Below are 258,001 nucleotides of genomic sequence, written 5' to 3' on the forward strand. Positions count from 1 at the left end.
ATTGTTGCTATAAGAAATTATTAAACTGCCCAACTTAAAATTGAAAAATGATACCTATTATACCAATATTACGTTTCTATTTGTACCTTTTGAGGATAAAATGTCTCAAAAATTGTGTCAAAATCTGACATGTATGGGGCGCCCTGGTGGCTCACCTGGTGACGGGGCTGACTGCGGCGGCCATGGGTCCACTGAGTCCCGACTTAGGCTCTTTGCTGTGTGTCTATCATGTCAAATAAAGGCGAAAAGTCCCCCCCAAAAAAATCTCTAAAAAAATAAATATGAAGTATGAATTGTATTTTTTCTACCATCGCACAAGAACCAAATGGAAACTCCCCCTCCCCCATTTTCAACAAAGTAAGCCGCATGTAGTTCTGTGGTTCTGTGTTCAAAACAGGTTTACTATAAACTCAAGGTCAGAATTAAACAATAAGTGACTACTAATTTTCATGTTTCAAATCTTCTTCTTTAACAAATTATTCATTACTAAGAGTCCAAAAAGTAATTTTTTAAAAATTATTTATTAAGAGTGTAAGAACAAAAAACTAAGCTATTCTGCTTCATCATGGCTGTGAGTGGCACATTCTGTATCAAATGAAGCTAAATCCTGATTGGTGCAGGGAAAAGAAAATGTCATGTTATCTTTTTCCAACTGAGCCATGTCCACTTAAAACCAGTGAGTATATGGTCCGGAAAAAACACAAACACAGAAATCTCTAATGTGCAATAACCAAAACACTTCAGCAGACTGTTGTGCATTCATAGGACCCCATTAGCCATAAAAAGAAGCTATTTGAGAAAATATGTTTTTGGGGCCTTAAAAAACATCTCTCACATCAGTGATGTCTGATTTAATTAAAACATTGCCCAGCCCTAATGGTGACTCCCACCATAGCTCTTAAAATTGGTTAAGCGCTGCAATCTTTATTATTTCAGACAGAAGCAATTTTACATCCAACTATAAAGCACGATTTTAATTATTGCATTACCTGCTAAGATTTCTGTTTGGGCAAATACAATCCAAAACTTTTCCCTTTTACCTGAAAACCTTTTTGTTCTGGTCCTTCAATGAGTTATAACCATATGCTTACAAGTCATAACTCAAAAGCAACATGAATACATATCAGCAGCAGACTTGTGTAAGCCCAGTGTTTGACCTTTGAATAATTGAGGACAATATCTGTAGGTGGCCCTCCCACGCCTGTCATCCCGCTGTTAAGCTCCTTGCCCAGATGCACACTCCAGGCGAGTTTTTTAACACTTGAAAAAATTGCTATGCTCTTTATTCAATGAGTTATACCAAAGGATTCCCTAAAGAATTTCTTGGCTGTGAGTGACAGCGATCAATCGCGTCGTTAAGCTTGATGATGCACTTCCATGGCGATATTTTGACCCGAGCATTGAAACACCTGCTGGCATTCTACATTGTGGCTGGTAATGAGACGGGAAAAGGGCTGAAGATGAGGGACGAGAGGAGAGCAGAAGAAAATGAAGAAAAGGACAATAGGAAGCAAGGACGGGAGGAGGAGAAGGATCCTGGAGAGTTGAGCACAACAGACAAAAGAGCTTCAAGAAACAGGGAAGAGTAGGATAAAAAGAACAAATGCCAAAGGGAGTGTTTATCTGCATGTCACACAGGGGCTAAGGGATGGGAGGCTGTGATTAGAAAGACAAATCGCTTCATTCACAAAACATGAGCTTTACAGAGACACATCCAGCCAAGCAAAGTGCAGTGGAACTGAATTTGGATTGCCAGCTTTGACTGCTTGAGATAATGACGTATAAAACAGTAAACTGTCACAAAACTTCTGTTATAGACTTAAGAAACCCCTGCCCAGAGGACCCCCAAAACAAACAGCACATTAATTTTGTTTCTGAATATAAACAAGTTGTCCTCATTTTTTAGTTTCCAAATAATTTAATCAGTGTGATTTAGAAAAACTCATGTGCATAAATAGGAAGAATGTATACTTTGAGAGAAAATCACTCTAAAATCAATGTAGTGTACACACAAAATGAAGGTAATTAAGTGAGTCCAAGGGCATCAATATGGACGGCTGCTGTGTGATGACATTATCAAGAGAGCCTTTAGATCTCTCAGAGTCCCTTTCATCCCAGTTGATCCTCATATTGCTTACGGAAACAGTCACCCACAGGAAAGAATTCCCAGGAACGCTCCTGATACATTTTCCACACATAGGATTCCTGGCAAAGACAACAGAGTGGTAATACACAGGTGGGTGACAATTTAAAGGAAAAACTAACACAAACCTCCATGTCTCTGCAACCCTCTCCAGTCTCCCATAGGTGTTTAACTGATTCACATCATTTTCATTCTAATCAAACTGTTGAATGGCACCTTGTGTGCTGTTTGAAAGCATCTGCATTTGTCATGTTTTTCCATTTATCTATTCAGGTTTTCCCTTTAATATGTCATCCATCTGTATCTTTAGATCACTTTAGATCAGTAAAATGACTAAACAGTGTCCACAAAGAATACAACTGAAACTGAAATTAAGTTCTTCCTATGTTTGACTGGCTTGATGGAGTTATATTTTCCACATTCCACCTAGCAGCTACTTCTTTAATCTATACCTGAGGGAAAAAAATAAATAAAAACTCTCTGAAAGACTATACATACTATATCTAGGGATGAGTTCCAGGGCCCAGCTCAATTTTGGAAATAGCACCAAATTGTCCAAAATAATTCAGGCCGATAAGCAATTTAATATTTTTGTACTTTTATCACTTCTGCAGTATCACATTCAAAATGCATTCTGTGCCACAAAGATAAATCCAAATTATTCCAAATAAGATGGATTTATTATTTTTCTATTACTCTGTGCTGCATTTAAAATTAAACATGTTCTCATCTCTTCTGATGCGCATCCGTTTCATAGATTTACGTAAACTAAGTTTGAAACACAGGAGACAGAGAGAGAGAGAGAGAGAGAGAGAGAGAGAGATGCAGCTCCTTTGAAATTGAAAATGTTTTTGCTGATTGAAAGCCCTCCTCTTTGCTCCTCGATGGAACAGATCATTTAAAATGTTACAGTGAAAAGATTATAGAACAAGTGAAATAAAATACTTGCCCACTTGCAATTTAAAACCCCCACTGGCAATGGTTTAGAAGTAAAAAGAGAAATTATAATCAAGGGGTATGCCTGACATGAATATTATCATAAAATGTGAGTGTTGGGACTGATAGGACTTTTGAAAGACAGTATGAATACAGATTCTGTCTTAGTTGAAAAGGTTACACTACAGCTTTGTCATTGCAGTGGCAAATGCTGAAATTAAAAGGTCACTGAGACATGGAGCAACCATTGTGGAGCATATATTATGGAAAGTGAGATTTGGCCATGACAGAATTGTTTAAGAGCTGCAGAGGGTTTACACCTTGCTCTTACTTTGACTGGATCATGCAATAAAACAGAAGAGATAACTATTATACCTGCCCTGTGTGTTCAGTTTCATCCTTGTTAATGAGGTACATCAGAAAAAATCTGTAAGGACACAGAAGAGGGATTCATGTCACATACATCCTGTACATACTTGGGTTTAATATGGGGAAATACACACTACAGGCTAGAAAGATGTAGCATTAAATTAAGAGCCTGTGCACATGTCCTAGGATTATAGTGATTATGGAAACAATTGGTTAGGTATTTCAAGTGGAAATACAACTAAACATAGCAGCTGTATTTTGACAATCAGGTTAAATATGTACTTTAATGGTAGCAAATATTAGCTGATTAACAAGAAGCAAGTAATACTGACTAGTGACCTCTCACTTTATTAAATTATGAATTATGAGGTTTCAGACTGTAGACCTTTACCAGGTAAGCTTAAAATGTTGTATGAAGGACTAGCATACATACATAAACATGAGCAGGGAAGAGTCCATCAGTCAGAGGAGTCTAGTGTTGGTGGAACATGCAAAACAGTTACAGTGACAGGTGAGTTTTAGTATTAAGTTGAGACACTGGCAACCCGAGGCATGAAGGTGGTGAGCATGAGTCAACTCACAGATAGTTGGCCAAGTTGTGCTCCTGTAGAGTGTGGGTCTCAAAGCCATGAGGGACTTTATCAAAGTATTCACTTCCTATTCCACATATAAAACATTTGGTCTGCAGGAGGAAAGATGTAAGACATGTAATAATTCATGAAACAGGCCTCTCTAAAGTATGTTGGGGGAAAAAAATTAAATTCAATTAAATTCAAACCTCAAGACCAGACGCCTTTTGTTGTAGTACTCTGCACTATGACTCAAACACAATATTTAGTCTGCTAAGTCTACAATATGACACCTTTTAAGTTGTTTGTTTTTGAAAAGACACTGAAAGGACGCCCACAAAAAGGAAAAAGACTGTAGGATTACTCACTGGCTTCTCATTAGACACAGAGGGGCATATTTACTGAGGATTTGCATCATTTGGGAGTACTAACCAGTCAAATTACTGTTGTCCATATTCACTCATGTATGTATATACAATGGTTTTATGCTGGTAAAATTTGTGTTTTTGGGTTAATGCAAAATGTATTTTTGAACTGAATTTAGGGCTTTGAATTACAGGAGGATAGGAAGTACAGTAGCAGCTGAAATTGATTTATCACTGCAGCAAATGTCTGAATTGTAACATCTGGGGAAAGCAGCTGTTTAATTTTTTTTTTTAGACTTTATAGACACTAAATGAAAACACACATTAATAACTGGTGTGTTATCCAGGAAATCTGGTGCTGATAACCATGAAAAAGGCACTCCATCTTTAGATTAAATGATATAATGAATTTATTCTTAGAGCATAGGCAATAAAACAGGCCGAGTATTGACTCTAGGTCAGCCTTCAATATACTTGAAGAATTAATTCATTATATAATATCATCTAAAGGGGGCCTTAGTCATTTTTCTATGATTATCTGTGCCACTTGACATTAAGCAAGATTTCTGTTTTTTGTATACCTTCACCTGTCTAACTAGCAGCCTAAGAGCATCTGTCGGATCAGCCATCAGAGCCATGCAGCAATTCCTTCTTCCTCTTTAAAATAATATGACGCTACTCTAAACAATATTATCACGGCCACTGCTCGCTTCTGTTCTCTTTAGCCTTTGGCAATGTGTTAAACATTTTGCTTGCATTCTTTCTGAATCTGATATTTTTATTCAACTACCCAACAGCTGTATGCTACTTTTCATGTGATGTGTTTTTTCCCATGTGAATGTACAGGGGCAGATACTGACTACTGCGTGTTTGTTACTCAAGTGGGGGTGACCATAACAACAAATGTGTTCAGTGACATCACATGTGTACCCTTAATATTTGGAGGGTAGCTCACCACTGTTTGTCAGATCCTCTGTGCTGCCTTGTTGCCTCAGCAGTCCAGCCTTTGATTACCTGCTTTCCTTTCCTCTCCTGCACCTTTGGACTTGTTTGCCTGTTCTGATTACATACCTGCTGCTGATTGTCAGCCTGCCTAACCACATAATAAAGTCACTTTTAACCTTACTTGGCCCCTTACTGGGCCTGCCTGCAGTGTCTGCTTTGGTAGGGTCCTGTTCACACACACTGCAGAGTCATACCTCTGAGGGATGCACGCACTGTTGCTACCCACTCAACCAACCTTAAAGCTACTCCACAGGCTTCAACAAAACAGTGATTCCATGTAATTTTGGATCAGCAGCTGAGCAATGCAATTTGTGGAATCGTAATTAAGAAGAACTGCATCTTCATTTATATTCTACTGCATCTAGCTTTTACATTTTAAGCCTCAAATAAACTTACATTTTCATACAACACTAATTATGTCAGCATAAGTAAAACTAGACTCAAATAACAATTGAAACAGACAGAAAAGGCTTTAACAGATAAGATTTAACATTCTGTAATTATTACCCACTAATTAGAAGAAAGAGATAATGGTATCCTCTAATTAAGGCCAATGGTTCGATTGTTTCCCGTCACACAAGCTCCCACAGCAACTAAATGTGCTAATCTACTTATATATCTTTTAATAGTCCTCGCATCTACATCAGACACAGCATTGCATACTTTATAACCAGACAAAATGTAAATTCAAATTGTTTGGATAGTACAGTATGGAGAGAGTGTTTGTGTGTGTGTGTGTGTGTGTGTGTGTGTGTGTGTATGTGTAAAAGAAAGTGTTTTATCTCACCTCCATATCCTCTTTCACTTGCTCCTGCTGGTCACGCAGCTCCCCAAACGCATCAATTATCAAGCCTGAAAACAGATCATGATTGTGTGTCAGTATATCTGTTTGTGCACAGGAATGTGCTTGGCTGTGCCAGTGAAACTTAAGGACAGGAATAGACAGATGCTTTGTTCTTTTTCCATAAAACACTCATCAATGGTAATCAAACAAAAGTGTGGCTTGGTAAAAACATGTGGTATACATGTTGAGGCAGGTCTGCATTTCCAAGCAAAGACAGTGTGGGGGACTCACCCTGGATGATGGCCAGGAGGATGACAATGACGAAGAAGAAAAATGTGATGTCAAAGACGATGCGTTCCACCTCAAACTCATCCCCAGCAGGGTCCACGATCTCATCACCAATGCCCCCACCCGCACGCACTCCCACGTACATGTGGAACATGTAGCACTGAAAGAAGACATTTTCATTTATTGTATAGAATGTATTCCACCTGAGGATGAGGTCAGTCTTCTCTGAAACTAATCACGCCAGACAGGCATTTTCTCCAGTTATCTTCAACAAGGGTTTGAGGTAAGGCGAGGAATTGTAAAGTATCTAAGGAGGACTAAAGTATTGTTTCTCCAAATTCCGAGGATAACACAGTATGTTGAAAATTCAAACGGCAAAACTATTTATTCACTGCATTTTCATCCATGCGTGATGCTTTCTGGGGGGCAGTTAGAAGTTTCAAACAGGCAACATTTTTATACAATTTTACAGAATAGTTCCAATCAATATTCTTCGCCTTAGACAGTACTTCCCCACAAGGAGTTTATGTGAGTATGAGGCAAACATCCAAGTTGTCTACCAAGAATGGTACTGTGCTTTTAAGTGAAGAAACTTGAACAAAAACAACATAGAAATTGTCCGCTAAACTTTCAAAATTTAAAGCATGAGACTAAACAGTTGAGTGAGATGTCTTCTGCTTATCTTCAGGTATTTGCCGTTTTGCATTATACTTCAACTGTTGTGTTGTAATTATGGGAAAGGGATTGCAAATCACTGTTGCTAAAGTGCATAAACAATAACACAGACTGAGGATTTAATGTAATATTCCCCACCTACGATAATAGTAGTTTTATTCAAATGCTATCGCTGCCCATCCGCCTGCTAGTGAGAGTGACAGTAGAGTCCACATCAGAATAAAGAAGGTGGTGGGATGTAAATGTTGTGGATGGCCTAACAAAGAGCTATGCTGAGGCTTCTGGAGCTGTTTTGTATCCATGTGTCCATCATTTTATGGAAAAGTAGAGGAGGGACGAAGACAAGAGGCTTTTCTCACTCCAACAATGGGGATCACTGTCAGCATCCACTTCTACCCCTCTCAGTCTGAGGAGGTAGAAAATGAGGTGTGTGGCTGTGTTTGTACTAGAAAGATCAACATATAGAAATAGAGAGGATAGGTAGAGGTAGATATGTGGAGACTGGAGACTACTTGTGTGCGTCAATTGCACATTTAACTCACAGTAAGCATGTCATTGCATTTCATGTCTTCGGTGTCCTTGTCGTCGCTCTTGTTGTAAAACTTCCTGAAGAAGTTGAAGGCCACGACAGTGTAGAGATACACGACGACCGCCAACAGGCCCACAGTCAGGACCAACTGACAGACACACACATAATTACAAAAGGATAGACAGAGGCAGATGGGCTTTAATACGCTTCTTCATCTTAGAAAAGCCCCCATATAACCCTACAGCGTGAAAGCAAACATCACATGCATGCAAACTGCAGCTATGAACACACACTAAGACAGATGGATAGAGAGGACCACCCTACACACACACACACACACACACAAACCTGTTTCCCATTGTGTGTGACAGAGGAAAGGATGGTACGAAGTGTCTTAAACCCCATGGCGATGTCCAAGAGGTGGGCAGCAAAGAAGAAGTTGTTATAGTGACCCAAGACCGACATGGCCATGTACCAGGCCAAGTATAAGAAGGACTGTGCGCACACACACACATAAGGAAATTCACACATAAAGACAGGCAATATAGATTACCAGGACAGATAGAGACAAATGTGTACTTTAGATAAGGCAGAATCACAGGATATTACCACCGTCACTTCTGCAGCATATACAATAGTATCAAACAAAATTGTAGCACAGTAGAACAAGCGATTGAACAAATTAGGAATAAGTCATAAAATATCTGATGTTTTACACACACTGCTCGTCATATTATATTATCTGTTAACATAAATTGCAGGAAGTGACGGCTTTATCTTGTCTTTGTAGGAACAAGAGGGCATACACAAACAAATCAAGCAAAAGCCATTAAATATTAGACACAACCAAACTTACATTGTCAGTGAACACAACTCCTAGTTTCCAGACCTGGTACTTCATGTCAATGGAGTTAAATCTGAAATAGACAGCATTATCAGACAGATACATGACGGTAAGAACCTAGAAGACAAGGTAAAAATGTACATGGCTAAAACCCTTGTTGCTACAGTGTCTCTTCTAATAGAGGCTGTCTGTTATGTGGCATCATCTCAGAATGTCCTGTTCTTCTTCAAGTACAACATAATGTTCTAGGACCTTTTGTCCCAGGTAACACAATACCTCACAAACACATACACAATATAGCATGGCTATAAATAATGGCATGGGCCGTCTGAAACATTATTTCAAGATGTTAAAAACAGGGCCCAGACAAGAGTTGGACATAACAGTAAATAAGGCCCTGGTGTTATGTTCATGTTCATCAGGATTCCCATTCACCTCCACAGTAAAATGCATTAGAGAAAGAGCTATATCGATTTCCTAATTTGAACATTTTTCTTTTTATATCAATACCAGGCTGTCCGTATGAAAATATGCGTCGTACAGAGAAGGATGCTACGTTGCTATCATCAACCACCTGCTCAACTGCATACCATATTACCCATCAAAGGCCAGAATTATTTATTATTTATAATTATGATGTACATGCTACACGGAAATACAAACACAATGATGATCATTTTAAGGTCTTGTCCTTTGTTTGTCACACTTAGGCATCAAACAAACAAGAAAAAACATTAAAAATGCTATCCTGTTTAATAATCCAACATATTACTCTCTGAAACTGTACACAAGACAAAAATAAATGACAAGATCGCTGCACTTTCCCATGGATCCCTTTAAAAATGCAGATTTTTACTCACAGAACACTCCAGGCAGTGTCTCTCTTAAGCCTCCTCCTTTCCTTTCTCTCTGAGCTGAAGTCTAAAGCAGCTTGGTCCAGACCTAGGAGTTCACTGATCTTCTCACAGCCATACAAGTCACCATACTTATCCATCACCTGGGGGGGGGCAAGAAGACAGGTTTACTTTGCGACTAAAACAAGTCTCTTCAGTGTCTTGCAAGAAGTAACTGGCTGAATTCTGCAGTCTGTGCCATAATGAGATGGCAGCTTAGTTCTGCTGACAAGATGATGGTGCTGCTTCTGATAGCTACTGAACAAAAAAAGGAAGGATTCCCATGCTGACGATCCAATATTTTTTTGCGGGCATGGTGTTTGCAACCCCCTATGGCATGGTGGTTGGGTAAATGAGTAACGGTAACTCTGGTGCATGTTGTCTTTATTGACTGTAATCTCACAGTATATACATCATTTGTATATATGTGAATGTACAGTGAACCTTGGCTAGTAAATACTTACTTAATTTAATCATATAACAGATGAAGAGTTTTTCTTTATTGTGCAGCTATGGCTCTAAGAAACTTTATGCTACTTGATTTATTAATGTAAAAAAACAAGAGCCAGCCAAAGTCTAGTTTTATTACAGAGCCATTTTGTTATTACAAACATTAGTGCTTCACTGTACGGTAAGCAATATTTACAACCTCCAAACTCAAAAGTGGATTACCAGAAGAACTTAAAGACATTATACCATCTATTTTATTGCAGCCTCTTAAAATGATGCAATACAGAGTGTGGCAGTCCAAGGCGTACTTTATATAGTACCGGTGGCAAAAAGTGCCTTAAGATACAGTGCCACTAATGGCCACAAGATGGCCCACAAAAAATTAAATCCATAAAAAAAAGAAAAGAAAATTTGTGTCAGTTTCAATGAAATTCAACATTATTACCCACTAATTAGAAGAAAGAGATAATGGTATCCTCTAATTAAGGCCAATGGTTCGATTCTTTCCCGTCACACAAGCTCCCACAACAACTAAATTTACTAATCTACTTAATCTTACACACACACACACTGAAGTATATATATATCTTTTAATAGTCCTTGCATCTACATCAGACACAATATGTTTCTTTCATAAAACATTATGGGCTAAACAGCTACCTTCACTTCTTTTTATATGGATGTTTATGGAAATAAAAAAATATTTTATTTGAATACATTATGGTCTCAGTGGTTCCACTTCCTTGTCTTACTTGAGTCCCCATCAGGCCACCTCCCCTTTGTCCAAATTTGTAATGTTTAGGAAAATGTCGGGACATTTCTGAGCAGTAAAATCAAAGCTTCAGAAGCCGGTGAGTGCCATCACATCTCTTTACAGTCTATGAAACAGACAGTATCACTCTACAAGTTAACAGTGTATTTCTATTTATTATGGATCAATTTTGGAACAATTGCAAGATACAACAGAGAGTTGTTAAGGTGCCACTATTTAGCTGGAAAGAATATCGCTAATATTCTGAAGACTTTGGGATTTTGATGATCGGTTCGCTTGACTGAATAAATCTGTGAACTAGTAAAACAAGATAGTAGTACTCTAGCTTGATTTAACAGACGTAAAGTTTTATTTCCCTGCAGTATATTATATAACTAAAATGTTCTTAAGAAATAACATAGGCAATCAGAATGAGGAAGCTAAAAGTGTTGCACCGTCTCTGGAGACAATAAAATCCACTTTGCTACCTGATAGGGGAATAATTACACCTGCCATTAAATGGCTCATTAAATTTCATTTAGTTTCTTAATGCAGTGTCACTGAGTGAAATATGCACACAACTGCATACATGGATAAGCACATTTGGAATATAATGTGTAATATTTTTGCTGTTCAAAATCACAGCTGCAGTCCACTGAATATCTTACCTTCCTCTTTACAAATTTATCCCAGTAATTACTTGGAAATGATCTGAAAAAAGAAACAATTAGTTATAAAAAAATACTGGTGATAAAATTGTAATTAAAACCGTATTGGTAATTGAAAAATCACTGTAAGTAAAACATGCACTATACATATAACAGGTGCCGACAGCGAGCTCCTCAAACATAAAGCCTAAAACGTGTTGTTATTTGATTTTATTTAATATGACATCCTCCCAGTTGAATATGTGGCTATGAACATACGGTGTGTTAATGACCAGTCGGTCCCATTGCCCTTTGATGTCCTCCTCAGGGGGCTGCTCTGTCACATACAGCCCATCAAACTCAAGCCTTCGTGCCACTTCCTTCTCACGTTTGAAGATCACCAATGGTACCTGTCAATCAAATGCACTACAGTGATCTCTTGACTCTTTGAATACTGTGTTGTTAAATTGGCAAAACCTAAGATCTCAGAAATACAGATTAGCAATGTGCTTAACTGTCTGTAAATGACTGTAAATGACTTTATTATAAATCTGCGAAAGGTACGTGCACAAGTCGGTCTACCTTGAGGCAGTAGTAACCGATAATACAACAGAAGGAGATGACTGTGTGTGCTACAGCCAGGAAGTGGAGTGACGGCTTCATGTATCCACTGCTCTCCTCCAGCACAAAATAAACAGTGTCCTTGTTGTCATCTTCAGTAGCAGAGTGCAGCTCCTCCCTGTAAACAGATGTGACCACTCTTTCCCCCTCTTTGGATGCAGGCAAGGATGCAACCTGGGAAGACAGTAAGAGACCAAAAGAAAGAGTGAATTCATCAAAGAAAAAGCATTCTTTATCTGATAAAGAAAAAAGAAACACACAATATAATGCAAAACAATTCAAAAGACAACAGACTACAGCATCCAAAAAGTCAACCGAGTTTGATCAACTCCTCTCTGACAGTCTCTGGTGGGGATAGGTATGCTCTCTAGTTAAACTATTACCTGTAGATACCTATACAGGCTCTGGTAAATCTAAACAGCTTTTTTAGTCTGCAAATTCATCTACAATAATGTCTTTTTAACCTTTTTACGTGAAGTTGATTTACCTTTGGATTGGGAAGGCCAGAGGGTACAAGGGCCTACCAGGTAGTCTAAAATAACAGGCATAACAGATCATATTTTTTAAATTAATCAAAATTAATGTGTCAAATTATACACCAACCTGGGGTGGCTAGGCAGTTTTTTTAGAGGTGGCAGCTGTCCCCTAAAGTCAAGCTACTACTACAAATACTTTAAATATTACAAATTTGCAGTCACAAAAAAAGTTCTTAGATTCTTTACTTAAGTAAAATTACCACACTGTATAAATACTCTATTACACATAAAAGTAAAGTATAAAATTATTAGTAGAAAAAAAGTAGTAAAATGTACTTAAAGTATCAAAAGTAAAAGTATGTTATGCAAATGCCCCCTTTGAGTTGTGTATTGTTATATCATTATTATATAATTACTACTGAAGCATTTTACTGTTCAGGGTAGTCCACGTGCTGTTGTTGACTACTGTTTGTGCAGTAAATATTTTATGTTTTGTATGTGAAACTGTAACGAAAAAAAAAAAAAAAGAGTACCTGGTAAACACAGCTATCGGAAAAATAAGTAGTGTAGTCTAGGAAAAAGTACCTCAAAATTGTACTATTGTACAGGATTTAAATAATTGTATTTAATTACTTTCCAAAGTGCACCACTACAAATTTGATGTAACACTCACCTTGTAGAAGAGGAGGATGAAGTTGATTGCAAAGGCGACAAACAGAGCCAGCAAACGCATGTTATAAAAATTCCTTGCAAAGTAATTCTGTTAAAAAAAAGGAAAACGTGTTTTCTGCATGTATAAGCAAATTAAAGTGCTTGTAAGTGTGCATGTTTATCTTTGTTGGTGCATGTATCAATAAGTGCACAAGCATGCATAAGTGTATTTGTCTATTACCAGCAGGCTCTTGTTATGAGTGCTTATAATCTCCCAGAGGGCTGACTGTTGGCTCTCTGGTTCCTCTGACTTATTAGAACTTCTCTTGGCTCTCCATTCTGCCTCTGCTTTCTCCTTCCCAGTATTCTTCTCAGATTCCTTCCCTCTGCACACAGTCCAAGTACAAACAGAGGGAATGCCAAAGAGCTTTATTTTAAAGGGAATAACTGAGATAATGAAATCAAACTTTTTTATTTTTTTTTAGGTTTTATTAGTTTTAGACCCACCATACATTATTACCACTACCAAATCCACTACTGTCATTATTTTTTCTACCTTAACTGACTCAGCATCTATTATTTAGGATGTTATAAATTAGATAATCCCTCTTTGAGGATTAAATTGACTCACTTTGTATGAAGCATTTTCTCATCTTCTGTGTTTTCCTCCTTGGCAGTGTGGGCCTTAAGTTGTTGTCAGTAAAATTCATGAAGAAATCAAAACTTTATAAGAATCACTACAATATCGAAGCAGTACAACACTGAGAAAATTATGTTGAACTTGTGAGAAATAAAACAAACTGCACATCAAAAACAATATGATACAAAGATAGAAATGCATCCATACCGTGCCCTGATGCTTCTCAGAAAAATCTGAATTTTTTCTGGAGGTTGTGCTGAACAGGTCAGTCAGACTGGCTGTGAGGTCTTGCGTTATAAGTCTGTATTGACTTCCCTCCTTTTTCACTTTGAGACCGAATATATCCGACAGCACATCGACCTCCCTAGGGGAGGTCACAGCTGCCACCTGCCCGATCTCCCTCAATTCTCTCTGGGAAGACAAACTGGCAGAGTACTTCCTCTTCCGATCCACACTACTTGGCACCCCCATGACCTCATCAAGAGTTGGCTCAAGGATGCCCCCCAGCAAGTCCGATATCCTGATCCTCTTGGCTCCCTCTATGAGCCCACCACTAACAAAGGCGATGTACAGCACATATATGATGCTGCGAATTACAACAGAAATGAACTGGACCTGAGCCATAAAGATCAATTTGAGGAAGAAAACAGCTGACATGAGGATATCCTTCAGGGTCATCTTCATCATTGTCTTCAGGTTTTTGACAGAGAGTAGAGATATCAGCAGTAACAGCCAATGATAGATGAAAAACATTTCTTTGTTGTCCAGCTTTTCTTCTTCACTCTTACTCTTCTCCTCTTCTCCTCTTTCAGCATACCTCTCTCCAGTGTCGGAGCCAGATATCTTGGCTGCAAGTTGCATCTCAAAAATGGTGTCCTCACAAAAATTAACAAACATCTCCATTTTCTCCTTCTCTCCACCCTCATTTACCACATCAAAAATGAATTGCCTCTTGGACTCTTTGACCTGAGGCTTCTCCCATTGTGTGCGGCAGGATTCACTGATCTCAAAGTAGACACGTTCAATGCGCTTCCCACCACCAAGGATCTCAATACGTCCAAGATAGGGCTGGAAGTAAGTCAACACGCACTCTGCCAGTTCCATAAATGTCCTTAGTCTCGAATCATTGGGCATATGTTCGGACAAATTGGTAAGGAGAACCGCGATACTGAAGCTAATGTCTTTGGCTGGCTCGTGGAAGCGATCCACAAAAGCCTCATAATCCACAATTTCACTGTCGTCAGTCTCCATGCAGGAGAGGAGGAAGTGAGCCTCAGATTGGGAGAAACGCCGGCAATTTTCCATGGCTTTCTGGAAGTCCTTCCTAGAGATGCAGCCCTTATGATCAGGGTCGTACTCTCTGAAGGCATCTGAGGAGGTGAGGTCTTTAAGTTTGAGGAACATGTCGAAAAACTTGAGGATCATCTCCACATTGCCTGATGATTCCACCAACATATCAACCATCTGCTTTCCAATAGTTCCATTGACGACATTACCTACAGGGAAGAGAGGCAAAGATAGGTATAGTTAATTTAAAGTTTATTTATTAATGATAACTAGTAACTATTTATGATCATAAATTGTGAAAAACAAAAGGGGAAATCTTGCCTTCTAACATGGAGAGCAAAAAAACAACCATGTCCTTTTGTAAATCCATGAGCTCTTTCAGAAGCTCAATTTGCCGTGAATCCTATATATAAGAAAACGTATTTACTGTTAAATTCTTAGCAAATTGTTCTTTTCATTTCATATATTTCTTTTTATATATTTAGGACACATTACAGAGGGAGTTTACAACAACCAATTAACAGTAAATGTTTTGTATTACTATTGCCAGGAGACTAAAATGAGGCCGGCTCGGGGAAGAATCATCACTATCATTTTATGTTTCCACAGAATTTAAGAGGATAATAAGCTCATCAAATGACAGTGGATCGATGTGCTATACCTGAGAGAGCTTCATTTGCATGTGGGCAAAGACATGGAGGAATCCCACAACAGCATCCCACAGACGACTGTGAGCTAGACTCTGTTGGTTGCCAGTACATGGGCCCTAGATAAACACATCAATAATGTGAGCTGCATCATTTTAATAAACATCTCAACTAGTAGAAAGAAAAGTTAACTTTCAGACACATATACATATGCAGGCAAAGAGCAGTAGATGCTGTTATGCCTATAGGAGCTGACAGGATTATACATGAAACACAGTATGACACTGTAACACGTAATAGAAACTGACCGACCTGTATGTACTCAGTAAGTGTGTTGAAGACCTGTTTGGCCACTTCGATGGCCTTGGAGAAGTTGTGTTGGCCGTGTTCATCAATCACGTCCTTCCCTGAGTAGTACCAGTAGAAGTCACTGATTGACTCCTGCAGGGTGCCACAGAAAAAATATTTGCAGATCATGAGCTTAAAAACATCAACATTCTCTTAAAAACAAAATGTCATTGTGACCAAAACACTAAATATAATGTTTTGGTTACATCATGATGAATTTACAATTGCAGGATATTCAATCTGATGACAGATTAACCTGTATTTAATCCAGCATCACGAAGGAAAACCTGTCACTGTAGGCTCACCTGTACTCTCAGTAAATAGTCCACGGTGGATATTATGATGTTGACAGTGGTGTTGTTGCCTGTTTGTGTTCTCAGGTAATTCTGGAAGTCTAACACATGAAGAAAGTAAAAGCATGCTGAATAGAACCTCAAAAGAGCATTGCAATGAATTTCATTCTGCAAAATGGGCATCAACTATCAGCTCTTACTATTAGCATAATTAAAAAAACAACAAAGTCTGTTTTGTTCATTTAAGTATGTCATCCATTAGTTTACAGACATCAATATCATCTATGTGAACTTTGTGACACTGTGTAAGTGGTTACAGCATAGGACAAATAACCTGAGTTGTGTCCTTCACAGAGCAGCTGTAGAAAACGAAACAGGTCACAGGTTATGTCTTTGTCAGGCATCACTTTCTGTCCTGAAAAAATCATATACAGAAAAGAGCAATAAGTAAAAGGATGAAGGGCAAGGAATGAGTATGACTGTAGTAAAGGTATGACAGAATGAATGAATGAATGAGAGTGTACGCAGAATTTAGAGAAGTAAAAGAACAGAAAAATCAGGCCAGAATGGAGTGAAGGGAGACAGCTATTGGTAATATTCAAGAAAGAGAAAGGCAGAGAAAAGATATGGGAATTTAGAGTATGTTCAAGGCCAAGGATCTCACAGCTGACTGCTTGCTATGGCTCCACAGAAAGTGTATTTTTTATTTCCATATGAATACAGTACCTGAGCTCTCGTCCATGGCCATGCCTAATCCCTCTGCTTTGTTCTGCCTCTCAAAAGCATTCAGATCCAGAACACTGGATAGCAGAAAAAGGCGCACACACACACACACACACACACACAAAAGGAGCATTTTTATCAATCTGTACGTGAAGCCTTTGTGACATTTGACAGGATTTTTCTGAGAATTTTCTTCATTCACTCACCTACATGACAGCATGAGTCCAGCCATGCTCTGAAAGAAGCCAACATCTCGCTTCTCTCTCAGATAATCCAGCATTTTCTATCAAACAAAAGCATCAAAGACAAGGTCTGCTGAATGGAGGAGGATCTCATCTAAAGCAGATATGATTAGCTTAAAAAAAATGTATTACTGCAAGCTTTGCTGCAGTGTCTCTGTGTAAAAGCAGCATATTCATAAGAAGACACAGCATTTGATAAAGAAAGTGATGCGTTCTGAATAAGTGAAAACCTACTTTTAGTTTGAATGAAAATACTACTGTATGAATAGTTCAGGTCCTCCTCGTTATGGGCTCTGTGGTGATTTACCACATAATGTGTCACAGCACATCTCTACTCATTAAATTTATTATAACATTTGTTATGCAGCTGCAACAACAGTAGCCCACAGCTTCCACAGACGACAACGATTTACAGTATACCATATTTTACAGTTGTACTTTTCTAGTTTTAATATTTTGTGTATTTTCATTCATTAATATATATATTTAATATACAGAATTGTGAATGCAGTTAATCTACCAATCAAATCTAGCTCCTGCAATAACCACATTTCTTAGTGTCATCTAATCTAATTTTACCTCTTCTTTATCTTATGTTTAAAAATAATAATCTCAAATAAAGTTTGAGGGGGGCGTGCAAATGTAGGATTGTACCTGTTGAACAGTGGCATTACCCCCGCTGAGAACAGCAATACCCAGCTTCAATGTAGGAGCAATCATGGAGCTCATGGCCCCTGATGGGATATGAAATTTATCACAGTCAGAGAATGTACAGTGCTGACTCAAAATAATATTGCATGACTGTTACTGATCATGATTCACATTTTCAGAAAAGGGCAAAGCACAAAGAAAAGCTTCACTTTATTATCAGATAGTCCAGCTCATCTCCGGTATTCAGCAAATATATATAAGTATCTTGCTTACGACTGGCTCATCTAAAGCAACAACAACTTTATAAAAGACTAAAAAACAGACTAAGCTTGATATAATTATAATTTACTCCAACATTTGACTGTTTACTACCTTTGCTAGCACTGACGGTTTGCAGGACCATCTCAGAAGCTCCACGACGATGCAGCCTGGCCTGCTGGTACAGCAGCTTCTGTTTCTCCATCTCCTTCTCCTGATTGAAGAAAGGTCAATTTATAACTGTATCTCAACTATTGTTTTATAATAAAAAAATATATATATTTACATACACATAGATATTTCTTATAACATTTTCAAATAATATTTTTTTTTTTTGCAATACAAAAAAATTAAAGGAAGAAAGTCAAACCAATTACAATTAAATACTATCAGCAAGAAACACTTATTACTTATTATAAACATCTATTTTAAAAGTAAGAGCCCATTCACTCACTTCAAAGCTTTCCCGCTCCTGTTTATCCTCAACATCATCGTCCTCTCGGTGGCAGCTCTGGGAGATCAAACGTACAACAGTGTGGTAACAAAAATCAATATAGAGAAGATACAAAATGTAAAAACTCACTGCTCCTGGGTTTTTGGTATATACTGCATGTGACATGGAAAAAATTAAAGCAATACTTTAAAAAAATCCCATTTAAACCATACAGTTTATGTCTCTTTCGTGTTTATTGCATCCCACAATAAACAACCTTTCTGGCAGCAGCTCCCTTTTTAAGTATTTTGTCTCATCACCTGTTTTGAGCATTACTCTGGCCTCCAGAACTAGGAATTATTATTAATCATTACACCTGTGTAAAACTATACATGTAACATAACAGACAGTTGACCCTTTTGAAATAATGCATGATTTAGTGTATTATGTGAACACTGTAACAAACATTTAGACACTAATCTAATCTCATTCTTCATATTCCGTTACCTTGGCCATTATAGCGGCGTAGGACTGATACAGACTGTCATTTCGAGGCTTACTGTGAAGAAGGAAGGCAGATGAGATAATATTAGTGTATTTCAAGGTATGAACAGATGCAGCATCCTAAAAATGGCTAGTCAATGACAAGTTCTAGCCGATACTCACTGGATCAATTCACAGCGCCTAAATGTGATTCTATTGTTTACATAGTTGCAGCACCACCTCAAAATGCCCCTAAGCAGTGTGTGAATCTAGAATGTGACCACTGTACTCAAAGGTCTGACCAGTGGCATTGAACATTTTTACACCAGCCCACCTGGAATCTGGCTGATTTGATCAGATCTCAGCAGTGACTGCACAAGAGAGAGTGCTCCCTCACCCGACAGTTAATTCAATGTTATGCTCTCAGACAGCATGTGAGTCTCTGCAGGAATATCATGGCAATATCATGGCAATATCACAGCAATACCTCACTGGGATTGGTGGACCAAATTATGTATGGATAAAAAGAGAACTACAAAAAAACTACAAGAATACATACTCTCAAATTTGTTTGATGAACTGATAGTTTAAGCATTAGGCCAAAGAAAGAAGAAAGTGCTCCACCAATGAAGATTTTACAAAAAGTTAGATAACATTATGAGAATACTGTAACATTACTAAAACCTCTATTTAAAAATAATCTAAAGGGAAAAATACATGTCACTTCTAACAGTAAAAATTTCTGTTGGGTGAACCCACAAAGAATCGAAAACATGACAAATTTCATGCTTTCAGAAAACAATGGACTCAGAAGTTTAGGGGAAAAAAATCATGCTTATGACCAATTCAATATTGTCTTTCCTGTTGATGGGTTTGACCAGTAATACAAGTAGACTGGAGTTTTTAATGCATGTGATCTTTTATAATGAACACACACACACACACACACACACACCTCCTTTCTGTCAGGGCGCTTCGACCAAAGAGTGTAATGAGTTGTAGGAGAGGATCGATTGGTTTGGCACCATCCTCCACGTCATTTTCTTCCTCCTTGTCACCTCCACAGACCTCCATCACTCCTCCCTTCTGCAGTCCAGAGAGAGAGTGAAGCCACTGATATGTGCTCTTAAACATGTCGCACACTGACCATCCACAGCCTCTGGTGGCTGTCTAAAGTTAACACGTTAGGTTTGCTCTCCCAAAAACACACTATACAGTATACACAAACATATATACAATGATTGAGGTTAAATATTTAAAAATAATAACACAATAGAGGCTACACAATGTTACATCACACCTGTCAACTTGATCACATATAAGGGACTTTTGTTATAAGAAAAGAAAAGGAGTGGCGTTCCAAAGATACTGTGTGTCTGATGACTGTCGGAGAAGCATCTTGAATCATTCTCTTAGTGCAAAATGGAAAAGCATGGTAATTTCATGTAAACTGCAAAAGCAGAACACTGTAGTATAAGTATACAGTGTTCATTTGCAAAGGAGATGGGCTTGGCATGCTGCCTAGAGGATGTGCTGCTTAAAAAGCCAGATCACAGAATCAGTTTGAGACATGTGGAAGAAGGAAAATGGACATCTAGGTGAAAGGTTAAAAAAAGCTGCCTGGGTGCTTTGGTCAAGGTAAGCTAATGTACAGTAATGTCCATAACATGCTAAACCATGTTAAAAGGTGCAATAAACAGTTAATCACAATCAATTTTGGACAAAATATGAGGTACAGTCACATTCATCAATAAATAATCGGGGTTATTCATGGAAAGTTGCATTTTGTGTTTCTCATCCGATCATAATTCAAAATAAGACCTGTTTTATCTTGTTACCAATTTTTTTTAAACTAGTAATGTCAAGATGGCTTTTTTCTCCCACTCACAGCTAAATCCTCCACAAGCTTCTCCTCAAAGCTGTGGTCCTCAGCTGATATCCAGGACTTTTTGTAGCCTTGGAGGAACAGGTTGACAGCCCTGTGCCTGGGGAGGAAGAGGGAAGAGTGAAGAGACAACAAGACATTTATATTTGTCTTATGAGAAATGGACAAATGCAAATAAGATATTAAAAAACAGACAGCATAGAAGTAAATGATTAAACTATAAAAGAGCTCTGATTAGACTAATAATTGCTCATTCATCAAGGCCTCTTATGGCAATCCAAGGTGATGATTATTACATCCACCACAGGGTAACAGTGCTAAACCACAGCTATAATTGAAGAAACACCAAAAAACATTTGTATATCACCTACATACCACAAGCAGCCAAAGGGTTTTCATATGCTAATGGTTTTACATTTCCTCTCCATCACAGTAGTACCTTCTGCACAGAGCTGCCATTTAGATACATGAATAGGTTTATAGTCCTATGGTTCTACTGTAGTTCAAATAGCATATTCACCATTTCTTGGTAAAAAATACAGTTTTAACAAAATGTGATGAAATTATGGTTTTCCCCAACTCATTCTGTGCCAATCAGGAGATCAAAAGCCCTCAATGAATAAATGAAGCAACAAAATGACTATAATTTAAAAAACAGCCAAGGGCCACTTGTCGATTACCCTTAATATAATTATTTTCCGAGCCGTTTTCACTCTTTTGAGGCTTAACTGTTAAATGTACGTATAATCTCAGAGGGTCTGAAAACACTACTCCTACAAAAGAACCAACAAATCCTACATGACAAATCAGGAGATGATTCTCTTTCTCTTATAAACTCATTTAGGGAAAAATGTTCACTCATACTTACACATATAGCAAGTAACCTGAGCACTAACTGGACTTTTATGGGTGCAAAGCATCCATATATACATAATGCATTTGTACCTGGGTAAGTTGTAGAGTGGAGCCATCCTTAGGCAGGCTACCACAGCTCGTTTCCTCTGTTTGGATAAGACCTTGCTCCCTGCAGGTTTTTGGCTTCTCTGCGGGTGTTCCACCTGACAACAAAACCAAAGATAGAGAAGTTAACAAGGTAGTGCACATGAACCTCCAATGACATAAGGGGTTTCGATGTTGAACAACCATTTTTTCCTCATCGCAGGCTTTTGTCCTATCAAACAGCTGAAGGCAGGGCCAACTAATAATGTTGGCAGACTTTAAATTAGATGAGAAAACAATTTAGCAACACTACTGTAACTTCTACCATAAGAGTCTTTACTTTACTCAACACAACAGACCAGAGTCTAATGAAGACTCAATAAACAACAAAATCACTTACTTTACAGAAGACGAGAAGAAAACTCTACTCAGTCTTCATCAGGGATTTTTATAGAATGCATAAAAGTACAGCCTCCAGTATATATACACCACACAATGGTTTAGATACTGGCCCAGTGACGACATGACATACAGATGGGGCTAAAATAAAATTCTGGATAGATATTTCCCATCAGTCTTAGATTACAGTGACATTTTACCCATGTGTGCATCAGCTGTATCTCTAAAGCCTCCAGATGCCCTCTATCAATATGCACTAAGATTTATTACTGGTGATAATTATAATACTCATCATTCTGACATGTATGCAAGGTTGCGTGGCCCTGTCCCCGTTAGGCGTGATAGACATGAAGTGTTTATTTATTCATAAGGCCACTTCTTTTTACACTTTTGTCAATGCTGTCTTTAAATGCAGCTCAAAGGATTTTATTAGGTTGTTTGTTGTTAATGTTTTTACTGAGTTTCGAAAATCCAGTTTTTCTCTTTGTGCACCAGCAACCTGGAATAATATGAAGATCAATCTGAATCTCATTTCCATCCTTAGGGCAATTTAAATGTTTAATCTCATCTTATTTCACTTCCAATTGCTCTTGTTTTAGTTGATTCATTTGCTTAAATTTTAATTGCTTTACTTCAAGGTTTTTGAAGTTTGAAGTTTTTTTTTGTACTTTTATTGCCATTTTTATCTCAGCTTCTTATTTGAGTTTTAATTGAGTCCACATAAATATGTTAAATAAATAAATACAATCACACAAACTTGTTTCTAACATTATAAACCAGAAAAAGCCTCTTTCAGTTTCCTGAAGAAATTAATATTATCCTCTCTGTTACCAATAAAATCAATAATGGCTCCATTCTTTCCCAGTTAGCCATGGCAGTGTGAGAGTAAGCTAGTATGTACAATACCAGGACCCTGAAACTGAAGCTGCTTTTTCTGTGACATGTCAATATATATATTGTGTAAAATGCCTACAAAAGAGAGAGCCATCACTGAATCTATGTAGGCAATATGTCTTCTTGTCATTTTAGAGCCAGCAGTTGATTGGACTACTAGTACACATTTTCAGTAGTTTGTTTAAAAAAATATTTGAATGTCTGAATATCTGTTTTAATATTATTATTAAAGCTCACCTGGTCCAGGTAATAAAGGACTTGAGCTATTTCCAAAATCCTGTCTACAGTCCTTTGGGTGTCAGTGACGACCCCGAGCTGTCTCTGAGCTTCTGCATAAAGGGTCTCCTGTCTCGAGCAGTTTGATCCCTGTGAAGAGAAGAAAGAATAGCACATTTATCATTATATTCAACCATTCAATTAAAGATATTTTTAGAAATGCCGCTGAAGAGGTCCTAAACCCAGGGAAATAATGACAATGGCAATGACAAAAGAGAATCAGCAGTTCAGAACAAGCACAATGCAAAAACACATAAAGGAATTAGTGAAGGAGCTTGGTTTGAAATGGCTAGGCTCAAAAACATCATTAAGGAATCAAGTTGTCTGGAATCTTGCTTTTCCTATTGTCTTTAATTTCCTTGCTTGAATTCTCATTTAACCAACAACAACAACAACAACTACTAAGACTCACTGCTGACAAATAATTAATTTATCATTTATTTATTCATTTTCATACAACCAACAAAGGATGGATCAAGGACTGTGAAAAATATGGTCAAATTTCTGTTTAAAAGTTAGTGTATGCTAATGACAAAGCATAAATATATGCATTTTTTCATCACTGTCTTATGAATAAACATATTTGTCACTGACTCATAAAAAAGCCAATATTACATGCATACTGTCACTAGTGAACAATAAATCACTGACAGATTATTAAAAAAAACTGCTTTGAATTTCACAATCTATGAGAGCTCCTTCAGTTTAATTTACCACACACTTCTTTGGCATGTCAATGAATATGTGGAGTGTAGAAAAGATATGTGCTTTGTTTATACTCAAAATTCAGACTTCATACAACCAATTTATATATTCTTCTTTTTTTCATTTGCACTTAATTTCTGCTCCAACTAAGGATAGACTGATAGATAGACTTTTTTCAAATATTGTATAAATATTTAAAACAGAAGAAAGAAAATGCAGTGACAGCCTTTACCTGACTCTGATGTATAAGGCAGTTGAAAACATGCTCTCGAATCTCATCTTCAGTGTGCTTCTGTGGAAAGCAAACAATATCCATTAACATTAAATATACTACATACCACAAAGATATTTTAAGACCCTCATCATTGTTATGATCACACCACACTGCAGATCATCAAAGGCGCACATTCACTACACTGTGATTTACACCTAACAGATTTCGCCATCAAGGGGACATCATTAATACTGCCCACATTTCCAACCAACCTGAGTGAAACCATTCTTAGCCAACGTGATAAGGCTCTGGTCGCCTGGAAAACAAACCCTCAGTCCCACAGGGAGCAGTCTCTTCACAGAAGCCACAATGAGAGAGGTGTGTGTAGAATAACGATCCCCCTTCCTCTTCATCCTTCTTTTCTCGTGGTTGAACTACGTATTGAAAAGCCATGAATATAAATGTACTTATTTGAGACTAATTTAACAGTTGCCAACTTTTTTGTGCTTACCGTATAACTACTAATAGTGTCTAAGAGTCATAAGAAATAAGGCTGACCTTTGACATTTTGTCGTTGTTGACCAAGAAAGCCAAGTTATTGATTTCATTCTGGACCACATAGTTCTGTTCCTCCCATTTGAAATTCTGTTGTAGCAAAAATAGGTGAAGAAAAATTCCATGGTTTATAAACGTAAACTATTCACTTGGATAGTACTGACAAAAACAAAAAAACATTATTATGAGTCATCCTCACATGAGATTTTGCCCAGAATATAAAGACCACTGCCACCATGCTGAACAGCTGCTCAGCATCAGGGTTAGACTCTTTCAGCCAGCTGGCTCTGAGACAAGACAGACCAAAACACATCACATTATCATCGCAGAATTTACTCCTGTAAGGCTTAACATATGCCTTGAATAATAACTAAAATAACCACTCAATGCCATGCATCTTACTATTTTGGGATCTTCAAAAATATTATTTTTCCCCCAATCTGATTTTCTATAGGGTCCAAAAATATTATTTTTAAAGTACTTTTCACTGTTTACAATTGACCAATAATTGTTTAACAATTATTTTCTCAGTGCTTTACCATTCCAAGAGACATTAATGGAAAATTTTGTGTCCAAAAGGTACTGAATAACTTCAGAGGCAAGACAATATTTACTGGTTCATCAAGTTCCTTTCATTGAGTCTATAAATATTTCTAATTTCTCCTGGAGCTTTTGGCCACAGAAAATAAGCTTGCTTCCCCACATCTAAGCTCCCTGGTAGCATGCCTTACCGATTAGAATCCACAAATGGGATGAGGATGGGATAGAAGGTGTAGAGGTCTCGCACCAGCACAGTGAACCTTTCCTGTATCTGCATCTCTGCTTCTGATGTATCACACTCTTCTGCTTTCATTTGCTCCTCCTCTAGCAGCACACATTCTGCCCTCTTCCTCAATTTCTCCATCAGTGGCAGGAAGTGGCTCTTTAACAACTTAGAGCAGGCTTTGCATATGATTGGCTGACAAAAAACTGAAAGACATGACAACTGTTAAAAGTGGGGAAAAGAAGAATGAAAGGCATAACTGATGTGGAATTAAGAAATCCACACCACAATACCTGCCAGCTGTTTCATCCAGTCACCCTGGCTAGCGCCCACATGGTGGTGGATGATACAGAGGATGTGGCCAAGTAGGTCACTGGAATGCTGAGGAATGACAGAAGTGCAGATTGGGCTGTCTGTCTGGCCCTCAGGGCCCCAGTACCACCAAAGGGACATGTAGCTGCACAGCATGGGCAAGGTGACCTCCGTGACATGGATGTAGTGGGCCTGGCGAGCTCCAGCACCAGCGCCTGCCAACTCCTCTACTTCCCCCAGAGCCTGTTCCAAAGAAGGCAGGAGAGGACACATGTCCTCTACCTGATCTGGCAACCCCATGTCTAAAAGAAACAATTATCAAAAATAAGGTGGGGAAAACCTGAAGATCTGGGGGTGAAAGTTATTTAAGAAGCCTAAGATGTAACAGACAAAACTGATCAATATCATTATGAATGTTTATTACCTTCTCTCTCAGTAGCACTCATGGTGTTGTAGATGGAGTAAGGGTTGTTTTGGTTTAGGGCTGGCTCCAGGAAGCATACAGGAAATGTCCCAGTCAGGGCTGCCAGACAAGCGCCTGCTGCTGGCCTCTGCCTGAATGAATATGCTGTGTTATGACACAGGCACGGGACTGACTCATGTCCAAATCTTATCCAACTCTTTGTAGTAGGATTATTAACGTAAGTTTACTTGCTAGCTGCTTTCTTTTGTATCTCAGGTTCAAAAATCTCACCTTGGCCTTCATACATTTAATAATAGACTTAATACATGTGTTATACTTGTAAGCCCCAGTAATAATGTGAAATCAATGTGTGCAGACATTTCATGTGTTTTTATGTATGTACAGTATGCACTGCATTTACGTAGCATTTAAATAAGTAAGTTAATAAGTATATATTATAACCACATGTGAAAAAAGTATATATAGACCTTAAATAGAGAAAAAACATGATAAAAAAACATATACATATAGCAATATAGGCAGTACCCCTCCATGTAGATGCCGCTACTGGTGCCAAGAGAGTAAAGGCTGTTGAGGATCCTGTAACAGGACACCTGGATACTCCCCACTGGAAAGACAAGGTGATGCTTAAAGCTGAGATTCTGTAAGGTTTCTTTCTGAAAAAAGCTGACAGCATACAATCACAGAGAAATGGACTAGCAGGGTGGCTGCTGATTAAGGTAATAAATGATTCCTTGAAGGTCAGGATATTAGTGAGGGAGACAATATGCTCCTGCTGCTCTGTGACCATGACTGAGACATTTAATGAGAGCTGGTTTCAAAGATGAGGAAGGTAGGAAGTTGAGGGGATGATGTCCCTGAGTGATTTCAGGGGTGTGGAAACCAGCTGTTCACATAGCTCAGTAGCATACAGAGGGAAATGAATGAGACTACTGAATACATATGGCGGTGGTTTTAATTTTACTATTGTGAGATGATAATAAGAAGGTAAGTTAACAAGTTACATTAGAACAGTGTATTTAAGGGTGTATCGTACAATAACATTATTCCTTCAGAGGGGTCTCATCAAGGTAGCCCTTACCTAGGAAGTCCACTCCATAGTTTTGGATGCCAACATGCTGGAAAAGGGAAGTCAGGGTGGGGAGAAGAATGGAGGTTGTGTAGCTGAGGACTTTGGCCACTCCTCTAGCCTGTTGACTCCTACTCTGAGGCAAACAGACCAAGGTCACAGAAAGGTTTTCCACAGTCGTCTCCAGATCTGCTGCGGCTGCCTCAAAGAATGAATGCAGGGATGATTGGATAGACTCTGGGGCTGACTTCATCAAGGTCCTAGGACCAAGGGATGAGAAAATGTTTTTGTGAAAAGCATTTGTGGAAATACTCAATGTGTAACTGTAGTTAACATTTTATTCTACAAAAATTCATCATGTAAAAGGAACAATTCTAGAAAATTAAAAGGTTATAGGTGCCATGGGCTTTTAGCAAGCTATAATAAAATCATTTAAGTGGGCTAAATCAGTTCCTAATCTATCCACTAGACAAGCCCCAATGACATCAATCTCTGCAGAGCCAAGATTCTACTTCTAGCATCATGCTTCAGAGGCATTGTCCTCAGGGAGTAAAAGTGATATCAGCCACAATTAGATAGCATCAGTGTGTCAGTGGCTCAATTACACCGGCCATCTCATCCTCAGACATGGTGGTGTGACACTGATTTGACCGCAGGCAGAGCGAGAAGATCGATTTAGGCAGAGTGTGACAGTAGTGCCATCTAGCTACCTGGCATCCAGAGCCTGAGCCAAAACATGGAGGCAGCTTGCAACTGAGGCGGCTTCGTTTCCTGGGAAAAAACACACACACACACACACACACACATATTAACCCATGCACAGACAAAGAGATACAACTACAGAACATGCACACAACACACAAGAATAAGATGAATCTCAGACAATCAGACATCTTAGAGAAAGCAGAGACAAAAACGAAGGCTAAACATTAACACATACAGAAACAATCATGAACAACCAAAGAACAAACCAAGGAAGCAACAAACAAAATCCGTGTATCATTCGTTCTTTTCATATTCAATTGAGTTTCCAAAATCAGAAAAATGAAAAAACGGTTTGTTATTTCCTTATTCGTTTATGAATCTTTATGAAACCGTACATTTTTTGTACTTTCGATTTATTGCTCAGATCAAAAATAGGAAATGAAATAACGGGCTACGGATCGATTTTGATTTTGACATTTAATTTTTTCGCTTTGTATGAACCGGAAGTTATTGTCTCGTTAGCTTGATTCACTTCTTCAGTTTAACTAACGTTAGCCTTCAAAACTGAGGATCAATCATGGAGAGTTTCATCTTGTTCAGAGGAACTAAACAGGTGACTGTCAAGGAAGACGACATGACGACGAAAAAATCGGTTCCAGTGCGGCCATGGTGTCGATACGAAATTACTCAAAAAATACAGAGTACAATCACTGCATGATTGAGATTTTTCAGGCTTTGCGAAATTGCGGCAAACTTCCAAGTGCAACACACGAAGAAGACAATAACTTCCGGTTCACACAAATCAGACAAATTAAATATCAAAATCAAAATTGATCTGTGGCCCGTTATTTCATTTCCTATTTTTGATCTGAGCAATAAATCGAAAGTACAAAAAATTAACCGTTATTTGTTTTTTGGTATCAAATTCATAAACAAATACGGAAATAACAAACCGTTTTTTAATTTTCCGATTTTGGAATCTCAATTGAATATGAAAAGAACGAATGATACAAGGATTAAGAGAACACGTGGAACAAATGAATGTCTGAATAAGCTTTATTTCCACACCATCCTTACCAAATAGTGAGATCCTGTGTCTTACTAGAGCTGCAAGCTTACAAAAGAGGCTGGATGTGAGGAGAAAAGACAAGTGAAGTAATGAGGAGAGGAGAGTGGAAAAGTAATTATGGGACACAAAATCAGAAGAATGAGGTTTGTTCTGTTAGAAAAGCCCTGAAATAAAATAAAACTTATTTTGCAGAACTTGTCTGAGGAATTGTCCCATAACAACATGATGTGCAAGAGTGTAAGAACATTTTAAAATGTTGCTAGTTTAATCAACATACAGTGTGTTTTTTTTTTAAGTGACACATACCTTGCAATCATCTCTTTTTCCTTTTTTGAGGCATGGCTTCTATTACCAGTTGAGCAGAGAGAAGTGGACAGGAAATACAAACGGTGGCTCTTCACATATTGTTCCAGAAGAGGAAGAATAACCTATTGAATGGAGTAATAACCAATGGTCACTTTACCTATAAATCAACATGTATTACCCACATTCCCCTTAAAGGTCCAGTGTGTAAGATCTAGGAGGATCTATAGGCAAAAAATGGAATATAATATTCATGGTATGTTTTCATTAGTCTGTAATTACCTGAATACAGTAATTATTATGTTTCCAGTACCTAAGAATGAGCAGTTTTTATCTAGACTCATTCCCTGGTTGTCAAATACAGACACAATGAATGTTCAGTTAATTGCAATCTGCAACTTCATCGCTAGAACATCACATATATTCTGAGCCTGCCTTTCCCAGAACTTCAGTGAAGCTAAATCATACTCAGTGAGAGAAATATTTAATTTACTCATTCATGGCTGCACCATTACTTTAAACAGATCACTCTAGAAGTCTTGCTTTTCAATTATTTTAGTTAAACAGATTTTCCCATAATTCAGCCAATTTAAATGTGTCTTGCAATTGACTAGAATTTCAAAACAGTTCTCAGGTCTGAGCAGTGCCTGCCTGTTTAACATGAGTTCATAATGAGGGACCCACCAATGACCTGAGGGGGAAAGAGGTTAAACATTTTGCACTTGATTAGCTCTTTTTAAGAAGCACTGGCAATTCACAGCCAGCCAGCCGGACAGAGACATGCGTGGTTGTGTGAGTGTGCAGTTGTGTGGGTGGTGCGTGGTGTAGAGATGTGAGGCATGACTGTTCACAGCCTTGGCTGACTGGGTCTGACTCAGGGGGTCCCGTCAATGAAAAATAAACCCTTTTCATTCGCTGCCTCCTCAGAGGCAGAACTGTGTGGGAAGCTTTAATCAATGTCCTGATGGCAATCGACACACCCACATGGATTTCCAAAATGGTTAAACAAATTACATAGCCACAAAGGGTTTTACTTAGAGGGGTTGCCCCTGGCAACCATCTAACAAAAGTAATTAGATGACATAAATTAAATAAGAAAAAAGACCAAGGAGAGGAAAAATGAAATTGGAAGAGGGCTAAATCAATGTTAGAGATTCCATATCTGACAGTAGATATCAACTGGGTGATCTGAAGCAAACCGTGGGAAAGAAATGAATTGGGTGCTGGTGTGAAGCTCTCTCTCCTTTAGACAGCTGTCCTCTGGCTTGCATCACTTCTGGAAAGAAAAACATAAGAAAAATACTGAATCTTATGCAAACTAAAACTACCATGATATTATAGATATAGATATTTTATTTTTTCCGAAGAAAGGCAGGTTCATATACCCAGACCTGGTCTGAACTATTCTGTGATGTTCAGATCACATCTACCTTGAAGTAGTCTGGCTGAATGTAGACTCAGGAGACCGTTGTTCATTATTTAATAAATGAGGCCCAGTGATATGTTCAAAATCTTACAGTATCTGGTACTTTTGAGATGTATAATGTCAAAGTCATTTTATGTGTTTTATTTTCTATCCCTGATTTTCTTCTTTGGTCTTTACATTCAAGAACACTATAATGTTACCCAGCTCCAACATGTGCTCTTGGGCATCCTCAGTGTGAGACAGCAGTCGCTGAAGAAGAGTGTAGCCAAAGCAGTTGGCTATGGCTGGAAAGTCCATCTCCACTGTCTTCCGATCCCTGTAGATGGAGTGTGAAATCAAACACGGCAAATAAAATACCACTACTTGAAAAGACAGTGAGCTTTAACCTTAAATACTGTATAATCTCAACTATGGATTTGATTTTCTGAATTTTATTGCAAGTGGGAAGATAAAAAGGAACTGCAATCATCTCATTCACTGGTTGTGCTGTATAGACTAGGGTCTGACTGTTGTGATGCCTGCTAAACAACATTAAAAGAGCAGTACCACTGTGACATGAACATGGAACAACTCAACTGCTACCCACCTCGTACATACTGTATCATAAGGTCATTTTGTACTTACCTCCACACAGTGTAGCCATTGAGCTGCAGGAACTTGAGGACATCCTGGGCCCTTTCTCTGAATTTGGTCTTCTCCTTGGCAGTCAGGGTATCATAGGGTACAAGCATTGAATGGCCACCCCCTCCTGAGAACAGAATTGGGTCAAAAGTATTGCAGTTTTGTTAGCTGTTCTGTGCTCCCCGCAAAGAGAGGAGAGGGCTTGAAGAAAAATAATAGAATAGTTGTTGACACCATGGTATAGTACCTTTACTCTCAAGTTCTAATTTCTTCCTCTTAGCCCAGGCATTGTGGTAGTTTTCAGCCAACTGTTCAGCCATTGCCTATAGAGACGAAAAAAGAAAATTAAACAAAAGCGTAAACTCTATTTTCCACTATCTGGCACATGACTTTAGCAGACGTGAGATTCAAATGGACCACAAGAGCCCAGACCCATTTCTCCAACAGGGAAACTACTTTTCTCACGGGAAAGAATCAAGAAAACTAAGTCCTGTACTCCAACTATGATTACACAACACTCCAAACATGTTACCAATGGCAGATGATTTGAATTTTTAAAGGCACTTCACTTCTCAGTCACTGAAATTTGTGTTGCTGAGTTAGACTGCAAGTGCATTAATTTAAGACACATAGACGCATAATCTGAGAAATACCAATAATAAGGAAATGTTATCTGGATTATTCAGATATGCAATACAAAGTGAATACCATTTGTTTTTATATGTAGAAATTGTTCCTACTTTAATGGTTTGTAAAGAAAAAAAACAAATAAATTACTCACACACTGGTCCCATGATAAGGTGATGCTACTCATGTCCATAGGTTTGGGGCTAAATGTTGATGCTCCTTCAAAAGACAGCTATGACATACAAAAAAAGGCTGATTACTCATTTAAAAAAAACAAGTAACATACCGTAATGGAGAAGTCTAGTTGTGAATGAGATACTTGTACAGTGTATAAGTGAAAGTGGCCTACGGAGTACACATACCTGTCCAGACTGAGAGACTCTGCGTGTGCAGGTATGTGTGCCAAATGCGTCTCCTTCTTTGGTCCTCTCTATGGTCCATCCAAAGGCCAGCATACTTTTTATTGTCTCTTTAATGGCCCAGCGGTATGCCTCCTTCTCCTGGAAAACTCAGAAATACATAACCCCTCATGTAGAACTGAAATTAGTAGGCCCTCAAAGGATAGCAGATATCAGCATTTTTGATATTTCAACTTTAAAAGAAGTGTATTGTCCACTCCATACACCAAGGACTATGAACCGAGGCATTTTAATCTCTTACGTACACAACATTTGGTATGCAAGTGCCTCTGGGATCTGTCAGTTCACTGCTTTCTTCATTGACACACACACACACACACACACACACACACACACACACACACACACACACACACACACACACACACACACACACACACACACACACACACACACACACACACACACACACACACACACACACACACTAAAAACTGACTTCTTAGTCTACCTTCTCAGCCAGAGCCCTGTATGGCTTGAGGAGAGGGTGAACCTTGGCGTTCTCACACAGCTGCTCCCCATGAACCCAGCCATTGGCAAACTATCAGAGATAACACACATATTCAGTAAAAATCAGACATTAGAAAATATGCAGACATCAACATATTAGATCAACCACACTACACAGACAGATGTTCTGACACTGTCAAGCAGAAAAATGATCTTAGGAATGTATTTTTAAGTTTTTCAGTCTTGACCAGGATACCATACATCAACTCTACTGTGTCAACTTTAACAGGCCTAGAGATTTGAGGAATAATTATTGTGATATTACCTTGTCCAGTGACCACTTCTCATGAGTATGCTCTGCATACTTGTTCACTACAAACTCCAGTCTCTCTGGCACTGACACGCTAGTACAAGGAAAGATATAATACATTATTTAGTTCTGTTGCACAGTTAACAGAAGAGGAACAGGTCATCTTCAGGATATTCAGAATGTGCTATTTTTTTTTCCACAATCAATATCCTTGGTGAGTATCTTACTTGGATGTATCTATAGGGTGGGGATCAAAGTGTCCTTCTGTGTCCATTGAGGCTTTACTCTCTGTATGGGACATGCAGCTTGTGTCCACGTGGTCAGGGGGCAGGGCCTTGGCCACAGCAGCCAGGCACTGGACACACAGCCTAAATAACTGAGGCTCATAGGGCTGTAGAGTTGAGGAGAGAGAGAGAGCGAGAGAGCGCGCGAGAGAGAGAGAGAGGGGTATTGGTAACATATTGTGAGAGGAAGCGAGGTAGTAAATAGACAGTGTGGGATATGATAAGACAGGCTAAGGGATATCTGGGCAATAAAATAGGGCAAATATACTGGGATAAAATATAGAGAGAACAAAGATTGTAATTATTGATTTCAAAGATCTGGTTTTGGGTGCTTCACAACAGTAACGTGTTACTGTCCACATGTGTCTGACCTTTACAAACTTGTACCACTCAGCTGAGAGAAACAGCTTATATAATACTAATTTAATAACACATTGGATATAAATATTTTGGATAAAAATATAAAGAAATACCCTTGTTGCAGAAATACCTCTCCTAAATAAAGTCTTGTGCATACATATGGACATGTATAAACAATGCTAGAAACCTAGTTAAATGGTCAAGAAATCCCATTTCTCCAAATGAAATCCAGCTGTGAATCCCTTGATAATAAATAAAAGTATCTCATTTACATTTACAATAATGATTAATATTCTCCTTGTTGACTATTGGCAAATAAGATGGCATTCTCCGATTTCAGTGGCCGATGTTTATCTGTTATGTTGCATCAGTTTTGCTCTCCAACTTGGATGAAATAATCACCTCCATTTTACAGCACATGAAAATGCTCCATGCACCAGTACTGAGGGTAGTGGCTGTTCAGCGAATAAATAACAAAAAAAACATTGGTATTGGCATCTGCTATTGGCCAAATTGTTATTTCAAACATTCATATCAACTCACAATTTCTCAATAGGTGCATCCCTACTCAAGGAGTTAGACAATTCTTCACAATGCTGACTGGGTGCTTGGGTTTTGAGGCTGTTTGATGTGGGCCACAAGCGTGACTGCAAAAACCTTTTGAACTTAGTTCAATGATGTTTTCATGTTCCTTATCAGTCAGGTAAGTGTCATAAATATGCTGTTGCATGCTTACAGATTTAAATTGAAAAGAAAATATTCAGTTATTGCACATGTCTCACATTTCAAACAACTCCTACTAAGATATAAAAAATGAACTCTCAATCTCAAGTGTGTTGTATCCTCCTCCACTCAGGTTTTCTAGAAGTACGCTAAAGGAGAAAATCAAATACACATTTTTTTGTTTCTCCTGAAATAGACTTTGAGGAGGATGGAAAAAGAAGAGGCGATCAATCAATGGTAGGATTACACTGTCAAAAAATGAAATTTATAGATTTTCTGCAACTTTTTGGGGGCGCCAGAAAGATATTATTGTAATTTTAAATCATTTCAATGTGAACTTAAGATTGACACAGGTATTCAATATGGTTTACCTTGTTTGCCAAGGCCTTAAACACGCCCCAGAACAACTTTCTAGACAGGTGGAGCTCCTCTTCAGAGGCCAAACCCTGGTCACTCTGTCCTCCAGTTAGCGAGTAGTACTTCCACCACTGCTCGTAGTGACTGGTCAAGAGCTGGCAGATTAAAGTATTCACCACAGTCAATAAAATTAACAATTTTACCTTGGTTTACAAATATATTTTCACATATATTGGAGTAAATGGCAATTTCTGCATCCACCTTTAGTGGCATCTTGCTGTGGTCTGTGAGATGGGGAACATCAAAGACAAGATGTCGAAGAAGCGGCTGCATCATAGATGGTTGAAGTTTACTGAGCCCACCAATGAGTGCAGAATTAGTCACATGAGCAGATACACACCACCAACACACACACACGATGAATGATGTTTTGACTGATTTTCATTTCTCAGAAGAATGACACACGTAATTGAGAAAATGCCATGGGCAAGATGTTAATTCATTTAACATTCTGATTGAATTTGGTAAATTATATCCGAGTTGGGCAAAAACAGGCTTTATAGTGATTCATTAAATTTAATTAGCAGGAATAAGATTGCACTCATGTGTCATTAGTTAACAATGATGTGTTGCTGTTTGCCACTTCTCTTCTCAACATGTGATTTGGTCAAACAGCAATAGTACAATAAGGTTGTACCATAACATGTTATCTATCAGCATCAGAAAAATCAATCCTTATCTACAGACAACAACTATTTCCAATAATAACCAGGTAGAGACAGAACCCTATCTCTAAAAACTAAAAACTGTACCTGCACACAGCCAACAAACAGTCTTCAATGGTGTCTCTCTGAGCCTTGGTCAAGCTATGAGCCCTGGAGAGGCTGTAGACTGCCTGAATTAGAGAATCCACCAGCAAGGCATGGTCCTCTAAAGCACAGAAGAGAGCTGAACATCTGGTGAGCAGGGGAAGCACAGTTGTACACAAGTATCTATTGAGGGCCAGGGCCATATCAGTGGATCCTAAGTCAGACTGCAAAAAAAAAAAGAGAAGATACACTTACAGCGAGTCCAATTTATTAAGTGGACCTAAACAGACAAGATGAATATATAAAGGGTATAAAGTGCATATAAAGAAAATTGAGAAAATGTAATTACTTTTTATATTTATGAGCAGATCATAAGTCTGACAAACAAACATTGAAACTGAAAAGCCTTCCTTTATTAGGGGTGATGCATACTTTAATGTTTCATGGAAAACAAAACACTGTTTATTAGAAGACATCTTAGTAAATTGGACAAATAATTCTTAAGCAAATTGAGACAACCAAGTCTTAGGTAAGTCAGTGTAGTTCACTCAAATCATGTTAAACTACATTTTTCCACAATCACAGTAATGTTATGATATAGTACAGCCAATGCTAGCGATGGGTGTGGGGGGGATTTTTCATTTGTGACGTAGCGGAGCTTGAACGAATATAAAGGTCACTCCTACAATGTTACACTGGATCTATCAAGCAGGTGAACAGGCCAACAAAATTCAACTTTCTCTGCTCACAGTGTCAAGAGAGATGGCTGCCTGAAGATCAGGCAGAAAGCCAACTTCTAGTAGGTGGAGAAGAAAACTATGGTTCTCAATGCCATAAACCCGGTCTAGGAACAGGACCATAGCTGCCTTGTGGTCTGGGCAGAACACTGTGGATAGGTCAGGCTCAACCACCAGACCATCTGGACAAACAAATGAAAAGTAAAGATTAGATGTTGTGACCAAAGGCCATACTGACAATGTATATTGTGCTTTTATCTTTGCTGTGTGCCAATCCCTATCTGTGTGTCGCTGTGGATGCCTTGTACAGACTCCATAATTGTGACATCACAGAAGAAGTCACAATTTCAAAGACAGCCATAAGTTTCTGTCCAGTGGCTTACTGCAAGTTGAATCTGTAGAAATGTAAGATTGGCTGATAGGCTCATCTGACCTGTAGACACTGAAGGGATTTGAAGGGAGATGCTGATGACTCCCTCAAGATCCTGAATGGGGATGAGCGACCTCAGAATGGCTCTGATGCGGATTGCCTCTCCTTTGCCTCCTTGAATCAACTGGACAAAAAAATTCAGAACAAAACATTGTTATTGGCCTATCATTTATATCTTACATGGGATTAGTGATGGGCATATTATACGTAATGCTACAGTAAACAATACAATTGTCAGACTTATTGTAACAGACATATATTGGGTTATATCTTCAGTGTAACAATGTGCACTGATTCTATAAAATATTAGGGACGTGCTCCACATATTTAGTTGCAGCCCATTTTGAAATCAAAATGTAATTTGTGTCAATGAATTTTGATTTGTTTTCTAAAACATTGTTTAACTGTTGCTGATTTGTTTCCTGCAATTGTTTTCCTGTAGTTCTGTTGATTTGTCTTCTTTTTACAATTTTAATAGCCTTATTATCTTTCAATGCATTTGTACTGTAAAGCATTTTAACTGCCTTTGTGTTTGAACCATCCAACACAAAACACTGCCTTGTCTTGTTTTGAATTTGCACTTCAATGCCACTGTCAAAAAATGCATTCTTTCAAAAATACATTTTTATCAGCGCTTATGCTGACAATCAGGTATACATGCAAGGTTTTGCATCTGAGAAACTCACAAACTGACAGACTCAAACCAATTACTCTATTAATATCCAGTAAATAATGCAAGGTTAGGAGTTTTGATCGACATCACAGGCCACTAGTAAAATTGGATGACAAAATATATAACACTACGTTTCAAATATTCTATACATACATATTAATACAGTATGGTAGAAGTAGAAAAGTCTCAGTTTCATGGAGTTTAATCCGATGAATACTGTGGTCAGTTTTATGTCTAGACATACAGCATGTTGGCCAGGCCATTATGTGTAAAGGTAAAAGCAATAAACTGACTTTATTTCTCATTCTGACTCATTCATTAAAAAGCAGTTTGCAGACTTTCTCCATTCGGCTTTATTGTTTGAGGCATCAGTGGATATTGATGCGGAGGGGCTGTTGAATGCTGGGAAAACACTCACATGCATCTCTGGAGCACAGCGGCCCAGCAAGTCGATAAGGGCTGAGTAGAAGGTCATGATGGCGTGCCCCATGTGAATGAGGTCATCGTCATTGTCCTGGACAACATCTCTGTTAAAAGGAAAAAAAGATAATGGTTAAAAGTTTGTCAAACTAAAATAAATGAAGGATATTGTCTTCCAGCCAAGAAATGTTCCTGAAGGCCTGTGAGAAAATTACATCTGACACTTATTATGATGAGGCATAATAAAACGTACTTACTACATTAAGTTACTTTCCTTTATTAATATATAATATCAATTAATTTAACGAATTGTATATAGGCATGGATATTTTGATAGTATATTTGATAAATCTTTATCAATGCTGTTTACAGAAAAATGTACAAATATGTGATGCACTTAAATGATTTAATTATTTGCAATCTTGCAATCTATTGTCTCAACTACCCTTAACTACTGCATAGTTCAAAACCAGTACAGTACAGTATCCATCAGACAGCTTTTCATGCAAAGGGATTTGTGTGTGTACTATATTTAACCAATTACTGAACTACAGAATCAAAGCATCAGATGGGTAACATTCGATTTAGTTCTTAAGATACTAAATTACATGCCAGCACATACATGCACAAACACAAAAAAACCACTCACTCAACAGCTAATACTGACAGTGTTCTGTTGGACTGGTATGAGGTGCATGGTCCGTCCATAGAAGGGTCCTCTGAGATCCTGATGGCTTCCACCATGGCTGCTAGGAGACCATTTCCCCCATCACCTCGCAGGGCAGGCCCAAAACACTCAGGCCGACGAATCAGCAACCTCAATACTACATAAGCATTCTCCTCTACACTCTCACCTGTGGTCAAGGAACACACACGTACAGACCAACCATGATCAGCGCCATAACCATAACATGACACCTGTTATGATCATGAAGAAGTCTTTATGAATGGCAATAACCAAGACAACATCTCAAACAATGTCCACTTTGCATTAAAAATTACCAAATGGCACTTAATAACAGCAGTCCTTCATGCTCATGACAGGTGCCATGTTGTGGTGATGATGGTCTCATGTCAGTCTTACGCACACAATTTCAAAGCTACCCAGAAAATTAATAAACTGAAAAACCCACCAAGACAACCAATAGAATAATGATTGACTGTATATAAAATAAGTACAGCTGAAATCACTAAGAGGCACACACCATGGAAAGCCAATGCCATTTGACTGAACTGTCAACACCCTCAAGGACAATTTGAACCGATCCCTTCTGGGCACGGCTTCAGAGTAAGAAAAATCAATAGTAGAAGAACCAGAGAGGTAATTACCTCTATTGCAAATAGCTTACTTAATTGGGAGCATGAAATGATGCAGCCTCTTGGTGCCTTTTTAACTTTGTATTATGCTCTTACTATTCTAGCACTGTAGCAAATATCTAAGAACAGTTTTTTTTTACAGAGAACTACAGGCAATACATGCAAAGAAGTGAAGTTATAGACATAATACAAATAATAAAATGATACAGTTAAATAATTCAAATGTATTGTTCAAAAGTAAAGGCTGCCAAAAATAAAGACACACATAAAGACAAATGGCCAAACAAAATAATCAAGTCAAGCAGATTTCTGCAATGCATTTTGAATGACATAAACTGAATAGAATCATGAGAATAACATGCAAGAAATGATAAGCAGAATTATTGCAAACAAGCATTTAACACTAGTGTTTCGATATTTTGCCATTTAAGCTATCACAGTGCACACACTTCCATTGGTAGAACTAACAGGTTACCATTGCAGAAGACAGCAAAACGTAGAAAATCCAGGTAACGCTCGCCCTCCACGGGGTTCCATCCAATATCAGGATAGCCTTTAGCCACTAGCATTGAACAGCTCTGGAGACCACAGCCAGCAAGGTACTGAACAACCTGATAGTTTCACAGATAGTGGGTTATTGCAGCTACTGTACAAAATATGGGATACAGCAAAGAAAAGTGCTTTTTTCCTCAGGTTGAATCTTTATGCCTTTCTAGAAACTGAACAAATAAATATATGCCCTCATTTGATTTTAAGTAACTAGTCATGCAAGTGAGGGAAGATATATGCAGTGTGTTGCTCAATATACTGTTCATCAAATACTAAAACTACACACTGCTGCTTGTCACCTACGTCCTGACAGATATTTTTCAAATATACAGTATTTTTGACACAAATAACACCATTCAAATGTGTGCATACTGCTTTCTCCAAGGTTCATAGTCAACAGAGATGTTCCAATATAATTATTTCCTTCCCAGTACCAATTCTGGTAAAAACAGAATATTGCATGTCGGCTAATACCTTGTTGTATGGCCTGGCTCAGGTTAAACCCTCTGACCAGAATCGGAGTCAGAGTAGGGAAAAAGCAGGGTCCCATTTTGGGGCTAATAAAATATGTGTTATTGGAATAGTGGTATCCAACAGTCAACTACTTTCTTCTCAGCAGGAGGGTGGTGTAAACAAATAAAGCACTATATACAGAGAAAACTAAATGCCACCTAAACACACAAATATAAATAACAGAGATGAGTGAAACTGCAAAATAACATGGAAAGGCAGAGCATGTTCATTTTAGAGCAGAGCGCTTATCCATGTGTACATGACATAATGGAGACTATTAACAGCAGTCCTGCAGAGGAGGGCACAGAATATGAACTCACCTTCTCTAGGTCAGGTTCCCTCAGCGCTAAGGCCAGTTCGTTATTATCCATAACAGAGGCTGCTGCCACATCCAGAGGAGTGGCCCCACGCATGGACGGTGAAGCTAAGGGACAAATACATAAAACTATCTGAACACCAAATCATAACCTAAATATAATATCAGGATATTTCTTAACATGGAGACAAAATCCTACCACCTTCACAAGGTTATTTGAGCTGTAAAAGTAAATTCTAGACTCCAGGGGAGAGTCAAACAAGAACTGTTTTCTCATTTTATTTCTTATAGACAAGAGGGTTGGACATATTGACACACACACTGTATGTATGTGTAATTCAGTCCTGCAATCAATAGTAAACTACCTTTTTACATGTTTAAAATCCAAAGTCTTTCTTGCAACAGCACTACAAATTGTCCTTAAAAATTGCCAGAAAGTTGAATTAATACCTCTCTCAAAAAGCTGACAGTTATAGATAAATCAGGTTCTGTAGGGTAATGGAGGGTTCTTGTATTGCAATGCATTACAGATAATTCTATAGGAGTTTCTGTTACTTTGCACATCAGGGACACAGGAAAAAGCTTTACCAAGTCCAACACTGCTGTTTTCCAGCAGGTAGCTGAGATGGTCAAAAAGGGCTCCCTGATTGTGACGGCTGATGCGACAAAAATAACACAGGAATCTACAGCAGCTGGCCACCATCTTGGGAAAAGTAATCTCCTAACAAAAGAAAATGAATACATGGCTCTAAAGAAAATCAAAATGCAAGGAGGTAGAAAAACTGTAATACAAGGAGTATTGCCATATTAATGATGCACATCAGCTAGAACACGATTTTACCTTTGGCTTTTTTAACCTTTTATCCTTAGAATATGGTCTATAGATTATCAGAACTGTTCATGTAACAAACTAATGAAAAGACCAGCTTCATTGATTTCACACATTTTATCCATATTATCACTATACATTTTAATTCATCTCTCACCTTTGATTCCCCCTCTCCGAGAACATTGACCATCACCTCCATCACAGTCTCATGCATCCCCAATGCCCTCATTAGGTTGGGGTGCTGGTAGAAAACTTTATTATTCATGATGTCTCTGTACATAAAACGGAGCACACAAATAAATGACAAAAAAGTGCAAGAATGCTTTCCACGCCCCAGAGGATATCATGATACATATGTGTTAGAAATGAATCAATACAAATTATTACACAAGATCACAATAATCAAGAGGTGTGAAAAGAAGCAAACCCATGTTGCATTGCAAATGTCCCCATACCCTAGTTTGCTGATCATCAACCTCTCCTCTTCTTTCCCCATGCGGACACTGAGGAGGGAGCGGATTTGGCTCAGGGAGGACAGGAGAGCCATGGTGTCCTCTACAGAAGCCTGGCTAATGGTGTAGGTTCTGCAGAGGGGTCCTGCCATTTGGCCCCCAAGGCCCTGATACTGGCAGTGTAGCAATGAGAAGATAGCCCTAACCAGTTCAGGGTCCTCCATCTCAGTCTCTTGAGCCCAATGCACCATTGTCTCAGAGATCAGCTTTTTTAGGGACTCTGAAGAAGTACCAGCAGGAGAAAGGTTGTAGTAAAAGTAGAAAAGTGGAAACCTATTACCCTTGTATTTAAAAAAAAATAAATAAATAACACAGGCTGCTGTACCATCAGCCATTGATTTGAGAATGTGCAGTATGACAAGACAGTGGATAGATCATGTTATTACACTAAAGTTACATTTTTGGGTAGTTGTAAGACACAAAGAATTTGTTGAAACTACTAACCTACATAAAGTCACTAACTGAATTCAACATAACATAGTGATGGAAGGTTAATATTTGATATTTTCATTCACATATCCAATTTACCACAACTCCTCATTTATTACCACCCAGCTATGTTTCTATATAATAGCCTGAACCAAAAATTGTTGCATGATCAATTGTACAGGAAAATGATGGCATGTAAAAGTGATAAAATGCAAATGTTTTGGAGAATGTAGTATCCAAAATGTACAAAGTGAGACAAAGAAAGGGCTTTAACAACATGGATGTGCTTACTGGCACTCTGCAGTCTACTCTCCTCCACTTCTATGGGTCTCTTCTTCTTCAGTCCAATGACTCTTGCTACTACACTGAGAAGTCGATCTTTTACAGACAACTCAGCATCCTCTTCATCCTCTGTGTCACTGTCCAATTCAATGCCTGTACAAAAAAAGCCAATAAGATGAGTTTTCTACGGTAAGTGCCTTCTCAGCTTTTTCATAGCTCTGTGGCTTGATGAAGAATAATAATGAATCGTTCATTTATTCATTCATTCATTCATTCTAACCAGAGTGTGTGTTGAGGAGGTGATGGAAGTGTTGCAGGAGCTGTTGGATTTCCATTGGACATGGACAGTTCTCCTGTTGCTCATCTTCTCTAAAGCTCAGCAGCATGTTGATCTAAAGACAAGTCCAAAACCACAGCTCAGTTTTTTACATCTTAATCTTCTAAGCTAATATTAGCAACTACTTATAGGAATAAAACAGCAAAATTTAATTGCAGTTTATTCAACCTGCTCCTCTGGAGGTGATCGGAACTCCTTGGTCTTGCGGGCGGTGAGAGCAGCTGACATGTTGAGTGCTTGCATGACCTGGTTGTAGCGAAAGCGTTGGTTCTCCTGCAGCTGACCCACAAAGTTGTCAGAGAAGGCAACCACAGCTTCTACCCTGTGGCGCATTTGGCAATCACACAGGTAGGACAGCAGATTGCAGAGCTGGAAAAATATATTTATTAAATCTTCCTTTATGATTCATTTTAAACTTCTTACAGGAATATAACAACACAGCATCTGAAGTTAATCCAAAACCAATGTAAGGAGAAGAAAAACAAACAAATGTGGTGGTTCGTTCACCTCAAGTTTGACAGCTTCTGGAAGTTTAATTTGAAGAAGTCCTTGTTTAGAGGTTTCATCTTCTTTTTTGTTGCCCCCTTTCCATTCTTTTTCACCATCTCTAGCTTCTTCTTCATCTTCCTCCTCGGGAGGGTAGAAGACTGACGGCTCTATAAGTCTCAGAACCTTTCCTAAATCCTCATCGCAAAATACCCCCATAACCAGCAGGGTGTAGAACAGTCTAATTAGGGGAACAAGTAGAAGCTCAATGCTGCCTCCTACAGGATCTCTTACACCCTGACTCGCAGCCAATACTCCAGCAGTCAGCATCTCCACAGTCAAGTCCTTCAATATCTCCAGAGGGATTTCTGGGCTCTCTGTGGAGGCCATTTTAACTGCACTATTTCCTTCCATCCCATCACTCCTGACAAAACAAGGAGATGAGAAATGCATCCGTGGTTTAAGGGATGTGCTAAGACTAGTGCTGGGAATACCTTTCCCACCATTAACACCATTAGCAGGGCTGGAAAAAAGGGTGATTTCTCTGGTCTGGTCAGTCATAGGCACAATGTATTCATGGTTCATCATGAGACATGCTGTGGCGTGGCTGCTGAGGTGAACCTAAAGAGTAAGAAGACTCAATTAGTAACTCTCCAAAGACCAAAGTTTCCTCATCCTGTTGTCGATAAATATTACCTAAAGAAAAAAATTAACTCAAGCAAGAAATTACCTGAAAAAGTAGCTGGTAAAATGCAGAGCGGAGAGGGCCAGGGAGGTGGGGATTCTGAATGGCATGAAGGACCTGGGATTGGTCCACATGACTGCAGAGGGCATGGCAAACTCTGGTATTTCCAAGGGTGCACAAAGAGCAGTAGAGGAGGAGAGTGTGGTGGTAAAAGGTCAAGAGGTCATCGAGTTCCGACAGCTCCAAAATGTCAACACACCTACACATATGACAAGACAATTTGTGTTGTTTCTTGGTCAAGATCAAATTAAAGTTCTTGTTGACAACTTGGCACAATGGCAGCACCTAGAATTTGCAACTACAGGGCATTTTTGATGATGTTATACATTAAACAATGGGTGCCTTGTGCTTGCAGATTGCAGGAGAAAAAATGATGTGGGATGACAGCAACATTATAAACAACAAATGCATCACTTTCTGCGCACTTAAATTTAAAACCCCTATTTCAAAAATACATATTTATTCCTGGTCTTTAACCTGTTTTCATCAGGGATCTGAAGGGTCATGACTTGCAGGGGCTCAGAGCATTGGACTCTCCAGCCGTGGTATTCATTTGGCCGATCCACCATCACCTTCAATGCACGTTCTGGTACTCTGGTCCACGAAACCGGGCTAAGATGCTGGACCTGAAACCTTGGAGGACACTGAGGAGCAGCATTCCTTCTTTGACTGCGAAGCAGTCCTGCTGACAGTGGCATAACATTCTGGATCGAGAGGGAAAAAATAGAATAGAATAGAATGGCATAACAGACCACCAAACATTTATAAAGAATACAACAGGTTGGAAAACAGACTGAAAAGGGTCACAGGGCAGAAACTTCTCAACACTGAACTATTCTCTAACTTTCCAAGATGCAACCTAATTAATAACTAATCCTGTCTGATCTGTCAACAACAATTTGTCCAAATTTTTGTCTCTTAAAAACATTCTTCTAATGTATGACAGCATTAATAATCAAAAGTTCCCTTACCTTAATGCGCCCCACTTCAAACTGAAACATGTTGCTGGTGGTGGGCTTGACAAAAACAGCAGGAAACAGCTTTGTACTGGCTTCCACCTGATTTGCAGTGAAACAATACTACATCAGTTTAATAATTCAGTGCTCCCTGTTAAACATCACTCACAAGTTACTCTCCCAAATGCAACACACAAAGCTCAATATGAGGTTAATGTATTACAATTAACAAAAAAATACTGAATAGAGAAGATCCCCATATGACCTACTTGGTAGAAAGTAGCCATCTCCACTCCACTGGAGGTAAAGGTGAGCAGTCCAGTGGCTGTGTCAATTAAACAGCCAATTTCCAACCCTGAACTTCTCCGACTCTGAGACAGGCCTGTTGCTTCTCCAGCACAAAACATGTAACAGTTACACCGCTTCACACTGTGAAAACAGATAGGGCTATAATTAATTGGCAGTTTGCTGATAATTTGTCATGAAAACTCAAAAGAATCACAAGTGAATTTAAGGGACTATGGAATAATTTTTTACAGGAGTTAATTTAGCATTGTTTGATAAGTACAGTAAACTGATTAGTATAAGCACCATCTTTGACTGCAATTAGTATTTAAATTCTAAGTAAAGTCACCCATATAAACAATGAAAGTGTCTTGGTGTATACTGACCTTTCCTGCACTTTGCCACTGTCATCTCCGAGGGTGACAGTCACTGTGTGGACACTGTCCGTGTCAAATGTCACATCAAGTTGATGAAAGTCAGAGGTCACCCAGCCTACCCACACATTGAACGGCTCCTGGCCTGGAAGAACCCTCACAGAGTAATAATACTGAAACAGAGATGTCAGTTGGTGTCTGGTTTTTTTGTTTTTTTATGGCTAGTAATTCTACTAGCAGAAAGCTGAAGCACAATACATGTGCAGAAACCCTACAGTGCAATTTGTTTAATTTTAGTGCAGACTATCTAAATACATTTAGTGTTTTCTATTATTAATAAGGGGCATTATTGAGTATTATAGAAATAATAGAGCAAAATAATTGGTTTTCTTATTAGCACTGATTATGTTTTATGTTCTGTGGTTATCTGGTTATGATGAGATGAGATGAGATGATATGATGAGAAAAGGAAAGCCTTACTCTTGAGCTCTGGATAAGGTGATCATAGTTATCCTTGTCAACTACGACATCTTCTAGAAGTCGTGCAGAGGAGTGGCTGCTGATTAGTCCTGGTTTAGCCTTCTTCAGCATAAACCTTACAGACCAAAAACACAGATACATTTGTACACAGCACAATTCATTTTGCAGATAAATTGTGACTGTGCCGAGACAGTGAGCCTGTTTGCTAGCACATATGTTGCTTTTAACTTTAGTTTCCGTACAACCTACCGTTGTTTCAATCTTGATGTTTTGTCTTGACTATGATCCTTATGGTTGAGCTCATCTCTTGAACCAGCAAAGCCATGGGCTGACTTCCTCAGCACTTCAAAGTCAGAATCCACTTCCTCCTGATCTTTCATTCCTTAAAGGACAAAAGGAATTAATTACAGCAGGGCCCTGGAGAGCTTAAGCAGAACAACTCGTCAAGGTCATAATAGTAGAATATCAATAATCAGGATAGTGAATAATCTGGATAAATGCAAACAACAACTATCAAGATTTCAGTCACTAATTATTGCTCTCAGTTTTTATCTTGTAATAGCTAATAGTTAACATGCTACATAAGGGGTAATGTCATTTGTTGTTTGAACTTATGGCAAACCAAATGAGTCCTTACTGTGGTGCCATGCTATGCTATTCTATGCTAAGCTAAACTAAACTAAGCTAAGCTATTATTTGCTATGCTATGCTAAGCTATGCTAAGCTATGCTATAATATGATATGATATGAACCTGAAGAGAGAGAGTTTGAGGCCACTGGAAGAACGCCCCCGGCAGGGCAAGTGAGGATGGCAGCACATTCGATGGGCATGCTGAGCCGGTAAAAGCCCATCTCACTGCTTCCACTGTGGTGTGCAAACAATCGCTGAGAGACCCTCAGGCTGGATAAGGAATCTGTTGAGCCACTGACTCTAGTGACCTTGAATAAGATTTGGACAAGATTTTTGGGATAAGTGTTGTCAATTAACCAGTGTTACAAGCAACCCTGGGTTGTAGAGAGGCCTGTATCAAAATATTGCACCATGCTACATACATCTGACATATTATCAAAGCTACTAGGTAAAAGAAAGCATGCTATGAGACTGCTAAATTAACCTGTAAATTGTGATCATCAGGCATTATGGAGGTAAATTGAGGCTGTTTCCAACTCATCCACAGGGCTGGGTCTCTGGCCATATTGACAGCAAATGGTTCATATCCCTCCTGTAGGCCACACACAGAAAAGTACTGCAGAGAGTCCACTTGGCGGCCCAGGTTCAGCCTCCCCACCTGGTTCACCCCAACACTGACGACAGGCAAAAGGCCTGGGAAATATGGGGAAAGACAAGATGAATTAAATGTCAGTCTGATAGGTATATTTAAGTCTTAGACATGGGCTAGACTTTTAATAAAATAAAATAAAATGATTATCTTTCAGTTTAATACAGTTTTAAGTCTGTGCAATACACTGTATAAAGTCAAAAACTCTTCCAGACCGTCTTTGATATCAAAGTCCTTGGCAGCCAGCTCTGATCCTCTGTCATTAAACAGCACCTCTCCATTGAGCGTGACCATCATGGTGCTTTCAGCCATGTCCACCAAACAACCCACCACATCGCCTCGCTGCCACGGACGTCCCAGGGGCTCAACGCCCTGATGGTACCACTGAGCCTGAAAGCAACAGGAAGACGAGTACTTAGAAATAAAAGGAGACAAGTGTAAAAACCCTCACATAGGAAAAGAGGTAAAAGAACCCACACAGCGCAGGATGAGATGAGATGCTATCCGGATCGTTAAACTCAGCTCAGCAGATTACAGCTCCACTTTGCTTAGGTCAATGTCCCTTGTGTTACATAGTGGGAAGGATGACAAGGTTTTTTTATGTATTGACTTTAAATAATGTGGAAATAGTGCAGCAGAAACTGTTTGATTGCACCCATTGATTAATCAGGGTCACACATCTTTACTGTAATCGTGAATAGATGTTATTGGTCAAGCACCAACTTGCTTGCATGTACAACTAACTTGTTGAAGTTAGGTATTCTGTTTCAGTTTTTACTTTATATAGTTAATTTCAATACCTCCTTATTAGATGGTTATTTTACAGCTGGAGTATAAAGCCACAGTTCTGTTTCTGTCTACTCTACAAAACATCCTCTGGCAACACTAATAATAACAAAGCCATGATATACCAGTTTGTCAACAAATTTGGACTTAGTTTAAGTCATACTGTCATTCTGTATACTGTAAAAGTAAATCAAGAAATATCTAAGAGCTGTGGGAACACAAAGCCCTGTTTTTTCCACACGCTTGAGTTTTATCATGACAAAAAGAAAAGATTCACATTAGGGATTTAACAAAGTCACACTGGGAGTTGGGCTTATTGTTCACACATTATACTCACGCCATTTTAACTGTCAAATTTTAATATCTCACCTCATATCCATCGAAGACAAATGCCTGGTCATCTGAGCCGAGCTCTTTATCTGGGGTACAGCCTGGTCGGGCCCAGCCCACTCTCATATTCCCTGCTGTCACTATTTCAAATTCAAAGTACCACTTCCCCAGCATTACAGCGTATGATTTATCTGGTCTGAACACTCGGCACTTCTTAGCAGAGATGAGACATGGATTTGATAATGTAGCTGTAAACCCAACAAAAAGAAAAAATAACAACTGATTTGCATTCAAGTCCCACTGAAGAGTGAAGAGAAGAGAATCTTTGCAATACAAAGTTGACAAAGGCAAGTAGTATTAGAAATATTCTGTAAAGTCTGTGCTAGTTAATAACAAAAAGAGTCTCATCTTAATTAAGTTTACATTCATTAGCTCATATTGGTTACAATAAATGAAGTGAAATGAACTGAGCTATAACTGATAAGATCATTTGAGACATACTCCGTTCCTGGTTGAGTGGTTCCAGGCTGTAACCGTAGGCCAGCAGGGTACAGAAAGCCTCTCTGACACTCTCCCTGCCCACTCTCCTACTCTTTTCATCAAGAAGGCTGTAGGGCACGAGGTACGGGCTCCGCTTCGCTTTCACATCCTAAAAATACAGAGGCAAAGACCAAAAATGGGCATCTATATTTTTTAGAGAACAAAATCAGTGTTTGTGTTGCCAGAGCATGTTGTTGCTATGTGCAGTTTCTATGTTATGACTGAAAGACAATGTACAGGGGAATACTTTCATGTACTATATTCTTAATACCATCTGAAAACTTTTTTTGAGGAAGGCTGTGAATATTATTGTTCAAATGTAAATCCTCCTCAGTAGTGCCTGCAACACAGAAGACAAACCTGTTGGGTTCCATAGGTCCATCCCTGTTTGATACGCTCTCTGGCCCATACATTGTGATCATTCTCTGCCAGCAAGTTAACCGCTTCCTCATGGGCAGGGCTCAGCAAAAACTGTCTCAAGTCTACTGGGGCAGGCCTATACTCACTGGGCTGCTCATATCTGGGAAAGGCAATCAAAAATGGATAGGAGTGTGTCAAGATTGCAAATAACCTAAAAAAAATTATGAGTGGTTATGATGTGGTTGTGCTTTTAGAGTATTTATGAATAAGTCATGACGTATTTTGCTTATATAGCTTATGACGCTTGATGAAAAATAAAGACACAAGGCAACTCACATGTGGGGCTACACCAATAGTGACCAAACTATAACCTCCTGAATGTTTCCTTTGTGTAAGGGCTCCAAACAACAACATAATATTAAACTTGTACATACTTGGTGGCTAGTCTCATGTATTTGACTCTCTCCACAGCGTGTTCATCCATCAAACCAATGTGGAAACCAAGGGCGAGGAGAGTCCTCCAGTGGAAAAACAAATATGAAAACTAAGTGAAACATTCACCAATCATAAAAAAAAACCCTAATGACTTATTAGTTTTAAGTGTAAAATTTCTATTGACATACATCTGTATATTTTTTCAAATAAAATTAATCAATTATTGAATAAAAAATAACCAAGTAGCATAAAAGTGTCTATAGTGTGATGCAGACAGTGGCGCTCACCTGAGGGTGTCTTCAGCCATCTGAAGGTTCTGGTTCCTCTCATGCTCTGACAGCTTGGAGAACTCCACGAGACAGGGATCGTGCCTCTTAACTTCATCTCTCACCTGTTTGACAAAAGTTAATGTTTTATGGGGCTGCATGTAAAACTGAAGTGGACCGGTCAGGTTTCAGGTCAAGCTTTAGATGGTACTATCGTCTTAAAGGTCCAGTGTGTAACATTTAGGAGGATCTATTTCTTGTTTCATTTATGCAGTGTAATTAAATTATAGATGTTGTTTGTCTTAACTTACAGGTCCATGTGTCCATCCAAGATCAATCTTGTCCATTGCCCAGAGTTCATGGATGTTTTCAGCCATTTTCTCTCGGATATCTTCAAGTTGTGGGGGCAATACCACCTATGAGAGAAATATGAGCAAAGTCAAAGTAATTCAGCTACATTGATATTGTATATTTCAGGACAAAGAATTAATTCAATATAATAATATATAACATAATCTGAAATCTCTACCTGTAAAATAAAATAAAGAAATAAATCAAATTTGACTATGCTGATTTTTACCTTGCTGGTGTCTACTGGGGCGGGACAAAAGGTCACTGGAGTAGAAGGTACTGAGGGGCCAATGAGCTCTTGTTTCCCTTCTTCATGATTCAATATGTATTTGTGACATGGCTCTACTTTGAGCTTGACTCTCGGGAGCAGAGCCTCAGAGCACGGAACAAAACCTGGTGGGGGCAAGAAGCGAAACTCTCCATGCCTTCCCCCAAACAGAAACCGAACCCTGATTTCCAGAAACAGGACAAGGAAGGTATTTACTATGTTTTATGATCTTTACAGAGAAATTAATAATTGATTTATTTAACTCTACTCGACAGCATACTGAGAACAATACAAGTACTATTGAATAAAGCATTTTATGTCAAAATTAACTTTTGAGCCATGTAGGCCAGTCAAACAAAATCTTATCTCCACTACTGACTTGACTCCAGCAGAGAAGCTGACCACAGGATAAAGAAGTCCAATTGCACTGAAGTTCTCCAACATGCCCTGCACAGGTAGGCCATTGACCCGGAACGAGATGCAGGGTGCACTGAGGTCTAGACAGCAGCTGACCACATCGTCATCTTTCAGCAGGTGAGGGAAGGGAGAGCTCACTCTGCGGCCCACACAGCCTGAGGTTTAGAAGACACATCCATTGTCGGTAGTTTCTTCTCAACTCAAAATGAGACAGCATTTACAGCATTACAAAGACCATACTTTATCAAATGAAATGGATACAACTAAGATAAAATAAAATAAAAATAATGCTTTTGTCCATAATATGTTCACCCTACAAACGAAACACCCGGAGGCCTTCATCATCATCACAGGGGACTTCAACCACGATTCTCTCTCGTCCACATTCCCAACCTTCCACCAGTTTGTTACATGCACCACCAGAGACAATAAGACCTTGGACCTGCTGTATGCAAATGTTCCTGTTTTTTATATCTGTACTTATTTCACTCAAATGCTGCTGTGACAAGTGAATTTCCCCACTGTGGGATTAATAAAGTTATCTATCCATCTATTATTATTATTATTTTTGTTTTTAAAAGTTAAGGATTAGATTACGGTGACATACATTATTCAAACATGCTTGCGGGCTCACTGCAGGGCTATGATTGATACACTGACTTTGCTTCATTTTGGCGTTTACAGTATAACACAAGAGAATATCATTCATTACCATCAGATCAATTTTAAATTCCAAATATGGACTCACTCTACTTTGCAGTCACTGTTGTTACAGTTGTTACCTCATACTGGAGATGACTAAAATGCAATTAAACTGTTCATTTGTATACACACTTATGTTTGACTGTTTACTGCTGCTGATGATTTATTCTCATATGTGCTCTCTATGCAGGCTTAGAGGAACAAGCAGAAATACATAGCTTGTTTGCTCTGGATCATCAAGTGTTGCTGAACAAAGGTAGCCAATACAGTTATTTCAATAGCAATTTCAAGTCTTCTTAACAGGCACATTTAAAAACATCTATTTTATTTCTTTGTTGCTCCTTTAAACAGGCATGGTACATCTCCAGTATACGCCTTTCATTGCACTAAATATAATGCAATGAAGATGAATGTGTTTATCTAAAAAAGTACCTTGGAGTGCGTGGAGCAATATAAATCTTTCCTGTGAAGTGCTATCCTAGAAAACACATGTCTATTGTATGTGTGTATAAGTATTTGATGTTTATATTGTTTTAATGACTTTTTGCTGCAGGTGTGTACTCTTTATTCACAATTTACAATTGTGAATCACAATACATCACAATTAAACTCTGCTCTTTATTGCGCACCCAGACAAATCTAAACAAGACTGAAATATGGTTGACAAGCAAACATATTTCAGTGAGTGAGTTCCTCAGTCAAACTTATACTGTACACATTGTACCTCTTGTCTGATCTCATCCTCACCTGACCAGAGGTGAAGCCCATCAAAGCCATAGGAGCAGAGGTTGTCTCCCACCCCATTGGCCCCCCAGCCTTCACCCCCTGTGGGCTTGGGCTGGTATCCCTCAGTGCAAGCCCAGCCAACACGCAGGTGTGTGGGCTCAGATGTGAGGAAGGAGTCGACATGATCCACAACCAGCTCATAGTACCACCTCCGATGCTGGGCTGAATCTTCCCCCATAGCCAAGAAGATGTTTGGTCTCATGCTGTGGTGGAGTAACATGCAGAGAGAACCAAAGTCAAACAAAAGGGCAACAAAAGACAGAATACAGTGGTGCCTTTCTTTGGAAAAGTTTTGTTATATTTGTTTTTTAGTAAAATATTAATTTCAAAGACATGAATAGGTCTTTAAAACTTCAAGAAATGTGTGGTGTTGTAGTTTTTCTAACGTTACTAGTTGTTGCAACAGCATGTGAAAAAAACTACAAAGTGTGCTAGGCCAAAAAGAACGTTAATCTCGGGATAAAAAAATTGACGCCGTTATAATTGGTTTGCGTTAACGCCATTAATAACGCGTTTAACTGACAGCACTATTATATAGATACGTATACGAATATTGATTTCCCTCAAGGTTCTTCCTGAGATATCACATTCACAAGAATAGACAGATGAACAATGTCACACTGAAGTTGACCTTTGACCTTTGGGATATAAAATGTCATGGATTCTTTATTATTAGGGATGTCTTTGTTTTACCCTGTATGAAATCTTGTCATTATTAGCGTATGAATTCTTGTTATTGTTATGGCCAAAAATGTGTTCTATGAGGTCACAATGAACAGCAAATACTAACTAGTTCATCCAAATGGATGTTTGAAAAAATTCCCTTAAGGCGTTTCTGAAATATCGCGTTCACAAGCATACAGACAGACAACCCGAAAACATAATGCCTCCAGCCACAGCTGTCACTGGCACAGAGGCATAAAAATTACCTGTGAAAAATTCAGGATAGCCAGGATGGGGAATATGTATTAAACAACTTTTTTATTGTACCAAATACAAACATTAAACTGAATATCTGAATACACAGAGCATAACTCTCATGAACTCAGTGCATTGCATTGTCATACATATATAAAAGAATGAACAAATACAGAGCAGAGTTTTTGCAGAGGGTCTCATTTTGACCTCCCAAATTCAACACTGGAACTAAATTAGCAGAAGTAATTTGAAGAGGTATATGGATGAGTAAATCACCAAAATGTTGCTTGAATTAAGTGGAGAGAATAAATGCCAGCTCATATACGGACACTAGTGCTTAACAGAGCTCTCCCGACAGTGAAGATATGAGGACAGAAGAAGGGAATTGAAGGAACGAGAAAAGGACACAGAGAAAGGTATGACTTGGTTTAGGTGATATAAGAGATTGGATAAAAAATGGAAAAGAATGGATAAAGAAAAAGCACATCTGGAAGAATTGACAAAAATCTTGTGAGCAAGAAGGAGAAGATAGAAAAGAGAAAGAATGAGAATTGATGAGATAAAAGAAATGAAAATTAAAGCAGATGTATAAATGAGGCATTTAGCTGAACAAGAAATAAAAATAATAGAATGAGGGAATGGCTTGTGGAGGAAGAGAGAGCTGAAGAATGGACTGAGCAGGTGTGAAGAATATGAAACAAAATAAGCTATAAGGCCTCACGTACAAAATGGGCTGCTGATAGAGAAAAGCATGATAAAAGAAGGCAGCTGCTGAGGAAAAAGGGCCAGTGAAGAGAAAAAAAAACAAGCTCAAAGGAAAAGGGAAATTGAAACTGCCCACAAGATCAAACTGGCATAGTGGGCCAAAATATTGAGAGACAGAAGGAGAACATGAAATGTGATTAAACTGTCAAAAAGTGTCCAAAGATTAACTCTGTTGAGCCATACAATCTCAGGCAACGAGCTACTTTTACAAAGTCTCATTGGAAGAGGCAAGACGAAGACGAGTGCTTCTTTGTCGGTCTGATCTATTCAGAAAAAAATAATTGTCGTAGCAAATGAAGAGATGACACTGAAAGAGACAAGTAATTCTTTAGATAACTCAAGACTGAGAGATGTGAAGTATCTCTTGTATCAAGGATGTGGATGTCATTACAGATGGAAAACTATAAAATCAGAGTCCTCATTCAGTGGTGACTCCAAGAGTCAATAAAAGCAAGGACAGAATATGTGAAGTGAACTCAATGCAAAACAGGCACATTTTAAATGTACTCTTTTGTTATAGAAAATATTTTATTTATTTTATGAGACTTTTTTTATTTCTGATGTGTGTGCATAGTGAATGAGAACACCAAATTAAAAAGAAGAGGACAGAATTAAAGAGAAAAGAATGACTCAGAGACTAAACAAAGCAGTCCTATTTAGAGAACACACTCCGAATTGTACCTGGTGACCCGATTAGTCAGGCGTGTTTGGAGCAGCAAGTCTCTCTCTGGCAGCAAGTTGTCACAGATGAGGTTCTGATTCGACCGCACCGCCACACCGTGGCACACACAAAGAGAGCACAGCACCTCCAGGACCTGGAACACAACCTGTCAGCACTTCATCTAGCAGTAGCACCATAAACACATGGAAATTATCCCCAAATTAGATCAGATCGGAAAACTGCTATTACAGCCACAATACTTGTTTTTATGTTTTTGCATTGGTGAAACTGACATTAGCTCATTTCCAAACCATGCTGCAAATGCATACATAAACAGGCCTATTCTGAGATGACATTTGTCCAAATAATGGATGTTTTTCCCCTAAATTTAGATAAGCTACAGCACTTCAGCCAATAAATCCAGAAATAACATGGCAATAATGACAACTGTCATTTTTCTCCCATTATTGACGCATGCACAGTATTTTAATTAAAATATAAGAACACCATTCAAACACTACCTTGTGGTTGCATCCATGCATGTCTAGAAAGGAGATGATAGAATGAATGTGTCCTTCTTTAATGACATTGAGTGCTTCAGGACTTTCCACTAGGACACACTGCAGAACCTCCAAGACTCCTGTACATTACACACAGTATGCATGATATAATGTACATCAGATAACAGTGTATACCTGGAATATTTCACTACATTATCACTGACGTAAAACAACTAAACAGGTGTAATAAGTTCAACATTTTTTTTTTATGTTTTGCAAATTTAAAATGTGATTGTAAATTAAATGCCCACAAATCCAACCAACCAGAAGAGGCCTCCAGCCGGTCTAGTCTGCTGATCAGCCAGTCTAGAGAACCTGAGAAATGTGCACAATTTACACGGTTTCGCCGTAGCAGAGCAGCTGAAGGGGTAAAAAGAAATAAACATGGATCATTTTTAAGATAGGTATTGTAAGTCAAAAAAGCACTGAAATGGGTTATTAACAGTTTAGTAGATGTCAAAAGAAAAACTGTATCCTTTTGGCATCTGTGTCAGTAGGTAATTAACGTTGTGGTGTCTGTATTGAAAAAGTGTTATTGAGTCATCTCTACTAGAAAAAGATCTCACCCAATAGCTCATAGAAGCGGTTGAGGATGGCCTCCCACTCTGCTCCTGTGTCACTTTGAGCAGTCTCAGAATGAGACGCACTACTATGTTGGTGCAGACGGTCAATACAATCTAGGACCAAATCTATCACACCCTGAGAAGAAAGGAGGGGTATACTTATGGCACCGTGACACATACCATATGTCAGACCAAATTTTTCATTCATACATATGCATATATTTATATATTTTTACCTCTTCCTGAAACATGTTCTGCCGATTCTTTAACGCTGTCATTTTGTTCTGTTTAGCTTCATGGTCTAGCCCCTCTGGTGGAGGCTGAAAATAGTTTATTAGATCCTGCAGACTACAGGTCACTATCTCCATCGGCAGGCTGCCAAACATGAGGTTTCCGTGTTGACTAAAATCATCCAGTTTCCTGAAGAAAAATTGGGGTAAGTATAATAAAACAATATATCATAGCAGTGATTATTTTCTGGCCTAGACTCAAACTACCAGTCTTTCAAATATTTTTGCTGTCGTTAAAAGAACTCCAGGATTCATAGTGACCAGTATCTGGCCATAGCAATATTCTATGATACTTATTATTGGAAGACAGAGAACAGAAAGTGTGAGTATCTGAGCTACAAGTACAGAAGTAGGAGACTTAATTATGCAGCTCAAACTCAAGCATTCCATGGTATTTTGAAAAAGTTTGTGTTAATGGATAGTCACTCAGTATTTGAGTGTTTAAAAAAATCTGCTAACAATAACAGTAAACTCATAACAAAGACAATCTTGATAGTAATCACTTAGTTTTAGTTATTACTTTACTTCTGTCCAGCTCCAACAAGGACACGTACAAGGCCTGTGCTATGAACACACTTGCAGTCAGATATTTAACACTTCAATCTCTACTAAGGTAGCGAACACTGCAGCTGGAAACAACCTTCACTAAGTGTAACTGTACCAAAAGAGCCCATGTATCAGGTTGGTATCCACAAATGACTGAGGGTCTAGATATGACATCCAGTACCTGATAAAGCGAGTGAAGAGGAGAGTAGCACTCCGGATGAGTCTGGCAGTACGAGATTCTTCCCTCTGAGAACGAGACAGTGTCAGCCCATCGTCCATGTGACCCTCGCTGTGCAAAACAGCCTGGAAACATATAAATTGCAATGATTTCCTTTCACTACATTTACGTGCAATTTAGTACATCAAATATAATTCTCTTACAATAATTTCAAATCTAAAGGATTACTTTTCGCTGAGTCCCTCCCATGCGTGTAGATTTGGCATCAACAGCCTGGTAGGTGAGCCAGAGCCCAGAGTCTACATGCTGAACATAACAAATGGAGTCTCCGTACTTGATCTCTGGGATCCCCATGCCATCAACATTAGTCTTTGTGCCAATGTCAAGCTTCTCCTTCAGACAAAAATCTAGTGTTAGACATATCACAAACAGATTGTGTCACTGATAATAACTGATCTGTTCATAACTTGGAAACCTGTGCTACTCTAATAACTTTCAAGTCTCCATTCTATAGAAACATTTTAGATTATGAATTGATCAGCCTTAATAATAGGTTCAGTATTATTATTAATTCTCATGCGATTCCTGACCTTTGATGATCGAAAGCAGAAGGAGGTTGTGTTGATATCAGCCTTGTCCCGATCAACCAGATGCAGGCCTTTCTCCTCTGTAAGACCCAGATACCTCCCAGTGGTCATATGACAGAGTCGGAAAGGTTGTCCCCAGCATGTATGCCTACCACTCCAACTGAGGAATATCAAAAACGTGTTTTTTGTTGCTTTTGTCTTCTGTTTAATGCAGCTGAATATTTAACAACATTTCCTCTTCATTGTTAAGATGGCAGGGGAGCAAGCAGGGGAAACACACAACACTAATTCCATTCTGGGCCAGTGCTATTAAATATGGTTCCAGCAACTCTGTACAGCCTTTGTGAGAACAGAACAGAAATTCTGGGCCCTGCTCTGGCAGAGACCAGCAGCAGTGCAATACATATGGATATGATACTGACTCCCTCTATGGTCTTCACAACAACTCAACTACGGTGTTGTGTAAGTGTGCAATATTTTCTCCTTAATATTTGATGGTGTAAAACTATAGAACTTAAAATACTAGTCACTTTTATAGTGAGTGAACCATCACATCATGTATATACTTACACAACACGCAGAATCTCCAGCCTCCAGAGAGAGCGGGCATGCCTGGACACTGATCCAATCTCATAATGCATTATCCTAGATTAAGAAAAAAGATATGACCACAAAAGTAAAGCACGTTTGGTTTAGCTGACATGAGGAGTCTGGTCTTTCCAACTGACCTTTGCAGCTCCTCTCCCTGCTCTGCGAACGGAACAGTCAGACATGCGTCACTATGGCTGTGGAGTAGCCGCACTGTGTCGCCCCCCTTTAGGTATCCTAGAATAAAGCACAACAGATCTTGCAACCGGATTTTGACTCTGACAGCAGTTTGAAAAGTCACATATACATCACATGGCTGGAATACTTCTTTAACCAATCACAGTTCTTGGACACAACAATCAGTTGTCAAACTTGCCTTGAGCAACTCCACCTCCAGAGCAGATGGGAGCAACACTCCAAAGAGTTTGCTGGAAGGCTGCATTAACAATCAGGCTGTCACTCAAGCTTTTGTTGTCAAATACAGTGCCAAAGGATAGGTGCTGGGAAGAAACAAAATGGTAATAACAAAAAATGGGCTCATCAACAATGAATACAACTTCAGATTTTTAGACTACAAAAGTTGTTATCATAAACAATTATGCTAAACAACTCATCAGAGGCAGAGAGAACACAGATTGCAGACTACTGAATGAAGTCAAAGGAAATTAAACCAGTGACATATAAATGGTAGTTTCTGCGCAGAAAGACGGGAGAAAAAAAAAAACACACATTCAATTTACCAACTTCAAATGTTTAATTAGTAGCCTTTCAATCTCATAGTCTGAAGTATTTAAAGCAGATTCTTTGTCATCTAAGAGTAAAAAACTTAACTTCTTTACAAACTCACCAGATATCTTTCTGAGGACACACTGACAAGTATGAGATCATCTCCAACACGCACTTTCTCACCCTCTGACCTCTGTCTGGATGCTGGGTGGACGGTCCACCAACATGCCTCACCTAAGCCACAAACAGAATATATACAGAGTTTTTGCTGTTCCACATACTTGACAAAGGCTTACCCACATTTAAGATTACAAATAAACCATATTATAATTATAAAAAGAGAATCAAATGTGATATAAATGCATAAATATATATATTTTAAGAACATTGCAAAAGCAAATGTACTGATATTACAGTTATCAAGCGTTTAATACCAAATACCTGCTTTATCCTCTTGCAGACCAACATCAAAAGTGAGTTTGTCGGTTGAAGACTGAGATGAAGATAAGCAGCTGAGATACTGGGAGTAAAATGGACAGTGGATATACATTTCAGTGAACATATGAACAAATTTATTTTTTAAAGCTGATAAAAACTATTTGCTATTTGTAAGTGGAAAAAGTAAGACTGAAGCCTTCTGATTTATTTCTGCATTATAAGAAGACGACTCACCATGCCACTGTATGAGTGTAGGAACAACACTGCATGGCCATAAAGAAGAGTGCGATGGCTTCCTCCTGCTCTCACCTGGAAATCGCATAGCATTATAGAACTCAAAGTAAGAGTAAACACAATAACAGTAGTGTGAGAAAATAAAATAAACAGAAACAAATTTTGTTCGCTTGTTAATTTATGTCAACACCAGCTGTTTTAGTTATACGAGTGCTTATTTGTCATAAGATTAGTGTTAACCTTGTAGCTCCAGATGAATAAATACAGTCCAAATCCCTCTCAAATAAAGTCTCTGATAAAATCATATTATAGTCAGCAGTTTACAAAATAGTACAGTCAAGTACAATAACATGTGTTTTACACTCAATTACAAATAAGGCTGATATGAGGTCAGTTTAACCTGGCAACTTAATGTGGCTGTAGTTGTGAAATCTTCATAGAAATTAAATTATAGTATGAATGTCACAGTGATATATATTTGATAGCAAATAATATCTGTTTCACAAATGTTTAGATGCATTAGGGGAAGAGAAGAGGAAAGAAGAGAAGAGAAGAGGAAAGAAGAGAAGACTCACCTCTGCAGCCAGGTCCTCACTGTGGGTCAGCATTTCCTGCAGGGCTCTAACAGAGAGACACTGGGCCAGGACAAAACCACATACAGACAAGTCTGGTGGAACATTCTGTTAGAAAAGACAACAAGATAATAGAGTATGTGTCACTGAGGTAGCTTCATATCTGTCTATTCCCTTCACAGGCTAACAGTTCAATTAGCACTGACAAGGACCACAGCAAATTGAGAATTGGGCAGTCCAAACTGGGAAGAAAAGAGGGAAAATCCAGCAAACAAAAATCAGACAAACACTGATAAAAAAAAGTAAGAAACATATTAAGAGCCTGACTGATACATTGATTTGAGCCAATCGCAGACATATTGGTATTGCGAATTGTTATCTAATTCTTGACGATATAAACACGTTGTTTTTTGCTTTATAATGCAGAACAATTACAAGAAAGAAACAAGAAAATAAACATTTAGATACTTTAGAATAACTTACTGCTCAGACAACATTAGAAATAAGACAGCGATCATTGAAACTATATATAAAGACAGACAGAGGTCAACTTATCTCGTAATCTTGTGATATTACAGTTTGAATTCATTACTATATTTCTTAAACCTACAGAGACATACAGAAGATACAGTATTTCTATCCAGGTAAAATATTCTTAAACTTTTTAGTGAATTCTTTGCATCATTTTAGACCTCTCTCTTATTTTGTAAATTTCAAGAATATGAATTGTGATAATAATAATGACAAAAAGACTGCTCTGGCAATGAGGAAACATTTTTCAATCATTTTACCCTTTACCTTGCAGTTAGAGGTGGGCTCAAGCCTACAGAGTCTACTGCCAAATCCCTCGGCAGCAAGACAGAGCTTCACATTTTCCTCCCGGGAGGTGAAGGTACTCTGCAAAACCACATCATCTCCCTGAGAAAAACACACACACAGATGACAGCAGTAAGCACAGACTCTGACGTGCATAACATTCCCATATAAACAATCCACAAACCCTGAACAAATTACATGAAATCATGCAGAAAACAGAAAATGACTGATGGTCAGTGAAGATTTCACATACTGTTTTACATACATACTGTATTCAGAAAGACCATCTGTCATACTGGCATGACTTATCAGGTCTCTACACTGCTGTTGTGCTTTCAAACAACACAAACAGAGTGCTACATATTCTCAGTAAAGCCAGTTCTGAATCAGGACCTCCAGTATTTGGAGAAAGTTGCATGTGAAAAATAAGGTGTGCTAAGTACAGTAGCCTACTGTTGTTTCAATGTGACACATACGCATTTAATGTACAATTCATATCTTTTGCTACCATAAACATGTATAATGTTCTATGAACTGTACATACACCAAGCAGCTTTGCCACTAAAATGTGTTTTGCAATAAACTGAGATATGATAAGCAAATTTAATACTGAAACCAGACTGAGTAAGCCAATTAGATACTGGATTCAGGTTGTTTGTCCAGATTGCCATGAATCCATTAAGGCTGGGGCCTAATGCAACACTTCACAAAAATTAGCAGCCTTTACGTTGTTTAAAAAGGGATTCATTAATCAAGCACAATGCATTACTGCCATTTGTTAGGTCCCATCTCACGTTTGAAGTTCTTCAGTAATATCTTGCCCCTGTACTTTGTGCACAATGAATGTTTCATATTATAAAAGAGACACATTAATGCTTTTATTAAAAGAATTACAGTGCAACCAATTTTTTTTCCCTAGGGGCACAATATATGCAAGCATCCTGCTTATATATCAGCACAACATAGCCCTACAAGAGTAGCAGCAGTATACAATTTCACAAATTGACAGTTATCATGTACATATGTTTATCTACTGTACTGGATTCTCCCATAATAGTCTTTTTTTTCTTTATCTACTGTATCTGTGTTGTTTTAAAAAAAAAATAATTTTGTGAAATTAACAATTTTTTATGCCAAAAAAAGAAGCTTGTTTTCATTTCTTTATGGGTAATTGTAGCTGATAATAATAATTGTGGAATACCATGATACTATGAATTTCATCATACCACCACAATCTGCTAACCTGCAACCCTAAGCCCTACTGGAAATTCATGTACATTAGATCTCTGTCACCTAAAATTTATCTTATCTTTATTTAAATGTCAAATGGACCACGTCAAAGGAATTAGGCTTTTCACATCTATTTAAGGAACTGTAAAGAGGGACAACAGACGACTGGTCTCCAAAGTCCAGCCAGGACTTCCAACACCTCTCCGTACCCAGGCTGCATACCTCCATATTGGGAAGATACAGCGATGTCTGACCCCGGATTCACCCTTCTTTCCACTCCTCATATCAGCAGTACTCTGCAATCAGTCAAACACACCGCCCAATGCTGAGGCACTGTGTGGCATTCAGATGGCTGGAGGACTCAGCTCTTCTTCAAGGTGCATTTAGCAAGTGAAAATTCACTAAGCTAACTTAATCCAAATGTTGAAAGCCCTAGCAAATGGAAATGCATGTTGATTCAACTCAAATAGTCTTGTTTTGGATTTGAAACAGAAGCTGGTCTATATTCAATCTGTAAAATCCACTGTTTTTCATGGTGTACAGTAGAGGTGGACCACCTTGTCTCACATATAGTCCACCTCCACTAACATTATAAATTAATGAATAAAGTTTTTAAAAAGTAATAATAAAACATTTAGCTTCAGGGGAAAAAAGCAGAGATGCCATTTCACAAAACCAGTGTGGGTATTATGTTTCGACTTTCATACTAACTAAACTGACCATGAGACAGGATTTGTCAGGATCTTGGAGGGGAAACACTGCATTTAATGTAATAATGTATGACAGATATCTACTGTGTAATTTTCATATTGTGGATCAATCTTGCCTCAATCTGGGTACTGGGTTGGGTAACCATCTGCATCACTGCCAGCGTGAGTGTGTGTATTTGTCTCATATCCACACCAGACACTCTTCTTGTGACATGGCCCTTATCAGAGGCCAAAGATAACAAGCTATGAGACAACATACAACTAGGAAACAATGATAGCATCTTGCAGTGACGGTGAAAAAAAAAAGGCCATTTGTGGTATTTACTATCAGTGAGCTAAACAAAGCAAAGTGATGAAGATAGCAAAAAAATCTGCCGTGAGCTGCACACTTAAAGTAAAGCTGATTTTTAAATGAATTTGTATTATTTTGTACGTTTTATCTAAATTATACTTAAGAATAGAACATTATAATTTTTTACAAAAAACTTTGGGCCATGCATAAAAGCATACTGGATTTTGATAGACCCATGCTTACTGATATTAAACTAGCTCTGTTAATGGAAAGTAACTACAATAAGTCACTAAAATGTAGGAAATATTAAAACTGAGGTTCTAAATAACAAAAGTAAAAAAAGTAGTCTGACTAATAGTGGACTTAAAATGCTGCAAACATGGAGTTTGGACAAGAGCAGCTACTTTTTGTATCCTGAGACACAACTATACAAACTTACAATACAATACAATACAAGGAGCTATGTTAGCTGGGTTATTGATTGCTGACCGGTTGCTGGGTTAGCTTATCTTAGCCAACGCATCCTCTGTAGCTCGGCCAGGGTTACATTACATTAGGGTTACATTATTTCACACCTGTGTTTGTAAAGTGTCTGACTTACCGTTCGTAAAAACTGGAATTCATCGTCTCCCTCTCCAGTGTCAGTCATTATTTGAACCAAACAAGCCACATTAGACACACTTGAGTGATGTTGTTGAATGAGACTGAGAGGGCTGGAGGAGAAAGGTGTACCCCCGTTGTTGTGTGGGCGGAGCCTGCTGATGTGGGGGTTCGCTGACTCCATTTTTTTTTTCCTCCACTATTTTGGCGGGAGTAACGTTAGTTTATGTGTAGTGAGGAGAACCTAGTGTCCTTTTACTGTAACCCCCAGGAGCTTATAGTTTACTTTTTTTCTATTTTGTTTAAGGCGTTTGTAGCTCTGTGTAATAAACAGTGACTTGTAAGACTACTCTTGTAATTTTATTTCACCCAAAACTGTACCCGTAGTATTTTAACTACTGCTGCTTGACTTTAGGCAGTAAGGATCATTATGAAATTAACATAACAACATTAACACAAAAGAGGTGCAGATTTTGTCCTCTGTATCCCTGCAAAATACCCTGCAAAAAAGTGACAATTGCATGTAAAAGACTAGTATTCAAAATAACTTTTGTACTATAGATAATTACACATTTTTTCTCTAACTTTTTCTCTGACCAGACACTTAAATAATAATAATAATAATTTTATGGGTTTGTGATTTCCTCATAATGTATTAAGAAGTTCCATATAAAGCACTCTGGGCTTTGTGTTTATAATTACAGGGAAAATAGGAATGTAATCTAAAGAACTGCTGTATTCAAACCCAAGTAAGAAATGTTTGATTCACTATCCGAAACCCTAGCCTTCATATGCGCTCATCATTTATGGGCTGAATGAATTGGAAGTGTACCCACTGAACATGGCCTCAAATTGCCCCATAATAATTATCAAATTGCACAATTCTTCCCAGGAAACATCTAGGAAGTTATTAGAGTTATCAGAGTTTGCTATGAATATTCAAGATCTCCTCCGGGTATGTCCACTTGATTTTAATGACCCCTGCCAACCTTTCCTCCAGAGACACTTTCTGGTAGAAATGTTCACTTGTGCTCATTAATGCTTTCGTCCCTGTTGTATCTGGAAAAGTAACAGATGGATTTTCATGAAATTTGCTTTGGATACTGATGACGCCCAGGAGACGAATATTAATGTTTTTGGCGACCCCCTTTCTCAAGCATATTACCAGGACACACGTTCCACTATACCAACCTTGCACCAAACTTCCACTTCCACAGAAGATATTGCATAATGTAATAGGTTGGTTTTCTCTGACATTTGCTGACCTTCATTCTCCTCAAAAAGAGAGAATCATTTAAAATTTTGAGATTCACTGACCTGTAATGGCATCCAGAGGTCCTATTCTATAATCTTTGCCCTAAAAGCTAAATCAACATTGTTCTTTCCCTTCAACAATTTTATATAATTGGGTAGAATTGCGGCTTTTGAAGATGACATTGCAAATGTCTTAACTACTTTACAAAGTAAAAAAAACAAACTTTTCCAGCTTTTCTCTCTGGCCAAGCACATTGTTAGCCTGTAAGTCTACTTAAGATGTAGCTCCCCTAGCATCTCATTTCACCAGTATCTTCTCCCAGTCATACAGTATGAATATGCTATTTTTTACAACCACTACTGACTGTCTGATCACTGACTTAGAATATTTTGTTTAATGTTCATCTAAAGACCTCTCAGTCAGGCAGGCTCCAGTCTTGTGGATTTTGTCTACACATGGATTACTGCTTTTAAATATTTTCCAATATGGTGACAAATGAAAGACATAGTCCAAGCAAGGATTTATCTGTTTGAAATAAATGTTTGAATTAGTCACAAACTGTTTATTTGATTAGTCCGTTACCCTCAAGTACAAAGTTTAACTTAATGAATTTGTTGATAACAGAGTCTTCAAAAGTCTTCAAGGTGTCAGTACTGCCTGAGTTTCTTTATTTTCCTACCAAAATACAACAAATCAAAGCGTTCACCAGATATGAGAATATCTCTTGTATCCACAGAGATCAGATCAGTGGCAGCTTTTCTTTTTAAAGGGGACTGCTTGCATCTAAATAGAGTATTAAATAAAAAGTGTGCTCCAGTGCCTTGTGTTCAGTTTTTGTGAAATGGCCAATGATCCTCTTTACAGAAAATGTCATTAGTTTGATAACTTCCACAGTATTTTAGCACTCTTGCACGATTCACAAACTGCCAAAGGGTGTGAAATCAAGAACACAAAATGTTTGATTTATCATTCTTTTTCATTAAGAGCATTACACAGATTGTTCTAGCAGGAAGTCATTTGCATTGATTTAGCAAGTGTTATGAGCATGAGCATAACCAGCACATTTTTGGTTAAATCATTGCCACTACTGTCTATTTAAATACTCTATTTGGGTATGGCAATATGCACATTATTTAAATACTATATCTTCAGTTTATGCTCAAACAGTATAGGGGATAAGTATACTGCAAGGTAACATGTATCCAAACAGCTGTGTGATATGGACAAATCAGGGATCAGTGTATATTTCCACTATTATGTCTTATGTATCAGAAAAGGAAAATTGAGAAACAGCTTGACTACAAAACTAAACATATTTAGTCAGCACACACATTAAAAGGCACACAACACGGAGATGGCTAAATATGGAGTTTACATAAGTGATGCTTTTTAAGCCAAAACTTCCTCGAGCAGGAACAAGAAGTGTTTACACGTCTCTGGAAATAGTTGGGGAAAAGACAGAAGAATGCCAGCACAATTTATTTGGCAGCCAAAATACAAATTAAAAAAATATATATCTATAATAAGATTCTAGACACAGTGTCACATAACAGAGGTGTCATGTTGCCATACAATGGCCTTGTCCTCCATTATACAGTGGAAAAACTTTCAACACATGTATAATAAAGCACAAATTCAGTTTTTCTGAGCTGGTATCAATGAGGACTTGATCTGTTCTGCTTAATTTGATGATTATTTTCTTATTAGTGTGTTTATTTTTGGAGTTTATTGATCTTATTTCTAGGCATATGTAAGCATTAGCATGTTTTATTGCTGCCTTTATCTTAATTTTGATCTTAAAACACATTACTCATGAATACCGCACATTCAGTCTTCCATGTTCTCTGCCTTTAAACCACTGAGCAATTGTAAACATTTACTTTTGCATTCATGTGGTTTCGCCCACTTTTCCTCTGTTGGTACGGTATATTTTTGGCCTTTGGGAACCCATTTTTTAAACCGTTTATTGTTGTATGGCAGTAGGTCTGAAATTGCTTTTGCTAACTGTAATTCACTTTAAACATCTCAAAATGCCTTATCAGAAGACTGTATTCCCAAAACAAAGGCACTGCGAGGAAACGTGAAAACAATACACATCATTGCTAAACGAAACAGGATTTTCATGTCCAATTTCTTTGGCTGATAAAATACAGAAACACCACAATCCTGTTGTTGTATTCAGTGATCTGCATTTTTGATGGAGTCAATTTTTCTTTTAGCTTTAACTTCTTCACTGAAGCCTACTTTCTGCAAAAATACCATAACACACAAGATAAAATGTACAGTGCATTGTTTCTCACAAGATCATTTGAACATGGCAGTTTCTGTTTGTTTCAGGGGCATGTTTTATCCCAAGAGGATCAGGACACATGACAATGCTCTGCATGATTGTAGACAGTCTAATGATTCAGAAAACTAATCAACAAAAACACATTTCATTCAACATATTTGATCCAACTTTCTTATATTCCTTAAATTTATCAAGAGATGGAAAGCAAGGGGATTGGGTGGGGGGGGGGGTGGGGGGGGGTTGTTGTTAGGTAAACGGTCAGTAGATTAAAGGTTTTTTTAGCTGGTTAAAGGTCGCTCTCTCCGTAGAGGGCAGTGGAGAAGGCAGTGTAGTCCAGTGCCCCTGGTGGTGCTCCAGGGCCAGCGTAAGGCGGCATCCTCATGATACAATACTCTGCTTGTTCAGGGGGGAGTTCTCTCCTCAGCTCCTCCACTAGTATGTAGGGCTGGTGGTGGTGGAAAGAAAATGCATTTCAGACATGTTTCCAGAAAGATTCACGCTAATAACGCCCTTTTCCATTTTACACTTGTGAACAAAATTGTAGATCATAAATCAACATGGCATGGCAAATACTTGGAAATAATGACTAGAATAGAGTAGATTAGTACTGGCTAAGAATATCTGCCCATATGCTGGGAAGTCGCACACACACACACACCTTGTCAGTTGCCAGGATCCGGAAGGATGCCACAACTTGCTCGGCAGTGTCTGTGTCAGCAGTCTCTCTGGTCATAAAGTCAATGAAAGACTGGAAAGAGACGATTCCGGTAGCATTGGGGTCCACCAGCATCATTATACGGGCAAATTCCACCTCGCCCTGAGAAATGGCGATTGAGAAGAGTTTGTACAGTAAACAATAAAATGTGAGCGCAACTTACAACATAACCCCATCCACCCACCAACATTTGAATTACCATACCAAGTCATAACCCATAGAGATGAGGCAGGCTCTGAAGTCATCAGTTTCCATTGCGCCATTCTTCTTCTACAATCGGAAGTCAAATTTCAGGTTCACCGTACAGGAAATGAGGAAAATAGAGACGGGAGATTACAGAAATGATTGAAGTTAAACAGAGGAACAAGCCAAGTGCATCATATACAGTACAATGTGCTTGTCAAGCATTAGACATAGCAGCAATATGGTAAGACTAAATCCTACATATTCAATGGGCAGTGTTTTCAAACCTTTTCCAAATCTGACACTTACAATTAAATGTTTTGCATCATGATAAAATAACTGAGGAGGAAAGCTTTAGGCTTTAAGCACCTAATCTTTTGTCTTTTGCGATAACACATTAAAGATGCTGTAGATTTCATGATAATGGCACTTAAAAGAGCTTAAAAATTCAGGAAAGCAGCAGCTGTAATATTGCACATATACAGACTACAACTTGAAAGTTTTATACACGGACACTGAACATTCTTATCCGAGACATCAGTACACAGCAATATTTTGCCACTTTGAAGTTTGTATTTGTCAGGTGCATTATCCATGCTTTTACTCCAGTATGGTGAAGAACAGTCAGTCTGTGGAATTCCTGCAGATTGAATAAAATGCAACACCCTACTTGGATGGGTCAACCATCTTACAAGACATAAAATATAGCCAAATATGGCTTAACATTCCACAATAAAATAGCAGCTACTGTTTACAGTGCATTAATTGTGGTAATCTGTGAGGGCCAAAGGAGAATATTCATCCACCAACTCCACAAGAGATCACTTCAGGTCAAATGCAGGGTCAGCTACTGAGCACTGCTCATGGGTCTGGTAAGAATTCAGCATCTTGTACACCAAGACCTCTCTAGAGAGGACATTTGGGTTTCAGTGCTAACATTTGGGAGGACCATATCTAAATCCAAGGCTACCACCACCCCTTGCTCTGCTTTTGGATCACTTAGATCAGCCACTCAAATGGACAAAAAAATATTAACAATTATTAGCAGAAAGTTGTACCCTGTCAAAGTGGTTGAAAGAGGATCTGAATTCATTCATCTGCTGTTGGCTGATGCCTTTGGCATCCCGGGTCAGTATCTGTGTCTCAATCTCATTGATGGTTCGGGCGATGGTTGTGAGGAGCAGCTCCCACCCGACACGGATATGCTGTTGATGTGGTGACAGAGCAGACTTGTTGACACAGAGAAACTTGAACCTTGTGCAGTTCAATGAATATTTAAATGTTTAAAAACAGAATATCTAAATGTATGTTGATCCAAGAGCTGCAATGAGTATCTTATGTAAATACTGCAAGTGCATACACAGTCTTGTACTGCTGTTTGCCACGGCCCTGTACCTCCATAGTGTAGTTGGTGTGTTTGTTATCAAACACAAGCGACTCCTGGATCAGCTGGTGGTCTCCCTCCAACTTGTCGACATTGGGCTTGTATGCAACAATGACGTGCTCAAATTGCTTCAGCTGGGTCATCTGGTCCTCTAGGGCGCCTCCTATCTCCAGGGAGCAGCGCCCAATTTCCTATTAGCATAACACATGCAACAAGGTCAACTTAATTTGCAGACCAATTTAGATGATAAGATGCTGGTTTACAGACTAGATGGTTTCCTCACTGATACTGCAGGAAGTCATTTACCTGTGGCTAAGAGTAAATTCTGTCAGGACATATAGCATTTAATGAAGAAAAAAAATATATGTTCTTAATAATAATATTTGACATTATTCAATTATCATCATTATCAGGAAAACCACCATCATTGTACCCCCCTTATATACAATGCATTTGAATATAATTATCTTCCATTTCATGTCTTTATTGGATTAGATGGAGATAACTGTCAAATTGCTTTTGAAGCCTGTATGTCTAACCTCCATCCTGGCCTGTATCCAGGGTCCAATAAGATTAGCCTGGGCAGCAAACTGCCGTCTCAGCCTCTCATGGGCATGCTGGCGTGCCATCTCCTCCTGAAGGGCACCATCTCTCTGAGGAACCAGCTTCTTCACCTAGAAAACGGACACATTCACAAAGAAAGGGCTTATTTGTAATTGTGAGAAGATGGATCCTCTTGAAAAGAGCTATTAACATTAAAGATAATTACGCTAGTATATTTGGATTATATGATTTAGATACTTGATAGTGGGTGCTGAATCCTTCAACTCAGTGATTGAACATAAGAGCGGCACTTAACTTTATCACTGGACTACAGATACGACACTCCTTTTTCCCCCCATTTCATAATTAACATTTTTATACAGCCAGACAGCTTCTGTCTGAGTAATGACTTTATTCTTCAATATACGAGTCTGTAAGTGACTTTTAAAGCTGTAGCTACCTTTTCCCACTTGTTGAGAAGTTCCTCAATTGTGATGGTGCTGTACGGGTTGATAATGTTGGCCTTGATCCCATAGCTCTGGGAAATTTTCTGCACCTCACTGTGGATTCCCATGATGGCCTGTCTCTCTGCATCCGCCTCAGGCAGAGTAGCTTTGAACTGCTCGTGAGCTGCAATTAGACTCTGGAATGGGAAAAGGGAAGTCCTGAAATTGTATTAAAATTTCAATTTTGTCGAGAGTGACAGCATTGTGTGGTTTTCTTTGGGGTGTGACAGATTTACTGACATTACTGGCTATATAACATCCAAACGTGAATCATAATCATAGGGAAACTGAGCAGGTTGATCTCAACAGCAGAAATACAGTGAAATGAAACTAGTATCTCAAAAATAGCAGTAAGTTAATCTACAGCGCTGTGAGTACCTGGACCTCTTCGGTTGTATGCACTATGAACATGTCCTGCAGATCCTCCATAGCTCCTTCCATCCAGTTGTTGAACGGAGCCGACCTCTTGGCAAACTCCAAGAACAACTGATCAATAGTCTCCAGCAGCTTATCTGTCCGCTGAGAGGATTACAAGATATCACATATCTGTTGTATATTTTTAAATCCTGAAAAAAACAAAAGCTCAGCAAAAGGTTCTACCATTATCACCATGAACTAAGGAGTCATCTTCATATCGCACATACAAATCCCAAAACAAACATCCCTTCACCTGTTTTGATTACTAATCCCAGGGTGCATAACATTGGTATGGCCTTGTTAACCCACCCCCTTGGTTGTTCTTGACAGAGTCCGAGCTCCCCCACCCCACCCACCCATACAGGGAATGGCGGGGAGTGGAAGATGGACAGAAAACAGACCTCTGTCACTGTCATTCAGACTTAATCCTTGGCCCTTTTCCCAGGCCCTCACACATTTGCAGGTTTGGAATGGCCAACACAGATCAGAGGAAGTGGCTAGTGGGCTTTTAGCCAGTCACTTTCTGGATAGGACCTCTTAGATCTATTTCTCCTTTACCCCCTCCACCCTCCCATTTTACCATCCTATCTGGGTCAGGGATTTTACAGGGGATCCAATTATCTCTCCTCATCAATCCGATATGTCTTCACTTTTGAAATGTCATTGACAGGCACCTAAATATGCTTACACTGATATTTTGATTAAGCTGGTCTTAGATTCAACTCCATTCTGCATCTATTGTAGTCCATATGGAACATTAGCGCACTCTTGTGGGGAAACCTACTAATTTATCACAACATTAAAAAAAAGGAAATGAGTCATTGTTTTAGGCACAAGCAATAATAAAAAAAAGTATCTTTGAATATTGCCCTCACCTCCAGTGACTCTCTCCTCTTTTGAGTCAGGGTTCCCAGCTTGTCCCACAAGTCACAGATGCTCTGGCAGCGTTGGTTCACAGCAGCCACGTCGTGGTAATCCAGCTCACTGGAAAAATAAAGCACGTACTGCGGTTTGTTTCAATTGTGAAAAAGAGCTTTACAAAAAGGCAAGCTACTGGATAAATAAAAAGTATAGTGGCATATAGTTTAACAAACTCCCATCTACAGAGGTCTGATCATATAAGATTAGAGAGAAACTGCTAAAAATTAAATGTGCACTGCCATGAGAAATAAAACCACATGTACAAATGCAGCTGTACAAGTTAAATGCTTACTAAATAAAAACCTGAAGTTACAGCTTCACAACAGGCCCTTTTCATTGTGCTGGAAAGGCAAATGTGGCAACAGTCCAATGACTGCAAACCAATTTCAGACTTAACCTCAGTTTAATTTTCACCTCAAGTTGTAGGCTCATACAGTTTTAAGCTCAGGCATGAGCACAAACAATCCTTCAAGCCAAAAGACTACACCATTGTCTTAAGCTGCAACTAGCATGTAGGTGCTACCATTTACCAGGATGAGTTTAGATTGTCAGTTACAGCCAACTTCGCAACAACGATGTGCTCCATCGTGTTGGGATCTTAGTTTTTAAATCCAGTTCCAGAGATACTGTCCTCTAGTTGAACAATGCTATTTTTTTTTTTTTTTTGTAAATTGTCAAGTGAGAGACCCAGACTTTAATGTGGCATACCCACATTAAAAGGAAACAGTTTAGTTTTCAAACATTTTATTTAGAAGTCACAAGCAACTGGAACACAGACAAGTACACATTTAGTAGACTGCAGGGACCCTACAACTGTCTTTACCCTGACGTGCTTCAAGTTGGTTTACAAGGCTTACAGTCCTGGTTAAGCTTTGGAATAGAACTGGGGCTGCTGCCAAAGTCCATCACTGGGAAACTCCTTTGTCTGAGTGGGGATGGTTGGACTTTCAGCCATAGGATCATATCCCTCATAATGGTCTTCAGCCCAGTCGTCTATGCCAGACTCATAAGTTTTCTGGAAGTGAGTGAGTGTGCCAGGAGGAAGCTGACCGGTCAAGAAGAGGTAGTAATTCAGGTCAAGTGGTTGCATTTTTCCAGAGACTGGCTGCGTGGGGAGTTCGGACATGGAAGCAGACGACAACTCTTCAGCTCCCTGTGCAGCTGAGGCATAGGGAGGTTGGGGCATGTATCCTTGTTGTTCAGTTTCCCTCTCTGCATTTCCATGCTCAAAGATGTAGTTATATTTACTCAACTCACCAGGCTGAAAATCAGGTTCTGGATATGGAGGAGGTGGTGGCATTAAGCTTGACTCCTCAGTTTCATGTTCGGAGTTACCAATCTCTGAGTTCAGTTCATAGGTATCAAGCTCACCTGCCTGAAACAAAGGTGGAGGAAGGCTATCAGGTATGGGCTGAGATGTTCTGGACTCAGTGTAGGGAGTTGCAGACTCTTCCACAGGATCCCAAGCAGGAGTAGGAAGTACCCAGCGTACTTGTGAACCTATACTGGACATGTCTGGAGTAGGGCTTGCTGGATACGTTACAGGACTAGTATTCACTCCTTCATATGGGAAGGAAACAGCAGGGTAAATTGCACTGGAAGGTAGCGCAGGAGCACTTTGGAATGAATAACCAGGAGGCATCTCCATGTTAGTGAAACTGCCTTCATCAGGAGAACGCCAGCTCCAGCCTGGGTCAGGGGAAATTGTGGTAAAATTTAAGAAAAAAAAACAAGTCAATATTTAAAGTAACGTGTGTCTTAACAATTTATAGTCTCTGTAAAGTGATAACCTTACTGTTTTTAGCAGGAAACGAATGGACATTCCAGCTCAACAGTGCAATGAGGAGCAACTGACTGGAAAAGAAAACAGCATGGTCAAAAATTCAAGTCAAATAAACTGGCCATTAATAGAAAACAAACAGGAAAACAGTGATTTAAACAGCACATACCTTGGATGAAACCACATGGCCATTTTGCTTGTCAGCTGAAATGTTATCTTCCTCTCTCAGAGCATCGGTTAAAAATGAAACAGGAAATACTCTGTGGCCAATCCCAGACTGAGAAGGTAACGATGGACAGGTGTTCATCACTGACTGCTGATTGCAAATGTCAGCATGCCTTTAAACCACACCCTCCTCCCTTCTATTAAGATACACTTAGAAGAAGAGGGTTTTCATGAATACTTTTTTTCCAGTGGCAAATCACACTTTAGAGACAGTGAGTTTATATTGTTTCATATTGTTTTCTGCACTCCTGAAACAGGACGTTTTTGGGACCATTGAACTGTTGCATAATTTATGTGAGTGCAGTGTTGTGTCATGCACATGTCCTTTGTTGTTTGTCATCCATAACCTATTCAGGCAGTCACCCCGGTAGGTTATACGGGGTCTAAAGCCAAAATGTGATTAAAATAATATTTAAAAAAGAGACACCAAAACAAAAATAAGATTGCATTGGTTGATTGTGCTATTAGATCTCCCCTTGTGCTGTGTTTGGCAGGAGTGTCAACGTACTCCTGGGCCCCCATCACCCATGATTGCAAACGTCTGCTAAATGGAGTGCGTACTTTAGTTCCTGTGCAATGGCTGCAATCTGCTCCACTCTGTCCTGGTGGGCTGCCAAGTCACTCTCGAAGGCCTCGTGTTTTCGAAGCAATGCTCTGATTTCTGTCAGGGTGGCTGTTTCATAGTCCTTCTGGGAAAGGATCAGTTCTTTACCTGAATATCACACATATGCAAAGAGAGAGGAACAACAAGTTGATTAGCGGGTTAGATTCAAACACAGGCCTTATTTGGTCAGGACTGATGAAGAAAATGACCTGTTGCAGTCTAACAGACTTATTGCATTGAACAGACTGTAAAACATTAAATCAAATCTCATTAGGAACAAACCACAAGATTAAAGAAAATACTTGAACAATGAAAATCAGGCAGAGAAGCAGGAATAGAGGTGCCTGGAGGTAAACGTGTAGCTAACAAGTCAAGACCTATAAACATACTGTAGCAGTGAGAGGTAGATAGAAAAGCAAGCACGCACACAGTTAAGAAGCCAAACTATAACTCACCGCTGGCCCAGTTCTCATGATTGGTGGCTTTCTGGCGAAACTTTTCAGCCAGGTGGTCCAGCCTCTCCAGCCTACGGATCTCTGTAAGGAGCCACTCCTCGTAGCCTTTCTCTGCCTGCTCCAGACCCTGCCATGCACTAGCTATGTCCTGAATTAAAAATCACAGTTCATTGTTTGAAGATGCAAGATGCACTAATAATCCTCTGTTGGTAGACCGTCAGAACCTCTGAAGCGTTTGCCATTAGCCTTGACATAAACAGTGGTGCACACAATCATGAACACTTCTTTGACTGCTGAATTACAAGCAAGATTTTGGAGTCATGACTTACAGATACCATCTTCCCCTCAGAGGGCATGAAGGCAGGGCGATTGCTGATGCGCAACTTGGTCTGCAGGGTGTTGAAATTAATTTCCAGCTGGCACTTCTCCTGCACCTTAGGGGGCTTGTGCTGGCGTCTGTAGTCCCTGAAGTCCTCCAGCTTCCGCTGCATCTCAGCCATGGTCTTCTCTGGAGTCCGGTTCTCCAGCCAGGGAGTGGTGCGTCGTATCCACTCCAGCAGCTGGGAAACACAAGGACAACATGGGAATGAGTGGAGAGGCAAGAGAGCTCCGTGTTAAGATGTTAAGAGTGTGAATTATTCATTTTCAGGAGAAGGTTATCAGCTGATACATTTAATGTCAAGATTTAGTGTAATACGTATCAGATTATATATATATATGAAAACTGCTTTACCTCACTGGCCAGTCTCTCATACTCCTCCATCATTTTCTCATTCTCCTGGTTTACACCGAGCACCTTACAGATCCTGTTGGCAGCCGTCTCTGCCTGAGAGCACAAAGTAACACAGTGGGCCACACTCCCATTGATCCTTCCAATATCTCTAATAACAGCATCCTCATAATAAATGTATTGTTCAAACTGTAATGTCACAATCAAACCGACAATAGATTTACGCACTTGACTCTGTTTTCAAAATAAATATCTAAATCTTATCTAAAAGGTTGAATTTAGTAAGGGAGTAAGTTCAATCACTATACCTGCTCAGCTCCAGCAAAAGCATGGTAAAAGCAGGACACATAGGTCATGATAGCTCTTTCATCAGGCTTGGGGGTGTTGATGATATCTACAGCATCGAGAGGGAGGAAAAGTCAAGGTGGCAGAAAGGAATAATCCAAAAAGTGAAAAATGGAAGGAGACAGAAGCAACACATCCATTTTAAGTCTACTTCAAGTGTCATAAAGACTAAAATAGACTTCAGAAAAAAATACAAAATAGCCTCATACACACAGAGTGAAGTTCGTATAGCAAACACATATGATATATATATATACACATGTATATAAAACAGTGTGCGAGAAAGTTAACATTTTTAATCTTGAAACTCATATCTGGTACATCTATTCCATAAATATTACCTTCTGCGTCCAGCATTTTGGGAATGTCCAGGTGTTTCTCGGCTATGTCAAAAGCCAGGTTCAGGTTCCCCAGAGGATCATCCTAAATACAGAAACGCAATTCGACATCACTGAACAGCAATGCTGGACTTAAAATGCCACTGCACTGACCTCCATGCTATGGTGGACACATCACACTCCCCTACTATACATGCACTCATTTTGAATTTACATTTGAAAGAGTTGCTCCACAAAAACACAGAAAATATTATATTTAATATTATATTTATTACTATATGTTTAGTTTTGTTTGTTTGTTTGTTAATTATTTTTGGGGTCTTTTTGTTTTACTTAATTTGATAGTGAAACTAAAGAGACAGGAAAAGGGAGAGGTGGGGGGGGGGAATTTAGCAAAGGGCAGCGAGCTGGAATTTAACCGGAGCCACTGCGGTAAGGACTTATCCTTAGTACATGAAACCAGTCTCAATGATAAAAATACTTGTTGTTTTTTTTTATTTCTCAAATCTATAACATGAATAACTTTTTGTACATGTTTAGCTTTTAACTACAAATTACATCAAATGATTATTACAAGTAGTGATCTCAGTTAAGCAATTGATCTTTTGATGTTTATTGTTTTATAGTGACTATATTATTATGAAAAATTGTTGTAAATGAATCGACTAACAGATACACAAGATGTATTTCATGAAATGACAGATTTAATCAAAGAAGTTAGCTTTTTCACACAAATGACTCTGACAGGAGAAACCAAGTGTTTTAACGGAGTGGGAGTGGTGCATTAGGCCAACAGCTGACAGTAAACCCCTTCCCGCTAATGGGACAGTCAGTGAGGTGAGTGAGTACAGTGGGGTAAAGGGATCATGCTATCATGCTGCTGCTATTGTCCCTATCTCTGTACCACCGTTCCACAATGGTAGGGGGATGGGGGCTGGCACACTACATGACAGGGCCAGCTGCTCACAGATCCAGTGCAGGACAGAGATATGGATAGATAGGGTGGTAAATTGATGACGGGATAGAGGGATGGAGGGATGGATAGAAGGATACCCCAAGGCCTGTGTGTGCGCGCTCCCTGACCAGAGCTCTCTCAGTCGGCTATAAAACTGCAAGCTTAATGAACACGCTCACCTGGAGCCAGACTCAACAGCTGCCTGGCACACAATGCAACTGTCTCCTGGCAGCATGAGCATAACTGAAAAGTCAAAGTGTGACTGAATGTGTGAGTATGTATGTCAAAGAGATTGAAGGAGAGAAAAAGCAGTAGAGATAAATAGATATGGTTTGTATGTGTGGGCCTTATCACTCATATTTACTTTGAGTGCCCTTTTCCTAATTATAAAAATCAACATCATCCTTGCTGTTATACTTAACAAATCACAGTAACCACATCTTCCTGTCTTTCATGAAGACCGGCAGTCTCTAACAGGGGAGCACGACGTGACAGAGTGGACAATAGTAGAGGTAAAGCTAAGCCTGAGCTCTGCAGGGACTAGGCTCATGTTTCTCTGACTATTCAGGGTCAACTCCAAGTCAGGACAGTGAGGTGTGTGCTGAAAGTGAGTGCTTCTGTGTCCAAAACAAATGATCCAAAACAGCCATGGAGTTTCCCCACTATACACAAGTGTCGGGCCAAATTTGGCCTAGGTAAAGTCAAATTCTCTGTTTTGAGCTCAGCAATTTGGTTTCTCATGAATACAAGGTTTGATTTTTTTGTACGTGCTTCAAGCCTTCATCGGATAAAATCACTCCAAAACCTTAAGGAAAAAAATCTCTATCATCAGTTTTTACTCAGTCAGCGGAGGAGAGAAGCCTCAAATATTCCCACAGCAGCCTTGGCATTCCCGTCTGGCTAAGACAGCACCTTCTTCCAGGAGGGAAAGTGTGCCGTACTTGTGCATTATTGTTATTTGACAAACACAGTAAGGCTGTCAGCTGTTCTCACTAGCTCTCCAAATACACACCACAACTCACTTTAAATGAGCTGTGTATTTGTTTACCCTGAAAACCATTTAAGCTCAAGTAGCATGCACACAGCAATATGCTGGATGAGGAAAGTCAAACTATGGATTCATTTGGCATAATTTAAAAGGTAGACACGCTTTGGTTTGCATATTCATCACTTCAGGTTTGTGTCATAGGAAAGAGGCCACATATCCCCACCATTAAATCCAAAGTTGTAATCAGGGCACAGTGGGGTGCGCAAATAAAGAGACTTAAAAACTAAAGCAATGTTTTTTTCATGCTAATTATGCTGAAATTATGTACCAAGTAAACTGCTTTAGAATAATGAAGCATGAGGTGAGACTAAATGAATGCACTTAGTATAAAATCCTTCTGCTGAAGAAGCACATCCATTGATTGAAGCAGCATTACATCCATTAGCCAAATAACACACTTTATCTATAGCAAACATTACAGCATTCACCTTTTAGATCAAATCATTTGCATTGTAAACAACATGGAGCTGGTGCTATGAAATGTCACATATTTCTAAGTGTATCCCAAAGTGCCATAAATCGTACCAACAGTCCCAACGAACTCCTTAAAGTTCAAACTGCTATATTTTGTTATCCTCACTTGATCAAACACTTCCCTTTACTTAAGATAACTAGTAATAATCAAAACAGGCAACCAGGTGAGCGCTGAAAGTAACTCTTTGCCAGAGGAAAGATGAAATTGTTCAAAAAGATGGCATACACCTGCAGTCCTAGATATAGTTTTCCTTCACAACATAAGTCAACAGGTCATACAAAGTAGCCTAAAGTGCCATTATTCTGCATTCAGTGTGTTTGCATCAGTTCACACCGTGGAGTGGTGTTAATTTTGCGGAGATCAGTCTGTTAGTGTTTGGGGGCTGAAACACAGCATCCTGGTTACAAGTGAAACCACACGACACCTTGTTGAGCTTAGAGTAGTCGAGGAGGTCGGGTCTGTGTCTATGAATCAGGGCGCAGAAGGCCAGGCCATCCTTCCAGCTTCACCAGCCGACGAGCAGAGAGAACCAACATGTCAGTTCAAAACATGCTAACTTGACTCAGAGATGAAGTTTCTGGGGTCCAGTTCCAGCATTAACCATTAGAGGTGTAACAGTCCATATTTTACTACTGTGATATGTACTGCTATGATATATTATTTTGGATGCCCAAAATATTCCTATATTCTGTTGATTATACACTAATGAGAACATACTTATGACTATTATATTCCATTTCTGCCTATAGATCCTCGTAATGTTACACAATGGACCATCAAGACTCAATGAACAGTATTTCATGTGTCGAACACTCACCTGACATGGAAGTTTTGGACATTGACATTCCTGTAGGGGGCAGTCTTCCTCTGACACCACAGGAGGAGACCCTCCTTGGCAGATGTTTCTGCGGAGAAAGTGAGTTCACAGGCATTGGTTACATCATATAGTGTAGTTCTGCGCAGGTCACAAATTGCTTTTCCCTTTAAAACTTCCACATGTACATTTTATATTCTATGTTGTTATAACTAAATTTGCATTATTTGGATTTAATGATCTCACCTTCCACAGAAATATCCTGGATGGCAAAGCGGAGGATGATAGTCCAGATCATTCCTAGAGTCATCTTAACATTCCCGTCCACAATCTCTGAAAGGGAAACAACCCGTTACAATCAGTTTGCACTAGAGCGAAGGAGAAAATCTGACTATCACTCATGTTTGTGAGTTCATATTGGACATATGATGGCCTGTAGTATATACACATATACAGGAAGGCTTCGGGTACCTTCAGCTCCAATGGAGACCAGTTTCACTCCTTTGCTTGTGATGAAGTCCAACGCTTTGTTGACGTTAGCAATCTTATGAAACCGCATCTTCCCTCTGTCTGGCTTAGGTAACCGCTCTCCTGCAAACAGAACATTATGTGACAGAGTCAGATACGTATGTAACCGTGTGTGCTCATTACCAAAAAACTGTTGTAATTATATTGTATTAAATGCATGTTTATCCTACTGGTTAAGTATCACAAAATACAAATCATTGAAAGGAACTAAGAAGGTATAAAAGAAATGTCTTCCTTTAGTGAGCTAACCTGAGATAACTTCCAGGAGCAGCATGAGTTTCAGTCCATTCCTGAAGTCCTCCTCAATATTTTCAATCTGAGTACCAGCTTTCCTCAGGTGGGAGTTACACCAGGCTGTGAAGGTCTGACAGGAAAAGGGTCGGTTAAAATGGGATTTGCTAAAATTTCAACAAATGAAGAGAACTGTGTGCATGAAAATTGCATTTGCTGTGACTGCTGATGCTCCTTAAATCCTAAACGCTTTAAATCTCCTTTACATTATACGGATTACACTATGAGCATGATATTCCTCTCTGCAATAGACCTAAACAAACCGAGGCAGCTAACAGCTTAACAAGTCTTCACTATACCAAATCGATGTTAACCTCTTTGACCAGTGCTACATTTTCAGATTAACCCTCAGTGACCCATCAGTGTCCAATTTCAACTTTTTTTCCATGGATAACAACCATCAGAGCAAACACGCTCCAATGTGGGGTACTGAAATACTGTAAATCAAGTTAAGACGGGATCATTGTCTTTCTCCTCCTATTTTTATAAAGTCTCTCAATAGCCAGCAGCAGGGTTCACGGGCACTCAGCACCGCACGGATGAAAGCTGGGAGCCGACCACAGAGCACATTCCGACCGATATAAGGTGTTAAATTTAGACCGCTCTGCTGTGCCTCACGATAAGAGACCTGGAGGGAAAAACGTCAAAACTTCTCGCTGTGTCAACATGAGCGCACATGTCACGTGGACACAAGTTTTCCTCTCACGTCACTTTCTGTCACTATTTTGCCACTTGTAATGTGGTGGGCCACAGCTGCGAGGAGATAGCTTTATCGCGGTACATGTATGCAGCTCTTCCAGGTCAGCCTCGTAACTATGCTGAGGTATGAAGGCAGGCAGGAATGGATGGAGGATGGGGAGCGGAGACAAAAATTCCAATTTAAAATCATTTGAAGGATGATGCCACAAGGAGGATCAGTCATGATGTCACAAATGCCACAATAAATTAAACAAATACATTTAAATAAGCTACTATCGTCAACTAGAAATTAAATGTTTATGTTTATAGGTGCTATTAGAATAGTCAGCAGTTAGTATAGTACATTTTAAAACATTTATTAGAGAGTTATTAGAACTTAATAGTCATTCAGGAAAGAATGGAAGTAAGAGCTAGCTTTACTTTTGGATTTTTCACATCTCCACATATCTTTATTTTGCATTGTTTTGCACTTTATTTGGCAATTTAAATGCAAAATGTTTTATTTTTCTAAGAAGTAACTTTTACATGAGTGTATTTTTACACCTGTAGTTTAATTGGCTAATACATAAATTCAGCAAAGTGACTGAATACTTTTTCCAGGTCTGATTCCTACACAACCCAGTGCGACTGTATAAAAGGTGCCCAGCCGGCCGCTCAGGCTTCCCCTCTGGGTGCCGGTGCAAAAAGAGAATATTACAGGCTTTAGAGTAAAGGCCATCACATTCCACCCTGAGTGAGTCCCCGGGGGAGTATGTGACATTGAACTGCTGCCCTCCTTGTTAAAAAACGTGGACTGCTGGTCCTCCATATTTGACTCAGTCGTAGAACCCTGCTGCCCACTTTCCAAGCCCCCCCCCCAGCACTACTGACCAGTGACGATTAAAGCTAAAAATATTTATGAATCACTTCCAGCGAGGACCAACCCTGTCGCTGAACTGGCCGATGCCTTTGGGGCCTCACTAGGTCGGAGGCTAGGCTGTATCCGAGAGGATGGAGAGTAAATGAGAACCCAATGTTCGGAAATGTTAAAAAAGAGAAAGCCTTATGAATGAACTTCTTTCATTGTGACTTCTATTTAATTTAAATATTCATATTCATTTCTTATCCATAACACTCAATATAACACGGCCCTCTGGCAGTGCAGGCTTGGCTTAAGTGTGAGTATCAGTCTCTGTAACATGAATGGGCCACTGAAGGCTTTATCAATCTCCTTGATAAACCTGAGATTAAAAAAAGGTCCACATAAGCACCATCACAGTAATATCCACTGAAGGAGAGCTACAATAGGTGCTAGTAGGATTAAAAATAAGCTCACGGCACCATGGCTTGAGCTGGATAAGAGATTTAAGAAATTATTTGGAAAAAGTGACTTTAAGTTGCCCCTTGTGGAGTAAACAACAGCCTAGTGGCAAAGCTACTGCTCAACGCCAAGCAGCGTATAAGGTATAGTAGCCAAGCTGTCTGGGCACGACAAGTTCATCACAGTGCCACAGAGAAACACTATACCAGTGTTACTGACTGTATTCAACCATCATTTATCAGTCCTGAACATTTTGAACAGCTGCTCCCAGAAACCAAACCACTCTCCAATGAGCACTTGTCAACTCCAAATTATAATCAGTAAAACAGATAAACATTGGAAACACAACTGTGTTATGTGTTATGTCTGTTGCTGCCTTGTGATACCCAAAAATACACAGTTTTGTCATCCTGTGGGGGCCACAGGAGGTTATAAGGCACCTCCAGTTGTGCAAAGAGCTGCAGTATAAAGGCCCAGGCCAACATTTTAAAGCCCTAAAACCAACTGACAGTGCGGGAGGGCCGAGGCTATATCGAGTTGAGCTGGTGGTTCTGGTACAATATTTCTGCATGGTTTCTATAAACAAAAGAATTCCGCGCCAAGGACACTGGATTAACCCTACTATAATGCCTTTTGGTCCCGGGGTTAAAATTAGATGTAGCGTCCATTCTAATCCCAAGAGCGTCATCATGTGTTAGAAGCATCTGTTGACAGCTCGCATTCCGCGCGTATCAGTGGAGAGGCAGCAGTCTGGAGAGCCGCTGGAAGGCAGAGCTATTGTTAGCTGGTACCCACCGCATCCGTCCGTCAAGCCTCCCACCGTGGACCCCGGCTGCGCCATGCCAGCAGCAAGCAGCTAGAACCACGCCGGAAGTAGGGTGATGCTGTCCTTCAGAATAAGATTGCATGTGAACCTTCTGCTCGTTGGTTTAAAAAAATATAAAATAAAAAGCTGCCCGGCCTCCTTTTGAGGATTATGTCGTTTTGCGTAGCTACTTAACGTAAGTTTCATAGCTAACGTTATATACGGCCGTACTTAAAGTTAACGTAACGTTATATACCGCACCTATCTGCTATAAGCTTACTTTGACTATATATCCGTTTTTCTACTTTAACAGTAACGTTATATGTGACTTACGGGTTATTAACGGTTGTCAACGGTTACTGAATATGTGCCTTACCCCACGTACACACAATAATTATATAAGTGGAAATGTTTATTAATTTCGCGTCTATGGTCAAAGAAACATCAAATTACTTTAATCCTGAAAATGTTAGGTTCAACATTCTTTTATTTTGAAACTGCTAACCGGATATTCAGCCTTTTAGCATGGTGTGTTTGACGTTACCCCGACAGAGCTTTCTGAAACTATATTTTCCGATTCTGTCAGCAAATTACTGGCAGAATATACGATATTTTTACTTTGCTTTTATTAATTAATTAATTAATTAATTATCTGCACTTTGAAAACCAACTTTCCATTTTTCTTTCTTGGACTTACTTTCCTCTGCTGTTGTTCCCAGGCAGGGTCAAGCAGCATGTCTCTGTCCCACTCATCCTCCTGTAACATATACTCCTCCTCGTAGCCATTATCATAGTGCACCGTGGTCTCCACCTGGGTCATCATAATTGTGCCGTTAATTTCTGTTCCCCCGAAACTCAACTGCGTGTTGTCCTTCAGGACGGACAGCTGTGTCAACTATAATGGTGAGGACGGGATAGTTTCCTGACTTTCTCTTCTCTCTCTCTCTCTCCGAGCTGTTACTTCTTCTCTTTCTCTCACGCTTGCCCTTGTCCTCCCGACCTGACAGACGTCTGGCCCTGGTTGCCACAGATGAACAAGCGACGTTATCATTAGTACTGCAGAGTCACGTGACGCCTTCATACCTTCCCCCAAAATCCCCATCTCTCTCTCTCACTCACACACACAGAGACACACACACACAGAGAGAGACACACACACACACAGAGAGACACACACAGAGAGACACACACACACACACACACACACACACACACACACACACACACACACACACACACACACACACACACACACACACACACACACACACACACGACAATTTATTAACTTGAGATCAATAAAATAGTCTTTATTGTAGAAAAAAAAAACAACACAAAACTGGCTTGGGACATATAAATAATGTTTCTTCCTTGGAAGCCCATATATTCTAACACTGGTCACCACTAACACTGTTACAAGCCCCACCAGAATCATTCACTCTATAAAATAACAGGGTATTTAAACCTGTCATGGCACAATGTGGTGTATCCAGTACATGTTCTATTCGTTTTTGTTGCTCTGACAGCTGATGGTCACTCAGGATGAACAATTTGAACATGTTAAATATAAACACTAAACCTCTATGCAGAATTGGGATGTACGTCACTCTCTGTGTTCACTGTAAGTTTGCCCGTGCATTTGTACACACCTTATGTTCAACTACAATACATCTAACATCTAAATCTTAATAGTGTGACCATTCAAATGAGTAAAAAAAACACAGTTTGAGGCAGACCAACAAAGTGTGATATGTCAAAATGTACTGCACTTATGTCGGTTGCATCAGATGTGATTAGTTACACAACTTATAGGGAATAAAGTGTTATCTTCAACCAAACACTACCCTGGACTGCGGTCAGATTTCAACTTTTTATTTTGGACATTTTCTTATGTGCTGTGTGTCCTTTCATTCCTTCCACAGAGCACCTACTTTGGTTTTTGATTCTAGGTTATCGGAAGCATAGGTCGCTACCACATGTAAATAAAGAGAGAAATGCTGGGATCTTGCTGCATACCTATTGTAAAGTCAAATGCAAGGAAAGGTCACAATTAATAATAAGCCAGTTTGAGAAAAACAATTTTACTAAGAAATATTTTGCAGCCCTGTTGTTCAAAATGTAAAAAAAAAAAAAAAAAGAAGAATCCTTTAATTTTCCCAAAAACCACAGGCCCAAGTGCTCTGCTACTGAAATGAAAGGAATACAATTAACCAGACAAGTCTCTTAAAAAGCTGAACTGTCCCTTTAAGGTTCAAACAGGCAGGGCTGGTCCCTACAGTCACTACTGAAGGATAACCTCACCACAGAGCTAGAGTTCATACAGAGTGCAAAGAAGGACACATGGGAGTGAAAAGGGCACGAGTGTTTCTCAAAACCATCCAACAACCTTAAGAACGTGTTATCTCTCACAGCGATGTTAGTACTGTCCAAGGGGCTCGACATTAACCCAAACAATCTCAGGGCTCAGAGCATAACAGCTGGGGGAAAAAAGGGAGTGTTTGTAGTGAGGGAGTGAGCTATTTGGACCCCATGTATCATCTGTGATCTGCAGCAGTGTTCTTTGGTCCTGGGTGGTTCACAAGGAAGGGGAGAGAGGGGCAGGGAGGTTTTTCCATTATTCACTTTCACTGAGGCCACAAGGTCGCCGCCATTCCTGGCCTCGTTCATGGATCCATTTGTTTGATACTAAAACACAGAAAAAAAAAGATTATTGCATTACCATAATCTAGCCCTTTGATTACTTTAGACACAAAATGTTTACCTTATGTCTTCCTTTCTCTACGCACAAAAACGTTACCAAAATGGTGTACGCATATTTCCACACAGAAGTTGGGATTTATACAGAAATTATGTGCGGTAAAAAGTGTGTGTGAATTTCTACGCATGCTTTCACCCATGTGTAGAGCTGTGTGTTTTAAAAATGTTTTTCAGACACGAGAAACAGCAATGTCAGATGGTGAGATCATGAAATAAAGCTTAGTCCTCATGAAAAAAAACACATGAAATACAAAATGCACATAGATTAAACAGATTAAATATAAACGCACATCATGACCACATTTCAGGATTTGCGTGCCCCTAATTGATTGAAGCCTCTAGTTATTATTATTATTACCACTACAAGTATAGACAAGAATACTAAAACAAACTGGCTGGCCAACCGGACAACACGATTTCTCAAAAACAATAAGTGCTTCTTGGTGGATCGATATACAAATTAAACACAGACTCATAACACTGTTAATTCTATGTCATGTTTGTGTGACAGTATTTGCCGCACGGTTTTACATATCTGAATAGTTTAAGATAAGATATACCTTTATTATAACCCCATAGGAGAAATTCAAACCGAATGAAACTGGGTTAAACCACTTTGAAAATGAACCGATCTCATTAAATGAGATGTATTGGTGTGGATGGTTTTACAGGGAACCAGAAAAAGAGGAGCTCACCCCACTTGTTGCCGACCAACACTGGACAAGCTGCATGTCGGGTGCTGTAGTCTCCCTCCCCGCTGGCAAACAGATTGTACCAGAACACTGCGGTGCCCTGGAACACACACAAACAACAGACAACAGAGGTTAACAGTGTTGCAAACCCTCCAGGAATAGCCAGGAATCTCAGAACGCCACAGTCTGTCTCCTAAATTAATTTCCAAAGAAAGATTCTGAGAAGTATAAAATAAAACTTTGTTTCTGTAACAGGAATGAACAACACGTTGCTTATAGTACATGATCCGATTTTGCATGGAAATGTTACCCTAATTGAAGGTTGTGTTGTGTGTACTGAGTGCCCCTCACCGAGTCCCAAAAATAACAGGCACAGCATTTTGTACAATTATATTTTGTTATTTATTAATATTTTTACTGTGTACTATAATTCAAAACCAACAAAAACACCTGATAATCAGTTACAGCATTTAGTTGGTTATATAACACGTTTATTGTAATAAGTGGTAGAACATAAGCGGTTACCTTTTGGGGCCAAACTGCTGCACCAACATCTGGGAATACTGTGGCTCCACCAGCTGCTACATCACTCATCTACAACAGAAACCGAGAGGCAAAGAGAATTCAGTCTCTATCTGTTGTTTCAAATAATTCTGTCGTCCTACTAAATACATTTGTGGAAGCTCTAGGGTGATGTGACTGCAATAGTTACTATAAGATTGATTCCAGGGTGAAAAACACACATTTAATGATTCTGTATTTTCTCTCGCTTTCAACAGAAAATATCACTGGTTATATATTTTTTATATTTTCTTTCCCTATTCCAGCAAATCTAACATCCTCCCCACTGCATCATCATAGAAAGTCCTGCTTTAATTCAGATGTTATTTTTGTGACAGCAGAATTTTTGCACACTGGCCAACCCTGTAATCAGACATGATAGATAGTCCTCGTGTGTAATAACAGGGTGCCACCCTGAACGAAAAACCAAAGGTGAAAATTTATGGTGAGCTTCATTCACCCATTTCACTGGCTCAGTCTATATCTATCTTTTCTAACTACAGGGAATACATTTTACTCCACACCAGGTGAGAGAGTTTACTGTCCCACCTTGTTAAGGCCTCAATTTTATTAAACCTACCCTCAACATTGATAGGTTAAAACTAATCAGACTCCTTCAGTCACTATAAATAACTAACTCTAACTCTAACTCTGCAAGGGCCCTGTGCTTTTTTCACCAGTAATGTAATGTAGATTATTAATGGCTGTATCTTTTACTGGTATATGCTGTAAAAGTCCTTAAAAGAAGTTCATACATGTATATAACGAGTGTGTGATTGAGTGTTATCTGTACAAAAATTGATACAGTACTTGGGCAGGCACTTGGTTATCTTGCAATCTAGACTCATGCGACAGTATTCTTTCACATAATTTTCCATAGAATGTTTTAAAGTTTATACAAATTGTTTATTTCACACTTTATTGTGTATTTTCTGTTTCTGCTTGTGCTGCTTAATGATTCCTATAATGAGTGAACTATATTTATGGCTGGACCATTACTTCATTATGTCATTTTATACATATAGTTCATCATGAGATATGTGAAAAAAATAGACTAGAACTTAAAATAACATTCTGTGGGTTTGAACAGTGATTATTCTCACAAGATGCATTTGTGAAAACAGACCCACCAGCATTTCTGACACGGTTGAAGAAGGTTTGGTCACTGTATACATTGAATTTAAAGTTAACAACATTGGAAGAGTTTACTCACGTAGAAGAGCCATGTTGCTATGCGGTTCCCAGTGCCAAGCTCTTTAAAGGCATCTGGCTCATCTTTCTGTGGCGAGAGACAACATCAGATTGTTCCGACATATTAACACAAACGTGCTGCGTTTATAGAAATTACACCGTGTAAATCAACAAAGGGGCTTACCCTTCCAAAGTCAAAGTGAGGTTCGTATTGACCTCCAACACCATAATTTGCAACCTACAGAGATGAAATATAATGTGAGTCTCTCACAGACTGTACAAATCAGGACACACACACACACACACACACACACACACACACACACACACACACACACAGAGGGGCAGGGGGATTATTGATAGAAATTATTTTTACATTTATATAAGGAATGTTAATTCAGTAAAGTTTTGCCTTGTAAAAAATAAAATACAAATCAAAGAAGAAGAAAAACACTGTGTTTAATGTCCACAACATTCAACTATTGAACCAACTCCTTACCTGCAGCTCTTCTGCAGTGTCCATTTCCAGCCCTGTGAGATCTTCAATTCTCTGGTTGATCTTGTCAATCATTGGATCTTCATAGGCAGTGAGCCAAGCACTGGAATACAGGAGGAAAAGCAGAGCGATTGAGAAAGAAGAGGAACATGCTATACAATGTGTCAGTGAGACACATGTTTGTCCACTAGATGGCAGTAAAGATTTATTCTTAAAAGGCAACAGAAAGACATGTCATGCTAAAAACGTGCTATTAAAAGCTTAGAAAGTGAAGTTGGGCTTTACAATCAGATGACAGAAAAGGGAAGTGGAGGTATGAAGAAAATGAAAAATAGAAAACCAGCCCAAGATTCAGAATCTCCAATCAGCTCAGGGTAACGTCGGCTTGTTCTGAAACTATGTGTGCACGTGAAAATGTTGAAATTTTCGTACAAGAGTCTGGTTGAGGACTAGGTCAAAATATTTTCATGGATGTAACTTTTCTGACACTACTCGCCTTTAATACTCTCACTCACTCTCACACGCCAGTCTAAGAGAAGGCCCTTGATAAAATGGCACACCTGTAGCTCTACAGACCACATCATAAAATTTAAACGAGCATTTTGTCTGGTTAATGTGTTAAAAGGAAACAGTATCCACATAAACTGTAAAACCATGCATAAAATATTACGATAGAACTGAAGATACAATTTATATTAAGTTACCAACACATGTGATGTGGGTCAACAAAGACAGAATCAATTGCTTTTAACACACTGTCAGATTTAGGGGATTTTAACACATACCCCCCACAGTCTCATGGATGTGTATGGGAGTGTGATGACTCATCTTTTTTATTGAGTAATATTCAGACTCAGAAAAAAAAAAAAAGTACTATTTTTGAAGGGATCCTGGGCCAAAAGTGAGACTTTTTCCCCCCTGATGTGCTTTGCAGCCAGTTCAGAGGGCGGTCAAACTCCATCTGTCTGTTCTTTTTATCTCTTAATGTTCACTGAATTTGGAAATACATGCTGGCTAACACGTACACATACAAAAACATCAAAAAGGGACACCACACCCTTGTACGCACACTCTTAAACATTAATTACCAAGAACAGAAAAACCAAAGAAACTTGGGGGTTTTGGTGGCATGTTAACCCGGCTATTTTTAGGGTTCATGCTTACAGCTATATTTACAATAGACAATATGTCATAACTAACAAAGCAGAACTCTCTTTCTACATATTTGAAGCATATATCTGTGTTTTTAAGCATCCAGACTTAGAAGTTTCCTAATGTCTAATGCTGATATGGAAGTTAAAGAAGCATAGTAAAATCGCAGCAGCTGTAATGAGCTCATATGAGAATGTGATTCAGAATTATTCCTGGAAAGCGCAATGGGGAATAGAGATTCAGTGCTCTGGATCTCAAATAACCTGGGAAGGATTGCTGGGGGAAAGAAAAGAGCTTGTGACCATGCAGTTTCATGGAAGTCTCTAAATCACTGGGTAAACTGAAAGAACAAAGAATATTTCAGCTATGCCAAAAACCAACAGCAGAGGATTGTTCAGCTTAGTTTGAAATGTATTTTATCTCAATTTCAAGTTTTCACCAAATGAAATCCTTTAGTGTTGGTTTTCCAGCTGTAGCTAAACATTTTAATTTTTTTTTCCATGGTTTACTGGGTGCATGAGTGTTTCAGGGGAAGGCACTGTCATAACCTGTTACCCCTTACCTCTTGGAGACTCTGTAATGGGCCGTAGTAAGTTTCCCAGTTTGTGGGTCATGCACCGTGGCTCGCCTTAACTACAGTAGTTTCCCCAGCAGAAGGACACGGAGGTTGAGGAACAGGTGAAACAAAAAGGAAAGAAAAATAGGACGATGGAATGTGATACACACAAGAGGACGAATGGAAAGTAAGTGGAGAAAAGAGGGAGAGAAAAGACAGGCAGAACTGGTCACTAGTTGTCAATTTTATTCTTAAGAAGGGTCAAGAGAGTGTTTCATGAGGCAATGCTAGAAAACAAATTTCCATTTTAAAATAAAAAAATATACCAGTAGGGAATAAATGAGTGCCCCTGATACACCTCTTGGCTCACAAAAAGCAACTATGTTAATATCAACTAGTCCAAAACGTAACACATTTTCTCCCTCTTCCATCTACCTGTGTTACCTTTCTGTAGCAGGCTCCTGAGCAGAAACATATCCACAACAGAGCCTCAAAAAACTAGATGTACATTAGCTCTAGGAATGCATTTCCTTTTTTCTCTCATTTCTGTGTCACTGGAAAGCATCACGAGATGATATATTTACATGGAACATGCTTTATAAACAAATAATATTCTACAAATGTGTATATGCTGTGTAAATATTTGATCATTCTCAGCTGGATCCTGTCTTTCAGCTCAGGAGCCTTTAAGCTTTGGAAGGGTGCAGAAATTGAGTTAAACGTATGGATGGGAATACAGAGGAGAAATGATGAATTCTTAAGGGAAAAGGGTGAAGAATATCCCACTTTCTCCCTCTCAGCTCTCCCCTATATCCTCTGTTCTTGGCGGCTCCTGGCTAAGCCTTACCTTTTGCTGATCCGGTATGGAGCTGTCTCCAGCACTCCTGTGATGGGGTTGGAGATGGTGGCCCTGCGTAGCTGTGAAGCCAGGGACATGATTTACCCACACAGATGCAGACACATAGACACACACACACAAAGATGTGTGTGCCTGTGTGCTTGCCTAACTAGCAGCATCACACCAGCCAGCCTCACAGCTTTGACCTCCCACCCCTCATCACAATTAACCACATAACAGACACTGAAAAAGGCCTAACGAATGTTCCTACTAGATCACATTAAAACAGTAAAAGTGACCGATATAGCTTTATACATGCATCATATGGCATCATGGGAGCAGTACTGAGAATTGCTTACTCGTGGCTTTGCCAGTTGCTTGACCCTCTCAATTTCTTTGTCGGAGATGATGTCAAGGTAGCGGACGATGTAGGGGCGGTCCCACTCGTCTTGCTGTTTGGCGGGTGCCAGCACATACATGGGGTTGTGATTGTTGTCATGGTAACGACAGAACAGCCGGCTCCACCTGCGCGGGGTCTTATTGAGACAATAGGAAGGCAGGGTACAAAAGTGTTGAAACTGATGTGTATTTTCTATGTTAGAAATTGTGTTTTTGCGCATCTCTTTGTCTTCCTTACCATTCTGTTGCCCTCCCCACGACAAAGCATCTCGTACTTCTTCCTCTCTGGGATCAAATGATTGGAGACTTTTTTGGGCTTCTTCCGCTTTTCAGCTGTTTCTTTTTTCCCTGGCTCCTTCTGTTTATGACTTACATCCTCCGCAGCGTTTTTCTGCTTCTCCAACTGGAACTCAAAGTACTTCAGGTTGCCTTTGGCCCGCTGGTGCTCTGGGTCTGAGAGAATAATAGTGGTGATTACAAACAGTGATGACTGCAGCAATGTCACCTAAGAATATCACAGCCCCGTAATCAAAATAACTGAGCTTCCAACATGACATGATTATGTGCTATTTATTCAGTCTGACCTTATCCAGTTCTCAGAAACAAGATGGACAAACAGAGCGAATTAATTCAGAGGCTCATTTGGGGGGAAAATGTGAGATAACAAGGTCACCAGAACACTGTTTCACAATGACTTGAAATGTATTGCTGCAGTATTACTAATTATTAATCAAGAATAAATGCGTTGGGTTAGAAAGTGTGAAGTGAATTCCACTACACCAATCACCAACTCGGCAAACTGGTCCACCAGCTACAAAAACCGAAATGTTGTGATCCAATCTAAATGGATGCAGGTTCTACAATTATTCACTGTCAAATGAATAAAACACATAAACCAAGACCTCTCTGATTACCCTTAAATCACTACCATCAATTAAAAAAAGGAGACAAATGGAACAAAAGTCAAACATCAATAATAGTCCACATCCACATAACGTCTATCCACACCTCTGAATGGCCCTGCACAGGAGGATTTTTTGCTTCATGCCAATTATTAAAACAGATTTAAATTAGAACAATATTTAAATATAGGTGGTAAACATAGCATACTGTTTCGGGACAGAACTTAACAGACTAATAATGGCATAGATGTTTTGACCTAACCATGGTAATGGACTTTTTTTGTTGGTGTGGCTTGGAAATGTCAGGTTCCCCTCTGTTTACTATGTCATTCAGTCCACACAGTGTCATTTGCTGCTTCATTTATCTTTCTTAGTAATGCATTTGTTTGTTTGGTAACATTAAGCTTATTTACACAATTTAACAGTTTTATCTAATGAAGAAAAAAAGAAAAGTGCACAGATTATGAATCTATCAGATGTTCATGTGGCATTATTTACCTTGAGCAGAAATTTTAGAATTCAAAATGACATCGTCACATTGCAAAACTTTTCAGTAGTGTGGAGGGACTCACCCAGTTCAAGCAGCCTCTTGGTGTACTCCAGGGCTCGCTCTATCTCCCCCTGCTGGTAGATGGAATAGCTGAGGTAGTCGAGCACTGTCACCTTATCTATGGTGGACTCCTCTCCCTGATCAAGCTGTTTCAGGGCCTGGGCCATCCACAGCTCGGTGTGGTAGTAATCAACATCAGAGTAGGCGATTTTCCCCAGCTCGTAACAGTCATCCACTGTCATTAGGCTCTTGTGTTTCACTCCTAGTATGCAGCGGATACAGGACATTGGCATAGAATAAAACTGAACAACTTCTTCATATAACATAGAAAAACTACAATCCCCACATGGTCTGCTATTTACTGTTCATATCTGTTCATTTTAATGCATCCTAAAAAACAGAGAAACAAGATATAGGTATGTACTGATTTAAGGCCTTTACCTGGTAGGTCTCCTGTAGAGATGGTGTTGGCATCCAGTCTGTAAGTGTCTTGTAACCGGAGGAGAGCTTTGGCAGCCCCAGTCTGGTCCTCATCTGTGGGGAAGTACTGTCTCTGGATGGTCAGGTTGGAAATAAATCCTGAAAGACAGACGGGAAAGGACAGAGAAAGATATAGTAGGATGATTCTGTATGGGATACATTACAACCACATAAGTGGACAATAAATACTCTCTCCTAACGGTGAGTGAGATTGCCTAGAGTGACTTCTTGAGTGAGAGAATTATAGTTATATTAAGTCAGACAACGCTCTCTTCAACCTCAGTAACTCAAGTTAAGGGGATTGAGGCACTTGATTGCTACTAAAATATATTGAGCATGAATGAGCAGCATAGTACTCCGGTAAATAAGAAAACACATGCAGCTTTACCTGGAAGAATGAAGTCATTTGTCTGTTTTGGCAAACAAACATCCCTGCACCGTCAATCCCAGGAAATCTATAGAAAGACCTGCACCAGGCTAATGCCTGATAGTATTAGAAAATCCTTCTTTTTCCATACCATCAGTGGTGTCACTGAGCACAAGGCTCTCCAGGTCGCCCCACTCGGTGTTCAGCCTCTTCATCAGTTTGAAGGCATTGACAGGGTGCCCCAAGAAGCCCTCGGGGTCCTGTGTGGCTGCTGCTGATAATGAATCCAACTTTTCAGCCCACCTATAACAGAGATGGTAATATGGAGTTAAGCAAATAGCTTAAACTTGATTCACAAGCAAAAATAAGTCACCATTAATATTATTGGCAGAATAGTGTGTAATGCAGGTGCTTGCGTAAGTGTCCACTTGACTGCACGTGTATGGTGTTGTGTGCTTGAGTGCATGTCTGTAAATCAATCCTGTAACTTTGTGTCCACACACTCACCTTTTGACGCGCTCAAGCTTGTTCTCCTCTGCTCTGATGTAGTCCTTTAGAGAGGTGACAAGGTCTTTTTCTGTGTATAACAGATCTGTCATCTGGCCTGAGGAATACAAATCAGACAGGGTGAACATCAATACTCCAATGACAAATTACACAGGGCATTAAAAGATCCTACAATGGCATGACATTTTTTGCTTCCATATGAGTGGTAAAACATGAAAAATATAAAAAACATAATAACTGAGGTCAGCAGGGGAACCTATTATTTACAACATAAGTACTATACGTTGCTTTGCGGGTTTACCTGTGGAGGTGAAGAAGTCATTGTGGGCCGAGAGCGACTGCAGGCAGCTGAGCAACAATAAACACCAAAACGGTAGCTCCATCCTGCAGAAAGAGTGAGAGAATTATGTTGTTCAATGCATGTTTTTTTTCCATTAAAATTAATTGACCATGCCCACTGACTCTGCTAAATATTTATTTTATATCTGCCGATATCCTGACTGATCTCTGCCCTGCATAATGACCACTGCATAACTATTGACAAACCGTGTTGACTCCTCTCAAGGCTCTGTGTGATCTATCATCTTGTTGCCCTCCTTACCTTCCTCCAGTGCTGCTCCAGCTGAATTCAAAACCTGTTTTTTAGCACCATTTCAGACCAGATTATCCACAGACAAACTGGGCGTAGTTTAACTTTCCCATTGTCCAGAGAAACTGGGGCATTCTTTCTGGCATGTTGCTGTCAAGTGAGCAGAAGTCAGCAGCAGTTTTTTAAAACTATCTGCATAGTTAATTATTATTAGGGTTAAGTGGGAAATAGTGTTTTCTGTTTTGTGATTTGGATGAACTGACCATTTAGGAAACATAGAGAAAAATGTGTGTTGGAAAATATATATTCAGATGCAACTAGAAGTAAAGCAAAAAGACTAATCAAAGCATTGGAATTAAGTAGGTGGGAGAATCTCCTCAAATCCATTTAGAAGTGCAGCCTCGCAACCACCACACAAAGCCAAAAATAATTCTGTGGCTGCTGTCACCATGTCCGGTTTGGCTTTGGAGTTGGCACAGCCATAACTATTACAGGGCTTCTGGCCTGTAAGGAGTGGCACTGTGATCTTTCTACCCATACAGACAGAAATGAGAAGAGAACAAAGACAGACTAGCAGGAAGAAGAAATGTGCAAGCACAAAGGAAGGTGTGAATGACTTATGAATGAATAAATTATTTATATACTGTAGTTGAAACTGGGCAGCAGCAGATAATCTGCTAGCCTAGGACAATGACATCTTTGTTATTTGAAATGTGTAATTTAAAAAGAAAATGCATCTGGATTTGGATCCAGATCAATAAACCCACAACAATGGACATCATGGGATACGTGTATCCTGATCTGCACAAAAAACACATCACTTATCCTTTGGCCAATGATCTATCTTTCCACAAATCTTAATATAAATTTGCTGGAAAATGTTGGAGATATTCTGTTAAACTAACAAACAAACAGGACTGAAAGTATGGCAAAAGCTGGACCTTGCTGAACCTCCGTGTAGCTCTTTGTGATAAAAAATGCTTCCAATTCCACCAACAAAAGAAGTACTCATGGAGGACGGTGGTGGAAAGAAAATATTCCAACACAAGTCTGAAGCTCTGTATATGGAAATCATAGTGTTATAAAACAAACAATTAATCAAGGAAATAATTGGAAGATTAATGGATAATGGAAATATCATTAGTTGCAGCCCTACCTTGATGATGTTTCTAGATTTCTTCTAATTTAAATTAGCTGCTTTTCTTCAGAAATACTTAATCAACCTCTGCCTTTGGTAGAGGGATAAAGGGGGCTCTGAACACAAACAGATGTTTAATTTCCAATATCTTTCTCGACTGTATAAAAGCTGAATATGGACTGAAATGTATGGTTGTAGTTTTTTTTTAAATAAAGGCATAAATACAAGAGGTGTACATACCTACTTGTACACATGAGAACATGTGCAAATACTCTCATACACCTTCAGGCTTGCTACACACACATTTACTCACATAAACCCAGTGGCAAAGTAAAGGTCATGCATGAAAGGTGCATCTATGCAGATTTGTAATGCCTTTCACTAAGAGACAACAGGCCCAGGCAGGTTCTGACTTTGCCACATGGACAACCCTGCCAGCGAAAGAATTACCTTATATGACATTTCAATTTAGCTCAGCAGCAGGCAGCAGAGAGGAAGGGAAATAAGTCTGACAGAGCTCTTTGTATTTGATTAAAGCAAAATTAAAAGACATTAAATGCAAATCTAAGTATATTTAAGTAGAAACTGCGTGGCAAGATGCAAATTACCATTATCCCTGACTGTTACTACTGTATTTCCAGAATAAGTGGTGCCACTCAGTCCAAAATACCATAAATATGCCTCTGCCACACTGAGAGTTCCAGGATGAAAGCTCAGCATAATGTAATTATTGTAATGATAGGGTGACAGCTACTGCGCCTCTCTTGTTATAATGTTGTAGAAGTGCAATGTCAAGATTAAAGCTGTAAGTATAACAGTTATCATTTAAATCTAGGTGTCAGGCCACACATGAAAGTGAGTGGTAGTGAGAGTGTGCATACGTACATATGTGTACATGACATTTGATGACTCCAAAACATTCCTGATGCACCAATTAACCTGCTAGACACTTGAGAGGCAGTTTGTCAGAGAGCTAGTTTGCAAACAATTTCCCTGAAAAAGATTTTTTTTTCTTCTGACCTTCTGAAAATATGTGTAAATTGGGCTGCTTTCTGTTCAGACATGTTCATTAGGAGACCCTTTTTTTGAACCTCACAGCCTTATGTAAATTGTGGGAAAATAAGATCACAGAGCTCCCATTAACAGACACTAATAGATACCGAGTTGTGATGTTCACTGCATTCCAGGAGTTATTAATGTACTGATTTACTGTTTTCCTGTCACTTCTTCTGTTTCCTACTTTGCCTAAAATGACTTTCGACAAACCCCCAAGGCCAGGACTGAACCAGTTGCTTTCACTTGTGGAATTTAAATGAAGGAGAAAAGAAGTAGCAAAACAACAGAAATACTTTTTTCTTGGCGGAAAAGCTAAACCGCATTTTCAAAATATGATATTTCAAAATGGTGAATGTCTGAAGAAGCCTTGATTTAAAAAAAAAAGAAAAAACACATAAGAACCAAAGAAGCTGTGAATAAAAACCCAATTGTTGGTGATGTCACAAAGATGTATCCACAGTAAAATTATAGCCTCTAGTATCTATCACAAAAATATAGTATTATATCACAAAAAAAGTGGAAATCCCTACAGCATTAACAACTTGAGTAAAAAGACCATTTAAAATAAGAGTGAAATACTAATTTCTGAATGAACTGTGTAAGCCTCACTGCAACCAGCACAGTAATGAACCAATGTAAGACTACTCCTCTCATTCTGCATTGTATTCTAGCAGCTTCTTCGCCTCATCTCAACTATCTTATCCAAGTTTTACAGGGAGTGAAGCTGTGGAGTCAGATAACACAGGATGTGGATGGAAGAGGACTGCCACGTCTTCGCCCCTCCCCGCCGGGGGAAACTCATGTGAGGACTGAGCAGCATTCAATGGAGTCAGACTCACTTTACCTGCAGTAACCCGTCAGTAACCCCCGCAAACTGAATGACAAGATGGCCTTCAGTCATTTCAAGAGGGCAGCTGCTGCTGTTTGATTACCCCCAAACGAGTTTGGATAATTAGCTAACCAACCCGAATATAACGTAAAAATAAAGTTTCAAGTGGATATTAGCCTTTTTTTCCCATCTTTTTTTTAACACAGTGGCTGCCTGACATGTATACTATGGCAGACAATGTGACCGTGTATGTCCAAAATCTCTTAAACAAATAAAATCTGTACATATAAAGCAGTTATGGAGGCAGCAGCATCCCACGCTGCATTGCACTGGAATTCCATAACATTGACGCTAACCTGCTTTCATTAGGGGGGGGACTCTTCTTTTCTCGCTATTTTCGACTTGGACTGACTGAATTTTTACTGACTGTCATTTTACCTCCCTGTTAACCGCTTCAGCCTCGTCATATTCTCAAACACCATCACATACATCAAAGTTTTCATCCAGGTTAGCTGGTTTTCAGCTAGCTTAGCTGGCTAACTTAAGTTAATGGAATAACAGAGAGAAGTTCGCAGTGATTAACGGTCGCAACTGAAAACGCAAAATACGGTTTAAAAAAAAACACACCCCCATAACTGCTGGTTGACATAGCAACGTGAAAAGTCTACAAAGTTCTTTTTAATTCAAGACTATCTTTATACAGTATTATCTGATTCAGGTGGTCAATATTCACCCTAACGAGAGCAACCTGTGTCCCCGGTATTCGGCTCCTCTGAAGACTCAACTCAGGCGGACTCGGCGCAGTTGTCGGTCAGAAGATGAGTCTGTCCGGTGCTTCGTCCTATCCGTGATGTTTCGGTGCACTCTTGGCCATCTGGTGGTTAGGGCTGGCTTTCTAAGAGCCTGAGTCTGAATGCTACGTGCAGATTCTCACATGCATACAGCCTCCTGCTACTAGAGACTTTAGGGGTTGTCGTTTGTAAATTGCTAGGGGAGGTGTCTAGTTGTCTTGACCCGTGTGGTGAGGCAGACACGGATGAGTATTTTGGGTTTTAATGTTGCTTTAAAAATTGCGTCTACTAGCTCAATGCACCCCCTCTGCCACGTGTTGAATTTTGTTGGAAATCTCAGATGTGCTTTCTTGTTTTTCTTTAGTCCATGCTGCAGTGTGCACCATTTAAAAATCACTTTTTTTTAACTATATATATTCATTGATATAAAGCTTTTGACAAGGCATGTACGATAGGTTGAAGATCCCCATTCAAAACTGATGTTGTGTGTGGTTTTTGCAGTGTTTAACTCGGCCAAACTAACTACTGTTCACCATTTTCACCTGCAGTCTCCTCTTCCCATTTCTCCCACATTCCAGAAAATTCCTCCCTCCCAACCAAAAAGTGTGACTGGAGGGAAGGAATTCCTGCTGCATGCTACTGAGTTCAACAGGGTGGAGCTAAGAGTGTGTATGTGTGTATGTGTGTGTGTGTGTGTGTGAGAGTGAGAGAGAGAGAGAGAGAGAGAGAGAGAGAGAGAGAGAGAGAGAGTCAGTAGCACTGTAGCTGTTAACGTGACTGCACTATTTCTTAGATGCCAGATGCAACTAATCTCACCCAGCCAAATCTCACAGCATGCCCTGTGTAAACACTACAGGCTGTATATGTCTGTGATAAACACTGGGAATTTGCCAGCCTCCTTTCAGTTTTTAAATACTTTTCCACATGAATACAGTTCTACTACAGACTTCAGAGTATCAGAATATCATCGTCTCATGGAACAAAATTGAAGAAAAGAAACCTTTCTAATGTAAAATGTTATAAATACACTTTATTAATCAATGTATATCTTCTATTAACTATCACCAAGCAAAATGACATAACAGGGATTATATTATACTGAGTCACACAGAGGTCACAAAGTTAAACATCTGTATGATTATTGTTATTATTGAGGCATAGTGCAAGAAACACTGTGTGGGGGAGCTGAAGATTAATGTCAAACTTGTATGGGATATGTTTTTTCTTGCAGTACAAAATCCACCTCTGTTTGTTCAGTCTTATTTGACATTTTTCTCAATGTGAACTGTAGAAAAAAAAATATTATACACTTAATCTCAATGTGAACTGTAGAAAAAAAAAACATCCTGTCTGTCTTCCTTTCCATTCCCATTCTTACTCCAGTCATCGGCGGATGTCGTCCAGGGAGGTAAGTCTGCTCCCAAACAGCTGCTCCTCATAGGTCAGCAGCTGACGCAGGAAGTTCACGTTGGGTGCCGTGCATGCCCTTCTCTCCTTCAGCCAGCGCAGGGCATGAAGCAGTGACCAGCGTCGATGCTCCATGAGGAAGGCCAGCGTTAGTGCTGAGCTGCGACTCCTGCCCAGACTACAGTGGACCAGAACGCGTCCGGCAGGCTCAGCCTTCAACGCAGCATTGATGAACCTGGATGCCAGGGGCAATGCCTCCACCAGGTCCTGCTGGGAATCATCGCTCAGACGCAGCCTCAAGTAGCACAGCGTGTTGGGGAAGGCATCAGGGCAGTTGGCAGTGGCATTGACCACATGTGTGATGTGCAGGTTCTTGATTATGCGGTAGTCAGAGGCGTGGGAGACCGAGCCCTGGTAGAGAGCTCCTTCCAGGATCTCTGAGGGGTAGATGGTGAGGGTGTGCCGCTCAGGTTCCAGCAGGACCATGCGGGGCGTGCAGAGGAAAGGGTAGAGGACATTGAAGGCTGAATATCCCCCCAGCAGGATGACAGGGTCCATTCCCAAAGCACTGAGCTGGAAGAAACAGCGATGGAGGTCTGGGGAGTCTGTCCTGGCCTTCACACTGCCCACTGAGCACAGAGAAGAGACATAGAAACAGTAACAGAACACAGACAGGGAGAAAACACCAGTACAACCAGACAGTCAGGACGCTTCCAGCAAGCCTAAGTCTACAGCCATGGCTCTGTGAGGCTGTACTTACAGTGACTGTACGTACATGCTCACAATGACAATGCTAACATGCTGATGCTAAGCAGATATAATATCTAATTTTTTAGCATGTTAGCAATCTAACATTTGCTGTTGGCACAAAGTACAGCTGAAGCTGATGGGATTGTCATTAGTTTTACAGATATTTATCTTTATCCTGTAACAAATTATTGGACAAATTAGAATTTTGACCTGCTGGTGGTGCTAGAGCAAAAGTGAGGGGATCACCAAAGTCCAACTCTGGGAACCCTGAATGTTTGTGGAAAATTGTATGGCAATCCATCTCATAGTTGTTAACATATTTCAGTTTGGACCAAAATGATGGATCGACTGACCAACAGACTAAGATCACCATCTCTAGAATCATGCCACATAGCAAAAAATATGTTTTACTGGATTAATGATACCTCATTAATATGTTTATATAATATTTGTCTTTTTGTGAGAGTACATAAGTGTATTTGTGTGTATCCTCAGGGCTGAATGTGTATTGCTGACCTGGGCTGCATCCTTCCTCTGCATACAGCAGTATTATAGAATACTTCTGCAGCTCTATACAGCTGATCAGACAGCCCAGCTCAGGGTGGATCACCGTCACAGCGGCCCGTGCTGTCACCACGTGACTTTCCTTGTACCTAAAACACACATTAATTCACAAATATCCGAACACATATAGATTATGTATCATAACTGCAACAGCCTCTTTACACTATGTTTTTCTATAGCACTATACATTTCCTAAAAGATGAGGTAGGCGATATTCTATATTTGTTTTATATTCAACAAAATTCCATGAAAACACTAAAACCATCCATGCAGGACCCACCTCTCTGCGCTGCGACAGTCAAGGATGAGAATATAATAAGGATCATACAAGGCGGGCTGGCCTTCCTCTGCGTTCAGCAGGTTGTATACTTGCTGTGGGGTGATGTAGCCTCGCTCTACACAAGCTGTTTCTGGGAGAGCGGGAACTAGCACCTCCTCTGGCTCACACACTGTATGCAGGCAGAAGAAATGTCTGTGTGTAGTTGTGTGTGTAAAGCATTTTTTGTGCGTAAAGACGGAGAGACTTGGAGGTAAAAATACTCCCTTTACCTTTGTTCCCAATAGGTATTATGGAGGAATGGTCACTGTCTGTACTATTGACCTCCCTGTCACAGATGCTGCTCACAGTTTGGGATGTGTTGACAGGCTCTCTGGAGGCAGTTCTACAACTGTTATTCACTCTGACACAGAGACACATACACACAGGGAAGTGCAATCTAAAGACATGAATACAGCAACATTACAGGAGACTAAACACAAAACCAATGTATGATGACTCCCCAATGCACATTTTTACAAGTACAAAAAAACAGCAGAACTCTTTACCTGGACAGTACTACGCCCATCTCGTTTAAGTCATTTGACAGATGCATCAGCTGTCCCCACCAGCCCTTCATTAGAAGAACATGCTATACCAAGAAACAAAGCGACAATGTTGAAAGACTAACTTAAAAAATATTCTCCCTAAAAGCCCAACAGGAAGTAACAAGGTAAAAAGATTTTTAAAAACCCACTATGCACTATTTGTTGTAGCTGTGATTCTTACTCAGCCCCTCTTCAGCCTCACCCTTAATTTAGCTGGTGGTCTTGGAAACCCAGTAACGGTTAAGTGCTCTAGAGGGCCACATGGTAGCTGGCTGTGACAGGTGACGGAGGAGAGACCTGGATAGGAGTCCTACTTCACCCAAATTAACTCCCAATAGCTGCAGTGTACACGGTAATTTGTTCAGGACAAGGTTTCAAGCTTTGCTTAAAACCATACAAAGATTACGGCAGCATTTAAATAACAGAAAGAAGAAAGGAATAAGGTAGGGTAAAAGTACATATAGCAGGGTATATATTGATAAACCTTGATACTTTTGGGGTTGCTACATGAAAGCATTGAACTGAATATATAAAATATTAATTTGATCCTTCAATAAAATGTGATTTCACAAACTTGCTAAGATAAATTCATCCATGATAACAACATACTGTCTCAGAAACACAATAACCAATGTATTAACAATAACTAAACTATTTCTGACAACTTATAAATCCCATATAAATATCCCCATCACACTGCATCCTCCACACCGATACAAAAGATTTTAACCTCATCCTAGCTGCCTCATTGAAATATTGAAGTTTTGAATCTTACTGTATGTTTTGCAGTGCCCCTCAGTTGTCACTCTCAGCCATGTCATCACCTCTCCTCCACCTTCACGTCACTTATTCTTCACTTTCCTTTAGCCACAGCCTCTCCACCCCTTAACCCCTTCCCTCCTCCCAAACCACTGCCACCTCCCCATTACCCCCAGTTTCCTCACAGCTCCCTTCGAGATGTTTTGTGGTCCTCTTGCTGTTTATGATTACGACCTCCCATGAACCACTGTTGAACCCGGTCGCTGTCTGTTTATGGATGTAGGTTCTTGTTTCCAGCAAGTGAGTCAACAGGCTTCAGTATGCATCATATATCAACCAGACAAACTTAATTCAACATTCAACTCAATGCAGCTGGTCTGGTGCATTATACTGCTCCTGCTAATGCTCTGGTCCATGACATGTCCACTCTATGTTCTGTTAGTGTCAGATGTGTCACACTACAGCCCACATATTCCCATAAAGACAATATTATTGCTACTCCTAGTACAGATCATGAATTCAGGTATGTAGATAGACAGATAGAGTACTTGACTTAATGTCATTGCAGTGTTACAGCAGCCAACATATGGACACTAGAAGAGGCAGATTTAAAAAGTATGTGTAGGGCAGTGAAGGAAGAAATGTTTGTATCCTTTACTTAGGTAAATACTACAACTACAATTAAAAATACTCTAAAAAGTAAAAATATAAAAGTCATACCTTAAAAATGTTACTAAGTAATACTGCAAAGTATTACTTACAATGTTAAAAGTACTTGTCATGTAGAGTAACCCCTTTCAGAGTGTCATTATGTTTTATGATTAATTAATACTGATACAGCGATATATAAACAACACTTTAATACTGTAGTTGGTTGAGGTTTAACTGCTTTATATACTGTTGGGCACTGGGGACCCTACAGGGCTTTTCTCCACAGGGAGGGCACCCTAGAGGTGTAGTAAAAAGACAGTAACTTTGGAAATATCCATCTGGTTTGATTGACTGGATGGTGTCTGGCTCCCAGACTGCAGTCCACCTATTAGTGACCTCAGTAGGGATGGAGAAAGGGGATGGCTGGTTTGCTAACAATGACCCTCAAATCACCTGAGTGTAATTCTGCGTTCCAAACCTGGTGTAGAGAATGACTGAGGAAATATAAAAAATATCTAATTTTGAAGAAATTGTGTTTTCAAAAATATCTTCTTGTCATTATTTTATTTTATTCATACTTGTTATTCCCACAAACAAAGCTTTGTGAGAGAAGGTTATGTGTCTACCAACATCAAAACAGAGCATGACTGCCCCCTGCTGTCCTTGTGAGTTTATTGTATTTTTCATTTAAGGTGCACACCAGAATACATACAGTGTACACACAAATATACACAATTATTTCCACATATCAGTGTACACAAATCATACGTATCAGTGTGCTTACATTTTATTGTTGGTAGTAGAGTCATGACAGAAAGCCCTCTGCATCTTACAGGCTTGTTGCTGCAATACTCTGGATCCATCAGAGGCCCCCATGCAGGCTGCTACTGTGTTTGTCTGAGCTCCACAGTGCCAGACCTCCATCCTCTCAGTCTGATGAGTCTATTTACTTAAGCCACCTCTTTACTCATGCAGCCATGTGGCTCTGGGACTCCATGATGTCCTCATGGAGCCTGTGTGCTGTGCAGCCACAGGGAAAGGCCAGGGGAGGGGAAAGGGAACATAAAGCTGTGGAAGAAAAAGTGTCAGGAATGTCACAAACAGGTGTTAAAGCTGGGCGTGAAAAAAACAGAGCCAGGTTTACTCTCACACCAGCAGAGGGCATATCAATAAAGTCAGGAATGTCAAATCCATTTTAGATGGATAACACAGTAACGAGGCCGGTGAAATTCCTCTCATGAGGCTGCTACTCCTCACTATCTCAGATTATGTGTAATAAAATGTGTGAGCAAACACAGATACCTTAATGGATTCCACAGATGTTGTTTACCTCCGTTTACCTCCGGAGAAACAGACGTTTAATAACTGTCCACCTAGATTGCTTCTTTAATTATAGGAAGACAAACAGACGAGGACCAAAGTCCATCTGAGGGAAACAGGTGAGTTGAGTGTCCACAGCAGAGAGCAGCAGAGAAGAGAGCGGCTCATTCAGCAGGACGGTGGCAGGGACATGTTGGACAATATGATTACAAACCTTTAGTAATGGTAGTCGTATGAGCGAATGGCACTGACAGCCGGGCAGAGGGAATGGTTGGCGTCTGATTATTTAATATGACTTTATGAGGAATTCCAGATGGTGAGTAAAGTTTCTCTCGCGCTTTGCTCCCGGTTTCCTGCTTCTATCCGAATAATGAATTACTGTAGGACTATATATTTACATAAGTGCACACAGCTTTGTGTTACAAGTAGGCTATGCCATTTCCGATGTTAGATTAAGGGGAATTAGTATAAGCAATGCAGGTAGGCTATTAAGTGGGTCTACTATCTTACATAACTTTTAGGCCATATACTGTCATTTTTATTGGTGACTTTTGTTAAGGCTACATTCTTGAAATGTATTTAACTTTTCAACAAAAAAAATTCAAAAAATACGTTTTTGCAATATAACTATTTTCATAGTTATAAACCAACTGTAATTCGTGTAATTCTCGATATAGGCTGGATAGCCAGTATTCTATTATTTAGCCCATATAAGATTATTTCAGCATGTTTATATTCATAGTGATTTTAATAAATGATGTCCTACATTTCCTGACTCATAATTAACTGGGTTATCAAGAGAGATTTGCCTTGCAGCAGACACCCCCATCAATAAAACTGAATTTAAAAACAGGGAAGGCTTTAAATTATCCTCTCAGTTTACAGTGTAATTATTTGCAGGTCTACACACACTCCACAGACTCTATGTGTCATTTATTATATATAGTCAGTGATACATGGAGGTAGATGGGAACAAGATGTGAAGTTAGGGAATAAGGGGGTGACTCTGTGGGAACATAAAATGAATACTGTTGGTATTTTGACAGATAGTCTACCTATTCTGTTATTAAGGGGTATAATGTGATCTTCTCAGCAACAACACTGTACATTTGAGTGAATACGTTTTTGTTGTTGTAAAGTAGATCTACCTGCAGTATGAGGTAACACATTTAACTTGTAAGATTTCAACAGCCTGAGGTAGTTCAAATTTATGTGGGTTAACACTGTAACACTGTTGCCATTGTTGTTGGTAAACAGGAAGTAGAAAAGTGTTTTTTATGATGAGGAAGTTGTAGAAGATGGAAAAACTTTACAGTCTTTGCATAGTATGAAAATATAAATATGGATGAGCAATAGGTTGTTTCATAACTTTCAAACTCAGCATGTCTCTTCTAAAGGTAAACTAACTACGAACATTAACCCCGTTTGGGTGCATTATCTACACAAACATCTCTACAACGTTGCCACTCACTTCACCAGCAAACACTGTTTTTGGACACTTGTTTGCGATGGTCAGAGATGGGCATGCTTATAATAGGATAAGAACCTGGTAGTTAAAAATACTTACTGTATGTGTTGTTTTTTTTTAATTCCTCCAAAACACCAGACTGTTGCTCAAAAATGTAAAATGTATTTGTATGTAAAAATACAAATAAACAGTATAAATATTGTTTACATTAATACTCCTTTATTCCCTAACTTAACTTACATCTTGTATCCTTATTTACATGTATGTATTGGTAGGTACTGTACTTGTACACCATTAAAAAAATACACTGTACATTTGTACAAGTCAGGGGCTGTTTTGCAATGGTTCAAAATGAAGTCCTGAATATAAGACACTTTTTGTAATAGTTTTAGTGATCAGTATCTACTAGGCTACAGCAATAACAAGAGAGGGTGTTCTGACAGATGGTATTCCTTTCTGTTATTTGGAAGCTATATTGATTTTGTTACTGGTTTATGATCTTATAGTCATTTTGAATATCTCTTTTCCCCACGCTGACTCTAGATATCACTCCCAGCAGCGGCAACCTCTGCACAGAATGACAGCATGTTGTTTAGGTAAAAGGTAATCCTACTGGCTTTTACAAATGGCTATTTCTGCTATTCTGGGAACCAGTAAATTGAGAGCCAACTATATAGATATAACTTATATAGACAAACTTAATTGCATGCATGCAAATATTTAAACCTGTTATTCCTGAGGGCTGTTTTTCCTAGAGCTTATCTGTCACAAATCATTCTCCAGTTGGGGAGCATATAAAACATAAAGCTTAACATGTCAAACATTAGTTAAAGGACGAGCTTTTGAACTTTTCTGCAATTCTCGGAAACTATATTCACAGCTGTGTAAACTGGAAAATTGCACAAAAACCAAAATGTGATTGTTGTTGCATGATTCTTGTCTGTTTCTGTGTGCAGTTCAGGGAGGTGGAGGAGGGGATGCTGTGCCTCAGTGACAAAGAGTCTTTCATGCAGTCATACACTGAAGCCACTGGTTCCCACCCTCTTCCTTGTGGTCGTGGTGATATACGGACTGGCTGACAAACTACGAAACTTTGTGGCCAGTATCTTCATCCCGCAGTACCACTACCCGTATGCAGTGGCTCTCTGCTTTGCCCAGGTTGGTGCCTGTTGGCAATTCACATTTTAATTAGAGTTAATCCATCAAAAATGAAAGCACTGTTTGCTTACCACCCGCACATTTGTATTTTTTATTAATTCTGGAAAAGAGTGACAACACTGCTCACTATGGCTTACATGCTGTTTAGTTTACACAGAGTACTAAGTCCTGACAGCTGGGTTTTTCCCTATACTGCAATTACATGTACCTTTATCTCTGAAATAAACAAACAGCTGACACACTGCGTAGCTCCAATGTCCACTTATTTATTACACAGAGGTGACGTTTCAAGCACAACTTCTCTTCATTAGACTGTGTCATGCTCATTTCATGATTTGCTCACTTTCAGCTTAGCGCCTTTCTCAGTTTGAATGTGTGTGCATACTCCTATTTGTCTCATAGTAAAGTAACATTTATTTTTTTAAACCCATACATTCTTCATGTAGAAATGCTGAATTTAAAAAGTGATACTACTACTACTACTACTACTACTACTACACTTTTTACTACTGTAAAAGCAAAGTGTGACCATTAAAGATGTTTAATAATTTTATTGGGTAGTTGGTAATCACTGATACAGTTAACTTCATATCTATACAATGAAGTGTCGGCTGCTGGCTTTTGTAAGTCTGTCAGTGTTTGTGTGTGTGTGTGTGTGTGTGTGTGTGTGTGTGTGTGTGTGTGTGTGTGTGTGTGTGTGTGTGTGTGCTAGTTTGAAGGACAGGGCATGTGGTAGTGTTAGGGTTGCTGCTGGTGGTGGGGGTGTTGATGAAATACTTGTGCATGATAGATGTTTAACCGAACGGCTGACCTGAGAACTGATATGTAAATGTGCCCCCGTACAAAGGTCGAAATAACTAACGACGGAGCTTCGTGAATTGCCGTTGTTTAAACGTACACACTGACCTTGAGTGTGATTTGTTGTGGGTCTAATGTATGTGCGTTAAAGATAGGGTTTCTGACAGTTTTTACGTTGCACTATAGTAGCACACACACTAAGATTTACAAGGTTTGAAGTAGAGACAGCGGAAGGGGCTGTAAAGACTGAATGACTGCAGGTTACCACTGCTTCTAGTCCAGAGGTTAAAGTCGCATTTTGTCCACATGGCATATTGCTTGATGTCATCAGTGCATCACAGTAGTTGGCAAGTTGCAAGCCCAGGATTTCTCATTCATTCAATAGAAAATAACTTTATTAGCCTCTAGCTTCTCAACATAATAAAACAAATAATAATAATGATAATAATAATAATAATAATAATAATAATAATAATAATAATGATAATAATAATAAATTTATTTGTATAGCACTTATCTAAACAAGATTACAAAGTGCTTGACAATGAGATAACAACAAACAAGAAAAATAAAATATAAGCAGGGTGCGAACAACAGTGGAGCCAGATCGGCTCCTCTTAATGAGAAATGATTTGTTAAAAATTTAAGGGGGTCCCTAAAAAATATCAGCCCCTCCAAAATATATTTTAAAATGACTGATTACTTTCTTTCTTTCTTGCGATGATTGTTGTTTTTGGGTTTTTTTTAAGTTATTTGTTGGCCCTTTTGTTGGCCTCATTTTTATAGAGACAGCTGTAGAGTGACAGGAATGGTGGGTGGAGAGAGAGGGGATGACACGCAGCAAAGGGCCGCAGGTCGGACTCGAACCCCAGCCGCTGCAGCAACTCCGCACAAAGTGAAATAGTTTATTAAAAATTGAATTCAACAAATTCCAGTGAGCCAATAATTCAGTGAATTTGCAATAACTGTTGCGATCGCAACTTCCTGGATGGAGTGGAACATACTATTTTTGCCAAGCATTTCTATTTTTGGATTATGTGTAAACTTACTATTGATGTATGATTTGTGCACGAGGCTGACTCATCACTAATTCACTTTAAACACAATACTTCTGTTCTTGCCATCGCCATTGAAGCGTGGCAGCCCAATATCATTCACTTATCAGCCTTATCTCCTTGGGCAGGGACTTACAGAGTGTAGGGGCCCTGACGGCAAAAGCCTGATCACCCTTAGTCACCAGCCATGACCTAATAAAACTAATAATAAAAATAAAAATAAAAATAAAAATAAATAAATTGATAAACTTAGAAAACAAAGTACAGTGATACAGATTATGGCTGCAACCAACAATTATTTTCCTTGTCAATTAATCAGATCAGATGTGAATGATTAGCTGATTAATTCAAAAAATTATTAATTAATTAAAAATTGTTGTCAATTAATTGTATATCTCTTTGCTAACTAATTTAAATGACTAATCATCTCAACTAAATAGATGTCAGCACATTATTGGTTTGCATCATTTGTCCAACATTTAAAATAAATGTCAAAAATGTAATAAAGCACCAGCTTTAAAACTCTTTTATTTAAATTGTGCTTTTGGGGCCCTCGAATAATCTCAAGAGATACAGGAGTTACTACGCTTAATGCTTTCCACCATCTGCACTGAATATTGGTCACCCACATGAGTTGTAGTGACTGGTTTGCTATTAGCGTCAGATCATCAGACTTCCGCTTTGTATTTGAGCCTTTAGTTCTGATATATACTGTAACTCTTTATATTGATTGTCTTTTCCAGGTCCTGATCTCTCTCTTAGTCTTAAATCTCCTCCATGTCCTGAATCTGGTGCCTCTGAAGCCTTACTCCCGGTCCCTGGGTGAGAGGTTGCTGGTGCCGGCTATCTGTAACAGCATCCATGCCGTGATGGCAATGTGGGCCAAGGCTAGCTGCTCATATGCCGGCCTCTACCCCCTCACCCTGCCTCTGCTGCCCATAGTAACTGTGGGCTTTAGTGTCTGCATGAAGCTGGCATCCCCACCATCTATCCACATCTCTGTTCTGATTTCCATTCTGAGTGGGACATCTTTTGTCATCACAGGTAAAAAGGATAGATGTTATTTAGAGGTGAAACTTGAGGTTCTTCACTTCAGAACAAATTGACCTCTAATCGAGTCTCTCTATCTATCTATCTCTCTTTGTCTCTCTCTCTCTGTACAGTCTCCCATGGTCTGGCAGGTATCGAGCCTCTGGAGTACATGTATGCACCTCTGGCTTTAATCCTCCACAGTTTGTCCCTGACTTGGCTGGCTAAGGTGTCTGAGGCTGAGCTCCACCACCCCCCTGATGCCCAAGCCTCCATTTTTGACATCTACTACACCCAGCTGGTCAACCAGAGCTGGGTGTTGGGCCTCCTGTGGCTGCTGCACCCGGACAGTCCCTGGCAGGTGCTGAGTCGAGGCAACTGGCACAGCTTGCTGTTCCATGGATACCTGCTCGCCATTCTCCTGCTAGGGATGGTACTGAACTTCCTGGTCGGTATATCAGCTCTGTGTGTCTCCCCGCTAGCTGCTGCAGTGCTACACTCAGCGAAGCAAATGGGACAGCCGCTTTTACACCTTTTGTAGTTTTGAAAGGACTGAGAAAAATGATGACTGTTCTGTAGTGTTTCAACGCGACAGTGTATTTTAATGCACATCATTGACCACAGCGTCCTTTTATTCTTTGGAGAAAAGCAAGTTCAACTTTGTTTCTTCCATTCACAGTTACATAACTTGTGCTACTGAGGCACTTTTCCTTACATAATATGGTCATATAATAACAATTTAATATAGTCAGTTGAAAGTGTCAGCAGAAAAGCAACCTGCATTGAAGTAACTGCAACCATGATAGCATATAAAAAGCTAATGATTTACAATCGAGTCCAAAAGTCTAGAGACCAGTTTTTATCTTTTTATTAATCAATCCTCACCAGTGTTCACAGATAGATACTTTCTTATTGCCATGCAACAGTGTTGGTGGTAATTGTTTTGATACATGCATGCATGGTAGCTCAGTTCCAGTGCAAAAAGAAAGAGAGAAAAGAAAACAAGCAAACGGCTGCCTAAACGACAACGCGCACAAAAACACATAATGTGAAAATATGTACAGTGAATACGTTTGATATGTACAGTTCAGTTCCCCAGAAAATCGAGGTCAGATCAGAACTACTTTACTAAGATTACGTGGTTTTGAAATGACATAAATGAAGACATTTAGATTAGTTACATATTTATTATAACTACTAACACATCCTGCATATAGCCTCAATACATATCTTTTTTTTAAGCAATTGAGCACCAGCATCTGTAAAGGACTGGGCTCAGTATACCCAAATCATCTGAACACCCAACCACCTAAATTATCTCCTTGTTCCAGTTCGGTGAAGAACATTAGCTACTTTTTAACAACAATGATAGACAGACCTGTGACCTATGGCAAAACCAGCTCTTCGACAATGAAACAAGTACAAAATAAGCAGCATGGGTCAAACAATACTGGCTTTCTCTTAGAGGTAAAGGTGAGAGTAATATAGTGCAAATGTCAAGAATATTTGTATATATGTATATTCATGAGTAAATTTGAGGAGAATTGTAGATTGTTTTTATAGTGATAGTGGACACAGTGTTAGACCCAACACTATAGTATTATGTGACATAATCTACTCATCAGTATTGAAGAGGTTTAAACTTTCATGTTTTATTGGATGAATTAGATGCTGAAGTTCTGTGGAAGTTGTCCTTGAATGATTCTGACATTTTTTTTCAGATGAGAAGGGATAACGAGGAAGACTGGGTTGTTCATACTTCATCATGACTTTATCATGTTTACTTAACAGAGTTTAAATAATAATTAAACAAAGACTCTAAACAAAAACAAAAACACTAACAAGGTTTGTGGACATTGCCCTTGAATGAATCCGACCACTACGGTTTATCAGATGAGAAGGGATAGTGACTCATTTCTACATAGAGTCTACATTAAGTTATTATCAAAATGACATTGTGCCGTAATGTAAGAATATGCTTTTATTATTATTTAATTAACGTTGATGTATGTTTATGTATTACATTTAATATCTTACTATTTCACATGCTTAAAGGTCCCCTCCAGGCATGTATTAGACATATACTGCATACAAATAGTCTGCTTGGAACAATCATTTCTTGTTTTTCCCGCTGCAAAGAAAAGTATAATTTTCACATTAAAATCCTTAAAAAGGAATCTTCTACCTCATTAGAAAATCAAGAATCTATGAATATGCACATTGGCTCCACAAATCAGAGAACTTTTCCACTTTCAGCAGATGAACGAGAAAACCTCCTTCTAGTGTCAAACTTTGCAGATACATCATTCTGCACAGTGAAAAAATATTTTTGAGTGGAGGGGGACTTTAATCAAGCACAGTGATAAAAATGTTGAACTACCTGATGATGGTGCACCAAAGAGAACCTGTATGCTTTTAATAAACTGAAATGACACTGACTTTATTTCTGAAAATATTTATTCTTTTTTTAACAACCAAATGCAAGTGCTGTCCAAAACCACCAACGGTGAACACATACCGACATCACACAAAGCAGCTTGTATCAAAAATCTAAATGCTTAAGTTATACGTTGCACTTTCAGTATACAGTGATTTTCAATCAAACAGTTCAGTGAGTGAGTTCTGTAGTAGTCCTGCTTCATCCTGCCTCAGGCTTTGAAGCTAAAATGTGCTCTCTCTCCATCATACATAGTTGATGGGGACATATCAAAAATGTAATTTAGCAATTTCCAGGTTAATATGGACCAAACAATCTTAATAATTGTATTCTTACATTATGATAATAATTTTTTATTATCATAATTAGAATTTTAAAATGGATATTTTGTGTTTTTTTTTCAAATCAGTGATATTTTAGGTTTATCTTGTGCACATGTATGAGCTTTCTTTCCTTTTTCTGTATTGTGTATTTAATATTAACTGTAAACTACAAACAATGCATGTTTAAACACATTCAAAAAGATCGGTTTTATAGTACAGGAAATGCACCCAATGTGTTTTTCTTTCCTGAAGAATACAGTTTTTACAGTGCACATATTAAGTTTCAATGAGAAACATTAACTGTAAAACAAACCATGTTTGTTTACAATAAAAGCGCTACGGGACGAGTGCTTTACAAACAGAAGTACTGTCAGTGTAATAAAGGCATTCTGCTACCAGCTTTAAGAGAAGCCTCCTCAACTGTAGATGCTGGTCCTTGCTGCATGTTTGAACCGGCCATATGTTGCCTCATTCGCTATCTGTGTCTACTTCTTGTCCTTTATGAGGGGTCAGAGTTGGGTGGTAGGTGTATACCAAGACTCTGCAGCAGGTTAGAAGCTGGTCCGGCCAGTCCGGCCTGGCAGCTGAGGGACTCCAGCAGGTTTGTGACCAGATTGAGATCGACGTCAAGAGGCTGGATCTCCTCCTCCGTCTCTTCAACCCCTCCATGTGCAGGGAGATGGTCTGTGGCTGAGGGATGATTGGAGCCATTGCCGAGGCCTGTCTTGTTGAAATTCTGCAGAAAGGACAAATGTAGAAGAAGTTTTGTAACTACATTCAGGATGACAAGTGAATTATTTCACCTAAAGGGTGTATTTTACCCTCACATTGAAGCTTTGTCCTATATTAGTGCTCATCAACTCCTCATCCATTTGGTCCATGTATCCTCTGAGACCGTCCAAAGTTTCTGTCCCGTTCATCTCTGCGTGACCAGAGGACCCCTCTTCTTTCTCTTCCTCTTCCTCATCATCATCATCATCTAGATCATCTGAATCTAGCTCTTCTTCATTGTTTCCTATAAAAATTGTGACAGATTCAGTAAAGAGAGGAATATGTGGGGAGTTTTTGCTAGTTGTTTTTCCTAACTTCATAACTTCTACATACCGAGCAGTCTGTCCACTGCGTTGGACATGGAATCAGGATCAAAACTAAAAGGCTGAGTTGAACTGCTCCTGGAATAAAGTAAAACAATGTAAAACCTGGAATGAAAAACTGTTGGTGGGACAATGCACATATAAATACATTAGCTTAACAGGCAAGAGTTTGAATGCAGCAGCAGGGGGAGACCATGAAGAGAAAATGACGCATGTGTTACACCCAACTAGACATTAAAATCACAATTTATACCTTGGTTAGATTTACTGTACTCCAACATGTGTGGGTGAGTTCTTCTTTTCATTACCTTTTACTATCATATGGAAAATAAATACACAAACGATCCTTAGTCATTTTATTCATTGACCCAAATGTGCCTTTCGATGATCTTGGTTAAATACTGTTAAAATGAATCAGGCGTGGTGGCCAGATAGTCAGTCTCACCAGGGCAGTTCAGCACCCTCATGAGACGACACGGCATTGAGGAAGTTCTTCATCCCCTGACTGACTGCCACCAGGCTGTAACCGGCCTCCTTTCCCTCCCTTTCCTCCATCTCCTTCCTCCTCTCCTCTGCACCGCCGACATGGTCTGTCTGTTTGTCGGAAGTGGAGTTTGGGCTGCCAGCAACAGCTCTCTCACCACTCCTCTCCTGCAACATACGCTCCAAATCCTGAGCTGTGATATCCAGCCAGCTGTCACCTGGAGATAGACACAAAGAAAAACTAATTATGGGAAATGGTTGAAAGAGAGACAGGGTAGAGAATGGAGGAGGCATACCAAAAAGGACAGAAACTGAAAAGGAATTGGCAGACAGCACCAAATCCGAGCTGGCAGAGACAGACAAAGGCAATGTTTACTTTCTAGCAAGGTCATATAAGTCTTAAGTAAAATCTCCAGACAGACTTCACCATTAGGATATATGTAAAAGTCGACCATGTTGAGTAAATTACACTAAATAGATATGGACCTCTTCTTTGTACAGGAAATATGAATAATGTACACACAAATATGTCTCATTAATTATCACTTATACCTTGGTTAACAGTTTCTAAGTTTCTATGCTCAGACGTTACAAATGTAAATGAACAAGATGTATATTTTCACTCACTGTCCTCTTGGGGGAGCTGTGACTCTTGTTTCTTCAGCTCCTCCAAGTTGACTGGATTGCAGCTGTGCAGCAGCTGGAGAACCTCTTCGCCTGGGGACAAGGCACTGAGACACAGCACACAATAGGTACATTCAGACAGATACATTGGGACTTCACAGGCAGGCATATTCACACAGTGTTAGAGACACACACACACACACACACACACACACACACACACACACACACACACACACACACACACACACACACACACACACACACACACACACACACACACACACACACACACACACCTCGATTTTGAGGCGACAGACTGTTTGAAGAAGTTCTCCCCAGATCTTTTCAGTTCACGGTACCGGGCCGATCCTTCCATTTCTCCCTGCATTTGACAACAATAAGATCAAAAACTTTGAATTTCTGGAAAATGTGGAAAATGTTGACTGTATCCCACCTTTAGCAATGTGTGCTTTTACATCCAACCTACTATTCCAGGTGAAGCTAAGTAGCTACCCTTCCTCTTGACCTCACCGTACAAAAAGTGTGACTAACCCGGAAGTAGCCGTTCCTTATCAGACTGTCCATGAAGCCTTTCCACTGAGGGTTACAACTGACGGGGGCATCGGGCTCTGATGAAGGCAACTGGCACTTAGAGCACAGGATCTCAAAGCCATGGGCCTGGGAGTGAGACACGCACACACAGAGAGGCAGACATTTAATCAAATACAAAACTATAAACCCTCATTAGAGGTCACCTTGCATCCTACTGTGCCTAATAAACGCATATTTGTATTCATCCAAAGGAAGGATCAGGATGAAGAGTAAACACAGATGATGGCTGACCAGTTTCATGCCGAGCTCATGGGCTTTGTACTGGGGATGAGAGTGAGGAGGCAGAGTGAAGCCGCTCCTACGGTCTGGGGTGAACTGTTGCTGCTGCAGCTGGGCGTACAGGCAACGCGTGAATGTCACCTAGAAATACAAATAGAAGTACAATGTTACAGTTAAGACATTACACAAAATCTGAAACGTACTACTGAAAAACTGAAACACAAACAGTGATTACAGTATGAGCATGAAACAAACACTATTATAACACGACATAGACGCAATGTTTTTGAAATAAGAATATTTCCTTTAAAAGAGCTTCTTCTTTGTGCCTAGAACGCTACAATCATGAATCTTTCAGTGTGTTTACCGAGGTGAGGACTCGCGTATCAGGAGGAAAGGTCTTGAAGCTTCGACACGCCTGCAGATCTACTGGATCCCGCAGGTAGAAGGCCGACACTGCAGGGGCGACCAGGTCTGGTCGTTGTGCCAACACCATGGCAACGCCTGCAGGTATGAAGCAGTGGGCACGATGGAGGCCAGTCTTAATCTTCTCAGGGTACCTAAGGACAAAGTTTACATTGGTATGCTTTTTTTCATGTTTCACACATTTACAGTATCTGCTGATACCAGCCGGATACTCGTTGTATCCTCTTATATACAATATTTATGAGGCTGTTAAAGTATTCTCTTCTGCAACATTGTGGAAAACAAATATCCAACAATGATTCTGCACCTTGAAGCCTTGAATTCGGACATTTTGCTTTTAAACTTTAATATTCTATTTGATAGTCTCAGACAGACAATGATACTGAGGGTTGGGTCACAGCATTCATACTTGTCAATGATGTTGCATTTGAAACACATTTGTGGATTAAAAATAAACTTTTAACACATGAGGACCTCTCACCCTTCTAGTCGCTTCCTCAGGACTGAACAAATCTTGGGGCTTGCCTGACAGGCCTCTGGGTGGGTGGAGAGCAGTGCTAGAGCTTGTGCAACACTTGGTACCACACCTTTCGAGAGCCCCACTGTACTGGATTTGGAGGGACAGGGCAGAATATGCAACTCTCCCCTATAGAAGAAGACCTGCAAAGGAGAATGAGTAGGGAATGAAGGGTTTTTGTAAATACAAATGATGACAAAAGGTAGATGAAAGGGCCAACAAAAGACTATTACTTATAAAATAAAATCATCACATCTGCCTTCTTATCTGGTCAACTCACCCTGTTTTCACTGGTGTCTGGATTCAGCCACTTGGGAAGATAATCTGCTGCTTCAATCAGAAGAAACTCTCCGTCATTGTCTTCAACTCTTCACACACAAACATAAAATCGAAGTTAGAAGAAGAGAGGCAAATGACAAACCGCTTACACTGATCCATAAACTCAAAGCACATTTTGTCTCACCTGGCTGCCAACTGTGGGAACGCCTCTGTGATTTGCTGCAGGAGGTAAACAATAAACCACTCGTCCTCCACACTGTCCCCAAACTGAGTACTACCTCCAATGTGAGCAGGGACATCTTCTGTCAATAAAAAAAGAACACATATCCATTTCCAGTAAAGACAGACGGTACCAATATTTAAAATCAGGGTGTTGCCAACACTATACCTTTCTCAGGATGATACTTGAGGTTGAATGACTGGTGCTGCCAGATGTATTGTATCAGGAGTGGGGCAACCTTTGCCATGATCTCCTCTACCAGGTGTGTGAGATGTTCCTCAGTCTGCTGTGAAGGTGGGCCGTCTGGTTGGATGAAGAAGAGTTTGTACTGAACCACGTCCTCCTCCATCACTCTCCTCTGCAGGGCGTCCATTGGAGTAGTTTTTAAAAAGACCTGCTAAAAACACAGCAGGCTAAAGTCATACACTAACATATAGGTAGGGCATTTGTAGATTCGACTAGAAAGTAGGAGTGAAGTATTAGCATTAGTTAAAGGCTCAGTCAACTAACCGCAAAAATGTATTACTGTTCATATTCAAGTCAATCTCCTAAAAGTGTCAGTCAGTCTTACTTCGTCTTGTTTTTAAATGTCAGACCTTATATCAATGAAGTCCGCAAAGATTTCAATGAGAGAAAAATGAAACTTCTCTCATTTGTCCGTACGTTTCTATCACGCCATCTGTCTCTGTTTAGGTCCTACAGTGAATCCCACTCGACTAGCCCATTCGCGTAAAACATGAGTTCCTACATTTTATATTACCTAATTATTCGTTGTTCTACTGGATAAAAAAATAATATTTGTTATACAAAATGTACATCCAGAATATAGCGCGTTTCTACTCAATTTAATGAAAATAATTAATTACACAATGTGCGTTTTGAATTCAACCGACACCGCCACCGGATATATTTCAAGAACGCAATCACGTTGTCGCAATGAACACTGGGAGTTGTAGTGACAGAACCAATAGGGTAACGGCTATTTAGTGGTTGTCCGAAATCTAATTCCCGTGAGACCACGGGGGGGTGCAAAGGTGCGTATCCATGGCAGCCGTGTTATTGTTGTTGGTGGTGCTAACATTAGCAAAGAAAATCTTCTGAGGTGGCGATAGCTAACTGCTAGCTCTACTAACGTTTAACCCCCCCCGTATTTAAAAATGTAATTCACAGGCAACTGCTGGGCGACACAAGATGCTAATTTAATGTAGCAAGGTCAATCTAGCAGAGGAAGTATTTTGAGGGAGTTATTCAATGCTGTTGGTGCCTTGTTGATGTTTTATCTATCCGTCCATGTAACGTTAGCTAGCTTATTTTTAGACGTAGCCTCCTCCTGACACTAGCTGTTAGAAAACAACGTTAGCATCAGTAGCCAAAGCCCACTCCTCCTGGTTCCCTGCACCGAGGGTGTTTATCCAGCGGACTAGAGGAAATGTCAGACCTCCCTCGAAACTGTTCCGAGCGAGTCCAGGACGCGGAGGCGAGAATGAGAGACGAGGGCTTGAGCCTCTAAAACGGACACAAAGGAGAATGATTTCACGATACAACAGAAGACCTGTATCACACAAACTAGAGATGTGAGTATTGTAACATAAAGGGGTTGAAAGCACTGTAAACAAGGTTCCCCCAGCTGTCAGAGGCTGAATGCTGTTACTCTACACCGGGAGGAGGGGGAAAGTGAAATGAGTGATTGACTTCTCCACCACTATCGGATGACTGTGTAAAATTATATTTTTATTGATCCAGTTAGTAAGTCCATCTGTCACATCGAGGTCTGTCTCCTCGTTTAGACAAACGTAATGTCCAGTACATGATGATCCATCAGTTCAGCTGGTGAACTACTCAGATATCCTATTATTTGAAGCAACAATATTTCCTTTTTTTTTTTTGGTGTCATGCTTTAGGAAATGGTCGACAGTGAAGAGCTCCATTTGTCTTTAAAGGGCTAAGACATGCTAAATCACCAGTGTGTTCCTTTTAAACAGATTCATCAACAAGAATTATGTTAAATATTATTACGAAGACCATATGCATATAGAACATCATCATGACTTTTATTTCATCTCACATTGTTTTCATTGGTGTCTGGATTCAACCACTTGGGGAAATAATCTGCCACTTTAATAAGAAGACGATTACACACTCACTTTTTAAATTTCCCTTTTTTTTTTAAATCAATGTCCACAATCTGTCTTTTTACACAGTCGTGGGTTGTCCCGAAGCAGCCTCGACCACCACCCTCTCCCAGAGGAAGCAGACGATAACCAAACCCCTCAGCGCTACCTCCATGACCTCCAGGAAGCTGTCTCCGCTCACAACAGGTAACCGAGTCCCGGATTGTTCTGTGGCGAGGCAAATCTTGGCAACGGCAGAATATGGCAAAGATCAAACTACTTCCAAGTAGTACACACAGAAACTCTTGCCTGTGTGTTTTGTAATCTTACACCATCTTGAGTGGACAGCTGATTCTCAGGGCTCTCACTGCGTGAAACAAGACACCCAGAAGCAGTGGATTAATTGATATCACATTGCCTCCTTCAGATGTGCAGTTAAAAGAATGAGTAATGAGGCAGGCTGTTGGAATATTCAATGACTTTGACATTTGCCCTTTATTTTCCACTTTGAAACCTTGCCTATGATTCTGTCAGCAACCACCACCAGTAAGGTTTTCTATAGCAGAGACCTGGTTTCTGTTGTGACATATAGAGTCAAAGTGTTTGAATATACTTACGTGTGTTGGATATCCCCTGTGGGTACATGGTGAAACATTGATTCTCAAACTGTACATTAATCTCACAACTCCCTTGACCTTTTCTATGTAGCTCAGAGACGTCTGCTGCCTCAGGCCACTCTGACTGTCCCACCGTCATCTCAGTAGACTCCAACCAGTCCTGGTCAGGTATCCACAGCTCCACCGGCACTGGCATCTCTACAGAGAGGAGCTCTGTTTTCTCCTGGGGCTATGATGTAAGTCTGCTCCTGCACCTCCTGCTCCTCCACACACAACACTGTTTTCCCTCTAGCACTTTTCTATCCTCTCTGTCATTCTGTTGCAAAGATGAAAAGACTCCACATACTTTCATGCATGTTTTAATGTCGGATTTTGATTTGCTTACTAACATTTGTCACCTTTTGGTAAACCTGTGAAAAACCACAGAACAGCATACAACCAGTCTCTGTATCGAGTGGTGGACGCCTTGTTTGTCTGCTGCTTCTTTGAATATGCAAAGCCTGGTTCCACTGGGTGTTGGTTTGTTATTATGCTGTGATTTCTAGCCTCAGCTGCTTCTACAGAACTTTTCCAGGACTCAATGATTTATTTAGTTTGTTATCCTCAAGCTGCTTCTGAGAAGAAAAAAAAACAATCTCAGTTACGCAAACTAACTCACTCCTAACTCACCTTATGTTACAGCATATGAACAATCCAGCTCGACCACAAACGCATACACGCATACCAAGGGGCTGTAGAGGCTAATTATTATGCATGTTGAAGCTTGCCATGAGATAAAAAAAAATTAAAGAATAGCAGTGTTTTGCCAATAACTAATGAACAGACTGAAAAGCAGCAGCTTTCTATCACTGAGCCAGTCTATGAGAACAGAGAACAGAGGGATGACTAGCTCTCCTTCCTGTGTTTCTACCTCTTTCTGTTTTTCCGTCCCGTAGGAGTTCGACAAGGCAGCGTCACGGCAGGTACAACAAATGTTTGAGGAGATTGACAAAGAGCTGTATGAGGGGAGAGGCAGCGGAGGAGGGATACTCCAGGGGCTGCAGAATGAATGTCAGCAGTGGGCCACGCGTTTCCCGCATCTTCGGTTTGTTATCGGAGTTTACTACCTACTAAGACAAACGCAAAAAGCATTGAATTTTTGCAGGAAAACTTATTATAAATTATTATTATACTATATGTATATACTTATATTTGCTTATTTACTCATTGTGTGTGTGTCACTCAGGATCCTGGGGACTCAGTTGGTGTGTCCCAGTGATGAGGGCTTCCAGTGGTATGCTACTTCAGGGAAGGGCAGCCCTGCCAGCAGCCCATCAGCAGGCAAAGAGAGCAGTGTGAAGCCCCAGGAGAAAGATAAGGACGGCATAGAGTAAGTCTTAATTGCACTGACTCACTGGTAGACTGTCTGTCTGAGAGGCGAAGGACACATGAGGTCAAAGTTCACCTGTTAGATACATTTCCCTGCTGTATGGTACACATTCCCTTCATTTTTAACACATATAGCAATGCTTAATGGATGCTAGGTCTAAAAATGTAATTCGGTTGTGACGTGGAATCTCAATTGAAAGAGATTGATATTAGCAAAGTCTTACTGTGTGTTGCTTTATTATTTAAATACATTTGTCAGAAATATTCTGCCTCTGTTCCTCAAGTGGCTGTCGGCCAGCTGTCCAGATGACTGGTGTTAGAGCATCAATTATAGAGGAGTCGTAGCTGACTCTGTGGTTTTGTGACCTAGATGCTCTGGCTTGTTAATCAAGTTTGTGGGCCAAAGTCATTTTGGTTAGCTGTAGTGAATAGTTAGCTAGGACTGTCTCTTTTAATGGTATACTGGTTGTAACCAGGCAGTGCCACTGTTGGACTGCTCAAAACTGAGTCTGCAGTGTTAGTGTGAGCTTGTGCATGCATAGGTATACTGTAGGAATTTGTGGTGGGATGTTCCTTCTGCTTGACAGTCTAAAGCTGTCAGCTGGATTCTAGCTTATTTATTATTTATAGAAAACATACAGCACGTGTGGGCTTGTGTCTGTGAGCGTAGCGTTTTATGTGTACACGTTAAGGTGCTTAACTATGTGCGCTCTTGTCTTGGGGGAAAGGTTGAATGTGCAAGGCAGAAGAGCAGCCCTGATCAAGTCCTCCTCAGCAGAGTTGGATGGGCCTCCTGGCACCTCCAGTGGCTCCAGCATTCACGACAAGCCGAGAGTGATTGAAGTGGAGGGTCTGATGGAGGAATACCTGGCTTTTGATAGCAGGGACTTGTGAGTTACTCACTTTCCTCCTGCTACACATCAATGTTCTTATTCCAGAAACTAAACCTGTCAGTGTATAGTCCAGTTTTGTTCAAATATTTGTTATATCTGTCTTCTATAGGGAGGATGAGAGGGAGCAGGATTGTTCAGAGTCGGGTCGAAGGCATCACTGTTTGCCCCCTGTCTCGCCGTACCGCTGTCGCCGTCAAGCTGTTCTCGACCTCCTGTTTGATGACGTGTGGCGGCAGCTGGTTGGCTGGATGAAAGAGCTGGTGCAACGCCACTGGGAGTGCTGTACATCAAGTAGGGCTGAATGGAACTGCTGTACATGCATTAGACCTAACTTATATTAACATATGTCCATTCTTATGCATTTGGAAGTGATGATTGTATGTGTGATTGGCAGATGATGAAAAGCTTTCTGGGAACCTGAGCCCCGTGCAGCAAGACTCCCAGAATCCCTTCATGCTGCTCTCCATGCTGCCCACGATGCTGCCCAAACTTGGCCAGAGCAGGATGCCCCCGCTCACATCTGGCCTGCAGTTCCAGGTCAGTGGTCTGAGGGGCAGCAGGAGGGTGTGGCTAGGGGAGTAGTCTGGGAGCCTCATTTAACTTTCATCACTGAAGGCAGTTCAGGAGGTCAATTCAAAACTTTATGATGATAAAAATAGTGACGTTTCATATACAAAATGCACATTTCAGTAAAAGTTTTCATTTTTATATGTTTTCTTCACTTTGATTATGACTGAGATATATAACATGAAAGGAAAATTATGAAAATGATTAACTAGAGGGTTAATAAATACGGTACCAGTGTGTACCGATACTGGTTTAATCCACCCTGATTTTAAAACTGTTTGTAGTATCAAACATATCAAGTTGACTGAGCTCAATCACTTCAGCCCTGAGAAGACTATATAACATTTGTTCAGCATCATGAACTGTGAGGTCTTTGCTTTGCATTCCTGCCTATTGCTCTTTCAGTCTGTCAGTGTTTCCTGTTCATTAACTTGTATCACTGTTTTCTTCCCTTCCCTCCTTACTCTCTGCCCTTCACCTTGCCAATGTCTCTTGCCTATTTTCCTTTTTTTTTTTTTTCTTTCTCTACGTTTTTATTTCTGCCTTTATTTCCCCTCTATGTTCTTTACCCTTCTTGCTTCCTTTCCATATCCACCATCTTCCTTTGGTCATGCCTTTTTCCCCTTAAAGAACACAAAGTCAAGGGGCTCAAAGCACAAGTCCAGACGGAAATCCAAAAAGCAGAAAAGGCCTTCCACTGTATGTAACTCCCTCACTTAGAGCGAAAATGGCGGCTCATTATCTTTATCTCTAGAATAAATGTGCTTGTGCCTGTTGATTAACACGAAAGCATCACCACCATTGATCTTTTAACTGCAACGTATGAACTACTTTGGTTTTCTTTACTTCTTTTCTTTCACAACAAGAATGTTGGAATGCTTTGTTTGCTAGTTGCTCCTTTGGTTGCATTTTAAGTGTTAATGTGAATGTGAATGATATTTTTGGTCAGTGGCGTAACTGATATGGGGGTCCTCCTGACATCACTGCATGATGAATAACCATTTTTTTGACAATATGCTTTATTGTACATATGGATTTAACTAACCCTGTGGCCTTCATAAAATACATTATATGTCTCTAACCTGTCTTTTCTCCTATATTATGTCTCTGGTCCCCTCATACCTCTCTTTGTCCTTGTCCCCTTAATCATTCCTGTATTTTTGGATCTTTTTACTTTCATCCCGCTCCTTTACCCTTCCCCGTGTTCCCTCTGTCTCTTTACTTTCTCCCCTGCATCTGACACCGCTCCCCAGGCTGGAAGGGTACCGGTAGGCACAGCAGCGACTCAGCACAACCTGAATGACCTCATCGTGATCCACAGCATCCCCCTGCAGCAGAGGAACCTGGGTGTGCTAGATAGAAACCAGTATGGACACATTTTACTCTTCTAACAACAACCAATGAGCCTTGGTGCCAAAATTGAAAATAAAAACAAACAACCAAAATCAATGACACACATTTTTGTATTCCTAGTATGTAAATGTAATCTTTTGAATGGGAATGAATAGTTCTTGTAGTTCTTGTTTTCCATTTACAGGTAAACACATCTTGTAAAATGAGAGGGACATCGCCTCACTCATGCCATGTTTTTGTCCCTGGTCTTAACACCTTGTGTGACAGAGTACACAGCCAGTTGGCAGCAGATACAAATGCACCATTCATTGATTGTGCTCCACTCTCTCCTTCCCCTACAGGGAGCCAGAAGAGCGAGCGTGTCACAGACCAGGATCCAGCGCTGTCCCCTCCAGCAAACCTCGACCTCGCCGAACCCTGGAGCAGAGCTCTTCCTCGCTGTCCCGCCCTGCACAGTCTGCCCGACGCAGAAACCCTCCTCCCCGAACTCTCCTGCCACTGGTTCCCAGCTTGAGCCAGTCCTGCGCAGCGGGATCCATGGACGAGGTCATCCGCGGGACACGTCTGTGAGTTTTGGCATCGTGAGAACCCCGCCAACCCCACCTAAACTCCTATCTAGCTTTTTACTCTCTCGTTCTCCCCTACGGTCTCTGAAGTTTCGCAGAGGCAGAGTGAGATTACTTTGAAAGCAGACTCTCTTTCAACTTGTGCCTTGTGGGGCGGTGCAGCAGAATAATAGTGGGGGCGGGGGCTGATAGAAGTTTCACGTATTAGAAACCGTCTTCACAGATGAACTTGTCGTGAACTGCAGGTAATAGTGCAGTGTGCCATTTTCCTTTCATGCTTAATCTCAATTCTTCTGCAAAATTCAGCAAGTACTGTATCTAAATATTTAATGGAAAACACAGTGAGCATGTTGTTTTTTTTAAAAGAAATACTTGAGATATTTTTTCTCTATCACAAGAAGTACAATTCTAACTTTCTAACTCTCATCCTTACACCTAAGCTGTGAACTCCCACGGTGTTTTCAGAAAGAAGTGTATGTAGATGTAGCATAGAACAATCCATCTATCTATACTCATTGTCTTTATTTATGTGTGCGTCTTCATCCACAGACCCACAGCCAGCGACCACCTAACATCTCCGCAGTTGCCTCTGAGTAGGAACACACTCCTTCCCCCCATCAGCACTGGAGACCCAGAGTCATCTCACTCAGGGCAGCAGTCCAAACCTGCACAGGTACAGCATAACACTACTACACTGACAATGAAAACCTCATTTCAGCACCTGAACACAAACACTGATTAAACAAAGGCTTTCTAAATAGATCATAGGTTTCAGAAATAAAGTAAGTAAACCACCTGTGAATGAGTTTTTGTCCATTTTTTCTGCTCGGTCAGCGTCAGAAAGGCCCGTCCAGTCGCGCCCACAGTGCTATAATTGATGAAGCTGGCAGTTCAGTACCGAGGGATCGTCATCACCTACTGGACGTCTTCTCTCGCCCCAACACCACTCACACATACAGGGTAAGATGCCCCTTATCACCACAGAATCCTGTAGCACATATCACAAAAATGTTATTTTTTTTTTTTAACCCATCAGGTTAAGGGCTTAAGAAGTAATGAGTTGGCAAAGTTTATATTGTGAATTTGATGCTCAATGACTTTAATTTTTTTTGTGTTTGTTGTATTAGAAATGGTATATCTGACCCCTGCTTTTGTTTTCAGTCGGACACTCCGTACCGTCGTTCCTTCACAGTATTGGACAACATCGGGCAGGGGCGGCCAGGCAGAGCGTCTGTGGGCACAGGTCAGAAATTCAACTTGAAGTTGAATAAAAAACATACACAATGCTGCTGGAAAAGGAATGTGAGGTACTGCAGTGGTTCACAACCTTTTTTAGCAGACGTACCCCACAGCCCTGTCAGATTAACACAAGGAACGCCTCCTCAACTCCACCCTTCATGTTCAAAATGTGGTCATTTAAAGTGATTTTAAACCAAATATTATTAAAATGATAAAGTGGGATAGAATGGTGAATGTTCCTTTTTTCCAATTTACAGTTGAACTGTCACTGTTTAGGTTGGTTTAATTCATTTGCACTCACACCACTTGGAGTAGCGCTTGCTAACTAGTTTTCCTGCACTCTCAACATGCGGTGTCCAGGTGTTATAGCTGACTCAATATATGAATATATTTTTTTAATCAACTCGCAGTTTCAGTTTGATCAAATCACTGATACTGCATATTGAGATCCCCACTCGTCAACTGCCTGTTTTGTGCTACTTTATTTTTTGCCTGTCCTTGTACTGTAAATACCCTGTGCCTTATGGATTTTGTAGTACATGAGCTAATCACTTATGCATTCATTTATTCATTAATTCCACCAGACTCTCTTGGAATCGGTGTGACTGGCATTAGTCTTGGCATCAGCAGCTCATCTTTCTTGGACTCGTTTTCCCACCACCCCTTGGGGCACTCGCGCATCAAAGATGAAGAGGAGCCAGACCCACAAGTCCCCGTCCCAGGTCAGTAGATTAAAGCCGCTGATGAAACTCTGCCAGACCTGGTTCTCAGATAAACTATGAATAAAAGTGATTACAGCGGCTGGCTTCACGTAAGATTTACCTACTGGTAAGATGATTTAACTCGGTATGTTCATTAACTTTTTATCCTTCCTCTTTCCCATAGCTCTGCTGGTGCCTGTGTCAGTTCCACCTCGGTCTTACACTCGGGGAGGCATTTCATCTAGAGCCAGCAGACCTGGCTTGTAGTTTGCCTCCGATCTTCAGACCCTTCAGCCATTCATCTTTATAAAGCACAAAAAAGTGCATCACTCTGCAGCATCTGTGACCTCTAAACTTTTTCTTTTTCTTTTTTTTTTTTTACAGAAGTAGCAGATTTTTTTTTCATATTATGCTGCTTTGGTGAAGTTTTTGTTAGAGGCCTATTTTTGTATTTCAGAAATCAGCTTATGTGGCTGCCAAACACAAACTGTCAACAGTAACTCCATCTTCATATACAGTATGGGCTGTATGTGTGGACATTTCTACTATGTATGTATGATCTGAATGTGTATATATCTATTTATATATGAATGTACTGTATGTTATCCTCTGGTGTGTTGTTGTACTGGTAAATGACTATGCAGGGAATAACACATCCACCCAGACAGGGATATAGAGGATAAAAAGCACTTTTTTTCCCTCTCTGATGCTACATCGGAGAGTTTGGTACTGTATCTTTTATAAGGACACAACCTTCAACCGCCCTGTGTAAAAAGGAAAAAAAAAAAGAAATCGACTCAGAGCTTCTCATTGCATATCATTGCACACAGGAACGAGAGATGCCACCTTGCAAGTTTTTGGTTGCCTCTCCATTAAAGCTCTGGTAATATATCAGGAGCAGGGATGTGATGGCTGGATAAGCACTGACAAAACATTTCTACAGCCCAATGTGCTTCTACTAGCACATCTCACTAGAATATAGGAATACAAGCGGCAGAACGTATGTAAATAACTAAGGGATTCATTTATTGCGTCTGTACAAAATACTACTTGTGGTATTTTTTTTTTTTTCTTATCCGAGCAAAGCCATGTGTGGAAGCTTTGACAGGTAAAATCAGGTTTACTGCACAAATGGTAGTTTTCCTTTGATTCATGATTATAATATTATATCAGATAGCCATGCTACAAAGATGACAAAGCTTGAAAATCAAAGCTTTTTCTTCAGTACATTTCCTTGATTCTATTTTATGCAAAAGAATAAAAAAGCTGTGTACAAATGATGTATATAAATATGAATTTATTCATGTTTATGAAGACAAGAAATAAAAGATGCATTTACATTTTAATAAGCTTCACATAAAACGCTACAGAGGGCCGATAAAGGAGAGTTTTCTGAGGGGGAACGCAGAAGGGAGCAGTTAGGCAGCTGCTCATACACGTATTCAAATGCTCTTGTTGATCTAAACGTGTTTTTTTAACAAATGAAACCTGCTATAATGTATGTACATTTTATCTGCTATAAACAGAGCCTCTAAGCTTTTCACTTTTTTCCTCTCTTTGCTTTTTGGGATTTTCCACTTTTTTTGGCATATTTTGCTTCCAGGTCAGACAGGAAACCGTTAAAATTCTGCTCTCTGGACTTCTGTCTTTGCTGGAAAGTAAGAAAGAAAAGTGGTTATTAAAAAAAAAAGAAAAAATCAGACAACAACAAACAACACATCCTGCCAATGTTTACATGTGCAAATGCATTTGATACCTGAAGCATCATCACGAGACTGTCATCCTGATCACCGAGCCCCATCTCTTTTTGCATTTCCTCTGCTTCTTGTCGCTCTCTATCAGCCTGGAAGGTCAATTGAAAGCACATTACTGAGACAAAGTTGTAAGATACCAGAGCTTAGTCCCGTTTGTAAATGTACAAAATAAATAGAATATACACTGTAAGGATTTCTTCTTACTCTCTTTCTACGAGCCTTCTTCTTCTTGTCACTCTCCCGAGTAAACGCCGGGAATGCCTCGACATCCCCGCTCTCGATGGCAGCCTGGATGATGCTGCAGAGCCTGGGCTCGTCTTCCTGGGAGCAGCACAGAGCCGAGGCTGTGATGGCATCCATATTTCCCTGGTGCTGCACATACAGCTTGATTACGTCCTCCCGCTCCTCATCAGAGCCCTTATATTTCTTCTCAAACTCAAGGATGTCCTGCACTGTAATCTAGGGGATGGATAGAGTGACAGAACAAGTTGTCAAGACAAAGGAAATGTATGACAGGCTATTAAGTGACACAATAACCTTGATCCCCATCCACTGTACGTCATCCAAAATAAAATTCCTGGAAATACAAGTGACTCAGTCCACGTGTCACATCATCACATGTGTAACAAAGCAATGTGACTCATTATGGAGTCAGAAAACACCTGCTGTGTTCAATACCTTAGGGAAGAGCAGCCTCCAGTAGTCTTCCCAGCAGCGGTCTTGACTCAGGACGTCGGACTCTTCATCCACGACCCCCTGCTCATCATAAACAGCCCTCTGCTCCTTATCGCTCAGCACCGCATACAGCTTTCCCAACACCTGGAGGGGGAAAAACATGACGTCAGACTCAAAATTGTACACCTCTGCAGCTCTTACTGTAATGTATGGCATGAACTATTATTATACACTTCATACAAGAATTAGAAAAATAGGATCTGTAGACGCATTGGGCTATTGATAAACTGTGGCCATTAGTTACCATCAGGTGGGTGTAAATATATTATATTTATGCAATATGACTATAAGCGTTAAAAAATTACTCAATGGTCAGATTTTTTACATATCTTTTATACTATTGATGCTATTCCTTTGATATCTCTGGTTGTATTAGCTCATAATAATGGGTAATGTCATTTTATACCAGGCATTACTGGATTATTGTCTGTTACGTATTTTATTCACTGGATCCACCAAAAAGATCTGGTGATTTGAGCTACACAGTTTCTCAACTGAGGTTTGAAAGGAAAAAAATGACAATATACAGTAACCTGTATCAGTCTTACTGCTAATATCTGGTTGATATGTTTGGATATTTGTGTATATCTTTTTCTGCAGAGTATGTAATGCAATTGGGAGATCAGCAACCAAAATAAAGGGAGCAAGGTCTTTCAAAACACACAGGTAAACCTGACAGCTATATATTGCACCTAGTAGCTAAGTTACAGGTAAAACAAAGCTGTTGTGGGTTTTGGACAATGTATCAGTAAGTAAATAATATTAAACGTCTCTACTTCTGCTGCAACTTACATAAACTCACTCAGTCTCTATGATCACATCATCGGTGTTTACACAGGGGGGAGTAGGAGATCACTGCAACTACGTCAGTCAGCTAACGTAGCTATCTAGGTTAGCTATCTAGCTAGCTAACCTAGCTTGTGTGCATTGTGTGTGTGTGTGTGTGTGTGTGTGTTCACTCTGACAGCTAACAACGAGGACCTGAAACTTCTCTGTAGCCAGCGGGTCTTCAGGAGCCCGGTCTGGGTGGACTTTCAGCGACACTTTGTAGTAGCTCCTCCGGACCTCTGTCTCTGTTGCCTCTGTGTTGATGCCCAGCACCTCGTACAGGTTTGAGGTGTTGAAGAGCTCCTGGCACCGCTCGAGTAAACCCATCCCGACCGAGTAACGTTAGTCCGAGTTATGACCGCTAAAGAATCTGAACTGACTTAAGTTTTGTGGTGAACTAACGCTGAAGGGATGTTTTCTGCTTTCTCTTTGTTGGCAATATCGATTTGCCGCGCTGGACTGTCAGACACATCCGTACGTACTGCGACGTGCTTACGTAACAAACACAAACGCCCTCTTATTGGTTCCCGTTGTCGAGTTCGTCAGACTACGTAATGAGGACTTATTATGACTGATTTAGTTTTAAAATCTTTGAAAACTTTACTGTAAAACATATAGAAGTTGTTACTATTTGACGTATCTTCTTTTTGTATTTGTTTGTATGTCAATAATTAAAAAAAAATGTGATGTCAATATGTTGTGCTGTAGCCTATAAAATTATGTTGTTAATTTAATGGAGTTATCCTGGGTGCTCCATGAAAGCCTACAAAATCACCCACTAGCCTCCAGACTCTGGTAATCCCAATTCCTATTATTAATTGACAATCAATTAGAATTTATTTTATTTTAAACTTACCCCGCTCCTTAACATTTTAAACTCACATTGTTGTAAAATCAATCCTACACCAAACTATTCTGAACATATTTTTACAGTACATAATCACAATTATACAGCCAAAATAGTGCAATGATGTCTGAGGTAATATTTTATCTGTTTTATGCCGTTTTAGGGTTTCTACTTGGTGAATATAAATGAGTAATTACTTGACACCCAAATGAGAGATTTGTCTTCAAGAAAGATAACCTGACAAGGCAGGGCTACTTCAAGCCACAGTCATTTGGGAACTATATTTAAGTTTCCCTGTAATATTGTATATATAGTTGTTGCTGTGCAGCCCCATCTAGTCTCCAAAACAAACATGTTTAGTCTCCCTAAAATTAAATGTCACAATTAGTATGACGCCAAGCCGTACAAGGCCTCATCTATTACAGTAAAAGCGGAAGCTATCTGAAAACAATTTGGTAGCAGCAAAATCCTATTTGACACTCCAGTGTACATGCATGCATCACTCGGTGAAGAACGTACAGATACCCCAGTATTTATTGGTGCGTTTGAAGCAGTACAGGAATACATCAAAGACAATGAGGCAAGTCACTAAGTATTTTTCACTGCTTCATGCGAAAGCAGAACACAAAGATACACACTGACTTTGAACTAAGCATCTGTAGATTGCATCCATCTGTGTTTATAAGCCTGTACAATATGCAGCACTGGAGATATACACTGCAAACCCCCGTGTCTCAGATGTTATCCAATTATTGCCCCATCTGTTTCTGTTGCATATTTGGCACAGTCTCTGTTGTTGTTTTTGTATTGACTTTCTGTCATCACAAACCTCATCTGTCCTTCGTACTCACACACAAAATAAGCACTTGGACAACTGGCACGTCATTATCATGATCAACAATGAAAAACAAAATGACAAAAGCACAAGAGTTGTATTGTAAATGTTATGAACTTTTGCTGGTGTGCAGATCCTTCTCCATATGCTTCCCATCCACTTGTATGGATAATGCAAGAGGAGTTTGAATATAACCATTGCTCCTCCAGAGGGAATATTTCCTTGTTTTGTTAACAGTCTCTCCACAACAGTCAAATGGCTTCGTTCTCATGGTCAGTCTTTACAGCATGTCCATGGCTGATACGTTTTCCCCTGAACTGGGACAGTCTAAAAACCTCCTGTAGGGGGCGGCAGCTCAGCATTCCTTTCTGGTCTTCACCATCTTGCTGGCGTACTTGATAGGGATCCCCCAGCGTCTCATTAGATAGACATCAAACACATAGGCCATCCCTGGCTCCAGGCCCCCGATCACAGCTGTAGTGACGGCCCGCCGAGGATTCAGCTCCTGGAAATACTTGCACAGAACCCTCTCTGTGTCAGAGCGGGACTCTGGCCCCAGACAGGGTGCAGTTAGACCCCCAGCCTCTGCTTCGTGGTTTCCCAGCTTTCTGCGGTACACGCAGTACAGGCTTCTTTCCTCTGTGCCCATCCAGGCCAGGGTGACACTGTTGCAACCACGCAACCGGTTGAAGGATTTTATCTGCAAGGTGGAGGGCAGAGATGGGACCCCTCTGCGGTGGTAGGCTGAGGAGGTCTGCATTTTGACTGAAGCCATCAGACCTCCTGGTAGAGCTAGGTCTGGAGAATCAGAGATCTGGCCTATGGTAGTTCCTTCTCTCTCCAAGTGGATGAGATAGGAAGGACTTCCCTGGAGCCAAATGTGCGCTAAATCTCCCCCCACAGCCTGGGAGGTCAAAGCGTGACCTTTACTGGACACGGTGACCTTGACCTTTTCACCTCCGCCGCAGCTCTGCAGGGTGAGGAGGCCGCTCTGCTGCAAGCCCCGAGGACGGAAACTGAAGAATTGCTCTGAGTTGGAGCCTCTGTCTCGGAAGGTCACCCACCTCAGCTCCCCTTCTCTTAGCGCGGTGATCGCGGCGCGAGCCTCCTCGTGTGTTTGAGCAAATGTCCCCTTGTACGCCATGCTGGTCCCGTTCAGCCTGTCGATCACAAAGACGTCAAAGTAATACTGGGTGTCAGGCAGGAGCTCAGAGACGGTGCATACACTCTCTGTCCCCTGACACACGCACTGGAGGTCAGCGTACTCATCAGTGAGGGAAGGAGGTGGACTCTGGGGTTCAGGATAAGAGTCCCACTGCTGCCACCACCACTCTTTCAAAATCGGCCACACTGTCACTCTTCTCCTCCTTTCCTTCTTTTCTTGTTTCTGGTCTTTCTCTTTCCTCATGCTCTCTCGTGCGGCACAGAGGCTGGGGTAGTTTTGCTGAGAGTTGACGAGGACACAGTAATCATAACTTTTCTGTGTGTGTGGGAGGCGTGTTACGGAGGCACTGGGCGCCCAGCTGAGGGTGACACTGGTCATGCCAACGCCTAATGTGTGAACTCGAGGGTCAGCTGGGAGCAGAGGGAAGGCGCCTGAGGGCCCCAGGCCTTCGTGGAGGTACACCGTAGCTCGAGTGTTCTGCTGTTTGGAACGCAGTCTCACGATGTAGATGGAAGCGTGGGGGTAGGAAGGACCCCTGTAGGTGTCTACTGCTTTGCCTGTGAAGCTGTGCATTTTCTCCTCAGTCCCAGGACCCCGCCACCACACCTCAGGCATACTCTTTTTGGTGCTCCCTGCGAGGAAGAATTTAAAACACAATTATAAACAAACAATTTAAATTGAAATGTGTTTTGCCTGTTGTTACGTCACTTGGATGTTTAACCTTCACTGTGCAGAATGATGTATGTGCAGAGTGGGACACCTAAACGGGGAAAGTTTCTCTGTTCATTTAGCGTAGGTTTTATCATCACCAGGTGTTTTTTTTACATTTTTCATAGAGCCAGGCTAGCTGTTTCCCCCTGCTTCCAGTCTTTATGCTAAGCTTAGATAATTGTCTCCTGGCTCTAGCTCCATATTTAGCACACGGACATGGGAGTGATAACTTTTGGCAAAGAAAGCAAATGTGTGAAAATGTTAAACTGTCACTTCAAAAACAGTTACCAGTATTTGTATTCATACCTAAAGTGTTGTTATTTTGAAGTACACACTCTTCACTAGAGTGACACAACTGGCAATTATAAAAACCCACCACCGCTCATCTTCACTGTTCAGCTCTCCTCGAGACAAGAAATCACTCCTCAAATGAGACCAAATGTTTCAGAATCAAAGTGAATAATTCAGTCTGGCGATGGGGACCCATGAGCTCAGGGTCTGAATGATTCATGTGTCATTTTATAACTATAATGTTATTTTACCGTGTAGAAAGGCTTGTTTCGTTAACCTGGAAAAGTACTCATGGAGCATTCCAAGGCATATTTTCTTTTCCAGAACCCGTCACCCTCTTTAGGGTTGAAATTTGATTACTTTGGTTTCTCTACTTATTGCTCTGACTTTAGTTTTAGCCTTGTGTTTTATTGGCTGCTCTCTAGTTTGTTTTATTCTTCCGAGTTTATTTGATTTCTTTGGTTTGCGAAGAGCAAAATATTGCAGACTAAGAGCACAGTTTTATTTTATTGCCTATTCAATGTTTGAATCAAGAGTTGGCAGCCCTTTTCGGTTGATGCGTACGCGTTTTATGAGATTTTAAAATCTGAATCCAAAGCCTCATGTAAAATTTATGACAATGTGACAACCAGATACGGTCACACCCACCATCTCTGTCCTTGTCAGAGATAGTGGGTGGCATTTAGAGAAAAAAATAAATAACCTAAAGAAACGGGTCAGGAGGATGTAGGATGAAAATAATATCTGTTTTATCTAGCTGAGAAAGAAAGTCTTGAAAAAACCTAGGTACATAGGCAGGTACGTATCTATACGTGTGACCTAACAGCAGTGGTAAATTAAAGTTATCACCTCAAGGCTGCAAACAGAAAGACAGACAAGCAATGCAAAAACTATATACCTGGTAGTTCTCATGAGTGTACTACAAATTCTGGCCATCAAGCCACACAAGGTTAAGAAAGATTAGAGTCATTGCCCTCTACTAAATCCCTATCTGTTATCATAGTGATGATAATATCTAATTAATGGTCTTGGCTTAGCCAGATGTAGTGATGATCTTCAGGGTAAAGTGGGTGTCTGAAGGTGCAGTTTGTGGTCTTACTGTTCACTCACACTGCAGGCTCTTGAGGGGTTTGTCCTTCAGGGTGCGGGCAGCCAAACTCCATTCGATGGGGAGGTCACAGGGGCTGACAGTCACCGACATTGCCGGAGCCTTCTTCTTCAGCGTGAAGTATAGTCTGCGGAGGAAACACAGAAGATAACGCGCAAGAAGTTGTCTGATTCATCGCAGGGAATGTCAAAAAGATAACATCATGTTTCAATGCGGCTGCAAGGTGATGGATGAGAAGACAAGATATCTTCCAGTGCACACTGAGCAACATTCTTTCATTTTCTTGGATGGTTCGGCGATACGGTGGGCTGCTTGTAATTTTCTTTCCTAAAGCTTTAAGATTTCAACGTTGCAGCTGTTTCAAACATCTGCCAACTGCTGTCTTTCCATTTGCCTACATGCTGATCGGTCCGATCAGGAGAGGTGACCTGGGAATCGCATGATAAGGCTGCATTGACAGTTTCAGATGGATATCTGTCTGTTTGCTGTATCTGGGATCGTGCTTAGCATGGAAACTATTTTGTCCTTTATAGTGATCTAAAGTTTCACAGTTTTGTTAGATGGCAGTTCAGAGGCAGTTAAAGGACATCTAATATCCATGCTGCGGTGGTCGGGCTCTATTTTAATTCAAATAATCACTGTTGTGAAATCGGGAGTCAAAGTTAAACTGCTCCCCTCCGCAAAGACACATTTGAACAGAAGACGTCTGTCTCTTTCTAACCCAAACTCTTCTGTTACATGTCATTTCTTCACAGCTAGTGGCCCTTCATTGAAAATGAAGCAACTGCATTTTTATTTGTTAATATATATTTGTTCTCCTTCCTTATGAACATAATTATTCATGATTCTGTGCAGATGGCGCTTGTTTCCAAACAGATGTGCGACACTGTCATTCTCAAGGGCGCTTTGCAGCTTATTTAATAGAGTGATTAATTCCTGAATCAGTGTTTTCTCTCCATTATTTGCAGTGCGGTTCTGCATGACTGCACTGGTGGACAGACTGCAGCACACAGGGAGATGCATTTCGCAATTTTCGGCTCCCAGTTTCAGAAAGCGAGCACTGGCACTGTTGTGTAAGGTTCAGGCCAAATGGGCTCCACTTCCTCTCGCTCTCTCTACAGTGGCGCTGGAATCAGCCACTGTCTAAAGGTGGTTGGGGGATGGCTGTCGACTTGTTATTAAAGTGGAAACAAGGGCAAATGTGATGAGTGGGCCTCAAGATGTAATCATGGGTCTTCAATGAACGGCAAATGAGAGTCAGATGTGTGGTGTTGAGTTTTAAAAAATTTATTTCGCACTAGAATTCAACCTCGTTTCAAAGGCAAAACAAATTGATTCAAGAATATTCTGTTGAGATGATCCACTTAATTTCCATTTAACAGATGACGCTGACGTTTCAACTTAATATCAAGTCTCTTTACTTGATGAAATTGGACATGTACATTTATGTACATGTACATTTACATGGCCTATGATGATTTTTTATTTAGAGAAAAAACGCCCAACACTTGCTGGCTCCAGCTTCTCTAATGTGATTTCTCTGATTTGATTTTCTGTTTTCTATAATTGTGGATTAAATGTCTTTTGGAATTTGAGGCTGTTGCTCGAACAAAACAACAATTTGAAGACCTAGGGCTCAGGTAAGCTGTTATTGGCATTATTCATTATTTTTCTGACTTTATATATATATATACTGGAGTGGTTCCCAACCTATTTTGTCGTATTGTCGTACTCCCACGGGCCCATCAGATGAGCTCAAGTACTCCTTCATCGACACCACCCTCCATGTTCCTGACGTGTTTATTTGAGTGGATTTGAATCTGGATATTATTTAACATCGTTTCACATATGTTTATATTGTTGCAACATTGTTTTAATACAAGTTACAGCCATATTGTCCATGTTCGAGGTTGGTCTCTTTCTTTTCTCGTTCTAAGTATGTTTGGTTAATACTTTAAGTCTGTTTGATGCTCATACCTTTGTACTTTTGTTTAGTAGTAAAAAATAAATAGTAAATGCATTATTTGAATGCATGACTTATACTTGCTGACTCCCACTTGCTGGTGGGAAGTCTGTCATATATGGTGGTGTATTGGATATTGTGACAACAGAAAATAGCACCACACCAATTTGTAATCCTATTTGTGAAGTCCAGTAGTAGTAGTAACTGTCAAGTCCAGAAAACTTGAAAAAATGATAATGAAAATGATCATTAGTTGATGCCCTAATGGCAACCAACAACAACACCACATGAATGCATATTGTTTCAAACCTTTCCCCTATCCCATCGGTTACCCTATACCTGCGAGTTCGTCCTTTGGGGAGAGTTATGGAGGTGATCTTCCCTTCTGGTAACCATGTAGTCGGGCGAAGTGGCACCTCATTCTCAGGTGCCAGGGCCGAGTGCACCTGGGGCCACAAAGAGCCACAAAGCAGTGCAAAAGCTGCACCCAAACACCAGGACAGGGACATGAGTCTCATTGCTGCTTCTTGCTCTCTGTCTCTTTCACTCCTTCACTTCACCACGTCTTGGAAAACTCCCAGGCTCTGAAAACGCATAGTGGAAAGGTCAGGAACATCAATCAGAGCCCATCAGCAACACACACACACACACACACACACACACACACACACACACACAGTAATGCACTCAAACACACTTAGTTAAATTTCTACTGTACCATTCACACAGACACTAAAGAGCTGTAGCGGCTGATGATTCATTGATATGAAGAAACATCCTATCCTATTCAGACAGAATTATTCATGCAGGGGGGAAAGAAATTGCCATGCTATATTACTCTGGGATATGTGCGTGCGTGCGTGTGTGTAGCACAGCTTGACACTCACTGTAAAAAATCACCCATCGCACTACTTTTCAAAGTGTGAAGTGGGTTGCTAATATCACTCTGAAGTCGATGCCTTTACATCTACATTTCTATTTTTAGTCAGGGAGTTCAAATCGGTCTGTTCTCCAAATATCTTTCATCATGGGCATTAGCAACCATTTTACCAGGAGAAAGTGAGGTACACAAACAACACCTGGAGGTGCTCTGATGCAGTCAAATCCAATCAGCATACATAAATGTGACGCACAAGAGGAACTTATACGAGATTTTTCTATATCTCTCTTTCTCTCTGTCTTTTATGGCATTATTTCACATTCTATTAGTGTTTCCGTTCTCCTGGCCCTTTTTTATGTGCGTATTTATATATGGGTGTGTGGTTGTGATTTAGTGATAGTGAATAGGATGATTACAGGTCTCAGTGTTCTACTTTCTCCCCGGAGAAAACACATTTGTTCAAAGTCACACAGTCTTCACAAACACACTCCCCGCCTCCCTCTAACAAGGTGTATTATGTCAGTGCTGTGCCCTATAGATCAGATGACAATCACAGTGGAACCATGAAGGCGGCTACAGAAGGTACATCTGAGTCTTTCGGGCCCCGGGTAGCTCCAAGATCCAAACTCGCAAACTGTCGCACAGCTACAAAGTCGCAGAGAGGCGCCTGCTCATTATCCTTGCAAAGAAAGTGGGGAGTGAACGACCCATAAAGCTTTAACTGAGAGACATGCAGTGGGAGAGAGGCAGATTGAAATGGGAGGGAGGGGGGGAGAGGAAGGGAGGGCTGTGGAAATGGAGAGCAAGAAGAGGAGGATGTTGGATCCTAGAGTAATTAGAGGCAAGGAGACAGAGAGAGGTAAAGAGGAGAAAGTGCAACTGGAAAAAAAAGGGTGAGAAATGGGAAAAACATTATTGCCACGCAACAAGGTTGCAATGAATTTGTTTCGGTGTTTTAGCCAGACGCATGAAGCTGATTGGTGTTTACTTTAGCCCCCATGTCGAATGGGTTCTAATGTGTCACATATTACCAGACGGCTGCACAACCTCACAGCCCTTCTCACACTCCCCCTCATTCAATCTTCATAAAGACGAAGACACAAAAAAGCTTGGCGGGCTTGTTTCTTCAAAACGCGCCCGCTAATAAAATATGCATACGGCTCCTCAGCAAATTATGGCCAATTGAATTTTCATAAGGCAAAAAGGCTGGGTCTTACAGAGAGAGGGAGCCTAGTGAAGTTAACTACCGCCCTCTATAAATAAATACACACTCCCCTTTAAACACAGGAGCCCATGACTTTGATGGTCCCGCTCACTCTCTGCTCAGCTCTTTTTTTTCTTTTTTCTTTTAGATGAGTTTCCTCTTTCCATTATGTTTATCCCAGACTGTCAACTGAATGCATTTATTCTGGATACTGTTTGGGTTTTAATTAAAGATTCTTCCACCCCTTCTCTGCTTGGCTTTCTCTCTCTCTCTCTCTCTCTCTCTCTCTCTCTCTCTCTCTCTCTCTCTCTCTCTCTCTCTCTCTCTCTCTCTCTCCCCTCTCTCTCTCTCTCTCTGTCTCTGCCCTTCTCTTTCTGTCTGCTTTTCACTTCATTTGGCCCCCTTATTTAGAAGTCTCCGTTTCAGAGGGACAGGTTGAGTGCTGTGTGCTATCTGTCTGCACATTGTATTTGCTATCTTCTATCTCCCTGTGCTCTGGCAGGACCATCTGCCTTCTGTTATCTGTGGGCAGGGACAGATTAAATGGCATGGGGTGGTCCCTGCAGGATCCGTTGTCCCCCCAAACTACTGTGGGCAGAGAACTGGCCTGTGGTTCATGGTGGGGGCTGGTGAGATGATGGCGGGCTAACATGCAGTGACCATGAAACTTGATAGGATTTTACGGTTGATTTTCTACCTCGCTGCATGTATATTTGAATATATTAACCCCTCTCCTGTCTTCCTTACTTTCATTATCCCATTGTGCCTGCATCTCTCAGTCTTCTGGTCTTGTATATTTCTCTCTCACATACACTTTTTTACAGTATTGTGCCCTTTCTTGATACATACCACTCCACAGTCATACTTTTCTTTATGAAATGACAAGAATTATTGGTTGTCAGAGAGAAAAGACAGACACAGTGAGCAATAAAATACACAGATAACAGATGAGCACAGCCACAGCAGAGCATGAAAACGATCCTGCAACAAATGAAAAGTACCTTGCATCTGTCTCAGCTTTTTTAAAACCCTCCAGAGACCACACACACACACACACACACACACACACACACACACACACACACACACACACACAAGAACTGATCTAAAGAAACAAGTTGCTGACTTACACATGCAGTTGAAATATGAGACGCTGACGCACTCACTCACTCACTCACACACTCACAAACACACACATGCTCTGCAAGGACAACAACATGCATGCATGCATCCCCCTTACCTTCTCTCAGTGCACGCTCTCTCTCTCCTGCGCAGGGAGTGAGGGATGGGATCAAATGAGAGAGGGAGCAAGGATGGAGAAGGAGGAGGAGAAGGGGATGAGAGCCGGTCGCGAGGAGAGGAGGAGCGACAGCAGGTTGTTGTCGGGTGTTCCACTGACTCCGTCTCCCATGGGGTTCTGCTCACTCCCTACTTCAGGAGGTGTCTCTTCAGGGCTCAGGTGTCCCTTCAGGGCTGTCCCACCTCCTGTGTGCCCTGGTGCTTTGCAAGGCTCCCCAGGCACTCTCCTCACTCTTTCTCTCTGTCTCTCAGTCCTTCACACGTGGAGGCTTGTCCTGCTAAACACTGTGTGAATGTCATCCGGTCAGTGTAGCCTGTGTGCCCTCTTCTCTTCTTGTTTTCTTTCTTTTTTCTCCCCCCCCTCCCTCCTGTTCTTCTCACTTGTTCCCTCTGTTTACCTCCTCCGGTAGTGAACAGAGCTCACTTGCAATTCAAATGGGCTCATGTGTGATTGTGTGTGTTTGTGTATCTGTATGTGCAATCTGAGAGTGAGGGAGCGAGTGGGTGAGTGTGAGGGGGCTGGCGGTGAGGTCGCTGAATGGGGGTGGTGATGAGAAGAGAGAGAGAGAGAGGGAAAGAGAGAGAGAGAGAAAGAGAGAGACAGAGAGAGAGGGAATGAGAGAGAGAGAGAGAGAGTGAGAGAGAGAGAGTGAGAGAGAGTATGTGTTGTCAAGACCAGCGTTAGGGAAAGTGGGGGGTGATGTAAAAGTTAAATACATTAACCATTCTCTGGCTGGTGTGATAACATCTGTATTAGGAGAGCTGCAGACTGCATGTTAGAGGTTACGCTGTCTTTGTGCTTTTATCGCTACTTCAATCAGGCGCTCAACTGCCTCTAAATGAACATGTTTAAATGGAAGAATGGCCTATCAGACACTTAATGGATTTATGCAAATATTTAGTGTGCTGCCTTTAAAACAAATTAAAACCTGTACCACGTTAAATAAAAAGAGGAAAATCTGGTCTTTTGACCTGTTTCTGGCAGCGCTGATGAAACAGCTGTACAATTTGTTTGTGCAGCAAATTATTTTAGTTTTCAAGCTTGTTTTTTCACATTAAATTAACAGAATGAGAAAACTGTATTTTTTCTAAAGAGACACTTTTTTTTTAAATGAAAAAGAGGATGCAATATGTATATTAGCCCAATGTAGTTTTGAAAGGGATTTTTACTATGAGGGTGAGCGGGAATTATTTACTATAGTAAATAAATAATAATGATAATAATAATAATAATAATAATAATAATAATAATAATAATAACAATAATAACTTTTACCTGTATTAAACTTCTTAGTTACTGGACAAGTTAGACTGCAGCTAAATACCTTATTTTGTTAATATGTCTTGTTTTATATATACATACATATATATATATGTAGGAGGAGTTAGCTTAGTTTAGCACAAAGACTGGAAACAGCTAACTTGGCTACAATCAATGGTAACAAAATCCACGTACCAGCACCTCTAAAGCTCACTCATTAACGCTAATTAATCCGTACACAAACCAAAAAATATAAAAATGTTAATTTGTGGTCTTACAGGACAAGGTCAGGAAGCGACAGATCCAGTCTAGTTGTTTCTTCGTGCTAAGCCTGGCTAACCAGCTGTCGCATCATGTTTACTGTAGCCTACAGACGACTATTCCTATTGCGTTTTCCCTCTCTGCCTAATTTCCTCATCTAAGCCTTTCTATCCTTGATTGTCTTGCTGAAGTAAGGGGAAATTGTTGCATTTGGTCCACTGTGCTCAGTAGCTTGTATTTGATGCCTGGGGCTTGGTTTCAGAGTGAATCCACTTGTCTGTGGAGTTGAAATTAAAAACCTGTGCCCCTGCATGTTACAGTGAGGGCACAATGTAATGAACTGGAAACCTGCCGGACAGCGACGATCTATAAAGTCTCTATACAGGACGGCCATATTGAAGGCTTTATGTCCTCCACCTATAGGTCAAGTGTAGATCTCTAAGGATTGGGGGGGGGCACATTCATATCAACCCAGCCCTCTTATCTCCACACAATGGTGGGCCTCATGTACCATGCTCTCTCTCTCTCCTGAGCGCTTTAATCAATATCATCAGGAAAATAGAAAGAGGCCCGCCACATTGTGTGCAAACTCCCCCCTGTGCGTTCTGTGATGGGGCCTTTTCTCACTCATTCACCAGGTACTTCAGTGTAGGGCTATTGAGGTCGCTCTGAATGGGACCCACTCCACCCAGAGGGAATATTGTCTGACCGCAGGCTAAAATCTGAGAGACCCCCCCTCCCAGCCATACACCCATCCACCCTATCTCCCTTCCTCTCTCTCCCTCTCTCTCTCTCTGCCTACAAAATCACTTCAAAGAAGAATAAAAAATGGCACATGAGCGCTATTAATAAATGTATCACTTCAGTGGCCACAACTGGTCTTTTTTTTTTTCAGTGAGGACCCTTTACTGCGGCTGGACTCTCTTTCAAAGCCACCAGTCTTCCTCTCTGTATCCCTCTCCATTCGCTGGCCCACTTTACAGTCCCTAAGAAGTTCTGAAAGTCGGCAATCTGGCAGAGCGCGATACGCCGGCTGCTTTTGAAGATTGGATGGTGATTAACCTTAGAGAGATTACTGCACATACACAACTTTATGTATGAGCTGCGTTCTTACAACTTTTATGTTGTTTTTTGGGGGGGCGGGGTGATTTGTGAATCATGTTGTAGTCTGTTTCCCTAAGACTTTGGACATCTGTCTGACATCTGCCAGACCTGGAACTGATGCACAGGCTTGGGTGACACACGCTCACAAGCTCTCACACACATCCTCTCTCCATTTCACTGCCATCGTGACTGGCCTGAATATTTCTTTTGATCCCACAGCTCCTCTCCTCTTGTGTTGCCATTTAATAATTTATCGACATTCAGTCACTGGACAAACTCCATCCGCACAGAAAGCGACAGAAAGTGAGAGTAAAAATTTCATTTGGCATAATTGCATGAAAAGGAACTGCAAAACTGGCCTTTTCATCTATTATTGATGTCTGCTTACAAGCCATGCATAATGGAAGGGGCTGTCTTTATGACAACCATGTATTAAATATCATGTTCTGGGGGTCGGGGGGTCTCGTGCTGCCTACTTTGCCTACTCAGTTAGTTGGCTTTGGTACTGAATAATAGCCTGTATGGACAGTGTTGTTAAAGCAAAGAGAGAAATAGGGACTGTGAGAGAAAGCGATAGAGAGAGATTGACAGAGATGAGATGAAATGGGGGGACATGCGGGAGGGTGGGAGGGTGTGTTAGCTGACAACGGGTTAACAGGAATCTTTATTTTTAACAACATGTCATCACCAGCCGCCCATCTGCTCCTGTGCTGTCAGAGTCCCTTGGGAGTGTGTGTGTGTGTGTGTGTGTGTGTGTGTGTGTGTGAGTAAATGTGTGAGAAAGGGAGAGAGGGGGAGATGCAAGCAAGCCATCACAGATCAGATCACTGATCAGCACCCAAAGGAGGAGGAGGAGAGAGAACAAGGTTAGAGAGGTGGGTGGCACACAGATATCTCTCTCCTCTAATATCCAAATGGGCTGCGACAGGGGAAGACAGTAGGAGTGGAAGTGTGTGTGTGGTTGTGTGTGACAGGAAGGTAAAGTAGGATTAGGTGGATCAATCTACAACTGCCCTCTGTGTGTTTGGATGGGGGGATGGAAGGAGGTGGAGATGGTGGTCCAGAGGTAATGAGAGGGAATCTATTAGCACGGAGGAGGGGAGGGGGTATGAAGACACACAAAGAAAAAAGCAGTGGTAAGGAGGAGGAGGGAGGGAGGAGGTGCGTAGGCTATGCTGGACCTCCAGGGGTGGCCCCAGAAGCTCATTTTATTTATTTTTTTCTTATAAAGGGACCAGTCCCTGGGGAAGAAGGGAGCGATTGAGGAGAGATGTTTGTTGGTGGAGGGACCGGGGGCATGGGCATTTGTTTTCAGAGCTTTTTTTACACAGTGGAGAGACGGGACCAACAGCTAGTCGTTCCGCAGGTCACTCATCATTAGCAAATACAGTCCAGTACAGTTAATCTCTCCGCTTTTATTCTTCCCTCATGCCTGTTTTCTTTTTTTTTCCTCCCCCCTCTCACAGTTTAGACTTGTTTTTCACTCCGTACGCCAAGATGAACTGCAGCCCTCCAGTGGTCCACTCTACTTTATCAAAAAGTTTTCAGTGAAAAATCTTAAGGAATGAAAACATCTTGTTTTCATGTTTATGGTGATGCACTTTCTTTCTGCCCGACATGTAGAGCAAGAAGTCTTCGGTCCTTGTTTGCCTCGCGTCTGCACTGAATCTGCATCTCATATTGACTACTGAAATCTCTCCCCCTTTCTTTATCTTCTTTCCCATGTCTCCCCCCCCATCCTTCAGGCATGGTAAATGTGAAGGCTAATTAGTCCAGAGAAACCAGTCATACCCAAAAAAACCACCCTGGGCCACACTCCCATCCTCCTATTGATCTCGTAGCACCAGAAAAACCGCACACACAATTCACGCACAAAACAAACAAACAAGATGCAACAAGAGTTTTTAGAGCAGCATGTATTATAGATGGTGCATACATAGAAAAAGTCAGAAAGCTTGTATTATGTAAGTTTTTTGTCCTTGACAGAGGTCAAGTGTTTTCTAAATATTCTGCATCATGCTCAAAGATGCTATTTACAGAGTCGGCCAGTAAAGGAAATGTTTTGCAGCATCAAAACCTTTTTTCTTGCATTTCCTCTTCTCCTCAGTTCCTCCCGCTTTCTCAGCCATCCCCCCCCCCCACTCTCCGTTCTCAGTCCTTCCCTCATTTCTGATCCATTTTTTATGCATTACTCCATTACTCTCAACTCCCATTTACAGTGCATTACCTCCTCCCATCTTTCACAAACACACTTTCTACTTCTCTCTCCTTCCTTCAGTCACTCAGTTTCCTTCCTTCCCTCCCTCACCCTCCTCCAGTGCATTATCACACTTTCCTCTACTTCTCCCCTTCACCTCCTTTATTATCTCTTTGTCTCTTCTCCGGTCACGTCATCTCATACTAAGCGTTTCTTTTCCCTTTATCTTTACTTCCCATCTAGCTTGTCATTCTGTATACATCACGCTGTCTGTCTGCACTGCTGTCGCCCTCCCTTTTAATTGGTTATTCAAAGCATGCCATGTAATTTGGTACTTAATGTTGCCTCCGCTCTTTTACAACACGAATGTAAAAAATGTCAGCCAATGTAATTAACAATACTGGTCGGTCAGTCTGGCCAGACAATGATTTGTCCCTTTTGAGCGCAGACAAATGCACAGACAATCAGCAGACTCCCAGCATGAGGTGATAAATCACTGAATTACAAGCTGCAATACAAAGTCAAACAGATGAGTGAGCAGTGTGTGGAGATGTCATCCTGTAGCTTTTAAATCAGAGAACTGTGGTGATGTTGTCTTCAGCGTGTTCTTTACAGTACAAAGACACGCAGGAGTTCATGGCTGTTTTTCATGTCAAAGGACGTTCTCTTTGATTGTAGGACACAGCTTTCGGGAACCCATTCTCACTGCTGTGGATAAAACAAAAAAAGTTAATTTGGTGTATATAATATATATAACTTAATGGTTAATGGTCTTTAATTATTGTCTAAAAACATGCAATTTTATTGAAGGGATTCTCTGTGGAAGCAAATAATGACCATAAAGATTTTAATTTTATATGAAATATTTCACATCAAAAACCATCTATCCAAATATACAGTATGTGGTCAGTAACAGTCAATATCAAGTTGTGCAATTTCTAGCATATATTGTATATTTTTAGGGTTCACAAAGAAATATGTTATTTTAAAAAATCTGGTTGCTGATCAGAATTTCTTAAATTGTAATGTCTGATTATCTGACTAAAATTTGAGATAAGAAATTCAGATCTGAACATCCGTGATAGCAAGGATGAACAGCCAAGCCTGAATCATTTTTACTTGTCATGACAAGCAAAATGGTTGACTGTTGTCCAGGGGGAACTCCAGGTCTGGGAAAATAATATCCAGCGCTCTGCCACTGCATCTATTTCATCCATTCTGTTTTTAATTTGCTTATCTGAAGTCCACCAACGTTATGGATGTACAATACTAAATTGCCCTCTTAATGAATGAGTTTAATCATCATCCAGGAAATTATTATTATCTATTATTTGTATAGCTTGAAGCAAAATGAAATGGAATAATTATGGAGGAACATGTATCATAAAGTATCCTGTTAAGCTGGAAGAAGTAGAAGGACCTTTGCTTTAACTGCAAAAAATACAGAAGACTACTTTTAATCTGGGCTTTTTAGAAACAGTAAGTGATTTTAAGTAGCCTATAACCTTCATCACCCTCTATCTGTGACCATGAAGAATTATAGCAACATCGGGCAAAAGTTGTGACTAACACATGAAATGGTAGAACCAGGCCTCAGAGCGATCCACCAGACAGGTTGTCCACTCTTGCAGGGTCACCTTCCTGTTCCTGTTACGGTCACATGACCTGCAAACACAGCACAGTATAACATATGGTGACCTCATAACATGGCACTGCCAGACAACAGAGCAATTTCAGAAACACATGCATTCACTTACAGAGCTAATAGAGCCACACAGAGATGGTATACATCCATAGGTATAGAAACAACTGCACTGGGGCTCATCAACAGCCATTGTCTTTCAGTTCACCCTGCAGCGTTATCTCTGAAGGGTACTCCTTCAATTTGTGTTAATCCATGGGCAGCGGAAGACACAGCGGGTAATAAACATTATCATTGCTGGGAATGGCTTGACATTGACACAGCCAGCCATACTCCCACAAAACCTGTCACTGCAGACTGACAGAGAAAAGGGGGGTTGGGTGGGAGAATAGATGGTGGAGAAAGGGAAAGAGATGGAAGGATTAAAGAATGAGACAAGAGTTAAATCGAGGGAGGGGTTGACAGAGAGGTAGGCTAATTCTGTTTGTCGGAAAGGAAAGAAGGAAGCACAGAAGGGGGAAAAGAAGTGCATCAACATGGAGGAGGAGTAAGATGATGGAGAGGTGGTGTGGTCATGAGATCGGAGGGGAGGACACAGGAAGAGGGTATTGGCATGGAGGATGCATGGATAGATGGCATGCAGAGAGAACAGCATGGTGGGAGGTGCAACTTGGTCACAGAGCGGGGGCGAAATGCATCTCGGTGTGACATTTTTAACCCTTGGTGTTTCAGTAATTAGCTGAAAAATAACATATTGTGAGAGACAGAAGGTTCACATTATGAAGCTTTGCTTGACATGAGGTGATGAACATAGTGAGCAACACTGTTGTTACCTCATCGACCACCCAGTTACCTTATGGTAAGGAAGATTTTTCCTACTTATCAAATAGGCCATGTAATCAGTAATGAGTTTTTTTTCTCTCCCATACTCCTGGCTTCCTGCAAATACATGCAACACTAAAGCTGAATCAGGGGTTAATGATCATTAGTTAATGACATGCTAAAATCTTGGAAGCAGCCCTGTTGCATTGGCTGCTGGAAGTGGCACTGACTGAAAGAATGGTGTGGCACAGTGCTCCAGTGGCATCCTCTTGTAACGCAGCTTCCTCAGGTCCCTGCGGCTCAACTTGCCATCTTTGTTCTTGTCCAGTATGGTAAATCTTTGCTAAAGAGAGAGAGAGGGAGAGAGGCAAAGGTGGAAAAGAAGCATTTATATTTTATTTATAAAATGAATTAAATAAACATGCATTGTGCGCCATGCTTGCAGCGTGGGTCTAGGGGTGGCAATGCTGGTAAGTCAATTAGTCCCCCCACAATTGGATGGATTGCTTTGGAATTTGCCGCAGACACTCAAGGTCTTCTGAGGATGAATCCTAATCAATTGTGTGACCCTGAGTTTTCATCTAGCCCCATCAGGTCAATATTTCCATTTGTTTAAAGCCATATACCTGCAAAACTGACACCATCAGCATCAGCTGAACTTTTTCTTTAGTGCTAATTAAATGTAAGCATGCTAACACACTCAACTTAATGGTCAACATGGTAAACAGAAACACGTTTGCATCGTTAGCACGCTGATGTGAGCATTTAGCTCACCCAAGAACAACATAACATGCATGGCTGTAGAATCTTGCTTTTGAATCTTACATTAATGAAAGACAAAATCTTTGAGATGTAGGTACCACAAAAATAGTTTTATTCCAAAACACAGTATATCATTTTTCATATCATTAAAAAAAATCTTCTTAATTCATTTTCAGCCATGAGGTCAAGGTGGCTGGCGGGAGGATATTAAGTTATCCCTCCATTCACCATCTTATTGAATAATTTAGTGATTATTGACCAAATCCTATTTATACATGGTGTTCTTGAGAGCCCCTGTCTCATTCTGTGGACGACCACACCACAAGCAACACAAGAACATTCCACTTAAAGTAGGTTGTTAACATCGATTTCTCGCCAGACAGTCCTTGAAACGCAGTTTGTATACCAGAACGATGATGGTGTCTGGTGTCAAAAACAACTTTATGTTGAGTGTTAGATTACACTAGGAGTGAAAGTGATCCCTTGGTATATTTTTCTTCCGGCTATAGTTTCTTTAGCATCACAATTGCCCATGGATATTGATTTCATTTGTATCATCATCATTAGCTGAGGTCATTGTAGATCATAAATCATTTTTTGTTTACTGCTCCACAATCATCCTCTCCCCTTGGATGCACATTTTGGCTTCTGTCAGTCTGCATGCTTAGGCTCACTCTAAGTGTGAAGTTTTAGCTACCTGTGCTAGTTGTGTCCTCTGGGCGTGGCTGAGACAGTTCTGGGGCGGGGCAGCAGGTGCGTAGGATTCCCCCATACGACTCAGGAGCAGAAACCAGTCCAGGAGACGATATGGAAACTGGCTCAACTCCTCCTCAGTGCATTTAGCCTTGGGGACTGATCAAGAATGGTAACAGAGCTCATTTGGCAGGCAGTAGTGCGCAGTGGAAATAGTGTGTAATATCTAATGCTGTGTGTGTTTACCCAGACAGGGTCCTGTGTGAGCCAGCCCAGTGCGGCGTCTCTTTCTGCAGGCTTCTTTATGCAGCAAACACTCATTCCCATAGGTCCTTCCCAGAACACTGCACACTGGTGCCCTCTGCCTGATTGCATGAGCCATTGCCCATATGCAAAACTATATGTGAGGATGGATCACACAACGTGCACAGCTGGATTACAGTACAGCGTTACTTTAGGATTCTTTTAGGTTTATTGTTTTATAATGGGTATTATTAACAAATCCAAAGACAGTGAATAATTAACTTTTAAAGGATACATTAGAGTACATTTGCTGGTCAAAAACAGAAAATTATAACAATCCTAAACAGACAAACAGTTTAAATGGATTATTTACCGTGGACAGGATTGTGGACAAACACACTTGGGGATGAGGACTCCATTTTCCCGAACCACCTGACACCAAGATCCCACCGGACTATGGCATTTCAGCAGCTCACAAAGCTTTTCTGAAACATGAAGGAACGACAACCAACCTTCAGTTTTTACTGGTTTGACGTGTGTTTTCTTTGTCTGATTACAGGCCTGTTCTGATGGCCTCTTATTCCGCTTTCAGTACTGATTAAAGGTGTTTTAGATCAGAGCAACACATAAAATGTGTCATAAGGGTCTATTTAAGATGATGAAATGTTAGAGTGGTGAATAAAAAAAGAGGAAAATGTAAAGCAAATGAATGATGGCAGGACAATGAATGATATAATAACCACATTTCAATCATTGCTACACATTCAGTTCTTCGTCCAAGACGCCATGTTGTGCACATAAGTGACCCAAATTGGAAAGACATGCGCAAAGTAATAATTGTACACATGATTCTCTGCTGATTCTTCACTATACATGTTAATATAGTTGTCTTGTACATTCTTGTCAGTTTTGAATTGATTAGTTATCAGCTGTGTAAACAATTATATGACCTTTTTCATCACTTGATGTGGCAAAAAATTATTTGCAAATTGGACTTTGGAAAGAAAGCAAATACCCTTAAATGGAACTTATTAACTTATTAACTTGTCCAAAAAGATATAAAATTGACATGCAGTCTGAAAGGCTATGTTCACACTGCAGGCACAATTCAGAATTCTTTCGCCACAGTGTGAACAACACAAATCATAAAGAATCTGATCCTTTCAATTCTGATTTGGGACACTTTTATATGTGGGCCAAATTAGATACAATTTCCCAATGTGACCTCAGTGTGAACAGTCACACCAATGTAATTAATGTGACTTTTACATTTCTTCATGAACGCTTGTCATGCAAGTCACTTCAGGATTGTACGTTGTTCACACTGGAAACTGATCTGAGGAAATAAATCTGTTGAGTGTTCAGGCTTGCAGGGTGAATGTAGCCAAAATGGCATTCCTCTAATGTACTCAACATTAAAGTCTTACCTGGCTCTACTCTGCCAATATATGGTCTCAGGCTCTCCTCAGCTTGTCTCTGTTTGCGCTGGGCTCTGCTTCCCTGACCCCCCCACAAACACACACACACACACACACACACAAACACACAGTTGCAGTTTTCTGATATCATGTTTGTAGTCAGAACTGACGGGAGGAAAGGATCATATGTTTTTTTTTCATCTCATTCCAGATGCATGCGCTATACTCAGGTATAAACTTGTCTTTCATTGTAAACCTAAGTGATAAAAAAAACATTGCATGAAACCACAATGAAAATGGTATGTGTTCTCTTTCATATCCATCTCCCCTTCCAATTTCCAGAAACTTTGTAGTTGGCGCCAGGTCCACATCTGCCCCCAAAATCTTCCCAGATTATATGGGAAACAGGTGCAATGCTGACCCAAAATACTGGAGCCACACTTCCATTACTCAGAAACTGCTGTTTTAACACCTATCACAAAACAATCCTGATGATGACTGGGACAGAAAACAGGAGGTGAGGGAAGACTATGTTCAACAACTATCTTACAAAATATCCTTTTACATTTGTTTACAGTTGCAACCCTCATCATGAACAATTCTCAGATCATAATAATAATAATAATAACAATATGATCATCATTTTTATTCAGGTTAGTGCCCACCATCTTTGTAGTTTATAATGAATCTTCAGCATTATTGTTGTGAGAAGTTAGACTCACCATTGCTTTACAAATGTGAAGACTCAGCAGCAGAAACAAGGCAAAGGTCAGGTTCATGGCTGAAACATCCAGTGGGCTAGAAGAGGAAAATGACAAAATATTTAACTAATTCATCTTGCAAACAGCTGTGGTTGCAATCTCAATCTCAACATAAGACTTAAAAACCCTACATATTTGTATCTGTTTCCAGTAGCAGCATCCCTCTACCTCCACATTCCTTGCTATCGATCACATTTGATTTAAAATATAGAAAATAATTATCACTAAAGGACAGGATCAGTTTACCCACATCATGCTTTGTTAAAAGGCGTATTTTTCTCTTCTTTCTCCTGTGGTGTCCTTTACAGAATATTTCTAGTCATTCCGTTAATAGCAGGAAACAATGCAGCTCATTGAGTCTCAAGAAAACAATTATTTTCCATCACAGAGGAAACTGTGGGTTGAATTACACTGAGAGGACATTCAGCTTTCAGTTGAGGAAGTTATTACAGTCTAACAAGTCATTTTCTATCCCCCTGGCTGCTTGCAAAAAAACCCAATCTTACCTCTGTCACTCCTTTTTTCTGTTGTTATTCCCTTGTTAGTGTTCTCCTTCTTTTCCTTGTTGCCAGATACCTTTTTCTCTCCGTCTCACCGGCTCCTATGAGGTTGGGTTCTTTTTACAGCCCTCTTCAGCAGTCTTCACTTTTTCTTTTCATTTGATCCATCTTTCTTTTTTTTTTTATAACATTCTTGCCTTATCCAACCCCACCTCTCTGCTCTTCCCTGTCTGTCTGACTTTCCTACCTTCACATTAAGCTTCTTGTTGATTGCAGCTGAGTGCACAGGTATCTGAACTCAGTGTTACTTTATGAGATTGTGCAGTTGAATGTTGCTGAGATGGAATATGGTGGAAAAGTACAGGAGAACTGTACTTACTGAGAGAGTTAAAGGGGATGAGTTTTTTCGGGGAAGTGGAGTGGTTTTTGAAGTTGGCACTGGTCCACAGGAAGATTTACAAGCCGGAGAGAACATATGGTGGCACTTCTTCTCGCTCTGACACTCATCTCTCTCTCTCTCTCTCTCTCTCTCTCTCTCTCTCTCTCTCTCTGAATTTCTCAAATTCAAACTCCCTTCGTATTTCAAACACACACATAGACACGCAAACAGGCACTCAAAAGGCAAAATAGAATAAATGTATGTAGAGGAAGGACACCTCTGAAAATATGATCCGTCAAAGGCAATAATAGGGAAAAGGCTGCTCTCTGGTGGTTATGTTGGTCAATAACAGGTTCACTGCACATATTCTGCTGGCTGAAAGGTAAAACCACAAATGGTATTTTAAATCTGTCAGTCTGTTGTTGTTTTTTCCCCTTTAAGGGAGGCCCTCATTTTAGGAACACTTTTGGTTTCAGAGTTGGCTTTTTGACTCAGTTTCCTTTTAAAATATTTAATAAAACCATGCTTTAAAAACTTCCCCTGGCTAAGCTCTTCTCATTGTACGGAAGAAGCACTGAATATTAAATTGAGGAGAAAACACAATTAAAAAAACATGAACGAGTAAAACCTAAAAAAAATAATAAAATAAATATATCCATGATAAAAAAAAACAGCATTCAGCCTTTTGGTAAAGTTGCATATTTGTTAGTGTTCTGTTTGTGGTGATTAAGGGTAACTTTGGCGAGGCTACACTGCAACTTCCCCAGGGCCCTAGACCCTCAGGGGCACTAAACCCCATAGACTGTGTATATTAGATGCGAACATACACCAAAAATACAATACCAGCTAAATTGATTTCAGCCTTAAGGCAGGTATTGTTTTATTACCTGCCTTAACCACCTGTCTTGTAAAGGTCCCTGAGACCACAAACAGGGGTCAATATTGGCCCTGGGCTTTTTACAAGGGGGCCCCATGGGATGATTCATCTGATTTAGGTAGATTTTAAACAGATTATATAGGAATGCTTTATTAGATTACCCTAACTGTAAAACCAGGATAAATTGACCTACCCGAAAGAGCCATGCTTTTTTGTCATGAATAAATATTACAACATTACCACCAACAACATAATGCTATTGGATGATCACTGGGTGACTGCATAGTAACCATAAAATAGAGCACTAATAACTGACTAATAAATGCTTAAAATGGGACTTTGTACAACAACTGAAGGCGAGACACAAACTAACTTTTTTTTAATAAATTTTTTTTTTGAGAACTCATGAGTCTGTAATTTCTAACACAGCATATTTCAGTTTTTTAGGAGTATATACCAAAATGATAGCCACCTTAAAGCAGGTCCTGCTCCTCCTACCTTGCTTTATTATGCCTACTTATTGTCACAACAATAAATACGCAGTTACCCCAATAAGCTGCAAATAAACAAGCAGCCTATTTATTGTCACAATTGTAAACAGGCTGCTACAACTTTAGGCACCCCTTTCTAACATGGCATATTTAATTTCAACCACATCTCTATAAAAAGCTGTATATAGTGTACAAAGAACTCTCATTCTCTTATTCTATTTTCATTATATCTGATATATATATTTGTCTATTCCATTTTTATTAAATGTGTATTTTCTGTTGTGTATCTGGAGCTGCTGTAGTGAGAGAGTTTCCCCAGTGTAGGATCAATAAAGTCTATCTTATCTTATATTAAATGTTTTCCCCATTAATAGCTGATACCTGGCATTATATGTGTTGTAAACCCTTTACACTGCTAGACCTAATAACTAGTTCTAACTAGTGATAACTAATAACTAACTATCAGTGCTGCTGCTGGCTATACCAAACATGACGTAATAACGTTAGTGCTGTGTGGTGAGTACTCTCACGTGCACCGAGTACCACACCACCACACGCCTCATTATGGTCTGACGTCACATCAAGGGCTCGCGGGAAGGCTGCAGCCACTTTAAAAGCTAGTTTGCTTTCGGTGACCGGAGCTACGATTTCTGAAAAACAACAACAACAAAAAACAAAACGCTCTAAAAAGCTAATGAAATGAATACTAAAGCTACAGATAACGTCTTAAGTAGCACACAGATGTAGACGAACAAACACTTGGAGGTCAGCCTGCAGTGTCGCCCTTTGAGACCCAGGTGACATCTCCACGCTCCGCCCAGCTGGAAGCGAGAGGACGGTGTCGGAATGATAAACTGCTTTTGGGAAGTCGGTCGGTGCTGTGTGGTTGCCTGCTGTGGGTGACTTTGTTTACAAGACTAGGTGTTGTTTTGTATCGGGGTTTCACGTTATTTACATGGTCGGAGTTTGTTTACGTTCGGCCGTACGGACTGTGTTTTCCCCCCTCGGTGGTGCTCGGTATCGTCGGGGCTGACACCGTGACACTTTAAAGTAGCGGCTCAGTGATACAGTCGCCTCGGGCTGTTTCTAATGGAGAAGTGGGAGTAACGTTACTTCGGGGACATTTGAGGAATTCCCAACACTTTGCGGTTTTCCAGTGAACTCGTCTTAATTGCTATAAGACTCAATCTCGTTGATTCGGTTGGTATCGATACAGAAGATTATATGAAGATTTTCATTGAACTTGTGCAGCATAGTGACTGTTGGCTACGGGCTAGCTCTCACTTCATGAATGAATCGTACAAATAGTGTTTATAAACGGAAAGTGAAAGACAACCTCTGCTCGGCCGCTTACTTTACAACATGTTGTTATCAAGTACAGGACGACGAACAAGTGAACTGTTTGCTGACCCACCTTTAAGGCTGTAAATATGCTTCTAACGGCATAACTCAGGTAAGTGCAATGATATTGTACATGTATCCGGTTATATAGGTGCTGTTACTATTGTAAAATGATTGGAAAACAGTGAAAGTTACAGTGTTAGCAATATTGGCTGCATTTATATTGTATTTAATCTCTTTATATCTCTGATTGTGTATGTGTGGATACAGAACATGGTAGCTACACATATATATATTTTTAATTAAACTGATGAAGACAACCCAAAACAGCCTTTAATAAGGTTGCCAGTATAGTCTTTCTCTGTGCTGCCCAGTGAGGCAGAAGAGGCCACATCACCCCCCACAGCCATAACATGCCCTGCAAAGAGTCACTGTACTTGTAATGAGGATGACCAGGCCTTTATCTAATAAGCATATGAAAAGTAACTTATTATATAACAAATGATTACAAGAAACTGTGCACACTGATCTCAGTATGTAGTAATTGGAGTTTTGGTTGACATATGTCTCACCATGTCTCTCTGTATGGCTCAATAGTTGAAGGGAACTCAGTCTTGTTTGAGATTCACCTCTCAGATGTATACATGTCAGGATTGAAGGGTAACTGAAGATGACTCGTGCCTTCGTTCTTCATTCTCAGACAGGAGTTCAAATTTAACCGGGGTTTTTATACCATGCAGTGCAGCCTCACATATTCATATTTTTATACCACTACTTAAGTTGCTGTCAGTCAAGTCTCGTAAATATGTGTGTGTGTGTGTGTGTGTGTGTGTGTGTGTGTGTGCCATTTTAGGCTGTGATCTATTACAGCCCAGACAGTGCAAAGCGCCATGGCATCAACACGCCAGTACACATTAGGATAAGGCATGACTGATTGCCCCTTAGTGTAAGTGAGATGGGCACTCCCCTGGTGCTCCAGTGTTTGGGTGGAGTTGCATTTATGCACGCACACACCACGCCAATCCATGTGTGTGTTCTTCAGACACCTGTTGGCATAGGTCCTGGAGCGCCACCTTGGCTGAGGGTGTGTTTACAATCTGATTCCCCCCAACAACAGCTGAATGTCGCCACTGTGTGCCTGGCTGCCGAAGACCCCCCAAATTGCAGTTCAATATATGTGAGGGTTTTTCCAGACTGCGTCTCTGTTGTCTGCCTGTCTTCATGTGTGCCCCTAACCGTCAGGATCAGTGTGCTATGTGTGTAGATACACATTATACACATTTCGCTGTGCATAGCGGTCATTCCAAGACACTGTAAGGCCCCTTAAGGTGATGAAAGGGCCAACAGATAAGATGTTGAAGAGAAGAAGAAGTTAGAAGCAACTGTTTATAGCACAGAAAAGTGTTGAGTCACTTCTATAAAAATGGCAGAAATCACAGACTGAGGGAGTCAGTGTAGAGCAAGGTGAGCATTAAACAGCTCTTGTTCTCTCCTCTGTTTCCTCTTACTCTTTGTTTGCATACACTTGTGAAGGATCTAATGGCTGTGTATGTAAAAGGCCCAGAGATGAGGTCATTCAGGATAATTCATTGTGGTTATAGTTTTGCACGTGTCTTTATGTGTGTGTTGTGGTGTTTGTGCTCAGAGCCGAGCGACTTGATTTGACTTTGACTTTCCTCTGATCCTCCTTGCCCTCTTCTCTCCCTGTATGTGGCCTATCATTAGAGCTATACTTAGCCACGCTTATCAGTTCTGTCATTCCCTTGGTAAGACCACAGATGTTTAAGGGCTTGGAATAGCTCAGTGTGTAGCAGAGTGGAGATACAGGAGCTCAGATGCACTGACACAGGGTCAGAAATTGACAGACACTTAAAAACAGGCGAGGTTATAGCCTGAGGTAGTTTAAATGGCAGTGATTAAAAATGTTGATTTATACTACAGCATCATGAGGACATATACAAATAATAAGTATATGTTGAAAAAAGAAAAATTAAAGCTAGTGAAAGTGTAACATTTAAGTACTTTGACAACATTTTTTTGTAATCGATTTACTATTGCCTAATATGCACTGTGATATCTGGCACCATTTGTAACTCTAGATTGTATAACTTTTCCGTTCAATACTTTAAAGCAGTGTTGTTATGGGATGGGCTGGGGAGTGTTTTTGTCAGTGTACCAGTCCCTCTGTTCTTTCCCTCCGAACAGAGTGTTTGCACAGGTGTCATTATAAACACAATGCAGGGTGGCAGAAGCAGATGTGTGTCATTATTGGCTTGACAATGGCATTTTTTTCAAGGTACAGTGAGCAGTTGCTGAAATCTTTTACCCAATGGAATAGGCTTGTTTCACAGCAGACATTTTGACTTATAATAATGACACGGGTTAACTAATAACATTAACATGTTCTATGAAAGAGTCTCAGTTAAACATGACAGTGAAACTGAAGCTCCATTCATTTTATGATTTACATCTGTTCTTTTCTACTGTGACGTGTCAAAATGTCTTCTGTAAAATAAGGTTTGTAGTTGGTATATGGCATATGAAAGGCTTCAGCTTTGTTAATACACCCTTTTCACAGCAACCATTTTGACATGAAATAGGGTAAACACAGGTGTTACAGATGGTACTAATAAGTATTGTGTTTCCTTCAGGCTCCTTCAGGGAGCTGCTATTGTGTATGTTGGCTCACTGGACAGACTGTATGACACTAAATGGAGCAGAACCTTCATTAGTATAATTGTTTACCCTACTATTTCATGTCAAAATGGCTGCTGTGAAAGAGGTCTATAATGTGCATAATCTGGTGTCTCACTTTGGTTGATTAGACCTCTTTTCTAAACTGCGTTGGCCTGCACACAGACTGTCCTTGATTGATCTTCCAACTTCCAGCTCCGCCCAATGTCTACCTCAGCAGAAGCCTACTTGGCTATTACATAAAAACACCTGTGTGAGCGTGCAGGGCTTTCAAGTAGAAACAAATGAGAGAAAAGGATAATACATATATATATACACACACATCAAGCAGATAAAAATGAGCACTTACGTCACAAATTAATTTCCTGTCATTGTCGTTGTTATTGTCAGTACTGTATATGATGTTTAAACTGCATGCTGTTCCTATATTAAGAGCAGCAGCATGGCATATTCATTACATGCCTCACCAGGTGTCTGCACTTGCCAGCATGTCAGCTGTCATTGTGGATCATATGAGTTTATATATGTAGTGTATGCTCCTGCCTCATCAAGTTCCACTGTCTCTCTTTAGCCTCAGGTAATGTAAGTGCATTAAGCTTGCACTACCAAGCAGGCTGCTGGATCACTCTCCTGAAGACCTTTACCTCTCATTCAATAATCCCTCAAGGCTTTGAGTCATGTGATATAATAGAGTCTTTAAGGCCTAAGGACAATGAAGGAGCTGGAGACTACGAGCTGGGTTTTCATGGTGAAACTTTGCTTTCAACATCTCTGCACTAACACTGCTGAGTCACTCTCAACCACCACATGCGACCTGCTGAAATCTGCATGCATCTGTTCAAAATAGCTGTTTTTCTCGGACATGATGGCTTGTTTCCAGAGCACTGCCCAGTTAATAAAAGATGTCTGAGTGTCTTTGTTCTCATGTTACTTTACCAGTTTCGTTTTGGCACATCGCCTCTTTTTGGTCACTGAGTAGTGGTATATCATTGTCACTCCTAAACTTCCATTTCACCCAGGATAACATAGGGTCTTTCATGTGACACACCAGTAAAGTTTAAGCTCTGAATCTGATGGCTGAGGTGCTGTGAGGCTGTAGTGACTGTATTGTCCTTTTCAGAGGCAAAAACAAATGCTGTCCCCAAATGTCAGCCTATGCGGTCACCTGCACAGACATGAAGTTTATATGCAAATACTGTGTTTGCATGTCTGACTCAAGTGCAGTATCTTTTCCCCAGCAGCCATTTTGACATGAAATAGTAAGGTAAACACAGGTGTTACCAAAAATACTTATTAAGGTTCAGTTTCATTTTAGTGTAGAGACACTGGTGAGACACCGTGCACAATAGCATCATGGTAGACCTGGATGGAATGGAGCCTTAATTAGTATCAGCTACGTTTGGCGTACTAATTCATGTCAACATGGTCTTTCTGTGTTCAAAGCAGTTTACACAGCAGGGGTATATCTAGCCACAATCACCACCAATGAGTAATCAGTCAGTTTATCCAAGAAGGCTCCTGAGGTGAATAGAAAGCTTACTCTATTGTATGAGACGCTCTTTTGGATAGGTTCCCCTCTAGTTTCATCAGTTGACCTAATAACTCTAAACCCTGTGAAAAATTGGCTACAAAGGCATGGCATTTGATGGATGTTAACCACCAACTGTGACCTTATTTGATGTGATGAGGCCTTGTTCTCCCTGGCCTCATAAGATATTGCTTGCCAGTTACTGTACAAAATTGTGCTGCCTTAGGAAATAGTAGAGATTGGGGGAAGCGTTTGTTAAGAGAGACAGCCTGATAGTGAATGGAAAGGAAGGAGGCACAGGAAAAGATGGAAGTTGGGCAGAGAGGAAGTTGACCTAATAGCAGTGTATTGTCCATTCACAGAGGACAAATCCAATAGGAACATGGCCTATTAAAAGCTCACAATGTTTCATATTTCTTATCCAAGACTCGGTGTCATGGAATGCATTAATGTCCATTCTCTGACCTCTCAGGACAGGCCTGTGTTTTGCATTATACCATGCTGATAAGGAGTGAGTTAGAAAAAAAACAAATGCACAGTTAAACAGCACAGTGGGTAGATAAGCTGAAGATTTAAATTAGTTTTTAAATGAACTCACATGTCAGTGTGAAGAAAAATTGTTGCAGCAGAGAAAGTGATCTCATTGTTCCGGTATCAAAGAAAAGCATGATCGAAGCCATGTGGTTGCTGAAATAGTTATGAATGTGACCCTGAGTCCTAGTTGTTGTGTTAGTGTTTGTGTGTGTGGTGCATTAATCATGTAAGAAAACATGTTTATACAGGATTTATCTTTTATTTAAGGGGGTGTAACAGCAGTGTATAATCCTTCACATGTAATTTGTGATTAAAACCGTCACACTCGTGTGAAATGTGATATGCTTCTTAAAAATGTGCTTTTAGGGTTCACTTAGTGTTCATCTCATCAAGCAATTATTTTCACTGAAGCTTTGAACAGACTTTTTTTCCTATCATATCTGACATCATACAGAGAAATTAACTGTGCATTCACAGCAGTATAACTTACTGCCTGTGTGTTGTTGATATAAATTACATTAAAAAGTCTTTATAACCGTTGGCTGTTGGTTTTACAAGTGGAGCAGGAGTAAGCTAATTTTATACATTTTTTATATTATATGGATTATATGTGATTCCCAATAATGTGAAAGGGCTTGCACTGCTGTTCCCAATGAGAACCAACATCCCACTTTGAAGGCCTATGCAGCTCTCACCCACTTTCAACTTACTTGACCAACAAATGAATACCGGTTTACATAAGAACAGCATATAATAGCTGATAGCTGAAGGAAGGAATGATAGGCAAAGAAAGTCAAACATATAGGAAATCAAAGAGACTTGTAGTTATCTCAGGAGTTGGCAGATCATACCAGGGCTAAAATGCCGATGAATATTGGACATTTGACTTGTAGCCAGAAAGAGGAGTCCTCTTTAAAACTATTTTTTTTTTTACATGTTAGCTATAAAGTAAAGGCTTGCAAAAAAGGTGGCAGTAGATCAAAACTTCTCTGCTCATCTGATTTAGCACCAAAATAAACCATTGCTGGTCGTTTGCTACACAAATTGATCAAAACACAAGTGATGTAATAACTTTATTACAAAAGGCCAACCCTCTTATTAAGCTAATTAACATTACATCACATTCCTTTAAGACTGTGGCCCACCCTTCCTTCTGCTCCCATCTACATAAACGACTCTAATGACCTTGCTGACAGCGACTGACACCTGTGCTGTTGCCTGGCTACACTTCATCAGCCTTTCTAGCCCTTGTGGCCAATAAGAAGGTTGGGAATTAAATGGGACTATCAAATGCACCGCAGTCTTCTCACTGTGATTGTTCAAGTGAAGTTCATATATGTGAGAGAGAACAGATACTCACATGTCTGTCTATGCGTGCCATACACACGCACATGCACACTAAAAACTGTGAATGATAAAGCAGAGAGAGAGAGAGAGGTGGTGTTAGGAGGGATGTGATTATGGTGATGGGAGTGTGGACAATAATTAGATTTATATAAGTCCTGCCAAGACTTCTGCTCAGCATCACACCTCAGAAAGAACTGAGGATATTTCAGTGTCGTGACTAGTCAGTAGAATGACTCATTTTGGTACAGACTTTTTGTCGCTACCTTGCTTCTCTGTATATATCCTTAATAAATGTAGCACCACAAAATCCTTTCTTTCCACCAAATACACCAATATAACAACACTGATGTAGGTTAGCTGATTTTTAATGAGGCTTGTTAATAGAAACATGATATGAAACAATATACAAGCTAAAGTAGTCCTTAGAAACAACCTTGTGTTTTAGCCTGTATTGTGGGTTGGGTCAGACTCCATGCTGTGATTTATCAAGGCTTGTGACACTTATAAACAGGGGATATTGAGGAACTGGCATTGCTTGTATGGTTTTTACTGCTGGCACTTAACAGAAATCGGTTGACTGAGTGGTACCAGTGTGCTGTCAACCATGAAATGAGCAGGGGAAATTGAATTCACACTCAATCTTTAAGAGAACCACAACAAATCCCCCTATACTGAAAAGGTGACTGGCTCTTCGTGTGCAGCTGAGTGCTAGGTCGGATCTGCTTCCCTTTATTATCCCCTCTGGTGATCTCATGACTTTATAGGGCGGCAGCATGTGCACTGAAAATTGCTACTTTAACTTGTAAATACATTTTCTTGTGTAAGGGGGATTATGTGGTTTTAGTCTTTAGACTTTGTGCCATATTGTGGTACAGCTACAGACGATCTATTTTGTACTAGAAATTGGCCCTTGTAATGTTTTTCTTTACTTCTTTTGGTGTATTTTCCAAAATGCATAATTTCTCCTCTCATCTCCTCTTGCAGCACACTGAGTAGGGCTCCTAAAAGATGCCCTATCAAATATTTAACGCACCCATGAAGGCTCTGTTGTCTCCACCCACACACCCGTCGGCACACACCACTCACGTCACATTACACACACACACACACACACACACACACACACACACACACACACACACACACACGACAGGCACACATGCAAGGAGAGAGCCAGCAGTCAGATCAACCTCTGAAGAGCGTCTTCCTGTTCCTGTGCTCTACTCTTTTGAGTGCTGCCTTACTTTCAGTTTAGATGATGGAGGAAACAAAGTGCAGAGTGACTTGGCAGGGTGTAGCTCTTATCTTAATGCTTGACTCTGGGATGGAAGTGATTGGACTAGTCGACATACTGTAAATTCACTGAGTTAAGGTAATATTTTCTGATCTACTTTTTTGAAGCAAATTGACAGAAAAAATGGTGATTCCCACTGCAAGATGGATTTATGTGATGATGATGTTGTGTTTATATGCGTCTGTGCTTGTGGTGATCCAGTATAATACAACATGCAAGTGTGTATACACTGTGGTTCTTAATGTAGCAGGTTGCCACACCTTTACTTTCTCCACTTCTCTCTACTTACTGTTGCCACTGTTGGTCTCTGTCATTTGATCTATCAGAGTTAGTATACAGCATTACCAAACCCTCCATGCTGTCTCATTGGATTAGCATCTCCAAGCATCAGTGCAGCTCAGCCCAGTATTGCTTTCACTCAATACACATTAGCCTAGCATCAGTGTTGCTTTCATCCCTGTCTCATTCTATTAGCCTGCTCTAATGGCACTCTGTTAATCTCTTCAGGGAGAGAGCTCTGGCCCACTACAGCCCCTGTCCAGATGACTGGCCTAGTTATTACTCCGCTGAGACACTGGACTCTGCCAATATATGTAAATGAAGCTGCAGTTTGGTTTAGATGCAGTTGGAGAGGAGATGGACATGATTTGTTTAGAGTGGCTGAGACAAGAGGGAAACCACTCTGAGATTGTGGTTATGTGTGTGCGGGGTGGACCATTTCCACGACAATAATAAAAATATCTTGTATCAGTGTAGAGCCAGCTGGATGACATACTAGGCTCTTCCGACAGGTGTTATGTAACTATTGATCCATATAATGGATTGGTTCAGCACCATACACAGATTTGCCAAGATGTACAGACATAGGGGGGTTACAGAGGAGTTGCAAGTTGCAGCTTCCTTCCTAGTCATGCCAAAAAGAAAGAAGTTGAAGAGAGGTTTAATTTTTTCTTGCTCTCTTCATCCATCCTTTGTATCCCTTCCTACAGTTTTCCCCACTGTATCTTCCTTTCTTCAGTTCTCTTTGTCATGTAGCCATGGACTTGAAGATATCCCATTGGCTATTCAAAAGCATAGGGTTAAGTTGTTGTTAAGTCTTGCTGAAGCTACTTTTTGTTTGCATTTTTAATCTCTGAAGTTACAAACACTGCTGTTGCACTTAGGAAGCTATTCTAGAGTGTTACAACGGGCTACTAATTACTCTATGCAGGAAATAGTTTTAAATAAAGCCACTTCAATAGTACCTAACAATACTGACACTATCTCAGGAAAAAGAAATATAAAACAAAAAAAACAAAACACACAAAGTCTCATACAACAAAAGGAACAACAGTAATGTCTGAGAATGTCAAACTTTGCACACCAGTTGCAAGTCCATTATGCCAACACACTAAGTGTAAAAATATCTTGCCCCAGAGAATTGTTTGTAGATGACTAACCAATTTACACACACATATGGCATCTGCTGTGTGAAATAACAGTTTTTGCCCAATTAAAGCTCTGTTCTTTTAAACTATTCAATCCATGCAACAACAGCTAACAGATAGTAACTTTGACCAAATCTAAGAGATCTGTTTTTATGCTGCACTAAAATAAATATAAATAAATGACTGCCAGGAAAGCAGGAAAATGCATTAAAAATCTAAAAAAGTGTTTTGAAAATATTTGACAGTTTGAAGTTTACAAGTCATGAGTAGCTGGTATACAATACTACCAGTATGGGAATCATGCTGTTACCCATCATGTCAAGTTTTAATTTCATTTTTTGATATTGGATACTGTTTGCTTTCTAAAATACTATAGAAAAAGGGATCTGTTTTTTGTAAGGCATCCCTTACTCCCTATCCATCTCAGGGGTTTCCACAGTCTGAATAAAGTCAAATACAATTCTCTCCTTATCAATCTTTTAAATGAAGAAAAGTAAGAGAGGGGAGATGGATGTACCCTGATATGCTGCTATGCTGAGAGATGGTGCCAAGGCTTTGTAATGATGGGGAACTATGAGCATTGGGAGATGGGGATGGAGCAACTGCGGGGATAAACAGCAGGATAGGCGATTTATTGTGTGTAGTAGAGCACCTCCATTCATGCGTACCCCAATGACCCAGTAGATCATAGCCCTCGGGCTGTCGCACACTATCTGAGTCCATCCTGTTACTCCTGAAGAATGCATCTCTGTGGTGTGTGTGCCTGTGCAGTTCAAAAGTGAAAGCTTCGCCAGAAGAGCAATGAACGGCCTTACTTGCGCAGATCCGATTTTTCAGCCTTCCTGCACCTCTGCCAGGTGCTCTCTGTCTGGCTGTTCTCTGAGTCGGAAATAAAATAGGGCCAAATGGCCTCACTGGCAGACAGACAGAACGCTCCCATTCTTTGTACGACAGGGAGTAAGAAAAGATGTCATCTCGCTTTCCCGCTCATTTCACACACAGGGATCACTGCTGCGATACTAGCAGGAAAGTCTTTCTGAAGTCTTGTGTCACTGTCTCTCCCATTCTAACTATTTTAATAGTGTCTGTCTCTCTCTTTGTCTATTCCTCTTCTCACTCTCAGTTCCCACTCTGTCTTTCCTTTCATTGTATTACCCATTCATCCATAATTTGGATATATATCCCATGTGAATCGCATTTGTATCTGCTAGTATTTTGTAAAGCAACAAGCCAATAAAGAACTTGAAAAAACATTGAGGTTTTGGGACATCAGGATAACACATTTTTTTCTGTTGACCAATTCTCAGTGCAGAATTCAGACCGGAAAAAAAAATAATAAACTTAATTATTTAAACTATCTCTATAGACCTCAATGATGAACCAGGTTAAAATTAGATCAACAGAGTTTCTACTGAAATTGCAGTGTATATAATTTGTTTTCCCTGTAACACATTTTCTATACAGAAGTATAATCATAACCCTTCAGTTGGACTGTGTCTTTCTTTACATTATTCATCCCTTCACACTATCAAGGTTTGATGTTTTGTTTTCTATGTATCGCAGAGTTAACATGGGGTTTAGTGCAGGCCTCATACTTGATGTTAGGTGAAGCTCTGGGATATTTATTTACAGTACTATACTGTGGGGGGAAGGGCAGGCTTTCAGATATGAGCGTTTGACAGATGGCTTGCACGGTTTACTGCCCTACCTCTGAATGTGTGTCAGTCAGTTAGGAACTTGTTGTTTATATGTGGTCCTCTTGAGCTGACCTGTGTCTTTGTACTAGTACTGGGCTGAATATCAACCATATTGTGCCCATAGCACTGAGTAACAGTAATTTTGCACAGAGTGATAAATAATAATTGTGTGTATTTTATAAGCGCTTGTATGGTTGTTTCTGTTAAGAACAATACACCAATGTACATGCCAAGTTTGGCTTATTTTGTAAACAAATATGGTAATACTCAGCAATTTAGGATAATATAAAACTTGAAAAATCGATGCTGTGATGAGGTGACATTTCTAGGCTACTAGTGTCATTAGAAAATGCACTGTTTATGCTAAATTACAGTAGCTCTCTCATACTTATATATGCATCCGCCTTATAATTATAACAAAAACTATAATATGACAAAAATAGAAGTGGTGGGTGTGGGATTTCTTCATGGTAACGCAAGTAAAAAAGGGAATGAAATAAAAACATCAGCACTGCAGACGGATATGTTCCAGTGGCTCGGTGATGAGTGAGATGACCCAGATGAATGAACATTTGCCACAGCGGCGTGTGGATTTGCCACGCAGGATATGAATGAAACTTGAGAGGTTCTGGGGCTATTGACAGTAGTGAAAAACGCCTAATCTAATTGCTACCCATCAAACACACATAGACACACACAGACACCTCCCCCTCCCTGGGGCAAAGAGGCTTTTGGTTTCCCTCCCTGCACATGCTGACCTGATTTTTTTTGTGTGTGTGTGTGTGTGTGTGTGTGTTGTGTGTTTTTGTCTTTGTACCCATGTGTGTTTATGAAGCAGATTAGGATGGTGGCATAGCCAGACATCTCTGTGGCAGTGGTGAGTGTGTCTGTTTGATTGTAGACACGTGTGTCTGTGCATGGGAATGTGGGGCAGTGTGGTAGGAGTTTTTTTTTCCGGAAGAGGAGACCCACATAATGCAACACCCCTCCCCCACTCATTCAAAAGTTGAGTGGATTATTGCTCCAGTATCCTCGCCTTTGTGTCTTTGTGCCTTGATCTACTGTGCAGCAACAATACAGCAGGCATTTCTTAAAACTTAATTAGCATTTGTGAATATTAATTGATGCAACAATAGGTTATTTTTTCAACTGGGATCAAGTCTTCAGACAGTTTTTAGTAACTGCTTTGCTTCCTCGTGCAGATGGGTCACTTTCTGCTAACTGCAGCCGCCATCTGGATCTCAGTAACTTTTCTATTCATAATCTTCCAGTACTAGCCAGATGGATATAACACGCAGGTGCACCACCAACACATGTACACTTGTCACATGGCTGATTGGAATTGAATTAATCTAACAGTGAGTGAAAGGAAACGGCCCTGTGTTCTCCCTCCACTGGTTTTACATGCTGTATATCCTCCATTCACTATTCACAGTATCCTGGCCACCTGCCCAGCACTGGTTTCCCCTTGTCCCCTCGGCGTTGTCTTTTCGTCTGCCCATTTTTTGTTGGCCAGGAATTTTGGCGCCATATCCCCCAAACCCAGTGCCAGCTACAGGTCATGTCATGTTTAAAACTTTTTGGAAATGTTAAAGCTCATTATTCTATTAACTTCTTATTAAGAATGTCCTGTTTGTTCCCCTTTACCCTGTAATATTGGGAGATTTTATGTAACCATTGCAGGACAGATCAAACAAAACACGGTTTTGTATTTAGTTTTGTACCTTTTTGCTGTCTGCTTTGAACAGAGTCAAGTACTTACAATGAAGAGACATCAGATTTGCCATGTGTGATTGAAATTGTCTATCTATTTAGCAGTGTACCACTTGCATAAAGAAAGAGACTCATGTAGCCCTTATGTCTCTCACATGACCATGTGAAAGCATCAAGGCAGCCTTGCCGTGACAAAGTCTCAAGTCACCCTGTAAGCTTTCCAGATTAATCCCTAATGCTCCTCACAGTCAGCAATCATTTAAAAGGACAAAGACATTCAACCCCTGCAGCAGGTGGACATTGTATACATGTATCATTACATATAATACCATTATAGAAGTGCATATGTTCATGTGTGTGACTGTATTTGCTGGTGTGTGTTTCCAGCTACATTTGACTGTCTTCGTTCACTTTACCTGTAATAGAACCGTTAACATTTGTGTTTTTTGTTATTGATAACAAAAGAAGATCCCTGTCATATTTGAACCAGTCAAAGTAAGATAATGGCAATGTACAGAACAATACAGCAAAGTTTGAAACAAACAATATTTAGTCAAACAAAAGATGATATATGCATATGAGATGATAGTTAGGGATGCACAATATTGATTTTGAAAAGAAATTCATAACCTGTAGTTTTTACACACTTGGTGGCAAGAGAGGCTGAGATGTAGTGAACAAAATAACTGAATATTATCATGGACAGATGATTTATCAGCTGTGGTTTAATTACCCAGATAATTCATAATAATATACATTTCCCATTATCAGCCAATAATTTATCTACCAATAATTATTGTGCGTACTTAATGATAATAAAACACATTATAACTTGTGCTTGTATAGTGTATAGAGTGACTGAGAACTATGTTTTACTATATATTTAAATAGGGTTAGGGTTGGGAGTATGGCACTGGGAAGGCGTAGTATTGGTAGAGATGCTTTTATTTGATATCTCCAGCTTTAAGAGCTTTAGGTATTATTAGAAAAGCTACACAATGTGGCAGCTGTTGGCTTTCACAAAGAGTTTTAAGGACTGAATCAGCCCATAGAGGGGCTTGTGAGTGTCCCAAGCCATGTATACTTAAATCTAATCCTATTCTGTCTCTCTGTGTATTCTTTCCCCAGTTGTGTGTGATTCCATGTTCTTCCATGCCTTTTTTGGCATCTAATGGAAGAAAAAGCTCCCATCAGGTCTGCCATGGTATCCAGACTGCCTAAGTTCGGTGGACGCTCCTCCACTGGTGGCACAAGCCCCTTGACCAATGGTTCCACCCAGCCAACCACGCCTACCCAAGATGGTAAGACCACTTCCCCTGGAACACGGCAAAATGGTGTGATCCGTGCCTCTCCTTTTTCACTAAGGTGGAAGAGAGATGAGGGGACCACCCCTTCTAGCTCCACCACCCCCACCAGCCCTGGGGACGGAGGTGAAGACAAAGCTCAGACACAGTTTCCCTCTTTAACAAAAGAGTTAAAGAATGGGTCTCCAGCAACACCCAAGATGCGGCGCTCAGGTTCTTTGATGGTAGCCGTTTCCAGTCCTAAGGCCATCCCCAAGCAGTCCTTGAAGATGAGTCCCAAAGTAGGAACCAAGCAAGGCCAAAGCCAGCTGAATGGAGGTTCTAAAATAACCCATAATGGTTCTAGCATCCCTGCTCGAACAGGTTCAGAGTCTCGCCTTGTGCGGCCAAGGTTAGGCTCCAGCTCTCCCAGAAGCAGCTCTCAAGACAGCCTCTTCCAGTCCAGTGACAGTCTGAAGACCTTGGCACTGGACAACATGGTGCGTTCGAACAGCTTCACTCACTTCAAGCAGATTCCCTCACCCACCAGCCAGCCAATGACACGGTCCTTCTCCTTTAACCGGGCTGTGGAGCTAGCGAAGCCTCTGGCGAACACTCAGCTCCGGCCTCCTCGGAGTAGTTTCCTCAAACCCCCTCAGCTGAGCAATGGAAGAGTGGGTTTAGGACTCGGAAGCCTGAATGGCAACCTTGGCGGTTCAGGAGGTCTTCAGTACAGTAGAACTCCTCCAGCTGCCTCCTCTTTGCCCACCCTCTCGATCCTTCAAGCACCCACTACTCCCAGTGCTCTGAGGAAGCCTCTACTCCCCAGTTGTGTGCTAACCAAGTCATTGAGTAGCAGTGGGGGGTCTTTGGGCTACAGACTGACTCGATCTGGGCAGGCTAAGCAGCAGAAGCCTCTTTTTACAGGTAGGGTCAAGGGGGATATCAGACCTCCAGCTGCCCCTGAATGTGGAGAGCTATTAGGTATAGCAATAGAACCTGGGCCAACTGGGAAGGCTGACAAAGCAGACTCACACAGTGACAGCGATGGAAGCTCTGGAGGTCGAAATGAAGGAGGGAGTGGCGTGCCTAAGCAGAGCTCTGGCCAGGTGGCAGGCGAGACTCTGGAGGACATGTCCTTATCGTCTGCCTCATCTCTAGACAGAGGCGACACCAGTGAAGACTTTCTAGATGACATTTATAGTGTGGGAGATGTGCTCAGTGATGGGGACCTGCCTGACAACAGGAAAACTGACAGCATTACCCAAACCCGGCTTCACAGCTTTCTCAATGAGACCCTTGACTGGGACACTTTGGATCTGGATGGTAAGAAAACTGAATTAAAAGGAAATTCAGCCTTATTTTTGTGTTACATATGTGTCAGTTGCTGTTTATATATCTTGTACAGGACATGAAGAAGAAAGCCCTATGCAGGACTCCCAGGGACCACTGGTATTGTCTTCAGATCAGTGTGATGCCCTACAGGCTTCATCTGTGGAGCTCTCACCCTCCAACAGCTCTGGTGGGACCTACATGTGGGATGAGGATGGTCTTGAGCCCCTTAGGTGTCCTGGGACACATCCATGTGACAGCTGTGATGACTCAGAGCTCAACAGCGTGGTGAGTTCCAGATTCCAGCTGTAATGAATTTTGACATAAATGTGTACAATGTAAAAAACATAACCTTTGTGAATTTCTTAGTCCTAAAATCTTAAAAAGACTTTTTAAAAACTAATTTCCTACTACTTCTTCTTTTTCCTGTTTGGGTTTCAAATGGGTAATCATCTCAAATTCACTTTTATTCAGAACATTTTTTAGACAAAAAAAAAACAACGACATGAACTAAATATGAGATACTAGCTTACTGAATTTGGAGTCGGCCGGATTATTATTCTTTAAAGTAAAAGAGATTATTGATTATTTTGATTGACTAATGCATAGTAAATCAACTAATAGTATAGTACTAAAGTATAATTTATCAATTGTTTATTAAACTGATAAGAAAGTAAGCACTCTTGTTGTAGCGTCTGCCAACAAGCTCTCATGTCCTCCACTCCTTCTTGCTTCATGCCAACTGGCAGATTGCTCTGTAGCATATTCCAACAAGAGAAAGGGGTGGAGAGCAGCCAGAACCCTTTAGTGGTGATACGGTTGCTAAGGCTAAAAACTTCAGAGAACAGTTAAAGCTGTTGCAGCTTTAACAAATTGATAGTTGGCAAAGAACAGACTTGTGTGACTTAGAAGTGGGTTCATTTCGAAGTATAGTCGTTTTTTAAGAGGGGGAAAGTTCAAAGAAATGTTAAGGTTATGACACCTTGAGAGTGGTCTGATACACATTATACAAATGGCATTCTTCTGACATTTCCATGGGCACCGTACAGGCAAGAGTTTCAGTATCAAATGACCAGCTCAAAAGACTGAATTTCTCCACCACAAAATCTAGTACCTAATGTGAATTTATTGTAGTTTTAACTCTACAAAATGGAAATATCCAGTATTATGCAATCTTATCATCCTTCTCTTTGGTCTGTGATTAGAAAAGCAAAAGTCAGTGTTTTCAGTTTTCAAACAGTGGGTGTGTTTGGAAAAGAGATGAAGTGTGTCATACTACATTTTGGCATTAAAATAAAGACTTAAAAATCAAGTATTAAAGGCCCAGTGTGTAAGATTTAGTGGCATGCAGTGGTAAGATTGCAGATTTCAGCCAACTCAACAATTATAATAGGTCCTCCTAAATGTTACACAGTAGCCCTTTAATGTGGATCCTATCTGTTGTGTCATTAAGATCAGTTTCCCTTCATAGGGGGTTGACATTACTCAGCTAATATACCTTGAGGCCATTACCCAGCACCTATACAGTTGTACTTGTAGGCTATAGGCATGCCTCCTGGTTACAACTTCAGGCCCTTTTAGCATTCCACACTGTATGGCCTTAGTCCATTAATCAGTTCCACTTTTAAATAATTCCCCTTTCCTTCTATAATTAGGGATTAAACATGCAGAACAAAGGCTAAAAAGGAAAGTAAAACTGTCTAGAGTTTTCTGTCAGCTCTTACCAGTTTGCTAAGGCGTCTCTCTCACTGAGAAGACCGTTGACCTGGCCACAGACTGTGTGTTAATTGCATCGCTGGCCTTGCTTTGGTCCTCTGTATTCCTGTACCAAGGCACCTGATCTCAGGAATGCGTAAAGAGCTTAAAAGTTGCTAGATTAGAAATTATATAATAAGCTTGGTGTGTTTGCAACTTTTACTATGTGATGTTGACATAACCATATAATAATGTGTTTATCTTATGATAATTGATCTATAGCAACTACCAAAGCAATAATAAAAGGGTGGAGGAGTTTTTATGTGTGTGTGTGTGTGTGTGTGTGTGTGTGTGTGTGTGTGTGTGTGTGTGTGTGTGTGGTGTGGGCGGGCGTGCGGTCGGGCGTGCATGTTTCTTCTGTATGTGTTCGCTGCTCCTGTCAGTACAAGCACACGTGCCTTAGCCATGTGTATCTGATTAGAGTCATTCAGCATGTCTTAAGGAGTGTGTGTGTGTGTGTGTGTTTGTCCATGTTGGATTAGTTGAACTAATGTCATCTTACCACATCTTGACATCATGTGGGCGACTTGTTTGATGTTTTCAAAGTATTGTTGATGTTCCATAATAGCAGACTGGAGACAATGGCTCACGTGAATCTATTAACTTACTGTATATGTATACAGTATTCTAAATAACAATGCTTACATTTTTACATCATTGGATAATAATCAAAGAATTGATTGCAAAGAATTCAAAAGATGCACTTGACATGTTTGACTGCCGTTCTACAGTATATCAGACTATTATTATACTACACAATATTATCACGTAATTCTCTAATAAATAATAGTGCGAAAAGAGAGATGTAAAGCCAAACTCCAAGGTTGTTTAGTGAGAGGATGTGTGTCCTCTGTGAGTGTAACTGGAAGCCGTTGCATCAGCCATTCCCGCCCTTTGCTCATGCAACAAAACCCAACACCATGAGAAATCTGTGGAGAAATGAAACATGTAAAAAGCTAAATCTTCACGTTATCTTATGCTAAGATTAGTCCAGTCAAACCTCTCAGTTATAGCTCCTCTCTCTCTGAACATATGCAGTGTGGGAAGTAACATCTCTAAGTGAGGTACAAATTTCTGGTCAGAGAAGAACGGAATAGTTAAAATCCTTGCTGGGAAAGGTCGGATGCTGGCTGTTGAGTGAGTGGAAGCTACGTAGGAAAAAAAAGAGTAAAGAGGAAAATGATAGAACCAGAAGGAGAAGGAGAGAGACTTAGTGACTGATTGCTCATGTGTGAAGATCAGCTCTATGGGGAATCTGCCTTTGAGATATTTAACTGAGCTATTTGATTAGAGGAAATGAGCCCACTTACAGTAATTGGATGCACTGAGCTCTCTCTATCCCACCCCTTTTTTATGCTATTTCTTCTCCATCTGTTTGTGTCTCTCTCTTACTCATTCTTCCCATGTTCACTGAGTAAATCGTTCCTCATAATGAGCAGAAGAAAAACCACAAATATAATCCTGTCACAAAGCAGTGTCTGTGTCCAAATTCATTAGTAATTCTTTTGGATTCATCCTGCATAATCTATGTGGTCTGTAATGACAAACTTGACGCATCAAACAATGTGTATTACAGTTAGTTAAAGCTTCTTTCTTGGTCTTGTCTCAGGACGTAAAGCATGTGAAAAGCCTCCTGCTCTGAATTAGATGCTATAGAAAAAGAAATATAGGGTAATTAGGCCCAATCTTAATGTCATATAAAGGCTAGGCGTGCAGTCATGGCTCTAAACAAAGAGAGAGAATGCAGCAGATCTTAATAGCATTCATGCAACCCAAACTCTCTCTCCCTGTCTTTGTTTCTTGTTGGTATAAGAGAAGGGATAAGATATTCAGCTCCTAGCAAGTTAATGTTGCTATACTGCAGTGGCATGCTCAGTCCACTTGGTGGCACTCTGGTGGCATCCTTAAGACAACACAATGAGTGTGTGCTTGCAGGTGTTCCTGATTTGTGTGTCCCAGTATTTTTCTGGCCATATATGGCTCTATCTGCATTCTTATGCCTCTGTGCAAAATCAAGGAGTGGGCTACCTGAGCTGATAATAACATTCCCGTGATGCACCATGCAGCTCGGTACAGTACCAGCTTTACAAAATTGGCATTGTGAAATGGAGGGCCTCTTCTCACAGAAACTGTTAATGTTTTCCCAGCCTCAGCGCAATTTATCATGCAATGCAACAAGGCATAATTTATATTTAAGCTGTTAAGTATTTTGGAGAACTTACTGGTTTTGTTTTGTCAGGCAACTCACAAGCAATCATAAATGTGTAGAATAAAGGGAAAGATGAGGCTGAAATGGTTGGAACTCAAAAGTTGATAAATGCTTTGTGCTATCTACAATAATAGTAACACCTGTGCAGTGTACTACAATCAAGTAAAATACCTCTGTGATACATATAACATCTGTGGCGCATATGATGAAGCTGTAGTGTGGATGTAGTTGTTTTGTTGTTGGATTGCTTTATATATTTATGTATAGCTAAGTATAACTAATAATTTGTCCTCCCCCTGTATTTACCTTTCAATACAAGGAGTTACTAAATATTAGCTCTAACTTTGGTACAAGGAAATGAGCATAGACACATCCTTCCAGAATTTTCTTCTAATTATGTGTGTTGTATGCATTGGAGGGTTAATATATTGTTTGTTTGTTTATATTAACATGAATTCAAACTTCATGGTAACATTTAAATGTGTAACTAAAAGAATTAGCTTAATCAAAGTTCAAAGTCAAAATAAGGGTTGCACCGGTTTCCTTAAGAACTGTTTTTTGTCATTATCCATATGTCTGAGTTTCTGTCAATAGAGGAATTATATTTCACCTTTTTCCCAACTGTTCCTCTTTTCTCTTTCGGTTTTCTAACCAAACTCCTAGTGGTTCTGTAATTCTTTGGTTTCTCCCTTTGCTTCCTCAAAGCTGCAGAGTTACAGCTGCTTCTTATGCCTGATTTATTTAATTTCCCTTTAATTTTAGGCTTTTTTTGGAGCCAGGTTGAGACAGGTCAATTCATTAGTGTTTAAATGAGTGAGGTGCTTAAGCCCTTTGTCTGCAGAGTGCTTAGCCATTTATGGAACATGCTGCCAGTGAACTGGCTATGTTGTTGCTGTTGTATTAATAAGGCCTTATAAAACACCTTTGTCTTGATTTCAAATTGACAGCAGCAGCCCTATAAGGTAAACAGGTTTAGTGTGTGTAACTCTTTCACACAAGATACAAGTTTTTTGCTTGTGGTCATTCCCACAATTACATCCTATGCTTCCATCATCATTTGATCATGACTCAATTTAGTTTCCGACCACAGTTGTGACCTGTTATTTTACTTCCGATCATTAACATGCTGTTTTTTAACGACTTTGTCTCTCAACTGACCCTCACATATTGTAAATCTTAAATTAGCTGCTTATTTTGCATCTCCTGTGAACAAGATGAAGGCAATACATATTAGCTTATTGGCAAGATAAAAACAATAATTTTTAACTGCCAAGATTGGGTTAATTGAGAATAATCAGTTTATTGATTATATATATATTACTTGCAGTTGCATAACTGGCCATGACACTCAAGTCCACATTGTGCATCTGTCTGACATATTCCTGTAACATTTGCTCTAGCTTATTGTTGCTTAAATGTACAGTCTGTAATTTTCTGCTGCTTGGGGGTCTCTCACATCAAAACAGTGACAAAAGACAAGTTTGATGATGTCATGAAGTAGCGAGGGATTGTGGGAGTTGTTATCTTTATTGTTAAACAACCACCATTGCTGATGAAAATCTGACGTGACCATCAACAGTATAAAATTAGTGGACAGAGCTTCTGGGTCAGAGTTATCAGAAGACTCCTTTTTATTCAGTACATTAAAGTATTGCTCACTGTAGCCAGTACTGACATTGTAAGCACTTAGAATAAATGTTTTGCGTCTCTTTCCACTTCATGTTCAATCAGCTTACAGTATTCTCATTTACATTTCATGCTCCTTACGTATCTCAAGTTGTGCTGATGCAATTCAGTCTCTGTTGTTTCATGGATAGCTGGGCTTTTCTTCCTGTTGATCTGCAGTGGTACCAGCTCCATTTTGTTAAGGCTTGTGTGTAAGGAAAGCCAACTTGCCTTTCTATAAAGAATGTGTAGTTAAGTAAACAGCCAAATATATACAGATGGAATGGAATAAAAAAGTTTAGCAGGAGGAAGGAAGATCTATTTATTGTGTTTTAGAAGTTTAATCAGTTTTGACCAAATATTCTTTTGATTCTCGCACAAAATCTCACACATTTCTTCAGAGCTTTGGTTGTTTTTAATGCAACTGTGGGATTTTATTCATTGGCAATCACAGTTACTCAGTTTTTCAGTTTTTGTGCTGTGTTTATGTATCTCACAGGTGAGGAAAATACTAATTTAAAAAGATAAATAAAATGTATTACAAATATTGAAACTGAAGACAGTCATTCTTATATTATACATATGTGTATACTATATAGGATCAAAGGATTCAAAAGCAATAAACAACAAGATCAAACTCCTTACATTGTTTATAACAGCTACCACACCATACCACAAGTTAAACTTAAGAAACCCACACTTTCCAAACTGTGATCATCTTATAAAACAGTGCACTGTGTAAACAGCACAGATTTGTTTGGCATTGAGCACACAGTCTGCTTTTATCTCTTAAGGTCAGTTTCTTTATGAGTAAGGTTTTATTGATGTCAGTACATATGTGGCTGTATATACAGGTCTTGTACACTAAGGTGCACATTGTTGTTTTTTTTTGTCAACTTTTGTCATCTCAGCACGAAATGAGATAGAGAAAAAGATGAAGCTGGGAAAAACATACTCCTGATTTGAAGGTCCTCTAACTCTATTTTGCTCTGCTCTGCAGCTGCCATCACTCATCAAACAATTTCACTCAGCCTTCCTCCTCCACAATGCCTCTGTTTCTTTCTCTGTTTGGCTGTGCGTAGCATAACAGACATAAACTGTTAATAGAAATTATATTGCTATGTGTAGCAATATCCTTGTTTCATTTGTCAATTGTGGAGGAGGAAGAAATCAAACATTAAGCATTACAATAATAAAAAAGAAATTCTCAGTGAAGTGGAGTATGAACAAATGCGGATGTAGTGACCCTGTACTATTACTATAAATTCTACAGGCTGGAGAATAAGGTGCAGAATAGGTTATAAGAAGAGACTAGCTCTTATTTTTAATTTCCCCCGCTTTGTAATATTTTATTAACTCAACTAAACTAAACACTGCTACAGTAATACCACCATATTATTGGAATAATTTTATTGTGAAAAATCTGCATGTTTTGAGCTTCGTTGCCTGTAACTTACTGTGACGTTAAAAAAGAAAAAAGATCGAATCGGTGATTCCTAAAAGTTTTTCTGTTATTAAGAGACACAGCAACAGTGTGATGGAAGCGTTGTTGTTGTCGCAATGGAATGAATGCTACTGAAGTACAGTTTGCCATGCCATGTGAGCCATTATACAGATGTACAAGTAATGTTGTGTTTTTTCCTCCATATTTTCCTCCAGCCTTTATTTGACAGTGGTTGGTATTTGCTTCAATATTTGAGAGCTTGCCAATACCAGTTTTTGTTGACAGTTGTATACTGTATACTGTTTTATAGTTATCTACACTGTATCGCACCTTCCTTTAAGGACTCCCACTCTATATTGACAGGATGCCTATTTAAGCCAAAGTTAAAAGGTAAGATAATAAAAGAAGAATTAATGGTTACATCCAATAAGGCAGACTGCAAATGGACATTTTGTCGAAAAATGGTCTTAGTTCACAAGTTGCAAATGAGAATTTTAGAAAGGATTTGACCTTCAAAAAACTAACAGTCCTGAAAAAATATATGTTTTATGTTGATTTCTAGCCCTCCTCTCTGATAGAGTGGCTCGACTGAGATTTCATTAGAAACTAATACAAAGGTACTGAGTTGAAAAGAGCGGCTTACTTCATGCGAGACAAAAGAGAAGAGAAAGACAGAGATGTCTCAGAAAAAGTACAGTCAGCCTAATAACTTCTCCCTGGCAATTCTACAGTCTTACCTAGCACTAAAGTTTGTGGTTTTTTTTTGGAAAGTTGCGTGATTGAACCGAAAATGAGTTGCCTGCTTTGCCTTCTTGGTTGATAGTGTTTCATGAATTTAAATTCCACCCATGAAAACCCGTTTTCTACCAGATATTTGAAAAAGATACTCTCAAAGGAATCAATGTCTACCCATTAAGGTTTCCGTAATGAGCTTTCATTTTGCTTTGTGAGTTTGTGTACAGACGGCCCCCCGGTCATTTGAGGTCAAGTTCAGCCTCAAAAGTTTTAATCAGTCTTTGATCAAGCCATGTTTGTTGGAAGATTCAGCTGATGTTACAGTGGAAGCAGAGAGTACGTTGGAAGACCTTCCCTTGGCTGTTACAGTTCTAAATGCTGCTCTTGCCGCAGGGTTCGTATTGACGTTACACCGCTGGGTGTCTAAGATAAATTAAAAATGTGTATGTGTAAAATTCATATATTGCTAAAAGTCAAATCATATTCCTGTAGTGAAAACAACATCTGCAGTTTAATTGGCTCAAACCTGCTGTGCAGATTTATTTTAGTGATAGTTCATAGCCGCTATTGACTTCACAATCAAATTTGAGGGTCCAACTCATGCAGTCCTTGAGATTCAATATTAAACAAAATAGTTTTGACACTGTTCATGATAGGATGAATTTCTCTCATACTCAACTCAGTAATAATAACAATATGATACAGTACTTGTGTAGTAGAATTGTTTTTTCCTGCCCCTCAATGAAAGAGGTCAGAGTGCAGGGTCACAACCCATCAGCAGAGCATCATGTTAATGTGCAGGACACACTCAATGTTCCTCCTGAACATTTGCTGTTATGTAATTTCAGTAATGAACCTTATCCCACATCCTTTCTGGACTGTGGTTTGCTCTCATGAATGGGTACTTTGGACTGTGTGAACACAACTACACACACACACACACACACACACACACACACACACACACACACACACACACACACACACACACACACACTCTCACTCCTCTACTGAGAGATTATCCAAATTTTTAGTGCTTTAAGCTGTTGTGTGCTGCCAGTGTGAAATGTAATTTCCTCTGGGCCTTCACACTGTAACAGAGACAGTCAATGAACGGCAGTGACGGAGAGTATGTTTGCTGGAATGAAGAAAAGACGAGAATAAAATGCTGTATTATTAGGTCGTTTGGTGCTAATTGAGACACTACAGGGTACAGTACTACTGCAAGAATACAAAGTGGCATAGTTCAGATGGTGGAGCGAGTTGTCCATTAATTGTAGCGTTGCTGGTTCAACCAAGGTGCTCCTGAGCATTCATTCATGATACATCACTTCGTATGTATCGGTAAATGAAGCGAAAACGACAAGTGAAATGACAAAAATCATCAAAACGTTCAGTCTCAGTGATGACACTGCGTTTATTTGCTAGCTTTATTTTAAGTTTAAGTTAAGTTTAAGAAAACCTTGATAAAATTGGATCAAGATCAAGATGTTAAACACTGGATGCATTTCAGCGACGTCCTTCTGACGGAACTGATACAGTTTAATTTTAACCACTGCAACAACTTTCTACACCTGAAAGACTGCTTGAGTTTTACATGCAGGAGTTTGACTCATAAAGTCTTTTAGAGGGCTCATTTGGAGTTTGTTTTTTTTCTCTTGCACACATTAGTGTGTGATTTTGTACTGAGCTGTGACTTTTGTCAAACACATCATAGCGTACATACTTAGGCTGAACGAATAGTAGTGTAGACAGTGATAGAGGACTCACAGCTGCAACTGCTTTGTGTACTGTATAGAGGGTGCATAGAGAGTCTTTTTAACACACACATAGGTGAACTGTTGGACAGCTGAAACGTTCCAGACTGTCTGGAACCAAGGGACAATGTACTTGTACCTCAATACTGTATCACAGTATTGCAGTTTTGATGCCACTATATTGCTAACATTGCACCAGAACTGTGTGAGTGTAGCGCAGGTAGAAATGTTTTAAAAAGATGCATCAGGATGTATTGCTTATCAAATCATTGTCTGGCCTCTTGTATTGAAGTCTTTCTATTCACAAGGTTTGGGTTATAAGGTTAGAGAGATGAGAGTAACGATGGAGGAGAAAAGAGACAGAAGACAGAAATCTGAAGGCAGAGGAAGTGAGCGCGAATAAAACAGACGAGACAGTTGATGTGTACATGCACTCTTCAAACAACAGAGATTCCACCCACATCTTGGTCGATAGAATTTAGAGGACTGCAGAAGTATTTTTTGTTTACTCTGTTTCTTCATTCATTATTCCTTCTTCATTAAGCCTGAAACACTGAGCACCAGTCAGTTATCATGCAACACATGAGATTTTCTATAATGAGTAATTTTATGCTTGTGTCTTCTAGTCAAAGCCCTGTCCATTTAGTTTCGTGAAGCACAAAATTACCTTGAAAAATAAAGCTTTGAACTATTGATTCATTCCTTTGCTTTTGGGTGTGCTTTGAATTATTTGGTAGACAGCAGCGCAGCAGTCAGACTAACTGCATATTCAGGGGTTGTTATGCGGTGTGTTTTTGTTGGGGTTTCAAACTGTTATGTATTATCATTCATAATTATGTGCTATTTTTCCACAAGCCCGTTCTATTATCTGCACCTTTCTGTATTGAATAATCTGCTATTGGAGCTGTAGGAGGGAAACGGTATCATAGAAAAAAGTCACAGTTTCATTGATATTTCAGTTGTTATTGTAAATTACAAAATTTATCAATTATAAGGAATAAAAATAAATACAAATGCACATAGAAACCAACAAACATAGAACATTTAATTACAAATGCAATTAAAATTATTTCATAACTGGAAGTGTAGAGCATGGCATTCAAGCCTATATAATGTCTCAAAAACTATTTATTTGTTTTATTTATTATTTAGTTTTACAGATGTACTATTAGTAGTAGTATTTAGTGTGATTACACTATGTTACATTGTAGAGATGTTCCTGCTATTTTGTCCAATTCCTGTACATTTATGTAGCCACCATCCAAATAGCAGTGCTAGGAAAGAATGAATAAGAATAGTAGCTATATATCACATCATAAATCTTTGTTTGCTAAGAGGTTTTTTAGGTTTTTATATCCCATAATATACACTGGTGCGCAGCAACAAAAAGCTGCTTTGGCACTTATGGAAGGCATGGCTAATGCTAGACCAAGATCAGAAGGATCCTGATGGATATGTCAAAACAAGTTTAACAGGGGTATGTGAACATCTATTTCTGGCTAATTGGAGAAGTGGAAATTAGGTTTATGGAGGTACATGCTAATTCTAAATGAGATGTCACACAAAAATATGACTTTGTTCTGTTTTTTGTTTCTGAATCTATGCAGATTTACATGTATCTGGCCCCTGATGTCTAGATATTTATCTCCCAGCAGTTGGTCTTGCAGAGCAAAAACACTTTTGTCCAGAGGCAAAATGATAATGGCTCTAATGCACTCATAATGTGCCTGTAATGTCTGAGAATGAGGTGAGTGTTACCTGTGATTTTCATGGTTTTCAGGATATCTTGAACAATCTGGACCCTCCGGGAACTGGAGAGTTGGATGACGATGACCTCATGTTGGATGTGGACCTCCCAGAGGATGGCTTGCATGGTCAGTACACACATACATACACACACACACAGACACACAACACTGTAATGTAATTGCAGTTATCCTACACAGGATTTAAATGTGTGAGGTTATTCTATGGCCATGACAAATGCTTCGGTTTCATTGGCTGAAGATTGCCCATTATTTTCATATAAGCGGACACCTCCAGCAAAACTATTCTGATCATAATTGTAAATTAATGCATTACCAAGGTCTGAGCATTCTATTTCCAGCAATATCCTTTTATGGTATATAATGGCTTGAATAAATTGAATCCTGCCTTGCCTTAGGTGAAGATTTGCCTCCTCAACATCCATTAAAATCTTTTAATGGACACCTTGTTGTCTATTATGTTCTGTTACTCTTTTAATATTTGGCTGCTGAAGAGTTATTAAATTACAACTCCACCACTGCCACACAACTGGCCATGTATGACAGCAAGGCAGCTGACTTGGAGAAGTGTTCAGCCAGCTGTCTGCCTGGCTCTGTTTATACAAACAGATGCACACACAGGTATGGTACCAACACAGCCACAGTGCAGAGTTTACATTTGATTGCCTTGACAACAGCAACATGGCGTTAACATGATTAGTTTAATCGCTTACTATTCTACATACACCACCCACTCTCATCTTGATACCATATCTTTTGAAGTCTTCTGTGTAACCCATTTTCATTTTGTAAATGTAATCAATTACCAATCAGTAAAATAGCTTCTTTGTAGTTTTTAAAGGTAATCAGGACACTTTATTACCATATAATAACGGTTTTGACAAAGTTATTATTGATTCCTCAAATAGTGTTGGCCACATATATGGAAAGAGGAAGTGAGAGGGAAAGACAGATTGAGGAATACTGACCTCACCTTGCATGAAATATAATACATTTCCCTGGTCACCATTCATGACTTATGTGTTTACTGTGAAAGGACTCTTAACACTTGGTATGTGTAAACAAGCACCACAAATACAATATATAGAGGGGGCATGTATGCTTACATGGGCACATATAAGCATATGTATAAGCACAATCACACGCACCGACACACATTTACACACAGTCACCATTAAAGCAGCGACAACCCTGCAGTAAATCCTACCTTTATGTAGGCCATAATGTTCAGCTTTTCTTGAAGCTGTTTTAGAGAAGTGTTGATTCAATTTATTGTCACTTTGGAGGCTGTGGAGACTGAGAGGTGTTTAATATATTATATAATTAAATATATATAGGTGTAATATTGAGGCTACCCTCGCTGATATAAAGCTTCCAAAATGACTGTAAAGTTGAATAAGCACCTCTCTAAAACAGCTTTAACAAAAACCGAACATTATAACCTTCATGAAGGTAGAATTTATAGCAGGCCCGTTGTATTAGACTGCATTAGCTTTAGCTTGGTGTACCTAATAAACTTTCAACTGGGTTTATCTTACTATGACAGCTTTACACCCCTGATACCATTATTTAGTCTGCAAACAGTGATATCCTTGTTTTTGAGAGACAGGAGACAGAGAGGGAGGGAGAGGAATGTTCACTCCAGAGGAATGTGAATTGGAGTGTCCTACTCCTTTTTGGGAAGAGGCCATATTTATAGCGCTCTATGTCATGGCCAGAGCTCGTGTCACGAGAGGCAGAGAGAAAGCAAGGCAGGCCGAGGTGTCCATTTAGACCCAGCCCACGGGGCAGGCTCTCAGACGTGGGATAGGGAAGGGTGTTTCCTCCCTCCCAAAGACACCCTGACTCTGCCACAGAACAGGAAGAGGGGAAGAGGATTTGAAAAAAAGAGAAGGGTAGAAGGGGCCTCGTAATATTTTCTTCCAGTTGTTGGGTCCCGTGACAGGAGAGAGGCCCCAGCTTTTTTCCCTCGTCCCCCTCAGCTGGTGACTTCCTTGCTTGGACACAAACCAGTCACCTCAGCTGCTCTCTCACCACCATACCAATGCCACCACAGTCATCTCTCCCCAGCTCCAGTTCCTAGGGAGTTCCCAGAAAAACAAGACTGTCAACAAAGACAAAACCAGGCAGGGTGGGAGCTGGGTCTGCGTTCTTTCTCTGGCCCTTTAACTGCTTACCAGTTGGCTGGACAAGGAGTCATTTCTCTCCACTCTCCGTCTAAGTTTCTCTGCCTTTATGGATTTTTTCCCCAAGTTGGAATATATTCTGGTTGTATTACTTTTCAGAGGACATTTTTCTGGGCTGAAGAGGAAAAGTTATTGGGAGCGCTTAAGTTTCCAAATCAGAATGAAACAGGCTGTCTGCTCCTGTGTCATGTGGTGACACTCAGGGTAAAGTATTTTAACTGCTACTGCTGCATTCCTTGGATTGGGTCTTTCAATCTGCCAATATTTCTTTATCTCTATTTTTCTTTCTCTCTTTCTACCTTTTCTCTCAGTCCAAAGACTTTTTGGCATATAGAAATTCAAGGGTCCTTTTGATTTCCTGGGGGTCGCGCTCTGTTAGTTGTCAATTTTGTTGCGGCCATGGTTCATTTCACAGCTATATGCCATTGAGTGTTGCCAAATACTGTGTCCTTTTACCTAGTTGAAAATGAAATGGCCTGTCACCGTGTGTGTGAGTGTGTGTTTGCATTTTATGGGGGAGGCAGTTGAGAGAAATAGAGAATGAGATGGATCAGATCATGATTTATATGCAGATATTTTAGAATAGAGTATTTGAAATATACAAAACCGTATTCATTATCACAAGATATGAAAACTTGACTTAGAGTGGTAGCAGAAGACAGAAACAGACAGAGAAAAACAAATTCTGAACAAATACTGCTCATCTTCCACTGCAAACGTGTACTAGTTTCACTTCAAATAACTGCATTTGTATTGCATCTACAGTATGTTACAAATCATACATTTCAGGTCAGGCACCATGTATATGCTATTTTATTCATCACTTGCATCCTCTCTTTTTCTAACATGCACTTAAAGGTCCAGTGTGTAACATTTAGGAGGATCTATTGGCAGAAATGGAATATAATATTCCTAATTATGTTTTTAGTAGTGTGTGATCACCTTAAAATAGGAATAGTTGTGTTTTTATTACCTTATAATGTTTTTGTCTGTAGAGGGGACAGGTCCTCTCCTAGCATATTTCTATGGTAGCCCAGAGTGGACAAACCAAACACTGGCTCACTGGCTCACTGGCTCTACATATGGTCTTTTTGCATTTTTTGCAGGTTTCACAGCCACCATAGTTTCTCCTACATTACTTGAAAGGGGAGGGTGAGGCGAGTTGGTTGCAATCTGCAATCTCACCAAATCTTACACACTGGTCCTTTAAGGTTCTTTACTTTGGCTCACTGTGCTTTAAATTCTGCCTTTGTAGACGCTGACAGGATGTCCCACATTGAGCGCTCAGAGAGGGCCGGTCGGCAGGGGCAGCGGCGTAAGCACCACCGCTGGAGTGGACCAGAACACTTCCACAATGATAGCAGGTTAGTTAGGCTTGCAAGTTTGAAAAAATGTTGCCAGAAAAGTTGGAAGTAGAAATGTAAAAAGTAGAAACGCAATTAAGCCAAAATAATTTTGTTTTTCTGTCCGTCGACTCTGACTGTTTCTCTATCGGTCTAATTTGTCTCTGTCTCAGGGCCCATGTCTTCCAGCACTATGATGGTCTCAAGGCTTCAAGGATCTCTTCACGGCCCGTCCTCTCTGAAGGCAGACAGCAAGGCTACATGGCGATGCTGGATGAACTCACACTCGAACACATGACTCAGGATTGCAGCTCCCTCAAGAACCAGCTGCTCAGGCTCAAAACGTTACTACAGGTTCGACCCACGTTCTTTTCAAAAAGATGCTAATGAACAAAAATGTGTGTGCATGTTCCACAATTTGCATATGATTACACACATACACAGAGAAGAGCAGCACATACATATGTTAGCTAGGTACATGCATACATGTGTTCAGTATGCATTGTTTGTCATCCTTCTAATGCTGTTACATCACACTTTGAAAACACAGAACTTTCAGATCATGTCACCACCCTCTGGCTTTTATTTTAGTCGTATAATGAGGCCACATACTGGGAACTGTCAGGATTCTGGGTTTGATTTCAGCTGCTGTTTTGTCTATTAAATACAGCTTTATATTAGTTTGCCAGAGGGTTTGATTGAATAATCTTCATAAGCTTGCCAGGAGTACACTGCATCACTGTCCTCAGGTGTTCAGCATAAGCAACACCAAAAGTATTTTCTGACAAAACTGAACTAAGCTAGTTTTAATTGTTAATGTGGTTCCACTTTAAGTATTTAAAGGTTTTTAAATATTTAATTACATCGGTTTAATAAATCCTGTCATCACACAGCTGCACTGTATGTACTTTATATAAACAGAAAGATGATAAGACAGATGTTTATAGGTAAAGGTATAGGGACGTCTTTGCAAGCGGTATTAATGTGCTGTACCAGTCTCACAGCCAGTTTTTTCAAGTTATTAGATGTTCTGGGCCTCCTTCTATTTTTCTGTGTTATGCTCTTGTGAAACTGATCACTTAATAGATCCTTCTCTGTCAGTTTGTCAGTCTGAGAAATCCATTTAACGTGAAGAAAAGAGGATAACGTGGGGGAAGGATAAGAGAGAAATAAAAGATGTCAGCTATAGAAATGTGCACTTACATATAAGATGAACGCACAAAACCCACACTCCTACAAAACCCACAACCCCATCTAGGAAACTGCCAAAATGCACAGAGGCACAAGCACTTCACACAGCACACTCCGTTAAATGAAATTATCTTGAATGCCTTGACTCAATTTACCCTCCACAGCATAAAAAGTGATATTTGAGTTCGCATTTGAAGAAGATGTCTCTGAAAACTGTTCATTGTGTTCACTTCAATTAGTCAAACTATTTGGCTGTATAGCCTCAAGAAGGGAAATATTTCTGTTCTGTTCTGTCTGCCCATTAGTAACTCTATTCTTGTGTTGTTGTTTTTTAGTATGATGTTAAGCTCAAGGAAGCAACTATAAAATTAGCCTCCAGCTGGTGGTATGTAGAAAATGACAGAATAATTGTCAACGACCGTTTGATAAATATTATTAAAAGTACTTAATCTCATAATAAGTAATAATTGCAAACATGTTATGGTTTTTAACTTTTCAAATGTGAACATTCACTTTCTTGTTTACCATTTGAGGTCACTGAATACATTTTTGTGACTCTAAAGTATGCAATTTCAAGGCCTTAGTCGTTATTTGTTGACACCAAATACTTAATCAGGCAGCAACTGGGAAAATAAAAGAATGTACTCTTGCTTTGGGAAAAGTACATCAGCTCTGCACTGAATCTCTATGAATCTCTATGAAATAAATGTATTGATAGTTAAAAAACATACTCTGCAACTGTGCCTCAGGTATCTAACATTTGTGGGTCGGCAGAGTATATGTGCTAAAGAGTAAACGTATGCCACCATAGTGAAATTTTGCTGTTGAGGCATGCCTAAGGCAATTGTCATTGAGCTAACTGTATACTCTGTGTGTATCCGTGTGTGCTTGCTTCTGTGCGTGTGTTTGTTTGTTTCCAGCTTGAGGATACAGACTCTCCAGCAGATGTTCCTGAGGAAATCGAAGACAATACTACTGCATCACAGGTAAGAAACTTTACCTTAGGTTTACAGCAGTGATCGATTGGATATGTTGTATTTATATAGACAGTCCACTACAACCTACAGTATACTGTATGTGTGTGTTTTCAGTTGGGGGAGCTGATTAAGGAAGTTCAGGTGCTCAGAGAGGAGCTGAGGAGTCGAGACAAGACCATTGCTCAGCTCACATTGCAGTGTCAACAGCTACAACAACATCAGCGGGAACAAATGGTGAGTTTGTGTAAACAGGACTGATACAAGTGAAAAATATGTGGGGAAATATAGTTACAGTGTCAATTATACATTTATTTCCAGGAATACATTGTCCCCTTGCCTTATGTTTAGGGCTCTCTGACAGTCATTAAATAGGATGTAGAGCATCCAAATGCACATCCAAAAAACCTCAACATAGGGTTCGGGTTATGTGGGAGCCAGTGGGAGCTGAGTTCCCAACAAACGCAGTAGAATTATTAATCTGTGGGGGTCGCTAATACTAATACTAATATTACCAACAACCTTATCTTAGTCACAAATATTGCATTTTTCAATGTTGAGTATTATTTCTCTCTGTATTGACTTGGCTTGCTTTCTGTTGGATTTACGGCTTGCAAAAACTGACGCATCCTTCCACTAGTGGAGCGCTACATAGGATAATCTGTGTACACCCACAACCAACAGTGCCTATAACAGCTACTTTCATATCATACCACAAAGGGCGGAATTGCGTTGTCCCTTTGAGTGATACGTCTGGGTTGGCATATTTCAGGCTGTTGGAACTGTTGCAATAGCGCAGGGAAGTTTCAGGTTGTTGCAATCTACTTGATACAATTGTTGGTAGTAGTGGGCTGTGGGCTGTGTAGTGGTTGTGTGTGTGTGAAAATGTTTAACCACGTAATGAGCAGCGAAGTCTATCTCTCTCTCTAACGGTATCACCGGTGTGTAGGCATAGAAAACAAACTGAAGGCAAAAGTTAGACAAAACATCCACACACTGTACTGATGACTACTGTGAAATAGGTTTGACAGTGCCTGGTGCAGATCTGTTAAAGACTGAAACTTTGCTTTGTTGAATTTAATTAGCTGGGAGCTATCAGTACAGTGTGCAGCTCTTTTGTCAGCCATTGACACTAGACAGTTTATCTTTTTATTTAGGTAGAGCATGTGAGTTATTTCTGAAATGTCAGTTATAAAGGTTTTTAGTATTTTTAATAGTGAGTCATTAGTGATATTAGACACAGACAAGAGCATCGCTGAGAGGATTGGCAGCTTCTACAAATCATGAATCCATCTCAAATGGCAACAAATTACACCCTCTTTCCTTAGACCCTTGACTTGGATAAGGAAAAAAATATACTTATATGAGGAATGTAGATCAGGCAAGATCTGTAAAATGAACACGTGTGGTTTGAACTTCAGGTTACCTTGAAATAATGTGTATTTGCTTATGAAGGACTGTTATCAAGGAGCTTCAGTTATAGGGGAAATAGCAGCATCCTCTTATATATGATATGATGCAGAGGTCGGAAATATAGTATATGTGTGTTCTACATGAAGTATCTAAGTATGTGTCTGAAAATAGTCACAACTATGGTAACGCTCATCACTGAGAGAAAGTATATAAATGAGGCTCATACAGTGTGAACGTCAGGGCAACATGTAGAACATCAATATTGGCTTGTCTTTGGCACTTGTATGTAGCATGTACAAACAGGCCTATAATAGCTCATGCTCACTCATAGCTTTCATGTAGTTCACCCCCTTGATACCAGTTCTCTTCAAAGATCTAAGATAGTTATACATGTCTGGGCACTACTGCCTTCCACTATCTTTTGTTTACACCAATTCCATATTTATCAGATCTTACAAAGAGAAAGCATGAAAAGGAGAAATAGAGTGAACGAAGACAGGAGAATAAACATAATCACCCTGTGCTTTGTAGCATATTGAAGACGATATGCTACAAAGATATAGGCACGTGATAATTGTACAAATCCATCCGTTGTCAATGGCGACATATTAAGTCCCCTTTATCGTAGGTGGGAGTTCACTTTCTGCTCTTGCTGGACTCCTACATGCACTCTAGTATGTGTACTCACACAGTTACGACTGCGTACCAATAACCTCCGTTCTGTTCGCTTTTAGCTGGCACCATCCTCACTCTAACATTCATTAGTGTCTTGACCAGGCTCCCTTGTTAGCCAAACAACCGTATGCTCGGCTGACATTATTCAAATCCCCGCCGTATCGAGAAATACCAAATGTCAAAGAGAGGCCTGTCCGCCAGCCTCCCTGCCGCATGCTATCTCTCCAATTAGAATTAGCACCCACCCACAGCAGGTTCTTCAGTCCAGCACAATATTGTTGCACCCTCGCCCTCAACAAGCCAAGAGACTTAGAAAAAGCTCGGACATATTTTCAGATCTGTGCCTGACATTAATGAATGTGGAGGCTGAAAGAGGGAAGATGTTGGGGGAAGTAGGAAGAGAATAAGAGGGAAACAGAGATGTTTTTTCTGCTGTTGTAGGACTAGGTATGCACCTAACTAAAGGGTTTGTATTCTCATGGCTTCTAATGTCACTGCAAAAGAGGACTGAAAAACAATAAAGCCACTTTTTTTTTTTTCCAAAAAAACAACCCATGGAGGCACATAACACATAAGGCTGGGATCAGTTTAATGTGCTGACAATCTTTGAATTTTTGGTTGTGAGAAAATAACAATTAGAACGACACTGGTTCAGAGTCTGTGAAGATTGATGATTAGAAAAGCTAAAGGCTACTGTGTGTCCATGAAATTGAGATAATATTGCAGTTGGTAAAAGAGTCAGGTAAACAGAAGAAGGTGTGAAGTGTTACAGAGAAACTGCTGAGAGACAGAACACTTGACTGAATTGAACATAATGGAGTAATGAGAAAACAATAGAGTAGCTGTGTGTGGCAGGGAGAAAGTCTATTCCGGTGTGTGTGTGTGTGTGTGTGTGTGTGTGTGTGTGTGTGTGTGTGTGTGTGTGTGTGTGTGTGTGTGTGTGTGTGTGTGTGTGTGTGTGTGTGTGTGTGTGTGTGTGTGTGTGTGTGTGTGTGTGTGTGTGTGTGTGTGTGTGTGTGTGTGTCTGCCTGCATTGGGTTGAGAGGAGATAAAGGGAAATAAAATGAAATAATGGGAGAGAGAAAAGTGGAGCTATCAAAGATAGAAAACTGATTTCTCAGTCTTACTTGACAGAATGCAGTTTTGAATGCTGCTTCCACTGCTGTTGAGGCAGACTGCTCATGATTATGCGCTCTTATTTGAGCCGCATTGAAGTTTTCACCAAGGCTGCCAAACATGAGCAATGTTTCTCAGCTGTCTCGAGAAGCGCTCATCCAAACTACTTCACACTCGACACTGCACTTCCTTAGGTTCTCAGCAATATACCAGGCAAGTGTGAAGTTGATTGAATGAATGGTTGTCGAGAACATTGAAAGACAGACAGACGGACAGACTCCTTCCATATTAGTTAGATAAAAGAGAATATATGAGATTTAGTACTAAATTCTTTAAAAAAGTTCTACCAAATGATTTAATGCACATCTTTAGTCCCTCTGAGGTTCTGTTTCAATATTGGATTGAGTTTAAGAAAGGCACATCACATGTATTACTCATCAGGTAGTCAGTGAAAGTGGTTTGTCAGTAAAGGTTTTAACAGATGAAAAAGGTGGTAATATCCGGTGAACATCTACTGAAAGTAAATGTCAGTGAGTTTAATTTACCGAAGGACCTTTAAATAACCATGTAGGGGTAATTCTACCCATTTACAGCTGGGCTTCATTTCCCATGATTTAGCCATCATGCCTGTCAATTCTAAAACTGTGTGATAATCTGCTGACTTCTTCCACATTTGATCTGAAGAAATACAGGACAGTATTTCATTGCTTCTGCATAGAAATATTAATAATTTTTTTTAAATGCCTTTAGTTTTACCAGCCATGTGCAGAAGGTTGTATTGTTGATTGAAGTATTTTTTTTCTGTTTTATCATGTGAATATACCTGATATTTTAAATTTGTATTTCATGTGACAACCATGTGCTGTTAGGTTTTCTGCTTAGATTATACACTATCACCCAACTGGTGATGCCAAATACAAGATATCAAACCCAACAAAAAAGTCTCATACATCATACTTGGAATAACCAGTTATGAGGGCTTCATGCCTTATTATCTAGCAGTAGTAGGTTTTAAGTTTCAAGCCATTTACAATTAGAAAGTTGAACTGAGATGGGTCAACTTGGGTGTTGTGCTGAAATGGTCTTTCAGTACTGTATTTTGCTCTTTATAGTTTTTCTTTGCCATGTTTGATTTGATTTAAGTAAGCTACATGCTCTTAACCAGGATGACTACAGAAGTAGGAAAGAATGGTCTAGGTTAAAAAGAAAATGAATAACAGCATTCAGTTATTGTGTAAAAAAACAAGCTTTCTTTCACTGATTCATGTATTCATGCCTCTTCAGTCTGCTCAAGGCCGACAGTTCAGGTGTCAGTGCCACCACCAGAGGGCTCCCTCTTCACTACGACAGAACGACAGACAGATGGACAAACGGATGCAGCATCACTATGACAAGGCCACCCAGACATACTGGAGACCACCGAGTCACGCTGTGAGTACAAACATTTACAGCACCCATAACAGCACTCCTGACAAGTGCACATTTTGAACCTCTGTTTTTCAACAAAGGATTTCTAAAATCTGAAACTGTTTAAGCATAAAATTAAAATACTTTTTCACCTTATTTTAACAATTATCAAGATAATAAATATAAAAAAATAGCACTAGTGTGCGTCTCAGTGTAACATTCCCATTGGGATACGCATGCGTGCAGTATGTTCCTGAGTCAGTCCACTGAATTCAGTCAGCCGGTTTCCCATTTATCTGCTGCCTCTCTCTGGCCAGCCTTGTCTGAATTGTTAGATGACTACACTGTCCTCTCTATGGAATACAGTTTATTAGGTTGTCAGTGGGCTTGTCACTGTCTCACACTCTTGATACCCACATCTCACTCTGAAGACGGGCTGGTGTTAATGTTCAAGTGATGGAGAAAGCAAAGATATACCATAGTAAGGAGGGGAAGATGCATGGGAGGTTGGAAGTAGACAGAGTGATACGGAGAGAGAGAAAGGTAAGAGATGGATAGATACGTGTTCAGTATCATGCCATAATGGCATGCTGTGTGGCAGCCAAGTATTGATTCAATAGCAGGAGTGCCACAGGCAGGGTGCCTAGTAAACACTTCCCTAATTGACTTGCTCTCAGGTAAAAAGGTGACACACACTCACACACACACAAAGAGCAAAACATCAACAGTATAAGGAGACTACATAGAGAGAGGAACTGAATTTAAAAAATGATACCCAAGAGATTTCTGGTGTTACAGAGGAAAAACTAAAGGACAAAACAAGCAAGCTTACTAAAAGTAGGTCCCTGCTTTACACAAGAGCATATGGTTTAACAGTCGCTATGGCAACCATCAAAGCAGGGCTAGCTGTCCCCGCGATGGGAATCATCTCCATGCTGGGAACATCTACCTGTGACCTGCAGTACCTGGTGTTTAATAACACACTGAAATGCTAAACACAGCAAGATCGAGTTTGTGCTTCTCCCTCTATGCTGTTTACTGCAGTTCTTAAATATTTCTTTGTTCGCCACCATCCTCCCTTTTCTCCCACTTTAATCTACATTACTGTGTCATCGCCGAAGTAGAGACTATTTCCTGCCCTGTGTTTTGCAGCACTGTGGGCACAAACACATTATGTTAGTGACATTTTCTTTTTCAGAGCTCGCAATTGCTCTGAAAGGTAAAGTTTTTTGTTGTATTTTTTGACAATGTAACAAGAAAAGAGAGCCCAGAGTAAACAAATAACAGAGAGAAAGGGATGTTTCTTTCTCTGTTTTTCTTACTTTTAGATGGTATCAAAGCTCTTGGTGTCGCACTGACAGGTTTAGCACCTTCAGCGAGCTCAGGTTCACAGTGTTCCTTATACAATGCTTCGCTTTTACCTCTTGTGTTTTTTCACACAATCTGGGTTTGTTTTTCTGAGTATGTCTCTTTGTCTATTCTCTGTAACCCTTGCCACCCCCCTTTTGCTCTCTGAAATGCCCTTTTCTGTTGATTTTCTTCTCCTCTGACATTTAAAGTGCCTCAGTATCAGAGCTCTGGAGTAGCTCTTGCCCTCTGATAGTATTTTTGAGTGAAAGGATCAGCCAAGAATAGTTTTGATGTTAAAGGCCAGTAGCGATCTTTTTATAGCTTTAATGCTGATATTTAGTTGCCTTATCATGAGTTCAAAGGGTAAAATTTACAGCCCGATACTGGGAGGTCTAGAGTTGAGGTACTGGCAACAACTTGAGCATGGACTTCAGGGAAATCTCACTGTGCTTTAAACTCAGATTAAGAGTATAACAAAAAAGTAAGCTTGTGACTTATGACCCTTGGATAGGGCTATTTAAGTACATGTAGTTGTCAGTGTACAGTTTATTATTCATGCAGCATCTTCAAGATGTTGATAAATTCTCCTCAAACGCTCCCTTCCCCAACATTTTCTCTCATGAACCAAAACAATTTGAGCTATTGCTCTACAGGCCGCTTTAATCGATTCCTCCTTTGTGGAGACCAGGGATGTACTCATCTCCTAACTTCACAGTCCGTAGGAAGGCTTTGGCAACATATCCTAACCAACTGTTTTGGGCACCAGCTCCTGCAGCTTCCCATTTTAATCTGCTTACAATCCAATTTTGAGTCCAAAAGCATGCTCAGAAAAAAATAAGTCTCGCAGTATGGTATGAGTATGTGTCTGTCAATGTACAAGATGCTGAAAATTTTGGACACACTTGTTGCAGTAAGACCCACATCTGTTGTGACATTAGAAACTGCTTAAATGTCACTTGGAGAAAAATAATGTTCTTGAATAGCTCCCTAGAGCGATCACAGCAGCTCAAATGTTTTCTCTGCCTCCTCTGCCTTTCGCTACAAATAAAACATGAGCTGTATGATTTAAGTCATTTCGAATGTAGCACACTAGAAAAGTATGCAGCCTTTTGTTTGTGTATGTGTTTGTGTTTTTTTGTGTTTTATTTTTACATGTGCATGTGAGAGACCCTGATTGTCTGCATATGTTTGTGCGTGTGAGTGGGATGTGCCTCATGTATCTCTTATACTCAAGTGCAGGGCACACTCGGTGTGACTGAACAATGAGTTCAGCAGAGTAAGGACTTGGGAGCCGACCTTGTTAATAACCCAGATAAACAAACACACAGATGAGCAGCAGCAGTGAAACAATGGCAACACAATAGGCAGTGTTTCATCAGTGGCAGTCAGAAAAGATAATTACAGCTACCCTCCTACTCGCTATCTGCCTTTTAAACATCCTCTTCTTCATCGCTTCTTCTTACCTCACACCTCCCTTTTTATCGCCCCTGCTCTCTCACTCTGTTATTTTCTTTCTTTCTTGCTTCAGTGAATTCTTTCTTACCCTATATTTTAGCCTCTTGTCGTTCTTTCTTTGACATTACCTCTCTACTTCTTACCTCAGATGTAATTAGATCAATTTGCTGTCACTGACAGAGTGAAAGAGGACAGGGAAGGGAGAGACAGGAGGGTTGAACAAGGCTAGTGATCAGTGTTAAGCTTTAGGTTGAAAAAACAAGTTTTCCCCTCTCAGATCCTGACATTATCTCTCCACCCACATCCCCTCTGTCTGCCCCCTTGTATCACAGACACACCATCACAAATGCGTACACACACACACACACTTACTTACACATGCGTGCTCATTAATACACAATGCACAGCCGAGTCATCTTGGACAGGTGAGGATTTAATTGGCAAAGTCAGTGAAATGAGACATTGCGGCTCTACCTGAGGTATTAGCTGTAGCCAACTGCTAGAATCTCTGTGTAGTGGATTAGGGGAGTCAAGCAGAGAGAGGCCGTTTTCGGGGCACAGCATTATGGTTTCTTCTAAATACTGTTGTTATTTGATGAGAAGGTTGTAGGATCACGAAGAACAACTTCTGCTTGACTTTTAAATTCTTGTTCTACTTTGCCAAGTTTTACCATCTGCTACTGGGACTTGCACACAGACGAAGTAGCTCAACAAATCCAGAGAGTCAATTTCACTATGAAAGCGGCCTCTAGTGAACTGCTATCATTACAGATGTGGTAGTTATTTCTGTTGAGGAGAATGATATTTCAAACACAACTGCTCTATTTTATTAATTATTTATTGACTTTCCCTTTTTTTTTTTATATATTCTCCGCTAAATGTCATTGAAGCTCTTTCACCATAGTATTCAGCAAGTTTTGTAAGCCCCTAACAAGCTCATTTTTTATGCATAAACCTGAAAAGGACCCAAAGACTGACCCATTACCAACTACCTTGTGAGCTTTACCAGGGGGCTGTAATTATGTCATGTAATTTAGGCTATTCCCTCTCCAGTGGCAGGGCCAGAGGTCACTCCAACTGTGCAGGCAGGACCAACCAGACAGAGCCATGAGTGCTAGAGATAGAGAACCCTGGCTTGCTTTTCACTACCAGGCATCAAACCCAGGATCTCTTCTCTGGTGGGCGAGAAATGAAAAAGAAGTTTTGATGAAATTGATGGAATATGAAAAACTTTTATATTTTCTCAATTTCTGTCTCCTTGCCCTTGTAAAGCTCTGTCAGCCCTTCATTGGAGAGCCTTTACAGCGATGGAAAACTGTAAAAATTGACAGGCTAAGCTGCTGCGGAGGTCTAATAAAGCTGCCAGACACTGTCAGAATCGTTCGAGAGCCCTCCAACATACCCTTTTGTTCTCATCGCCTAAGGTTTTACTCTCTGCAAATGAAGCCTCGACGGGAGACTTCTGCCGAGACCTCCCGCTGACACAATTGTTGATGTTCAAGGAAGGACATGGACGAGAGGAGATCAGGGAAACTCATTCCTCCCCCCTCCAGAAGTCGCACTAGGAGGGCACTGAAATAGTCTGGGCTGGGCCTGCTGGGAAGTTGCCCTCCCCTTTTCATCTTCTATCGCTCTCTCTCTCTGTGTTTCTTCTTCCCTCTGACTGATTTGGTACTCCTCTCTTCTATATTAGAGTCCTATTTGAGCATTGGCCCTCTCCACAGCTGAAGAAAGGAGTAGCATTTGATAAGGATTTAGTCTGTCTGTGTGCTTAACGTGATGGCCCTGCTGCCTCTTCACTTTGCCTCTCCGACGGGGGTCAGCGATCTTGAATTGCTTAAGGTGAAGGTTGGTTTGGTATCAAGAGAAGAGCTTGTATTCTTTCAAGTACATGTTTGTGTGCAGAGGTACAGCTGGCCAAAAGAAATGTTTAGACAACAGAATGCATTATGCAACAAAAAGAGAAAGTACAGCATATAGAAAGCAGATGTGGTAAGAAAATGGGCTGAAATATACAGTTTATGTAAAACTGTCACAAAAGGCCGTACTCACATCATTTCAGCTGTCACATTGTGCTTCAGATGCCGTGTTTAAACGCCTATGGATTTGCAACTTTCAGTAACTAATTACACTGCAAGTGTTAATTTATCATCCTAGCCAAGACTGATGTAATAAAAAAAGAAGGTATATTCAAGTGGATATCAAATTCACTTCCCTTTCCAGATTATAAAAGTGTCAATTTTCAAAGTGATGGGTGGAAAAGTTGTATTGTTTGTTTGGTTCACCTGTGAAAAATGTTAACCTTTCCAGTGTCACTTTGTTTTTCCACTGCCTATGATGGAGTGTTCTACAATGGACTGCAGGCTACTAGGCACTGGGGATGGTTGATAATGGATCTGACTCTTTAGTTATATAAAAAGTAAAACAATTAATAAGGAGAGGAAAAAATGTCTGTGGCCCAGGGAGAGAAAACACTGGAAGTCTCTAGGTAGTGGATGTTTTATAGGATGATGAGTACAATAGATAGTTTTAGAAACTCTAAATTAGCAAATATACACATTATAGGGGCAGAAGGTGTGAAAAACAATGATTAGCTTTATGTTTGTGTTTGAATACTTAACAATTTCCTATTAACAATAGCTTAATATAATTATGTGGTGGAGAACAACTACTCTCTCTCTCTCTCTCTGTGTGTGTGTGTGTGTGTGTGTGTGTGTGTGTGTGTGTGTGTGTGTGTGTGTGTGTGTGTGTGTGTGTTTATGTGTTGAACTTTTCTCAGTGTCATGCTATTTTTAACCTCTTCCCACTGACCCGCCGGTGGCCCTGTTATCACAAACTCATGATGTTCAGCCAAACATTGTTAAGAAGAAGAGCTGTGTCATACGCACATCACATGTAGATGTAAGGCTATTGGAAATTAGAGTACACTACGTCAAACAACACATTCATTTAAACTAATCACCAGCTTATTAGTATATAAACATGGGTGTGGTTACCACTTTTGAACATTCCATATAAATACATTTTTAGTTTGAAATCAGTGTGCAGCCAAACATTACATAGAGAATATTTCCATTTTAATGAATAATGCTGCCATATAAACATAGATCGGCCCAGGATCTTACTTTATTTCAACGTCATTTATAATGTAGCTTCAATTAACAGTTGGAACAAGCCAATACAGAACCTGATATTATCAGACAGTGCGAGATAAGAGTATTTATAACCAAAAAGCTCCTTAAGGGGAACTAAAAGACGGAGACGTGATGTTAAGGGCTTTATTTTGTCTCATTAACATATATTAATATGAATGGTGTCTTACTCTCTGTGTGTCAGTATACATGTGCATGTTTCTGGTGTGTTTTTGTGGGCCGTGTCAACTGGGCTATGAATACGTATTAACAATGTGTTTGTGTCTGTGGGTGTGTGTTTTCTGTGTTAGCATGCATCTATGTGTGTGTGTGTGTGTGTGTGTGTGTGTGTGTGTGTGTGTGTGTTCTGGTATGTCATGCCTTTTGTCCTTTGTGTTTTTCTCTGCGTAGGGTGTGCTGCCCACCCCAATGCTGTCCCCGTGGCAGGCACAGCACCAGGGCTTGACCCGTACCAGCATGCCCCAGCGCAGACAGAGTGAGTCACTAACATCCTTTGCAACCTCTACTCTATCATTTCATAACACAATATGTCCAGGGGCTTGTAAATAGCCTGAAAAAGTTTAACTTTATCTCCAATTAAAATCCTCCAAATGACACGAAATATCTTTGTTCCAGTTAATAGCATCCTTTTTGTCACTGTGCAATTACAGGACCATTTATGCTGTATGTCTACTTTTAGATTAATTTGTAAGAAGATTAGTACCGTGCAAAATAGTTTTTCTTGTTTGTTTTACTAAACACAGTCTGACATCCTGTCCCTTAACAATTAATTATCAGGTGCTTCTAGCTTCAGTTCCCCTCTATTAGCTTTGTTCAGTAAAAACCAGGCTATTTTATCGACTTTCTAAAACCTGCAGATACCTGTATTTCTAACCCTGACTTAACTCCCCTCTCCGTTCGTAGACATTCATTCAATAATAATATATACACCATATTTGTAGTAGGGATGGTGTCAAGATGATAGAATAATAGCTCATCCAACGTGTTCTTGACGAAATAGTAAACATGACGACAACCTGATCTTTGCTTTGAATATAAAAGTGAATTTTGCTGCATTTTTTCTGTGGACTTCAACAGTTTGACTTCATTGAGAAAGACAGGACTGCAGAAACAATGACAGCACAGTCACAACAACCTCACCTAGCTCAGTGAATTTCAACAACAAAGCTTTTGTATTGTGATGATGAGGTAGCAAGTATGGAAGGAGGGGTAAATAGAATGGCGGCAGGTAAATAGGCTACAGAAAATGTGTGTATGTGAAAGAGTGAAGAGCAAAAAAATAAAAAATAAAGATGGAAACAAAGAGAAGATCCCATGCTTTGTTCCTTTGATCTATCCCAGTGGGGCTCAGCGTTGTACCGTGAGGGAAAGGTGAAAAAAAATGTGATGCAGGTGTATTTTTTTAGTACATCTCTGTACTCTTTCAATATCAAGTGCAGTGTGTGTTTACAGACTTATTTTGACAAATATGTGAGTACAGCCCAGCATTCAGTCAAAGCAAATGGTCTAATTAAGCAAAACAGTATCAAAAGAGTGCCTGTACAGTGCTAGAAAAAACAGTAAGAGGAAATGTCACTGAAACATACTATGGTACAGCTGGCATGCAGTCATATTAAGATATAAGATGAGAAACACCAGATGTGACCACTAATGATCTGACACCCCACTGGGAGCCCTGGCTGACTAACCTGTAAAGTTTTCTTGCTGATAAGAAAGGTCTTCAGAATAAAGTTTTTCACTGAATGTAAGATGCAGTATTTATATTTTGTATTAAATGTGTTTGTTTGTTGAGCTAATCTGTGACCTTTTCTTGCAAGCATTGGCTGGGTGTTAATTCTGCATTTCAAATTAACCCCAACCATGTCTGTCTTACATTATACCCCTTCCTATTCTCTCTCTCACTCCAGCTTCTCTCCCTGTATTTACCCCTTTTTTCTCCTCATCTCTTCTCTGTTGTGTATCACTCATAAAGTGGAAATTGAATCTCCCATATTCTCTCTCTTCTACCTTTACCCCCGACACACATAATGCCTATGACAAGGAGTGGAGCACCTAGTGCAGTACTTCTATGACACAGCGTGGTACAGTAACTCTTTCTTTAACATGTAGTCAACCTCCTGCACGCTTGGGCTGGGGTTTGGCTTCAAGTGACATGACAGAAGCATGCCCTTCTACATCTGAGTTTGCATGTTTTCTGTTGGATTTTCACTTGTTTTGGATTTTTGATCTTGTGTATCTTCACTTGGAACTTTGGTCTGCACTTCTTAATAGAGGATACTGTTTTAGTTATGGTAATTTGTTATCTTTTTCATATTTCATTTACATATTCTTTGTTATGTTTTTTTTATAGTTTTACCTGGTGTTTGTTATTCTCAATTATACATTTTAATTTGTCCCATCCTATCAAATTAAGTGTATAAGAATGTTGTGCATGCATTGGTAAAGCTCTCTGTGTATTTGTTTTTTTAGATTTTGTTCATTGAACATCATTTTATGTGTTCACATTGAAGGATTTGGATGAAGGGTTTTTGAAAGGAATAACATTTAAGCATACCCCCGTGTTATTGGAACGTGAATGCATATTACTGCTGTCCTGAACAATCCCCTCCATTCTAGCTCCCCGGTCAGAAGCAGCACAGCAAGCAAAAGACAAATCTATCTTTAATCACGCATCCTCTGCTCTCGCACCATTTCCACGACTTCAATTCAAACACAGTCCAAATCACCATTTGCACAACCCCCTCACATTAAATGATACTAGGGAATCTAATGTAGCTTTGAAATGGAGTGCCACCATATTGCCACTCTCTCACACAGATAATAAGGGGGACTATTTTCTTCTTTACTTTTCTAATCGCACAGCCATTTTCACGGTGAGAGACGCTGGAAAGGACGTTGGTTCTGGTGGGCCCTGACATCTCGCAGGTGCCTCAAATTGGCTCGTTTTTTGGTTAGACTGGCGTTTTTCTGTGGAAGTGATAGCTATCATTAGTGAGCTGAGATATTTACTTCTTGGCAGTGCAGCGAAGAGCTCAAAATGATTGCTGCTAATTATTAGTACTGTAGCAGACAGCTGTAGATGCAAATAATTATTGACTGTGACCCTGTACTGTAGCTACTGCATGCTGCTATCACTGACAGAGGCTTCTTCCAGCTGGCCAACTATAAATATACATACTCATTACAAGCCTTGCTATTAAAGATATCATACTGTTTATTACTGATAGTCTCATGGCAATGGACATTTCACTTGTTTTGCTTCAGTAACGGTATGTTGAAAATAACATTACATTAATAATGTCTACTTTGTTTACTTTGGTGGCACCTGTAATTTGTGGATTGGAACAAAGCCCTTTATTTAGTTTTGAACTTTGGGAGTCAGCAAAGAGTATTCAGACAAATACTCTCCAAAGCTGAAAAGAGATTTAATAACATGATTTAAGTGGCAGACTAATCAGAGCTATTGTAAAAAGCAACAGAAACACTCTTTATTCAGGAGTTTTTAAATGACAAACCTTGAAATCTACACAAACTGTATTTCCTTGCTTCAAAAACATGCAACACCGAGACAGGTGGACGAGGGTTTTGTAATAGGCTACTGGATGCATTGTGGCAGGGAACCAGGAGATGGAGCTGTGGCCTCGGACAACTACTCCCACTCACTATACAAATGACTGATGGTAGAAACAGGCAGAACCTCTGAGATCATTTAACTTCCAACTCACCATGTTTCTGCTCAGACGGAGCTCATGCTTTTTTTGTAGCTGGAGACGGTTCCAGGTGGATTTAGATTCTTTAGGTCCTGCTCAAAGGGCATTGATGGAAAAAGGCAGCCCTCTGATTTCTCATGGTAAAAAGTAAGGCCATCAGTATTCCTTACGGAATCATTCAAGCAGGCTAACATAAGAAATAATATAAATGGATTTTTATAGATATTGAAGTCATACGGTATTCAGAAAATGTACTCTAGTAGTGTATAAGATATTCATATATATCCCAGTATTGACTTTTGTCTGAACTGAGCAACTCTGCTCTTGCTGGTGGTTGTCTGGACTAGTAAGCACTGTTTGGCTTGTATTCTGCTGCCTATTTGGAAATGTGTTCCAGAATACTTCTTGTAAAAAGTTATTTCATGAAAGTATACATCATCCGGGTATATAGCTGTGCCTAGTGCAAAAGCAAAACTATCTACCTTTTTTTAATTTAAAGTGAAGCTGTGATGCAGAAAGTATTTAGAATCTGCGAATTCTTCAGCCTAAACTCAGTAAAGCAAAGAGTGGAGAGGCGTGCTGAAACAAATGCTAACTCTGTTAAGTCATAATGAGTTTTTGTTGAGTTCGTGCCAGAGAGGTGTTGATTCAACTTTTTTTTGAAGCCGTAGTTTTGTTGTTTAGTCATACTGTATAATAAGCAGCTCTCTAACACAACAAATATTGAACATAATGAGCTTCACTAAAACAGTAATTGTTGTAGGTTTGCATTAGATTTTACAGGTGTTCACGATTTTGTGTTCATACCCCATATGTCCCCTAGTGGAGGACAACACCACGGTTGGTCTAAATTCCATGTGGTTAGCGGCTCAGCATGTTCTTACACTGGCAGCAGGCATCATAGCTCTTGGTTGGTTTGAATGTTTTGAAGCCCCTCTGCATCAGCGATCACAAAATGACTCCAAAGACTTCAGTGGATTCCAAGCACTCACATGGCAAGGTTATTCTCCTCTGCTTGTTTTTAAGTGCTGAATCAGGGCTTCCTGTGTGACTTTGCCTCTCCCATTCTAGGAATAGTTCAGCGACTGGCGGTGGAAATAGGCTGTGATATTAAGGAGTAAATAAACAAGTCAAAGAAAGGCAGAATTTTCAGTTGGCTTTCTGATTTGGAATTTTCCTTTGCAGCCGCAAAATATTCAGAAAGCTTAGAATCTACAGGGATCAAAGAAACTAAAAGAAGGGAAATTTTTAAAACCAGCCATTTCTGGAACATGATAAAAACAACTCCCACCTAATTATAAACAGACAGTTCCATGACTATTTTATACCCATTTTTAAAAAGTAACTGACACATATTTCTTCTTCTCTGCAGCCTCAAATACTACAGCCTTTCAACCCCTGCCTCAGCGAGCACCTCCACCAGGGAAGACTAGTAAAAACTCCCCCCACCGAGGGCCACAGTGACCTCCTCACAAGGCGTGGACTTGAGGACGGAACCCAAATAGATGCAGACCATCCTCTTGAAAACCTTACGGCAGATGTGTCTGGGCCAGCAGACAAGCTGAGTCTTCCCCTCAGCACTCACCTGCACCACCCAGGCTCTGGGGCTCCACAGGGGGTAAATGCCAGAGTCAGACCAGCATCAGCAGCTCAGTCTGCAGCACAGCACGAGTGGAAAGCCCCCGCTGTGATACTGCAGAACTCTATCACTCCTAGAACTGCTGGTTCGACTTGTCCACGCATGCTGCAGCCTCCTCGCCTTCACAAGCGCGTGTCTCTCCCTGCACTCAAGCCAGGGGGCACCGGCGGCTTTGCCTCTCTGAAACCAGGGGGTTCCTTAGGGCCTCTGGCTAACCGGACAAAGCAGCTGCCCCCTCCGACTAGAGGCCTTCCCTGCTTTAATACTGGACCCCAGGTGCAGGCTCGAAGTCTGTGTCGCACTACGCTGCTTCAGCCTCGCAGAGCATCAGAACCTTGCAGGGATCCACGGGGCACCAACTGCAGCCCGGAGGAGCCCAACCAGGGGACGTTCAAAGATCCTGGGTCAGCTAAGATCCTGATCCCTTTGAGCCACTCATACCTCCCCAAGCCAAAGATTCCCTGAGGAGCTTAAACCCAACCATCAAAAGTTAAAACCGGAATCACTCTGACATTGATATTCATCCCCTTCTCTCCCCAGTCATTATATCAGTGTCATTGTTTCACTGTTTGAGTGTCAAAGGAACATACACTAAGCTCATTAACCCACGTGAACCATTCAGGGACTGCCTGTGTCGTTGACATTGGTATTGTAACTGCTGTACTGTTTCTAAATTAGCATCTGCAGCTCCAGCCTGACTGATTGACTGGCTAAGGATCTTATGTTCAAAACAAACCGTAGCGGTTAGAGATGTTCCGATACCAGTTTTTCCTTCCCGATACAGATTCTGATACAGATCTGATCTTTAAAAAATACTGATCCGATACAAGTGTGTTAAAAACATATAAATATTATTATTATTATTTAACAGCTGTATACTACTAACCATGTATGATTGCTACCATTGTTGTATGTTCTGGGTCAGGTTAAAACCTTTGTTAGACATGAACAAATACATATAGAAAATGAATCCCAAAGAACTTTATTTTATTTTATATCCAGTTTGACACTGTAGCTAGCTCTGGCTAACATTACACTACTGGAAATCAACTCTTCTCCAGTAGTAGCCATGTTGGTTTGGATTGGTTAGATTGGTTAGGGTGAGAATATGACAATGACTTCACCATCCTGGGAAAAAAAGGCAAAAGGACACTGTTGGAAAGTAGTCCTGTTTCAGGGGGCTGATAAATAACATGGTATCAGATCGGTGCACAGACACGTACTCCGCAGAGATCAGAGGCATTTCCAATTTTGGTATCAGTATCGGAACAACTCTAATAGTAGTATATGACAGTTTACAGATTGAAGGAATTCATGAAAGAAGAAATGTATAAATGTCCAGTTTACTAGCCTTGCACATGAATATGAGTGCTGCTAACCCAAGAGAAAGAGTGTTACCATTCAGAGAAGTCAGCGTTTTGTGTTCTCTTGAAATACCCGCTGGCTATTATCACATTTTAAAGTCTAAGTTCACTTGTCCTCACACAGCCATGCCCTCTGACACACAGGTGCATTTGGTTTTTAAACGTGGAGGTGACATAAATGTGACCTTTGCAGTGTAATAGAAGGCCCAAGGGAAGGTGAAGGCAAAGAAAAAAGTGGGAAAGAAAGAAAAAAACAAACAGTAGAAGTGGAGTGGGGACTAGAGACTGGAAAGCAAATTCGTCAAAGTGCTCTGGAGCTGTCACAGCCAGCATAAAAAATGTGTGTGTGTGTGTGTGTGTGTGTAGGTGTGTGTGTGTGTGTGTAGGTGTGTGTGTGTGTGTGTAGGTGTGTGTGTGTGTGTGTGTGTGTGTGTGTGTGTGTGTGTGTGTGTGTGTGTGTGAATGTGAGGGACAAAGAGCAAAGCAGCTCCACACGGTAGGTGCATACATGTTTCTGGTTCACTTTACTATGCTGACATCCCGAGTAAACCTTTGAACCTTGCACATATTGACAAAAGGGGTCACAGACCTCCTGTAGAAATGCAACTCAGATGGAAATATAGGCTTTTAAAAAAATAATAGCATGCTGGTGGTGGAGATATAATTAGGACATACAGTAGTGAGGAAGTAGCTTTCATAATGTAGCGGAAAACTTGAGCACTGAAGTGTGCTCAGGTACAATGTAGGTTCACTCATCCATACGCAAACCCACACACATTATAAGATAGAAAACAGTGTAGAGTAACAGGAAGTATGAGAGAGAGAGAGGGGAGGTTCTTTCTTTACTATAAGACTAAGATCTACCACAAATGTGTGGAAATTTATTTTTTTTTCCAGTGCAAATAAATGTGTTTAAACATTGAGAAAAGTGGAAAAAAAAACAAAAAAACATTTGACATCACAATGTGATGTAAGAAAATGTAACAAGTTGAATTCAGGTTGAGGAAAGGGAAGTTTGATTTGGAAAAAAAATATTTGGGGGTCAGTTAAAAAAAACTTGTTAAGAGGGAAATTTTTACAGTGCATGCTGACTTCCTTGATCTATCCCCCTCAATGACACGCACATGGAGGCATCAGCTAACAGGTATTCATTAGACATGTGAAGCTGCTGCCTGGTATATGTGTGTGTGTGTGTGTGGGTGTTTGAGCTGTTTCCCCACCCGTCTCTCTCCTCCTCTCACTCTCTTGCACGTCTCTTTGGGAACATCAAAGGTATTAGCGCGGTATTTTCAGGTAGGGAGCCTTCGGGGCTTTAGTGGTGTTTCTTTGGGAGTTTTGGAGAATTGTGTTATCTCTCCTTTTTGCGGAGCCCCTTTTGCAGTCAAACGCTTCCGAAATGTCCCCGAACGGAAAAGCAGCAGTGTGTTAAAAAGGCCTTCTGACAGCAACTCTGCTCTCTTCTCTGTCACGCCGCGTGACCGCTTGGTGTACGCCTCTGGCACTGTCCGGTCTACTGCGTCCAATAATGCACCCTACATAGACAGAGTGAGAGAGAGAGAGAGAGAGAGAGAGACACACACATATCACGCACATACACATCCGGGCACACAAGCTACAGGGACGCACATGCACAGCAGCTCTGACAAAACCCAAAGAGACATGAAACTCAGAGGGAACGCATACTCACTTTCCAGTAGCCACACAAGGGCACCTACGTACACACACACACTTTGAATTTCCTAATAAAGCGTGTAAAGGTGTGTTTCTGTTGTTTTGGTAGCTCACACAAAATGAGCTCTCCGAGTGCACATTGATCCATCTGCCCCGTGTTGCCAAAAAAAAAAAAGATGGTCGTCTCTAGATTACCCTGGAAATGGGCAGAGGCTTGTGTGTTTGTTAGAGTGGATCCATGTGGCTGATAAAACATGTTTACCTGTCGGACACTTCAACATTGTGCCAAGCCAGCCAAGCAGTCAACACTGCTGTGCGAAGCCAAGAAAAATCCATTTCATTTAATGGAAAGAAAGAAAGAAAGAGAGAAAGAAAGATTCATTCAGAGGATGAGAAAGATGCAGAGAAAGAGACAATGAGACGGAGGGGGAGGAGCGTAGAATACGAGATCTAGAGATGGAATAGTGATCGGGATAAGCTGTTTCTGGCAGACTTTTCTGCTCGTGAATGTTTGTCTATATAATGTTGTGAAGGTGTGCATAAGAGAGGAGAGGGAGGCAGAATACATAGCATGTTTGTTTGTGTGCACAGAGAATAGCCCGTTCCCCTCAGCTGTGTCACTCACTGCTTAGTAATGCCAAACAGGAAATCAATGTTGCCCGCTGTGTGTGTTTGTGTGCCTGTTTCTGTGTGTGTGTGCGTGTCTCTAGACACTTCTGGCTGCCAGTGTTTCTCTCTTGGAAAATGTGTGTTTGTGCGTGTGTGAGTGTGAGAGAGAAAGAGATGTGTCTGCCCACAGGCCAAAGGCAAACCCATGCCAGGGAAAGCAGGGCAGTGCCATCCTTCTCTCCCTGTGCTGTATTCCCTTTCTTCAAATCAATGTCCCTGCTCAGTTTAGCAGTCAAGCCGATCAGTCTTGCTAGCTCTGCTATTACAAAAAACCACGACTGGGCTGAAAACTCTCTGCAGCAGCTTGGATCAATTCTAATGCAGGATGTTGATTCACTTTACTTTGCTAGAAGACTCACAAATTATCAAGCTGGATTGCACAACAGGACAAAAAAAAAAAAGTTACCAAAGGGGCCAGGTTGTTAGATGTTATTACTCTGAATGGCACAGGAATGCATTTTGGCACCTAGTACACATGATCTGTCTATGGCAGTGCTTTTTTGCCATACAGTGAAGATGCACATCAACTGAGACACAATATTTGACTTGTAACCAGATAATCCACTGATATTTAGAACATACGTTAGAGTTACTGCAAAAATTGTGCATTTGCAGTTTCAAACTTTCGGTTTTACTTTAAAGCTGCAATAATCTATGTATTTATAGTAACTTGTAGTTATAAACCCCGAAAGTAATCATCACCTAACTCTTTATGCTTACGCTTTATGGATGCCTTTTAGCGCATTGTTTTGGTTTTACAGCCCAAAACTTTACTGCTTCACTCACATCAACATTGTTTCCAGGACACACGTTTGTCAGGTTGAACACAAACATGACTCCAAATGAACGCTTAATAAGCTACCATTTGCCATTTCTTTAGTACTTTAGAAGGTGATAATATGTTGGTGTCCACAGCTTATTTCCGTTTCCAAGTGGCCATCATCAGGAGCAGTTAATTCCCAGCCACTTCTCCCTGCTCCTAGTGATGGTTTTAATAGTAAAATCCAAAGCTTTAAACTGCACATCTGCCTTTGTCCCTTTTGGAGTAACTCTACTCTTATACTTGATGTGTGTTTTAGTGTAGTTGTTTGTCCAAGCAGGAACAGACTATTCACACAGTCCACTCATGTACTTGTACAGCAGTTTCAAATCCACCACTCAAGTGTTACAGGTGTCATTTTCATCAGAGCTGAATTCCCACCTACAAGTTTAAAATGTTAGCAGATAAAGCACTGTAGTGTAGCTGTTCCGATTTTCTTTCCATAATATGCAAGGTCACTGCATTTATCGCTACATTATCTTCAATATCTGCTGTTTTCAGTTATTCAGCACTGTCTCCAGTATACTGTGCAATGTTGTTTGAAGCAAAAAGATGGGGGAACACTACACTATATTTTTAGCGACCTTTTATGCAAATAAATAAGAGCAAATAATGCTTTTTAAAAATTCTAATCTGAAGCACTTTAAATGACATTAGTTGTTGATGCTGAATGAACATTGAACTTGATTTAGAAGCTACTTCCATTTGGTTTGACAGTATCCGTTTTGATTTCTCTTATTCTTTCTTTCCCGGTGTGTCTCTGTCACATATATTTCCAGGAAGCCGCATGAGACAGCAATAAAAGGTTGAACTAAAAATCCGACAAGAGTGTTTTATCTAATCTTCTGTTGGAGCTTTGTAACCTTTTGTAACCTGCCTTGTTTTCTTTAATAAGTTGCTTCCACCCAGATTGCTTGCATGTTAAAACAATAACCTCCAGGCGTGTTTACCTTTAATGTTAAACTGTAGGTCAAAGGCAAAATGTTCATCAACATCGGAGCAAAAGGTGGTGCTGTGCTATCAATGAGTGGTCCTATGATGGGAGGTGCTACTATTACGACAGTCAGTGCTGTTCACTGATCTGGGCTGTTGACCCTCGCCGACCCTTGCAACACAAAGCTGCTGACCTCAGTTCAAGGTGAAAGAGAAACCTCATTCTCAGTTTTGTTATTCTTGTTTTCACTGTCTACTGGTTGTATTTCTGTCAAAATAAAGTATGATTGTGAAACAAATATGTTTTTTCTGATGTTTTGTTTTTATTTTTAGAATGATTATCATCCTTTTTTCTTGTAGGCGGACACAAAACCCTAGCGTATGTGTCACCGTAATTTTTGCTGAAATTTAAGCAATGTTCAAGCCACCAAGAGGCTTCAGCTATTCCAGGTGTACTGATACAAGGAATGTAGGTGTCTGCAATTAATTTTGACAAAATGTGAGATATTAAGTGGAAAAGTGGAAGGGGCAGAAAGACTTTATTGTGTAATCCTTGACAGGAAATGTCTCAAAGCAGAGCCATTTCCCTTCTTGTTGAATAAATTCAACTAAATAGCATTACTCATCTCTATTCATTACAAACCTTACAGCCTCTGTACACCTTGCATATAGTCCACTTACTAATGAGGTTACGCGCTTCAGAGACGATGGGTGGATAACAGCCTGCCAAACGCAAGGAGTAGCATGACACTGTCATTAACTTGGAAATGTGGGAGATGGAGTGCAAAAGGTTTTCTCTTGAAAGGAAGCTTTGCTCTTTTCTCATAAACTGTCAAAGATTGTAGCTGTTGTAATGCTAGAGTGCTGCAGGTTGCTATTTAGAGAACAGTTGCTAGAGATATTTTATGCATACTATTGAGGAAAGTGCACATTTTTGTATGACATAAAAAAATATAACACTGCACAATTTGTGCTCTTCAATTATGTAGATTTTTTATGATGAACTCTTCTAACAGCAGGGTGTTAAACCCTTAACATTCAGTTTTTCATTTTTATTTCCCCACCTAGCTTTAAAATCATATTTTTCCACACTTGGCTTGTTCATCATAAAACTTTGGTGAAGTGCTCATTGAAGCTTTATGGGGTTTACACCGAGTCAAATATTTAAACCTGAGTCTACTTGATTTTTATGTCTGCACCAATCAATAAATAGAAATATTGCAGATGATTGTTTGCACAAATTTCCTCCAAACCCAGCCTGACATATTTGTCTTCATAAAATGAAGCCTCCTCTTGAATCTTAAGACATTCTGGGACCCCCGGTGACTGAGGGGTTTAATGTGCAGACCATGTAATTGCAACATTCCCCAGTTACATTTCAGCAAGGGACTCTCTCCCCTCATTTCTTGTGTGATCTCTAATAAATGCTTAAAAAGTCCCCAAGACTACCTAAATCGTGGGTTTGAATAAAGACTGACTGAGGTGAAATTAGCTGAATCGATTGTATTAGTGTTAATATTGGATTTTGTTTCAATCTGTCAGTGGTGGTGAATTCGTAGGAATTCTGTCAAATGTTTGTTGACATGTTTGTGTAGAAGACATCCTCTGTCCGAAGTTCCTGCATCTCTGGTTCAGAATTACAACGTGAATGGGTTTCCCCAGTTGGCTGCTCCTAATTATGAACAAACCAAACACTGGCTCTAGACAGGGCCTGTCACATTTTTTTGCGAGTTTCACAGCCACCATAGTTTCTCCTAGGATGGGAGGTGGGGGGGGACTGCCAGATGCCACTAATTCCTACACACTGGAGGTTTTTCACAGGTGAAATAGGCTAACCTCAACACTTGTAAACAGACTTTGAGAAAATTGATTAAAATTCCCCTTGAAGAGGTTGACTTATTACTATTAATTAACTAGGATTCCTTATGTGGCAGGTTAAATGGATCAAAAATCCTTTTGAGAATATTTATTAGCCACTCAACTCAACATAACACACAGACTGGACAAGTAATAAAAAGAGAGAAGCAATAAATTAAATTATTAAAAGAACACAATTTCTTGACAGATATTCTAAAGACATATATAATAATAATTTATAAAAATAATGAATAATAAATAATAACTCACGTGAGAAACAGCTGGTCAATTAATGGAGCAACCAATCAGGGTGGAGGGAAGGTGTTCATGACCATGACCGCTGACTTCCGGTTGCACCTAAAAATGGCGGTCGATTTAAGCTACAGTTCACATACATGCGTTTAAACAAGCGGCTACTCTGTGTTTTCAGGAGAGTTTGTGGAGAAATGATTTGAGCTGTTGCCTCAAACCGAACTGGAAGCCTGACGCAGAGTTTAAAGTCTTTAAAGTCAGCAGCATTGGACCAGGCTTCAACTTGTTCCAGTTAAGTTTGAGTCTGCTGGTCGTGCTGAGTTGGCTCTGGTATTGCTCTGCTTGTTGCTATTTTTTGCTTCTGGATCCATGTTGTTTGTGCTGAATTAACTTCTCGTGCAGGCAGAGGTTTTTCTTTAGGGTTGTCATTTGGCATGTGCATTTTTATGCATTCATGTTGTTAATTTACTTGACTTATGAGTATGCATTATTTGAGTATTATAAGCATTATTGGCTGCATTTGGTTTTGAGGCATATTTACTCCTTAATTGGGTTGTTGTTGTTGCTGTTTGAGGGGATTTTCCATTGGCTCACTGCAAACTTGGTGGAAGATAATTATGTAAATTGGCTTTAGAGATGTTTACATTATTGTTGTCTTGCACACAGCTCAATGACATTGTTATTTCCCTGTAATATTGTCCTCAACATACTCATACTGGCATACTCAACGTGGCTTTGCGTTTATGAGATAGGTGGTCACATAGCTAGTCAGCTAAACATGAAGAAAAAAATATTCCTAGACAAATGAAAAGCTTTAATGTCACAGCTTGCTTTGCTTTTCTCCTTATCATTATGTTGAGCAGCTGCTTAATGTTTGCTGCTACTGCACCTATTACCAACCTATAGCCGAAAAATGTCATGGCATTGTCTGCTCAAAGCCTCAGTTATTTATTTGTGGTCAGTTTTAATATGGTTCAGTTAATAATTATCCGCTGCGCAGCTCACACTTAGAAAGAGATGGTATATTCTCATTTCTTCAGGGGTTGGCTGGATTTATCCGCACAGAGTAGATTACAGATTATACAGTGGCGGGTGTTGGGCTCTGTTGTGCTGAACTTGGTGTGTTTGGCAGTGTTCGCTGTATTAAATCCTTTCAGTGTGAGTTATCTGACTGTATTGTCTGTCACATCACACCTAAACCTTCTAGGGAAGGGACTAAATAAGCAGTTTCTAAATGAGATAAAAATAATCTTTTTTCTCATCATATCCCGGTTTCTTTGTGCCATCGGCTTGCATTCCATGGGCTATATTATCTATTATAATCTTCAACTAGTGTACACTTCCCTAAATTGAAAACAAAACTTCTTTTAATTGAAAAACATATTCCTACTTAAACCAAACACCCAAGTTTTACTAGTTTCCCAGACATGTATTAAATTTAGCAGAAGATGCAAGTTTCTTTCAGTGGAGATTTACTTCAGGGGAAATAATCCCATATCTCAGCCTGACAGGTAGACCTGTCCTGCAGGTAATCTCTTCAACCTTTCATGATGCAGTTTTGTATGTCACTGTGCTCAAACCAGACCGCAGTCTTTTCCAAATGTTGTAATTTAAATGCATTTAATTGGAAGTGTGTGTGTGTACTGGTAACTGATGTGCTTAATAGCAATTTGTAAGTGAGTGAGACCTGCAGCAAAAACACTTTGTATTTGTATCCTTTTTAAGGTTTACACGTCTAGGAAATTGCGGCGGTGGCGAGCCACTCAGAACCTGATGCACTTCATCTCATGATCAATTTATCTAGATGAAAGCCTAAACAAATGGACACACTCATTACGTGTATGGCATTGGCAGTGTGAAATAGCACCTCTGCTCTCTTGCACGCAGGTCAGTGTTTAAATTATTTTTTTATTATATTAGCGGTGAGCTTTGTTTGCGACGTTGGCTCACCTTTGCTGTAATAGAAAACTCATGAAAACCTGACTGTCATGTTGAGAGGCTGATAAACAGGAATGTTGCCGCACTATATTTAGAGGTGAGTGCTTTGAAAAGTTTTGCCCATCATTGCCGTGACTGTACTCAGTGTGTCTAGTGGTGCATAAAAGGTAAACAGGACACTGTTAATGGTATTTGTACAGTATGTGATTTTAATCCCGGGTGTGTTGTAGCAGGGTTTATGTATGGGGACTAGGCTTGGCTAAATAAGTAGTGTCATAGTGTACTCAATTGTGTTGCAGAACGTATTTGCTAAGGCCAAAGCTGACAGCTGGCATTTTGCACCTCAGTCATTAGTGCAATAATACGGCACATTGTCTTTATACACCGATCAGCCAATAACACTATGACCACCTGGGCACTCTGCCGGTCATAATGTTATGCAGCCCCATACCAAGAAACCGTGATGCACTGTGAGTTCTGACACCTTTCTATCAGAACCAGCATTAACTTTTATAGCAGTTTGAGCTACAGTAGCTCGTCCACACAACCTTCACTCCCAACGTGCATTAATGAGCCTTGGCCACACATGACCCTGTCGCTAGTTCACCACCTTTCCTACCTCGGAGCACTTTTGATAGGTACTGACCACTGCAGACCGGGAAGACCCCACAAGAGCTGCAGTTCTGGAGATGCTCTGACCCAGTTGTCTAGCTAAATCACGCTGCCCATTTTTCCTGCTATTAACACATCAACTTTGAGGACCAAATGTTCACTTGCTGCCTAATATATCCCACCTACTGACAGGAGCCATGATAACCGGATAATCGGTGTTATTCACTTCACCAGTCAGTGGTCATAATGTTTTGGCTGATCAGTGTAAGTTCCATTGTCCCTCGTTAACTCTCCTTGTTGGTTGCATAGCATTACTGTATTGTAAGTATGTTTAAGATTTTAAAGCCTCTTTAAACACACTTAATGGAACTCATATAAAAACACCCAAAACATAGAGTCTTGCTCCACTAAGTTGTCTCTGTTGACTGATTGTCCCAGAGAGATGGATAAAAATCACCAGATGTTTGTGCCGGCTGATCTTTTGATTAAGATTTTTTTGTATTTTAGTTCATTCTCTTCAGCCACCTTTCTGTCACTGTTACTTAAAATCTTGAACCTGCTGTGACAACCTGCAGCAGAGTTTAAACATTTAAGCAGCGACAAAGGCACAGAGGACCATTGTGTATTTGACTTGTATTTTCAGGCAGAGACTTTCTGCCACCAAGGTACCCAGCTACTTCTCTTGAAGGAGAAATGCCAGCCTCGTTCCCTTCCTCCGGCAATGCTTTTAAATATTCACAAATGCTGCAGGCGAGACGGCTTTAACTTGTGTCGACGGAAGGTTTGGGGGGGGGAATACACAACATCGGAGTGTGCACTGTGGGATGGCAGAGGAACATGACCATAATTGGATCCCTTGACAGCTGTTTGACTTCTATCTCCTCTAGGACAAGACCCTCTTACTCTGATGCTTTAATTCACACACAGACGCTCATTGCTATGCATAGCTGTCCTGATCAGTTTGAACTACACAGTGGTGATCACCTTTAATGACCTACAGATCACCCGTCTACCATTTCACAGTGCCTGCTGTCAAGGGTATTTTGCAAGATGGCAGATGGAAAAAATGATGTCCTTGTGTAGGTTTGTGCTACAATATTTAGGTCTGTGTGGGAAGGCCTTGGAAACATATCACATTTAAGTTCTGTACCCATTTCTGAGGGTAAAATATGTTTTAGAGAAAAGTTTTATGACCTGGAAAGAAACTATGATGTAGTTTATTTTCGGTTTTATTATCAAATTCGGGGCAATTTTGCATTTATTAGATAGAAAACAGAGAGCTGATAAGAAATGAGGAGGGGAGAGAGGGAGAGAGATGAGAGGCAGAGGATGACTACTGTATGGATTATATATGCATTTTATATATATATATATATATATATATATATATATATATATAGTTAAGCACTGAAAAGCCTCAATGCCTTATTTAATGCTGGGAGTACCAAAATCACAAATACTTCATGAAAAAGGACAAACTTTGAGGTAACTGGACAAAAGGTCAATCACATTAATTGAAAATTTAGTGAGCTATTTGTCAACCTGCTGTGTACGGTGTGTGGACATCATCATAACCTTGTTAATATGACTCGTGTCTGATCTCTGTTTGGAGCAGGTTGTTCGTGTTGGCTCGCTGTCATTATTTTTATTTTATTTATTTATTCTTGGTGCACCTGCAATTGAGCACAGCTGATTTGGCCTCTTTTGAGCTCTGTTAATTTTTCTTTTCAAAACTTTCATATCAAAGAGCTGTCAGACCTGTTTTTGTTACAGGTCTGACAGTAATTGGCATTCAAACTAACGTACGTACCTAAGTCAACATTTGTACCTTGTTTCTTTTGGTTATGAATAACTCATTTTTGGCCACTTGATGGGAGTGGTTATTAGGAATATAAATAAAATAAATACATAGCTGTATCAAGGCTCAAAGACCTCAGTTTCACTTTGACAAAGAAAAGGACATATTCATTGTTTTGTAAAGTTTATATACCCTACCTCAGAAATTAAAATGGATTCTATAATTTTAAAGCAATAAAATATATATTTTGTCAATTTTTCAATCTTCAATCTTATTTTGTAAAAGAAATTGTGAGAAAATTATATTGTGAACCCAGTGTTGTGAATTGTATCAAATTGTGAGGTGAGTGTATCATTGCCCTAGTGGATGTAAACTGATGAACACAACAGTTATTTCTAGTTACCTTTTTTAGCAAACAGTTGCATTCTGGCCACCTGATGAATGCATGTTAAATATTCTCCTCTTGTTTTAGCTCAATATTGGCCTCCACCAACTGCTGAGAGAAATATCTGACTCTTTAGCTGCTAAATGCTCCACTATGTTCAGCAACTAGGCCTTTGTCTTTGTCTCTTTTTTGCCAAATATAGCTGCATGGTGTGGCTGAAGGGTGTTTACACTATTTTTGTCCACCTGTATTTCCTCGTTGCTCGCTTCAATAATTAACAGAAATCAAGACAAAAGTAAACAATCACATTCAGCAACACAGTGTACAACATATAAGAGAACATGTAGGAATAATGTTCATGATACCATTGAGTTCACCTGTTTTCCATCCTTCCTCCAACCTCACACAGAAATAGAAAGCAAGTACTCTATAGTACCCAGTCCTTTTTCACCATGCTTATTTCTTTTTCAAGTCAGACTGTGCTTTGATAAAACATGATTATGTCTGTAAAACATTTGGCAGAATGAAGAGGGAGCTGGTACTTGGTGTTCTGATAATGGGCACATAAAAATAAGCTTGCCATGTACCCTATTCCACTAGTATATTAGATATTTCCTCCCAGGAAGGACATGGATGAGAGAAAAACAGATGGCTGGAGGACTGTCTGCACAAAATGAAGTCAGACAAAGCAGTCAGGGACCTGTCTGCAACACCGGCTGTTTGGAAACAAAGTTTTAAAGGACATGGAGTTGCTTTCATCCGCAGTTCGAACTTGACACACACAAGCGTTGTCTTGTCTTCTTTTTAAAGGACCAGTGTGTAGGATTTAGTGGACTTCAACAGTGAAACCATTTGAATATAGCTCAGCCTTCCAAGCGTGTAAAAAAAACTATGGTGGTTGCTAAACTTGCAAAAAATGTGAAAGGGCCTATCTAAAGCCAGTGTTTTCAACAATTCATATATTCAGGTAATTATACCCTGATGAATACATACCTATGAATATTATATTCCATTTCTGCCAATAAATCTTTTAAATGTTACACACTGGACCTTTTTTAAAATTCAATTGAAGATACAATTTAATCTCCTGGGTCAAGATCTCATCCATTAAATCTGATCAAAATTTGGCAGGTACAAAGAAAAACAACAGAAAAAGAGAGCAAGCAAGCAAGAAAACCTTGAGTGCTGAATTATAACCCAAATTCTGCTCTGTTGGCCTTCAGTTGAAAAGGAAAATGTCAGGAAGCCAGGAAGATTAAACAAACCCATTGTGAGTTTGAGTGCATCTGAAATAAGTGTTGACATCCAGGGTTAAATCAACACCTGCCAAAGAGGCCACTGTCTCCGCAACATTTCCAGGGTTTGACCGTGCTTGTACTTCACATTAAAAGTCCTCTCTTCTGCAGGCAGTGCTGGTTTACATGGTCAACCTGATCGTCTCGATGGATGTTCACATTGGTCCTAATTTACAAACACAAACCTCTGATCAATATTCATCACTTCCTGAGAACTCGTCAGATTCACAGCATGCACACAGACCCAGACCCTACAGTCACTTGTTGTTATGTTAAAAAATAATTTGATCCATATTTTAATTTACAGCTTACATTGTCCTAAAAAGATGGTAAGCACTATCTATTATAAAGGATTCCTTTTAAAGGAATACACTCACTGAGTTGCTGAATGTCTGTCACTGAGCTGCTCTCCTTCTACGCAGGCAGACCATTAAATTAGCAAAATAAAACAACAAAAATGGGCAAAAAAAAAACCAGCCGGCGATAGACTTCAGTTGGCCAATCGCTGATAGCCGATATATTCATCGAGTCGCCCAACTCGAACATGGACGGCTGTGCACGTACATTTGCATGCAACACAGGCAAACATCAAACAAGTCCAACAGCAAGAAGGCCAGCTCGTCTGCGGTCTGGAGCCTTTATTTTATAAAGCTCTCGGCAATGACAAAAAGCCAGTCCGAGACTTGCTCTTGTAAACTTCTGGCAGCTTTTCCTCCTCTCTTCTTAGGTTCCTCTGTCATCTTTTTAGGTCTCTCTGCCTTTGCCATTAGGTATGTCCATAGAAGCTGCTGAACCCAGTTACATTGTCTGCTCGCTCGGCTCCGGATCTGGCACGACACTGGCACCGCCTTCAAGAAAGAGAAGAGGCCTTTTATTTATAGGGTTACCATACAGAAATGTTTGGTTATACTGTCAATGTTAAGGAAGACAGTAACCAACAGTCAATTGACTTTGCGATTATTGACTAACTGCTTCAGCTCTAAAACCATCTTTTCCATCAGTATGATGGTGTGGAAACCCACCATTCTTTATCATATATACCATGTCTCCAATTCTTTGTGTGTCTGAAATCTGCAAAACTAAAAAAAGGCCCACAGAGAAAGGTGAGCTCTTAGGCTAGTAATTGCATTGCACAGAGCTGTAAATTGTTGACCTGTAATGTCTTGCATGTCTCAGTCTCAGGCTTCAAACCTGCATTTAGGAACCTAACCTCGTCTTCTATATTTCGAGGATAATATAACTAAACTCACCCACACATCCACCCACAGATGGTGAGGCACACACAGGCTCAGATTACAGACATGCAGACACTAACAACAAGAGGAAAAACACACACGCACACAAAAAAGCATACAGTAAAAGAACATCTAAAAAGCCTGCTTCACATAAATATGCCAAAAAACAGGCTGATATGAATATACCACTTAAGCAGTCTTGAGCATTTGCAATGAAAAAAGTAATTAAATGAGTCATCAATCCATTGCACACTTTAATACAGCATAACATTGTTTGCCTGGATGACATGAATTCATTTTGGGGAGCTTCAAAATCCTCCTCATATCATAGATTTTCAGTTCATTTTGAATGCAGAGCACAGCCGGCTGGCTTTCTAATGTTAAGTGCCTGAAGCCTTGAATAATTAGTTTAAGAAGAGATGAGCTCTTTTAAGAATGGTTTCACAGTTTTTCTTTGTCGGGTGTGTTTTGGGGTTGGGGGTGGGCTCTTCCTTAATGTTCTGTCAGATTTTGACATTTGGTGACATGGAAATAAGTTTTATCAAGCTGCTGTCTGTCTGTGTGGGTCAGATGGAGCATAAGTCCTCTAGGACAGATGGGGAAATGTAACTGAACCAAATAGTCAGGGTCTCCACTCCACTCCACTAGTCTTTGATAAGAGGACTGGTGAAAGGAAATCTATTCTGGTAGTGGGAGGACTGGCCAGCATTAGTGTCCTTGCATTAGTGCAATTAAGGTAATAGGCCTCATGCACTAATATGTGCGTTATTACTTTGGATACAAAATAAGAGCACTCAAACAAAATCGCAGTTGAATTGATGAAACAAATGAACAAATGAAGCAAATGTTAGTAAATCAATATCATTCTAAAATAAAGTGCATACCCACTATTTGCAATTAGCATACTTCTACGCCCCCATTTCTCTACAGTATATAAAGAAAAAAAGATTGCCTTGAGGTGTATCATAGATGAAGCGGTGAAGCTGTTGTTGAGAGAAACATGGCCCCTAAAGCAAAAAAGTGAAGAATTTCACTACTGAGGAAATTGAAACAATAGTGTCCGAGGTGGAAGCCAGAAAAGGCACACTATGCGAAGTGCTTCCTCGGGAGTGATGACAGTAAGAAAAAAATAAGGCTTGGGCTATAATATGTTCCAGCAAGGCTAGACCTGCCATCTTAACAGTTGCTTGGAGGTAAATTGGATTTTTTTCATGGCATCAGAAATTGGTGGGAGTAGCAGATCAAGTTCAATTCGGTTTTATTTATATAGAGCCATGTATCAAAACAGAAGTTATCTCAAGACACATATTGAGTAGGTCCAGACTGTACTCATTATAAAGTTAATAAAAACGATGAAAACCAAAAGCTTTTCAGTATGAACATTCTCATGTACTCCATTTTAAGCTAGGACTCAGACACTCAGATTTTGGAGCTGAATAGTAATTCAGTAATTGATGAGGATGAAAGGGCGTCAATTTTGTGGTTCTTTTATACATTTGGTATTCATTAGTAAATGTTGTCCATTAATATGCTATTTGCATTTAGTTAAAAGGTGTGTGCCTGCATTTGTAAAAGTGAATAAATTGGCATTGCAGCTGTGCCGGATCCTGAGCTTCATCATAGTCTTCTTTCACTGTTATACTCTAAGGATGGCGGTGTTGATCGGTTGGTCAGTCCACCACGCCCAGACTGATTTGTTGGATGGATTGCCGTGAAATTTGGTATATTTACGTCCCCCTAAGGGTGTATTGTAGTAACTTTGGTGACTTTCAAGAGCGCTCATCCGGTCAGACTTTTAATTTATTTTATGACCAAATACTCAAACTGATGACATTCCTGTCAACATCAGGTGTACTTTGTGGATTTATATTATCGATTATCTGACAACTTACAATGATTTGATTATTACATTGTCAGAAAGTTTGAAAGTTAAACATTCCCCCTCACAGGTTCCCAGAGATTGAATTCATTGTTAGAAAACAGTGAAAACCCCTGAATGTTATGGCTTCTTTCCTGATAAGTGACTCCACAATCTGTCCTGACTGTCAACTGACTAATTGACTAAATGAGTAATTGTTATAACACAAATGTGAAAGAGATAAATTGTTTGGAGATTTGATGGACCAAATGTTTATCAAAAACTGACACATTTTCAACATTTGTCACGACTTTCTTATTAAAATTGGCCTTCAGCATATTTTCACTGGCCAGCAGGCATAACATGAAAAGAACAAAATGAAGCAATTTTGAAATATTGAAATCAGTGATATGAATCAACCTCAGTAAAAGAAGCAGCAAAAAGTTATAAATGTTTTGCAGTAAACATTAGGAAAAAAAAAATAAAAAAATTCCCATTCATCGATTTTTCTCAATATGTGTCAGCCTTGACAGGGTGTCAGCAGCCTACTTTACTGACTGCATCGGTGACAAAGATTAGGTGTTGCTGTCAAAGGTATAGAGCGTGTGTTTGTCATATCTGTTGGCACCTTAAAAAAAAAGTCAACTTAATCCTCCTTTACTGAGTAGTTGCTTTAAAACTACACACAGCGTAGATCCATCAGCTTTATCACAAAGAAACATTCCCTTTTCACAAGAGTTCTTTTGCTTTTGCTTTTTATTCGAGGTAGCCCTGTCCAGTCTGATTAGTCTTGGTCCGGATCATTTTTTATTTACAATGGTTCAGACCCAGTGTCTGAAAGTCACCGCCGGCCCTAAAATTTGTCAATGGGCTACTAATGATTTTCACTTATTTTCATATTTTCATACTGTGCAAGCACAATAACACCCTACGGCTGACTAAGCCCCTCATTCTTCGAAGGACACCTTTGTGAACGGTGTGTGTGAATACATAGAGAGAGAGAGAGAGAGAGAGATGAAATCAATTGCAAGTATGGGGAGATGCAGCTCATGCTAGTGTTGACATGGAGGTGTATCATGTATAGTTACTTTAGTGCACTGGCATAGATCAAGTATCCAGTAACCCTAAAAATAAAAAAAAATATAAAATAAAATGAACTTATAACACAGTAGCTACAGTAAACAGTGCAAATGGAGTGGAGTGCAAATTGAGGTAGAAATTGTCCATTGTCTATTATCTATTGTCCTCCCTGCCTTGACTAAGAGCTGTTGTACAGTCTGATGGCCAGGGGGGCAAAAGAGTTTTTGATTCTGTTGGTGAGTATGTAAAACTGGATAACCGTGAAAAGGCCCTTAGTCACTCTTCTGTGTTTTTAATCTTCAAAAGAAGTATGCATGCGGGGTCGGAGGTAAAGCCCCTGGGTGTGGATACAGTAATACCACAATCCAGTTATTAAGGTGGTAACAGATCCCGCACAGTCCCTTTGTGTTTAACCGGTCAAACATGACAAATATCTCCAATCAGTGCTTGACGTATTCTGTCCTTACATGGCATCTTTCTAACTTAGTGTGTCATTCAGGGTCTAGCCAAAACAACAGTTCACAGCAGAAATATTTGACATCCACTCATCTGGGTGCAACATGATGATTGGTAAACAGGAAAAGAAAAGACAGCAATAAAGAAGAAACAATTTGCAATCCACTTGAAAAGCGAGCCAGCGAGACGAAAACAGAAACATCAAACCAAAAATCAACATTATAAACAATGATTTGAAGATAATATTGCGGCATTTCAGATGTCCTTGGATGTATCTTGTGATATAAAATAGGAGAACGGGGCAAACATAGTTATATCTGTAAGGAAATTAGATCATGGCCGCAGTTTTGACCATGTTATACCCCGTTATTTTCTCTCTCAAAGGAGAAAAGCTGTTTATTAGAGATGAACCGGCCCTGGATTCTTTACATCCACATTACTGAAAGGATAAATCTGACCTTGAAACTTTGGATAAAGCATGACTCGTCTTCAAACACTTTACTTTTTCTGCATCTTATGTCCTTTTTTTGCACATTTCCCCCTCTGTCTTTCTCTCTTTGTCTGCCCCAGCTCGGTTGGAGGGATCGGGAGGAGATTCATGTCCCAGGGAGAGTATTTGTCAGTAACAGATCAGCCAGTGCTGCTGCGATGGCAGGTATCTCCATCACCTCCGTGGTGCCTTTCCTCCCCTGCATGGATCAACTCCCTGTGTCTGGTTAAGTGGGGTTTGGAAACGCATCTGTTGCCTGAGAGACCTTCTAACAACTGGGGACTCGGTGGAGATTCATACTTAAAGCTCTGCGGAGGCTTGGCCCATAGCTCAGATTGAGCATAGGTGCTTTGTCTCCAGCTTCAAGGCTCACAGAGGAGCATCTGCCCAAAAAGGGAGCATGCTCCAAAAAAAAAAATTGGAATCCTTTATGTGTTGTACACATAAAATGTGTGATATACACCCTCCCTCCCTCTCTGCGGAGCGCTAGATGTCATTGCACAATCCTCTTCTGTCTCAGATCACATAATAGACTTGTCCAATATTCAGAGACAAAGTCGTGTCAGCCCCAGCACACACTAACACACTCTGACACCAACTCTAAAGCTCTCCCATATTCTCCTGAGTGAGACCAGGAAACAAGGTGTTGCGTGATGGACAGACACAATCACAGAGTGTTTTCTTGCCAGTACACATCTGTCAAGCGCCTTTCCATTTTCCAGATGCATCAGTATACTGTTTGACAGGAGATGTGATATAGATTCTCAGGGTATTGGTTGAAGAATAGCTTTGCTGGGAAAGTATATTATCGTTTGGTTTTATTGGCAAAGTGTTGATGTCTTGAATGCTCATCTCCTGAAGGTATTTGATGAACAAAATATCTCATATAAGCTACTTGTTTTAAGGTCATGTATATAGACAACTACTTTTCTTTTTCTGGGTTACAGTGCCATTTGACATTTACTTATGGACATCGGAAATAGCAACTTCTAATGAGTTGCAGACATGGAGGAGGAGATTATGAAAAGAGAGACACAAAAACAGACGGGGGGAAAATCAAAAGGTTCTCAAGATCAAAAGATTTTCAGAGGGCTTCTGAAAAGGGATGGGGTTCAAGCTTCATCAAAGCTACCCTCATTACCTGGCAGGTGCAAACATTTAGCTCCTAACTGCAACCCTCTAATGCAAAGGGTCGGACAGTGATCTACCAGGGCCAAACAGATCGATGTGAGCCATTCCAAACATGCTAAACTGGGCTTTGGCTGTAATGAAACTCTGCCTCCCTGGAGGCCAACACATAACGCAACGAGATGAAGAGGGAGCAAATGACTCCATGCATGAGCCAGCAAAGAAAATAACTCTCACTTCAATGGCCTGAAAAAGTGGAACACTGAGATTCTAAGATACATCCTTGAACAAAGACTTTATGAATATATTTCTGCAGAACAGTTTTTTTTTTTTTTAAAGGAGAAAGACCTTGCCTGGCGTTCGTCCACTGAGCTCTAAGAGTATCCTACAACTTATCTAATAATCAGATAATATTGTGGCATTGAATCTAGCATTAGTGCTATTAATGCTTTTATAATGCTAAATATATTGCGAAATATATTCATTGAGTTAAATATCTAATAACAAAATCAATTCATTTAGCTGTTTTTTATGGTGCCCGACAAGGGCAAAACGCGCCGCAAACACGGGAATGATGCAAAACCAAAAACACACAAACACATAAAAACAAATGGAGGAAGAAGAAGAAAAAGAAAAAGAAGAAGAAAGTTGGCTAAGTTTTGGAGAGGAGAGTAAAAAGGTATGTTTTCCTTTGTCTTTTTTAAACACTTTGCTGTAATCTTTTATAATATTATAATAATATATTATAATATTCTTCTATAATATTATTATTATTATATATTATTATACTAGAATATTATTATAGAAGAATATTATAATAATTATATTATACAAGAATATTATAATATTATTAGTGCTGTCAGTTTAACGCATTATTAACGGCGTTAACGCAAACCCATTTTAACGGCGTCAATTTTTTTATCACGAGATTAACGCCTAGCACACTTTGTAGTTTTTTTCACATGCTGTTGCAACAACTAGTAACGTTAGAAAAACTACAACACCACACTGGATCTAGCTAGACCGGAAACAAAACAACAGGCACGCCGCACACACTTGTTTAAGAGTAGTAGACGTTACGTTTTGAGTGGATGGCGAGCGCGAGACGCTGAAATGGATGGATTCCTTGTTGTCTGAAAATGTCAACAGGCTTGTCTGTTTGAGTAACTGGCTCAAAGCAAAGAAGTAGTAGGCTTACCTTTTATTGGTAACCGTTACTGTTCATTCTTTCTGAAATAAGAGCCTCTGGTGAATAAAGAGCAGTAGCCTGACTGCTATGTTCAAAGCAAACTTGCTAAAAGTATTAAGTCATGGTTTAACTGCACTATAGGCCTAGTTTACCTTACATGTGCACTTTGTAATTTTATTTTGTATCGCCCTGTTTTGATCCCTTAGAAAGGGCTGTTGAAGGGGCTGTTTTGTGTGACAATGTATTTTTTTCACCCTTTTATTGATGGACAGTGTAGTTACATTGTGTGAGAGATTATTTGTTCCTGGTGAGAATGTTAGTGTGAAATTGAACGCTACAGTATATGCCAATGTTGTTTTCTATAAAAACAACATTTGCACAAAGCAAACCGATCCACTTTTCCATGTTGATAAGAGCATTAAAATTAGAAAAAATAATGGGACAAAAAGAAATCAAGGGACATTTAGAATAGATAAAAATGTACGATTAATTGCGATTAATCGCAATTCAGTATTTTAATTGTTTGACAGCACTAAATATTATTATAGAAGAATATTATAATAGTTCTATTATAGAAGAATATAATAATAATATTATTATAATATAATAATATTTTTTAAAAGATTACAGCAAGTGTTTAAAAAAGACATAAAGGAAAAAGTACCTTTTTACTCTCCTCTCCAAAACTTAGCCAACCTTCTTCTTCTTCTTCTTCTTCTTCTTCTTCTTCTTCTTCTTCATGTCTTTCGGGTCTGGTCCCACAGGACTGCTCCATCCGCCAGGTTGGGTCCCCTTAGTGGCCTGGCACACTTCCGTTTTGTAGAACAAATTTGAAGCGTTTCTCTCTTGGAGTTGTTTTGTTGTTTTGTGTGTTTTTAGTATTTGCAGCATTTTTCTTTGGCATTTGTTTTGGGTTTGTAAGTTTTTTGCTCTGCTTCGTTTCTGTGATTGCAGCATTTTTCTGTTGCATTTGTTTTTTATGTGTTTGTTTGTTTTTGGTTTTGTATCATTCCCGTGTTTGCAGCGTTTTGCCGTTTGCGGTGCGTTTGCCTTTGTCAACCGCCGTAGTTTTTGATGTTTGTGAATTGTATGTTTAAAAGCTGTTTAGACCAGACAGACAGTGATATCAAGGGTTTTCTGAGGCTAAGTTTCAATTGAAGGCGGCGGCAACAACAACAAAAAGAAAAATCTTTTCACTGAGTAACAAGATATGAATGACAAAAACACACAGGTCAGCACTTTGGTCCAAGGCGAGAGATAACAGCATATTTGTCCTGTTTTGTACACTAATACAAGAATTATTTTTCATGGATTAGGTTTTAGAAAAGTCGATCATTGCGTTCAGGCCAAGCTTCAGAGGACAGCTGGGTATTGCTCTGCCGTGTCAGACAGACGTCACAAACACCACGGTAAATGTAGTCACTTGTCAGCTGAATGCACATCTTCTATAACAGCCCGTGAATATCAGAGTATTGGCATATTTTAAATTAATTCAACTCAGGGTACAAAAAGCTGAAATTGGTTCCAGGGGAAAAAGCTGTAATTTGTGATATTCAGTTGCTCTCACTCGCAGTTTCACCCCAGATAGCCTATTTAGGGTTTGAGGCAGGCTTTCTCAGTTGTCACATTCACCTTGGCCTAGCGCATTTTTGTCAATTACCTAGCAATGGTCTAGGACATTGGAAAGGTTGAGGTGGGGCCTTTTTTTGGCGAGAGCGGGATCCACTGATGTAGACTGACGCTTGGCTTAAAGTGCCCTCACAGAAATGGCACAGAGGTAGATAAGTGTCAACTCCATCAGGAAACGGAGGAAATCCCTATCAAGTCTGTTTAAGAAATCTCAACATCTTCCTTGCCAGCATGTCGAGTGACAGAGGAGTCGCTCAGCCATAGCGACTCGTTGATGTGACCTCCGCCGTACAGGTCAAAATGACTCAGCACCTGTGTTTCTCCATTGCAGTCTCTTTCATCCTTTTGTTTCTTTCTGTTTCATTCCCTCTTTTCCACACTGTGATGTGGATTTGCAGTGCAGTAGATGATACTGTCACATTTATGAGTGAATTTGGCAGCAGTAGGCAGAAGAGCTTGAGATCAACTAATTGTAGGGCTGGACGATATGGAAAAAACATCATATTGCGATTACCTTGACTGATATTACGATTGCGATATGAGTCACAGTTATTATGGGAATTATTATTTTTGAATCATAAACTGAAAAAACTAAAATTGTGATGATGTGAAATAGTTTGGTGTTTTTCTTAAATCTGGGGAACAAGATTTATAGGCCAGGGCATCTCTTCAGAAGTACAGTACTTCATTATAATGCTGTTTTTGTCATAGACTTGATCAAAATTTTAGCTCCTCTGAATGGATATTGCACTTGGCCACTTTGCAATTTCAATAATATTTCGATTAATTGTGCTGCCCTAACTGAATGTCACTTGTGGTCATATGCTTCATTGAATGATTAATTCACAAATCAGTTAGTTAATCGACAGATAGTTAATCAGCAACCATTATGATAATCAATTCAAGCAGAAATATCAAACAATCTCTGGCTCCATCTTCTTTTAATGTATGTTCTGCTTTTTCTTTTTATATCATCAAATTGAATATCATTTTATCCTTTTAAAAGGATATGGACCTTGGACGCAATTTGTCAGAATAATCAACAATAGAAATACTTAGTGTTTCCGCCAAGGCTAAAAAATGCGTGGCCGAGAGATTTCAATTTCATTTTATTTGTATAGCGCGAGAGAGAGACTGCCGGCTGCCTGTTACTTGGATTCAGTGAGACACTTGAAAAACTTTCTCTATAACACCTCAGTGTTTTTTGTGTGAGATAGAAGTTGTCACTGGTTGTTGGATGTGTTCTTTAATAATATCTGGCATTTAATAAATAGGTTTATGAGTGTATATGTGTAAATTAGAGATTTCATTAGAGTTTTAGTCATGCTTGTGGCATTTAGATGGCAATATTGATTGTCCCACCACTTTGGTTCAGACTGAAATAGCAATAACAACCATTGAATGGATTGCCATGAAATATGGTACCTATTACTAGGGCTGGGTATTGTTAGGAACCTCACGATTCGATTCAATTTTGATTCTTTAGGTCACAATTCGGTTCGATATTGATTTCAATTGCTTCGATATCGCTTCAGTAATAAGTAAATTACAGCTTCGGGACGGCGACTTCCGTCATGTGTTTGTGTGTTGGTATGGTGTATCGTGGTTCAAGTGTGTATACCATCTTCTTAAAACCCCCGTTTTCCACGACACTGTACAGTCGTAGGTCCTTACATATGAAGACGGCCACAGACTCCGTTATCTTCTGTACACACTACCTTACTTTTGTCTATTTTCTGTGTTCCGGGTTTACACTGGAATCCAAAATGACTCCAAACGTCTGCTTTTAAAGTTGAAGGCACTGGTTTAACACTGCTGCTACCTGCTTTGGTTGCCATGTTGTTGTTGCGTGGTCGAGTGCAGCCTCTGTCTGTATAACGCAAATCACACAAAGGTGTTGCTCATCGCGCCCCCACTGGCCAGGGGCTTGAATCGATTCAGAGGATTTAATGAATCGATATTGAATTGGGAAATAATATATTGAATAGATATTTTTACCTAACCCTACCTATTACATTCATGGTCCCCAAGCCTTTACTGACTTTGTTGATCCCCTGACTCTAGTGCCACCAATAGCTTGACATCTTTGATGTTTAGTCAAATAACTCCACAACTACTACATGAATTGCCATGCATTTTGGTATGCATATTCATGTCCTCCACAGGATTGTTTTATAAGCACTTTTTGATCACTCAACATGTCCTCTATTGCCATCATCAGGTCAAAATTTGTCAAGTACATTGGTTTATGACTGAATATCTGCAAAACTAATGGCATCATTCTCATTATCCTGGCTGTCGACCTAGTCTTGTTGGCTAGTTACCAGGTTATGCAAAGTTGTATTTGTAAATGACCTTCTGATGTTAAAAAATGGAAAGAGGGCTGTTTTGTGTATACATGAGTGGGCTGGAGTTGTTGGTAGTTTTCCGTCTTGTCATGAGGCGTTTTATTAAAGCCTGTGCATGTAGACTGCTTAGCTCAGTATATCATTTTCTAATTAATTTTGATAGCTTAGCAGAAATATTCAACTGTTGCAGTGCAAATTATTGTTTGTGTTGCTCTTGCATGCATCACTGGATATGATTTAGGAGCCGTATGAGTAGGATTGACTTATGGCACAAAGATGAAGCTTCAACCAAAATAGAAAGAGGACAGACTCTGACTGAGTGACTTTGTTTGTACAGTATTTGAGCAAATACACAGACAAACTCAGATGCTCTACAGCCCTACAGAACCTGTGCAAAATCCAAAGTTTTTGTTGTTTTTGAAAATACTGAATAATAGCCCAGCATTATTGTCAAGGATAAAAAAAAAAACTAATAAAAAACTACTTTTATTAAAACTACTTTCCCCAACTAGCTGGACCCTAAATATGCAAATAGTTTGTTCTTGATCATAAAATGAGTCATTGTTATGTGGTTTTCATAATAGTCCAATAATAGACCAATTCTATTGTATTGTGTTCTGTTTGGAGAAAATGTCCCCTACTCTGGAAACAATGTTGTTACAATGCGATTAAGTTGAAAATGGACACTTGACATCATTATAGTGCTTGAACAAACGATCAACAGAAAATCAACCATCAACAATTTCAGTAATTGTAAAAGTCTTAGACTAATAAGTTTATCAATTTATTATTATTATTTATATCAGTATAATTCGCTGCAACTTTTTAAATGTGAGAATTTGCTGCTTTTGTCTATTTTGATATCATTGTATTGTATTGTCATGGCAGCCATTGTCATTTTTAATCATTTTTATATTTTATAGACTGCGATTGATGTAATTGACAAATTAGTCAATGATGATAAAAATATTTATTGGCAGCTTTAGCAACTTTTTCAGCATGCTTTGCATAGTTACTGTTCATTGTATAGTTTACACCGAAAAAAGTTTAAAAAAGTCAAATGCCTTACTTGTTCTCACATTGTCTCTTCATTACACACGATTAATTGATTGTTTGGTCCATAAAACGGTGGAAAATGTTAATCACTGTTTTCTTAAATTTTCCACAACTCAAAGATATTCAGTTTAGAGCACTGACAGTGAGCTGAGAGGAAATGTTGGGATTTATGGTGCTGTAGGTACTATAATAAAATTAGGGAGTGTACCTTTTTAAAACAATTAATTTTATGTATTTTGAGTCAGTGATTGAGAAGATTATTGTATACATTCAATCCTCTACATTAGGGCTGGGCGATATGGATTAAAAAATAAAATCTCTGATTTTTTCACACCGAACCCGATTTACGATTTTAATTGATTTTTTTTTTTTCCTTCTTAAAAACACACTACAAATGAGGGCTGCGATCCTGTATATCTCGCAGAGAGCAACATTTCTCCCACTCGGCTGCATGCCTCTGCTTGAGTTGCTGGAATAAATTTGTCGTACTGCTACCTTTGGTTGCAACAGCTTTCAAACAAACTTTGCAGTGGGTCGTGGTTTGTTCGCTGTTGGATGCCACAAAACCAAACCAGTTCCAAACAACGGACGACACTGTGCCTTTTTTGGAGACGAGCTCATCCTGGCTTGCTGCCATGTTGTGTGTATCTGTGGAGGCGGGGGGAGGGGTCAGCGCACTCTGACCTACGAGAGCCCAAAGGGAGCGCCGATGTTGTGGAAGTTCAAGAGAAAAATGATTTTATCTAAAAATAAATCGTGTTTAACTACAAATTCAAATTAATCGATAAAATCGATTTATTGCCCAGCTCTACTCTACATGTATAACTTCAAACAATGCATAGCATTCTGTCATAGAGGACTAAAGAAACTATAAAATATTCAGTTAAGCTGAAATCAAAACTTTTTCTGACATGAATAAGAACGATTAATCAGTTATTAAAACAGATGGCAATTCATTTAACAGTTGACAGCTAATTGACTTATTGTTGCAGCTCTAATTCATGAATCGTCTACTTTCCTTTCACTCTGCCTGACTTCTCCCCTCCGGCTCTGACTGTAACTCTGTCTGTGTGCAGCCACTGCAGTCAGCGTAACAGCAGTGGGCAGCAGAAAAAGGTTACCTGTCGACTGCAGCCCTTTAATACAGCTTGTCCTCCTGAGTGTGTTTGCCTGTTTGTGTCTGTACTGTAAGTGCGAGTGTGTGAGAAGAACAGGGGCACTGTGAACTGATGCAGAGAGACGAGGCAAAGTTTTCTCCCTGAAATATTCATCAGCACAGGCCTGGGAATGACGTCTCCCTAACTTTCACACTCATCCTCTCCCAGAAAGGGTAAAGGGGCAGTGTAGCGGCCGCATGTGCATTAAATGATGTCTTCCGATCCAGCAATTCTTCGCTCTGCTGTCTTGAAGTTTTTTTAAAAATGATTTGTCTTGACAGAAAAAGTGCAACTGAAAGAGGGTAGAGACACCGAAATTACAGTGAAAAGGGTGTATCCGCTCAACTAAACTTCTGTAGCTAAACAGCTCAACGCTAATGTGAGCGAAGAATGTTCTTCATTTGAAGTAAAAGGTTCTGATTAGTCTGGCTCTGCACAAACTATTTTCTCTCACCTCTACACAGTGTCTCCATACGCTTGAGACAAGGAGTGAAGAAGGAATTCAGCATTTATTTTCCAACGGCATTGGCTGTACTAATTGTATGTACCACATATACAGACTAAAGACTAAAGTTTCAGATGTAGGGCTGCAACTAGGCTACCAATTAATCCATTAATCGTCTATAGAACATCAAAAACCTGTAAAAAAGGGCCCATCACAATTTTCTAGAACACAATTTGTCTTCCAAAAGCCAAATTACTATACATGATCTTTTGCTGTATCAATTTCCTATAATGAAAGTCAAGGAAAAGCAGAAAACACTCACACGAGGAGCTGGAACCATAGAATGTTTTGACATTTTTTCTTGAGTTTGTTAAATGATTAATTAATCATCAGAATAGTTGCAAATTAATTTCCTGTTAATTGACTAGGGCTGCCACTAATGATTATTTTCAGTATCCATTATTCTGACATTTATTTTTTTGATTAATTGTAGATAAAATGTGACAAAAATACCCAGGTAATGTCTTCAAATGTCTTAATTTGTCTGACCAACAGTTCAAAACAGTTCAAAACCAGAAAATATTCCATTTATAACTGTAAGAAATCAGCAAGTAATTACATAGTCTAGAATCAATACATTTTTGATAAGTAAGAGAGAGTCTCGAGAGAGACAGACTGTATGTACACTATAAACATAAGTAATTTTTCTCAAAAAATAAAAATATCTGTTATTTCATAAAAAAAAAGTACTGGCTCTGACTAAATAAAGAAATAATGGTAAAACAGAAAATCCCAAAATGCTCTTAAGGTCCTCAAGTAGGACTGTAGCTAATTAATTCAGTACATAAATGCAGAATATGTTGCAATTGTAACTAATGTCAGTAAAAGAAATGCATGCACTTATCTCCAAATAAAGTGTGGCTCAATCAGAGAGTCTAAGTTATGAAACATAGGACAAATTAATGTGAAATGCAAAATGAACTGGGTCAAATGGGATTTGTTGGAAGTTATCTATTAATTAATCAGCAGCAAAGAATCACTAGCGTACAATAATTGGAGCAGCTCACTACAACCTGCACACGCACACATATACCTAAGCTCTCAGATGTGGTTGTCTCAGGCCTGTGAGAGCGGAGGTCCTGCAAGGCTGCCATCTTCCTCCGCCTCTGTGACCGTGCTGTTGCCGTTTTAATGAAATAATAAACTTGAAATGACTGTCTCCTGCTTTAATTACCACTCTGTGAAAGTCAGCTAATTCCAACTTTTATAGCTCTCATCGATAATTTAATGCTTTACCAGTTGCTTGCCTTGTGGTTTTTTTTGAGTAAAGTACGGATGGGGGGCTGGCTGGGTGAACCATAAGCCACTTTGCCCCTGCTCGGTCACACCCCCCAGGCACTGCAAACACGGCTGTTGCTTGCCACCAGAACATAAATGGAAGGACAGATGTGGAGCAGAGCGCTAGTGAGCAATAATTCTAACATAATGATCTGTGAAGAGGGAGGATGAGAAACAGAATGAGAGATCGAGAAGGAGGGGGGTACTGTCAGGGGACGAAGGAAGCAACAGCTTCATAATCCACTTCAAAGGAATAATTTGGGAGTCACTGTAACACAGAACACAGCTCCCTGACAAATTATTGATACCCAGAACAGACAATTTTGCTGCAGACCTTGGAAATAATGTGCTGTTGTTGCAACATCACTCAACCAAGGGAGTTTAACTTGGGGCTAGGCATCCAATACTGGCTCAGATAACGTGCCTTGAAACAGTACTGGGTAATTATAACCAAACTATTGCTTTTAAATTACCAGTGAGGTAATGAGATGGTTGTAGGCAACAGTACTTTGGCTGTCAAAGTGATTTTCAGAATGCCAATTGAAGTGTGTGGGACATGCACATTTCTAGCTTCATCAGCAGAGAGCTTCACACATTGCGATCTCCAAATGGTTGTAAGAGATAACTTAACAAGAGTTAGCTTTTGTGGACTTTAAATCCCAGAACACATTTATTCTGCAGTCTGTGAGGACGGGAATAGCTGAGGATTTTTCTCTTTTTGGCAGATTGTTTTCTCCCTGTTGTAAGGAACTGTGTTGTATTTCATTGTGAATTCTCAATTCATCACCTCCTGTGTGCAGAATAGATTTGTTACCAAATGCCCAAATTTAATTGGGCAAATACGGATAATACAGTTTCTTAATTGACTGTTTGCTAAATCCCTCCCCCGACCAGTGATTTTCCAATAATAGATTAGCAACCACCACTAGGCACAGCAGACCTGTCAAGCTTTGGATTTCTCCTGTTAAAAATGGGGTAGGCAGTTTATTATTGGCGTCTCTGGGCAAAAATTCAACAGTAGCCTTTCAGCATATTGTAATTCAAGTAGTCTGAGAGTAAACGCCTCACCTTCTTTTTTCTAGCCTCAAGAAAATCTAGCCTGTGACGGGACACTTTAGCCAATCACAGGTCGATTCTGTGATGCACAACCACGTCCCTTCAATTAAAGCCTAGTATCGAAGTGCCATAGCTATCTCCACACCATTTTAGTGCGGCGCTGGAGAAAGTAAAAGTGAAAGCCTTATCTGATTGGCGGAAAATCCTGCAGTAATCCTGCAACTTGTGATAAATTTACAATCCCTCCTTTTAGTACAAAACATGTGTGAACACAACCCAGCTCCACACAGAGCTTTAGGCTCATTATGTTTTGAAGCCATGGTGCTCATATCGACGAGTGGCACAGACGCATGATGCCAAACAGGGGAGAATAACTTTTGAGGGGCTGCAGTGATGTGTGTGTGTGTGTGTGTGTGTGTGTGTGTGTGTGTGTGTGGTGTACTAGTAGTGTGGCATTCGCTGGCACAAAAGCACATCCAATTTCTTTTTCAGTGTTGTTTGGTGTGACGGTCCAATAATATGGCGCTCCCCTCCGGATAATTATCAATGCTAACTACATAATGTACTTTGCGAGAATGGAAGCTTGATAGCAACAGTAACTAAGGGGGATTTAGTGAATCCTCAGTTATAACCCATTTTGACTGGGATTACTGTCCAAGGAACCCAGCAAATAGTGAAAATTGCTTATTATAATATCCAGCAGCCCAAGGTTATATGTTCAAATTGCTTGTTTTATTTGACCAGCAATTTTCAATTAACATCAGCTCTAAATTTTAATAATTTTTAACCTTTTTTCACAGGCCCAAAAACTTAGTTTGCAGCTCTGAACCCCAGACTGCAGTAGGTGCAGTATTTATTTACTTGCCTGCAGACAAGCACAGGATGTCGCAAACAATTTATTAATTGATTTTAATGATATATTTATTGACATTTTTTGCAGATTTGTATCTGACTTTCTGACTTTCTGACGCAGTTTGGACTCTTAGGATGAGGTTCTCTTCAGTACTGTGCAGTAGTTCCTTGAACCGAACATCTTCATTATCAACAAGTGTTTTCACTGCCACTGTTGGATCAAGAAAATATGCTGCTGCTACGAGTGGGAAGAAACTGGCAGAGTCTCTGACACATAGCTGTTTTCATTTCCGATAATGCAGCTAAATCTCCGTATCTTGTGCACCCACAGAAATCTGACAGGTGGCTGGTGAGGTGAAACAAAGCGGGGCCCAAGGAGGACAGTGACATACTGTGTCTCTGTTGCGTTTTGTATGCCCTGCGAAAGGCAGTAGGAGCTCTTTGAGAGCATCTAGTTTTTTGCCACTTGCTGGCAAGAAGACAGTGTTGGTCCTCTTGGTTAGCCAACTCACAGAGTGCTCCTTTGACCCGAAGGAAGCGGGTATCCATGTTGACAGTGTTAGACCATCTGGTTGGGGAGTCGCTCAGGAAAAACCACATACTTCCTGCAGCTTCTCTTTAAATTTGGAGGAGTTTTTTCGAAATCCTTCAATAGTTCTTACTTTTTCCAGCCTCTTTACATTGGCCTCCTTCTGAACAAAGGCTCACAACTGGCTTTGACTCATTTTTACCTTTATAGCCTAATTGTTTCTGCAATATTTGTGAAATTAAAGCAAAATGTCAGGCGGCTTGTGGTCACAGAGACTGGCACCATTTCATTACAAACCAGAGGATTTATTATGTGCACCGATTGAGTTTTTGGCATCAAAGAATTTAACAACATCATCATCATCATCATCATGTTAGATAATCCATGCAAATGTGTGTCAATCACTGGGTGAGCAAAATTTGGCCAATGAAAGGGTTGCAAATTTGGCTACTGGAACTGCTAGTTCATAAATATGATTGTGGTGATATTAGGAAAAACATGATTTAGTCACCGTCACATTGTCATCAGCCATTACTGAGAAGAAATTTTGATGTAGGTATTGTTTAGTCAATTTTCATTGTCATTTACTAGTAAAGTAAATGTAATAAATATAAAAATTGCTTAAGGTTTGTACAGCATATAACATGTATTATCTTTAGATTTTTAGGTTGCCCTGAAAAACCTCATACCTCGTTTAGGCTCACTCTCCATGATGTGAGCCTCACCAAGACCCCGGTCTATGTCTCTGCAACGGCGACTACATTTTCCACTGTTTGGCATCATGCCTGTTTGCCACTCATTAATATGAGCATCGAACATAACAAGCGCAAAGCTCTATGTTGAGCTGGAACATATGTTTTATACTTAATGCTGTTGTAGGTAGGATTTTCCATTATTGAGGCCACTTACGTCAGGCTTTCACTTTCACCAGCGCTAAAAGGTCTCCCGTCATAGGCTAGATTTTCTAAAGCCTGTAGATGGAGCTAAGAGTAGTTGCAGGAGACTAGTTTTCTTTCAGACCACTTGAATTACAATATGCTGAAAGATTATTATGGATTTTTTACCCCAATGATGCCTAAAATATCTACCAATCTACACCAGCTTTAATATCCATTAGACTGTTATACAGTTAGCAGTGCGTCTAGTGTGTTCTGCTGTGTTTGCAGTGGTGCAGAAGGTTTTTAGTGTGACATGCCACGCTTTTGGAGAGAGATGTTCGTGTCATTTTGAAAGTAATTAAGTTTGAAAGAAGTGAATTTATTTACAGTGCATTATTGCGGTGAGACTTGACTTAGCAATATGAGGTGCAACGGTAAATCGGATTGTTGTGGTGGTGGATATGTGGTTGTGGGAAGCAAAAGGGCAGATGGGCTTAGCCAAGCCCAGCAGCCCATGACAGGATTAAATCGACCTGCCACCAGCACTGGACCACAAATCCACCAATGTAGCACAAAGACCTAGAAAGAGGACAGACTACAAATGCACATAGGAGACAACTATCAAGGATACAATTCTCACTGTTGTAGGAGAGACCAGAGAGCTGGCTAATTCTCAAAGACGACAAGGACCAAATGAACACTGCTGTATGCGCAGACCAGTAGGGTTTCAACAAAAGGTTGAATTGGAAAGGACTCCAGTCAGAGAAAAACAGTAAAAACTGACCACTGACTTCACTTCAAGTAAACCATCTTGAGTTATTTACAGTAGTTTTGGATGATGGCTTTTAGTGACTATTTTTGAAAACACTTTGACTCATACTGAGAAAATGTGTTGTTTTGAAAGCAATTTGTCTAAAGATCTCAGTTGCCATGGCACCGAAAGCAACGCCTTCATCTGCCTCGACATCAACCTCCTTTCAACAACAGCTGCTCGATCAGTGTCTATGGAATCGCGCTAATAGACGTAAAGTTTTGTGATTCTCAGGTCACCCAAGTTTTCACACAAACTTGACATCTTTTCTGCTGTGCTGTATCTTCTACAGATGCAGAAACACTTTTTGTGGCTTGTGTCAAACTGACTTAGATCCAGATTAGATTATTTTAATCTTAAACCATTAGATGTGGGATAACATTAAAGTCAGTTTGACATTTTGGGAAATACACATATAGAGTTTGGGAGGATTGACAGCACTCTCTGTAACTGGAGTCATCAGCCAGTTAGATTTGCTTAGCATAAATACTGTGAACAGCTCGTCTGGCTCTCACCAAAGGTAATACAGTCAGGTTATTAGCATTAATAAAGCTCCCAAATGAACACGTTATATCTTGTTTGTTTAATCAGTACGAAAACTGAAATGTAAAATTGCCAAGTTTGACATTTTTATGGAGGTTATGTGTCAGCAATGAATGGTCTGTTTGGTGAAATAAGTACATGAAGGACATCTGCAGTGACCTCTACTGTAACTACTTTATTTTGCCCATGTTTACAGTTATTTTGTATTTATCTTGAAGAGTGACAGGGTATTTTGTTGTCACTGTGTCCCATGGGCTGCTTGTTTCGTATTCAAAAGCGCATGAAGGGAAAGAAGAGTTGTATTAATGGTGATGGATGGATTTTCCCCTGTGGCTGAGACAAAGTGCTTTAGATGTATGTTTGTCTATTTTTTATTTTTCATCTGACTAGTCCCACTGAAATGCAGAAAAATATACTGTCCAGTAGAAATCCACTCTAAACACCAACAATTTTTTCCTAGTTGATGGCTCAGAATAATATGTAAAAAAGGAATTGGAAGAAAATATAATCCTTGTAGTACGCTTTCAATACATTACAAGCTTTAAATGGAAGTTATTATGCCAAATAAATTGAAATATTGAATATATTATCTCTACTTAAGGAGTTACTTAATTTGCAGCAAACAAGACAATGTTGAAGTTTTAACCTGCAGATTAAGAGACTTTCATTTCCTTGAATATCTGCAAGTGTTTTTAATTTTCAATTAACTAATACAGACTACTCTCGCAATACCATACCAATTTATAAATACCACAATTGGAGAGGTAAAAACACTGCAAGCGAGAAGTGAATTATAAACTGGATTATTAGAGTTGTGTAAGAGACACCTTGTCACTACTCTTCTTTCGTTTTACCTAAGAGCCTTTTAAAGAATTTGGTTTGGGTTTTTTTTTTTTGTTACTAATGAAACACTTTTAAAGATATGTGTAGTTGCAGATGTTTACAGATGAGGTCATGTCCCATCCCTGGAAAGTTTTTGCAAAAAAAAAAAGCACAGATGACTGTTAAAGGCCCTGAGAACTTATGTTCTCAGTCAGCTTCTTCTTCAGATTTTTTTGTCAAAGTTAGAACAGTTTTGATAATAATAATAATAATAATAATAATAATAATAATAATAATAATAATAATAATAAATAACATTTGAAATGTTTAGTTTTTCTTCTTACTGAGCACCACACTGTGATGAATAGACACACATTAATGCAGAAGCATTTGTGTTGATCTGGGATCTGTGGTTTCCACAGTAATAGAAAGCACTCAGATGTGTATGTGTAATACAAAGGTCAGTGGAGTGTTCTCCTTGTGGGCTAAATAAAAATGATGTGCAGCAGGAGTGAACACCATCAGAATTTAAATGGATGGCACATAATGCAAAGTCAATTAATAAAATTCACAGGCGTAAAGAGGTTAAAGCACAAGCTCAGACACACAGGAGTTTATGTAATCAAGACCTGACCTCTAAAGATTTCTGGCTCATTCAATATGCAGATTTGTACCTTGTGAACGTTTCCAGTATTTTTGCCAAGCATAAAAAGCCAGTAACCGATTAATATAACTGATATTATCTTCAGAGAATATGTATTTTTATTAGTGCTGTCAAAAAATTAGTACATTTAATCGCGATTAATCGCATTAATGTCATAGTTAACTCGCAATTAATCTCACATTTTTATCTATTCTAAATGTCCCTTGATTTCTTTTTGTCCCATTATTTTTTTCTCATTTTAATGCTCTTATCACCATGTAAAAGTGGATCGGCTTGCTTTGTGCAAATGTTGTTTTTATTGAAAAATCATCCATTGTCGCCTGGCTTTGACGAGGGGGCGGAGAATTCGCATCAGCTATGTGCTTGGCCATCAAGTTGTATATCAGACTGGACGTGCTGCGATGATAGCTCAGTTCACAACGACAAAACACACAGATCACTTTGGTTTTGTCAGTGGAACCATTTGGCAACTTTTTAAAAGTAAACTTTCATTCATCAACTTTCAAACATTCAGAATATTATTGGCATCCATTTCGGCGTCTCGCGCTCGCCATCCACTCAAAACGTAAAGTCTAGTACTCTTAAACAAATGTGTGCGGCATGCCTGTTGTTTTGTTTCCGGTCTAGCTCGATCCAGTGTGGTCTTGTAGTTTTTCTAACGTTACTAGTTGTTGCAACAGCATGTGAAAAAAAACTACAAAGTGTGCCAGGCCAAAAAGAACGTTAATCTCGCGATAAAAAAATTGACGCCGGTAAAATGGGTTTGTATTCCTGCTCTCCCTGTCTGTGTCAAAACATTCCTCCTATTCTCTGCAAGCTGAAAATTGTGCAAAACGGCATCAGTCATAGCACCTGTTGAAACTAACATTAAGTAACACCACAGGAAGGTGTGATTAACTCATGTAAAACGTTGTAGCAACTTACTCTACGGTTGTGTCGCTGCAAGTGAGGCATTTTGCCTTTTTTACTTAAGGTGACAGTTAATTAAACACATTCTTGCTTCTTTGGATAAAACACATTGAAAGAAGGGATGCAAATATTGTGTGAAATGATTACGACCTTCACATAAATTATCCTGAGAATAAATTTAACTGGAATAATACTCACTGTTGCAGTTGAGTGATTTATTTAGGCATCATCACTGGCAGTCTTAAAGCACAACATTTTTACTTTTACATGATACTGAATCCCATTTCAAAAGGATTTCAGAACTGGTGACCTTTCTCTCTCAAAGTTATCAAAAAATTCAAATAATACTTCAAGCTCTGTTCCAGGCACATAAATCCGGTAACATTTTTTCTTTAAATCATTGCAACATATCTGAAAACAAAAGTAAAGTAAGTCCTGCCGCTGTTACATCATCATCGACTACTGTCACATCCCTGAAACTGGTATACTTGGTGTTCTTGCCTTCAGCGTCTGATAGACGCTCATCAGTTAAGGCCATAATTTCCATTCTTTGTTCTTTCTTTGTCTGCCACTGCCTCTACTCCTACTGTATGTTAGATGGTATACATTTATTGCCTTTAAGCGCCTGCAAGCATGGAACAAGGGTCATTTTGGCGTTTGCAGCTTGACCGACTATATCCATTTCCCACTGGATAAACTGTGAAGTAGGCCTGCCCCCTAATAGTCGACTTAATTGTTAGTCACTGAGAAGAGTCTTAGTCGACCTGCTTGTCAGGATTGTGGCAGAAAAACAGCTGCGCCTTATCACCAGGGACGAAAGTATCTGGAGGCTGTTGCAACATGGACCTTTTTTCTTGTAACATGGGAAGCCACTGTGTGCTGTTCATTGACAGTAGGCGCTGTTGCATATTCTAACTGTACTAACTGCAGCCACTAGCCAGTTGGCGGTCCTGTTTGCTGACTATACACGGACTGGGAGCTCAAAGGACAGGGAAAGTTACTAGCATAGGAGTGGGGGCCCCAGGCAGGGAATGCTGCTGACGAGCGGTGCCGGAATGAGTGACAGAACCGGAACGGACCAACAGAGGCCAACTGTTTTACACTGGTTCCGAACAGGACTATTATGAGTCTGTGGGGGTAAAACACAACGGGTTTAGCAACAGGAGGAGCATCAAATAGAGGAAGGGGAGTGAGTTTGTAGCGAGTTAAGTGAAAGTAACTGTTATACATCATCCATCATATCGAGTCTGCAAGTATTTGTTTTTGTGAAGTTGGAAGTTATTTATTACGTGTCTTGAACAATGAGACTTGTGTGATGTTATACTGTGTTGAAATAAATGAACTAAATGTTCAGTCTCCTTGCTGGTTGTTCTGACACATTCAGATTCATAACCGCTTTTTTCGTTATCATTTAACAGGCGGCTGTTGAAATCTAGATATTTCAATACTTAATTAATATCAATAATGTGCTCCAACCAGTCGACTATTGGCTTTATTTCATGACTACTAGTCGACTAGGAAAATCTTTTAGTTGGGGGTAGCCTTTCTTTGATGATCACAAATCATGTTAAAAAACAAACAATGCTTTATCTTGCTGACAGTGCTCTCTACGATCTAGCCTGTCAGTATAAAGAGAATACACCATGTGCTTATCTAATTGAATCTGTTGCAAATAGAAGGCATCCCCTCTGGGCACTCTCTGCCTGACACTTCTCTAAATGTGAATTGCTGCACGACTGCACTGATATTGCATATAAAACATTGGTTTAACACCGCAGGTACTGCATATATTCTCGGGTGATTGGGAATTGGGAAGCGCGTCTGGGCTGGAGTGTGTAAGCTGTCAACCTTGTCAGCCAGACCACATTCTTTAGTAATCTTCCGCCATCTCAGTGGCCAGTGCTTTTGAGTTTCACCTAAACAGCAGGCAGAGAAACCTTTGCATGTTTGCCAAGGGAAATTACTATGTAACTGTGGACTCTTGACAGTGCCAGTGGCATCTACTTTATCAAATCTTTCATTTCATTAAAGCTTTTAGATGGGCAATTTTCAAAAGCAATTTTCAACTGGCGTTTAACAGTCCGAAGCATGTTAGTCAGATGTTAGACACATGGCTGCAACTGTAGTAAATAATATGAGGATTTGTAGTAGAGAGAGAACAAGGCCTTTACTTGCAACAGGTTTATATTAGAGACTGCTCTTTATTTCTGATTTCCCCTGTTTAAGTATATGTTGTCCTATGTTCGCAAGAAGCCCTTTAACATTATTCATTTGATTAAAATTGTTTACCTTTCTTGATAAATTCAGAATAATTTAGATTTCCAGTATAACATCTAGCTGCGCCGGTTAGTGCTGATTAGGGATTTTAAGCAAAACAAAATATTAAAACATTTACACCATTATCAGTTATTAGCTAACTATATTGTGAGGTTACAAGTTAAACAAAAAGGTCTGCTCACTGTGTGGAAGCTGATCCCCGATGGTGTAGGGTTCTGTCTTGCTCTTTATTGAATTTGGGAAGGTTTACATTCCAGCCCTGCCAAACTCGTTATCGGAGATACTGTCACATTCGACAAACACATCCTAAAAGCCCTTTTCTCTGGTAACCTTAAAACGTGTGGTTTGAGAATAGGAACAATAAAGGGCCGTCCACACCAAGAACAATAACCATAATGATAAGAATGTGAGCATCCACACTGATGAACAATAACGTTGTGTAAACAGTGGCCCCAACACACTGTGCACTCCAGCTGTGTTGGCAGCTTAATAGAAAGATTTATAAAATTATGGATGGCTGTTACTGCTGTACGTTATGCAGTGGAACAAAGACAACCAGAAGAATATGGGTTCACAAAGGACATCATAAAGGACTTCAGAGACCCCATCAGCACTAAAGACTGTTTGGCAGTATGTCTTAGGTAAAATGATGTGTGATTTGCAACCTAATATTACAATATATAAGTGTTTAATAAGTCGTATACCACAATATTGTTTATCAAATTGCTCTGAAGGTGTTACCAGTGGCATTGTTCGGCACATTGTCGTAATGGTTGTGGTGTGGCCTTGAGTGAAAACGATTTTTAAAAAGATATATTTATAGTTATTATTAGTAGTAGTTATTGTTGTGTGGCCACTCCTTTATTTCAGAAACGTGGATGACGTTTTAATGAACATATCAGCAAAATGGCCCGTGGAAACATCTCTCAGGAACAGCTGAGAGGTTTTCCATATCTTTGATGCTGTAGCAACTGCTGTTCAGGATATTTGGTTTGTGTGGAGGGCTTCTGTGCACTGCTAATCAATAGATGTATGTGTTCGTTCAGCAGTATTGTTACTGGTTCATTATACAGACAAATGAAGCTCAATTCTTGAGTAAACGCTACCTATTAAGTGATAATGAGAAACTAGGGGGATGCGTTATACCAGGATATCGTCAACCATTGCTGTCTTCTCTCTCGCTCAGTCAGTTCTCTAGACTTTTCTTTGTTTCTGCCTAATTTCAAGACCTATTTTGTCACATTTGTTTTAGATATAACACCCTGCACTCATTAGTTCACTATTATTAGGGGGATGATTATATTTTCTGAAAAGTTGCTATACTGTTATCTGCCCCGCCCCCACTTCTGTTTTCATAATTTTATCTAATCTTTTCATTTTTCACTGCAAAGATGCTCAGAAATCAGATATATGATTTAGATACATTTTTTTCTGTTGATTCTTTCATTTGCTGTCATTTGCTAAAGTACTGTGCAACACCCATCTCAATTGTATAAGTAAGGATCTTAAAAAGCACTGGTATGTCACACACTTTCTTATGAAAAAGGTAGCTTTGAACGTTTCAGGGAAATACTCCAGATTTTATTTGTGTCATCTTAAAAGTTTAACTAGACTTGTTGTATCGACTGTACTGTACTCAGTACTGCTAGCAGCTGGTGGAGAAGCTGTTGGGTATATTTTTGAAGGTAGAAAAAAAACAGACAAATCAAAGCACTGCACAACAAACAAATCAAGAGAAAAGGGACCTTATTTGAAGCTGCAATTAAAATGGTCTGCACTGAAAAAAGACAATAATTACAAAACCATGTTAATGAAAGTGTTCACTAAAAAGATTTGTAGCAGTACAGATAAAGAAGAAAGAAAATAGGAATGAAGACTGAGTGTTGCCATGGTGATGCTTGGCAGTCAATATAGAGCTTGTGTGTGTGCTCCTTTTCTTTTTTTTTTCTCCTCCTGCTTTTGAAAGCTGATTGAGTTGACCGGCGGGTAGCAGAGCAGAATGCTACGGACAGCCTATCCATTCCCCTGATTAGTCCTCCACTCTGTTCCATTTTTCATTCATTTCAATCATTAATGCTGCAGTCTCCATGCTCGCGTGTGTCAGAGTGTTTCAAATAAAGGTCTTTTTTAGTGTGTGGGGAAACATCAAAATAAAATTACATATTTCCATACAGACCTAAATCAGTTCAGGCACCATGCTTTATTACAGTGGCGAGGATGACCATAATGAGAGATGTTGTGAGTCTTCAGACTCTGTCATACGTAGACAATGATTTTTCAGATACAATATAAAGGAAACTTAAACTGAAACCATTGGTTGACTAATTTTACCCACAAAAATGGAGCTGGAATAGTTAGTTCCTTCATTGATTGCTCAGTTCACAAAAAATAATTGGCTTCTGTTTTTATAAACAATTACATTACACATTACACTACAGTTAGATCTGTATTGATTAACGGATGGATGTAATTGATCCGCAAGAAATTAAATGGCAACAATTTTGATAATCCATTAATTGTTTGTCATTTCTCAAGCAAAATTGACAAACTCTTTTTTTAATCTTGACAAATGTAAGGGTTTGCAGATTTTCTCTGTCATGATGTCACTGTGAAGTAAATATTTTGAGGTTTTAGACAAGACAAACAATTCAAAGATTTCAGCTTAGCTGCTGGTAAATTCTAATGGGCATTTTTCACTGTTTTCTGATGTGTTCTAAAATTCTAATTGGATAATTAAAAATACAATTCATATATGAATCAATAATAAAAGTGATTCAGTTTCAGCCCTAACTACAGTATAAAGTTGCGACTCATGGTGTCGTGTAGTTAAAGTTTGAGAGGATCATGCTGTTTCTGTAAAAACATCCTCACAACCCTGAAATCATTGGCAAGAGGAAGCAGAGCCCACTTGACGTGATGTTCCTTAATTAACATCTGACATGGTTCAGGGCAGAAGCTAATCCAAAGCTGAGGAAGTACATTAGGTCTTCATAGCCTGTATAAATGAAAACCTAACAATATGCTATTATATATATTTAATGGAATTTGAAATGGTAAATATAATCACATTTGCTATACGCAGTGGCTGTGAGTAGTCCTTTTGCTGCCCCTTCATGATCATTTAACATCTACACACAGAAAATCCCTCTTGGCAACTGCAAGACTGAAGTATAGCTATAGCAATACTGACCAAATGACTCCACTATGAAAGAGACAAGAACAAAGAGTCATGTCTTATGACTGTCCATAACTTCAGACAACTAGTTACCCAATGTTAAAACATAGTCAGAAGAAGACTGCTGTACTAAGTAAATGTCAGTGGGCTACTAGAATAAAGTGACACTGGAATGAAATGTGAGCAAAGAGAAGAATTCCAGCTCCACACTCTTCTTACTCTAGATGGTTTTTGTTCACTGGAAACCCATCTGAAATTTACTCCCAGTTGCAGCACCGTAACATAGAAAGAGGTAAACCACAAAGAGCTAAACTTGAAGAATACAGGAACAATACAGCTGTAACACAACACTGCATAACGCAGCATAATAATAGCAGATATTTAACAACGGATAACAAACATGAAGAAATGGACAGCACAAGTGCTTCTCTTAACTACAATTGGGTGAATAAGAATATATATCATGACATGACTAGAGTTTAACCTGAAGTATCTCTCCCTTTTTAATGCTTCAGGTTCAATACAACCATAGTCTGTCACTGGTTTTATACAACCTGAGGTCTATAATGGGAAAGATAGTTCAGTATAAACTCCCATCGACATGTTGCAAGTGGAATGACTCTAGGTTGGCAAGGCTGATCTATCTTCATTGTCTTAAACTACCTGAATGCTTTGCAACACAGATGAACTTGGTACTAACAGCACATCTGAAATATTTACAATATAATATATTTTAAGATATATACATTTTTTTCTGTTTAAACATTTTTAGTGACTTACTTGTATTACATTATATTATTCAATAGTATTATCTAAATGTTGCACATTTTCTTTTTGATAAATGCTACCAAATAAATTGAATAATTTCTACAAATCACAGAACTAAATTACAATTAAATTATTTTGTCAAAATCAAACCGCAATGAATCACTAATGTTTACATCACCTGGTAAAGTCTTTAAACATTTCTTTAAAGGTCCAGTGTGTAACATTTAGGAGGATCCCATCTTCAAATTTCTTCTCTTGTCTAACCAATAGTCCAAAACCTAAAGACTGTTCATTTACCATCACAAATTATAGATCTTTCCATCTTCTAATTGTTGTTGTTCTAATATCAGGGAAAGGCACTGACAACTGACAACACACTGTCAAACAAAACCTTGTCATTACACTGCAATTATTTTTCCATTAAACCATCGTACAAACAGCAACATGGTTATTAAGGTCAACAAGTCCTGCAAAGTCCATCAAATCCACACTGCAAGTCTGTGGACAGTGGAAGGTCCATAATAAAGACAAGCCACTCTATGTGAGCAGTTGGTGCAGTGTCTTTCTAATTTATTGCAAGTCATTTTCAAGACGGAGGAGTGAGAAGTGGAGAAGTAGTGCACAAGCTTTAGCAGTACTGCTACATCCTGGCAACATCTCCTTTCCTTCAAGATGGATGGATACATCCACTGGATCCTCTCCATCAGCAACATTGACGACTAGAAGCTTGAGGATGTGTTCATACATGTGTTGCATACAATTTGGGAAAAAAAGAAAAGACAAAGACAGTTCTATTTAGAATATATATATATATATATATATATATATATATATATATATATATATAAAATAGAATTGATTGAACCATTCAAAGTGACTTCATTATCAGGGCAGGAGGACCACAGGTGTAAAAAACGACCATCAGTAAACATTGCTCAGATTATGTTAAACTGGGTCAAATCTACTTTACTGTGAGCCAACATTAGTAAAAAGGGTATATGTTGCAAGATGGCGGCACTTCACAGATTGCAGCCCCACAATGAATGTGTGCCTCTATGGCTTTGTAACCCTAGAACATGTTTAATTTTGTGATAGATGTTCTAGATTAATATATTGTTGTTGGCTTTTCCAATGTACTATTTGGGCCATCACTGGAAATGTCTTCTCTTACGTTCGGGTTAACTTGGACTTACTTTACCAGGCAATCTTAAAAACGTTCCTCTTCTGTCTTGCCAAGGTACAGTATGAGGCTGCGGATAACACGTTCACTTCTCATGTGCTTTGGTTCTGTTAACAGATTAATGTTCTGTCAATGAAGCATTATTGAGCTGTCAAATGAGAACACAAGGGCATATATGTACAGTGATCTGAACACACAAAGCAAGAGCCATTGGGGGAAAGATGAGGTGCCAGGGCATAAAAGCTACAAAGTGGGATGATTTGTGCTGTGCGTATGCATGGGGCAGTGTGTGTGTGTGTGTGAGCCTGCCTGTCTTTCTTTTATTTCACCAAGCTCTCGCCAACAACTAAAAGCCAGTCCCACATTTTACTCTTGTCCGCCGGCTTCGCTCTCCTTTTCTCTTGTTAGCTCCTCTGTCATCCTCTTGAGTCTCCTCGCCTTTGCTGTTAGTTATGTCCATAGAAGCTGCTGAGCCTGGTTACATTGCCTGTTCGCCTGACTCCAGTTCTGGCATGATGTTTGCGGTACTCTCTGTCAGCATCCTGAAGCTATTATTTTAAGTTAGAAAAGCTACATATGGGGCATTAATAGCTTCATTAATCATTTTAAAACGTTTTTAGAGATCTGCGGTTCTCACATGACAGCCACGTTACAAGCATATGATGCTCATGGAATATGATGAACTACTGTAGATTAAAATACCCAACAGTATATACAGTAGTTAAAATGAGCTCAACCTTAAAGGCATACTATGCAGTTTTCCGGTTTTGTCAAACAGCTACCCCTAGACTCGCTGCGGAGTACTTGTATTTAACATTAACTGTCATAAATACCACTCACCAGAGCCGTCTCTATATACGGCTCTGCGTCTGTGCACTCACGGCCTGATCCCCTCCCCCCTGTATACCGGTACATGTTCAGTAAGATGGAAGCGTCGGACATTTAACAGGCAAAGATAGACTCCGAAGATGTCTACTGACCAGATAACGTCTAAGTGAATGCCTGCTAGTGTCTTCCATTGAGGCTGCTTCTTATGTCGCCGATGTATGTGACGTTGTGCCATAAAGCAATTTGTGATTCTAGCGAGATTTGGCGGGACGTCACCTTTCAGACTTGCACTGCTGGTTCTGCCAACGGCGTCCCTCTCCTGCTTTGCTATCGGGATGATTCGCTATACTATGAGTTCGTTTACCATCGAAATTACTTCGAAGCTGTTGTACAAATCTTGCATAGTGTGCCTTTAAACATCTACTGCAGTAAAATAAGATACACAACATACACAAAAACAGAAATTAATCAAAAAACATCAGATATAATAGTAAAAACACACTGACAGGGACCATTTTACGGCACACTTTCTACTTTAACTTTTCATACTTTAAGTACATTTTGCTGATAATACTTGAATATACTTTTACTTACTAAGATTTTGAATACAGGAAACCTGCACTGTTTATTTCTTACATGAATAAAATGTGTATATATTAAAATTTTTTCTTAAGAAATTCTAGTTCTCAGTCAATCTTAATATAACAGTGTATAATTTATGACTAATTTAATATATTTTACTGTACCACAAAGTTTATTTTTTAAGTGTGGTAAGACCAAGGCATGTCTGATCATAAAAGACCCGTACCATCCAACGTTGTCTCTACAATATGTAAACTTATATCAGGCATCAGAGCCAACAGGCTGAACAGGCATCTGACAATTTATGAACAAGAGGGAAGAGGGAAATTGGAAACAACATCAGAGGATCAAAATGCAGCTGGGAACAGCCTGGATTGACAACAGAAAATCTTTTATCTCTAAGCTGCACAGGTTGTTCCTCAAATGATGCACCATACAAGGTCACTGAAACCTGTAGGCATTGGGAGAACTCAATACTCACCTTGCCCCAAAACTTGCCGTTTGTAGCACTGCCTTTTGTTTGTGATATCTGATATTGTTTGCACGTTTGATAGACTATGTATCCAAATGAGTTTTCTTTTGTCTGAGAGAATAAACACAACCCCATGATGTATTCATGAGGCTAAATGTTTCTAAATGATGGTGTCCCCATACCACCTGTCTCAAGCTGGTGCTGTCTTTGTGAACTAGTATGTTTGCTTTATGCATCTCCTCACAGTACACAAAGAATTACACTTCTGTGTATTAGATGGAGCAGCACATACTGAACACACAACCAAGCTGTTAGGACAGTGTCCAGAAACATCTGCACCGAACCCTTTCAGGTCCTGTGAGACTTTGAGCCACAGCTTGAGAAGAAAATTAGATTATTATACACTATCTGGCCAAAAATATGCGGACACCTGAACATTACAACCATATCAAGTTGTTGAACATCTCATTCAAAATCCTTTGACATTAATATGCTGATATAACAGCCTTCGCTGTTCTGGGAAGGCTTTCCACAAGAGTTTTGGACCTGACTGCAGGGATTTTCTCCCATTTAGCCACAAGAGCATTAACGAAGTCAGGCGCTAAAGGCCTGGCTCGCAGTTGGTGTTCCAGTTCATCCCAGAAGTGTTGATGGAGTTGAGGCCATGGCTCTGTGCAGGCTAGTTGAGTTCTTCCACACCAGACTCAGAAAAAAAAGCTTATGACTCCTGTGCAGCAAAAGCAACAAATAAAAGTAATAGTAGTGCCCAGAGAATGCACACTTATGAATGTTTAATGTCTGCTGACCATGTGCCAGTGCAAGTGCTTTCTGATCACATTACCTTCCTGTTCTCCTGAGGCAATGTTTGGCAATCAAAATCGTCAGTTGTGACCCATGCCTTTCTTGCTTAATGGCACACACAGATTATGTTCTGTAATGATCTGTATGTCCCATCAAGGTGATACCTCAAACATGCGTGCCCAACCTACAGACTCCCTGGACTCAGTGGCTGAGAATCTGGTGAGTAGCAAATACGTAAAAATGTCCAATCTTTGCCAGGTCTCTTTGAGTCAGAGCTTCGCCGATGCCAATGCTGGAGGCATCCATCTGGACATGAAACGGTTAAAATCTGGACAGGAAAGGACCACATGGCCCTTAAGAGCTACAAGTACCCTCGCATTCATCTGTCAGCTGAACCATGTGGTGGATAGCTCAGGCCTCAGGCACTCTCGAGGATTATTGGGCTGATTAACACAATATTTGAAAACCCTGATAATCACAAGGGGAATCCCTGAGTTCAAGAGTTGCAGCTTGGTTTGGATTGAACATGTACATAGATTATCTGCAAGTGTGAGGGTTTCACATATTCAGTAATACCTACATCAGTCAATAGCGCCACAAAGCCAGCCTAAACAAAATATTAGTCTGGGAAATATTCACTGACATCGACTGAGCCAAGCAGCTGGAGGCAAGACCAATTAGTGCCACAACGACCAGCTCTGTATTTTGAAGTTGAATTGATGTTAGTGATTAAAAGAAACCAACTTCAATTGTTAAGTGGGGAAACGAACAGCAACCTCCTGTTCTAAAGTCTGATGTTTTGTTAAAATTTACTTCACTGCTGGTATGAATCGTGTAGACGCAATATACTTGCAGTCAGTAAAAGTTATTTTTGAGGTTCAAAAGGTCGATTGTGGCAGCAGAATGCCACCTGTGTGTAGGTAGGTGGACATAATTGATGTTGCCATCATTACCATCAGGTCCTCCTCTGCATAACTATGTTCTTCTCATGCTTATAATCAGTTCCCTGTTGTCTGTTCTATCTCCATCTGCTGCCTGTCCACACATGTAACAGTCTGAATGGATAACACTTCCACAATTGCTTTTCATTCAAACTGGTTTACTTGCGTGTGATGCTCTCCCTTTCTCCAACTATTGCTTTCAGATTACATTACAATATTTTATTTGATTTGGACAGGAGAAAATTTACCAGCCATGCATTGATGTCATTAATTACGTTCCTCAAGCTGTAACTATAATATAGAGTGCTGACCTGTGACACAGTGAGAAACAGTCACAATGTAGTAGATTAAAGTTCCTGACATCACTGACATTTCAGGAGTCGGCAGGGTAATGTTGGTTATAATGATAAGCTATCATAGCTCGTCCCTGCCTTATCAGTTAATTTAATTAATTCCATTAGGAACATTGTCTTGTGCATTAAAACTTGCTCAGACTTTTTTTTTAAAACAGTGAATAGCCAGCGAAAAATGAACTGCCAGATCTTTTTAGAAATTCATGTCTTGGTTGCAGAACAGTAAATCATGCAATCAGGACTCTTTCACACCATTTTGGTGCCCTATAAGCCAGATGCCAATCAAAGACCTTGGTGAGTTATCGTAATTTTAATTTTTTAATTTTTTTAAAATTTATTCTAGTGCCAATTCAATGCCTGGGTTCTGGTATCGATACCAAAAGGATAGCTTTCTTGAGATGTTACTTGCTTAAAAAGTAAAAATGTTCTTCTTTAACTGTAGTGCAGAATGAACATGATCAGTGAAATATTTGATTTTAGGAGGATGCCAAATTGTGGTTGGCATACCTTATTCATCATTGTGTAATTCTTTGATTTAATTTAACAAAGTGCCTTACAACTTGGGAGGTTATGTTGTGGTGCATCATTGCAGGTTTGGGTTTAGAAATACCCACTGTAAATTAAAGAACACTATCTACTGGCCTGAATGACATCACTCAGACCTAATCCATGGATTGTCTTGTGCATACAGTATATATTTTATTGGATACAGTTCCTTAATTAAACAAATGAACCCCTGAGTTCAAAATGTTGGCCTGAGTGCAAATGTGCACTCAGTTTGCTTTTTGAACTGCCAGAAACCATTCCTTCAAAGCTTGTAACACCAACTACTGTTGGGAGGAATCATCCACTGATCCACAACACTGAGGGACAGATGGATCTAACTTCAACAATCTTAAAGATAATATTATATATTATAATAATATATTATAATATTTTTTTTCACAGCATCATTGTTACAAAGATAATATTTTAGTAATCCTATCTACCTTTAAAGTTTGTCGAAACACATGTCTAAAGCACTTTAACACATCCCACACATTTTGTGTGTTTCAGGTCAAAGGTGCACACAAAGAGGACAGTTACTTACTGCATCACAGTGTGAGATCATGCTGAGCCGTCTTCTCCGGTTTCAGTCAAATTCAACAGGAGGTCCGCACGATTGTGTGTTTTTGGACAGTTTGTTTCAAGTGATGAACTACAGAAAGAAAAATAAGCTGAGTTGTCAATAATATCACCAGTATTTCAGCACATTCAGGCTGCAATACAAACGTGTAGCAAGAACATAATTACATCACAAATACAAAGACAGTGTGTAACATAAAGTTGTCATAAGGTTCAGGGGGAATTGAGCTTTCATGTTACCTTCTGGGACATTAGAGCAGTAACTCTTTTAAACTGAAAAAGCAGTTTGAGTGAGCGTGATTTTCAAAATGCAACAGCCAGAATTGTATTCTACTGTATAATTTACATGAACAGTGTCCTAACAACAAGCAAGTTTGGCTGTTGTCTGCACTGTTTAAACACTCGGCTAAAGATGGTTTCGTTAAAAAGACACAGCTTTGATGATTAAAAACAATGGGCTTTTTGCTTTTGCGGTTCAAAAAGAGTTGCTCTAAATAAATGATCCAATTGATTGTCTTACATCAACTTCAGCAGGGAGTTAGCTAGCAGGCAGCTGAGTAGTTGTCAAGTGCAAAGCTGCGTTCACACATACAGATACAAAGTCTCTTATGAAGCTGTAGCTCTGTGTGTGTTCCATTGAGCAGGTAATTTACATAATCTCCTCTCAATGGATGTATATATTTTTTTATATGCAGCGAGATGATTCTCCTGCAGCTGCCAGATTGCTACCACACACAAATTACTGATCTATCTTTTAACTCCATGAGAGATGTTTGTAGATTCTTAAAGCCTGATCACTGACTGCAGTAACTACTAGGAAAGTCCTACACACTAACAAGTGGTTCTGTATTGTCCCACAAGGATCGCAGTGACCTAATAAATACCTCATTTATAAGCAATTTAGCTGGACGTGATTTCAGCTCGGACTTCATATTTTATCCGCTACCTTAATCTGCAGTATTCAGTGGAGAATACAGTCAGGTTTGGCTGGTTGGTTTTCCAATGTGATCTAATGCCAGTATCTGAACTTTTAGTGAGCATAGCTTTATTGAACAATTTTCAGAATTACTGTGAGGTGAGCAAGTTTGTGTCACGTAGCAGTAGAGTGATGTTGTGGCACAGAAAACTTAATTAATCTTGTCTGTCTGAATAAGCCTTTCTTTGAACAAGACTGTTGACATCATTGTTGAAATTTACTTGTGGCACTGCTTTGTGAAGTATAATAATAAAAAAAGTATTTTAAAGAAATACCTCCATATAAACCGTGCCAATTTGGCATAAGAGGTTTGTTGAGAAACAATGCTGATGAATTCCCACATTGCCACATTACACACCTCACTTGAAATAACAGGTAAAATATATATATTATTTGTGGGGCTCCACACACTTCTGCATGGAATAATTGACCTAAACACTGCTTATTCAAAAAAAAGAAACCACAAATTAAAGAGCGCTCACAGATCTGCTCCTCCAAAGCACTTAATAATGAATTAATGATAGTGTTTCCCACCTGTGCTGCTGTACCTAAAAGTACAGCTAATTTGCCCATTACAGGTTACATTTTACATATACAGTGGTTACAGAGGAAATTCTAATTTGCCAGGTTTCGCCCCACCTTTACTAAAACCATAATTATTAGCTCTTACTCTGCGCGCTAAAAAAAGACTGCACAAGGCTGCATGTTGCCAGAGGCCTGTTGCTACAGGCAAGACTGAAATACATTCCAGATAGCTTGGACTAGATCCACATGTGTCAATGTATTAGTCACTTTGAATTGCATGCTTTGTTTTTTAATACAACACCAATGTCTGTCTAAATACAGCCTAATTCTGCTCCTTAATCCATTACAAACTTTTGTGCGTGTACATTCAATGTAATTGTTTTGTTATCATTTATAAGCTGATATGCATGATATAGAACTGAACTCCACAGCATATGATTTTAACAAGGAAAAGGTTGTATCATGATAATCAGCTGTCACTCTTTATTATTTGACATGCAATTGGAAGAAATACTCTTATATGTAACTGTGTCATCTTTTGTGTTCAGAAATGCTTCTCAAAACAAACTAAAGCTCCAACAGTGGCTAACAGTATTATATTTTTAGGGGCCAACAATATACAGACAACATGTTTTTGCTTGGACACACATTCCCTGTATAGAATGCTGTCTTTCTTCTGAGCAATTAAAAATGCGTTTGTCCTTTCAGCGAGTGATGGGTGATGAGCTTTGTATTCAAAATGCAGAAATTCATTCCTCAGAACACTGTAACCCACGACTGAGGTTTAACAAAATCCAATGAAAGCTCTTGGTCACAATAAAGAGGTTATGTTGGCTGGAAAAATAAATAGTTAAGGGGAATCTTGCTTAAAAAAACCATAATGTTCTCACACCTGCATGGGTTTTTGTTTCTTGTTAATTCTCCATTGTTGTTGTGCCATTTGAGTGCTCACGTAATGCAGGATAATTTTAAAGATTGTGTGTTTGTTCTCTGTAAGTAGAAATGTGGCTTGCCGGGCAAATGTTTAAGCCAAATGTGAGACCAAATGTGAGACCAATGATTTCACATTAAATGCACGCTTAACAGCACCTAATCTACACAGTTGATTCAATTGCTTTTAGCTAATTAAAGAAATTAGTCATAACTGATGGAAGCGTTGAACTAACAATTTTTTAAAATAAGAGCAAATGCAATCTTTATGAAAATGCTGAATCCTAAATGCATCAAAGTAATTATGTTCTAATTATATTTTGTGTAATGAGAAAATAGTTGGTCTTATATGGCTGACAATTTTAATTATATATTTTTTGAAATGCTACAGCATGCCTTTGGGCACCACATGTTGGAGTAAACTGTATTTCAACAACAAAAGAGCTCAGACATTGTAACATGAGTGTGAGAAAACAGGATAAGGTATAAATGCAGGGCCATTATCTGGCCATTTTGGTGCCCTAAGCGCTGCTGAGGGGATTGATCTGTTCATTGGCAAATCATTTTACAGTTTAGTTAATTCAACTTAAGTCAGCCTCAGATTTTAGCCTCTGTATGTTAGTACTTTTACACACACAACAGTGTCTCTGTTAATGACTTGTCCTGGTTTTAAACAGGTCAGAACAGTATTCTGTTTTTATTGAGGGTCCTGTATTATCACTATCAGACTGTCACTTGTGGTTGTCCTGACCACATTTTATAGTCCAATATCTGTTTTATTTGTTAATTCTTTTTTTAAATACAGCTTTCATTTATTTCCTTATACAACTTGCAGTGCACATTAGTGAAGCAATAACTAAATAACTGCATATAAAATAAAGCTATTTGACTCACAGCTATTTTGATGGCTTCTGTAATACTTCGTATAGTATGATATCCTATAATATTTGATATAATAATTGGATGTTGGCATAAATCTGTTGTTGTAGGAAGATCTGGATGGGATTCAGACCGTCTCAGGCATGAACAAAATATTACTTAAAGGAGGCTGTTTGTTGCTCCAGAGGGAGCGGAGCCAAATCATGTGAGTCAGTTGTTTTCAACCATCAGCAGCACACAAGTTTCACCTGCAAAATGTCACTAAAATAGATGCAAAACAACATTTTTTTTTTTAAAACATAAAATAGTTAAAACTTGCATTGCTCACTGACACGCTCACACTTTTAAGGTATTATTGGGCATCTGAATTTCTCTCTTTTGGCGTCACTCCAGCTGGCGCCTAGCTCACTTATGCCTAAAAAGAGCCTTGGATAAATGTGCACGATAACAATCTCCTTTAGAGAACATTGCCTTTTAGAAAGCTCTTTGCTTTGGGCTGTATTGCAGAATGATGAAGAGAGAAGCTGCCACAGATCAATGTATCAGTCACAGATGAGGTCTGTTTCTTTTGGACACATTCTTTGACAGGATGAGACAAGTTAGGTTTTCCTGGCAGATTAGTTAAAGGAAGGGACGATAGGAGCTGCCACAGCTTCATTGATGGGGAGAAGGAATCGATGTTCAGCTCTGATTGAACACTGAAGATAAACATCTCTCATGGATCAGAGTCACTTAGGAATCTGCAGGGAGGGAATGTCTTTAGGTTTTTTTTTGCTCACTAAGCCTCCCAGTAGCATTAAAAAGAGGAACTGGAGTGTGTCTTTGCTGTACAATCATTGTGGGTTACAAAACCATAAAACATTTCCTGTAGAGTTAAGGGTTACAGATGTAGGCTAAAAGGAAATTGACATCCAAGTCATTCAGAGATCTGACCTTATGAAAAGCTTTTACTCAAGCACAAGTGACCGCTATATGTTTCAGCAATAGCCTTACACCCTGACGTAACCCTCACTTATTCAGATTTCTTCCTTTTCATTTGGTCGGCAGCTAGACATTTACTAGATGTTGGTGGCTTGACTGTGTGACACAGAAAAATGACATGTTGAGAGCAGTTTCTATGGGAACAACTTCCATGGCTGTGGGGTGGCTCTCCAGTTGTTGATTCATGAGTAGAGATAAACTGAATCAAAATGGAAATCTGAGAAAGAAGTTAATCAAATTTAAATCATATACCGGTACCCTTCCCCGCGTGCATGTTAAATAACTGACCTGATAAATTGTGTATCAACAGGTTTTGATGAATAGTTTGTATGCCATTAAATCACAGACAGAGAATGACATGCTGTAAAGCTTTAAATGACTGACATGTATAGAGATCCATTAATTACCTTGTAAATTGGCTCACTGTTTACATCTAAATATGCAAGCGTACGGGTGCATCTATTAATGTGAGCAGATGTACAAAGGTTCATGTTCCGACTATTGTTTCCGTCATGGATTTCTAAGAAGTGCTGCAGGAAACTGAAATCTTTCACTTAATTGTGACTTGAGTGTTCTGTTTACTGTCGATTCTCTACAGCCCGAATATGAGCACAAAAACCATTACAAGGCCAGTTTCTATTTGGTATTTTTAAGCTTGTTTTCATGTTTTTTTGACAGTGAA

At 39.8% G+C, this 258,001-nt stretch overlaps 12 protein-coding genes and 1 long non-coding RNA gene across 33 annotated transcripts; 3 read left to right on the plus strand and 10 right to left on the minus strand.

Moving 5' to 3' along the window:
- Positions 1-502: 502 nt before the first annotated feature.
- Positions 503-64,435, minus strand: ryr2b (ryanodine receptor 2b (cardiac)). The gene is made up of 104 exons (XM_051377760.1): positions 64,366-64,435; positions 61,515-61,634; positions 60,720-60,824; positions 60,145-60,219; positions 59,914-59,992; positions 59,594-59,706; positions 59,123-59,246; positions 58,887-58,983; positions 58,729-58,803; positions 58,162-58,318; positions 57,800-57,964; positions 57,575-57,696; positions 56,794-56,977; positions 56,561-56,693; positions 56,259-56,354; positions 55,956-56,074; positions 55,455-55,588; positions 53,052-53,293; positions 51,565-51,757; positions 51,147-51,366; positions 50,878-50,982; positions 50,588-50,691; positions 50,300-50,383; positions 49,866-50,025; positions 49,467-49,614; positions 49,005-49,213; positions 48,065-48,239; positions 47,685-47,893; positions 47,322-47,508; positions 46,819-46,951; positions 46,570-46,684; positions 46,102-46,262; positions 45,700-45,859; positions 45,446-45,532; positions 44,952-45,178; positions 44,460-44,673; positions 43,751-44,350; positions 43,412-43,612; positions 43,187-43,298; positions 42,916-43,059; positions 42,139-42,415; positions 41,841-41,955; positions 41,443-41,575; positions 40,859-40,962; positions 39,952-40,087; positions 38,827-39,013; positions 38,158-38,266; positions 37,070-37,190; positions 36,649-36,818; positions 35,903-36,123; positions 35,352-35,442; positions 35,105-35,245; positions 33,594-33,757; positions 33,382-33,460; positions 33,058-33,147; positions 32,550-32,687; positions 32,342-32,419; positions 31,808-31,883; positions 31,564-31,687; positions 31,140-31,255; positions 30,713-30,789; positions 29,517-29,638; positions 29,219-29,268; positions 28,147-28,207; positions 27,449-27,696; positions 26,893-26,974; positions 26,368-26,498; positions 25,925-26,245; positions 25,600-25,837; positions 25,068-25,155; positions 24,872-24,958; positions 24,586-24,747; positions 24,332-24,391; positions 23,356-23,484; positions 21,832-21,944; positions 20,890-20,986; positions 19,957-20,087; positions 19,026-19,077; positions 18,540-18,596; positions 18,200-18,299; positions 17,831-17,910; positions 17,141-17,217; positions 16,938-17,011; positions 16,546-16,626; positions 16,224-16,312; positions 15,883-16,011; positions 15,585-15,689; positions 15,245-15,326; positions 13,844-15,132; positions 13,628-13,680; positions 13,238-13,382; positions 13,019-13,105; positions 11,831-12,043; positions 11,528-11,658; positions 11,270-11,312; positions 9,368-9,504; positions 8,520-8,580; positions 8,012-8,158; positions 7,677-7,811; positions 6,463-6,619; positions 6,175-6,239; positions 4,030-4,130; positions 3,455-3,506; positions 503-2,205 (listed from the first exon to the last, which is right to left on the minus strand). The coding sequence occupies exons 1-104, from the start codon at positions 64,411-64,413 to the stop codon at positions 2,110-2,112; spliced, it is 14,841 nt and encodes a 4,946-aa protein (XP_051233720.1). The 5' UTR covers positions 64,414-64,435; the 3' UTR covers positions 503-2,109.
- Positions 64,436-66,127: 1,692 nt separating this feature from the next.
- On the minus strand, positions 66,128-85,005 carry actn2b (actinin, alpha 2b). 2 transcript variants are annotated; one of them, XM_051377619.1, is made up of 21 exons: positions 84,668-85,005; positions 81,125-81,239; positions 80,819-80,938; positions 80,594-80,680; positions 80,351-80,438; positions 79,958-80,036; positions 77,059-77,140; positions 76,681-76,766; positions 76,376-76,468; positions 75,972-76,202; positions 75,643-75,790; positions 75,145-75,295; positions 72,533-72,641; positions 71,619-71,759; positions 71,195-71,377; positions 70,731-70,865; positions 70,203-70,382; positions 69,866-70,012; positions 68,829-68,894; positions 68,568-68,726; positions 66,128-68,354 (listed from the first exon to the last, which is right to left on the minus strand). In XM_051377619.1, exons 1-21 carry the CDS (start codon positions 84,791-84,793, stop codon positions 68,196-68,198), a joined length of 2,685 nt encoding a protein of 894 aa, XP_051233579.1. In that variant the 5' UTR covers positions 84,794-85,005; the 3' UTR covers positions 66,128-68,195. The 2 variants fall into 2 exon arrangements, with proteins under 2 accessions (XP_051233579.1, XP_051233589.1); XM_051377629.1 differs by lacking the exons at positions 79,958-80,036; positions 80,594-80,680; positions 80,819-80,938; positions 81,125-81,239; positions 84,668-85,005 and having other exon boundaries at positions 80,351-80,431.
- Positions 72,915-75,135, minus strand: LOC127350742 (uncharacterized). Its single transcript, XM_051377639.1, has 3 exons — positions 74,528-75,135; positions 74,374-74,432; positions 72,915-74,267 (listed from the first exon to the last, which is right to left on the minus strand). The coding sequence occupies exons 1-3, from the start codon at positions 74,548-74,550 to the stop codon at positions 73,444-73,446; spliced, it is 906 nt and encodes a 301-aa protein (XP_051233599.1). The 5' UTR covers positions 74,551-75,135; the 3' UTR covers positions 72,915-73,443.
- A 245-nt stretch (positions 85,006-85,250) lies between the features above and the next one.
- On the minus strand, positions 85,251-99,994 carry p4ha1b (prolyl 4-hydroxylase, alpha polypeptide I b). 2 transcript variants are annotated; one of them, XM_051429367.1, is made up of 15 exons: positions 99,764-99,994; positions 95,720-95,802; positions 95,419-95,515; positions 95,063-95,214; positions 94,506-94,643; positions 94,087-94,326; positions 92,851-93,065; positions 92,573-92,749; positions 91,382-91,452; positions 89,671-89,770; positions 89,356-89,409; positions 89,194-89,259; positions 87,945-88,013; positions 87,423-87,519; positions 85,251-86,655 (listed from the first exon to the last, which is right to left on the minus strand). In XM_051429367.1, the coding sequence occupies exons 2-15, from the start codon at positions 95,799-95,801 to the stop codon at positions 86,585-86,587; spliced, it is 1,629 nt and encodes a 542-aa protein (XP_051285327.1). In that variant the 5' UTR covers position 95,802; positions 99,764-99,994; the 3' UTR covers positions 85,251-86,584. The 2 variants fall into 2 exon arrangements, with proteins under 2 accessions (XP_051285327.1, XP_051285316.1); XM_051429356.1 differs by lacking the exon at positions 91,382-91,452 and adding an exon at positions 92,223-92,293 and having other exon boundaries at positions 99,764-99,992.
- Positions 99,995-100,876: 882 nt separating this feature from the next.
- Positions 100,877-104,236, minus strand: LOC127378026 (serine/threonine/tyrosine-interacting-like protein 1). 2 transcript variants are annotated; one of them, XM_051426480.1, is made up of 6 exons: positions 104,182-104,236; positions 103,368-103,450; positions 103,092-103,222; positions 102,823-102,991; positions 102,495-102,631; positions 100,877-101,857 (listed from the first exon to the last, which is right to left on the minus strand). In XM_051426480.1, the coding sequence occupies exons 2-6, from the start codon at positions 103,436-103,438 to the stop codon at positions 101,205-101,207; spliced, it is 1,161 nt and encodes a 386-aa protein (XP_051282440.1). In that variant the 5' UTR covers positions 103,439-103,450; positions 104,182-104,236; the 3' UTR covers positions 100,877-101,204. The 2 variants fall into 2 exon arrangements, with proteins under 2 accessions (XP_051282440.1, XP_051282450.1); XM_051426490.1 differs by lacking the exon at positions 104,182-104,236 and adding an exon at positions 103,556-103,586.
- A 2,043-nt stretch (positions 104,237-106,279) lies between these two features.
- Positions 106,280-114,082, plus strand: si:ch211-248a14.8 (uncharacterized). 4 transcript variants are annotated; one of them, XM_051424941.1, is made up of 5 exons: positions 106,292-106,452; positions 108,148-108,207; positions 108,561-108,762; positions 111,359-111,659; positions 111,779-114,082. In XM_051424941.1, the coding sequence occupies exons 2-5, from the start codon at positions 108,182-108,184 to the stop codon at positions 112,183-112,185; spliced, it is 936 nt and encodes a 311-aa protein (XP_051280901.1). In that variant the 5' UTR covers positions 106,292-106,452; positions 108,148-108,181; the 3' UTR covers positions 112,186-114,082. The 4 variants fall into 4 exon arrangements, with proteins under 4 accessions (XP_051280908.1, XP_051280901.1, XP_051280885.1 ...); XM_051424925.1 differs by having other exon boundaries at positions 108,148-108,200; XM_051424934.1 differs by having other exon boundaries at positions 108,148-108,199; positions 108,547-108,762.
- A 1-nt stretch (position 114,083) lies between these two features.
- ecd (ecdysoneless homolog (Drosophila)) lies at positions 114,084-119,744 on the minus strand. Of its 11 annotated transcripts, none has more exons than XM_051424898.1 (14): positions 119,545-119,744; positions 119,050-119,275; positions 118,846-118,963; positions 118,663-118,750; positions 118,347-118,525; positions 117,807-117,999; positions 117,452-117,580; positions 117,161-117,286; positions 116,905-116,990; positions 116,609-116,712; positions 115,944-116,199; positions 115,509-115,576; positions 115,226-115,419; positions 114,084-115,140 (listed from the first exon to the last, which is right to left on the minus strand). In XM_051424898.1, exons 2-14 carry the CDS (start codon positions 119,252-119,254, stop codon positions 114,904-114,906), a joined length of 1,983 nt encoding a protein of 660 aa, XP_051280858.1. In that variant the 5' UTR covers positions 119,255-119,275; positions 119,545-119,744; the 3' UTR covers positions 114,084-114,903. The 11 variants fall into 11 exon arrangements, with proteins under 11 accessions (XP_051280858.1, XP_051280839.1, XP_051280848.1 ...); XM_051424879.1 differs by having other exon boundaries at positions 119,050-119,278; XM_051424888.1 differs by having other exon boundaries at positions 119,478-119,744.
- Positions 119,745-119,830: 86 nt separating this feature from the next.
- Positions 119,831-129,837, plus strand: fam149b1 (family with sequence similarity 149 member B1). 2 transcript variants are annotated; one of them, XM_051424806.1, is made up of 16 exons: positions 119,831-120,455; positions 121,083-121,199; positions 121,701-121,845; positions 122,545-122,693; positions 122,835-122,978; positions 123,706-123,867; positions 123,980-124,161; positions 124,265-124,407; positions 125,068-125,136; positions 125,691-125,803; positions 126,132-126,356; positions 126,906-127,029; positions 127,191-127,316; positions 127,518-127,599; positions 128,180-128,317; positions 128,481-129,837. In XM_051424806.1, exons 1-16 carry the CDS (start codon positions 120,409-120,411, stop codon positions 128,561-128,563), a joined length of 2,049 nt encoding a protein of 682 aa, XP_051280766.1. In that variant the 5' UTR covers positions 119,831-120,408; the 3' UTR covers positions 128,564-129,837. The 2 variants fall into 2 exon arrangements, with proteins under 2 accessions (XP_051280766.1, XP_051280776.1); XM_051424816.1 differs by lacking the exon at positions 125,068-125,136.
- On the minus strand, positions 120,592-121,707 carry LOC127377244 (uncharacterized). The gene is made up of 2 exons (XR_007887657.1): positions 121,610-121,707; positions 120,592-121,359 (listed from the first exon to the last, which is right to left on the minus strand). It is a non-coding gene; the product is annotated as an uncharacterized LOC127377244 (long non-coding RNA).
- dnajc9 (DnaJ (Hsp40) homolog, subfamily C, member 9) lies at positions 129,577-132,098 on the minus strand. The gene is made up of 5 exons (XM_051424959.1): positions 131,767-132,098; positions 130,729-130,869; positions 130,255-130,509; positions 130,053-130,139; positions 129,577-129,947 (listed from the first exon to the last, which is right to left on the minus strand). Exons 1-5 carry the CDS (start codon positions 131,938-131,940, stop codon positions 129,837-129,839), a joined length of 768 nt encoding a protein of 255 aa, XP_051280919.1. The 5' UTR covers positions 131,941-132,098; the 3' UTR covers positions 129,577-129,836.
- An 878-nt stretch (positions 132,099-132,976) lies between these two features.
- On the minus strand, positions 132,977-142,435 carry ndnfl (neuron-derived neurotrophic factor, like). The gene is made up of 4 exons (XM_051419964.1): positions 141,858-142,435; positions 138,873-139,117; positions 136,573-136,697; positions 132,977-135,092 (listed from the first exon to the last, which is right to left on the minus strand). Exons 2-4 carry the CDS (start codon positions 139,049-139,051, stop codon positions 133,651-133,653), a joined length of 1,746 nt encoding a protein of 581 aa, XP_051275924.1. The 5' UTR covers positions 139,052-139,117; positions 141,858-142,435; the 3' UTR covers positions 132,977-133,650.
- Positions 142,436-146,443: 4,008 nt separating this feature from the next.
- sparcl2 (SPARC-like 2) lies at positions 146,444-153,954 on the minus strand. Its single transcript, XM_051420194.1, has 9 exons — positions 153,587-153,954; positions 153,042-153,117; positions 152,329-152,401; positions 151,275-151,386; positions 150,905-151,023; positions 150,663-150,817; positions 149,434-149,546; positions 148,310-148,404; positions 146,444-147,447 (listed from the first exon to the last, which is right to left on the minus strand). Exons 2-9 carry the CDS (start codon positions 153,096-153,098, stop codon positions 147,392-147,394), a joined length of 780 nt encoding a protein of 259 aa, XP_051276154.1. The 5' UTR covers positions 153,099-153,117; positions 153,587-153,954; the 3' UTR covers positions 146,444-147,391.
- Positions 153,955-156,110: 2,156 nt separating this feature from the next.
- Positions 156,111-210,215, plus strand: ccser2a (coiled-coil serine-rich protein 2a). 4 transcript variants are annotated; one of them, XM_051419870.1, is made up of 12 exons: positions 156,111-156,780; positions 170,031-171,511; positions 171,594-171,805; positions 182,863-182,956; positions 186,290-186,398; positions 186,551-186,731; positions 188,489-188,554; positions 188,660-188,779; positions 193,031-193,177; positions 199,501-199,585; positions 201,152-201,191; positions 204,193-204,390. In XM_051419870.1, the coding sequence occupies exons 2-12, from the start codon at positions 170,074-170,076 to the stop codon at positions 204,251-204,253; spliced, it is 2,553 nt and encodes an 850-aa protein (XP_051275830.1). In that variant the 5' UTR covers positions 156,111-156,780; positions 170,031-170,073; the 3' UTR covers positions 204,254-204,390. The 4 variants fall into 4 exon arrangements, with proteins under 4 accessions (XP_051275830.1, XP_051275810.1, XP_051275840.1 ...); XM_051419880.1 differs by lacking the exon at positions 201,152-201,191 and having other exon boundaries at positions 156,131-156,780; positions 204,193-204,429; XM_051419850.1 differs by lacking the exons at positions 199,501-199,585; positions 201,152-201,191 and having other exon boundaries at positions 156,130-156,780; positions 204,193-210,215.
- Positions 210,216-258,001: the final 47,786 nt, after the last annotated feature.

This window comes from Dicentrarchus labrax, unplaced genomic scaffold (genome assembly GCF_905237075.1).
Source record: "Dicentrarchus labrax unplaced genomic scaffold, dlabrax2021, whole genome shotgun sequence".
Lineage (NCBI taxonomy): Eukaryota > Metazoa > Chordata > Actinopteri > Moronidae > Dicentrarchus > Dicentrarchus labrax.

Bases quoted from the DNA above. Each gene is read 5' to 3' on its own strand.
- ryr2b (XM_051377760.1), bottom strand. From the start codon at position 64,413: ATGACTGACACTGGAGAGGGAGACGATGAATTCCAGTTTTTACGAACG. The intron at 56,694-56,793 runs GTAAAAATATAT...CTTTCTTCTCAG, and splicing joins AGAACATGTTTCAGGAAGAG to GGTGTGATAGATTTGGTCCT. The intron at 17,218-17,830 runs GTACAATCCTAC...TTTGTTTGATAG, and splicing joins GTAATGCCACTGTTCAACAG to AAAATGCTGGATTATCTGAG.
- LOC127350742 (XM_051377639.1), bottom strand. From the start codon at position 74,550: ATGGCCATGTGGTTTCATCCAAG. The intron at 74,433-74,527 runs GTATGTGCTGTT...TTTCTTTTCCAG, and splicing joins GCCATGTGGTTTCATCCAAG to TCAGTTGCTCCTCATTGCAC. The intron at 74,268-74,373 runs GTAAGGTTATCA...CCCCTGACCCAG, and splicing joins TTCGTTTCCTGCTAAAAACA to GCTGGAGCTGGCGTTCTCCT.
- sparcl2 (XM_051420194.1), bottom strand. From the start codon at position 153,098: ATGAACCTGACCTTTGCCTTGTTTCTGCTGCTGAGTCTTCACATTTGT. The intron at 152,402-153,041 runs GTGAGTCTAACT...TGGGGGGGTCAG, and splicing joins TTCACATTTGTAAAGCAATG to GGAAGCAGAGCCCAGCGCAA. The intron at 148,405-149,433 runs GTCAGTGCCACT...CTGTGTTTGCAG, and splicing joins TGTGCCACACCATTCTTTCA to GTCATGTGACCGTAACAGGA.
- ecd (XM_051424898.1), bottom strand. From the start codon at position 119,254: ATGGACGCCCTGCAGAGGAGAGTGATGGAGGAGGACGTGGTTCAGTAC. The intron at 118,751-118,845 runs GTGAGACAAAAT...TTGTGTGTGAAG, and splicing joins TTCCCACAGTTGGCAGCCAG to AGTTGAAGACAATGACGGAG. The intron at 115,141-115,225 runs GTAAAATACACC...TCCTTTCTGCAG, and splicing joins GACAAAGCTTCAATGTGAGG to AATTTCAACAAGACAGGCCT.
- actn2b (XM_051377619.1), bottom strand. From the start codon at position 84,793: ATGATGACCCAGGTGGAGACCACGGTGCACTATGATAATGGCTACGAG. The intron at 72,642-75,144 runs GTACGCACTCCA...TTATTTTTCCAG, and splicing joins GCCATTGCACAGGAACTAAA to TGAGCTGGATTACCACGACG. The intron at 70,383-70,730 runs GTTAGACATACA...TTATGCTAATAG, and splicing joins GGATACAGGCCAGGATGGAG to GAAATTGGGCGCTGCTCCCT.
- ccser2a (XM_051419850.1), top strand. From the start codon at position 170,074: ATGGAAGAAAAAGCTCCCATCAGGTCTGCCATGGTATCCAGACTGCCT. The intron at 171,512-171,593 runs GTAAGAAAACTG...TATCTTGTACAG, and splicing joins GGACACTTTGGATCTGGATG to GACATGAAGAAGAAAGCCCT. The intron at 188,780-193,030 runs GTGAGTTTGTGT...ATGCCTCTTCAG, and splicing joins AACATCAGCGGGAACAAATG to TCTGCTCAAGGCCGACAGTT.
- dnajc9 (XM_051424959.1), bottom strand. From the start codon at position 131,940: ATGGGTTTACTCGAGCGGTGCCAGGAGCTCTTCAACACCTCAAACCTG. The intron at 130,870-131,766 runs GTCCTCGTTGTT...TTCCCCCTCCAG, and splicing joins TGGCTACAGAGAAGTTTCAG to GTGTTGGGAAAGCTGTATGC. The intron at 129,948-130,052 runs GTATCAAATGCA...CTTACTTTCCAG, and splicing joins GTCTCGTGATGATGCTTCAG to CAAAGACAGAAGTCCAGAGA.
- ndnfl (XM_051419964.1), bottom strand. From the start codon at position 139,051: ATGAGACTCATGTCCCTGTCCTGGTGTTTGGGTGCAGCTTTTGCACTG. The intron at 136,698-138,872 runs GTATAGGGTAAC...TTTCCTCCGCAG, and splicing joins CCCAAAGGACGAACTCGCAG to ACTATACTTCACGCTGAAGA. The intron at 135,093-136,572 runs GTGAGTGAACAG...TCTTCCTCGCAG, and splicing joins ACCCCTCAAGAGCCTGCAGT to GGAGCACCAAAAAGAGTATG.
- fam149b1 (XM_051424806.1), top strand. From the start codon at position 120,409: ATGATTTCACGATACAACAGAAGACCTGTATCACACAAACTAGAGAT. The intron at 121,200-121,700 runs GTAACCGAGTCC...TTTTCTATGTAG, and splicing joins GCTGTCTCCGCTCACAACAG to CTCAGAGACGTCTGCTGCCT. The intron at 127,600-128,179 runs GTCAGAAATTCA...TAATTCCACCAG, and splicing joins CAGAGCGTCTGTGGGCACAG to ACTCTCTTGGAATCGGTGTG.
- si:ch211-248a14.8 (XM_051424925.1), top strand. The intron at 108,201-108,560 runs GTAAAAGGTAAT...TTCTGTGTGCAG, and splicing joins AATGACAGCATGTTGTTTAG to TTCAGGGAGGTGGAGGAGGG. The intron at 111,660-111,778 runs GTAAAAAGGATA...CTCTCTGTACAG, and splicing joins GACATCTTTTGTCATCACAG to TCTCCCATGGTCTGGCAGGT.
- LOC127378026 (XM_051426480.1), bottom strand. From the start codon at position 103,438: ATGAAGGGCTGGTGGGGACAGCTGATGCATCTGTCAAATGACTTAAAC. The intron at 102,992-103,091 runs GTAAAGGGAGTA...GCCTGCATACAG, and splicing joins AATACCTATTGGGAACAAAG to TGTGTGAGCCAGAGGAGGTG. The intron at 102,632-102,822 runs GTGGGTCCTGCA...TGTGTGTTTTAG, and splicing joins GACTGTCGCAGCGCAGAGAG to GTACAAGGAAAGTCACGTGG.
- p4ha1b (XM_051429367.1), bottom strand. From the start codon at position 95,801: ATGGAGCTACCGTTTTGGTGTTTATTGTTGCTCAGCTGCCTGCAGTCG. The intron at 95,516-95,719 runs GTAAACCCGCAA...TGTATTCCTCAG, and splicing joins TGACTTCTTCACCTCCACAG to GCCAGATGACAGATCTGTTA. The intron at 88,014-89,193 runs GTGAGTAAACTC...TTTCTGTTGTAG, and splicing joins TAGCAACATGGCTCTTCTAC to ATGAGTGATGTAGCAGCTGG.